Source organism: Sturnira hondurensis, unplaced genomic scaffold (genome assembly GCF_014824575.4).
Source record: "Sturnira hondurensis isolate 20B ecotype Veracruz unplaced genomic scaffold, ASM1482457v3 Scaffold0002840, whole genome shotgun sequence".
Classification (NCBI taxonomy): Eukaryota; Metazoa; Chordata; class Mammalia; order Chiroptera; family Phyllostomidae; genus Sturnira; species Sturnira hondurensis.
The window spans coordinates 10925982-11214339 of NW_028075471.1; the positions used below are offsets into that span (position 1 = coordinate 10925982).

General features: G+C 40.2%; 1 protein-coding gene and 2 pseudogenes across 3 annotated transcripts; 1 reads left to right on the forward strand and 2 right to left on the reverse strand.

The window, feature by feature from the left end:
- Positions 1-1182: 1182 nt before the first annotated feature.
- Positions 1183-177725, reverse strand: ADAMTS9 (ADAM metallopeptidase with thrombospondin type 1 motif 9). 3 transcript variants are annotated; one of them, XM_037040883.1, is made up of 40 exons: positions 176863-177725; positions 175941-176344; positions 170779-170941; positions 136559-136845; positions 133794-133877; positions 133591-133706; positions 132639-132679; positions 132439-132544; positions 127080-127226; positions 125714-125855; positions 123649-123762; positions 117607-117752; positions 109671-109852; positions 109446-109582; positions 108648-108765; positions 108302-108397; positions 100314-100480; positions 100092-100221; positions 98897-99023; positions 92890-93100; positions 92256-92420; positions 90395-90559; positions 87209-87328; positions 85318-85422; positions 85015-85182; positions 82951-83220; positions 75044-75205; positions 72708-72884; positions 46490-46657; positions 38462-38635; positions 26933-27106; positions 23096-23290; positions 21946-22078; positions 21392-21486; positions 21183-21277; positions 20958-21091; positions 18945-19036; positions 14359-14463; positions 5230-5324; positions 1183-2655 (listed from the first exon to the last, which is right to left on the reverse strand). In XM_037040883.1, exons 1-39 carry the CDS (start codon positions 176975-176977, stop codon positions 5235-5237), a joined length of 5820 nt encoding a protein of 1939 aa, XP_036896778.1. In that variant the 5' UTR covers positions 176978-177725; the 3' UTR covers positions 1183-2655; positions 5230-5234. The 3 variants fall into 3 exon arrangements, with proteins under 3 accessions (XP_036896778.1, XP_036896779.1, XP_036896780.1); XM_037040884.1 differs by lacking the exon at positions 133794-133877; XM_037040885.1 differs by lacking the exon at positions 38462-38635.
- LOC118983614 (tubulin beta-4B chain-like) lies at positions 60182-70186 on the reverse strand (annotated as a pseudogene).
- LOC118983615 (ubiquitin-40S ribosomal protein S27a-like) lies at positions 143045-152155 on the forward strand (annotated as a pseudogene).
- Positions 177726-288358: the final 110633 nt, after the last annotated feature.

Sequence of the window (288358 nt, forward strand, 5' to 3'; positions counted from 1 at the left end):
GAAATACACTTTTCAGTGTGAAAGCCGTTGCAGTTGGTCTGTGTAATCAGCAGTTGAACACAGTTCCTAATCCTCACAGAACCCAGGCCTTAACAGCTGTCAGCTTACACTTGTTAAAAATACACATTTTGAGGGCAGCTCTTTTGCCACCACTGGTGCAAGGCTCAAAGGGTCTTCAGAGAACACTTAATCCTGCAGGATGTGTGGGAGGACTACCAACAGCCTCATTTTACAGATGAAGAAACCAAGGCTTGGATCATTCAGTTAGCAGATACTAGAGAAAGGAGGAGAACCCAGGTTTCAGATGATGTTGAGGAGTGACAAGGGATGGGACTGGGACTGTGGTGTGAGCTACGGGACTTGAAAATTTCATACATGCACATATACACATGCGCATATGTACAAGTGCTCACATGTGCATGTATGTGCATGCATGCAAACACACATATACAATTAGAGTCTAGAGTGGACATCTGCTGCTTTTGCTTGTCTTCATACCATCTAACCCTTCTCTGATAGCAAAACCCTTCTCTTCTGGAAAATGTCTTTTTTCTAACTGAAGCTGTCAATCACTGGACATGTGATCCCACCCTCCCTGGACTATGTAAGGGGTCCAGAAGTGGCCTTGTAACTCAGCCAGACAGAGTTCTTTGGGGACTGCCACACAGTCACTGTACAGGAATATGGGCCTATTTACATCTCAAAGGCTCTGCCTCCTTATCTATACAATGATGTAAATCTACACTCTTCTTGGCAGCTGTGAGGATGAGCTAAAACAACTCAGTAAAGAGCCTGGTATATGGTGAATATCCACTTAGTACTAGACTTCTTTGGAAATATCTCATTCCTCTGGACACCATCAGTCTACAGCGTATAAACTACTGTTACAAAAAATTAACAATTAGGCTCCCAAATCCCACTTAAATCTGGTTTGCTAGCTCATTTGCTCCCTGTCACACAGACAAGAGATTTATATCCCTGATTTTCAGAAGAAACACTTCAACTGATTTCAGTGATAAAAAGACAGATTTGGGGACGGTTCCCATCCCTCATCTGTCTCTAAAACAGCAACTGTAATGGATGGGGTTAAGAACATCTGCATTTCTTTTCAATCTGGCAATCTTAAACACTAGAGGCATTTTTATTCCATCATGAATCCAGAAAGCATGTGCAACAGAAATGTTTGAATGTGGTCATGGTATTTATTCATAGCATATTTTCACAATGTGTTAATAGTGGAGAATAGCACATATTCATACGCTGAGTATAACGTCTCCTGGAGCACTCTGGAGTTTTGGGGGTTGGAGAACACTGCCTGTTTTCTCTGATCTCTTTGGTGTTTAGACGTGGGCAGGATTCCTCCAGGCAAGTGTCTGCCAGGGAGCATTGGCAATGACTTCCCTCCGACCGGGTTGGGAAGGGCAGAAAGACCGGGGCTTTGGCACTTCCACTTTGGAAAGAAGGAACAGTGGTGTGATGGATGATCAGAAAGACTCAGGTATCTTGCACTCCAGAGTTCATTTCTTGTCACAAATGACAGTTCCTGCAGCAGCCATGAAAACTGGCAGGGTCTCAGGCTCACAGCCTGAAGACAAGTCACATCACTGGCAGAGGCAAGCCAGAGGCAACGACTAAGAGCCTGGTTCTGAACTTCTCCGGGCCTTCTGGGGTGGCTGAAGGTTGCCCCCATCCTGTGCATCCTCTGTCTTGGAACAGGTAAACTTGTACATCATTTCAGAATATCTTGGCAAAACGTTGAGAGGACCTCCCTTTCTCAAGGTCACTGTGTAATGAGGTTGCTTGTGGAGCCCTCCATTTACCCACAGGAGGACCGAGGCTCCATGAACGGAAGCAAAGCGTATTAATAACAATAACAACAAAAAGAACAGAGTACAGCACTTTCCCCAAAAAGGCATGTCCCAAAATAAGGGTAAACAGCTGGTCTTACTTTATCCAAATGATTATGTCCATTGGAAAACGTACTTCATTCCTCCCTTTTATTAAATGTGTTTACGTTTCTGCAACTGATGATCACTTAAATATTAGCACCAAGGCAGAAATTGTGTTCCCAGAGATCACATGAAACTGAAATAGACACCTAGTGTAATGAATAGCTGGTATAACCTGTGACATCACTAAATTCTTTCTTGGCTAATGATGCTTCCATAGAAATGTCAAAAATACCCCTGTAGCACCATGATGATGACTAGATTGTTTAAAAAAAACAAATTAAAATTAACAATAAAACATTTACAGATAGAAGGTAAACAATAGTGTACCGTGATAATGAAGGATCACTTTTGTCATAATACTACATATAATGTAGAGTACGTAAAATGCAGTGGTCTGACTGCAAGAGACAAAATAATGCAAAGGGCAGTCATAATAGAATCATTTTACGTACAAAAATATTACATACATCACAATAAATAATTCAAACATAAATATTAAACTTTACATCATTAGGATATTCCACAGATATACACACACATACACAGATATATATGTGTGTGCATATGTGTATATATGCATTTGTATGTACACACACACAAGCATACATGGCCACACACACATGCACACACACGCCCGAATTTAGGTGGAGGTATTGCATTACGATCCTTCATCCATCCCATCGTGACTTCCTCTTCAGAGCACCTGAAAACAAATAAACCAACCAGGAAAGGTAAATCTTCTTTCTTAAATGCCATGTCAAGAGTAGGTAATCCATACATTTTTACATATAGAATGTAAAAACAATTCATTATTTTCTTTAGATTTTAAAACTAATGAACGTCTGCTATCAGAAACATGAAACATGAAATATTTCAGGACAGCATAAAGAATGGAAAAATCACTAGCTTGAAATTCCCACATAAGATAACCCTCTTTGAATATCAGTATATTTTCTTCTAGCCTTTTTTCTATACATACATGTAAATATTATGTAAAACACATACACAACTTTATTTACTAGATATAAAATATATAAAATACACATATAATGGGGATCTCTAGTGGGTACTTTCTGGCTTTGCCTGCCTTTGTCCCATCTCCCCATTTCTGATAACAAACACCTTCTCGTGCTTTGGGAATATGTCTCTTTCAAATGGAGCTGTCAGTTACTCAGCTCTAGGTGCGTACATGATCTCCACCTCCTAGACATTATAATTGGGTCAGAAGTGGCCAAGTGACTCAGTCAGAGCCAGAGTTCTTGTGCAGAATGGATGCTGCGGGTGGGCATTTCCTTGGGACCAAGAGCTGTAAGGATGATGTAAGCCTAGAGCTGCCAGAGGCCATGGTGTGGGGGAGATGATCTGCTTGAGAATGAAGCCACTTCAGAGATGAGCATTGCTGACTGATGGAGAAAGGGTCTGATGAATTTGTCTGAGCCTCTGAACTCAGCCATGCCTGAGGTTAGACCACCACTTGGATAGCTTAGTTATTTAAGACAATAAGTTTCCTTTTTTCTTTTGCCTCTCTCAATGAAAATAATCCTAACTTAAGACCATCACTTTGAATAAGATGTTTAATTAAACACTGAAATACTGATTTACAAATGTCAACTAGGAATTCCTGTGTCAGGATCTCGAAAGTTTTATAGGGTAATGGGCTGCTGGAAACCCGAGGACAGCTGTAGTGGGTGGTCGTACGGGTAGGCTGAGTTCATCTCTTGCAGCTGAAGGCACTGGGATGAGAAACAGAGCGACTGATTCTGTCCTCTGACCAGCAGAGGAAGCACTTGCTGGCATAATGTAGTTAGACCAGGAATCGTCAAATTTTAACATGTATGACTCTCCGGGGGACTTGTTAAAATGCAAATTCTGTTTTCATAGGTCTAGGGTGACTCCTAAGACTCTGCATTTTTAACAAGTTCCCATTGTGCATTGAAAGTGTGTGCAACAGTGTAGTAATGAGAGCTGTGGCTTTCGTACAGAACACGCCTGGGTTCTGTCAAAGGACCTCACTGTGCCCACAGGCAGGCTACTTAACTGCTGTGGGGCCCAGCTTCCATCTGTAACACGAGGATCACAGCCCCATTATTGTGGCTTTCTTGTGAGGATTCAATGAAATAAGGCCTAGTGTTCAGGCACAAAGAAAGTGTTTAGCATGGTGCCTGACACACAGGGTGCAGTGAACACTCTTCATATTATTATTACTATGTTCCTAGGCAGTATTTCACAAAGGTTGATCTGAGTCATCTGCATCAGAATTCCTTGCACTACAAATACAGATTCCTGAATCTACAGGAGACCCAATGAAACAGGATTTTTAATAAGTGCTGCGGAGAAATCTGATGCAGGAAGCCTGGGGACCTCAAGGGTGGAGAGCAGATGAGCAGGAGAGAAAAAAGGTGGAATAACATCCAGATGCTTCATAGTCACCTGTCTGGGGGCAACAGACCTGATCACGTTTGTTAATCATTAGGCCACAGAAAGAATGAGATAGAAAGTTAGAAATGTAGAGAGAAAGAAGGACAGAACGAGAGAGAAGGAAGGAAGGAAGGGAGGGAGGGAGGGAGGGAGGAAGGAAGGACAGAGAGAAAGGGAGAGAGGGAAGAAGTGGGGNCAATGAAACAGGACCTCTGGAGATGGATCCCAGTAAGCAGCATTTTTAATAAGCGCTGCGGAGAAATCTGATGCAGGAAGCCTGGGGACCTCAAGGGTGGAGAGCAGATGAGCAGGAGAGAAAAAGGTGGAATAACGCCGAGATGCTTCATAGTCACCTGTCTGGGGGCAACAGACCTGATCACGTTTGTTAATCATTAGGCCACAGAAAGAATGAGATAGAAAGTTAGAAATGTAGAGAGAAAGAAGGACAGAACGAGAGAGAAGGAAGGAAGGAAGGGAGGGAGGGAGGGAGGGAGGGAGGGAGGGAGGGAGGAAGGAAGGACAGAGAGAAAGGGAGAGAGGGAAGAAGTGGTGAGAGAGAGACAGAAAAGAGGCCCTGACTGGTGTGGCTCAGTGGGTTGGGCACCATCTTGCAAAGCAAAAGGTCACCAGTTGAATTCCTGGTCAGGGCACATGCCTGGGCTGAGGGTTTGGTCTGGGTGTGTGTGAGAGGCAACTGATCAGTTTCTCTCTTACACTGATGTTTCTCTCCCTCCCTACCTTCCCCCTTCCCCTCTCTCTAAGAATAAATAAATTTTAAAAAATCTTAAAGAGGAAGGAAGGAAGAAAGGAAGGAAGGAAGGAAGGAGAGAAAGAAAGAATGAAAGAAAAATGAACTTACCTTAACTATAAAACTCGAACCTCCAGGCCCGTACCCGAGGATGGAGTACATTTTCCACAGTAACCACCACATGTCCCTACAACTCGGGTACCATCCTGCAAGGAGATGCATGATCTTAGACTTCCTGTTTGGCTAGTGTTTCCAGGATTTGCACTGGCTTTTCAGAAAATCAGTTTTGAGCACAGCAGAGGCAGGCCTTTGGAATGAAAGCAAAGCCCAGTACGCTCACTGCGGTGCAAAGCAGGGTTGGTGACCACTGGGCTCAATCCAGCCAGCCACCCACTTTTGCACGGCCCACATGTCAAGAATAATGTTCACATTTTTAAATGGTTGAGAGGAAGCAAAGCAAAAATAATACTTCCTGACATGTGACGATTTTGTGAAATTCAAGTGTCACCGTCCATTGCGTTAGATTGGGACATAGCCATGTTCATGCATTTGCCTAATGTCTACGGCTGCTAGCACGCCATGACGGCAGGCCCGAGTGCCTGCGGCGGCTCTCTTGCTTCACACACTACACGGCACGTAGAATGTCACAGTGGCGCTCTTTCAAGGTGACCCTGTTTTAAGTGCCATATGGATTGCTGTATCATAGCATTTTGCTTAACTTTTCTTTATTACCAGTGTATAGCATCATGCCAAACAAGAAGAGAAAAGTGGACTCTGAATGTTAGACTTTTAAGGTACAGTGATGTGTGCCTATGTTATAAATCGAGAGCGCAAAGCATTGCAGTTATCACGCAGTGACATCACAGCTGTGCTAGAAGAATAGACCCTACACCGACATTGCCATGCAGGCTTGGCCACCGTATTCCCAACTCACAGGAAAGTTATGGTCAGAAGCCCAGAAAATTTAAAAAGGAGTATCTCAGCATAGGATAACTTCTTCACAAAAATAAAAATGAGTAAAAGTAAAAGATGAAATGAGTAAGTTTCCAGGTGGCTCATCTGTTAGCCCAGCAACAAGAAACAGTTACCACGGTGAGTTAATGAAGCCTTGTTTCATTGCAGCAGCTGAAGAGATGTGTCCAGAGAAAACAAACCCATTTAAGACTGCCATCCTTTTGGCGAGGACAGCTACTCAAAACGTTAACACTGGCATTGGCAGCAACATTAATGAATCAATTTAAAAAGGAGGCACATAATTGTGAGTAATTTTCTTTGGCTCTTCACGAACTGGCACGTTACTGATACTTTTCAGTTGTTCATTGGACCAGCTGGTGCCAAACAGGATGCGACCAAAGAATACGCCTCTATGAAGAGTCCATGTGGAACAAATTCAGGTGAGAAAATTTCAAAGAGGTTGAGAAAACACAAGTGCAGAACAACTAAGTGGAATCTGTAAGATGGGTTGACAATGATGGTGGGGGGAAACCTCTGGGAGCAGAAAGAGCGTTAGTCAGCCAAATCTACAAAGCTTGTGAAATGTCACACGTTCAAAGCTTATTCATCATGTCATCCAGCAGCTGGTGCTCTGTGGAAAATGTTCCAGTCTCTGAGGGGTGCAGAATCAGCAGTGCCCCGGGGGAACTCCTTCGCTCTCATGAACTTAATTAACCATCACTGGTTTTGTAAACTTTTCATTAGATCTAGAAGCTGAACACCCTGACTTGTCCCACTATAAGCAGTTTGATGACTTAGCAGTGATTACATTTTACTGTGAGTTTTTGAGCTCAGTGCTGGGATTACAATTTTTCTGAATGAGAACTGCACTCAATCACTGTGACTGAACCCTTAATGGCTTTGGACATTAGCTCTTGCTGCGGACTCGATAGCATTTCTTAATGAATTGACTCTAAAATTACAAGGCAAAACTGCCACTTACAGGCCAAACTCATACTGTGATAAAGTCACTTCAATAACAGCTAACATTCTTGAATCATAAGTAATAGTGAGCCGTTTTAAAGATAAGACGAGAAGCTACATCTCCATCCCACACAAATTCGTGGTGGAGGTGTTTTCCAAGCATGAACTGTGGTTCTAGCAGTATTTTTCTGTACTTTGGTGTAAGTGCAATGAAGATTTTCAAACTTCAGAAATCAATTTAATGAGCCCTTGCTGGTGTGGCTCAGTGGATTGAGTGTGGGCTTCGAACCAAAGGATCGCTGGTTCGATTCCCAGTCAGGGCACATGCCTGGGTTGCAGGCCGATCCCCAGTGGGGGCCATGTGAGGGGCAACCACACATTGATGTTTCTCTCCCTCTCTTTCTCCTTCCCTTTCCCGCTCTCTCAAAATAAAGAAAAGAAATAAAATATTTAAAAATTCAGTTTAATGAGGTAATTGAGGAGCTTTATCTCATCTTCAATTGCAACTGATTGATCCATAACGTTAACGTGTTAACAAATGTCAACAGAAACATCTTATAGAATTCTGTGCTTGCTAAGCATAAATATGATCAATTAAAATTCTATAATTGTTGGCAATGCTTATTTGTGTTAAAAATATTTATATAAAGATAAAAATCACACTTCAAATCAGCATTTATAGGTAAACACTTATAATCAACTTTGATAATAGAGAACACTAATTAAGCCAAATGTTATCTTCTCAATATTCTATTGTTCTCATTGGTAGATCTATATTAAAAATATACTCAATTATTATTATTTTAAATTCAACCAATAAAAATTTTGTGCACATTTAACTCTTGTGATACAAATACATATATAATATCACTGATTTTTGCCTGTTGGCCGGCAAAGTCTAAAATATTTACTCTCTGGTCCTTCACAGAAAAAATTTTCCACCCCTTGATTTAAAGTATTTTGTGGATCCTCCCTCTGCCCCACTCATCTCTGAATGTCTTCGGGTTGTTTCTCTGACATGCCCCTCAGCACACAGGGCCTGTGCTCACGGCATTCCCGTACCTGGAATTCTCTCCCTCTCTCTCTCTGCACGCACTGGACCATCCTGCCTTCTGACTGGTAGATTCTTCAAAACCCAAGCCAGAGGCCACGTCCTCTGAGATACCTTCCTGACCCAGTTACCTGCCGCACAGCATCCTGTAAAGCTGGGTGATTCTTTCTTTCTATCTGTCTTCCCGCTAGAGCGGAAGCCCCACGATGGCAAGGCAATGTCTTGTTAAAATCTAAGAGTCTCCAGAACAATATACAGGCTGGGGCAAAAGCAGGCTTATGGTTTTTCATATTGGAAGATAATAAAAAATTAATAAATAATAATAGAAGAATAAATTCTGTGTTTCATATACTTGCAACTGTAAACACACATTTGCCTATCCTGTATGGGTCAGAGTAATACGAAATACACGTTTAGTGTATTTAGATGAATGAATGAAAGAGGCTGAACCTCAAGCTGAAGTACACTCTTCTTTTTGATCTGCGATTCAGATTGCTCTGCTAATTAGTTCTCCTAACTCTGTACCACGAGATGAGAGCTTCTTTTTTAATTGTGGCATCACATCGCGTTGTGTAAACTTACCCCACCCTGCTAGGGCCCCCACCCCACCCCTCCGCCCGCCCTGAACAGTGTCTGGCATCTCAGACATTCCCCTAGTCCACTCGGGAGACCACACTGTGGTGGGCGGGACCTGCGCCTGCACTTCGGGATGTCTCTGGGCTACATGCACAGAACTGGGTCAAAAGGCATGAAGATCTGGTTCTTTTCGATAATCTAGGAAAGTCTCTTGCAAATAAGAGATTATCTTATTTTAAAAACTGTCACTTTAACAAATAAAGAGAACAAAGTAGTTTCTCTCTCTCTTTGATTTGCATGCATTGGGTTTGTCGGAGGGCTCTATCGCCCTCCTGGTCCCGGAGGTAAGGGCCCCTGTGAGTGCTGCAGGTGGTCTCACCCCACCAGCCAGCTCTGACCCCAGGCCAAGCTTCTCCCCAGGCTGAAGTAGTGGGCTGGTGGTCTTAAGGATGCCAATACGTTATGAATGACTTCCGTTGCATCAGAGCTTATGTTTCACCTATACTCTCTCCTGCCCTGCAGTGAGGTAACAGTCAGATGGCTGGTGGTACGCCTTTAAATGACCTTTAAGCCTCAGTTTCCTGTGGCACCTGTCAGTGGGGATAACATCAGTCTCCCCGGACAGGTTAGGTATAAATCAACGAATGCATGTAAAGTGCTTAGCCTAGTATTCATGCTCAGCAAACACTGGCTGTGTTTGTCATAAAGGTACATTTTACATATGGATGCCCATCATGGCCTATTTTTATGGAGATGAGGAGAAGTCTGGGTAATTATAAAATAGCCGGTAATGACTTTGTAATTTTCACGTTATGTCATTAGCTGAGACTGTTAATCTGATTGAGAGAAAAGCTGACTCAAAACTTATTTTTATTATAGAACCAAAGAACCCTGAAAAATGCATAACATAAACATGATTCTCATGGAAACAGTGTCTATTTCAGAGGCCTAAGTCTTTTTTCCAGTACTTTAGAAGCACCCTCTCACCCTCCGTAGAAGAATAGTTGTAAATCATTTCTATTTCTTCATTAAAACAAATGAAGCTTTCTAAAAATAAAGCTTACTAACCTTTCAACGATTATTTTGTTAGCCAGCTGGTTTGAGCTCTTACATATAATTAAGATGAATGACTCTCTGTTCCATTAAGGATAGTTTATACTTCACATGTTTTCCTAATTTCTCTGTTTTCTCAGTCAGTACAAAAGGGAAGGTTCCATGTGACTTAGGAAAGTCAGTACCTCTCGGGTTGAAGTGTGCTTATTTATGTTCCTCTGGAGTGTGGTGGTGGTGAAGACTGCCCATAAAACATGGTATGTGTCTGATATACCGTTTCTAATACAACTGCAGACAGTTGCCTACATACGAATGTATGTATAAACATTGTCTCATTTCTATCGGAATGCACAGGATAAATAGTACATATAGAAGATATGCCTTTACTGGTGTGTAGGATGATGTTTACACTCGGTGGGTGGTTGACTCTTCACAGTGAGTTGTGGGTTAGGGGCAGTCCGTGGTGGATGGGGACCTGGTTCCGTACCACACACATCCCCCCTCCTGTTCCTGTCAGTCTGCTGGCCGTGAACGAGCTGAAAGATAGGCAGCAGCCCATCTCCTCCCCTAGGGCAGTGCGGTTTCACTCGTCTGAGTTTCAGAGCAAGTCCCGATGTACAGCTTCTCCCCAGCACAGGAAACGTCAGAGAGGCCCTGGGCCTAGGCAGCCAGGTCTTAGAAACACAGGCCTCTGGCTCCACAATCCCCCGGGTGCACAAAGAAGCACAGAGACCTGGGGCACCTCTCCCATCCAGCCGTGAACCCCACTTCCTTCTGCGTGGCTCTGAAGGCTGTCCCAGAAGAGACTCCCAGACAGAGCCCTCCTGGGAATGGGTGCGGAGCTGCAGGGCACTTCTGGATGGGCGGAGGGCTGGTTCGCACCCTGAGCCCACCCACCATGTGTTGAGTGTGCACCGAATGTTACTGCAGAGGAGCTCAGAATTTCAACATCTTCTCCCCAATCTCACGTCTGAACCATGCTCCCCTTTCTGTCTGTCTCTTACACACAAGCAGAAGAAAAACACAGCACCCCCTGAGCCACACAGGTGCAGCCAGAGCTTTTGCCTGGAAGTGCATCCCTGGGCCAAGGGGATGTCCTACATGCCTCACGTCTGCATGGGGTGGGAGCTCACATGGACAGAATCCACATGGTGCTGTGCATTCTAGCCAGGTCCAAGTTCAGCCTTGGCTCAGACCTGACCTTCTGCTTTTTATTTCAAGCAAGCCTGCTTCCTTTGTCACCTCCACCAACTTCTTAAACCTATGGTAAGCCTCAGGGCTATGAAAATACTGTAACTTTAACAGCTACTGTTAATAGTGGGCATGCTGACTGCCCTGTGACATGCAAACAGCTTTGCATTCCTAACTCATTATTACGAACACCATGGGATAAGGGTTACCAAGATTTCTATTTTACAGATAAAGAAATCGAGGCCCCCAAGAAGGTAAGTAACTTTACCAACACTGCAGAGCTAGGAAGTGCATGCTCAGGAGATCCGACTTTGCAGTCGGCTCAGAGGTCAGGCTCTGTAGCCACCAAGGGCTGGGCTGTGCTGGCGGTGGCAGGGAGGGGTGCACGAATTCTACCACCCAAAACATCACGCACTTACTTACCCTCTATCCACCTTCTCAAGTTACCTGCATAAGACTTGATGAGAAGGCTGGAGAAATGGGATTTGATGTATATACCTTGCCCAATAAATAGTAGCTATTTGGGTTATGAACTTATATTTGTTAGTTAAGAATAGGAGAATTCTTAGTATTACAGACATGGGAGGCAACAGTGACCCTGACATTGAGCCTTATTTTTACCAGTTTTGCTCCTGATGGTGAGACATTATCCTTGCCCTCCAAGTGGTTCTGGAGATTCAGTTTTACCCTGAATGACTACAATTTTCCTCTAGTTTTACTTGGAAAAAACATTTTATTGCCAAGTGGGTTTGGAAAATTGAGGTTTTCTTTGTGTTTTTTTTTTCCCCTCTGTAGCTTTCAGCAGTTTAACTTATGTCGGTGGTTCTCACTACCTGGTCTCCAGCCAGGGCATCACATCGCCCAGGCACTTGCTGGAAACGTCCCTTTGGGGCTGACCTGCTGCGGGCTGTGGTTCAGTCCGTCCTGGAGGGGCTGCTGATGCAGGTTCGGGTTTGAGAACCACCGATTTAGGGGAACACTGGTTTGAATAGTCACACAGATTTCCCTCCTGTATACTGTACTCCAACCTGTAATATCCCAGTGCTTACTGAAACTCTTCAAGAAGGAAATAAAATAGCAATTTCCTTCTGAGTGCCTCTGGCTAAGGGTGAGGGGGGCATTTTCACGGAGCGTCCCCAGGGCAGGGGCCTCTGTCGACTGGACAGCATGTCGGGCCCAGAGAACTGCATTCCTAGAGCCTGCTCTTACCTAGAGACTGCTCAGTCCAGAGGAGGCATGAGGAATGCTCCGCACTCCCAGGAGATTAATTGTGAGCTCAGGTTGTCTGAGCTGTCACCGAACACCGAGGTTTAAAAAGAAAATGCTGACAGGCAGTTGTGGAACCAATTCCCTTCAGCACATGGGGAACTTGGCCCAAGGCTCTGTGATCTTGGCCAGGTAGTAATCATTGTTTCCACAAGGTGGCGCTCCCGCCATAATTATTTTTTGCTCCAGGGTTGGGGAACAGCCGCTGATTTTGGCCTGGTAGTAATCACTGTTTCCATAAAGTGGTGCTCCAGGCTATAATTATTTTTAGTTTCCCGAGTAAAATTGCAATATTGACTCTGGCTGCCAAATGGAGTTGAAACTTATGTTACACAGTTTACATAGATGGCTTCCTACATAATCATGCTTCATGTCTGACCATGTTTGGAGTAGTTAATTATTTTTTGTTCCTGTGGGTAGCTGAAGCACAATAATACATGGACGCTGGACGGCAGGGTCCTACCCTGGAGGGATAGGAGAGAGCATTACAATTTCAGGGCACATTCTAAGGCCTGTGTGTGCTCTCAGCTGTTTTTATTCCTCAGTGCAAGGAAAAGTACGTAATGATTAATTTATGAGCAATCAATTACATTAGAGGTAGTCGACTGGCTTAGAGACAAGAGGGAGTTAGTTTTTATTTTTTCATAAACACAAATATAACCCTGGCAGGTTAAAAGGAGGCACCAGGAAACTCGGATTTTCCTGGGAAGTTACAATGGGGTCTTTCTTCCTGTCCCGGGGGAAGCAGATCGAGCTATTTCTTTATAGCCTGATTCTGAAAGGGTTTAGCAAATAAAAATACTGGATGCCCAACAGAGTTGTGTTTCAGATAAACAACAAATACTTTTTAGAATAAGCCTCATGTGATGTTTAAGGCACAGTAAAAACTGCTCCTTGTTTATTTAAAATTCAAATTTAACTGGGCACGATGTATTCTGTCTGGCAGCCCTACTGTGGAATAACACCCTACTTTCCTCCCGTCCTCACATTTCTGAGGGGACCCTGAGGCAGGGGTCACAGCTAGGCAGGACCGGGGCCACCGGCTGTCCTCCGGCAAGTTTCCCCCTTGTCCACAGGCCAGGGTCCTGCCACGCATTCTCAGGACTTCTGGGGGATGCTGTGAAGGGCAGTGTGGTTTTCTGCCCTTGCTGCACATTAGAACCCCCTGGGGAACTCCAGATTCTGCCCCTGCTTCAGAGATTCCCATTCAGTGACTCTGGCGGGGCCAGGGCACTTGCATTTTCAACTCTGCCTGGTGGTTCTAATGTACATCCAGGCTAAGGTCAGGGCTTCAGCTGTACCATGGTCATGGATCACCTGGCAACTTTGTCCGGCTGCAGAAGCTGACCCAGAGGCTCTGGGGCCCCAGAAACTGCATTTCAACAACTTCGCCAGGCGATCCCGATGCTCTGCATCAGTGATTTTTCACCCAGTGTGCTGCAAGAATTTTTAAAACATGCAATATCTGACTATTTAGTCTGGGGCACTGACCTCTTTTCCCTCCGATTGTTAAATGACAAAATGACAACAGCCAACACAACAGCTGTCGGGTGTGAATGGATCAAAATTACACCTTACGTATTTTTGTCAGATCAGCAAAATACATATTTTTGGGTGTGCCACAGAATTTTAATAATTAGTTTATGTGTGCCACAAGAGGAAAAAGGTTTAGAGTCACTGCTCTACGTGGACTATGCCTTGAGGAGCAAGATTTAAGAGCATGAGAAACATTATTGTAGAAGCTGTTTCTCTGACTCTTCAGAAAGTTCACCTAAGCTATCCTTTCCTTTCAGCCCCCTCTGCATGTCAATTTTTCTCAAATACCCTTTTCCCTAGGTTCCTAAAAGGGAATCTTACTTTGACTAATTGCAAGGAATCCAACCACACTCTCTTAGTGGCTGCTTGCCGCTTCCAGCTCCCTGGCTAGCATCCTTCTCACGACCTGAATGGTTCACAGGCTCCCATCTCCAGGGAGAGTTCACTGGGAGACAAGCAAGGCTCTCTCCCTTGCTTTCACCTATATACCCTTTGCCTTTGATTTATTTCCTAAATTTTCTAACATTTTGAAAAATGGTTTGAGGAAGTGGGGCAGCACATTCACACCACCACAGAGGACAGGAAGAGGAAGAGAGGGGAGACTGAAGAGAGAAAAGGAAACTCATCCCCCAGCTAGTAAGCGCCCTTACCAGTGACTTCTTAATGTCGGAGACGGCATAGTTCCCTTGTGATATCCACCTGGCAGATTCGGTTAACGAAAGGCCTGTTCCATAAAGGTTGATGCTAAAACGACCCTGGAAACAGAGACAACGCAAGAGATTCTCAGTCCATGTGATGCCCAAAGGCCTTCACGTGACGCCCAAGTTGTTAAAATGTAACTTTGAAAGGAAACAGGTAGTAAGTAATAACGATAGCTACTAGTTATTGAGGGTTTTTTTTTGGGGGGGGGTGTAAGTCTGGGCCAGGCACTTTACAAATATCATGTCATCCATCTTCACAAGAGCTCTACGAAAGAAGTTTTCTTTACAAATGGGGAAACTGAGGCCCAGCAGAGGTGATTAACTTCTTCAGGATGCGGTGCGAATCCAACTCAGATTTTCCTGACTTCAAAGTCTTCACTCTCAGCCTAACACAGCAATCCTGATGTTGCTCATAATTATCAGATTCCTTCAGGAACAAAATGCCACAGTGTAATTTTTCTAACAAGATCTCGCCGCCAAAGCTTCCTGGGCTTCAGCTCTGGACACTCCGCCTTACTAAGCACAGCAGGGCGGGACTTCAAAGGAGAGGCGCAGTCTCCAGGACTTCCAGCAGAGGGCGCGCGTGGCCTGATCCAGGTCCTTGGGACCAGGCCGCCCCCTCTGGGCACAGGGGACCCACAGCTTCCAAGAATCTCCAGGGTTCCTTTGCAAACGTGACCTCTGCAGTTTCCATATTTATTTCTAAGGAGGCGGTGCAGCAGAGATTTTCTCTTGCTTTTCCCATCTGTCTCTGTTCTCTCCCTCTCTCTTTCAAAAATGACTCCACAAAAGCACCTGAGATAGTGTCTTCTTAAGGTTTCTTTCTCCACATGAACAGTTTTGAAGTTAAAAATGTTCAGCACAAACATGCTCAGGGTGAATGCTTCCTCTCTGAACCTTCCCTACACCTCAGCATTTTGTCAAAAGTCTTTATTTAATAAAGCAAGGAGGCACCGGGAGCTGGAGACTCAACAGCCAATCAGCTGCTGGATTTACAATCCAGTGTAAATTCTCAGGGCTGTGTGAAGCTCTTTACGCTGGCAGTGAGCCGCTGGGCACATTTTTTCACCCATGAGAACCTCAGCTTGTCCATCTGTAAAATAGAGGGTGGGGACAGCCCTATTTTGTAGGGTCTGGTAAGCGAGCTAAACTGGACTTGGAGGGCTGTGATTGGCGTGTTAGCTCTCCCTGACGGGGTTTGCGGTAAGTTCAGGCTGAATTAGGTGTAGATTTGTGACATCCACCAGGCCACAGCGGGCAGCCTCCGTTTTGTGGGTCCTGACATACAAATTAACTTTCTCAGATCTATCCTGTCAATAACAGGGGGTTAGATAGAAGGTATAATGCACCTAACTCATTATGCGGAGAGAAGTGATATTTTAAAATGAGTTCTGGAAATTATTCTGTGACAGCACTCTGCAGTGTTGGGGGTGGTTAATTTGAGCAGTCTCAACACCCAGGTGTCCCTGATTGTAAGGGTACTGAGGTGCAGAGCCCTCCCTGCCCGGCCTCCTCAGGCTTCTATGTGCCAGATTGTTCCACCAGGCCAAATTCTTATTTCTCCGTCACCCCTGCCCTGAGGGACCTGTCCACACCCGTGTGATGACCAGGCCACACTGTTGCCAAGGACCCCTCTCATTTCTCCCTCCCCAGCCTGCTTCCTAGGCACACACCGCCTGTCCTACCTGCACTCCAGGTCGACTGGATCTGCTTAGACGTCAAAGTGCTTGGAGGGTCCAGTCTCCAGAACTAGCTTCTGGCCTGAGAATGCCCCTCTATCCCCTGACCTGGGTGTCCAGTGTCTGAGTACACTCCATACACAGATCTGCCCTCTCTTGAGCAGAGCAGGTGATACACCTGAATGGAACATGCCTTCCTCCTTGCTCTCTTTCCTCCTTTTCTGCTTCTAGGATGTGCACGGTCAGTGAGTGCCCTAGCTGATAACTGGCGCTCTGGAAGTTGAGTGCTGCCAGAGGAATAAAGGTCTCGTGTCCTGTCCAGCTCTAGTCTGGGACATCATTGCCCCCAGGGCCGTATCTTCAGAGTCTAAAGGGCAGTAGTTTTACCTACTACTTTCTGCTGCTTATTTAAAAGAGAAAACGTAAAGGAGTCAGGCATGCACTGATGACCCAGAAAAGCTTGTAAAGGTGTGCCTTAGACGGAGAGTTTGTCCTCTGCTCAGACAGAAGTAAGCCCTTCAGAAATCTTGCCTGGAAACAGGATTAGCCAGACAGGTATGCCTGCCACGTGTACTCAGACACCTGAGATCAAATCCAGCCTCTACTGAGCACCAGAGGCACGGGTTTGGACAAGTGACCCAAATTCTCCACACCTCAGTATCCCACCTGTGAGCAGGGAGCACTGTCAAGGGATACTGCAGGAATCACAGACTGCGCTGACTCAGAACTGACGAGCACAGGGCCTACCTACAGCCTAGTGAACACAACCAGTGCTACCAATACCAGCCTCAAAAAAGAGGAATAATAATGTCATATCCACTAGGATCAGGATTTTTCCCCTTCGTTTATTTTTAAAATATTTTAGAGAGAGAGGACGGGAGGGAGAAAGGGAGAGAAAGAAACATAAATGTGAAAGAGAAACACTGGTTGGTTGCCTCTTGCATTCGCTCCAACTGGGGACCGAGCCCACAACCCAGGCACATACCCTGATGGGGAATTGAACCAGGGACCTTTCACTTTGCAGAATGATGACCAACTGAGCCACACTGGTCAGGGCTGATGAGGATTTTTTAAAAAGATAATCTGGTTATATTTTCAGATGAGGACTTTTGGAGGATCTACCCTTATTAATAAATAAACCCCCCAAATGACAGCAATGGGCGAGGAGAAAGAAGCAGACTGTCAAACAGAGAGCATCGTCTGCTCTGGAGTCTGTGCGCTCACTAGGTCAAGGTAGACCATCTGCTCCCAAGCAGCCCACACAATCCTGCTTTCCAGGCCTTGCCTAGAAAACTGATTTGAAAAACTCACGCCTTTCATTTATATAGTTAGTGTTCAGTAAATGTTTAAGGAGAAGAATTCTTTAAGTACCCACTGTGGTTTGAAGAATGGGCTGGAAAAAAATACAAATTAGCTTCTCACTGGCTTTGGGGTTTTTCACTTAGCAATTGCTTCAGTGTCAGGATTTAGCAAATCAATCTGTTCATTTGTTTATGAATTATTAAAGCAAATGAATGCAAATTAACTCTATTTGCTTAAGCTTCCTAAAGGATGCGCATGCAGAAAGGAGAGAACCCTGAGACTTGAAAAAGGCTGGACAGGACCAGTCTGTTAGCTGTTAGGATGAAGCCCTTACCTGTGGAGTTTTTGCAAGTTGTCAGCTAAAGAAACTATACTTCAAAAGTTTTCAATTCCTGGGTAATGTAGAAAAGGCCCTTATTACCATTATGTCTTTTGTTTATTTTCTTGCTCCCCTGAGAGCTTCCTTTTCATTTAGCAATGCTTTCTAAATCTTGGGGCTGAGAAAATACTTCGTAAAAGAAAATTCAGATGTGTTTGTCTTTGGATGGTCCCTGTGATTGGGTGTAAATCTACCCTGGGATTCAGAAGGCATCACCCAATCTCCAGCCTTTCCAAGGTGCCCAGGCAGAGTGAGAAATTCCAGACACAGAGTGTAAAGTAACAACAGCCTTGTGAAGAACTTATGCAAACCAAAAAAAAAAAAGGGGGGGGGCAAGTTCTCCTGTCCAGAATCACCTAACTCATTGTTCCTCCTGACTTCTCACTGCAGAAGATTCTTGCAAAGACTGGTGGCTGTCTTGCCGAGTTAGCCCAGGCTGAGGGTTACAGCATGTTGCAGAAGGCAAGTTAAAACCCGTCACACCTCCAAGGAGGCGAGAGTTGTGGGACTGCAGCGTGGGCAGGAAGACCGCCGTCAGCAGTGCTGCTGAGGCACAAACACAGTGGAAGCAGCAGTGTTCTCGGTCTGAACACGGCACGTTTTACACACATCTGAAGTCAGGGCGACAGCGTTTCTGTATCACGTAGCAGTCGCTGACGGTGGGGTGCTGGAGTCCATTTGTACCGGCTGTTGAGAGCTGATTGTATCTCTCCTCAGTTCTCCATTTAGTGACATATGTTGATGGCTTGAAATCAGTAAAGCAGGTCGGGGTTGGGGGGAGGTACTTACACCCTGGAAATCGGCAAATGCTGCAAAGCAGGGTTGTTTTTTCCTTTTTCTTGGAGAGTCAGTCATTGAACATTTACCAGCATGTCCCTGACTTCATAATGCTCATTTTATTAGCTACCATCATTTGCTTAACCAAGCCATCCAGTATCCATCATCTGATTTGTTTCTAAATTTTCACCATTGTAATAGGTGCATTGTGCTAAAAGGAGAGGTTTGGCAGGTAGCTGTAATCATTTCCTTAGGAAACACTCCTAGGAGTAGAATTAGACTGGATTAAAGAGCTGAGAGCATTGGAGGAGCCAGGCCGTCTTCCACAGCAGCTGTGCTGAGAGCATTTATAGGAGCAGAGGCCGCCCAGGGCGCCTGGGGGCAGGCTCCCGGCTTACCTGTGGGCACTTGCTGGCGCTGTAGCAGTCTCCAGCGGTGGCAAAAGGCACAGGATGCCCTTCGCTCGTCCTTGCGAACTGTAAGTCGGTGGCTGTGGGGTTTGGAGACGGGTTAAAGGGAGGAGAGACGTGACAGTGGGGACGTATGGAAGAGACAGGATATGAACAAGGAGAGCGCAGGGACGAAGAATAGCAAGAGAAATAGTAAGAGGAGGAGGAGAGGGGAAAAAACAACAAAGTATGATTAGTGAGCAAATAAATCCAGATGTGCTCTGGCTTTTTCCTCATTATATTGTGGTTCTGAGAGCCTCTCCCTGGGTTTTATGTTCTGTCTCCTTACCGCAAGGAAGCCAAAAAGGGGGTTCAGGATGGCTTTGGAATTCATTCCTATATAAATAAATATGTGAACTGCCTTGCTTAAATGTAGACTAATGGGAAGACGGTGAGCCTCCTGCACGTGGGATGGACTCTGGGACTTCGGGACCTGGGAAGTAAGTCAGAAAAGCGTTCCAGCAACTTCGGAGTTATTCCCCGCGGCTGCCTCTGTCCTCCCGTGGCCCAAGCACTATTATTGCCAAAATGTGGAGCAATTAGAACCCACATCTTGAAAGTATTAATGGCAGTTTCTCAAGTTTGGGGTTGACTTCTAGTTTTTTTTTTAAGCCAATAAAAACAATGCTTATGTTTTTAACCATCTTGTAGCTCCTGACCAGCTCTGCAAATGGGGAAGGGGGACCAGGAGGCAGACGGAGAACCCTGCAAAAGCTGTTGCTGGTGGAACTGGAGCCAGAGGCACTTTTAACTTTTCTGCCTTGTCTTTCTGGAATCTTCTGCAGTTAGCCATGTTTTGGTGGGAGGAAGACCTGAGTCCCCCGTCCTGTAGGAAAGGGGCCCTGGAAGAAGCTGGGGGGCAGCAGGGACATGGGGGTGGTGGGGTGTTTCTAAGTGAGGAGCTGCAGACCCTTTTGCATTAGCCCTGATCAGTCCAGCTAAAAGCAATGAACACCATCTTGGCACAAATCGAGTTTAATGCACCTCAAGAGGAAAGCAGTGCAGTATTATGGGTGCAGTGTTAGCGAGGAAAATTAATTATCCATTATTTCTGTTTTTCCCCTGTTCAGGGGAATGTATTTGGCTATCTGAGCCGTCTTTAACCAGTCCTGGGATGAATGCCCCTAACAAAACTGCAGGGCTGGCCGGAGTATGAAATCAGTCCACTCACAGACCAGTTCAAAAACAGGCACCGTATTTTGGGGATTATAAGATACACCGGACCATAAGACCCACCTAGGTTTTAAAGGAGGAAAATAGGAAAACAATTTTTGAAGCGAAAAAATGTGGTGAAATATTTAATGACCTAAATAACATCATATTTCATCAATGTAAATGTAAACTACATTTACTAGCCAGGTAAGCTACATTCGGACTATAAAACAGCCTCCCCCCCATTTTCCTCCCAAATTTTGGAGGAAAAGTGCGTGTTATATTCTGAAAAATATGGCAATTCTGTGCTCCATTTTTTCTATGTCAATCAACAATCAAATAAAATTAGTTTTGGGCCTATCCACATGAGATTGGGTGGGGAGTGGGGGGGCCATGGGAGTGGGTGGGGAGTGGGTGGGCCATGTGCCTGTGTCTGTTCCGGGCTTTGTGCCTGCTCTTTCTCTGCTGTGCCCACACAGGTGCCTCTGTCTGGCTAAGTCCTACTAGGCCTTGAGGACTCAATTTTGATGTCATATTTTGAGGATGCTGCTCTGACTCCACCACTGCAATGGGGCCCTTCAATCTGCTCACATCTCCTCCATTCATTTATTCACTGCACGTCTGAGAGAGCACCTGTGCCAGCACCTTCCAGGCTGAGGTACAGCAGGGAACAAAAAGGAGTAAGCCTGACCTCAGGTGCCTTAGGACAGTAAGTCTACTCCCTCTTTGCATCCTGGGCTCCCCTTGCCCTAGCTGACTGAATGGAGAGACAAATGAACACATTAACATGCGATGTCCCACTGAACCTACTTATTATCTGCATGGTGAGCAGGTCTATTCTGATTTTCTGGAAGCTAGAAAACCCAGCTGCTGTGTAGTCCTTCCGACACTGGCAGTCATCACGCCGGCTCCCATTGTACGGGCATTCGGTGGGGTTGTGCAACCTGCATCACAAAGAGAGCGTTCTGATGAGGATGGGAAGGTGTTTCCAGGGGTCTCCGGGGGCCTGGCTCCTCGGAGCCTGAGCTTTCCTACCTGTACCCATAAACCTCGGAGAAGTTCTCAGCGTCACCACGGATCAGTGTCAGGTACTCCTTGGGGTGGTCAGACTGCATCCCCGCACAGAATATCTGAAAGGCAGACCAGAAAGAACCCACGGGGGTGGCTCAGAAAGGGGAAGACGAGAGCCAGGGCCACTCACTCTGAAAACATTTGAGGAATAAGGCCTGACGTTTGATGTTTACCTTCAGGGGCTTTCCTTTGATGGTCAGAAAATATTCACCATCTTCAGTGGCACCATTCAGTCTTTTTACCTCCTTGCAGTTCTGGGGTAACTCGCCTAGAAAATGGGTGATGCAAAAATGATGTGTGATCCTCCACAGTGGACTGTGCCTCCTTATGAAGCGAATTAACTGTTTACACTAAAGCTCTTCAGCAAAGGGGGCAATTTCTTTCCTTTCCTTTTTTTCTTTAAGATTTTGTTTATGTATTTTTAGAGAGAGAAAGAGGAGGGGGGGGGAGAGAGGGAGAGAGAGAAAGAAACATGGGTGTGCCAGAGGAACACTGATTGGTTGCCTCTTGCAGGCCCTGAAGCAGGGACCTGGCCACAACCCCGGCGTGTGCCCTGACTGTGAAGAGAACTGGGGACCTTTCGGTTTGCACCACAAACTGAGCCACACCAGTCAAGGCAAGGGGACAACTTCTGTAAAATAAACTTTACATTTGCAAAATGGGAAGGTGAACACATAGAGAAACCCTGTTCTTGCTTCTAAAAGACGGCTTCACTTGGCCAACTTACAGTTATAGACATTATGGCAGGTTTTCCTCTCTTCTGGCTTCAAATCATCGGGACATAAGTGGCTGGGCTGGTCCTCATTGGTTAAACATTGCACAGATCTGTGTCTCACTCCAAGGCCACAGGACACCGAGCACTACAGGGCAGAGCAGAATCAGTGATATGGTCACTGAACCTGGGAGGCCTGGTCTATGGTGTGGTGCCCTGGGCCTGACGGTATGTACAGGGTGTCATTTCAGACCCTCTGTTACCAAAACAAACAGCTGACGAACTGAACACTTACTATGGACCCATTCCTGTGTTGAGCTTTATATTACATATTTATGTATACCTACCTACCTATATACATAGTTCCCTATGTATTCATACATATGATATATATATATATATATATATATAATTTTATATTCTCATTTAGGCCTTACAGTAACCCTGAGATAGTACTTCCATTATTCTATTTTTACAGAGGGGAGATTAGGGCTCAAAGGTTAAGAAATTTGTTCGAGGTCATGGTAGAGACAGAATTCAAAAGCCAATGATTTTCAGTTGGTCCTGAATTTTTGCCTGGTCACTTTATGACACTGAGCAACCAGGGGCTAGGGGCTGTGGAGGTTCCCCAGTGCAGCTCCAGTTTAAAATGTCCTCGCTGCACCCCTCATGCAATGAAGAATTCCTGATGCAATGCAGAAGACCTAGGACACGCAGACTTCCAAGCAACAGGAGCAGTAACTAAAACTCACTAAGTGACAAAGCGCTAGGTGCTTTTTAACTTTAAATTATGGAGAGTATATGAAACTTAAAACAGGTAATTATAATCTAAGTGCTTTTTCTGTGTGAACCACTTCCATCTGAATCACAACCACCCATTTTGCAGATGAGTGAACTGAGACTCAGAAGTTCTGAACTTGACCAGGGTCATCCGACAGGGAAGTGGCCAAACCAGGAATCAGGCAAAGGCTGCCTGGCTTCAGAGCGCATGCGCTAAGCACCGGACCAACCATGCAGCCAGAGGAGCCCACGTCGAGAGCTAACTGCTGTTTCTCACCAGGGTCTCTTCTAGGAGAATGACTCTGGGTAGGTCAGGCAGGCCACTTCTAAGACGGGGTTTTTGATCCAAAAGCTTTCCTATTTGATAACTCAGCCATCTACTTACGCTTCCCCAGTTGCCCACTCTCCAGGTGGCCGAGACGGGGCACTCTCTCAGGTAGCAGGGGTGGACACTGGGGGGCTGCGTGCCCGGGCAGTTGGTGGCAGTTTGGTGGCCATACTCATAATTCTCCTTCCCGGTGTAAATCTCACTACAGGAGACGAGCCTTTGCTTGTAGCCCTTTCCACAGGTCACTGAGCACTGAGGAGAGAGGAGGGGAGAGGCTGGAGCAGGGCCCGGGGCAGCCGCAGCACGCCCCAACCCCACCTGGCAGGCTGAACCTGTGACAATGCTGCTGAGGCTCTTGGCTTATTAGCCTGTTGCACTTTGAGCAGCAGCCCCTAGCACGCAGGACACAGGTGCCCCATATGGCGTGCACTGCCGCCACCACCACATGGGTCTAGTGCTCCTACTGGCCCTCTGCGGTGGGTGGGGGGACCTCAAGCCTCTTCTCTGGGGTTCGAGGGCAGAGGGCAAAGGTGGGGGGGGTGAACTCCAGCTGTCATTGGTTCAATTTACAGCCTCCATCGCCCACACACTGCCTGACGAATCATGTTTTTCTAAACCTATAATGACCACAACAGAGAACTGACCAAGTGGGATGGAGAGAGAGCCAGAGCCCATGTGAGAAGAATGTGAAATCCAAGCACTCAGCCAAAAGAGGACCCTGGGACAGTTTCCATTCCTAGTCAATGCGCCCTGCTTTTCCATCTGACTTCCAGCTAATGCCCTTCTCTCTTCCCTCTCCATGGCTACATATATGGACTAAAATGTTACCTTTCTGCTTCTCTCTCTCTTCCTCTCTCTCTCATGCAGTCATTTAGCCTTTTTGCCATAATCAGAATGCATTTAAAAATACTTAAAGGTACAGAAAAGGAGAAGGAACAGATGTCTTATTAGTGTCCCAGCTCCCTTCTGTGATGGGACATCTAGTTGGTTATTTACATCCTCTTCAATGTCCCCAGCTAAGTATTTTATATAATACATCATTTAAAAGTAAGTCTGAATGACCACAAACTTAGTTTTGATGATATTTTCGGTCAGAGTCATCAGACAACTGGCATCCCCAGTGCCAGTGCCATCTCAGGCTCTCTGAGGAGGGTGCGGGGGCCCCAGGGGCAGCCTGCACCTTGTGGTGTGTGCTTCTCTTCTGGGGGGAGGGACCAAGGCTTCCTTCAGTCCTTACCTGCCATTAAAAGCCACAGTGTGCTCTTTCCTAACATCCCCTGAGCTGTTACTTTAAGCCACATGGCTTTCCTTTCCTGAAACCTTTCCAGGGAGAAGTCTTTTCCTGAAGTCTTCCCCTGAGGCAGGGGGTGGGGGTGGGGGACGAACAGGCCCAGCCAGAAGCACGCAGGGCATTCCTTCCAGCTGGCTCAAGACCTGCACGCACGATGCTGCGGGTACATTTCTTCCTTCTTTGGCTGTGCTTTTCAAACGTCCGAAGACCCAGCTGACATCATGCCAGGGCAGTGGGAGTCTAGTCCGGGGCATTTCATGTGTGGACAGGTGGCTAACAAATGCTCTGTTCTAGGTGTAGGTATTTTAGAGTGTCCACCCCAGCGCCGGTGCCATGACCTCAATCTATGCAAATTCAAACAGGGCTGCACGTCAGAGAAGGAAGGCAAGTCCTGGGAACTGGATCCCTGCAAAGCAGAAACTGAAGCAGCCCTGTGGTCATTTATGCCGTGATGCAGTGGCAAACAGGCCTTTCCTGATGGAAATGAACCCAAACATGGTCAGGCTTTATTCAGAGGCCTCCGCATCTCTGAAAAGAATCTGGAAAGAATACGTGCTGCCTCTGGTTTCCTTAATCCATTTCAGACCAGAGATCAGACGTGTAGGAGGTTCCTCTCTGGGGAGGGGAGGGTGGAGCCAGGGGAGGAAAACCTTACTGTTGATTCTCCCTGCTTTGGGGTCACGTGATTGTTCCACCAGGAATGTGCCTTACTTTCTAATTGGAAAATAATGGTTATGTAAAATGAAACCGAAAGATTGTGGGCTCCCTGCCTCAGTTATACACTCAGGCCCAACAGGGAAATGCACCAGCCAGGGCTGAGGGAACCCCTACTTTCCAATCTGGCTGCAGCCTTCTCGGATTCAGGTGGGGCTGTATGCAGACAAGAGTACCCAGAACGCTGGGTGATGATGCTCTTCTAGAGGGAATTCTGGTCCTGTCCCTTTGGCATCATTTCCTGTACAGGTCCCTCCCTCCTCTAGTTCCTTGTACCTGTGGGAGGCCCTGTTTCCAACCCTCTAAACTTTGCACATTTGTAGATTTTTCTAAATCTCTGATACCTCTGAGAATCTGCAGATATGTAGTAGGCTATTTTTTCTTTTCCATTTAAAAAAAATCCTCTACATCTCATTTTCTAGGGGTTAAGATTAAGGTTTTATTAAAGCTATAGTGGTAACATGACTCAAATCTTAGAAAGAAACCAAAACTCTTTTGCAGAATAATAACAATACACCAAAGACTGGCTAAGGCGATGGGAGTGTCCTGGGCATGACAGGGGGGTTTGGCAGCACCCCTGGCCTACCAGATGTCAGGAGCATCCCATCTCCCCAGGTTGTGACAACCCAGAATGTCTCCAGTCATTGCCAAATGTCCCCCCAGGAGGACAGGAGACAAAACCACTGGAGAAGAGGGAAGGACGGAGAGGCAGAGTTAGAAAAGACTTTAGTACAGAAATAATAAAACACTCAAGACACTCAAACTTGAAGAGACCCAGTGACGGCAAGCACCTTTGCTACGAGCCCAGGTGCTTCCCTTTCCCATTTCTAGATTTTTGGGGTGCCAAATGGCAACTGGTTTTGATGTTATAGATATTTCAGTATTTGAAAATATCATGAAGTTTGAAAATAATAACAATCATGCTATTGTTACTATTGGTGGATTAATAATAAAAGTGCCCAGATAGGCACTGTATCTGGAGGAGATAGGGAAAGGTGGATACTTGAGGCCCTGGCTGGGGTAGCTCAGTGAATTGAGAGCAGGCCTGTGAACCAAAGGGTCACTGGTTCAATTCCCAGTCAGGGTACATGCCTGGGTTGTGGGCCAGGTCCCCAGTAGGGGGCATGTGAGAGACAACCACACATTGATATGTCTCTCTCTCTCTTTTTCTCCCTCCCTTCCCCTCTGTCTAAAAATAAATTTTAAAAAAACTTTTAAATAAGATACTTGAGATTCCTTGGAGAATATGGAGAATTATTTTGTTCTTTGGAATCAGAGGTTGTGAAATGGTTAACACACATCTGGCCCATGAATGTGTCTGGTTTGCCCCCTACAATGTTTCCAGTGAATAATCTGAGTCCACAATTTGACATTAGGAGATCTCACATGTACTCCCAGATTTTTGTCCTCTCTTGAAAAGTCGAGTCTGGTAAGACCAGACTTGCATTTCTGCATGGCCTCAGCTGCAGTGGGACAGAGGGGACTTGTAGGGACAAGGGGACTTGTGTAGCTTTTCCTGCTACACACCATGTGCTGATTTGTCTTCCGGACACTGAGACATTTTCTTCTACTTCTCTTCAGACACTGAGGGGCATCTTATGAATTTGCAGCCCATGCAATAATTTCTTCCTACTCACACCAACAAGACATCAAGATGAATCACGGAATGAAGAGCTGAGGGGAGCTCAGATCACCTGGTGCATCTCCCCCAATATGCACATGTGGGGCTCTGGCCCAGGAAGGAGGAGGGGCTTGTTGTTGGAGAACTCAGTGCTCAGAGGCAGAACTGGCAGGGGGGTCAAGTCTCCCACATTCCTGCCTTCATCACTCTGCTTCCCTCGGGTCGTTGCTGACCTGAAAACTACAGTTACAGAGTCCCCGGGATGTACCTCCGACCACTCTCCTGTGATCCAGACATATTCGCAGGGCTGCAAACTACAGCTCTCCCGGTCGGCAGGCCGCTTGCTGCTGTCGCAGTGCACGCCGTGCACCTCGCTGCCTTTTTCCTCATCCACACACATCACCCTGCGGTACCTGGAGCCTTCGCCACAAGTCTTGGTGCACTATTCAAGACAAACAAAACAGGTGTTGATGTGGAAGAATAATAGAATGATATCCTGTTGTTATATATAAGTTACCTATTATATGTAGAAAAATAATATCCTGTTGTTATAATTATTGGTTTTCCTGTCTATAACCCCTTAAGACCGTGCGATCTCTGGGGTCCGGGTTGATCAGAGAACCCAGTTCCCTGCAGCACTGCTCTTGGTACACCGAGAAGCGTTCCGTGAGTGGCTGTCTGAATGCAGGAAGGAAACCAGGAAGGAATGAATGTCAGGTCTGAAAAGGACCTGTTTACTTCAAATACCCACTCAAGCATGGAATCTTTTGAAAATTATGGCCAAATGGTTTTCAAACTCTTATTTCCTCCTCTCCCTGACTCAACAGGTGGCTAAATACCTCTCGAGTCAGGAAAGCCATTACTTGTCCAAGTGGCCCATTTCATCTTAAAACAGAAATAAGTATATCTCTGCAGATTCCAGTGTCTTGTCTTAGTGGTTGAATCCAAAACAGCAGGAAGGACAAGTTTCATTTCCACCAATGAGTCCCCTTTAGGGACTTGAGGAGAGCTTTTCCTGCGGCCCCTGCAGCCCTTTCTTCTCTAGGTGAACTGCTCTCATCCTCAGTCATTCAGCCGATTTTCACCAAGTTCCTAATAAGTGTCAGGCCCTGGGGTGGGTCCTGGGTGAACAAGAGCACACACAATGGCACCGCCCCTGCCCTTGGAGAGGATTGTGTATCTCGGTAGCAAAGACAAATATTAAGACTGAGGGAGCTAGGCAGTGAGAGTTAGTAGTTGCTCTGATCTCCACTTTTCCGATGAAGAAATTGGGGCTGTAGTGAGCCTGAGTAACTTGTCCCAGGTCACACATCTCTTCATGGGGTAGAAGGGACTCATCTTTTTATTCCCATGAGCCAAGTGAGGAAAACAGAGAAGTTGGTAAGTTTTGTCCTAGGATGACCTATCTCTATGCTGTCCACTTGAGTTTCAGAGTCAACTCAACTCAAAATTCTTTTTTGAGAAAATTGAACAGACACATGCAAAAAGAACAGAACAAAACTAGACCACCTTATTATACCACGTACAAGAATAAACTCAAAGTGGATTAAAGACCTAAATGTAAGACCCCAAGCCATAAAGCTTCCAGGAGATAATATAGGCAGTAAAATCTCTGACATTTCTCTTAGCAATATTTTTTCTGATACATCTCCTTGGGCGAGAGAAACAAAAGAAAAAAATAAACAACTGGAGTTACATTAAACTAAAATGTTTTTACACAGCAAAGGAAACCACCAACAAAATAAAAAAAAAAGCCCACTGAATGGGAGATGTTTGCTGATGAAACATCTGATAAGGGGTTAATATCCAAAATTTATAAAGAACTCATACAACTCAGCAACAAAATACCAAGCAATCCAATTAAAAAATGAGCAAAGGACCTGAATAGACACTTCTCTAACAATGGTCAATAGTCATATGAAAAGATGCTCAATGGCACTAATCATCAGAGAAATGCAAATGAAAACCACAATGAGACATCACCTTCTACCTGTCAGGATGGCTGTTATTAATAGAGCCACACCCAATAAGTGGTGGTGAGGATGTGGAGAAAGGGGAATCCTTCCGCACTGCTGGTGGGAATGCAGACTGGTGCAGCCACTGTGGAAAGCAGTGTGGAGGATCCTCAAGAGTGAAAAATAGCATTGTTTATGACGCATCCCTTTTCTGGGTTTACATTCAAAGAGACTCAAAACACTAATTTGAAAGGATATATGCACCCCTATGTTAATTGCAGTGTTATTTACAATAGTCAAGATATGGAAGAAACCCAAGCTCCCATCAAGAGATGAGTGGATAAAAAAAGTGGTGGTACATATATACAAAAAAGATTACTCAGCCGTAAAAAGAATGAAATCTTGCCATTTGTGACAGCATAGACAGACCTAGAGGTTATTATGCTTAGTGAAATAAGTCAGTCAGAGAAAGATACCATATGATTTCATGTATATGTGGAATCTTGGGAACAAAATAAACAAACAAACAAACAAAACTGAAACAGACTTATAGATACAGAGAACAGACAGATAGTTGCCAGATAGGAGGGTAGTAGGGGGACTGGGTGGAAAATACAAAGGGATGAATAAGTACCAATTAAAAAATAATCACGAGTAATGTAAAGTACAGCATAAAGAATACAGTCAATAACATAATAACTATGTATGGTGCCAGGTGAGAACTGGAAATATCAGAAGGAACACTTTGTTAAGTATATAATTGTTGAAGCACTATGTGTACACCTGAAACTAATACAAAATAATATCAGTATAAACTGTAATTGAAAAATAAAATTAAAAAAGATTTTCTTTCCTGAGATGCTTCTTGTTTTTTCTTGACCTCGTAAGCAGTCGCTCTCCCTCCTCACTCTCCCAGCCCATGGCAACCACCTCTCTCCTTTCTGTTTCTATGAATTTGCCTATTCTGGGCATTTCGTATGAGTGCAATTATCCAGTGTGTGTCCTTTCATGAGTGGCTTGTTTCGTATAGCATAAGGTTTTCAAGATTCTCCCACATTACGCATGCATCTTGTCTATGGCTAAATAATAGTCCATGGTATGGATATACCGCAGTTTGTTCAAACGTTGATGGACGTGTGGGTTGTTTCCTTCTTTTGACTACTTTCCACAGTGCTGCTGTGGACATGCATGTGCAAGGTTTAAGATCTGATTTTCATGCTTTGGGTACATGCCTGGGAGTGGAAATGCTGGGTCATATTGTATCCCTGCCTTTTGTGAGGCACTTTGTTCTTCAGGAAGTAGAAGGGATATATGGTGTCTCCTGTAGTCCCTTATCACTGACAAACTGGACTCATTTATTTTTCCTGCTTGGAAGAAAACCTCAATATATAAAATGTGAAGTTATACGCAATTTTTCTGGGGTGCAAACATGAATCAAAAGCACTATAAGATGAGCGCAAGGGAGCAAATCCCCTCCAACCAGTGCAGAAGGCTGGCTGGGTCCAGTTCCGAGCTCAATCCCAGCTCCGTGGGTTTTGGGTTTTCTGTGCCCCTGGAGGATGCTGGGAATGACTGTGAAGTAAGAACGTTTTTATTTCTTCATTTAAAAAACGCCAAGTATGTTAGGGAGCCACTGAATGTTACAAAACAAACAAAACATGGTTAATCTGTGCTGTGTAGATATATGCAGAAGAAATGCTTAACTCCCCTTAGAGAAAGGAATTCATCAGAACTTAGGTGACGCAGAAGATCGTGATTAAGCAGACAACCTGTACTAACCCTTTCAGTGTCCTGTCATTTCACTGACTCATTGGGCTTTCATCTGTGTCAGTGAGTAACAGGTTAGAGCAGAAATACAAGGACTACTAAATACTTTCTGCTTGTTAAGTGTCTCTCTCTAGGGTTTGAAGAATGTTTAACTACTATAAACACTCCTTTGCCAATGGTAGAAAAGGGAGTTGGGAAACCTTACCTGGTGTAAAAACATCCAAACCTGTAGAACATTTTTATGAGTCTATTTGAGCCAAACTGACATCAATTGCCAGGAAGTAAAATCTCAATGGATTGAGAAAATGCTCAGAAGAATGGCAATTTTGCAGCTTACTCCATATATCAGAATCAAAGGAGGAAATGTAAGGGGGTTACATGAAATCCATTGGTGATAGATTAGGGTGGTGGGAGAAGGCAAAGTGGGGAAATCTCTGAGATTGTATAAGAAGTAAAATGGAGAGATACATACTTCTTTTACATAGATAGTACAGGATAGATAACAATTAACATTTACAGCTCATTTTGATGGTATTCAGGGAAACAACGTAACAATGAAGGGTTCTTCCGTCTCTTCTCTGGTGCAGAGGTTGTGGCCTGAGGGGTCTGGAAAAGGAGATTACCCTGACATTTCAAAGGTATGTTATCTTAGATGCAAAAGGACAACAGACAGGCTCACTTAAGTAAACCCTGACCTTTGTCAAGGAAGCTACAGGCCTAGGACGTGACTACCCTCAGGACCCGCTTTTACTTAGAAATTTTTATGTCAGACCATTGCATGTGGTTACTTTAGGTCCCTGAGTGTGTAGGACCCACCCTGCTGGCCTTCCTTGAGTTTGTCAGGTTTAGTATGTGGACTTTTTAGTCCACAATTGAGTATAACTACTAGAAAAATAGAAATTAGTAACCAACAATGCTCAATGCTTTGGAATTAGTCAACAGAAACTCTAAAATCACACAGCAAGTCTTTTCTCCTGGAGTCCTCCATCTTAACTAGAATATGAGTCTGGGTGACCAGAAAGTAAGCCCAGTCCCATACTTTGGATTTCATCAGCCTTTGGTAATATCACTTCCCCATTGTGATTTATGAACGCTTCCCTTTCTTCTAGAAAATGATCTAGAAATGTCCTGAAAAACAGCTGGAAAGATCAACTAGCCTCATTTTAATAACAGGTTTTCTCAAATTTCATTACAGCTTTTAGGAAAAAGTATACCAAGTGTCTAAGTCATACCACCAGCCTTCTGGAACTCCAGCCACACTGGGATTGAGAAAGCAAATAACCACAGCACTGGGCTGAACCGGGTAGCTGGCCCATAGTCTCACAGGCTACATGAGCCTTTAAATGTGCTGAAATTAGCAGGAGCAGGGTGGGGGAATAACTTTCCAAACGTGAGGGTAAGACCTAAAAAAAAAAGTTTAATAAATTACTATTTTATTTAGCTAGGTAGGTTGGCCACAGGGTAAAGGTCTAAAAAGCGTTATTTGAGAAACTGTCTTTCCTTTAATTAAAGATTGCAATCAAGCTGCTTTATACTCTTTTGGTGAGATTCCCTAACAGATTCCATTGTGAGGGTGGGGTGTGAAAATCACTTCATATTCATGTTTTCTCCCTTTTAAGGTTATTGCTTTTCTCCACCGGTGAGAGAATCTGTTGTGCTGTTTCCAGGGCCGGCTATCACTGTCAAGGGGCGTGAGCACAGGACAAGTCACAGGACAAATGAAGAATCTAACAGCACCATGTTCTATGTGCTGTGCAAAGGTTTTTGTTCTCAGGAACAGTGTTGACAATCCATTTATCTAACACGGCTGTAAATTACAGGAAAAGGGGTCTTTAAGTTACCAACAGTTTCTATTCTCAAAGCTCATGTTACAGTCAGAATGTGAATTTTTGAAAACCTTTTGCACACTTTTACCCCCAAAGAGTATATTTTGCATAGGAAAAAGGCAGGCACAATACTGTGGAGACATTTCATGACTTTAAGGTCACTCACACTTTCAGCCTGTACTTTCAACTGGCCAAGTTCTGTGCTGGGTGCTTGGGGACAGCCCTGACGTCCTCTTACTCCCCTTCTCTCTTTATTAGGACACCCGGGGTGGCTACTTCTCCCAGTTTGGGGCCATGTGTCAGGATAACCAGTGAACTGGTGGCCCTTGGCTTTAATGTTTAGGGTGCTCTGTGTAGCTGTGTGAGCAGATGTGGGTTCACAACAGTGATTGTGACAGAGGAAGGAGCCATCAAGGTCTTCTGCAAGTGTGACAGCAGAAGAGGACAAGGGTGGGAGTTCCCACGGTGCTGACAGGGATGCTGCATAGCAGGGGGCAAAGAGGAGGAGGGCAAGTGTTGGTGAGTGAATCAGGCCAAGGCAAGGAGGAGACGGCGGCCGGCTCAGGAGGGGCTCTGCATGCGTGGAGGCTAGAGGTGAAAGTCAAGGGGAAGTGGGGCCAGGTGACAACAGCCGTTTGGAGTTGTTCGAGCCTTCAGTCTGAGATAGGAATTCCAGAAGGTGGGCAGAGGTCAGGTCTTGCAGGGGCCTGTAAACCTCCTACACTGTTCCAAAGAACATCCACACCCTTGCCCTGGCCTACAGGGCACATCATGACACAGCCACTCGAGCAGTCCAACTTCCTATCAGCATCTCATCCCCACTGCCTCTGCTCAGGCCATGCTCTGCTCTTCTGTGCAATGGCACTGGGCTCTGTCTTCCCTCTTCCTTCAATGTGGAATCACCTTCCCTTGCCCTTTGCCCCCTGACTACCCTACAGAGGTAGGCCTGGCCTGTCATTCTCTGTCTCTCTCAGCATCTAGTTTACTTCCCATCACGGCACTTTTCACAATCGACAATTTCATGAAACGTGTTCATTTGCTTGTTTTCTCTGTCAACCCCACCATGGCAATTCTATGATCTCTTCTGCATCCCTGATGCACACCTACTACCTGGCACTGTAGGAGGTGTTGTGGGTGCTTGATGAGGTTTTGTTGAATGAATAAAAGAGTTAATATCTGGCCCTTGTACATACATCAAAACCTGATCACTCCCTATTGGAAACTTGATAACATCATTATACCATCTGACCAAGGACTTGATGCTCATTTCTAACTTTTCTGTGTTAAGAAGATAAAGTTGGAAATCACTCCACAGCTGATCTCAATGAAAGTTCTTAGAATCCAAATATGTATGAGTGACCCAAGTCCCTGCCTTGGGCTAAACAGCTGTGGGGTGGGCAGCTCTGCAAAGGCCAGACACATCCGAGCACAGCTTGTCCGTGGCACTGTGACAAGGAAATAAAACAGCTGTACTTGTAAGAAAACAGTTTGCTTGACTGTTCTAAAAGACATTCTAAAGATTTAAAGAAGAAAGGCTATCAATTAGCAGACATTGTTCTTTAATGTCTCCTTCCTTCCTTCCTTCCTTCCTTCCTTCCTTCCTTCCTTCCTTCCTTCCTTCCTCCCTTCCTCCCTCCCTCCCTCCCTCCCAACTCTTTTTGTCCCTCCATTCATTTTATTCATTCAACAAGTGCCTTCAGTGCTCTAGTTGCTGTGTTGAATGCCGGGGAAAACTAGTGAATAGGCTCTCTGACCCCTAACAGCAGGTAACACAGATCAGGAAAAGCAGGCAACCACAATTCAGACTGGAACTGCTACAGCAGAGTATTTTTTGGGGGGTGGGTAAGAGAAGTAGAGGGGCGCCTGAGACAGTCACTAGTGTGGAGGGGTGATCAGCATGGGCTCCTGAGAATACGTGATGTCATGGCTGAGGCTCGAAGGATGCACATGGGTGACTGAAGTAGGGGAAAGAGCAGGGCAGCCTTGTGATACAGAGTTCCTGGGGAGGAGAGAGAGAGTACTCCAGGTAAAGATTTAAAAAGAAAACAGAAAACTTGCAGGTCCTGGGAAATTTATTTATTAGTGCTAAGGATGCATAAGCCACATACAGTTCATATTTGATAGAAAACCCTCTGCAACTATGAGAAAAACTTCAAGTCAAATTATAATATTAATAAGTGAATCCTTTATGATTTTATAATCATAAGAAAACTTTAAAAGTATTTGTTTTTCTTTTTAAAAATTCCAACAACCTCATGAGCATTATATATAAGCCTAAAGTGAGTGAAACTGATCACCGAGAGGCCAAGTATTTAGCCTAAAGTTGGCAGGTGATATTAAAAGCCCAACATTGTGATAATGGAGGCCAAGCTGAAGTGTTGGTCACCATCTGAACTCTCCACCAAGGCTACTATACTGAAGAGAAGCAGCACTGGTGAAAGATCTAAAATGTGCAGAACCTCCTCATTTATTCTCACTTAATCTTCAGCAGGACCTTCAATCCCTTTAACAAAGTCTACCATATAATCCCCATTTAGCAGATGAGCTAACTGGAACCCAGAGATACGAAGTCGATTCCTGGCCCTGGCTGGAGTGACTCAGTGGATTGAGTGCCAGCCTGCAAACCAAAGTGTTGTTGGTTCAAGGGTACATGCCTGGGTTGCAGGCCAGGTCCTCAGTACGGGGCACAGGTGAGGCAACCACACATTAAAGTGTTTCTCTCCTTCTCTTTCTCCCTCCCTTCCCCTCTCTCTAAAAATAAATAAATAAGTGACATCTAAAAAAAAAAGAAGTCAATTTCTCAGAACAACACATGGACTGATCTTTTGTTTTAACAAACGATACTTCCAGGGCATGAACAAAATGATACACTAATGTCTGGACAGAGTATTTTCCTCATCTCCAATTATTTTGCCCTACATCTGAACGTCCAGGGGCTATACTGTGCTGCCATGAAGCACACTGATGTCTCTTCCGCACACAGAGCCAACAGGACTCACAATAAACAAAAGAGCTCCAACATCATTGAGACCCCTATCCACCCAGTCCAACTACATGGCTTAAGGTCTGATCATCAACCAACTGGACCAAGAATTTTATTTTTAGAAGTAGGTGGGGGTGATCACCCAGTCAAGGGAATTCTACTTTGATGCCAACTCTGCAGTAAGAGGCTGGAAAAGCCATTAAGAGGGAAATAAAATTATTCAAGTTAGGTAACCAAAAGGCAGGGGAATATAAAGTTCAGAGCGTGTGTTCCAGAGGTCAGGCTGCTAGGTTTTGAATCCTAGCCTTATTGCCTGGTAAATGCATAAACTTGGATGAACTAACCTATCTAAGCCTCAAGTTTCCTCATCTTTCAGTGAGGATAGAAATTTAATTAATACATTAGAGACTTATGGAAAAGGCTAAATGAGGTTCTCCACATAGTATTCAGTCTATAGCTTAATAAATGATAAGATGTATGGTTTTTTAAAATCATCAGCAGTTGTAGGGCCATTGTGCTATACAACTCTAGTGGGTGCCTCTGCCACTGCAGCCTGTGGAAACGGCACCTCCGGAGTTGTGCAGCGCACAGCATGGGTGGCTGTATGAAATATGTGGATGATGCTATTGTATGTATGTAGAACTTATACTTCTCAAGGTGGATGTGTGGTTTATTTCTCAAAAAGAGGAGGGTGCCATTTGCTATGTAACTTGCATGAAATGCATCTTGTCAATAAACAGGCAAGTTTTAATTCCCCCGACAGGGGGAAGCAAAAGAGGAAAGGGTACACTCAGAAAGCAAACAAGAGCTCTGATGGTTGCCAAGGACTACTAAGAGGAAGATGATTTCCTGTAAAGGGGTGGGCTGGGGAAACCTCTCATTCAGTGGGCTCTGAAGCTGTGCCTTGGCGAGCTCGCTGACATCAAGTCAAAGTGTCACTAGATGAAGGGAGGAAAGTCCAGACACATGCCTGCCCCAACTAGGCATTAGGTTAAATGTCCCAGAGTGAATGGGTGAGAGAGGAGGTAGGAGGAAGAAAGAAGGTGAAAGCCCAAAGGAAAGAGATGACTTCACTTATATGATTTCACTTATATGGTTCATTATAGCTAATGGTATTGGTATTTAGTTATACAGCTACAGTATTTCACTATAGTTAGTGGATATTAACTATAACTTACTGTAGTAATTATTTTGCAATATACACATATATAAAATCATCATGTTTCCACCAAAAATGAATACAATACGATATGTCAATTATATTCAATAAAACTGGAAAAAAGTGGACTAGCCACAGTGCTAGTATGAAATAATAATTTAAAAGCACACAGTATAGTATTTCATAATGTTCTAAAAGAATAAATGTAGTACCGAGTTTTGATTCTCCCAATTGCCAGCTATGTGGCGTTCGGACAAATGACACTGGCTCTCTGAGCCTCATTTTCCTTGACTGAAAAATGGGGTCATACTAACGATGCCGACTTTGTCTACTGGTTATGAAGATTAAGCGAGGTGGTGAACAGAAAGCACTTACCACCGTGCAGGCCACAATGGACCCCGTTACACAAACTCCTCCTGGCGGTAAATTTCTGTCTTACTATTCGTATCTCCAAACCTTTTACAGAATGCATTTCCTTTTTTACATTTAAACTTATTGGGATAACATTGGTCAATGACACTATATAAGTTTCAGGTGTACAACTTCATAATCCGGCATCTGACACTGTATTATACGCTTACCCCCTGAAGTCTAGTCTCCTTCCATCGCTGTATTTGACCCCCTTTATCTCCTTCAACCTCCCCACCTCCTTTCCCTCTATTAATCACCATACTGTTGTCTGTGTCTGTGGGTTTACTTCTTGCCTGTTTGATTGGTTTGTTGCCTTCAGTTCCATGTTCCACATGGAAGTGAAATCAAATGGCTCTTGCACTTTTCCACCTCTTACTTAGCACGATACCCTCAAGTTCCAATATGTTATCACTATAACTTACTGTGATAATTATTTCGCAGTATATCAAATTGTCATATTTTCACCAAAATGAATATAATACTATATGTCAATTATATTCAATAAAACTGGAAAAAAGTGGAATTGCACTTTCCACCTGACTTCCTTCACTTAGCAGGATACCCTCAAAACCCAACCATGCTGTCACAAATGGCAATATTTCATGTTTTTAATGGCTGAGTAGCCGTCTAGTGTAGACGCAGGGTGGGACAAAAGGAGGTTTACAGTTGTGAACACGTAAAACACAGAGTTTATTCTTGTGTTACTATTTATTAATTATTGTATTATTTATTTGTACTTCATGTGAAACAGTTTATTCTCGTATTATTATTCATTAATTATTGTATTATTTATTTGTATTTCAACTGTAAACATACTTCTGCCCACCACTCTATATTTACTACATCTTCTTTATCTAGTCATCTGTCAAAGGACATGCGAGTTGTTTCCATGTCTTAGCTATTGTGAATAATGGTAGGCATTTTCCATTTCATTCCAATATCAATGGACATGGTTTTGCTTCCTAAAGCTCTTTTCCCCCTATTCTACAGTTGAATTATCTGTTCTGGATACAGAGGTTAGCTCCTATTAATGTCTTACCTTTTTAGCCAGACTTTTCCTTGGGGACAGTTAGTATATTCTTTGGCGAAACATTAATATTGTTAATTAATAATGTTAATTAACATAATAATGTTGATTAAACATTAACATTTTCTTTAACAAAACATTAAGTGGGAGAAAAACAAGTTTCTCTATTTCTGCATCAACAGAGCAATTCTTCAGATTCCATCATTTTCTTAATGTTGTGAAATACTTCACTAATTAATCAGGGTTTCCGGTGAGGGCCTCTCTCCTACCTGACAGCCAAGGCTTGGGAGGAGGAGGAATACAGTCCTACTGGAGACCATCTGTGGCTGTCTGCCACAGAACAACCAAGTCAAGATGCACGTGTTTAAAATATTTCACTCATTTCCCTTCCTCCTGTGACAGTTATCTGCATGCATTTGGCCTAAAGCCTGTTAAAGTTCTCTGGAGGCAGCCAGAGTAGGAACATTCAAGGACGCAGACAGAGGAATTTTGAAAAAAGGAGGGGCCATTCCAGCCTGGTGGGAGTGAGCTGCCTGCCTCTGACCACAAACCTTTGGGAACAAGCCAGCCTGGTCACTGCGCTTGAAGGCTTCACAGGGGATAGATGTGATGATAGCAAGGGGGTTGAGCAAAATGCCTGGCAAGTGCTCACTTCATGGCTCTACTTACTTCTTGCCATTCCTCTGCCCTCCAAGCATAGAGAGGACACAGCGGGGCCTGGCAGGTGCGCTCCGACTCTGGTCTGGTGTGGGGGTTGCACTCGGTCTCGCTGCCTACCTTGTGCGTTCCCATCTGACAGCCCACACTTCTCCGCTGCACGCCTTGGCCACAGGACACAGAGCACTAAGAAGACAAGAGTGTGTAAGTGGGAGCTTTGGGTCTTTGGGTGTGTGTGTGTGTGTGTGTGTGTGTGTGTTGTGTGTGTGTGTGTGCGTGTGGTGGGGGGAGCCACAGACCTGAGGACTGTACCCCTAATCCAATGCCTTTCACAGCTATCACAAGGATTTCTAGTTTCCAATGAACAGACCCAAAGTAAGGTCTTAAATCTTCAAACTCACTGCCTATCAGTATTGGTGAGTCAGGAAGGCATTCAAGTTTCAGGAATCTCTAGAGTTACCAAGATTTTAGGACAATTGAAAAGACTGGGAGAGATCATTAGGAAACATTTAGTACAACCTAGAAATAGAGCTGCCATGTGAAATAAAAATCCCAAATAATTTCTATCTTGGAAGATTTGAGGCTCTTGGAAAGTGGAACTATAGTACTCTACCAGAATAATTTCTTGGCAGGTTAAGGCAAGGAGAGTAAATTACTGAAGCTTTTAGGACCTTGTATGTAGAATCATTTTCTCCAGTCTCTTCCTTTTCTTGCTCTTATTTCTGGAGACGGAGGAATTTTTTTCTAAACTATGGAATTCACCAGTATTTTTGTCTATCTACAACTTACGTTGACTATATAAGAATAAAAGCTGACAAGAAAAAAACATTTCCCTAAGCATGATGTTTCAGCTCTCAACAAATACTGTTAATCAGGCTGGAAGCATTTGGTTGACCAAGTTGCAAAACACCATATTAAATCTGTAATTAACTTTCCTCTAAATTAATTTTTAAATGTTTCTTTCATTGCTGGATTTTATAATCTCACTTATAGTCAGGCCAAAAATTATACTCTTTATTAAGGCTTTGACAGAAACGAAAGGCACCATTTGATTGGAAAAAAAACCCCAGCATATTATTATACTTAGCTATTAAAAATTTTACTGAGTTTTTCTGATAGCTCAGCCTCCATGAATTTGCCTGGCATTGACAAAACAAGTTTAACATACATTAAAGCCATGTGCCTAAGAGGAAGTCTTAATAAAAAATAGAATCATGCTCTTTTAAATTAGAAAAACAATCTTGTCCAATTAATCTGCAGTAGGACTCCTCTTACTCTGAGCTAAAGGCAATGCAGTATCAAGTACACCCACTGACTTCTGCGGAATATTACTTGTATTGCCATTTCAGATTACCAGATCACAGGCAACTCGGAAAATCACATTGTTTCAGATGAGTCTAAGCTAGGCAGGAGCTCAAATGTTCACATCAAAGCCAGCTAAAGAGAGGAAATATTTTGGCACAACATAACTATTATTGTTTGGATTTAATTGCATTAATTGTATTTAAGGAGTTTGTGACCCACAAAAAACAGACTTTTAAAGTCACCATATGCTGATGGAACTGGGACTGCCAGGACACAAGTGACTGCCTCAACTACAGAGAATGGCCATATAATATTACGGGAGCCACACATATAATATTTCCCATTGATTACCCTGGAAATGAATGAATGGTACCACAGGAGAGTTACCACACCAATCACAGAAACATTCAAACACTGTCATCATCAGCAAATAACAACCCAAAAATCCCTTGGCTATTTGAATTTGGGGTCTAAAATGTAAAACTGTACATGTCCAGAACAATGTATCCAAATGGCAATACAGAGGAAGAAAAAGAACAGTCACATAAACAAATTTGAGTTGGGCACAGGGTTGATACATATTCAGAAGCTCACAATGCTTTAATAGCCTAAGGAAAAAGGAAGTAACATTAAAGCCTTTTAGACTGAATACTATTCAGGCTGTAAGTCAATGAAACTTCTTTTTAGTGCTATCATTGTTGAGTAAATTACATATGGTTGGACAAAGGGAACGTATTAAAAGCCCTAAGCGTGCAACATTTAAAAAATCACTTCCTTCAATGTTCGATAATTTTTCAAAAAGGCAAATAAAGACACAGGGAAGTTCAACTACACAATATATCTTTGTGGCTTCTGATTTTTATTATATCAAAGCCAGCTTTGAAATAATGCAAAAAAAGTTTCAACCTGACTTAAATGCACAACAGGCAAAAGCTCTGCCTTTCTGTGTCCCGCATCCTCCGTAATCTTTGTTCAAAACGAAGTGCACTGCCTCAGCTCCTTAAACGAAGTGCACTGCCTCAGCTCCTTGTCTGTCTGGGCTCCAGTGTTCCTCCTGTGCTGTCTCAGGGGATGCAACAATTTGCATACACAGCCAGCCAGGCTTGCTTGGTGAATTCTGAGAGATTTGTGCAGAAACCCCATGAATAAAACAACATGAAAAAACCTCGGCATGATCCTGGAGGTGGTGATACGTGTGTGCACTTGCATGTGCTTAATTCTTCTGGTTTTACTTACTACATCTTTTGGTTAGTGTGTAGAGAAAAAAAAGGTGAGCAGTCTCTATTAACGCGTTTCCCACAGCCATCATTCTGCATGGCAGTCTATTTGCGCAGGTTTGAAAGTAGATGTTTTTAGTTCCGAACTACTGAGCCAGGAGCTGTTTCATCTCTCTACGGTCCTTGCTGTGCAGAGCTACTAGGCAGAACTCACTGACTTGATGCTTATTTACTTCCATAGATAAAAAGAATCTCTGCGGAAGTTTGGATGCTTGGGGAATCATAATATATACTTGAGACACTGGAAAGAATTTTAGATACTTTCTTCCAGTATTATGGTGGTCACATTATTTAAAGGAGAGGCCAGCTTGAAAAATAATTATATGAACCAACTATAATATGTAATTGGTAACAACAGAAATAGCAAACTTTTACTTAGCATTTACTACATACCAGTCTCTAAAAGAGGGTTTCTCAATCTAATAGTTCCTTTTGGTTAGAGACTGTGTTGTGCGTCCCAGGAAGTTGAGCAGCACTGCCCGACTCTGCCCACTAGGTGTCAGTTGCATTTCCCTTGCGCCACCACGTTGTGGCAACCAAAGCTGTCTCTGGACGTAGCCAAATGTCCCAAGGGCTACAAATTCACCCTGGCTGAGCGCTGATCCCTATGTTAAGCATTTCACAATAAAATACCTTTTGTATTTTTAAGTAAATTTTAGGCAGGTACTCCGCAAATAAATTAAGCAAAGAACAGAGATAATTACTCTAACTCACTCAAAACAAGAAAAACAAAGTCAAAGTAAACTCTGTCCCAGGCAATGTACTGACGATAGGTACTGTGGATACCAGTTTTAAAGCACAATACTAACCAGATGCAGCCTTCTGCACAGTGTCAGCTAGAGTGCAGGTGGGAAGCCTGTATGCAAGCAATTCAACCCCAATGCTCATAGTCCAAATGAACACAGTCATGAGAGCACACATCTATCTTTAAAGCAAGATATATACCCATTTCTCCTCACTGACCATATGCATATGATTTCCTTGACTTCTCAAAAGGTGAAGCTACATATTTTCCATGTTTCTCACTTAAATACTTGCAGAATACTTCAGAATCTGATACCACAGGTTCTTTTCGCATTGTAGTTAAGACAAAAGCCTTGTTCTGGCTGGAGTAGTTCAGCGGATTGAGTGCTGGCCTGTGGACTAAAAGTTTGCCAGTTCGATTCCCAGCCAGGGCACATGCCTGGGATATTGGCCAGGTCCCCAGTTGGGGGGTGTGTGAGAGGCCAACTGATTAATGTTTCTCTCACACATGTTTCTCTCTCTTTCTCCTCTCTCCAAAAATAAATAAATAAAAATCTGGGGAAAAAAGATAAACGTCCTAACCCTAAATGGCTGGTTGATTCATAACACAATTGCCAGCTTCTGTTTTGAAGCTGAATTGAAGAGATAAAAAAATGAATTATTTCCCTGAATCAAAGACAGCACTGACTGTAAGCACAGCATCACGTTTTATATCAGTAAGACAGAAAAACAAAGGCTATTAATCAAAGCCTGGCATTCCAATTGACTTGTAGACCCATCCTGACCACTGCGATGGTAAAGAGTAAGAAAAGCCAGGTAACTCAGGCTTGATGAATGATCCACTGAATAAATTCATGACTTGCAAGTTCTAATTTAATCATTTATTGTTTTTGTTTCTGATCTTCATTTTTTAAAAAGGCCGTCTGTTAGGAATAGGATAAGGTAAGAAAATGTCACTCTAGAATGCTTTTTTATTGTGACAAGACAGAGCTGAGCTGGGAATTTGATGCTGATGTTTGTCTTAAAATTTCATAGGCATCTAACCTTAGTTCTTGATAATATAAACAAATTGAACATGAACTTTTGAAAAAAAATGCTTTAAAACTATAGTGAGAATGTTTTTCAAGAAAAGCATTCCTTTCTTTGGAGTCATTTCCTTTGCATTTCAAGATTTTGAAAAGATGTAGGTTAAATAAAACATTTTACTTTAAATCTCAAAATGCCAATTTTTAGGGAGAGACTATGAAGATTAATATAGCTACCCTAGTCTCTTATCCCAATATTCTATATGTCTTATCATATAGAGGACATTTTGATATGATGAGAAATTGCACTAATTATTCTTCCTACCTTGAAGAAGAGATGACCATGAAATAGCTACCAGCAGAAAACAAAGAGACCAGATGTAAAATCTAAATTTTGTGCAAATAGATAATCATTACTCTTGCTTTAATATCCCTGCCTTAGGGATATTCCTGTCTACTACCAGATCATTAGTAAGCCAACAATCTTTAATCATGTAGACCATCTTTCTCCATCAACCACTGGGTCTGAGTACTTTGAGTTATACTCCTAAATTACAGAAATTGAATTTTACCTAAGTAGCACCTTATCTTGCCTGCTTTTATATATAATTCATTTCTGCAAATCAAATCAGGGCATTTTAAAAGCTAGCCACAGACCATTACATAACTATGCTTACTTGTATCTTCTATAAAAGTAACTAGACTTTTCTAAGCAATTACTTTGAATGGATATGGTCTTTTGTGCAGAGGCATTCTGAAAATCCTGTTACCTTATGTTTGAAAAATAAAACCCAATCAGGACAACTAAACGATGAAGAGATAGCCAATCTATCAGATACACAGTTCAAAACACTGGTTATCAAGATGCTCCAGGAACTCACTGGGCACTTCAACAGCATAAAAAAGACCCAGGCAGCAGTGAAGTTTGGATTATGTGAAATAAAGAAAAATCTACAGGGAACCAACAGTGATGGGAAGGAAACCAGGACTCAAAACAATGATTTGGAGAAGAAGGAAGGAAGAAAGTTTCAACCAGAACAGAATAAAGAAACAAGAATTCCAAAAAATGAGGAGAGGCTTAGGAAACTCTAGGACATTTTTAAACATTCCAACACCCAAATCATAGGGGTGCCAGGAGGAGAAGATCAAGAAATTGAAAATTTATTTGAAAAAATAATGAAGGGGAACTTCCCTAATCTGGCAAAGGAAATAGACTTTTGGGAAGTCCAGAAAGCTCATAGAGTCACAAAGAAGTTGGGCCCAAGCAGGAATACACCAAGGCACATCATAATTACATTACCCAAAATTAAAGAGCAGGAGAGAATCTTAAAAGTAGCAAGAGAAAAGGACAGTGTTACCTACAAAGGAGTTCCCATAAGACTGCCTTCTGATTTCTCAAAAGAGACCTTGCAGGCAAGAAGGGGCTGGAAAGAAGTATTCCAAGTCATGAAAGGCAAGGACCTACAACCAAAATTACTCTATCCAGCAAAGCTTTCATTTACAATGGAAGGGCAGATAAAGTGCTTCTCAGATAAGGTCAAGTTCAAGGAGTTCATCATCACCAAGCCCTTATTATATGAAATGTAAAAGGGACTTATATAAGAAAAAGAAGATCAAAACTATGAACAGTAAAATGACAACAAACTCACAGCTATTAACAACCGAACCTAAAAACCCCCTAAAAACAAAAACAAACCCCCCCTAAGCAAACAACTATAACAGAAACACAATCACAGAAATGGAGAACACATGGAGGGTTATCAGTGGGAGAGTGGGAGGCAAAGAGGGGGTGAAAAGGTACAGAAAATAAATAGTATAAATGACAGGTAGAAAATAGACAAGGGGAGGTTAAGAATAGTATAGGAAATGTAGAAGCCAAAGAACTTATATGTACGACCTATAACATGAACTAAAATGGGGGAATGTGGGTGGGTGGGGGTATGCAGGGCAGAGGGGAATAAAGTGGGAGAAATGGGACAACTGTAATAGAATAATCAATAAAATATATTTTAAAAATCAGTTGATCGTCACACACAAAAAAATCCAACCCACTCAGGATTCAAACCTAATCAGTACAGCTTTGTGAGGAATTTTAGACTTCCCACCTCAATCACAGGATACTGCAATAAAACTCACTCTGTGTTTACCAATAGAGAGAAAGATTCTTTTGACTGTCTTTTTATTAAAAGAATTGGACATTAAAATGAGCATCATTTTACATGCTGTAAACTTAATATTCAGGGCAAGATGCAAATGGATAAACTGAAGCTAAGGAACATAAAGAAAAGTAAGAGCATGGAAGTCTACATAGGACAAGCTAATTAGCATGGTTTTTTAACTAAGGTTAATTGGGCATTTTACATGAATTGAATAGCTACTAAAATCAGAGGCCTAGGAGTTGGAGACAGCAGTAGTCACTTAGACAACTATTAAGGATGACTAGTATGAAGCACTGCTTTGAAAGTGCGTCCCTCAAGGAAACCAAAGGAGGATCTACTTCTGTCTGGGCCCAAGTGCTTTGAGGATTAAATTAAAACAAAGACGAAAACAAACATGATCAATGTCATAAAAGCCTCGAGAGGATCAGAGTCCTCTCTGCTGGAGAATGATGCTGAGAAGTGAAATACAGCTGGGAGGCACCAGGGACAATGACGCCAGCTCAGAGCACTTAGAAAAAATTCACATGTATGGGAGAACCACAAATTCACTCAGATCTCCTTGAATCAAAGCAACGGAGAGAAAGGAGCAACACGAATACAGGATAAGTGAAAAGAAATTCATCCTTAATTACTTTTAAGTAAGCACCTCCAACCACTCTGAGAAAATGAACAAGTGTGGAGTGATGAGATTTACTTTAAGGACCAGTGCCTTTAGTTCATGTATCCATTGTTTATAAATAAATAGAAGTTTTGAGAATTTCTTCTTAAATGCAGCAGGGAAACTCTCACACCCAATTTCTGACTAAATTACCAAATGTTTAGAATTAGCAGAGTCCAACCATAATCAGTGTCTTGGGTACTAACACCCTTCCCCCGATACATACATCACACTTATCCAATCAAATTATTCTTGAGAGCCTATGAGATTCAAGGACACAGCACTCATTATTGCATTAAATCCTCGTAAGAACTAGGTGAAGTAGGCTCAGGAAGGTGAAAGAAATCACCCAAGATTGCATAAACTAGGAAATGACAGAGAACTACCCTGCTGTCCCCCACCTCTCTTATACACAAGTAAATGGGCAAAGAAATAATCTCTAATACTTTATATTGACAGCCCTTTCTTTAAGAACCTCAGAAGTAAATTCAGACTCATTTCCTGCCGGGTGACTATAGTCAACTTCACTGCAATCTGAATTAGTGGTTTTCTAAGTAGTGAATAACAACAAATGCCATTAGGACAGTACTGAGCAGCTACTCTGCTAGATGTCTGATACCTACACCTACTACCACTCAGAATCAATCCTCACAACCACTCTACTGCAGGTAGCATTCAAGGTGCCAAGGACTGAGGGCACTTGCCCCAGATTCTGCAGCTAGTAAGTATCCTCACATACAGATTCTTCCCTCCCAGTCCCCATGCTCCCCTCTGAAAAACGAAAACCAGGCACAGGAACACAAACCAACATGCTGGTCTCAGCCACATGCCTGAAGGTAATGAAGCAGTCATAGGGGAGAAGCATTGCTCACCTGACTCCAGGCGCCAGACTTCCACTTGGGGCATCTTCCTCCTCGGCACTTTCTGTGCCCATTTGGCTTAGCAAGGTGTTTACAGTAATCACTTTCTAAATGGCTTCCATCTTTTGCCATGCAGTAAACATTTCGTTGTTTATGCCCTCGACCACAAGAGACAGAACACTGAAATATAAAGCAATGGCAAGGTTGTTGTTGTTTTTTTTAAATGACATCGAGTTTGATAAAATCGTGTGTCGTGAGATGTTAAGATCATGCTTAACAGGAGTTACCATCCCCCTAAGACCATGCTTAACAGGAGTTACCATCCCCCCTTTCCCACGCCATTTTGGATAACATCTCAAGGCACAACCTGGAAGGAAAGTAGCCTCGGGGGAGAAATGTCCACAGCATTGTAGCAGCAATCCTGTGTAGTGTTTTGGGTCAGAGTGGGCAAATCTGGATAATTTAGGCCAGGAATGAAGTCCACAGACCTGAAATTGCCATGCAATTCTGATTTAAAGAATTCATCTTACTATGAATAAGGACTTCTTTTCATATCTCATTTCATGCAGTCTTTGACCAAGATATTTCTTCAACAAAATGCCTCATGAGTCAGATTTGGATAAAGTTGCATTTCCAAAATACAGCTGTGTCCAATTTCCTAATTAAATGATAGAAGGAAGCTCTTCCCCATTTTTCAGAGGATAAAGTCTCAATTTTGGGAGGGAGGCATTACCTTTCAACTTCGGTCTGCAGGTTCACTGAACTGTTTTAAATGTGACCTTGTCTGACCACATCTAAGCAATTTGACTTTGATTTCAGATTAGGTTTCTCAAAAAGGTTTAAGAATCAAAGTGCCCGGGGAGTTAAGACAAAAATTTGATATGACAGCTTCTTGTAGAACAGGCAACAGGCTGCCCCAGTGAATGCCTGAGATATTCAACTTCCATTGCCTCATTAGCAATTATAGGAGTTATTACCACTTAGCTTAGAAACTTGCTGGCTCAGGTTTTCATGACACATTATGTCCCAATATAACGTTCTTGCTTTCCAGAGGGAAATGAATTTAAGAATGAAGGAAAATGTGAAAATGCAATGAAAACATATTTCAAGTGCCATTTCCTTCTATTCAATATTTCTCATTCCCTCTACTAACTGTGACTTTGTTAACGTAAATCACTAAAGTGCCCTTTTATGTGTCATAGATAAATAGCACTATGTAAAACATGCAGCCTGAAATCAATTCAATCACCATTACTATCCAAGCATGCTCAAAGTTATACCATTCATAAACTTGCCAGACATGTTTTTCTACTAAATACAAACCATTATAAAAATTTCAGTAGTAGGTGATAGACTTAAAATATGTATCTTAACAGGTGTGACTATAACCTTTTATTTTAAGAGATGGTTGCATTGCTGTTTTCATTTGGGCTCTCATCTTCTGAGTATTATAATTTGGTACAGTCACTCTGGAAACCTTAATAGAGTAGACAGTGTGAAAGGAAGGAGCCCACTTTGAATACCTATACCAAAACTAAAATATCCATAATTCAACCTACAGTGTTCGAAAGTGCCTGAAGACTTGGGGATATGATTCTAGAAGGCTTTTAGAATGAAGTTCCTAGAAATCTTCCTATAAACCAGTGATCTAATGACTTGCACACAGGTATTCGCCATTATTAGTAACTAATTTTAATATTAAAAAATGTTACTTTGGTAAGAAAATAACATAGGGTCACAATTAGTATTTGGGGTGAGTTCATTTGTTTATTCAACATTTATTAAGCACACACTAAATTCTAGGAATTATACAATGCATTGGGGATATAGTGATGAGCAAAACTGATAATGTAATTCCTGTCTTCATAGAAGCTTACAGACCAGTGAGGAAAAACAGCATTAATCAAGTGATAACAAAAATAAATGCTTATTAGTTGAACTGAGTGTTATAAAAGAAACAGTCTAGAGTGGTTAGAAGAGGGCTCCGTGAGACATCATTCCCTGGGGCCAGAGCATGCAGAACTCACAGATTACAACAAGGTATTTGGATTTTACTCAGCATTCAATGGGAAATCACTGAAGAGTTTCTAAGTGTGGATACGACATGGTTTCATTTTTGTTCAAAAATTCCACCTTGACTACTGAGTGAATGATGGCCAGGAATGCAAATGTGACTGAAAACAAGAAAACTGCTCAGGAAGCTATTGCATGTATCCAAACCAGAGGTGATGGTGGCTTAGACTAGGGTGCAGTGCTACAGTGGGGGGTTGGTGGATTTACAACATGTTTTTGAAGTAGAAATGATAGTACCCGATGGATCAGCTGTGGGGTGGAGGAAAAAAGACAGAGTCAAGGATGCTTTCTAAATGTCTAATATAGGCAACTGGATAGATAAATGACAGGTACGGAGATAGGGGAAACCATTGGGAGTCAAGGATATATTTATTTCTAGACAATAAGATTCGCTTAAAGGAGACAGATTTATGAATGAGAACATTTGGTTTATTAGGGTGAAGACACAGACATAGCTGTCTTAGAGTAATCAGATGAACACGGATGAATTTAAAGCAAGTCTATGCTTAGGGAGGATAGTCATTTCAACATAGAAACACTACAAAGAGAATGTCCCTTAATATTGAGAGGCAGCAGGGAGTCGACAGAAATAATGATTTAATAATCAAAATCAGTGGTCACTGGAAGAGACAGTCTAAAAGTAATCAGCAATCTTCAGAGGCAGAATTAGAAAAGGCACAGCTAGCTCACGTTACTTATATGCCAGGCACTTCTCTAAGACTTGAAATGCATCATCTCATTTAATTGCCCCAATAACCATAGAGATAACTGTCAGGAACAGTAACAGCACAATGAACACAGTTACCAACATCATTGACAATCCATCTGAGGTGGCAACCAACATCTTATTTATTGCCCACAAAATGAAGATGAGTGAATACATTTCTGAACATGTTGACTTAAAGACTGAGTATGAGCTGGATTAGGTGGGTCTCACCCATTCCTACGTATACTTGTCCTATTTGGGACCTCAATGTAACTGACTTGGAAAAAGAACTCAATATTTTGGCAGGGCTCACTATACATATTATTTGCCTACAATTGTTAGGATCCAAAAGCAATTAGAAAATTCTCCAGGTGTCCAATCTGATAGAAAACTCTTTTCATTTTTTGCTTTCTAACTCACCAGTGAAGAAAAGCAGCCACTCATGGAAATTTTCATATCCTACAGTTCATTGGGTTATGACCCAATTATGACTTCATAAAAGAGCTACGACTTTGATAATCAAATGAATACAAGTTTCAACTCTATATTCTGAGGGAAATTTCCATCTGATCATTTCTAGTCCTTTCTCAGGCACTGGCTTTTGCATTGCCATGTGTCACAGAGAATAGTTACATTTAGTGCGTCACCCAGTACATGTTATTTATTGGCTACATATCTGAGCATTCTTGCTCTGGAAAATATTTAATTCCTTAACTTTGCAGCTAAAATAGCTCCTGGTTTGCCAATAGAAATGTGACTTTTATTTTTCCTCTGAGGAAACAACCCAAGTTGTTTAGGAGAATGATTTCCCCACCCTCGACCTGGAGTAGGACTCCCTCCCAAACGATGTAATCTCTGCTTGTTACTTAGAAATGTCAAGGTGTGCATCTCAGATACCTCGTCTCTCAAGGTTGTGTTTCTGTGAGGTCTTTGGAAGGGGATGTTTAATGTGGAGCTTTGTTCAGGTGTTGCTTTACCACTTGTTACAATCTAAGGTCTATGAGTTTGAAATCCTTGCATTTGAGCTCCTCTGGGGAAAACAAAACTCAAGGCATGGGCAGTCTACTTGTAACCTCTACAAAAGGTTACACCTTCTGAGTGGTAGCTCCAGTGTGGATTTGGGTCTGGTGTGCTGTCCCTGGCCCTTCCCTTATATTGAGGGGCATAATCTCTCAGTCTTCAAGAAGCCAAAAAACAACCCCAGCGTGTCTGCCTGGAAGAGACGAGCTGAAGACCTAAAGACAATGAGACCCCTGAAGTTGCCAAGGCTGCTGAGAACCTGAGTATCCAAATGAAGACAGAGGATTACCACAGAACTGGTAAGGACTACATAGGAGAATAACAAGGGGAGGGTGGAGGTCAGGGATGTACACAAAGTCTGGCTAGAAGGAAGCTTCTCGGAGGGGCTGAAATATGGTGGTTGGAGTGTGAACCAGGATGGCTGGGTTACAGCGGAGGCCTCCTAAATGTGGGTTAATGCATGGCCATGGTCCAGGAGGAGGGCCCTTGCTGTGTCTGGGCACAGTTTGGTTTATCTAGGTGATTCTCATCTCCAAGTGATCTAGATACATGAGATTCTGCATACATGAAATGTGTCTCAGAGGATGACGATCAGCTAGTCCATATTTCCAGGCCCAGGACTGGCTGACAGGTAGAAATCCAGAAGCACTGAGAGGCCACAAGAAAGGTTGTATACCAGAGCCATTAAATCAAGACTCTCCTAATCTAAGGATTTTTGACAATTGGAAAGCTAACCTTCACTCCAAGACTGGTGGGCAAAGTTCAGTTTTGAGAGAAGAGACCTTTAATTATTATTCAAGGCCTTTCTCTGCGATGCTCTAAAATATGATAATCACTTCATTTAAAATGTTCGGTTGTGTCTTTTCATAACAACAACCAGCTCTTCTTGATTCTACTCTCATTTTAACTTTGTTTAACAAAACATAAAGTCAACTTCATCTGGAAAGTACTCCACCAGAAATGATGCCATGCTCGCACCCACAGTTCAGCTGCCTCTGCTAATCACAGGCTGAATGAAGTGAGTGCTGTGTGAGTACCACACTGTCGGGAAAGGTAAAGGGATACCAGCCTGCACTTGCTGCCACACTGAAAAAAGAAAGTGAGCACAAGGATATAGATTTAGGGATCAATGTTTCAAATACTAATCAGTGCAAGGCCTGGAAGACCACATGGCCTTGTCTCATAGCAAAGAGCTAGCAGCATCTCACACAGGTTTATTTACTGCCTTCCCCACTAAAGGCAGTCAGCAAATATGCATGGAAATGAACGAACCCATGACTCCTGTAGCCATCACAGAAGTGATGAAATGCCATGTTTTCCTAAAGGTAAACAAAGATAAAACCACCTAGAATCTGACCCACAGTGCTAATGCTGAACTGATCTAGCATAAGCTATTAAGTTGCAGAAAGGCACCCCCAAGAGCATTCCTTCCATTGGAGCACAACTATTAGAAATCATACTAGACACCTTCTACTGAACACTCACCATGAATGGGAAGGGAAATGGAGCTGAAGGTCAACTTTGTGGATCAGGCACTGCTAGGGCTCGTTTTCACAGAAAAGGAAACCGAGGATTAAAGGGATGACGTCACTTGCCTAGGCTCACAGAGATAAGGTTAGGCTTCAAATCCAGTACCTCTGCCTCTTGAGCCACCTTTTTCTTCCTCAAGTTCTACTGAAGAAAGGATCTAGTTAAGAAAACAGGCTGCTCACCTCTGCTTACCCAAGGTACCAACAGAAAACAAGGATCTCGAGCAGTGTTTCTGAAGACTATTTTAGAGACCTCTGATTCCTTGGTCTCTCAAGAAAAGAGTAGCTAAGCAATGTTAGTATTTTGACTTTAATATGTTCTCCACCACATCATTAGCACCCTGGGAAGAAAGGCACTATGAAGAGCAAATATATAATCACATCAGTAAAGGGTCACATTTCCCTTTGGCCAAAGCCACACCCCATTTTCTCTTGGTCATTTTTTAGGGTTTGTCTACCCTCTGGGGCATGCCTGATACCACATGGTAAATGACTGTTTTCTATCACTGATGAAGGGCTCTTTGTGTGGCCATGCATGGAAGGATGCAGGTTGTAAATTCTGCCCTGCTGAATCACCAAGGACTATTCTCTCAAATGTCTGAGCTATACAGCATCTCAAATATTATTCAGTGCCTCTATTTATTTTACAAATTCAGCACTAGAGGAAAGGAGACATGGCATGCTCCTTTAGAGGGGGAGGAGGGCATGGAGGCTCAGGACTATGAGCTCCTGTCCCTAGCACACAATACCATTCACTGCCCATCACACTGTGGTCAGTTCCAGAGTCCTGCATATGCTGCTCAGGAACCACAGCTAACCAGACAACTGATTCTTCCTATTTAAGTCAGTGATGCTCACAGAGAGCTAGGAGGATAGACAGGGACTAGAGAAGCAGGCATAGTTTCTGCACCTCTGGCTTTGACATATAGTAAACACCACTAGGAACAAGAGTTAGTACAACCACCTCTTGTTCTGAGGTACCAGCCAAGAAAAAATCCCAAGGAAGGCGTGTACATGCAGGAGCACAGGAAATGACAGTTCGCTGTCTTCACCTTGCTCTGACATGCAGCATCTCAAGGCATACGTTCTAGGGTCAGAACTGAGCTGGAGTGCCCTCTACTATTTTATGCTGGTGCCATTTGGGATGGGCGATTTAACCTTTCTCAGTTGTGGTTTGTTCTCTATAAATGGACACAACAGTATTATCTATATTCAGTAAAGTTGTGCACAAGTAGTGAGTCAATGCATGCAGACAAAGCTCTGTTTCTTTTGGCGGAACACTATAAAAATCAAAACACACTCACTATTACCAGATTAAATCTTTTATTCAGTGGAGTCTTTTAGACTATCTCCTAACACGCTGTTAAAAAGGCGAGCATTTTTTAAAAAGTATGTGTTAACTAATGGGACCTAAGATTAACATTCTAACTAGGTGAAGGAGGGACTTAATCTGGCAAAATCTCACCTATGGGCATGGGTGAGAGCTTCCCTTTCCCAAGGTCATGGAGAAGCGTACAGAGCAGGCATAAGTGTTGAAATGCCTTCTCTGTTGCTGTGCCCTTCCACTCTTCCAGACTGTCCCTCACTCACATCGTCTCTTCTAGCCACAGAAGACAGGAACAGGTGAGGGAAAGAAAGACCACTCTGAATGCCACATTTATTTTCTGCTCCATGATTTCCTGCTCTCACTTATTATCTCAAAAGCTACTTCTGTTTCTCATGTGTTTTTATTATGTTTTTTTTAAATGTCCTGAAAAACAGATTCAACGTCAGTGATCATCATTACTGAACACATATCCACTCACTTCCCTGCTCTGGTCACAGTTCTTTGTCAAAAAACATCTTATTGACAGGAATGACACATTTAGGGATTGTTTATAGGGTCTTTCAGTGTCACACATGATGATTATTTGTAACTGACGTCAGCAAAATAATGACATTGGCATTTTTCAGGAAAGAGGTGAAGATGTTACAAAGACCCATACTCTGTGCTCGCCACAGGACTATCTATGAAGGTAATTTGGAAGACAAGGAGGGTAGTGGGTGAGATATTTGTTCCAGGATCCTCATTCTCAGCTGTTGCAAAGGTAAGCGAAGAAGTGTCTGAGTATGTAACAGATGGAAAAGCTGTGACTGATGAGAATGGTGACCAAAGTTTCCTGGCATTCTGAAGGTGGACTGTGATTGAAAGCCCAGGTAGGGGGGTTCACGTCTCCCTGGAGATGTCATTCTGCTGGAAGATGACTGCGCTCAGGAACTCCCACTTGTGACCTCTGCTACTGTCACAGGCACCCAGAAAGTTTAAGTCACCTTTGGGAATGCCTCTACAGAGAAGCAATCCAGGCAGGTGGTCTCTGGACTTTTACGTACCTAACCAACGTCCAGCCCTTGAATCACTTCCTTCTACCAAAGAGCTAGTCTATGTTTCATTTAGTAATTTAAAAGATACCAGGACAGAGTTTGTTTAATTGCATTTTCCAGTTTTGCTCCTCCACCAATCTGTGTGAAAAGGACATCTTTACATGTCAACACATGAAGCATCTTAACACTGAAAAATTTACAACTTTTTTGGAAAGTTGTACATGTAATCAATTTGCTTTTGGGTGGATATCAATGCCACCTTAGAACTCAGATATGCATACATATCTGAGTTTGTATCCAGAGAAATATATCTCAGCAGGAGGGGAAAGGTCTTTTGAAGCATTATTAAATTAGATGCTCATCCTCCAACTTTGCATTGCTGCACTGAGAGTTCAGATAAGACCAAGTCACTGTCAATATGCACTATTCAAGTTCTTTGTGGCTTTTCTTGTCTCCTCCTCCTGCTTATCTCTTGGTAAAGAAATGGCTCAAAAGTACCACTATAAAAGAACAAGTAGGAGCAATAAAAACTAGCTAAGGTGTAAGTGGCTCACAACATGGAAGATTTAGCATTAGAAGTGGCTAAAATTATGTTTGATGGTTTTATGTGAATTTAAATTATTCCTATAGTATAGGAATAATAATAATTTGACCTAAACCCTGGTCAAATGAAAATACCAGGGTTTAGGCCGAAGAAGGTGATAGTTATAAACTTGGTTTTAGAATCAATCAGGCCTGGTTTGACCAATACTCTTTTTTACTTTGTGCAAGATGCTTAACCCAGCAAGTATTTCTTTCCAATTTTGTTCAGTTAGAGGTATGAAATGATGGTTAATAAGCACCTCAAACTAAACATGTTCAAAACAGAAGCCCTGGTCTTCCTCTGCAACTCTGTTCTTCCTACAGCCTTCCCCAATTCCATCAACAGAAACTGCACCCTCCCACTTGTCCAGTGCACAGCACTTGGAGTCCTTCCAACTCCTTCCTTTCTCTTGTTCCCCATATTCGAGTGCTCAGCTGATCCTTTAGCAGTACCTTAAAAATACATCAGACTCTCATCACTTTCACCACTTTCATTGTGAACATTCTCATCTGAGTTACAGCAGTGGCTTCTTAATGGTCTCTCTGCTTCTATATTTGTTCCTCCTCTAGCCTCTTCTAAATTCAGAAGCCAGAATCACTCTTTTAAAACAAATTCATGTTCCCTCTCAATCCCCCTCTTCCCTCAATAGCTTCCTACTTCATTGAACATAAGCCAAACCCTCGCCAATGTTCTAACCTCCTGTGGCATACCTCCTCATTCCTCTTCCACAACTGTATCTCTATTTCATTTTCTACCTCATCCCCTCTCTCATAGTCATACTGACCTCCTTGCTATCACCAAGATATGCATGGTGTACTCCTGTCTCCAGGTCTGACCCTGGAATACTCTTCTCCCAAAGATTTTCCCAAATCTTTGCTCAAATGTCAGCTTCCAAGTGGAGACTTGCCCGACGTCCTTCAAATTACAGTCTCTCCCTCCTCTTCCTTGCTATTTCTATTCCTCTTCTCTAATTTAGTTTTACCTATGTCACTAATCGCTTTCACATTATACAGTTTACCCTTTCTTTCTTGTTTGTTATTTATAGATTATCTCCCCAACCCCTCAGTGAATTCAAGGATTTTTGTGTTTTGTTTGCTGCTATATCCCCAGCAGCTAGAGCAGTGTCCAGCTTGTAGAAAACACTCAGATACTTATGGGATACATTAATGAATGCATGAATCAGTGAATGAATATATCTAATAGAATCTAGAAGCACTTATGTCACAAGAATTTTTAAGGATTGAGTAAATGTTCTGCACAATGCTTAGCTGTGCACTATACAGACCAAATAAATAACTACTGCCCTTTCCTATTGCCTGTGTCTATGCAGTCCAAAACCAGCTAAGCACTCTTGTGGTTTAATACTTAATTTATGGTCACTAAGCAAAATACTTCACTGGGGACATCTAAAAGAAAGGTTATCTGAGAATGTGATGTAAGATAACAGATGGCAAGCGGCTGCAGGCAGGAGCTCGGAATGCTGCACTGACCTGCAAAGCCAAGACTGACATGGAAACTGTGGCTCTGAGCCACAGACACCACCACACACCCTGAGTGTCACATAACATTTCTCTTCCCCAAAGATGTCACCCTAGAAGATACCTTTGACAGGTGGGAAAATGTAGATATACAGATTTAAAACAGACTACAAAGAAATGTAATAGACAAGAATGGATTCTATCTAGGCCAGGTATTATCTATCTCCATTCCAGGGAGAAACATCCTTAAGCAGAAAACTGAAAACTCAGTTTTTGTTTTTGTTTTGTCTGGAACTTTTGTTCCAGAACATTGTGTCAAAATATCCAACCTGATTTTTTAAAGTTTTCTTTCATTTAGAAAAAGGCCTTAAAATTATACAATATCCAGGACTACGAAACCAGCAGGAGTCCTGAGATTTTGTAACTATACAGTGAATTTGACAGAAACGATTCATTGCCACTGCCTGTACACTCTCCACAAACTAGCCACTACAAGCCTCTCTTTTAAGGGGATAATTGCTACCTAAATACTAGGATCAGGCCATGTCTAGAAAGAGCGAGTTTTCTCTTTGTAAAAAAAATTTTTAAAGATTTTCAGAGAGAGAGAGAGAGAGAAGGGAGGGGGAGAGAGAAACATCCACTTATTTATGCATTCATTGGTTGATTCTTGTATGTGCCCTGACTGTGGATCAATCCCACAAATTTGGAATATTGGGATGATGCTCTGACCACCAGAACTACCTGGCCAGGGAAAGATCTAGTTTTCTTAGTCCCGCAGACCTCTCCATGCAAATGTACAGAATAGCACGTCATGCTATTCTAGGGAGCTGTAAGTGTCAAAACTGTCCAGGGAGAAGCAACCCTTTTCAGAGCTCTGGTCTGGGAACTTTAGGTAAGCAAGTCCAATTTCTGAGTTCCTTTAAAAATCACTCAACACAAAGTGCAGTGTTAAAATTGTTTTACTCAAAATTGTAATTATTTAGCTATCTCTCACTTTTGATAACTAAAAGAAACAAAACCAGAGGTTTTGGGCTAAAAACCCATGGGAAACACTCAGATCCTGAAGACTAGGCGTCTATGGCTTTTGAAATACGCAGGAGCACTAAACCGATTTCCACTTGGACAAGAGACTGTTGCTTTCACGTGCCACACATCAAAATCAGTATTTCGGAAAGTTTTGAAAGCCTTACCAGAAAGGAAGTGGGAAAACATGGGGACGGGGGGTCAGTCACGTCTAGAATCCAAGAATTACAGTTTATAAGATGTTGGGAGACCTGCTTAGCCTCCTGCAGCTCAGTTTTCCTACCTGCACAATAAGATCCATTTCTCGAGGATTACACGAGGATTAGCAGTAATGCACATAAAGTACCAAACCAGGGCTTGGCTCGTAGCACGTGTTCAGTAAATGGGGGCCTTTGTTATCATTTCTCCACTTCCAGCCAAATCTATCTGGTCAACTGCAGATGGGCACCTTTGAGTGCCACATCAAGAACTGTAAGACTGGTTATCATTTGGTGACTGTGATTTTGAGGAGCTCATTATTTTGAGGGGTGAGCTTTTCAGTGGTAGCTGTGTCTTCTATTTTTTCATTAAAGATTTGCATGTGTCCAATTTCTAACCCAGAGATCACTGGTAAGTTTATAATTAGGTAAAAGGCAAAACTCAATATCCAATTATATTTGTTTATTTACTCATGGGAGGATAGGTTTTTACTGATTTGAGAGAGAGAGAGAAACATCGATAGGTTGCTGCCTGTATGTGCCCCAGGCAGGGATTAAACCCACAACCTAGGTATGTGTCCTGACTGGGAATCAAAGCTGCAACATTGTTGGTGTATAGGACCACCTGACCCACCAGGCTAGGGATCAATTTCTAATTTTAAAGGGCTTTTTACACAGTCCATTAGTAATTTAAGGTTTAAGTTAATTCTGGAAGGAGGCACCTACTTGTCTGATGAAGAACCGAGACCTCTTATACACTGGGCACCAGCGTGCATCTCTTCTTTTAATAAAAATGTCCGTGGTCTTCCATCAATAGAGTTTAAACATTGTCAGAAAGGTCCAATATTTCATTAGAGCTTAGGTCCTATCATAAAATTTCTGCTGTTGACGACACTGTCTTGGGTTCCTTTTGCTTCCTTTTCCTCTACTGATAGATTTCTTGTCCAGGGTCCATACTTTGTAGTCACTACTGGTTTCTATGGCCATTGCTAGTACTGTTTTTGAAGGAGAAGAGCTGAGATTGATTTTCCTTCTAGGCCCAGGAGATGTACCACCCAAATGTTCTCTGACCCACCAATCTTAGAATTGTGCCTGTTACTGAGTCTACATATGTGTGCCTGTGTGGGATGGGATGACTTGGAAAGTGGAAAAAGGACATGCAGAGGGGCAGAACTTCAGAAACTTCCTTCCCCAGAAATTCACGTACTGAAAAGCCAAATTAATGTCACACATCTGGAAAAGCAGACCATCTATGTATGGATCCCTCTGACAGGTTCAAAACAAACAAAACAACAAACAGGTGGGGAAATAACGAAGGACAAAAGCTGATGTAATGATTTATCTTCCCCAAGAGGAGGAAGGAAACAAGTTTATCATCTCAAAGATCCTCTGACTTAAAAAATAGGGATTGTTATTCAACATATTTGGGAAGTGCTGCAGACCATACATGAGACTGTGAGAAGGAAAGTTCTTCTGTAAGAAGTCCATAAAATTATGGGAGTTGGAGTGATATTATGGTGATATTATGGTCCCATTGCCAAGGGGACATTTGGCAATGCCTGAAGACATTCTTGGTTATCACAATGAAGAGGATATGCTATTGGCATCCACACTACAGTGCACAAACCAGCCCCATAACCAAGAATTACATAGTCCCAAATGTCAATAGTACCGAGGTTAGGAAACCCTGCTTCATATCTGTTTACAAGCCATGGAACACTTTCTGTACCACCCCCTATCTTAGTCCTCAATCAGAAACCCAGTCTGCTGTTTCTTAGATAAAAGGTGGACTAGGATTAATCCTACTCTTAAAAAAGTACCCCCCCCATCTAAATATTCAACTCTTGACACCAGTTCCTGGATACAGTTGGGCCACTGCACATGTGCTGATTCTATCCTGGATGAGGGAGTGTTTGAAATATAACATCGAAAGAAACATATACATGTGAACTATCTGTGTTATCAGAATAATCCAGATTTTTAACATGTTGGAGTAACCCTAGTTTTCTCAGAGATGTCCATTCTCATGTTATGTCTTTCTTTCCAAAGTTGGTCACTCCTGTCAATGTTGCCATGCAGAGTGCCTGTGGGTCACCCGGGGTACATTTGCATGTCTTAACAACTCCCCTCCTCCCTCCAGGAAAAGAATGAGTGACACTGCTGCTTGGTTTGCAAATTCAGTCTGGTGAGATGACCTGGGGACTCTGGCATTTTAATCTTGAGAATCTCTGACTGACTTGGATGGCTTCCTGGGATCCCACACATAATATTTTATTAAAAATTTAACCCTCCAGAGAGAAGTACTTTCTAACAACTAACCAGTGTCATTCCACAGAGCTTGTGACTGTGCCTTCAACTTTGCCTTTTGACTATGAGTCCTCCCTCTTTTCACCAGATGTCTCCACACAGTTTCTCAATCTTGGCACTATTTCAGCATTTTGGGTCAGATAATTCATTGTTGTTGAGGGCTATGCTCTGTATGTAAAGTGCTCAGCAACATCCCTGGTTTCTTTTCTTTTTATTTTTGCACTATCAAAATGCTTTAATAATGGTGCCTGTAATAGCATGTGATGTCAAGACAGGTAGAAGAGCAGGTACACACAGTGAGACAGGGCTCTCAGAGGACAGGTTGTGAGTGAGGGAAGAGTTTTCACAGCTTCCACGCATTCCTGGGTACCAGACAGCTCTGGGCCACCCCTCCTCCTCTCCTTCCTCCTCAAACTTGCCCTCCTCCTCATCCATGGCATCCTAGTACAAGATAGCTGCTACTTTTATTCTAGATATTAAGCATTTGCTTGTCTACTTCCTTTGTGGGTATGAGGCCCCTGAAAATAGCTGCTATGGCCAGGTAGCACAGCAAGGTGCAGGTTGTAGGCAGCCATCATATTCTCAGCATCGAACATCTGCTGGGTGATCTCAGGGACCGTCAGTGTCTGGTACTGCTGGCTGCCCTGGCTGGTGAGCAGGTGGTAAAGCTGGGTATGAATAAGTGCAGGTGGGGGAAAAGCATCATGTTGACAGACAGCACTGAGCTGGCTAGGAAAGTGCAGGTAGGTGGTGACCCCACTCACAGTGACTGACACCAGGTGGTTCAGGTCATCATAGGTAGGTGTGACCACTTTTAGGATTCTGAAGCAGATGTCATACAGGGCCTTATTGTTGATGTAGTAGGTCTTGTCTGTGTTCTCTACCAGTTGGTGGACTGAGAGGGTGGCACTGTACGGTTGCATCATGGTGTCCAACACCTTGGGCAAGGGCACCATGCTGAAGGTGTTCATGATACTGCCTGGGTGCTCTTCCCTGACCTTGCTGATTAGGAGGGTGCCCATCTCAGACCCAGCCCTGCCCCTGACCCAAGGAGTAAGTTCGTGGAAGCCTTGCAGGCAGTCACAGCTCTTGGCCTCCTTCCTCATGACTCCAGCAGCAAATTGACAAGCTCCACATTTTCCCTGTAGTGCCCCTTGGCCCATTTGCTCCTGGCACCACTCTGACCAAAGACAAAGTTGTCCAGCTGTGAGATTGAAGGGCCCCAAGCGCACACAGTCCAGGGTACCCAGCTCCAAGTTCATGAGCATTGGGGCATGGGCACAAACTTGCCACCAGTGGCCTCATTGCAGTACACATTGATCTGCTCCAGCTGCAGCCTGCTGTCCCCATGGTAAGTGCTAGTAGGGTGGATGCCAAACATCCCTGTCACCTCCCAGAACTTAGCACCAATCTCACTGCAGCACTGGCTGGCCTGCAGGTGCACAATCTTCCTCACGGCAGCGTTGGCAGCAAGTGTGAAAAGACGAAGCAAGAACCCAGAAGTGGTGCACGGAATGCTCCACGTCCCCGGTTTCTAATCACTAGAGACCAGCAACATCCAGAACTCACTTGTGACAACCAAGAGTATCTCCAGACATTGCCCAGTGTCCATTGAGGGTGGGAGTGAGGGTAGAAATTGCTTCCAGTTGAAAATCACTTAATTATCCCGAGGCTTTGAGAAAGTCCTTTAACAAGCTCTCAAAACTGAATTGATTTTAATTGACAGGGCAAGGCACACAGAGCCTCTTTGTGAATGGCCTGCTGAACATCAATCCAACAAGGTCAAGATCTTATGCTACAGAGTCGGGAAGTCCTGATCTATAGAGAAAATGACCTGTACATTGTGAAATCAGTTTCCACGTACAGCTACGAAGATGCTAACTACCATGAACAAACATGATCTTCTGCACAGCACTTCTCCCCGACATTTCCCATGACTGCTAAGGGGTCCCTGATGGTTCATGTCCGATTAAGAGACAACCAATGAGGAGAAAGTAATGATTTCATTAAGAAAGGGAAAACTGAAATGCAGGATTAGGTGAGTTGGTTGGAGAGCTTTTATTAAGTGAAAGGAAAACAAACAGTACACATTTTTGTTTTCAAAGGAATCTGGGCTTTGACTGGGAGCAGTGGATAGAAAATACGAGTCTGTATATGTCCAAGTATACTGACAAGACTTGCTATGAAAGTGTGTTATTTCCCTGGGAAAGGGGGGGGGGGGAATAAGGAACAACAGCATTCCCAGAGGCTTTTCATTTCAGCTGCCTGGGTGGGAGGAGGTGAAGGGAGGGAGGGAGAAGGAGACAAGAAGAGAAAGCCACAGGAAAAAAGCCAATAAAAAACGAGGAAGGTTTCTGTTTATGCTGAGCTCTGGCTAGAGTATTCGTTTTTATTACGATGTTACAGCACAAATCTGAGATTGAAAACTGCTTTGTAAAATGTGTCAAAAATTTTAAAGTCCTGAAATAAGTCCAGACCTACTCTTCACTTCCTTGTGAAGTAAAAAATACACTTTTAACATATTTATGTTTTTCTAAGAAAAATTTTAAAGTGGCCTGTTTTGAAAATTTTCAAATTTAAAGAGAAATGGCAAGAGCATACCACGAACTCTTAATCCACTTACCCAGACCCCCCAACTTGCAACATTTCACCACACACTCCTTCTTACCTACACATACATATACATATGCCAGTATTATTTTGTCTTTTCCTGGACAATTTGAGAGCAATTTTTAGACATAATGTCCTATCACCTCCAAAACACCAGTTTCCCCAAGTCAGGGATATACAGCTGCCCAAGTCAGGAAATCACTGACACAACAGCATTGTCCAATCCTATGTATTTTTAAAATGATTCCTTCCCACAAATTAACCTTTATTTACACATGTCTATGCTAACGCAGTAAGGAGTTCAGCTCCTGAGTAGCTCGGCTCATTCATTCATTTCTATATTGTTTACAGGTATATCCACATTGAGAAAAGCAGCAGGTTTGAACAGTGGGCCTCTTTAGCCCAAAGGAAATTAAGGTTTGAGTGAATTAAATAAATGCTTTGGAAAAGACGTTTTTCACTTCTACTGTCTGTGTCTACATTTCTTCCTCTGTCTGTCTAAGAAAAGGTAACCAAACCCACTCTTTTTTCCCTGTTATATTTTCCCTCCCTTCATCTTACACAGCTCCTAACCATAATCAAGTCTTATCATTCACCTGCTACAAGGACCAGGAGAGACAGCGGCAGTGGGGAACCAGGGGAACTAGACAGGAAGAGAATGCAAGGCCAGAATCCAGAATGGCTGGCTGTCCTACCAGTGGGAATGAGTAAGGCTTGCCAACGTAGAGTTACATCCTTGCAGCTTAGCTTCGGCTCCAAAAAGAGTTTGGGAGATATCTCAAAGCACTTCATTTGTTTTAGCTCAACTAGAGAGCTTTTAGTGGGAGATAATGTTTTTTTTAAATATTTTATTTATTTATCTTTAGAGGGGAAGGGAAGGAGAGAAGGAGAGAAACATCAATGTATAGTTGCTTCTCGTCCATCCCCTGCCGGGAACTGGCCTGCAACCCAGGCATGTGCCCTGGCTGGGAATCGAACTGTGATCGTGTGGTTCGCAGGCCCATGCTCAATCCCCTGAGCCACACCAGCCAGGGCATGAGATCATGTTTTGATAAATTTTAATTTTATCATTTCAGAGTTTATTCGTAGCATAATAGCATGCATGTTCTACAACAAGCCTTATCATCACAAACATCTGCAAATTCCCCCACGGGCTTTAACACAGTCTAACTTATCATCCGATTATCTCTATATCTACCAAATAAAGAAAACACTTAGATTTATTACCTCAAGTTATTGTATTTCTTTTTGTATATTAAAATGTCAGAAATAGTACCTAATGTGTGTTTGCTCAGTACTATGTGCTTCCCCCCACCTCAGAATCATCTAGAAGACCCAAATTTTGCACTTTACTGCTTGGTTTAATTTTAAAGGAAACCGTTTTCTCATGTGTATCCCCTTAGAGCTCTGAGCAAAATTTGTAAATGGCTCATTCATTCCAGAATGTTTCAAGTAGTTACAACCCAGGAGAACAGAAATCTTAGATGGTAGGCTTTGTCTTTCCACAGAGGATGCATTTTACCACTTCACCAACTAAACATTATTCTGAGATTACACACTGGTTAATACCAGGGGTTTGAAAGTCAGAGATCCCGAGTTCAAATTCTGCTTCAGCTACTTCCTATCAGTGTGACCAAAAAAAAAAAACAACTGGTTGACTTTTCTGATGGTGCTAACTTCATCAAATAGAGAACGTTAAATTAGATTATGTGAGTAAACCGCTTTGGCACATTTCCTAGCAAAAAGTAAATGTTTCAAAATGTGGTTGTTACGTTAAAGAAAAAAACAACATCCTCCCTAAAATTATGGAGGGAAATGTGGTAGATACTTAAGACAGACATGAGCAGAGGAAGCTGAGCCAGGTACAGGTACCCATGGCAGATAGCCATGGGTGTCAGGCAATGGACAAAATAGGGAAAACAAGATCTTGTCCTCAGGGTAACCTTTCTTCCCCTAGCATATTGCTGGTCATCCGGTTTTGACTTCTTGACTTTTCATATTGCTAGTCTTGTGGTTTCAACCCTCTCCTGACCTTTCATATCACTGGTCATGCAGTTCAAACCCTTCCCTGACCTTTTCTGCCCTGACATGTCACTAGTCATGAGGTAGACCCCTTGCAAGACCACTCCCTTAAGCATTAAGCCCTCGGGATAACAGCTGGACCTCAGTTGTGTTTCAGCTCCAGGCCCAGAAAAGTAGCAAAACCAGACAAAGGCGCCACGGCTGACATCAGGGCCAGTTGCATTGACTCATGGCTGCCTGCCTTGGTGCTGACCAATCAATCAGTGGAGATCATGACCCTTAGAGGACACACCTGGAAAGCTGATGAATATTCTATTGAGATCCTCCCCTAAAATCTCTGCCCTTAAAAGCCCTTAGGATGGAGGACCCAGCACACTCTCCCCCTTGAGAGCACACCCGAATTTTTTCCATCCCCGCTCTTACCCCTCATTGGTGTGCTGCCTTTACCTTTCTTTCTCCTAAGTCCCAAGGGCCCTTCTTTTGCCTCTGTAACTTGTTTTCTGACTCCAAAACTTCTTGTACCTCTATGACTTTTAAATAAACTTTTTCTTATGGTTTGAGTCTTGACTCTGAATTCTTTCTTAGCCAGAACTCAAGTATTGAGGCTGCTGAACCAAGGTCCAGTCTGACTCCAACTGTCCGACAGCTGGTGCCATTTTCCCCACCAACAGAAGTACATTGTGCAAAATTAAAGGAGAGAAAAACTGCTCTTTGTGGATAACTGAAACTATTCACTCACCCACTTTTTGAGGTATTTCAGGGAAAAGGGGATCAGGAAGAATTTTTTTAATTGTTTCCCATTTTAGTGCACAGATAACCCGAGAGTAAACATAATAAATTTGTAAGAACTTTTAAAAAACAAACCACCTGAATGGTTTAGTTTAATTCAGGACACATTGCCCTAAAGGAAAAAAACAAACAAATTTTATCTGGCCACTGGAAAAGGGAATTGATGACATCATAAGTCAGCTTGCAGCCAATGTTGTTGCATAAACCTTAATTTTGGGGAGCATCAGTATGAAATATGAATGTGAATGAATCCATAAGGGTTTTCTTAACATTGCAGCAGCTAAGTTTTGGGAAGTTAAATGATGGCAATTACAGTAATGGAAGAGACATTACCTCAAGCTTGCTTCTTCTGAAGTGTCTTTGAAACAGAGCCCTGCAAAGCTAATCAGCTCAACCTTCACCTACTGGGCTCAGTAAATGTGAAAGGAAAGCTTCTACAAGGTGGCTACCTGGTGGTTTCCGTTTTTGTCTTCTCCTATAAAGCATCAATCAAGCCTTGCCCTTTCAGCTCACTGAACACATAAACATTCTTTCTCCTTAACTGAACTTACTGCCACAATGAACTTGAACTCTGAGATGCACAAGAGGAGCGTTTGTTTTAACAGCTGTTTTTACATTGCGGCCCTGGAGTTACTACTCCCAAGACAGCTGGTTCTGATAGCCTCTCTTTTTTATTGTCCTGTTTTTTTCTAAAGCCCAGCTGTCAGGGAACACCCACTGAAGTGTTTCAGAACAAAGGCACAACACAAAAGAATGGAAAGAGAATGCTACTCTTTGCAGGGAAGTGCGTCCTATGTAGGGCCTCTTATATGCTGGTACAGGGTTTTCTCCCCAACTTATTTTTATAAGTTTATTGACTTCTTTGCTAGTTTATTATTATTAAAGTTGCACTGTTGCCTGAGGTTGCCTTGGCCAGTGTGGTAGCCACCAGTTACAGGTGGCTGTTTGAATTTAGAGTAATTAAAATTAAATACAATTCAAAATACACTTCCTTGTGGAACTTAGCTACATTTCAAGTGCTCAATATTAGCCCATGTGGCTAGTGGCTTCCATATCAGAGAACAAAGAGAGAACATTTCCATCAAGATAGAGAGTTACTGGGCTGTATTGGCCAAAGCACAACCTTTTTCTAAGAGGAGGAAAGGGGACGCAGATTTGGCTAAGAGTGATGGCTTTGTAGAGTCAGCCGATGCTGACTATCTTCCATGTAATTTCCTGCACACTCTTTTCTGGGCTGCCCAGGATGTGTTGTATTAATCTCTGGAAAGGGAAGTCGTGGTCATTAAAACCATTCATGAAAATGATCCCACTTTAGAGGGAACAACAAGAAGCAAAGGTGGTGAGTGGCAACACACAGATTCCAGATCTCATTGTATCCACTGCGTAGCAAAGGGGGAACTTGCTCTTTGGCCACAACTTCCCACATGTGTGTGGAGGCTGAGAACTGCCGCAGGGAGCGGAAGCCAGCCCGGGCCTCCACTTATCCTGGCTCTCAGACCATGGAACTCACTTCCAGGTTCTAATGTAAAAGTGAGCAGAAGGATATTCCCTGCTAGGAGGTTTTTAAATGTTCCATGCCATCAGCCAGGGAGCATTCATACCTGAAAATGGTTGGGCAATTGCACATTTAAAAGGAAAGACAGGATTGATAATTTGTATTTATTAAACAAAGTTCATGAGCAGCCATAAAGATCATATATATAATATATAATATAAATAATATACATAGTATATATGTATATAATAGATGATATATACATATATATACATATATGTATATACACACACGTACACATAATTATATGCATATACACATATACACATATGTATATACAATATATACATATATAACAATATATATATTATTTATATATATGGGCAAAGGTAGGTTTACAGTTGTGAGTACATGAAACAATTTATCCTTGTACTATTAATTTATTATTTTATTATTTATTATTATTAACATAATTTTGCTCACCTTTCTCTATATATCCTAATAGCAATATATATTTTTATTTTTATGGTTGTAGTGAGACTGCCAGGAAAAAAAGGGTCTATTCTTTAATTACAGGTGTAATTTTATTCCTTTAATGCTGACTTTTTTCCCACTAGAATGAAGAGCTGACTCGTTTATTGCTATATCCTTAGCATCTGGAACAGAGCCTGGTTCACAGGAGGCACATAAAAAGTACTTGCTGAAAAATGAATGACTTTTATTTTTTAAGGAATGACCCAGAGTTTTTTCTTCCCCCTCATAAAATAAATGCTCCTCAACTGCATTTACTAGTCAGGATTGCCTGCCAGTCGCTCAGACTTGGACTCACCTCTGCCTCCCACCCCGAACTCCAGGCCCGATGCCTTCCATTCCAGAAGGGCAGCTCCCTGATGTGCGTCAGCACCAGGACCTTCCCTCTTCCTCAGAGTCTCATCAGCCTCCACCCCCTGACCCGCCCCTGTCCTCACCTTTGTACAACTGTAAGAGTAGAAATCCGTCAAGCTATCACAAACTATCAGCTGTCAGAAGGCATACATTCAATCACTATAAATACTAGGGGGAAAAGAACAGCAAAGTTTTATGTCCAATGAAATAGATGCAGGACAGTGTTGGGTTGGTTTGGAACACATTTTCAGAAGAGAGGTTTATAAAGTCTTAATCTACACTGAATGCAGGTAAATTTAATAATTTCATATGTTGTGATATTTTGATTTAAAAAGTTATCTTATTTTTATACTCCAATTGGATAAGCCAAAGAATGTGTTTCTTATTTCTTTTTTAAAAGGCACTCAAACAGTATGTTTAAAATGTGTCTTTGTTAGTAAAAACATCTCATATTTATAAAAAATGTATATGTATTTAATGTGATATTCCTTGTGGTCAAATCTTTACATCATGCTCCTAATCTGGCTAACATTATATCTTTAAAATGAAAGAGAGATGTGTTTTGCCATTCCCTCAACATAGCTAGCTATTTGAAGTGCTCCTAACTGCTGGCTGTGGGAATTCACCACTAACAGTGCTAAATTTGGATTTTCTGTCATTGGAGTGAAATGGGCAATGTTAGCTCAGTAGTGCTGAGGCTAGGTGGGGTGTCTGTTGGCGCGTCCTTTACTGAATATGAACAGGAGTTTAAATGTTTCCTTTTGAACATAGGTTGTTTGTTTCTATCAAGATAAGCAGAATTAATACAGCTAGTATACTGACATTGAAGTCTTCTTATCCCTAAAGTAGATTATCATATAGTCAAATATATTTATAAAAACACCTCTGTCTCAGGGTAACATGGGGGTTGAATGTGATGTGTATCCACTTGACTTGGCTTGGTACATAGTTAATGCTTGGTAAACATTAGCTATAGTCATCTGTTTTCAAGAGTTATTAGTTTCACCTTATAAAGTTACTATTTTCACCTTATTCAGCACCTTATAAAATGTGAAACTCATATAAAAAACTCCCTTACTTTAGTCCTTTCACCCTCAATTACCATAATAAGTGATATTAAAAACTGGAGGCCTCCTAGGGGGATGTGCAATCAACAGGAGACTGGGCTCACCTTTATGAATTATAATTTTTTGAAAAGTGTGACTCTCTTAAAAGTTACAAGCTTATTATTTCAGTATTTATTTTTCTTTAATAAGAAATGTTTTCTGAAATGCACTGCAGGCTGGCAAATAACAGAACTGACAAATGGTGATGTACTTTACTGTTACCTGAACACAAAGAATAAGGCATGATGAAATTCACACACTTCAGGTGAGCTCTTTCCTATACCTAGTCCTCTTACATGTGTAGAATCATTTCTTCTAATCACTAATTTTATCTTCTGGCTATATTTTATTATTATCTACAAATTCAATAAATGGAGCATTACTGATTCATAGTTCAGGCTCAATAAATCAGGACAACAGTATTAGAAAAGAAAAAATCCAACAACTGTTAAGCCTCATATATTTTTGTTTATATCACTAAGCATCAATTCCAATTCAAAAATATTTGAAGAAGTATTCCCCTTTAGATTATACATTTTAAACTATCCAGTTACATAAAGTATGTCATTTGGCTACTCAGATTTGGAGAGGAATGGTACAGGTTGGAGGCAAATAAAATTAAAGTGTACCTTTTAAAAACCAAAAGAAACATACAAATGAATTTCTAATTCACATAGCCTATTTGACTTTACAGTCTGCTAATAAACACCGATTTTTAAACATTACATATAAAATTAAATAACATAGAAAAATAAATTATACTTTATTATATAAACACATAGAAATCTGTACTGCTCAAAATATTCAGATAATACTAGGCTTGGCTGCTTAAAGTTGTATTCAGAAAATATGAGTGATATTTATATTCTTTATTTTTTACTAAAGAGAAATGCAGTGAGGTGATAAAATCGCTGATGTCAAACATTTCCTCTTTCTACCTACAAGAGCTACGAACTTTAATATGAAAATGAGGTAGACAAAATTCATAAATCGGCCAGGCAGAAACAAAAGCACCGTTCCTTTGTGAAATCATAAATTCTCATTGTTTGGGTTAACAAGCATTATTCCAAAGCACCTAAAGCAAGGCTAAGAGAACATTTTTAGGGTTGTCATGGAAAACAAAATGAGCAATGTCTCCTATAAAAGACTAGTCTGCAAGATGATCGATCAGCTAGCAGATACAAGGAGCAAGGCAAAAGAGGTATGCCATGGGACCAGCTTGGATGGGTAATATCTTTCACCTAGCCCCTTTTTTACTTTAATTATCTGACAAGTCAGTTTCTCTAGAAGTACAGATTTCTAACCTACTTTGGGCTGCACTTGATAGTACAGAGTTCTCTTTCCAATGTATCCCTCTAGACAGAGTATGTGTGCATTCACTGCACAGTCAGCTCCTGAGGCTGGCTTATCCGTGGTAGAACCTGACTTCAAAAACAAAATAGTCTTAACTAATAGTGCAAGGACACATTATGAAGAGAACAGAAATGGCTGAATTTTTGGAGGATGTTTCTCACCATCGATTCATCGTGACTTGAGGTAGAACTAAGGGCCTAAAACAGGTACTTGAACCCTATGTTCACAGGAGCTTCAGTTTAGAGACTAAAACTAACACCGTTTTGGAATTTCTCTCCTAAATATTGTTCCTTAGTAACAATTGTTGAACTAAGCTGTCTCCATTTTGACTTTGGAAAAAGCCTCCTCACAGTGGCAGCTGCTTCTCCATGCTATCTCCAGCATGGGAGTCCTTGGGGACGAAAGCAAGCTGCTGAAGGACTAATCGTTAGCCTTGGTCTTTGATAAATTTAGTCTGCTTTCTGTTGCAAGCAACATGTTAGTACCTCAAATATACTTCTTCTTGTTAATTTTAGTGCCAGGTATAAGAATGAAGCACCACAGAAGTGGCTTATGGATGTTGACACAATTCACTGAGGTATGCTTAAGTTTAGCATTGCTATGAAATTGTACCAATGCATCCACAAAAATCAACATAAAAGTAAAATGAAATTCCTACAGTAAGAATCTGAAAAACTGTCTTCACGTACATACATTAAAGTAATATAAATATATCTATTTAAATAAAGTGGTTTTGATTGAATTTTTTAAAAAATCACAACAGTCTTGAAGGAGTGACCTTGCTGCTAGGCTGCAGAGGCATTAAATACATATTTGAATAATGACCACTTTATAAAGTAAGCATTAAAATCATAGAGGCAGCAAAAATATTTGAGAAATCCATGTATTTCTTTCTGTGCATAACAGAGGATTAAAATCTCTATCTTCTTCTCTCTGTGTTTCAGAAAACTCTGTGCAGGTCCAAGAAGAACAACTATAGTAAAAATAAAACCCTTAAAGTCTTCAGCTAAATTAAATAGCAGATTGTATTTTAAAATTTAAGCTCTTAAAATATGTGTGGGGTAGGGTGGTAATCCTGTGTAAAAATTTTTGAACTGTATTTAGAGAGTGTTCAAAGAAGAAAATCTGGTGGAAACTAATATATATATTGCATTGTATATGATACATACATGTATATCATATACAGTATACAATGTGTATTATATTAGTATATTGTGTTATATTATATACGCACACACCCCTCTCCCTGAAGGTTAGATGACATTTTTTGGTCGAATTAAAGAAAGACAATTTTTTAGAGAGCCAGTAGACTTTTTAAAACACAATTCTGCTGTGGTTGTGTTCTTGGCTGAGTAAATAGGGTGAAAATATAAGGGGCTCAAGGGGGAGAATTTCATGAAGAATAATACGTAACAGGCAAATTAGCGAAGTGAAGAATGTCAGAGGATGTTCCTGACAATCTGAGGTTATTTCCAGTCTTTTTCAACGTGCTCACTCTGGGGCGGGGGACAGTGCCAATCCAGCTCACGAATGCTCCAGGTAAACATTCATCTGACCCTGGCATTTCTTAAGCTCTTGAATAAAATCCTACAGCTCAGCTAAATAGTACCAGTTGAGATGATCTTCTAGATTCCTCTAGATGTCTACTGAATACATAGGACAGAGGTTGCATAGCTAGTGCTCTACCTTCAGACACTGAAGCCCCTGATTATGAGAAGAATCCACGGGGATTAGGCGTGCCACCTCAGTTAATCTGCTCTTTAGCTGGTTCCAGGAATGGTTAAGACTTTTCCTAGAATCACATAAAAAATTTCTGGATACGACTTAATAGAACATAATTTCAGCTTTAGTGCAATTACTGTATTTAAAGGAATGTTTAGTATGAAACAGCCCTAATGGCTCCACAGGTTGTGGCACAACTCAGCCAAAGTATCGTTTTCTTATTGCTGATCCTTCTGTTTGCCCAGAGCTGCCCCGGACGATTGCATAGTGTTTAGAGTGGAAACCTGTCTCACAATGTCAACTAAGCAGACAGCAGAGGAAGCCTGGGATGAAAGCAAGAAATAGTCTCAAATGAGCTTTGTGTCTTCATGGAAAACATTTTAGACACAATGAAAAGCATCAGGTCACTGAGTGAGCTGTTGGCCCTTTGTGTATTTCAAATGATTTACGTCTATTTTATGAATACAACCTTTATGGTGATTGGGTTGAGAGTTGTACCTGAGTCACCCAGTGGCAAATTACAATCAATGAAAAAAACATTGCTTCGACCTCAATAAGCAGGAATCTTCCCAAAGTCCAAACGACCACAGCATTGAAAAGGAAAGTATGCCTGCTATTGAGCTGTCTGCTTAAATCACTTTGGAGCTTGACAACTACACTAAGTTATTCTGTTTCTTTAAAAAAATCCAAAAATATATATAGTCTTGTCCCTCTGCGAAAAGGAACTTTTGCTTGGCCATTGGCACCACTCCTGTATGAGGTACATGTTTTCTGTAAAGTCACATTGGCAATATCATAAACAATCAATTCTGTTGTATATCAATATGAAGAAAATGAAAATAATATACTGTTTATCACACAGTTTCAGGAATGCCCTTGTGAGCATCTGTGGCAGAGGAATGCCCCAGAGTACACTGGAATTGGGTATGTTAGTTAGGTAGTTTGGCTAACAAACATTAATAGTGTCGTACCGAACTCCAAGGGCCAGTGCTCCATGCAGCATCTTGAGGACAAGCATGTGTGTTACACAGCTCACGATCTGGAGGCTTATCAAGAATTTCACAGCTCAGATCTGGAAATTGTTCACCGCTGGGCCGCTGACACACCACCAGTCTTGTTCGTAAGCCTCCACCGCATGGCTTAGAACACTGCAAAAAGGAAAAGAAAGGCTACAGTTATTTTGTCTGAAGAGCCAATGGCAAATTTTCTTTTCCCATAAGAAATATTTCTTAGTTGAACTCCATTTTGGCACAGGGCAAGGTGAGTCTTTAGACAGAGCACACTGAATTATCCAAAGTAATATCTACAACAGCTCTCTACCTGAGTGTAGGTATATTTTACTGAGTGCTACCTCTTCACCTGCACTCAGTGCTTATGACCTCATCAAGAGGAGAGAATAATTATTTGCCCTATTTTATATATGGGGCAACTAAGCTTAAAAGAGGTTAATTAACTTGACCAAGGTCAACCAAATAACAAGTGTTTAGGATAGGATTACGGTATACAAAACCAAAAATCAAATATCCCAAACCCACCCAGTACCACATAAAAGAAATAATGACTTAGCCAGTTTTATTTCCTGGCAACTTTTAAGAAGCTGTCACCAACCTTTGCCTATCATGTGACTTCAATCTCCAAAGATCTTTATGATGTCAAAATATTTTACATTATCTTTGAATCTTAGAATAACTATGACCTTCCCTGAGAATGAATAAACAGCATGATGGGAATGTTGGATCAAGTTCTGATTCCTGGCCGGATCCAAACTTCTGAGGCAGAAACAAGTTGTATTTCTTGGATAGGAAACTGCTGTGCTCACATCCAGGAACACTGACATTTGGTTTCCCGGCTGTGTCAAGGCCAGATCTCCCGCAGAATGTGGAATGATCTGGTCCGTGCCGAAAGCAAGCATCCCAGTGAATGCGTGCACTCTCCTGGCTTCAGTCCAATTACAGAAGCTTAATTATGGGTCCCACGGGACAAAACGTTTTGAGGAGTTTTGGGAAAGCCACACTACATGACTTGCAAAGCCCGACCCTCCCTTCCTGCCTTTGAGCCAAGCCCTCCAGAATGACGCACTGTCAACGAAAGTCAACAAAAATCTCTGTAATGACTGCCTATGACTACTGGGTTACGTGTATGAAACCAAGAAATGTGAACATATGATTTCGGTTAGGCAGGAGGGTGCACTAATGTGCCTGCTCATCTCATGTGTCTTTTCCCCCTTTGGCACTGGAATCTCCAAGATGTTAATCCTCATGTTTTATTTTATAAACTTTACAGTCAAGACAGAACAATTCAACAAGCTTTAAATATGTGATCTCTCTGTAAATTCAAGAGAACAAAACAATAAGTATATAAGCCCTACACATAATAGTGGCTCAGTAATGATAGTAATACTAATGATAATAATAATTAGTAATACTAGTGATAATGATATTATTGTCATTACTAATATTGACAATTATTGTAATAACTGTCATTTTTATCATAGCAATCATCTTTGCTTGAGGGCTATGTGATAGGCATTTGACATGCACCATCTTATATATTAGCCACGAATACGATGAATTTGATGACTTTATCATCCTCAGTTATAGAAGAGGATGCAGATATTTAGTGAAGTTAGATTTTGCCAAGGCCACGTAGCTTATATGAGTCAGGGTTGGGTATGGTACCCAATTTTCTCTGGTTCGAATACTCCACTGCCCTTCATCAGTCAGACTCTTTAAAATGGTCTAAAAAGTAAGAACAGGCCACTCTTTAGGAAGGTCTAAAAAGTAACAGCTCAAGATTTTCACTATTTTAGAATACACAGCTAATTATTCACTTCATGTTGAAAAGGAGTCACCTGTGATAAGAAAAAAAAACACCCATTCATTCTGGTTTCATTGGGGGTTTAAAATAATGTGAGACATGATGCTATGAGAATAAGAGTGTATCACAAACATCCCAAAACTCTGAAGAAGATGTCAAAATTTCTGTTAACTAATTTAATATTTTCAATCCCTTTACAGGCCTCCACCTTCTTTAACTAGGAGAGGTTAACAATTTAAATTAGCATTTATCTACATTCATCCCTAATTTTCCTCTCCAGTGTAATCAAGCTGTCTATATAGTCATGAATGCATTTTTAAAGTAGTTTAGCATTGAGACAGGTCTTCTAGTTAATCTCAAATCAAGAAGCTTTCACTGGAGCTAATTCTTCTTCCTTCAAATAAACTACTCACAATAACACAGTTTGGTCATATAAAATTATGGGTCTATGTTTCTTCCAAAGGACGTATAAACGGACTTTTACTCTCACCTCTCCCCAGTTGCCATAAGCCCACTGAGGACACGGCCCAGACTCGCAGGCTCTTTGCTCATCGGGTTTGATTCTCTCCACACAGTCACTTGCGGTGTATCCGTTCTCATCCTGACAGACAACGACACGGCGCTGCCACCCGCCAGCACAGGTGCTAGAACACTGAACACATCAGACATCAGTCGACAGGTTAATCCCCACCTCCATTTCCACTTTAGAATCACTAAAAACAGCTGACCGAAAGGTCAGAGACAAAAGTGACAGAAATTGTCCACAAAGGACAGACAGCAGTTGTGAGATGTTCCCTCCTGTGGGGTTGTTTGATGTAAAAGTCTTATAATAAATACCTGAAGGTCAAAAACATGGCTTCTCCTTTGCACATGTTAGGCTTTGAATAGGTGTTCAGTAAATGTCTAATGTAGGTGTTTGGTAAATGCCAGTGTCCAGAAAGTGGCTAACGAGTGATAATGTGTTGTTATTTCCAAAGCAGCCCTATTTATGGTCCTCCTTTATCTTCTCTACATTCCCAACAGGTACACAGGTGTTGAATGACACCTGCCATTGAGACATTCTTTTCTTTTCAAAACTACCAGTGCTTATTTAGAACCAATATTTGACTTCCTTTTCAACATAGGCATCAAATTACATGGCTTAACTAATAGCCAGTTGTTTAAATTAAGCTTTCGTATTAACTCATTCACTTATATGGAACACCACTTTGACATCATTTTCTCACAGGTAATGATGCCATCTCTCCCTCAATTATAGAATCTACCTTAGTGGCTGGTGGTAGCAAGATTTATTTTCTTTCTTTCTGTATATTTCCCAATAAACTTCACTGAATTTCACATGGATAAACTTCTCTTCAAATGGATGTTCAGTCTAGCACACCTCTCATGGCTGTCACAAAATTACGCTTGCATTTCAGCTAATTTCCCATACAAGCTTCTCAAAGCTTTTTTATTTATCTACATCTTGAGTGTTTTTTCATAAGTTTGTTATCTTTTGGAACCCAATGTGTTTGCTACTATCCTTCAATCTGATGCTTAACAGTTTGACTATAAAATAACCATCTAGTTCTCAAAGCAATGTAATTCCCACGAGTTATCACATCGAAATGTATTTGCAATAATGTGTTGAGTTCCAGGTTCTAATGGCTGCTTTGTGCTTTCTATCAAACCTCAGCACACACCTGTGTTATTTCTTTTTTTTCCCAATTTTTTTATTTAATTATTTTTCAAGTACAGTTTTCTGTCTATTACTCCCATTCTATCCCATGCTCCCCCTCTCCCTCCCATTTCCACCTTTCTCACTTGTTGTCCATGTATCCTTTATATATGTTCCTCTAAATCCCTCCTCTATTTCCCCTGAAATTCCTTCCCCTTTCCCCTCTGGTCACTGTCAGCCTGTTCTCTATTTCAGTGTCTTTGGTTATATTTTGCTTGCTTGTTTGTTTTGTTGTTTAGCTTCCTGGTAAAGGTGAGATCATATGGTATTTGTCCTTCAACACCTGGCTTATTTCACTCAGCATAATGCTTTCCAGTTCCATCCATGATGTTGCAAAAGGTAGGAGCTCCTTCTTTCTTTCTGCAGAAAGAAAATTCCATTGTGTATATGTACCATAGTTTTTTGATCCATTCATTTACTGACAGGCACCTAGGTTGCTTCCAACTCTTGGCTATTGTAAATTGTGCTGCTATGAACATGGGGGTGCATATGTTCTTTGGGATTGTGTTTTAGGGTTCTTAGGATACAATCCTAGCAGTGGAATTGCTGGGTCAAAAGGCAAGTTCAATTTTAGTTGTCTGAGAAAATTCCATACCGTTTTCCATAATGGTTGTACAAGTCTGAAATCCCACCAACAGTGGACCAGAGTCCCCTTTTCCCCACACCCTCCCCAACATTTGTTGTTTATTGCTTTGTTTATGATAGCCATTCTCACCGGTGTAAAGTGGTATCTCATTGTGGTTTTAATTTGCATCTCTCTGATAGCAAGCGATATTGAGCATCTCTTTATGTGTCTCTGGATCCTCTGTATGTCCTCCTTGGAGAAGTGTCTGTTCAAGTCCTTTCCCCATTTTTTAATTGGGTTAGTTGTCTTCTTAGAGTGAAGTTGTGTGAGTTCTTTGTATATTTTGGAGATTAAACCTTTGTCTGAGGTATCATTGGCAAATATGTTTTCCCATACAGTTGGTTGTCTTTTTATTTTAATGCTGTTTTCTTTAGCTGCGCAGAAGCTTTTTATTTTGATGAGATCCCATTTGTTTATTCTTTCCTTTATAGTCCTTGCTCTAGGGGACATATCAGTAAAAATGTTGCTGCGTGAAATATCTGAGATTTTCCTGCCAATGTTCTCCTCTAGGACTTTAATGGTGTCATGGCTTATATTTAAGTCTTTTATCCACCTTGAATTTATTTTGGTGTATGATGTAAGTTGGTGCTCGAGTTTCATTTTTTTGCATGTAGCTGTCCAGTTCTCCCAACACCATTTGTTGAAGAGGCTATCTTTACCCCATTTTATGATACTGCCCCCTTTGTCGAATATTAATTGACTGTAGAGATTTGGGTTTATTTCTGGGTTCTCTATTCTGTTCCATTGGTCTATGTGCCTGTTTTTATGCCAGTACCAGGCTGTTTTGATTACAGTGGCCTTGTAATACAGTTTGATATCAGGTATTGTGATCCCTCCTACTTTGTTCTTCTTTCTTAACATTGCAGCTGCTATTCGGGGTCTTTTATGGTTCCATATAAATTTTTGAAGTGTTTGTTCTATGTCTGTGAAATATGCCATTGGTACTTTAATAGGTATTGCATTGAATCTGTAAATTGCTTTGGGTAGTATGGACATTTTGATGATGTTAATTCTTCCAATCCATGAACACGGTATACGTCTCCATTTGTTTGTGTCTTCCTTGATTTCTGTCTTCAGTGTTGTGTAATTTTCTGCATACAGGTCTTTAACCTCCTTGGTTAGATTTATTCCCAGATATTTTATTTTTCTTTTTGCTATATCGAATGGGATTTTTTTCTTGATTTCTGCTTCTGCTGATTCATTGTTAGTATACAGAAATGCCTTTGATTTCTGGATATTGACTTTGTATCCCGCTGTTTTGCCAAATTCATTTATTAGTTCCAGCAGTTTTTTGGTAGAGTCTATAGGATTTTCCATGTACACTATCATGTCATCTGCAAACAGTGACAGTTTTGTTTCCTCCTTTCCGATTTGGATGCCTTTTATTTCCTTTTCTTGTCTGATTGCTGTGGCTAGAACTTCCAATACTATATTAAATAGAAGTGGTGAAAGTGGACAACCTTGTCTTGTTCCTGATCTTAGTGGAAAAGCTTTCAGTTTTTGCCCATTCAGTATGATGTTGGCTGTAGGTCTTTCATATATGGCCTTTATTATATTGAGGAATGCTCCCTCTATTCCCACTTTGCTGAGTACCTTTATCATAAATGGGTGTTGTACCTTATCAAAAGCTTTTTCCGCGTCTATTGATATGACCATGTGGTTTTTGTCCTTGCTTTTGTTTATGTGGTGTATTACATTTACTGATTTGCGGATATTGAACCATCCTTGCATCCCTGGGATGAATCCCACTTGGTCATGGTGTATGATCTTTTTGATGTATTGTTGGATGCGATTTGCCAATATTTTGTTGAGGATTTTAGCATCTATGTTCATCAGTGATATTGGCCTGTAATTTTCTTTCTTTGTTGTGTCTCTCTCTGGTTTTGGAATTAGGATAATGCTCGCTTCATAAAAAGAGTTTGGGAGTTTCCCATCATTTTGGATTTTTTGGAATAGTCTGTGAAGAATAGGGGTTAGCTCTTCCTTAAACGCTTTGTAGAATTCTCCTGTGAAACCATCTGGTCCGGGGCTTTTGTGTGATGGGAGTTTTTTGATTACTGCTTCAATTTCATTTGCTGTTATTGGTCTGTTCAGGCTTTCTACTTCTTCTTCATTGAGTTTTGGAAGATTATATTTTTCTAGAAATTTGTCCATTTCACCTAGGTTTTCAAATTTCTTGGCATACAGTTCTTCATAGTAATTCCTTACAATCCCTTCTATTTCTGTGGTATCAGTTGTAATCTCTCCTCTTTCATTTCTGATTGTGTTTATTTGTGTCCTCTCTCTTCTTTTCTTAATGAGCCTACTTAAAGGCTTGTCTATTTTGTTTATCTTTTCAAAAAACCAACTCTTGGATTCATTGATCCTTAGAATTGTGCTTTTAGTCTCTATGTCATTTAATTCTGCTCTGATCTTGGTTATTTCGTTCCTTGTACTTGCTCTGGGCTGTCTTTGTTGTTGTTCTTTGAGTTCTTGCAGGCGTCGGGTTAGGTTGTTTTTTTGAAATGTTTCTACTTTCTTTAGGTAAGCCTGTACACCTGTGTTATTTCAAAATGCCTGTAAATGGTACTTTTTGCTGGTCAGCTTCTTTCATATAATGATGTGAATATATTTTGCTCATCATATTGGACCTCAGTTCAATTTCCCGTGACAATAATTTGACAATTATGCTTGTCAAATTATGAGAGGTTTAAAAATATATTGAGCCTAATTTAAAAATATGCACAGAGCAAGAAAATAGATTTATGAATTCTGTCCAGGAAAATATTTAGGTAAATTTCGAATGTTTTAAAATATTCTATCTCTATTCTCAGATGGTTCTGGTATACTGTAAATTTGAAATATTTTTTCTTACTTTTGAAACAGATTAGTCCATAATAAAAAAAAACAACACAGAGAACTATTATTTTAATTGGCTTTGTCTGAGGACCAGAATTTGAAATGTTTAGAAGAAAGTTCCATATTATAAATAGATTTGGAATACACACATTTTGGCCCTTGAATTTTTCCCTTCTTAACAAAATCTTGTGTTATTCTTTTATTACGTTTCCTGTGAGCGCATGGCCCAACAAAATGGTAAACTACTTGAGGGAGGGCTCTGTTGCCACTCATACCTCTGTTAACTCCTATGGCAGTGATCACAGGATTTATCGCCTGATCCCATTCCAGTTTCTGGAAGAAGCAGCTCTATCAGCCACATTCTACCTTCTCTTCAATATGTCCTACTGGAGCAAGGATGGGTACCTGATCCAAGCAAACTAATCCACAGCTGCCCAATGACCAGTCAGATGTTCCCTCCTGAGGATCTGACCAAAGAGATGGAGACAGTGCTCAGCTGGGACCAAGCAATTGAACTGCACAGCCCTTTAACCACACTGCACAGTTCTAAACCCATGGTCAGCATAGGTCTTTACCCTCCCACACACAGGTTTGGTGTTGTACCTGATCTTCTCCAGGTTCACTTTTGTCTTTTTTGATTAACAGGGATTCTTAGTTCAAGGCCTATGTTGCAGAATTTCACTCTGCACTTCTTTTGTGGACAATGTTCTTTAGACGACATATTTTTCTAGGTAGATACTTCTTTGAACAAACCCTGCACCTATCATCCCCACTGGACAAAAAAAAGGGGTAAATGGCCTTTAAAAAAGGAAGAGGTAATGGGCACCTACTTTTCTTACTTGCCTCATATACTCACCCTACGTCTGGCAGCCCAATTCTCCCATAAAGAATGATTCCTCCCGCAATGGATGCCACCTTAGTGGGACTGTCTATTACAATACTCTGCCCTGCCCTGGCTAAGGTGTGAGCAAGTGGAACAACCTGGACAATCAAACTTTCCTGGGAATTTGAATCCTGAGTAGAGTAACTCAAGGGTGATTCAGAGGTAAAAGGGATTCATTAACAGAGAAACTCTTTAAAGAAGTTATCCTTTAATTACTACTACCCCTAGAGCAGGATTAGGCAAAACACAGTCAAATCTGGCCTGCAATCTGTTTTTATAAACAAAGTTTTATTGAAACACAGCCATGCCCATTCATTTATCGTCCATGCCTGCTTTTGTGCTATAGCAGCAGAGCTGGTTAGTTGTGACAGAGACTGTATGGTGCACAAAGATAAAAATATATTCTATCTGTCCTCTTGCAGAAAAAATTGGCAAGACCTGAGCTAGATCCCTGAAGATGCACTGGTCTCTGCCTGTACTGGGGCTAAACAGTTTTGTTGGTTTTGCTTTCAATTGAAAGAGTCAGTTTCCTTTCTTCTGCTTGCAACTAGAGACCCCTAACTGATAATACATGGAAAGCCTCCTACAGGGTTCAAGCTTATGCAGAACTCTACTGTAAAACAAGGTTCTTTCTCCAGAACCCAGTGTAAACTTGAGATTCCCACTCTCTAGTGCTTATGATTCTTTGCTGCCTTTTCTGCCACAGAAGGCACACACATAGTTTGTGTGCTGTATCGCGCAAGGACACATGCACATCCCACACACTCCTGGGAGGAGGGCAGGCATTCCAAGTGAGGCCTGAAAGATCACAGTGTCTAACTTCAGCCTTACTTAAATTAGAAAAAAATCACCAAACACAAAACAGGCACAATGGGGAAAAGAATGGTGTTGCCCATTGCTGGAAAAGGTTACCTAATCCCCCCTAATTGGGAATTCCGCCTGGGGCAGAATCATTCAGTCTCAAAGGAATGTATCACTCCTAAATGCAGTCCTAAATAGAAGCAGCTTTAAAATGTTTTTAAAAAATTTCTAGTGCTATCACTTGAACACATATGCAAGTTCTGAATTTTTCCATCAGAAGAATTGTGGGATGTCTAGTGATTAGTTACCTTTGGTTTCTCAGAAGCAAAGTCATTTCTGAGCCAGGCGAAGGAACATGAAGAGGAAAACAAGCTGGGAGAATGAGAGGCCGGAAGGTCCCTACGACTTGGCAGAATGCAGCAGCTAGCTACTCGCAAACACACAGCAGCTACTCAGAATTCCTAGGAAAGTCAGTCTGATTTACTGAAACAACTGGCTGAAAAACAGTCTCTTTCTAATCCAAAAATAATTAGTCCAGAAATAATTAAACACGATTAGCAGTACTAGAAGGAAATGGACAGTCAATAATTTAGAAGAAGACCCCAGAGTGATGAATAAACCCTTAACCCTCACACCACCCAGGGCCAGTGCTCCCTCCCCCTGCCTGCAGTTCCATTCCACATGGCCAATATTCCACAATGTAACTATTTTTATTGGAAAATTATTTAGCAAACAATTAAAAACATTGAAAAGCATATTTTTCCTTTGTATATTAAACATTTTCAAGGTCTTCCTATTTTGAAGGACAATAGTAATGATAAAGATTATTGCTGACATCTATTAAGGTCTCACTCTGTGGCAGGCAGAGTGCAAAGCACTTTATTTGCATCACTGAGTTTAATTCTTACAACCCAAGAAAGCCAGAATTACAGTTAACTTTGTTTTACAGACGACAAAACTGAGGCTTGAAGAGCAGAGGGGACCTGCCAAAGTCCACAAGTTACAGTACTTCTCCTCTACACACAGCTTTTACCTAGCTTCCTCTGTCTCCCCACCCCATCCAGGACCACGATCTACTGCTACAAATTACATAGCAACCATGCCACTCTGACATCGCATGCATCTGGAAAATAGCAAGAAGGAAAATGGCATTCAGTAAAAGGTCCCTTTCAGCAAAGTTCCTCTGCCCTTTTAATTTCCCTGCAGGTAAGAATGGCCAGTGCTGCCTCCAGGCTCACTCACCCCAGCCTTGACAGCACCCCCAGGAGGTCACCTGATCCGGTCACCCAGCAGCGACACCCTGTTCTCCACCCAGTCAAGGTAGCTTACAGGTGCGTGCAGACAGCATTCTGTGGCACCTTCTCAGGGACTGCAATTTACCCACTGCGGTTGACCCCCAAATAGGTGAAAATGCATGTCAGTTCGTTGTGGAAAAAAATGCTTCAAAGGTGCTTCCAGTCTGTTTTTCCCTAAACAGTGCCTCCAGTGAAAGAGAAGAAGGCAAGTCAGGAAAAGACCTCAGTAAATACTCACTGCTCCCCAGGGTCCAGTCCTCCACTGGTTTCCACCAAGCACATGGGTTTGGCTAGGGCTGAAGCTCCTGGGGTGATAACCCACATTTTGGAAAGGGTTTTGAGCCAGGACACTGTCTGGGGTTCGTTGAGGGCATGGTGACATGAAACAGTCTTGGTTGGTTTCTGGGATATACTCTGGATCACAGTTGCTTTGATCAATCACCTGGTCACTGTAGTTGACACATACCACTTGCCGGGTTGTTCTACCTTGCCCGCATGTCACAGAACACTATGTTGAATGTCCAGAAAAAAAAGGGTCAGCCATTCAGCAGCCATAAATGCATGAAAGTTCATTTTTTTTTTTGTAAATTGCCTGCTACTCACCAGGTTAATCAGGTCAAAAAATTTGGTGTTATCCTTCATTCCTCCCATTTTCTTCCCACCCCACAGCCTTTTCATTGAGAAATCGTGTCAGCTCAGTGTTCAGAATACACACCTTTCACTGCCTTCACCATCACACCTCCAGTCCAAGCCATCATCTTCCTTTGCCAGAACTATTGCAATGTCCTTTCATCTGGGCTCCTGCTCATAACTTTGATCCCACCCCCAAGTCTGCCATCCACATATCACAAACAGTGACCCTCGCAAGCAAAAGTCAGGTCATGGGACCCCCAAATTCACTTTGGATGCTATTGGATGTCCACAGTCCTTACTTGAATGGGTAGACCCCGATGATATCTCTTTCACTCACCTCCTGCCATCCTCCACTCACTGCATTCCAGCCACACTGGACTTACGGATTTTTTTTACTATGCCAAGAATACTCATATCTCAGGTCTGCACATCTGCTGTACCACAGGAATATCCATGTGGCTTATTCCCTCACTTAACTTGGTCCTGCTCAATCAATGCCAGCCCTTTTCTGACCACCCTGTCTGAAAGCACAGCCATCTTTCTCTACACCAGGACTCTGCTGGGCTTCCTCTAATACTTACCAGTACCTGTTGCTATATCATATATCTATTTCTGTATTTCCTCAGGGCCTGGAATCTCCTTTGGACTAATCTCCACGACAGTAAGGACTTTATTATTTGTTGTTCACTGCTTTTTATATAGTGAGCTTTATCAAATACCTAGTGAGTAAACAGATGTACCTGATATCTGTCTGTCTGCCTGCATGTATGTATGTTTTGAGGCTCAGGGCATGAGAATGAGATGATCTATCATTTATTGAGCACCCACTTTGTGCTAAATATTTAACATATATAATCTCAAATAATCCACACAACATCCTTGGAGGTAGGTATTCTTTGGTCTTCTTTGAAGAGCAGAAGAAGTTAAGGCTCAAGAACCTTAACCAGACAGCTTAAGGTCATGCAGCCAGTAAATGTCAACATCTGAATGTTTACACAGCTCTCTTTGAATCTACCTCTCAAATTTTATATATATGTTATAATATCTCTTGACATAATAGTCTCCATTGTCCTTGTGATATCTCATCACCTATCCTAAGCTTTGTATTTCCTGGACTCTGTGGTTTTGGCAAGGCAGAAAGCAGGAGCTGCCTGAGATAAAGGTTTTTCTACTTCTACAAAATCCCATAGACGGTTCTTGGTGTGCATGGAGGCCTGGTACAAAGCATACAACGAAGATTCTCACTTTTTACTCTTGGCAGGAAAGCCAAGAGCTACTGCGTCCAAGGGACGATAGGACGCAGGAGACACCCAGACTCAGGGTGAAGGCCATCTTTGCACTCCTCCCTTCATCTTTGCTGCCTTCGCGACCTCACACACCTACTATCTTCTCATGGGATTCAATTAAGACTGGCTTTCCAATGAGCTCAACAGGATAGGGGCTTAAGTAGATTTTAAATTGACTTACACGTTTTTTAAAAATGTGCATTTCTTACCCATCTGGCTAAGATTTACACCAGCTGCACATACATGAAGCACAACAATTTAAATCCCGATCTAAATTTAAGACCAATTCTAAAATGTTGCCCACTGACATTGGAGACTTGTTACAGTCACCCCTTTTACTCTGCCCCAATCCTCTCCCAATCCCAAAGAATGTACTTGCTTACAGTGCTCCAGTCCAAAGCCTTCCACTGGCCACAGGGAGTCACAAAACATTCTTTCTCTGCCGCTGGTCTAGGCAACATTATACAGGCTCTCTCATCAGCCACAGAGCCATCTTCATCCCGGCAGCTGACATATCTCATCTGGGTACCTTTTCCACAAGTGGCTGAGCACTGGATATTGGAATAAAATAATGTAGAAAGTTATTTGAATCAGTTGCTAACTGGACAGCACTCCATTTTAAGGTCACGTCAGAGAACGCTTTCTTCACCCTCCACCCGTTCAACTTCTACCGCTCTATTTCTTACCGGAGTCCAAGACCCAAATCGCCACTGGGTTCTGGGCACACTGTGTACATTTCTCCTTGCTTCTGGGACAGCTGGGAGAGGGTTACAGGATGGTAATTCACAGTCCTAGAGGGGAGAAAGGGGGAAAGCCAGTTACCTTTATGTCAATGCACACTTTTCATGCTCATGGAATATAAAAATATGAAAACTAAAAATTCTAAGACCTCAGGGATCTTTTCATACAGGGAAGAAATTATTCACATATTGTAACTGTGGGCCTGCCCTCTAGTCCAGTGGATACTACAGAACAGTTTAGAGAGAAACACATGCTTGGAATCTTTAAGGGAGTTGTTGAGTCCTTGCTTCATGACTTCTCCAATGTAATCGCTAATATTTCCCAGGCATTTATAATATGGTGGTTTGAAATATTTCAATAAAGTAATAAAAGTAAAGATGACACAACTCAAGTCGTGTTTGATTAATTGATCAGCGATGACAACATGGGCAACACTGCCATCTTTTTTTTTTTAAAGATTTTATTTATTTACTTATCTTTAGAGGGGAAGGAGAGAGGGAGAGAAACATCAATGTATGGTTGCCTTTTGTGCATCCCCTGCTGGTAGTTAGCCTGCAAGGAACCGGCCTGCAACCCAGGCATGTGCCCTGACTGGGAATCGAACCTCGATCATCTGGTTCGCAGGCCCGCGCTCAATCCATTGAGCTATGCCAGCCAGGGCGCAACACTGCCATCTTCATTTACTGTTTTTGACACAGTTCATCCATAAACAGCACATGTTGGCATGCGGCAGACTAAGGGTGCTCAAGAAAGAGGCAATGTGTTGCCCCGTGGAGCCTCGGAGCATGAGTTCTGGAGAAAGTCTGGGTTCAAATCCTGTCTTCAGGAATTGGCAAGGCTGATACATAAACCCAAGTCTTCCCTTTACATAAGTGATTCCAAAATCAAGGCCCATGTAACATAGTGTGTGGGTAAGTGATTATCAAGTAGCTCTCTTGAGAAAAAAGGTGGGCATCTGTTTGTGCATAGTTTTGTTGAATTTTGCTGAACTCTTGAATCTATTGACAAACTATGGTTATAAGTGCTGGACAAATGTCGCTCTGACATGTTAGTTGACATTTTGTTTACTTTTAAGAGTAGGATGAAAGTGAAATAATGAAGATGCATGCAAGAAGTTTCCTCATTTATCAATGACATGAGTAATTTCTTGGCAAATACTGGAAAAGCATTTTCTTAATTTTTTGTGCTATTCACAATGTAATAGCTGCAGACACGACAGTCTTTTAAGTTTAATTTTCATTATTAATATTTTCTCCATCACCTTCTTATGTCTAAATAATCAACAAAACAATAAATAACCCCCTGAAATATATAGCATTTGCTGGCCTCTGTGCTGTAAATACTCTTACCATGGCCAATTTCAAGCTACCAATTCCATATCAAGTTGGGAAGAGAGGTACAGTAGCTCACCATTATATAGTATTTCCATCATACAGAAACACACATGTAAATAACTCAAGGGCATAGATAACAGTAAAATTTAGGAACAAGCCAGCACCAGCACACTGCTGCCTGAACATATATGACTCTGCTGAACCCTACTTGAAATTATTGTAAAGAACTAAGTTCAAGAAAACAAGACCAAATGATCAACATTTGCCATCCAATAAAAATTGGGATCATACCTACATACATTTCAATGACCAGATAACAAAAAAACTGGTACATCAAAATATCAGATTCAAAATATAACAAGTAAATCCAGAATAATTTAATCAACAGTTTTGTCTACCTAAACACTTATCTACAAAAAGACTTCAATTTGACTGAAGTTCTGGGAAGTTTTAGCATCTCAGTGCACAAAGGCAACAACTGAGTTGAATGAGAAAGACTTACCTGGGTCTCAGTGGGCCTAGTGGCTGCATTGCAGACATCGTCGTCTACCTCTGACATGTAAGTCCTAACGACGCATTTCACTGTTCTGAGCTGGTATCCCTGTCCACAAGTGACACTGCACTGGGGGAAAGAAATAAAAGGAAAGCACATATAATTCAGCAAAATTTCTATTTCTCTTACTTTTCACATGATGTTCTACATGAGAAAAATTATTTCCATCATTGTGGGCTAGGAGGTAGGCATCTAAAGAAATCAGTTAAAATTAGGCGATCCTGCTCTGTACAAATTACACTGATCAATTATCACTCTAATATTTGAAATTATTTCTACCTCCACGGGAAGTATATTTGTAGGAGTTAAGTTCCTTAACTGTGAACCCATAGAAGGAGGAGGGTACATTTCAATCATTTGTATACCTTCCACACTATAGCTACCAGAACCATGAAAAATAGTAGGTGGTTCCTCAGAAAATTAAACATAGAATTGTCATATAACCCAACAATTCCACTTTTGATCCAAAAGAATCAAAAGCAGAGTCTCAGAGAGATATTAATATATTCACTTGTTCATAGAAGCATTATTCACAATAGCCAAAAGGTGAAAGCAGCCTAAGTGGCCATTGATGGATGAACGCATAAACAAAATGTGGTAGATACATACAGTGGGTTATTATTCAGCCTCAAAAACTTCAGGAAGAAAATTCTGACATCTGCGGCAACATGGGTAAACCACGAGGATATTATGCTAATTGAAATACTCCCATCGCAGTAGGACAAATACTGTATGATTCTACTTCTAGAGGTATGCAGAACAGTCAAATTCTTAGGGACAGAAAATAGAATGGCAGTTGCCAGGGGCTAGGTGGAGGGCAAATGGGCAGTCAGCCAATGCACAGAGTTTTCGTTTTGCAAGATGAAAAGTTCTGGATATTAGTTGTACAGCAATATAAATATTCTTAACACCATTGAACTGTCTGCTTAAAATAATTAGGACAATACATTTTAATGTTATCTGTATTTTACCACAATTACAAAGTTTTAAATAATGGGCTTGAACAAGAATTTCTCCAAAGGAGATATACAAATGGCCAATAACACATGAAAAGATGGTCACCAAGTCCTTAGGGAAATACAAGTCAAAACCTTAGGAGGGTCATAATTAAAAAGTAGAAAAATAAGAAGTGTTGTTGGCAAGGATGTATATAAATTGGACCGTTTGTGTATTGCTGGTAGAAATGTAAAAGGGTGCACATTCTGCAGAAAAGTGTTTGGTAATTAAAAAGTTAAACACAGAATGATCAAATGGCCCATCAACAGCTCTCTTGGGTATACACCAAAAAGAATTGAAATTAGGTACTAAAAAGAACACTTTTCTTTTCATATGTGAATATTTGTAGCAGCACTATACACAAAAGCCAAGAGGTGTGAATGATGCAAATGTCTCATGGGGGACTACTGTATAAACAAATGTGCTATATCTATGCAATGGATTATTACACAGCCATATAAAGGAACAAGGAAAAGATGTATGCTACAATGTGGATGCTACAACCTTAAAAACATTATGTTACATGAAAGAGCCAGACACAAAAGGTCCCATATTGTATGATTCCATTTATGTGAAATACTTAGAATAAGTAAAGCCATGGAGGAGGAAGGCAGACTGTGGACTGCAGGGACTAAAGGGAGAGCAAATGGGAAGTAGCTGCTTAGTGAGCACTCTCTGGGGGTGAAAATGCTCTGGAACTAGATAAAGGTGGTGGTTGCCTAACATTATGAATGTACTAAATGACACTGATTTGTTCACTTTAAAATGGTTAATTTTGTACATGAGTTTTACTTCAAACCAAAAAAAAAAGGCAAAATATAATCTTAATATTAGTTTTAAAAAGAAAATCAAACCTATTAATAATAGTGATCTCTGTACTATAAGGTTACACGTATGTTTGGTTTTCTTCTTTTTGCTAAATAACATTTTGCACAATTTTTTCTTATGAACAAGCATTACTCTTAAATGATATTTTAAAACACAGTTTATTGCCCTCAACTGCATGTTCAGGCAAAAGAAAAACAACTCCCTGGTTAGGACTGGCCTGGTGTGGACAAGGGTGAAAAGTAGGTCCACCAGTTCTAAAAGATGTAATATTCAGATCTTAAAAGTGACCCTGAGCTGGGCCTCTTTCCTCTTACTATTCCCTAAGAGTTATGTAGATGGGGACAAAAAGGAGGCAATATCTGAAGTATATGTAGACTCTCCCTGTTTATGTAGAGTGATCAGACCTTTTGACTAGGGATGCTGTGCAATGGGGAGGATCTGGAACAGTGTTAATGCTAATGACAAAAAGTGTCAGGGAGTAGCAATAACTCCCTTTGCAACAGCCATATTGGAAATGATGCGAGCTCAGCAACTGAAGTGGCTGAGGCTGTGACTAGACAGGGTGGAGAAAAAGTCATTCTTCAAGATACTGTGTAAGTGACAGCAGACAGCTGCTTTGCTTCTCCTGTGAACCTGAGAGCTACTTAAATAGTACCAGAATGCTTTTTTGCTTCTATATTGGGAAGGACTTGATTCCAAGAGTAGTGGCTTCTCTAATGTAAGCCCAAGAGAGACTTTCATTCTGTCCTTTAAGAACAGATCTAGTTAAGACTTAAAACCTCCAGACAAGGGGACTTGGAAGAGATTCTTGCAAATGAGATAATTCTGTAGCCTTTGATCTAATTAACTTGTTTGAAGAATCTGACTTATTTATGAGAGGTGAGCTTGGGAAAGATTGGGAGCCAAAACATCCCGCCCAAATTCCAGTCCAGACCCTCCTGCCAAAGATGCTGGGGCTGGATCCCATTTTCTGTAACAGAAGCATAGGGGCAAACTAGAAAAGAACATCAGATAGACTCGAGATGGGTTGTGAATTGTTCAAATGTTTGTGTCTCAATCTAGTTTTAACGATGAGTGAAGACGTGCACACGGGTCTGTAAAGGGGATAACCAGCAGCAGGAGGGCAAGTGGCGACCCCAGAGAGTGTGATGAAACGGTTGCGGAGTTTCTCTCACTTTGACACTGAGCCATGAAGGTATAGCGCAAGTAACAGACACAGCAGTGAAATCCCTGGTGCAGGAATGCCCAGCTGTAAGCCCTCTCCAGATAAAAAGGAAAGAATGTAGTTAAGAACTTTATCATTTGAAATACCTGTCCCCAGGGACCTGCCTGCCAGGACGCACATTCTGGCTGCTGACAGGTCTGCATGGAAGCTGGCTTGGTCTCAGGGTCACAGACTCTATCGTTTAATCGATCTTCACCGAACTGACACCAGACCTGACGGTGTTTGTGCCCTTTCCCACAGGTGACCAGGCACTGGAATGAAAGCACAGACAGTCAGGCTCAGTTCTGGACAATGTGATGTGGGTCCTGGGGTGGTGTGTGGGTCAACAAGAGCAGGTGTGCCCTTTTCTCACAGCAGTTCCTCTCTCTCATGGCCATTTGTAAATATATCAAAACTAACTCCCTCCCTCCTTCCCTCCCTCCCTCCCTTCCTTCCTTCCTTCTGTATTTATACAGGCTCTGGGCCAGTTTCGAGTACAGAATAAACTTGACATAGCACCATGAAATATTGAAGAACAGCAGTCATAGTTTTCTAGAATAGAGTTAAGTGTAGGGAATTCATGAGTCAGAACAACTTGGTTTTTAATCCAGAAATCGTGTGACCTCTCTATACCTCCGTTTTCTCATCTACACCATGGGAACAGTAGTGCCTACTGCAAACAATTGTGAAAAAATTGAAAATGACTCCAAGTAAATTGCTTACCACATGCTCATTTAATAATGTTAAATATAATCATCATTATTGTCTATGCTCATTATAAAAAACTTGAAAAATGTTTGATTTTCCCAGCCTCTGCTTTATCAAACATTCTTGCGAAAGCTTGTTACTTAATTTGAAGTGATACTTCAGCTAATATTAGCTATCTAAGAAAAATAAACCCACTACCTTCTTTTATCATTTTAAAAACAATACTAGAGTTTAAACCAAGGGCAGCTTATTAACAAAGAATAAAAGCACTAAGTTTATTGTTAATTTGTCCAGGAGTCAGACACCGTTACTTTTCTGCCATTAAACAGGCAATAATAGTATTCTTTTAAAATTCACTTTTTAGCCCTGACTGATGTAGCTCAGTGGATTGAGCCCGGGCCTGCAAACCAGAGGATCGCAGTTCGATTCCCAGTCAGGGCACATGCCTGGGTTGCAGGCCAGGTCTCCAGTAGGGGACACATGAGAGGCAACCACACATTGATGTTTCTCTCCCTCTCTTTCTCCTTCCCTTCCCCCTCTCTAAAAATAAAACAAATAAAATATATTTTTAAAAATCCACATTTTATTTGATGCTGAAGGTAAACAGTTACTCTGCATTTTTATGGATGAGACAAGAACATGCACACATAATGGCTAGAAGCCATCAACAGGAAAAGCCTCCTTCCTCACATTCCTGGCGTTGCCCATAAATAAAGAAACTTCACTTTTCCTTCTACTTGCTCTCCAGAAAGAAGGTGGGAGGAGTCACCTGTTCAGGGAGACTCTCATGAGGCTATGTTACAGTGAGTGCTAACACTAGCATAAAAGCAAGAAAGAGGCTCTAGCATCTTTGTCTAGCTATCCTGGGGTCCCCTGTGCTCAGTAATGAAGGGTTCACCTTGCACTTCATAAGGTAAGGGGCAAGGAAGGCATATCTGGCACACTCAGCCTGGTCCTTTCCCTTTTCCAAATTTCCACCAGCAATTGGATGGATAAGTCAGGCAAGTCACTCACTGGTGTCTAATTCTCCTATTTTATTTTTCTTATTTTTTAAAAATATTGTTCAGTTAGAGTTGTCCCCATTTTCCCCCATTACTCTCCCCTGTCATGAGTGAGTAGAGGACTAGAGTTGCTGTTTCCTCAATAGGAGGAGGGAGAAAGGTGCAGTAGGTTTAAACTTGAACAGCCCGGGGGGGGAACTTGGACTCAGAGTTTTCCCCCAGGGATGACCTGGGGGAAATAACAGCCCTCCCATCTCACCTCTGACCAGTCTCCTGATTTCCACTGTGGGCAAGGTAACTCATTGCACCTCTGAATGGTGACTTTGTCTTGATGTATGCATTTGCTATCATCCAGGACATCATTTCGTGTGTTGACACAAATAGCCCTTCTCCTCTGGATTCCACCACCACAGCTTTCAGAACACTGAAAAGACAAAAAACTAAATAAAATAGAGTTTCTTATCAAGCATGCTCAAGATCCTGGCTAGGCTGGGTGTCTCTGCCGGACCTTAGAAACAACCAACCAACCAACCAACCAACTAACCATCCTTGGTCAATTCTGATTGTTATTTTGGGACAATCTGTTCATGTTATCAATTTATTTGCCCGATTTATAATGAAGTCAGTATTAGTGAATGGGCAAAGGAAAGCAAAATTGGAAATGGCCTATGGGGTATGGAAAAAGTTATTGAATGATTTGGCCTACCATTACCAATTTTCCACATGCCATGGCCATCTCAAGCATTGCAAATTAATTCTGCTACTCTTTTTCCATACAGCTAAACAGGGCTACTCACCACAGCCCTAATGAATGAATTAGTTGATTCATTCCCATCAACTAATCAGACTTAGCATTCAAGAAGAAGAATCTCTTTCAGAGAGAATCAACTTACTTCGGTCCAAGCAGAATAGCGCCAGCCTCCTGTGTTACATTCTCCTGAGCATTTTTCCTGGTTGCTTGGTTTGGGATGACTGCTGCAAAAACTGTCATCAACCTTCTCGATCTTCCCATCGAGCCGGCTATATTTGGCACAGGAGATGTCTAGTGTGCGGTACCCTAAACCACACTGGGCACTACATTCACTCCTGCTGGCAACGTGCCACCTGTGCATAACAAGGGGGAAAGACCAAGAGTTCTGTCACGTCTTATCTACACTCAACTGGTGGAAGACCTGCGTTCATTGTTCTTCCTTAACTCAAATACCATGAAACTCAAAGCCACAGTCAGCAACTGAAATTCAATTTTAAAGCAACACAGCCCTGTATTTTTTCATGGCCACCAATGTGCATGGAAGTCACAGAGTGATAACTAGTGGCTCTGTTTTTGTAAAGATTTTTCCATGGTGCAGTCAATCGAAAATTCAAGCAAGAAAAAAAAAATCCACTGGAATTCAACAGAGGAAAACAAAAGCAATTTTATGTTTAAAAGGTTCACGTTCCACAGCATTTCATTTATCAAGCAGGCTGCTTTTAAGAGAGAACTACCATTGGAAACTCTCGTCAGGAAATCTCCTTTATGTAGGCCTGTGCCAGAAAGTGCTCAGTGAATATCTTGTGGATTTATAAAAGAATGGATAATTTGGACTGTAATTGTGAATTTCAGTGTGCTGAACGGTGAGTAAAGGCCTTAAGTTCCTTGAAGACAAGGATCATAGTGCACACAATTCAATTATAAATTTTTTAAAAAATCTTTTTTTTTAGAGCAGTTTTGGGTCCACGGTAAAGTTGAGAAGAAGAGATTTCCGATAAACCCCTTGCCCCCTCAGTACATACAATCAACTCTACTACCGGCACCCCCCACCAGAACGGCACATTGTTATAATAGACCAACCTAAACTGACACATTGTTATCACCCAAAGTCCATAGTTTACATTAAGGTTCACTTTCAGTGTTGTACATTCCATGGGTTTGGACAGATGTATAATGACGTATTCATCAGTATCACATCATATGGAGTGTTTTCACTGCCTTAAAAATCTGCGTTCCACCTATTCGCTCATCACTGAATTATACATCTTTATAATTAGACTTGGACCTACAAATCTTTGTCATATACACTACCTTTTCATGTATAGTACCCTATAATGAACCTTTCTTGGCACACAGTAGGTGCTTAGAATGGGATAATAAATTGACTTGTTTTTTTGATGCCCAGGAATATGATCAGTGCTTATAATGAAAAAAGGCTTAAACTGAATATAATAGTCTAAATAAATAAACTCGAAAAATATTGTGTTGATTAAATCTAACAACTAAAGATCACTTTCTTTATAGTCTTCATTTGGATTTACTCCTGACTGTTAGTTCTGTATTGTTCAGAAATTCAGTTGTTTGTCAAACACCAATGCCCTATGAATTCTTCCATGCACACCTGTTCCGGGCAAGGACTCAGGAAGGAAACAGGTTTACTGGACATGGACACATGCTCATCTTGCAAACCCTCACAAATGCTCAGAAGTAGGCCAGAGTTGACCTACTTTCTCATTTGGCATATAAAGTGGGCTACCGAGATTTTCTGTTCCAGTGATAGAGGATATTGGGGATTTTGCTCTAACTGGAACATGTTAAACGAGGGGCAGTAAAACAATGCTTTATCTCATCCTGTCAAACTTTAATCTGGGTGAAGCCCTGCTTCCCTAAGGAAGTAAGGCAAAAACATGGACCAATTCAGCAGAGGCATCTGGAACTTCAATCTGCCATTTGATTCCTGACTACCTTCTCTTTGCTTTCCTCACCATTTCCTTGTGGAATAGCTATTTTCCATCCTGGATAAGGGAGGCAAGAGTCCTACCCCCACAAGAAAACATCCCAGAAGCTCAGGCTGGAAAACTATAAGAGTCTCCATGGCACTCGCAATCCCTGGAATTCGAGCAGAGAACCTGAAAAGTGTGAAAGGTCATAAGACTGCCTTGGGAAAGTTCTTTTCAAAAGTATTATTTGCTTCATAGTCTCTCTCTGGAAGGTTGTCTCAACTTCAGTGTTCTGAATTCATTCAGTTCGTTTCATGCAATGATGGTATTTTATTACCATATTTCAGAAAAGCAAAGTGTCTGTTAATAAGTAGAGACAGAAAAAAACATGATGTCTCCGTGAGTGTGTGCAGCATTATGGCATTAAATAATTTGGGAGCTATTGATTTAAGCAGCATTCTGTACCACAGAGCTTCTCAGGGCCTTCGCAATGTTAATCAGTGCTATGAATGTCCACACAGAGGAGGAGATGGTCAGGAAGGCTTCTCCAACATGCTGGTCTGCCACGATTGTCTTGTGGGATTAAGGTTCCACAGACATGCTTTGGAAAAAACTATTTTAGATTGTAGCCAATTAGTAATAATCCTCTCTTCAGTCTTTCAGTTTTACAAATAGCCACTTGACAATAATTAGTACAAATTACAATTATAGCAACTGTCAGGTAGACAGAAGAAAGACCAAACACTTTCTTTGGGCTCAGTTTGTATCTTTGTATGCTTTTCTGTGAACAACTTTATTTTTCCAACAATCCATAAAAGGCATAAAGGTATGAGTTTGAGTGATGACAAGCAAAAACAATCTTCTATTTAATTTTCGATATAAGCATACACCTGTCTAGTTATTATTAGGCTTTATAAGCTAATCCTAAATTTCCCTTTCTTCCTTTCATTTTTAAAGTCTTACTCATAAGCTGTTACTTGTACCAGACATTTCTACCATAAAACACGGCTACAAGTCCTTCACCTTCTTTTCTTTAATCAGCTAGAGGTGCTACCATCATCGAAGCCTGTTCCCTGAGCTGCTGTTTTCCTTTGGTCTCAGTAGAGTCTAAGTATTCCTCTTTTACATTAAGTATAAAAAAAGTTGACTTTCTCTGAATGGGAAATTTAGAATAGCAACTTTGATGCACCTACTATATGATGAAATAAGATTATAAGCCCTGGTTTTACTTAGGTATTATGAAACGATTTTAATAAAAGTTAGAGAATGCGTTATAGAATCAGAAAGAGCTAGGTGTGAATGCAAGCTCTAACACTTTTTAGGTATTTACCCTAGGTAGGTAACTTAACGTCACCAACCTTCCGTATCCTCATCTGTCAAATGGGGGAAAATAGGATCCATTTCACAGGGCTACTACGAAGATTATGAAGCAAGGCATGCATAGCATTTAACACGCCAGTATGGGGCACCCTCTCAAAAAAGTAGCTATTGTTACTACTACTACTACTACTACTACTACTACTACTACTGGGTGTTTTATTCACAGCGAAGTTCACGTATCCTATAACTCCACATAAACAAGGGGTGTCAAACTCATTTTCACTGGGGGCCACATCAGCCTTGTGGTTGTTTTTAAAGGGCCAAAATAATTTTAGGACTATATAAATGTAACTATTCCTTACCTGTTACGGAGTTGAAATTACATTTAGCCCTTTGAAGGCAATTGCAAAGATGATGTGGCCCCTGGTGAAAACGAGTTTGACACCCCTGACATAAATCAATAACACAGTTTGAGGAGCCATCCAGTTGAGATCTTCCACACAATTCTACAGAAAAGTCTCATGGATTCAAGGCTACCTTTCAATGTATTTGTTTTCAAAATTTTGCTTTAATATTTGGTTTATGTCTGAAAGCTTCCAGTGCTAGAGAGACTTTGGAGAACATTGGATTAGCCAGCACCATTATAAACTACATTGTGGCTTATTGTGGAATCTGTTTGAAGTGAAAAATTTTAGTTTCTTGAAGTAACAGTTCAAACATTATCTCCATCATGAAATTGTTGCTTCACAGGTAAACTTAAGCAGGGTTCTTAAAGAATCTTTTCTTTTTTATGGCCATGTTCTAGTACTCGAAATGCTTTGCACAAACTTACCGTCCCTACAATTATAAGAGCATGCTTAATGCTACAGGCAGGAGTCCCACAATATCTGCATCTACCATCCGAAACTGCCCCATCACCAGACTCTCCTGGTCTGATTCAGTGCAGAAATGACAGAGAAGGGCTCTAAGTAAGATAGAGAACAGGGATGGGGCGGAAAACTCCTGGGAGTGATTTCTTTTCACAAAGAAAGAAAAGCTACACAAAATGAAATCGGTGAGTATCGCTAATTATGCCTGCATTAGAAATGAAAACAGCTTTCTCTAAGGTTTTAAGAATTCAGGCTCAAGAGTCAAACAGAGCACATTTAAGCCCTGCCCTTTCACCAACTAGTTGTGTGACCTTGAGCAGTTTGCTTAACTTTTCTCAGCTTCCGTTTTCCTTATCTGTTAATTTAGAATAATAATAAAAATACCTATGTCACTGTGCTGTTTAGTAGGTTATTAATAAGATAATTAATAGGACATTAATTTAATATGATATTAGTTAATTAATAAGATTTATATATAAGGAAAAACTCTTATTAACATAAGACCATTAATAAGATAATATATAATTGTTAAAAATAGCCCTTAGTAAATGGTTGACTCTATTATTACTTTCAGCGTAGTTATCACGCTCACTCTGAATAATGTAATTATTATTAGTGTTACAATGGTGTTTTCAGTGATAGCTGATATAAGTAAGGCTAATTGTAAAATGTCACCCTCCCCAGTTTATTGAAGGTGTGCTTTAAGGACTCTACCCATCAATCCAATGTTCTCCCCTAAACTTTAGCGATTAATTCAGGTCAGCATTAACTAGCTAATTATTTTTCTGAAAAGACTTTTAACTCTAACTTAACTCAATTGGCTGAAGCAATAGGTTCATATGGATGTTACCTATAACAATAATAAATACTGCCTAGTATAAATGTCTGCCTTTTAATGCCTTGGGTTTTTCTTTTGACAATGACCTCCATCAGCACTTTTTGACAAGCCATGAGAAAGCACATTAGTGACACTGAGTGGAGAGGAAGTGTTGTGGGATGGAAAGAGCCAGGGCTTCAAAGTCAGACTTCATATCGGGACTGGCAAAGATGTAACACTTATGCCATGTCTCTCCAACCTATTCCCATGACAGACATGACTAATTGATGACAGCACTGCTCTTCTCTCTTATAACCTTGAGAATGCCTGACCATCTTCACTCCAGCACTACAGGCTGCCAATACCACGCAAGAGGATTTCCCATGATGATGTGGAACGTGAAAATGCTTAAGTGTCCATCTTGCTTCTCATGAATGGTGAGACCTTAACAGGTTTCCAAACTATTCTACACATATACATATATTTTTCTGTAAAAGGAGGATAAAGCACCAACTCATCTTACCAGCATTTAACTGATAGGTAGACTAGCCAATGCAACTTCCAGGCTACTTAATATTCAAACACAACACAGCCAACCTCGCAGGCAAATGGAAAAACTAAAGAATTTTGCACCCATCACTATTTCTTGGCTCAGATTTCAGATTTCTCTTAGATACAAAAGTGAGTGGATATTTAGACATTTGTATACAGATTTTCTTCTAATTCCTTCTATGACTCTACCTTGGTACACTGTAACCTTCATGTGCATAAGAGTTCTGCTGGGGCTTATATACTCTGGGTGACTATAGAACATTACGGGTATTTTGAATTATAAAGTTTCCCCCTTATCTGCTGACTTTCCAACTAAACTTTTGCACAAGATGTGACTCAACCATAATAATATCCACATATTGAGTTGTCAGTGTCAAATGAAAACTGTTTTTGGCAAGTGCCATGTTTTACTAGTTAGCTTTAATCCTCAAGAAAGGGATAAGATGTTTGCAGGTGTATGTGTTGGATCACCGGTTTCAGAGGGATGGGAAATTGGTTAATGCTTCATTTCACAGAAACACAAGGAAGGGGATTAAAGCCCAACACCCCCTGCACCTGCTCCTGCTCCTGTTCCTGTTGCTCACATGCAGAGACCTCCTGCAAGACCCTCACAACTCATTTGTAAAGACCACGGGGAGACACTGGCCTTACCTCAAATCGCAATCTGTGCCACAGGGTTCAGTGATGGGTCCTGGCTGCGGCAGCCGATAGCACCTTTGATCAGAAACTGCAAGCTGATCAGATTCCCTGGTGCAAACGGGTTTTCGTTTCCGCTCCCCTAAGCAGCAGGAAAAATTAGAGAGAGTATCCTATTCCACTTACTATTTAGACCAGGGATTGGTAAACATTTCCTGTAAAGGATTAGATAGTAAATATTTTTGTAGGCCACGTGACCTTTGTTGAAATTTCTCAACTCTGCCATTATAGGGCAAACGCAGCTGCTCACAGGCAGCATGTAAAAACTTGGTGTGTCTGTGTTCCAGTAAAATTTTTATTTGTAAAAGCAGGCAGTGGGCTGCAATTGGCCCACTGGCTATGGTTTGCCAACCCTTAATTCAGACAAAAGGAAATTAAATAAATAAGGTATCATACAACTCCTAAATCTATGTCTCTGGAAAGTCAAAGTGACAGCCGATTCGTTTGGCGTCACACATGTGTGCGGACCTCTCAGGATGAGAAACCCTAACAGATCCTGAAGCCCTAAAAAAGCTTAACATGCCAACCAAATGTGATGAGACAGACTCAATACAGAGGTCAGAGAATACATGCAGGTAGAAAGTTGTATAAAGAGCATGCATATTTGACTGTTTCTTCAAAAAATTTAAAAACACCTCAGTTCTTTTTTTTAACTCAAAACATCTCAAAGTGAAACAAATCAAACAGAGAAAGAACTGCATGACCTCACTTTTATGTGAAATCCAAAAAGAACACCAAACTCATAGAAACAGAGTTCAGGCAAGTGGTTGCCAGAGGTGGGTGGAAGGGAGGGGGTGGACAAAATGGCCTGAAAGTGGTCAAAGCTACAAACTTTCAGTTATAAGATAAATAAGTCCTGGGGCTGTCATGTGCAGCATGGTGACTGTAGTTAACAAAACTGTGTTGTCTATTTGCAAGTTGCTAAGAGAGTACATCTTAAAAGTTCTCGTGGCAAGAAAAAAATTGTAACTATGTGTGATAATGGATGAAAACAAACTTATGGTGGTAATTATTTTGCAATATATCAAATCATTACTTCGTATACCTTAAATTTATAGAATGTTATAATATCAATCCCATGTCAATAAAACTGGAAAAACAAACCAAAGGAATACCTCAAATCCCCCAAACTCAGCCTAAAAGCTGGTACCTTGGCAGGGTTTGCTGCAGGCCTGCCAGGGCCCATGACTGTTCCAGTAGAAGCGCTGGGGCTCATCTTCTATGGGGACGTTGAAAGAATAGCGCACGTCGGGGTTGTGCAGTTTCCCCACCGACAACACCTGGGGTGTGCAGAGGAAAGGGACACGATGTCTGCAGGTCTGGTGATCCCGAGTGGAAGAAAAGGGTTGTGGGCTCATGGTCAAGGTTTTACCTGAAGCAAAAGGTCTTCTTCAATGCGATCTGTGCAGTTAATTCTCTCGACTGCATTGTAAGACCCACTGTATTCTAGCAGAGTATTCCCAATATAGATTTCCTTTTTGGCCATTGTGACAACGAAGTCTCCGTTTAGCAAGAATTCACCTGTACTGTTTGATAAAGCTGTAGAGGAGAAAGCAGAATACACTGACTTGCTGCCAACTCAATGTATACCATACAAAATCACACTTCGTTAAAGGATCCACAGTAATGGACAATAAGGTGGGGAATGACTGAGGGGGCAGGGTGGGGTGGGGGTAGGCAAGGCAGGGGAGAGCAGTGGGGGAAAAATTGGGACAACTATGATTGAATAACAATAAAAATTAAAAAAATAACACTTTGATAGAGAGTAAGAGTGCAAAGAACATGGACTTTCAGGCAAATAGGCACAAACTCAAACCCTAATTTTGCCACTTGCTGGCTATGTGTCCTTGGGGAATCACTTTCTCTCGCACAGTCTCCATTTCTTTATTTCTAAAACAGATAGAAACACCACCCTTCAAGGTGACTCTCAAAATTAAGAGACAATATAAGCATCCTACTTAGCCTAAGGTTTGTTACATAAGCCTCACAGCTGCAGGGTTACAGAGGGGAGTGGAAGTGTTAGGATTTAAAAATATTTATAATGAACTGAACACGTACAAAATCCCTCTCTACCTTACGTTAGATTTAGTTGGGATTATTAAACTGACGTTAGTCTTCTTTGACAGATGTGGAAATCTGAAAATCCACAGCCAATATGATGCTACAATGTCACTTTTTCGGAGAGGCCGAAGGTAGTGACCAGCCTCCGATACAGGCCCAATGACCTTTGCCTCCTACAAGTCCCTCCGTGCATCATTCCCTCCCACACTGAATAGCACTGACTGTGTTGTCACTAGGACATTGCAGAAATGTGTTGTCAAAGGCATTGCGGCACCACCTTGCTCTTCCTTCAGTCTCTGGTCTTAGGAAAAGCCAGCCATCATATTGTAAAGAAACCAAAGCGGCCCCATTGAGGGGCTTTTGGAAATAGCAGTGAAGAACCCAAGCCTTCTACCAACCTGTGAAGTTTCAGATCCCATCACAGTCTTGACTGGCCTTGACTGTCATGTCATGAGACATCTCAAGCCGGAAACACCCAGCTATGCTGCTCTCAAACTCCTGTCTCACGAAAACTGGGAGACAGCTTATATGTGTTCTTCTAAGCCATTGTGTTTTGAGATCATTTGTTAAACCATAAAAGTGGTTGAACAGACTCACCCAGATCATTATTTTTTAAAACTGCACCCCCCTGCCCTGGCCAGCACAGATGCTCACTTCCTACACCATTCCCTGCCTTCGTTTCCTTCCGCAGCACTTTGTTGATGCGCTCTCTCCCCAAATGAGAATGTCTTCCCCACGAGGACAAGGACGTAGGACTGCCCTATTCACCTCTGTGCATATCCCAGCTTCTGAAAGAGAACTTAGTACAATAGGTGCTCAATAAATACTTTCTTTGGAAGAATAAATGAAGCTACTGCAGACCTTGCAATAGATGAAACAAACAGTAAAGCTGAAAAAGTAATGTTGGAGAACTGCCTGCAACAAATGCCAAAATACGGGCCAACAAAGAGCCTGACAGACCAGTGGAAAACGTAGGAAAGAAAACAGACAAGGAGAATGAGGTGACCTCTGCTTTCAGAAGAATAATTTATTTATCAAAGTGTTAAGAGAGACTACTGTGAAAGTGAATAAAGCTCCAGAAGTCTTTAAGAAATGATTCCCTTTCAGAGTTTACTGTTAAAAATTCAAATGTTAAATGAAGAATATACTACTCTGATATATGACTTGCCTGAAAAGCTCAGCAAAAAAATGTATCAACTACTTTATTCTCCATTCTCAAAACCTGGGCATGATAAAAATTAAAATGTAATTTCATTGAACCTAAGAATAAGAAAAAATAAATGTATTCTCATATTTTTGATCAGTTTATTTCCCCTTAGAATTTATTATTAAAATTTTGGTTTTAAATAGTAGTGTCCCCCTCCTACAGCACCCCTGCTCTTTGAATAGTGAATCCTCCTAAGTATTGGGCTGGACATGAAATAGGCACTCAACAGATCAGAGCTATTAAACACTCAGGCTCTGAACAAAATACTCAAGAAAAGCCCCCTTAGCCTTTATAAATTGTACATGATTAGCAAATGTCAGCAGGAAAGGAACCCTTGAAATGTCCAGGCTATGTGTTTAGGTGAATAAGGGGAGCATGGAAATTTAACTGATGGACAGCAAACAGGTTTTGTCCTGAGCACCAATGCCCACCATTTGACACTAGCTGACCAAGAAACTACGCTGGACAGGAGTCATTGGCAGCTTCATGTCTTGGCATCATTTTAATGAAAATTTGTCTTGGTTGTGGGATGTGGCCCAAATGTCCTAATCCTAAGTGTTTGTCAGATCATCATCTGTCTTTCATCAACACAGATAGCGCAATGTCTTTTACTGTGCAGGCAGAAGCAATGTGTACGTAGGAGAGGTTTGGAGGATTTAGGGGGAAGTAGGTATTTTACCCTTATGTGGTGATCAAAGAGGGCTGAGACGAGCTCTGACTATTCTTTGTGGCTCAGTAGCAGTGAGGTGCTTGCTCTCTTGCACAGGGGAACCTCACAGAGCCGTCTAAACTGAACACGGTCCTGATACAAAGACTACTTTTTGCAGGATCAGGAGTTAAGCATTGAATTCTGACCCTAATCCAGCACTTCACTATCACAATTCCCACCCAAGTAAGCCCCATCTGGGCCTTAAGGGAAGAATAGGATGCTTCACATGAAATGGTGGGGAAGAACGTAGCAACACAGGAAAAAACTTTTAAAAAGATTTTTAAAACCCTCCAAAATTGTGGCTGCTTTTTCTCAGCTCAAAATTTGTTGGTAGTCCCTAATACCTACAGAATTTTAGTTCAAATTCCTTAAAATAACTTTTCTATATCTTTACAAATCTTATTCTGACTCATTTTTCCAGCCTAACCATTCAGTGCCACTGATAAACCTCAAGTTCTAGTCACGTGTATCCCCAAGTCTTGGTTAGCCATACAGTTTTCTACAGTTTTCTAAACTGAAGTGGTTAGGGTATAGGATCTGAAGTCAGACCGACAAGGATTCCAATTCTTCCTTCCTGTTTGTGCGATCTTGAGTAAGTTACTTAACCTCTCTAAGCCTCAGTTTCTTCCTCTGTAAAATGGATCTCCCACAGGATTGTGAAGAACATTAAACACAATAGTACACATGGGTTTCTGTTCCTGAGAGATCATCACCCTTTTATATACACTGTCTCCTTACCATATCTTTATTGATGCCTAACGTGTGGATGAGAAAAGCATGACTTAAATAATAGTAAAACATTTTCCCAAGGCCAGATGACTTTCCATCATGGAAGTCTGTCTCCGAAGCCTGTTAACTATGAAAGCTTTCCAAGAAAGATGTCAACAAATGTTTGTTAAATGAGTAAACAAATTCATGCATTCTTTTTCCTATGTACAAATAGAAACCAAAGATGTTTAGCTATGAATTTTTTAAAAACTTAAATACTTTGTTTTGCTAGACTGCATAAGCCCCTTTAGTAAAATGGCCATTTAAAAATGTACTTTTATAATGCCAAGAAAGATCTTAGTCCATAGTAGGTGCTCAAACAATAATGTGGAAACAAGGAGTGAATGACTAAACCTGACGTTCATGACTGCTTCCTGCCAAATAATCTTTTTTTCTTTTTTGTCAGCGTGAACCTCTGACAACCTCATCTCTCCTGAAACTTCCACCATATGAGACCCAGCAGCCAGGCAAATGCACAGATTTCAATGGGTCACTGATTGGACATGAAGTTGTTGCCATGGCACCTGGGGCCTCCTGCAGCTGCCTCCCACTGTGGCTCCCTTACGTGGTGATGGCAGGATGCGCTGCCAGCAAAATTACCCAGTTCTTTCAAGCGAAGTGGCCTACTAACTGCCCCGTTGATGTTTCCCTAGAATGGGGAAATGAGATGTCACAAGGCCAGTCTGTAAATTAAGCTATCATTCAATTTTGTTCATATTCAAAGAGCAGCCATTTATTTTAGGTGAACTCTGGGGCTCTTTTCCAAAGTCTCCAGGATTCTTCTTGTATTCATGCTGACTTGACCATTCCACCCTGCACTGTATCTCCTTATCCCAGAGATGGTGAGTAGGCAATGAGATGGGAGTCACCGTGTAAAGTAATGTTCTGCTTTACCTTGAACTGAATCGATTCCTGTCTTCCCATTGCCACAACTAATCAAGGGCTACATGTACTGGAGACAGATAAGTACCACAGAAACCACTCCATTTTCCTCCTCAAGAAATACTATCATGGTGGTACTGGGTGCAGCCTGGCTTTAACTCAATGGGAGGGAGGCATCTGTGTGAAAGAGTGACCTTTGACAGGGAGATTTTCTGCTTCAGTACCTTGTGAAACAAATAGTTTCCTGAAAATAACAGTCTATTGCCCAACCTCCTGCTAATGTGATTAGAGGAGCTAATTTCCTGGCTTCATTTCCCCTGCATTTCACCCAGCAGAGCTGGGTTGTGACAAAGACCCTCTCTCTCCTAGAAATGGCTCCCTCCCCAAAACATGGGGAAAGAATATGGCTGGGCTGACCTTACAAGGATTATGGTGGGTAAGGATGAAGATTGCTTAGCAATGAAACAGCTGTGAATAGACTTGAGCAAGGTCCAACAGTGGGTTTTTAGACCTTCTTAGAGCATTTACTGCACCTTTCTCGAAGTCAAGAGCAAACTTTTACACACACCAGATCTGATGATATCATATTCTTCCTAACTTGTTAAGAAACCACTGCAAGGCTCAAAGGCTCTGAAGTCTCAACCTTCACACTCAGTGAGCTGTGACCTGCCATCTCTGCCTGCACACTTGTCATGTGCATCCAGAGTGATGTTCTTTTGCCAACAGATGAGTTGACCATTCCATTGCATTAAAGAGCCATGACTGCCTGTCCCAGAGGACGAGTCTTTAATTTTGCTTTCATTCTTTACCAAAAGATTCAGAAACCTTCAGTGAGGAATAAAAGGTTATCAGAAGGCCTTCCTCACTTCAGGCACCTGACCTGATTAATGCAGTTGAATTGAATTGAAGCCCCTACTTAAGAAAGAGATTATTTTTTTCAAGAAGGAGAAGAGGAAGGGAGAATCCTTTTCCCTTTCATGGAAAAGAAAGGAGGTCAACATGGCTTTCAGCTCTCAGGAAATTAATTTATAAAGGAGGTTGTGTGCAATGCTGCTGAATTTAATTAGAAAGTAGTAAGGCGACATGCTCAAACTAATAACCCAATGTATGAAGAAAATGTTTAACCCATTTTCACAGTGATAGAATGGCAAGTGTGGGGTTGTCAAAAAAATAATTTGAAAAGAATCCCCAAGATCTTTGTTAACTGTCTTATAAAGTTGCCACTCATTTAGATACTTAGGATGTGGAAAGCTGATTCAGCCACTGAGTAATTAATTCCAACTAAGACTTTATGTTCTTCAAAAGAAGGGGTGACTCTGTTTATTTCCATGGTGATCCCATTCCCCACTAAGCACACAGTAGGTACTCCATAATAAGAAATGGTTGCTCAACAATTCAGCAATCATGTACTTAGCATCATGTGCAGGCTTTATATGAAGAGCTAAAGATATAAAGAAACAGCCTCTGACTTTAAAACCTAGTGGTCACATGATAGATAAAACATAATTTGTCCCACGTCTGTTGATGGCCATTTCTTCCTCTCAGTTTCTCAGGTCCAAACCTTGAAGTCACACTCTCTTTCTCTCCCACACCATAATCAATCCATCAACAAGTCATAATGCCTCTGCCTTCAAAACATTCGCAGAAGTTTACCACGTTCCATACCTCTGCTGCAACCACTTGGGAGCAAACCACCAGCATCCCATGGATTATTGCAGTAACCTAACCTAGTCTTCCTGCTTCCGCCCCATATCCTCCCCAACCATCTATTCTCAACATAACAGCCAGAGTCCTTCTTTGAAAAATAAACACAATTATATCACGCTCTTCCTCACTCAAAACCCCAGGTAGTTCCCCGTGTCTCTCAGTATAATCCTTTCAGTGGTTCCCTGGCCCTTTCTGATCTAGCCCCGATACATGTTTAACCTCGTCCAGGATGCTCTGTGCTCACTCTGCTCCAGCCACACTAGACTCCCTCTCCTCTTGGAGCAATCCAGACATGCTCCTCCTTCAAGGATCTTGGACTGGCTGCTCCCTCTGCTTGGAATAGTCTTCCTTCAGGCATCTTGTTACCTTTTACTACATTTCAAATATTTCAACACCACTGTTCCCAGCCCATCCTCAATATCCCAATTTCCATTATGCTGCTCTACTTTCTAATAGCACATATCATCTTCTAACACTATGTAGTTTGCTCATCTATTAAGTTAATGTCTATTTATTGCAGTGATTTTCAACCAGTGTGCCCCAAGAATTTCAAAACATGTAATATTTAACTATTTAGTCAGGGAGACTGACCTCTTCTTTTTTAGATGGTCAAATAAAAAATGACCAATACAACCATAGCAATCCTGCGTGAATGAATAAAAATTATACCTATTTTTGTCAGATCAGCATAAAATTTAATATATTTTGTTATGCTGCAGAATTTTAATAATTAGTGTATGTGTGCCACGAGATGAGCAAAGTTGAAAATCACTGCTCTGCCCCTACCAAAAAATAAGTTTCAAGAAAACAGAGATTTTTATTTATTTTTAATTTTTTTCCATTTTGTTATTGTGCCTAGCACATATTAAATAAATGACTGATTGAATAAATAATGGCACACGGAAGAAGACACTATAATGAAGTCATGTCTAAATACTGTATTTAATTAGCGTGCTTGACTCAAAGATCATTGTCTATCTGATGAAAGATTTCATACAGACATTCCAAAATACAGAGGTTTCAATTGAACTAATACTCATTTACTATCTCAATATGCTCAAATGTTTGGGAAGCTGCAAAAGAGATTGTATTCAGGTGGGTAAATAGAGTTCCTGTCTGGACATAATAAGACAGAATGTATATTAGCACATCCATTTCTTTTAAAAACTGACTGCCCAGCAAGACTGCCCTGATTTCATGGAGACTGGAGTGTAAGCCACGCTGCTTTTCATGGCTAGGACGACTCTGGTTGTGCAAGTTGGTTGTGACCAGTTGAACCCCTTTCTATCATGACCCCATGCCCATGTACTCTTTTTAATTAAAAATGACTGGCAAATTTCATAATCACTAATTGTAGTTTATGGAATGATAAATTGAAGTGAGACTGGGCTGAGCAAACTGTTGAAAAATGAACACAGGGTTGTTGGTGTCTTGTGGTTTAAATATAAGGAATAGATATGAATTAATCATGTGCCTGAGCATGGTGAGCAAAGGATAAAAAATATGTAAAGTAACAAGGCAGGCCATTTTTCTCAATGACATGAGAAAAATATTACCACTATAGAACCTTCTGGAATGATCAGGCATAATGAATACTAAATAAGTCCACTAGTGGTCTGCTCTTGGTTAGAGCTGATAATGTAAAAATTGTCAGGTAATACCTCTAATAAAACATTTGCAAGTCAGTTACCCACAGGATAGATTATTTGAAAAAGACTCAAAGAGTAATGATATTATGCTAATGTATAAGGCAAGTACTTCAAAATTTGATTTAGGGCCTCTCTATTTTTTAAAATCCAGAGTAAAGTCCTTGATATTGACTAGTATAACTACATGACTCTTAAATCAATGCTCTGAGTGTGTACATATGAGGGAGAAATAAAATAGTGAATTTCAAGATCAATTTCTTTCATGAAAATACATGACACCTGAAAGCTCTCCATGTGCAATAGAGAGGAAGCAGTTCGTATCTGCCAGCTGCTCCAGAAAACCAGAATTCCTGCACATGGTAGGGGCACCGTCTCACCTAAGTAGTTGTCATCCTCTGGTCTCCCTGAGAAGCTGTGCTGCCGCACATCGATACTGGTAGCACCAGCGGGAATTCGGACCACGGTATTATAACCTGAAAAGAAGGAAGCAGAAATTCAGTATTCCAAAGCATGGTTCATTTTCTCTAAGCGGGGGAAAAAGTATGGGAAACAAGAGGCATATAATATAACTCTCAGTATTGGGTGCCTTATAGACAGATGGGTAATGCAACTCAATAAGATTGATCTTACTGCTTGACATTACTTTTTACATATTGCATATGGTGAGTGATTGTCACACTCGGAACATTTTCTTTCTTACAGTTGTTAGAAACAGAATCTTACCATATTTTGCTGTATTAAATGTTCCTGCCACTGTTTTGCATGAAGAATTATCGCCACCACACACCCCACATTTATCTTTCCGGGCTTTTGAGTTTAAAACATGATCACATCCAGCTTGCTTTTAAAAAGAAAACATTTGAAGTAAGTATTGTTTCAATAGTCTACCTCCATATAATGTTTATTGTAATTATAATTAAACATTATAACAAGTATTATAAAGATTATAAAACAATAAACTATGTGTTTCTTTGCATGATGTACCTTCAAAATGACAACCAAGTTAAGTCTCTTTAAGCTTGCAAGGATTGAGAACTCAAACTTGCCATGGTCCTTGGACCAGCAGCCCCGAGCATCCTGGATGCTGTCAGAAAGGCAGATTCTTGAGTCTCACTCAGATCTATTGAATCACAGTAGATTTTCTGGCAGGTTAAGAAGCTCCTTAGGTGCTGCATCTACAGATTAAAGTTTGAAAAGCACTAGTCTACAGATAAGTGGAGTAAATGAAAATAATCACTTGGGATTGGAAAAAAGGAGCAGTGAGGACTGTGCCTAATTAAAGAGCTCACATCCTATCTTAAGGGAACAGCTGCTGTTCAGAAAAATCCAGAGCAGTGGTTCTCAAACTTTGGCATGCATCAGAATCAGGGGATGTTGATGCTGCTCTGGGGACCTCACTTTGAGAACCGCTGCCGCAGAGATAGTGCACAGGAATTAGCAGCTGCTACCCTGTCAAGAAGGCCACAAACCACAGCTTGGCAGTAAGACAACACAGTGATGAACACACCATTTGGTACTTACCCGGCAGAGGCCTTGGACACAGATATCACTGGTGTTCTCACCACATGGGGTCCCATCTATCACTTTGTCTCGGAGCTGATAATAGACTGTGCTCCCTACCACCCTGCAGAACAACCTGCATCGGTCCTTCAACAAAACTAGAGAGGAGAGACATAATGCAGTGTGACTTTCGTGCCTGGTCCCATACCAACCTGCCAACCACACACACCACCCCGAGACACTTACTTCCACTGTACTTAGGCACCCAGCGCACATTTGGAGGTAGACCGTTGATATTAAAATGCTTCCCATCAAACTGAGAACACTGTTCCTCTCGGAAGTCTCGTATCTGCTTGAGACATGGCTCTGTGTTGCAAGACTTAAATTTCATTCTATTCCCTATACAGTACTTTCCACCGTTTTTCGGCCTGAGAAAAGGTAAAGAACACACATACTCTCTTATAATGTGTTTCTCAAGCATCACTCTCTCATCTGTGGCATCCTGTCTTGCAGGGAAGTAAATTTGAAGTATCTGGAGACAGAGAACAGGACAGGGGCTCTAAAATCTGGGTTTACATTCTGCCGTCAACACCATTTAGTGTCTAAACTTGGGCAAGTCACTTAACCTGGATGCTTAGTCCTTCCCATCTGTAAAGTGGGAAGGTACTGTTTGGTAAGGCTGTTGTGAAGATAAAGTACTAGAGTGTGTAACTTAAAGTATGAAATACAAAGCCTGAAATCTATTGCATTATTTTGTCTCCTCTCTCTCTCTCAAACATTCACAGTACTTCAATTTTTAAAAATGTAGAAGGTGAAAGGTAGAGATGAGTAAATGTCCCCTGTCTACTTCCCTACGATAGTCTCATGGTAAACCACCCCAAACCTTCGCATCCCACTTCTATGAATTCCGTTCCTCCTCTTTCCCCACTAACAACCATGGTTTTTGTTTGCTTTAAAAATCAGATGGAATAAAGGGAATGGGTTTGCCTGTATTTTGACTAAATTAATAAGAGAAGCAGGAGACAGACAGCATATTGGCTTCATTACCTTTCGTGTGACAAGAGAATGGAGTGTGTCTTACAAAGCATCACAGGGCAGGCTTAATTTCTACATGCAACCCGCACATGTATTTTCCAGATGTGACCCAGAGAGTAAATTATACAACACGTCTCCCGGCAGTCAACGGCTTGCCAAATTCATCATGGAAACTGGAAGATCACAGAATCATAGGAAGTCTGGCTCACCCACCCAGGGCTGGAGCAGCTCAGATTTCACTGCTTCCCTAGGACACCTCTCAAACCTACCCACCTTTCTTCTTAGAAATGAATCTTTCAGAGTGATTTGGACCACAAAGAAATGGTTTTCGTTTTGTTTTATTACACCAGGCCTTGGGAGAATGGGAAATATATCCAAGCCCATACAGTACAAAATAAGAGGCAGCCTAGCAGAACTGGTAAGAGTTGGATCTGGCTTCTACTCTCGCTCTGTCCTCACTGTGTGACCTGAGACAAAGTTCTTAGTCTACCTGCACTTCAGTTTTCTCCTTCCCTAAAATAAGTGCACACAGCAGATGCCTGAAATGTTAACTACTATGATATTATATGAGTATTCCCAATCTAATCTGATCCAATTCAGCAGTTTGCTTGTTCGGAGCACCAAACCTGAGCTGCAACAGGGTTTGTTTGCATTGTGAGGTGGGACTCAGTGCTTCTGCAGAGCGCCCAAGTCTCAGGAAGGGCCACCTGGCCATGACACTGTCATAAACATGTTCCCTGGATCAAAGATTTGTAGAGTAAGGGAAGAGCATAAGCTTTGCACCTACAAGCTGGGCACTTCTATGTAAACTCCCTGGCCTCTCTGAGCTCTGTCCTGCACATGTATAACAGAGATGATACTGTGCCCATGAAAGGCTTGTTATGTATCTGAGTCTGATAAATATTTATTATGAAGAAGACTGTACCAAGTGATGCAAAATTGCACATAACCAGCAGTATCTGTCTGATTGTTTTCCCATTAAACACAATTAGGCCCATAAGCTTTATATCTGCATTGCGCATTTGAATAGCTAAAAGTCACTCATGTTTTGCTCAAGAGAAAGGCAGAAGTAGTTTCCTACCAAGCAAGAGGAGGTTAAGAGAAGTTAAATACTTTCCCCAAGGTCACACTGATTATAAAAAAATCACAGACTGGACTGGAAGTCAAGTTTCCCAGGTTCCTTCTCTATGCTCCTTCTGCTACGTCATCCAGGTGCTATAGTCCAGAATCTTTTATATTTCTCTTTTGATGCCATTTAGAAATAAATACAACCTTGGTTTCCTGGATACCAAGCTCTTTTCTCAGTACAGAGGCACCCAGGCTCATGCATAAAATATCAGGTTACACATGAATAATAGATCAGGCCCACCCAGCTGTTCAGGTGAAACTTGCTTTAAATGTGCTGCAAGAACCCCTTCAACTTTTCCTCAAACTGAAATGATCTTTGTGAATCTTTTTAAATGGCCCAAATAACTATAGTGGATTGATCATTTAGTTATTGCCTGAAAATAATTCACATTTCTTTCTCTTTGAAAAAAAATTTTAGAAGTTGATTTTTTTCGTTTTGGTTTTGTTACATAATGAGTCTTAGCTGACTTTTGCAGTTGACCAAATGCAGCGGGGCTTTGGGTTGCAGATTGCTGATGCTTGTAGGTGGTTTTCCTGCAGATAAGGACACTCGCCCTCTTTGCTTGCTTTGACCACTATCAAAGCACTGGTAAAATAAATGGCAAATGCATTTAGTGATGTATTTTTATAAATGACTTTTTAAAGAGAGGAAGGGAGAGAGGGACAATAGGAGAAAATCGGGGAAGGGCCATCCAGGAACATGTGTAAAGGATGCATGGACAAAGCCAAAGGGGGGCAGATTCAAGGGTGGGAGGCAGAGATGGGTGGGGGGAGAGGGAGGGGAGTGAAAACGGAGACAACTGTATTTGAACAAAAAAATTTTTTTAAATAAAAAAAAGCACATGGAAAACCCTCTATGTCAGGGGCCATATTTCTGAGGATTATGAAGAGGAACCCTAAAAACAGAGGGTTTGAATCCCAGCCCTGCCTGTTAATAACAGTCCAATCTTAGCAGGCTGTTCTTATCTCTCTAAGCTTGTGCCCCTGTCTGTAAAAGGGAGATGACACTAACAATGTCTACTTCACAGGGCTGACTGAGGGTTAACTGGGTTAATACATTCAAAGCACTTGAACAAGGCTTGCCTCACAGTAAATGTTCAGCTATTATAAGAGTCCACAAACCACAGTGTGGGGGCCAAAATTTGGCCCACAGCATGTTTCTTAAATAACTTGTGAGAAAATTATATTTTTTACATAAAAAAAGAAAAAGTATTTCAAAATTTGGGGATACATAGTAATTACATTAAAGTCAAATTTCAGTGTTTATAAATAGAGTTTTATTTATAGAACACTATTACACCCACTCTTTACATATTATCTATGTATGTTTCTTACTACATCAGCAAGGTTGAATAGTTGGGAGAGAGAGCCTATGATCCTCAAAGTCTAAAATACGTAAGAAATCTTTTACAGAAAAAGTGTTTGTTTATGAAAAAAGTTTGCTGGCCCCTGAGCTATTCTTATGACTATGCATGGACATGTTGTAAGGTAGGTAGTGGCATTCTTGTTTCTGATACTTTGTTGGAACTGGGCTTAGAAATGTTAAGTATTCTGGTAGGGTCATGTGCCAATTCAGTGAGATGCACTGGCTGAGGCCAACCCAGACCTTTCACTCATGATCTGGCCTCTCTGCTATGCTGCCTCTCTTGAAACAGGACTCTTCCCGTATCAAAACTCCTTTTCTGATCTTATTTCCTTTTTATAAAAAGGCAGATTATATTTGATTAATAAATGTAAGTTTGCCCTTTTGAAATATATTGCTTATTTTATATCCTAGCCCAGGGGCGTCAAACTCATTTTTACTAGGGGCCGCATCAGCCTCCCACTTGCCTTCAAAGGGTCAAATGCAATGTTAGGACTGTATCAGTGCAACTACTCCTTAACAGTTAAGTGAGATCTCAGTGCTGCTGCTGGGTGCACTGAGGTGCCAGGTGGAGCACCAAATTCTGCCCTCGGGCCTTGTGTTTGTGGCCCGTGTCCTAGCCAATATGATCTTTGCCTGATTGGCATGTACTGTGTAATGGGGAAGGCTTTAGCCAATTTGATTTACCTTTCAGTATGGATAAAATTCATTTTATATTTTAGTAATTTAGCCAGTTAGGGGTATTTTTTCCATGTAGGGAAATACTAAAAACTATAGGAAATGTAACTGGAAAAAATATTAACCACATTTTCCAACTACTAAGATCTTTTAAAAATATTGCATGTCAAATAGGGATGAAAAGCACTTAGGAAATTGCTAGATTAATTACTATGAAAGTAACTATATTTAGTACAGCCAAGCTGAATCTTTCTTTCAAGCACAACCATGCCTATTCATACATACAAAGAAACTTTGCAATGCTTCATCACCAAAGATGAAGGAATTTTTGCAAAGATCATCACAGGTGCATTCTACACGGAAGGAAAGCTAACCTTTAGTCTGCAAATGGGTTTGAACAGAAATCTCCACTTCTACATTTACTTACAATGGGTTAGAGCAGATTGTTTAGGGTCAGCACAAGGAAGAAATTTCTAATGATGCAACAGGCAGCCCCAGAAGGTAATGTATTTCCTAAGCTTGGACGATTTTAAGAAGGAGTCAAATGGCCAACTGCAGAGTGTGCTGAAAAGCTATTCAAGGATTCAAGATGGGATGAGCCAGGAAGCTGTGTTAGTCATCACTGATGATCCTGCCAGATGTGGTAGTGTATGGGACTGGATATTAAATTCATTAGTTAACGGCGGTCCCACTGTAGCCATTTTGTGACATTTTCAAGTAAGATCGTCCAGCTCAGTGCCTCAGAAAAACTTTGCTTCACTTCTTTACAGCCAAATGAGAGATTTTCTTTCTTAGATGAAATAGACAAATGCTTACTCTCTTTATGTAAGATTGCATCAGTAGTTGCTATGGTGAAAACCTAGATGAGAAATATCCAGTTCACAATCATGTCTCTCCTCAAGTCTATGAATTTATTATTGTTAAATGTAACCTACTTCCTAATTGAAAAACAAGACAGAAGCACTAGAAGAGGAAAATACTTTGACTTTCATAAAGAACTGGTTTGATTTTCACTTTGATGATTTTTTTATGTAACGATTCCATAAACCATTTTTTTCCAGTTACCAGGACACTCAGGGCCAAATTCAGAGCACAAAAGACCAAGCTCAGGCCCACTGGCCTGAGAACGCACCTTCTAGTTCCGATGCTGGTCTTGTTCTGACACTGTCTTATGCTTTAGTGGTTCCAATTTAAATTTTTACCTTATTACATATTTCTCATAGATTTACATATAATGAATTGTCCAATCCAGGACACCCTGAGAATTAAAAAGGGAGCTATTGAACTTCTCCAGGAAGACAGATGTAAACTTAACTGTTCTTACAAACCAGAATAAATGCTCATTTTATCTGTAGGACATGGGTCAAAAATGGGATTAAGATAAATAAATAAGGCATTTAAAGAAAATATTAGAGCCCCACTGTCATGATGGCATACCTCTAGCACTGTAGATAAACTGAGAACAAAATTTTTTTTGAGTAAAATTAGAAAGCTTGCAGTTCACAGGTAGAGCAGAATCCATGTGCATGGCAATGCTACTCTTCTCTTTCAGCCTCTATACTTTCTTTTTTTTTTTAAGATTTTATTTATTTATTTATCTTTAGAGGGGAAGGAGAGAGGGAGAGAAACATCAATGTATGGTTGCCTTCCATGCGTCCCCTGCTGGGAGTTGGCCTGCAGGGAACCAGCCTGCAACCCAGGCATGTGCCCTGACTGGGAATTGAACCTCGATCCTCTGGTTCGCAGGCCCTCGCTCAATCCACTGAGCTACACCAGCCAGGGCCTCTTTCAGCCTCTATACTTTCAAGGAGAAAAAACTAAAAATGCATCATAACACGTCTGAATGAGAAAGAAACACATTCTTGAATCACATGAATACTGTGAAAAAAACAAAAACAATGCAGTGTTCTTAACAGAGACAATCTTGAATTTTGAAACTGGAGCTCTACATTAAAATCTCGGGGCTCCTCAAGCTGAGAAAAGGCAGGTTGCCGGGAGGGGCAACCATTCCCCTCAAATTGAGAATCAGGACAGCAACCACTTCTGTATTCAACAGAGTGAGCCATCTGCTCTGTGAGTTTCTCTGAAAAAGCTTTTAAACTGAGATTTGGGTCTGATTTTCCCTTTCCAAGTCCCCTTCTCTCATCAAATTGACTTCCCTGGTGCCACTGTAACCTCAGTTTCAGAAGCACACTCCTTGCTCAACGCACAGGGACACCCCAGTGCAAATAACTTGGAGGTGTTTGAATGAAGTGATATCTGTACAGACACTCGACTAGGTGGATTGTATCATTTTAAAACCTCCCATAGCAAACAGCAAGCAGAAGGACCTCTAATGAAGTCTTTATGCTTGGTTCCTAACTTCCGAATGTGAGGATCTTCACTTTACTTTGAAGCTGGATCCTGCCTGCTGAAATATTTACATGGGGTGATTTTCTTTGTGTGGCCCTTTCCCATTATGGATAGCACTTCTACAATTGCTCTAATACTTAAAAAAGAAGAGAAGAGAAAGCAAGAAAAGAGGATAAAAAGAGAAAAGACCAAACACTTCTTTTGAATATAACATTGTTGAGTCAAAATCTCAAAAGTGCCTACTATTCACAGTATCCACACCCTCATAATAATATAGCTACGATAATACTGACTTGGCTCAATGTAACAACCTAATAGTTTTAACTTTTTAAAACATTCATATTTGCTATTGGCTTAGATCATCATCTGTGATTGGTACTACAGACTATTGATTTAAACCAGGGCTTGCAACAGTGGCCTACACAACTCAGATATTTCTGATACGCATTTTGAAAGGTTTTTCAATAGCAGGCCTCTTTCCTACCTACGAACTATCAGCTAGATTTGAGAAGCACCCAGCACTTGGTCTCCACCACTCTGCAGTACAATCCTGTATATAATCCTGCATATAATACAATCCCGAACCAGCCCACTTTGCTACTGTATGTGCATGTTTCTCTCTACAGTCCAGTCTGCTACCCTTACTGCAGGCTGTTAAAAATGAATATTGCTGGGCAAAATCATATTACATCATCACAAAGCAGCTGGTTCTTTAAAAATGGTTGTTACTGCTTTATACACCTAAAAACTACTCCTAATCTGTGAAGACTTCTTGGGGTCTCCAGTCTATATAGGTTCAGTGGCAGTAATGTCATGTATTATATTCTACTCCTTTAAATTTGATACATCTTATGGCCACACAAAATTGGATGTCATTCCTCAAAATGAAGATAGCAATTTTTAAAACCTACTTGTAAACAGCCTCCCCAGCAAACACAGGTCTACCATAACAGATGCTGGGGGAAAAAACCCACTGGCTTTATGTGAATATGCAGGTCTTAACAAGGTTAGACTGGTCACATAATGACAATTATCCTGATGAGCAGGACACTCCCAAACTATAAACTGTCAGGTTGTACAATAGGGATCTCAGGTATCTCACCTGTAAGACTAGATTGATACAAAAAGTAATTCCTGGCTTGCTGTCCCAGGTTCCTCAGGATCTACTAATGCTGCCTCAGGGGTCTGTGCACCCTTTTTTGCATTTCAGAAGCTAACTGGAAAGGGCGTATTTATCTACAGTCTGGATGGAAACGACCATTCTTTTTGTTTCCTTGTGAAAAACACATCTGTTCACTTTATTAGCATGCTATCTATCCCAAGCTCTGGGGGTGAGAGGGCAGTGAGGTATGCCTGGCTATCAAAATTGTTAAACAGGCCAATCAACATAAAAGCACCTACTGCTCATCAGACAAAACTTTTAATAATAAAGGATCATGGAAAAAAAGAATAATACAGAAGGGAATTGCTCGGGATAAAGCTTGGGCCCCATTTGTTTTAGCAACGGTCAAGACCACCCACTCTCTTAATCTGGAAAAGAGCTCTTTATCTGCCTCCAGCTAAATTTTCCTTGTAGGCATTTTTCTTTCCTGCTTATTAATAATAGTGATGAGTTCTAGGACTTACTCTGGTCTGTTGCACTCCCGAACAGCAACTTTGATGCCCCCTCCACATGTTCTTGAGCAGGTTCCAAAGTGAGTCCAACTTCCCCAGGATCCATCCATCACGGGGCCCTCCATTTCTTTGGGAACACAAAATCCAAACCTGCAGTGCTGTATTTAATAAGGGGAACAATGAGGGACAGCTTGGTGCTTGAAACTTTGTAAGACCCACTGTCCTTTCAAATACACCCAATTCTAAATGTTTTCCACGTGCTGGCGTGACCTGCTGCAATTTCACCATCCACACGAATAATGGAAGCTGGAAGGATTTTATTCTCATTCTTTTGATTTTAGGCTGTTTTCATTTACAATTTGATTAAACAAAACTGGCCAGTGAGAGGCTGTCGGGGCAACTCCAGTGGTTGGCTTCGAGGTGCTCAATTAGTTTACTTGAATAAATGAGGAGTGGAAATGGACAGACTGGCTACAGATAGGGCCAAAATGAGTTAGTAGATTTGCATAGCAAATCTCCATTAACTAGACTCAGAGATATTGTGAACCTGTTAAAAAGATAATGCTTTATTGCTTCCCATGGATTTGAAGACTCAATTTCAATTACATGGAAAAAGGAAAAAAAGCTAATTATAGGATTCCTATATACCCATTCCAAGAAGGCGCACAGACAACATTAACGTAAAATGGACACATTATAGAGAGCCCTAAACTTGATTCCTTTTTTGATCCCAGTGGTTTCACATTCTTCAGCCTGGAGCAGGAAGAAGGCCATGATATTTACAATGAAACAAAAATAAAAGTCCTCAGCAGGACAAGGGGGTCAAGAAGCCCATTTCAAACCTCTGCCATTGTCGGGTGTGAGGCCTTTACACAAAGCCGAGGTCACTGAGCAGGGGACAAAGGAAGAGCAGCGGCCATGGAGGCAGGAGGGTGACACCCTGCAGCTCACTCAGATCTCTAAGCAGAGCTAGTGGCTCTGCCGTGATTTATCCACAGGGCGAACACAGGTGTGGAGCCACAGAGGCTGGGGAGGAGGGTATATGTGGGGAAAGTGGACAAAAAAGAGGCAAGTGAAGGTCCCAGTCTGCATGGCTGGTCCCAGGAAAGGCTTGTGGAAAAATTATTTGAAGAGTACAATTAAATTTCCCTATTCTGCTGTGCCTTCTCCCTTGGAATTATCCTCTTGAAGTATCTGAGGACACATCCCTTTCCCTGGGCTGTTTGGTTGAGGCTTAAAAGGTTCTGCTCAGTCCAAAGAATTCTGGGCAACTCCATATCTGAGAAATGGGGGCAGAGGGAGAAGTGATCACATCACTCCCTGAAATTCCTGTATGCTTGTCTCTATAGCGTTTTTGAACATTTCTTGAAACATATGCACATGAAGATAAATGAGAGAAGTGGCTTGGTCCAGAGCACCACTACCTAGTAAAAATGTAACTTGCGTCATGCATTTAAACAAATTAAAAAATTTCTAAAAGCCACATTAAAGCAAGTAAAAAAATCCCTGAAATTAATTTTAATATCTTATGTAGCTCAACACATCTAAAACATTATTGCTACATGGAGTCAATACAAAATTGGAAATGAGCTTTTAAATACTTCTTTCATACTAAGTCTTCAATACCTGGTATGTTTTTTTCACTTAAGCACATCTCAGTTCAGGCTGACATTTCAAGCGCTCACCAGCCTCATGTGCCTAATGGCTGCCATGTTGGACAATGCAGGGATAAAGCTTAGCAGGCAAAAGTCTAGCTTCCACAAACTCTGTGACCTTGGGCAAGTCACTGAACTCTGCTTCCACAGAGGAAAAATACTTACCTGCCAAAGTTGTCTTGAGGATACCATAAGACAGTATATCTACAGCACCTAATACACAGCTAAGCACATAAGGGACCACACTTCAATAAAGTTAGTAATAATAATGGCAAACATTTACGCTTGGTATTTGTCAGGCACTGTTTTAAGCATATATAAACTTTCTTAACTTTCATAGCACACTATGACATAGGTACTATTATTACCCCCATTTCTACAGAAAAGAAAATGGTGGCAAAAGGGGGTTGAGGCCAAACCTCAGTAACAGACGGAGCCTAATCATTAGACAATCTGACTTCATAGTGCCCTTTTAACTGTGACAGATGCTGTGTCTCTCTCAACTGTGAGCAAATGCAAACAATTTTTGACATCTAAATAAAGACTGAAATTTAAAACAAAAGCAAATAAATAAAATAGTCAGGTAAGGCTAAGACTAAATTATCCACCTGATATCCATTGTTCCTTTCATCCTTGGTACAGAATCTGTATTTCCCCAGATTCTTGTACAGAGATGAGTGGTCAAAGAGATGTCAGCAGGATTTGTTGGGTGAGATTCTGGGAAGGTTCCTTTGCCCCTTTGTTCCTTGCTATTTGGCTTCATTCTGCCTAAGACTCAGACTTGATGGCTGGAACTGCTGCAGCCATTTTGTAATTTTGAGGGGAAAGACCATTTGCATATGACAATGGAACAGAAAAAAATTAGGAGTCTGAGTCTCTGATGATTTTGTGGAGCTACCGCAGCAGCTCCATAACTTGTTTAATTCTGGGCTAGCTTTTTGTGTGTGTGTCAGAAGAAGGCCAATTTTCTTACACTATGATACTTGGGTCTTACCTGAACAAAATTTCTAATTAATATATAACTGAGGTCATAGCTGACACCGAAATTCAGCCTTCAAGTGTTGGTGCCACATACACATTTTATAAGTTCTACAAAGTCAGGAAAAAATCCTATGAAGATTCATGGGGTTTCACAATGAGAAACGACCTGGGAATACATTTTTCTCCTTTTGACACTTAAGTCTTCAGTCTGTTGACCTCTCTATCCTATAGACTCTACTTGCACAAGAACAAGCAATAAACTTCAGAGCAAACTGAGGACATGGGTGCTGGCATTACTAGAGTGTTATCATTCATCACTGCACTCGAATGTCCTCACATGGTTCCTTTTTAAAATAAAACTTCTAACCCAAAACTGATCTTCAGATGAAACCTGTCTTACTGAAATGACCTTTGATGGGTATTCAAAGGAGAGGAAGTGCCTGAGATGACAGATCCTGGAAACTGGGGCTGTTTGGCAAAAATGTACCAAAATCATTCATTTTCCCAAGCACATTTGACAAACAATAAGGACATGCTGGAATTGGCATTAGGTCATACCAAAGCATTAAGCAGCTAGCGGGGTCCCAGCCAAAATATAGTCAGCCTTTCCTAAAAGTGTCCAGGAGCCATTTAAAAGATATTCTACCTAAGTCACCCACAAACCCTCTTGAAAAAAGGTTGGAGAAGGGACTTGGTGATCAATTTCATACCAATGAGATTTAAAACAAAAGTTTCAAACCTGAGACTCACAAACAGGGTTAAAATAAAAATAACAATGGACTTAACAAGAGAATGAAGAAAAGAAAGAGACATTAGAGTCATTCATCAAAATAACACCATGTCAGCTGCCCAAGACAGATCACTGCTGAGGGAGCGGGGAAGAAAGAAGAGAAAGAAAAAAAAGTAACCCCTCAGTAAAGGGAGTCAGAATTTGCTAGAGAAAGGCATATGGTTTTACTGCCAATTCTACAAAAACAAAATGAAAGAACCAGAGAATTTCTGGTTCTTTCATTCAGAGAATCTACCATCTCTGGCATTTGTAAAATGCATAAATATTCTTCACGGGAAAAAACACATTTACCCACATCTTTAATAAAAGCTACTAGACTTGGCCACTTTTTATTTTTCTCAATTTTCTCCTATCCAAGTACTAACCAGGCCCGACCCTGCTTAGCTTCCGAGATCAGATGAGATCAGGCGCGTTCAGGGTGGTATGGCCGTAGACTCAATTTTCTAAAACACAACTAAAAATGTACCTATCATTTTCTCTGCAGAGCTGCTTCTCTGAAAGTGTTCAGAACTGGCCTTTTGGAAGGCCTCGAAGTCCCCGACTCTTGCTGAACACAAACACACAGGGAAAAAGCTTTCTGAAAGATATCCCAAATAGCCCATCCATCAGGTGTAAGATTAGCTTGCAACCCTTGTCTTCTGCTTCCGTTAAAAAACAGATGATTAGACAAGACAATAGACATCGTCCCAAGTTCTTCCGTGTTCCCCAACTGATTGGGATACCATGTCACTACGTGGCACTGCACAGCCTGTTGATGACAATTGTACTAAATATAATTCACTTCATCATATTACTGAGAATCCTTCTTTGTTATGGTTTTTAAAGCAATAGTATGTGTCAGAAATAGACATATTATGTGGGTGCCTCGGGTTCACTAAAAACCACAACACAATACCAGTGACTTTTTCCAATATTAAATAGTTTCAACACAAGTAATATAGTTGGATGGCTCTATATCAAGCCAACTAACCAAATCATCAAATGAGTATCATGTCTACTCTCGTCTCCCATCAACTGGTAGCAGCTGTCTGGGTCACTGTGCTTAGAAGGACTCTGAGGCCACTTCATCTCCTAACAATGAGTGAATTCTTAACGGCTGCCATGGAAATCTAAGAAACATATTTCCACTCAAAGCTATGATTCTCAGCCATCAACACATTGAGTTAAATGTCCACCCAAAAGTTAAAGATTTGCTATGACCAAGGAGGTGTATTTCTTTTTAAGCTAATGAAAGGCACAAAGTTGTTATGCCAAATCTATATATAGTTTTGGTGAGGCTGTTATTGGGGAAAGGTGTTTTCTTAATTGCTGAGGTCCTAGCCATTAAGAAATGATAACGAGGTGGCTTAGTCACCAAATCAAGTATAAAATCATCTTCATTGTAATTTTTTATTTTTGTATTGAGCTTTGTGTTTTTCAAATATCTTTCATGACCTCCAGATCATGTAACTTTATTACATGAGAGATGAGTGACGATACCACCAGTCACCCTGTTTGACCACTGAAAACTGAAGGAGCTCAGTTATAGCCACAACAGTACACTTCAGCCCCTTCAGAACAAACAAACGAGGGAACTAGGGAGGGCAGGGGTCCAGGTGTCGGGGGCCTCTGCCCTGAATGAACTGTGCAATCTTGGGCAAGTCACTTATTTTTTTCTGTTTCCTGTGTATAAAATCGAGTTAAAAAGAATTAAGTTCTGTCATCTCTTTAGTACTCCTTCCATGGAAATGTCCTGGTGTCATTGATTCTACAAGATGAAGTGGGGAAAAAGTGAGATGAGAATGAAATATTAAAAGTGAGCAAAGTAGACAATGGGAAGAAGAGAGGAAAAATATATGGAAGGAAGACAAAAGGCTCAGAATATAGTCTAAGGATTGCGTTGTTGTTCAGTGACAGAATGCCATTTTTCACATGGATTTTTAAAAAATCAGGGTTTATGTCTAAAACATTTTCTCACAAAATTTTTGAGTGATAATCATGCTATCATAGAGTACCTTGTTTTTTTTTTTTTAAGATGGACATGAGGTGAAGCAGGTTACACTGATCATACTCGAGGTGCCTGGGACATTGCTATTTATCACTGGGCTATGCAAGTGGTAGCTTTTGTTTGGGTAGTAACAAAGTGGAAAACAAGATAACCAAATGAGAATTTGGACTTGGATATATCCCAGGTGACATCATTGCTTCTTAAAGGGACAGAGGTTGGGAAAAGCCAGCAGTGAACACAATAAGTTTACTGTATTTCTGGATTTCTTTGATTTTAAGATGCTTCATCATTTAATAATAGACTTCCACTGCCACCCCCAAAAAAGACAGAAAGAAGAAAAACGCTACCTCACATTAAATGTACCCATAAATTAAAGTACACATTGGAATTTCAGAAATGTGAGGAGAAAAAGTATGTCTTAAAACAGAGGCAATAATGATAGCCTCGTCTCACACATCAATAGTACACAATAATGTTGCCACAATTTTCAATAGCAAAGCTGAACCCCTTGCCTCAAAAGAGTATTATTCATGCCAAAACACTGCATTTATTTACATTCTAAACAGTGGTGACTGAGCCTGCAGCTAAAATCTTGCCCATTTCTGGCCCCAAAGAGAAGGAAAGTTTAGGTCGTTACTTGCCTTTCCAGACTCACACTCGGTCCCGTCCGCCCAGGGTGTGTGCTGTGTCCGGCAGCCTTTGCTCGCTCCGTCCCCTCCGTCCCCGTTATTGCACCAGAGTCGTCGGCACTGCATCTGCTCATTTCAGTGAGATGACAATTCAGTGACACCATGGTTAGATGATATCAAACAAGGCAAGGGTTAGTTTCAGTTAATGTTTTGCCAATGATGTGCTATAGATTGGAAAGGAATTTTATTTCCTGGTATGATAAGTGATAAAGTATTCCAAGGGATAGAGAGAGCAGTAAATGAGGCACAATTGCATGCCTGGTAGGACTTGAAATGGTGTAAAAAAGGGGCTTCTATACATCACTTTGTGGCATCTTCCTCAGTAACCCCTTCCCTGGCTGCTGATGAGCACACTGGGGCAGAGATGAAGGAGCATGCGCACTCACACACTGGAGCGGTGTGATAAGGGCTCAGCTGTGTGAGGAGCTGTGTCGGGAGATTAGGTTCAGAGTGAGGCTGTGATTAGCTGTGATTTGAGTTTTGGTTTGGCTTGATGGCAAAACTAGTGTCGTAGTAGTCCGTATACTATCATGGTCATAAAATAACTGTTTACTAGGGCCTTACGGGTTATCAGAGGAAAGAAGGGACAAAATATCGTGAAATATTTCAGGCATACAAAAAGCACAAATAGCAACAACGAATAAGCATGAACCTACCACCCAACTAAAGAAAGGAAAGTCCCCAGGCCCAGGTGCAGGCCCAGTATATTCCTCCTTAATCCCCAAGCCCTTTCCCTTCTCCCAGAGACGACACTGCCCTGAAGGGTGGCTATCCTGTCATTCCCACTGCTCTGTGACAAATATGTAAGTATCAAACAATAACATGCATTTCAACTTTAAGCAAACAGTATTATTCAGCATTTCAGAATATACTGATAGGCTTTGTAACTTGCTCATACTCACTACTCACACGCATTCACACACAGCATTTTTTAGTTTTACCCAAACTGATACATTTAGCTCTATTTCAGAGCATACATTTTAAACACTTTTTCCTGATTATTAAACTAAACCATGCTCATAATTTAAAAAATCAGAAAGTTCTAATTTATTTTTTAAATAGAAAAGTCTCAAACTACCAGGTTTTCCTAGTTTCTTGCCTTTTACAGTTGAGAACATACTCTACAAAATAATTATTTATCTCGTTAACTTAAAAAAAGTTAGGAACATGTTCCTATGTGTAGTTAATTTTTAATTATTGTGTAGTATTCTGCTAAACAGAAACACCATAATTTGCTGAACCATTTTATTGTACAGCACTTGGATTACTCCTAATGTTCACTATAATGAATAGCACAGAAATAAGTATAATCATGAATAAATTTTAGTCAAAATATTTAATTATTTTCATGGAATCACTGTACTTCCCAATTCACCATGCAATCTCTGAAATTTCTTTCAGCAAAACAAACACACACATACATCCAAAGAGGTAGAATGGGGCACCCCATAGAAGCACAGTTCTGCACATCTGAAATCTGATAACCACTAGATCATATTATTGGTCCAAATGTCTATAACACATACATCAAAGTATCACACACCCACCAGCTGAGCTACCACCAGAAATGACTGCAAGCCCCAGGTGGTCACAGCACCCAGGTTTGACAAGCTAGACCAAGGAAACAGGTTTTTCCCATGGATTACTTTTACTGCATCTAGAAAAGTCCCTATAATAAAGGTCAATGGTCATGAAAGGAGACAAGGAGAGAAACGGGCTGAACTCTTGCCATCACAGCTCTGCAATGTGTCCTCTCTGAGCCTCACTTTCCCCTCTGTGTGAAGAAAACAATAATGGCATCCCCCTGTTGGACTGTCCTGAGAGTGAAATGAGAAAGGGCCAGCAAAGCACCATCCAACACTGAGTATTGTGACTGCTTATCACCATCATTGTTAGTATTATCCTTAAGAGTCAATGGACCATTCTCAACTTTTCCATGAGTGGTTTATATTACAGTGAAAATCTAATGGAAAACTCTGACTAAAAAGAGGTCCAGAATCAACCTCCAAACACTTACCATAAATGGGCACACCTGAGAACCTGGTCCAAAAATCAATTCACATTGTTTATTCACGTTGTAAAGGAGGCCTGGCAGTTGGGAAGGCAAATGGTAGTATCTGGATTCAGGTTTGTTAAGCAAACACTCGCCGTAACCAATGCTATGGAAAGCAAAAAGTACAGATGATGAGAGCAGTGGGCGACACATGACTTGTCGACACCTCCAGATTAAAGGAAAGGCCATCTGCCATTATAATGGTGGAGAGGACAATTCTTTATGTTTGTTTTACTCTTTTCATCCAAGGTTAAGTCTAGGAGCTGAAGTTACATTTTAGTATATATGTTTTTATACTGATTGGCTATGGATACAACACAGCAGGAAATGTGTACCTCTTACAGCTTTTATAACATTTCAAGGCAATTATCTTTTTATATATTTATTTCTTTTTTACCATCTTCTCCAATAGGCTGTAAGCTTCTTAGGGGCAAAGATAGTGTCTTTTCATCTTCTGTAACAACAGATGTTTAGTAAATGTTTACTGAATAGATCAGTGAATTAACCAACTGTGGCAAGAAACAGCTATCCTCTGATTAAAGAGGAAAAACAACAGCCCTCCAGTTCTTCTAACATTTCTACAAACACTTCTGGATGAAATTCACACCCAGTGAGTTCTGATTAATAAAACGCCTTCTTCCCTGTGGTTGCAAAAATATATACCCAGTGACCTTAGGACAATCACTTAACCTTTTGCACTTCTGGGAGAGAAAAGCAATAAATCTGTGACACAGGGATATTGTATAATGTAATGGGATCTTTAAGTAGCCTGGCAGGAAGCTTAAAAAACAAAACAAGAAAAGAGAGGAGAGAAGGTGTGTATGTGTATGTAAGAGAGGGAGGGAAGGAGGGAGGGAGGGAGGGAGAATGTCCTTCACTCAACAACAGGGTGGACTGCTGCAATTTTCATCTGCTCAGATAACCTTCTTTGGGATTGTCTCACTATCCTACCACTTTCCAAGCCAAAATGACTAAGTCAAAGGTCATAAATATTGTGGCTTTCCTTCATCATGTAATCCCACTCATGGTCCCTCTCCCAATACCTGAACATCTAGATTTCCTATATTTACCATAAATGAAGCAACATTTACACATTCTCTGTGAGATCCCAACCTTCTTTTTAGCTCGGTCTGTAATCTTCTAAACTGCGGCAAGGACATAAACGGCACAGACGGCACAGAGAATTTTTTCCCCTCCTTCAAGGAATGTCAGTCAACAAAAACAACAATGCAGAAAGAATGCTTGATTCTACATTTTCTTTTCCACAATTAGGTTACTACATGGAGGCTACACACCAGAAGTCTGTGCTAAAGCAAAGTTCAAGTCTTACTCTAAAAATTCAGTGACATATTTTCGACTACACTTTGACCATATCCAGGGTTTGGTGTGGAAGTTCAATGTTGGAGCCATGACTTGCTGGGGACTCTTTACTCCTTCTTCTTTGCACTTATTGCTGTCATCATGAGGCATATTAAACCTAAAGCCAACAAGACAAGGATGAGACTGTCAATAAACACAAAGGAATTGAGCTGTTATAATTGCTTTCAAGAATGTACATGTCTAAAAATTTTTTTAAACTGACTACTGCATTGTGGATAAAAACCTGAATCCTGGTAAGCAGAACAAAACTAGACAATTGCAGATGCAGTTATGATAAAATATAATTTTCACTCAATTTAATATGCAGTGCTTTTAATGCATAAAAAGTGTGGATTGAGCCATTATGTGGCTTAAGTGTACTTTCTGGAATTGCAGAAGCTTTGAACGTTCTGTATTTGGTGCTAGAATACAGTAGTCGGAGTTCCTAATAAGCGATTAAAGGCCAATTTATACAGGCAAGATTTGGCAGGTTATGATAACATTGTGTATATTAAGAGTCAGTCAAATGTCAAAATTTGCAGCCAAAGTTTCCTAATAAGAGGCTCACTGTGCGTCTTGGCATCTCCTCCACTTCAGATCAGGTTGACAAAAGGTCATAACCCTGTAGGTATATCATTATAAAGGTTTGCAAAGTTCATGAACAATAAAACAATTAAGGAAGGCCGAAAGCATGAAAACCAGAGAGAGACCTCCACTTTAATTGGTTTAACTCAAAGATGGCAAATCGTTTCTTGCTTCATGCCAATATCAATTGATTGATACTGGCTTCCTGAAAAGTTGGGCATAAAATGACTTTAAATTAACCCAGGTTTCCTCTCCTCTGCCTCTGTCCCTCCCCACCACCCCAGAAGGCTGTGATGAAGTAATCAATGTCCTCCTCTTGGGTCTGGGAAAGAACTTGGCCACAGGATTACCACATACTTGCCAGACAAAGTAGGGAAATATGATAGGAAGCATTTGTCAGTCCAGAAACCTCAACTGTATGATTTACATGCCATTATCAGCTTTAGTACTTATCCACTGGCTGTCCTTTCTGGATGACTTTCCCCAATCACAAACTTGATGCATATGATTAACTGAACATTTAAGGAGGAACTGCCTTTACCAGTTCACCTTGAAATATGGAAATAAGTGAGTCAGAAGAGTGTAGACTTGTTTCATATGAAAGTAAAGGTGGGATAAAAGCCTATGAAGTCCAGTCCATTGATTTCTCTCATTTGGTTTTCTTTTTCTTTTAAAAATTTGGGCCCCACAATAATGGACAGATGGAATAATTCCCTGCTGGAAATTGTGAGATGGAAAAACTCAAACCATCTCAGTTGAACTTAAAAGTAGTTCTTATTGCATATGAGTCCATTTTCCTAAAACAATGACCGCCCAGGTTTCTAGTTCCCAGCTGCTGAGTCAGTACCCCGCCTATACCAACAAACCCAAGAAGCACAACATCCAAATCTTAGTTTAGCTGTTTCTCTTTAGTGCAAGGGGGCTGATGTTTACCCCCCACCCTCACAAGCACTTGACAAAATCTAGTTTATTTCCTCATGTACAAAAAACTTCCTTTCATTCAAATGTCAGCTGCATGCGCTTATAGCAGAAGCTAGGTAATACACATTAAGCACTTAGGAAACAACAATAAAACTTTCATTGCATTCACAACACCCTGGGTAGTGTGTTAAATGTGTCAGATGCTTTATTTCACGTAATTAGCTATTTGACCTAGTGACTAATACGATTACTGTCTACAGTTTACAAGTCAGGAAACTGAGATGTAATTACCTGATGGAGGTCATCGGCACTAAGATGGGGGAGCTGGGATTGGAATCCACTTCAGTCTGATTCTAAAACCTCTTGCTGGGGAATATACATAAACTATATTCCCTGCTGTTAGACAGTTGCGGAATTGTCAGGAATACTGCGAAAAGGTTTCTACAGCGAGTATAGGTAACTGACCTCCCAAATTCTTCCTCTTAGACTCTGTGTCTAGGAAGCTGTATAAGAAGGTAGGAGCTGTTTTTGAAGCAGCTAGTAATGCTCAACAGAACAGATACAAGATCAACTGCTTTTCTCTTTCAATAACTGTTGGGTTTTTTATTATCAGAAATTCACGACTGGTACAATTTAGCATGTAATTTTTAAAAGATTCATTAGAAAATCTGTGGATTTTCACTTCCTTAAATGTGAGCAAAACTCTATGAGACTAAGCACTAAAACAAAAGTAATTCTTAATGTGTTAGGAATATACCTTTTGCTTAAATAACAACACATATCATTCATTAACTATTCCATACTTCACTTCCTGACACAACTGAGATAATATATGTACTATTCTACTTCACAGGTAGGGAAGCAGCATACAATTTCCTCAAGTCAAGCAGAATGTGGAACGATTCAGTCCAGAACTTGGGTGTCTGGCTCTCAGCCGCTGTCTGTCCTGGAGCTAGGAGCCCAGTCTAATTTTGCTAAGTCAAACACAGAGAAACAATAATACCTACCTGTGGGGATAATGACGATTAAGGGAGATAATATAAGTGAAAGCTCCTAAAACAATGCCAACAACATGGTTTTTGTGCCAGGAAGATGTTTGTTAATGATGCATTTAGGTTTCTCTACAGCTGAAAATATTTAGTTTTTGCTACTTAATATTCTCACTTTCTTGAAAATGTCAACTTTATAAGCTGGCTCCCTAAAGAAGTTTATAAGCTCTTATTAGAAATAAATTAATGGAAAATTAATTATATTTATTTAAGTGGTATATTTTTCTTAGCCATATGTTAGGAAGAAATGTTAATAAAAATTGTGTGCCCTTTGAATACCTTCCCATCTCTGTAAGTTTTCCAATTCTATTTCCTAGAAATGGAGTAGCTGTCCTGTAGAAATGCAACCAATTCTTCATGGTCAAATCTATCCTCCTATTTAAAGTTCTAAAGAAATTTACTAAATTTTATGCAAAACAAACAAAAATCCCTAAAAGATTCTGCTAAAATAAGTTTGGGAAAACTGAGTTACACAAAACCAACAATTTAACACAGAAGTTGCCAAAGCCTTCACTTTTATACCATTTAGCCTTGTGACTCCAATCAGGGGTAGACTACACATACATTTTTAAAAATCATTTTACTGTTAAACTGATAAAAACAGATCCTACACTTGATATTACTCAAAAGGGTGAGAAGCAACTTGGACAGCATTATGCTAAGTGAAATAAGCCAGTCAGAGAAAGACAAATACCGCATGATTTCATTTATATGTGGAATCTAATGAACAAAATAAACAAACAAAATAGAAACTGACTCACATATACAGAGAATAGACTGACAACTGTCAGAGAAAAGGAAGTTTAGGGGGTTGGTTAAAAAAAGCGAAGAAATTAAGGAAAAAACCTCATAGACACAGATAACCGTATGGTGATTACCAGAAGGAAAGGGGCATGGGGCAGGTATAAGAGGGTAAAGGGGAGATAAATGGTGATGGAGGGAGACTAGATTTTGAGTAGTGAAGACACAGTACCATAATGCAATATACAGAAGATGTATTACAGAATTGTACACTTGAAACCTATGTAATTTTTTAACTAATGTCACCCCAATAAATTTTTAAAAATTTAAAAATCACTGGACTACAAAACTTTTTTTTGCATAATAGCATGGATGGATCTAGAGGGTATTATGCTCAGTGAAATAGTAAGTCAGACAGAGAAGGAGAAATAAAATATGATTTAACTTATGTGTGGAATCTAATGGACAAAATACACTAATAAACAAAATAGGAAAGGACTCATAGGTACAGAGAACAGATTGACAGCTGTCAGAGGGGAGGGGAGTTGGAGGGCTGGGTAAAAAAGGAAAAGGGATGAAGAAGTACAAATTGGTAGTTACAGAATAGGCACAGTGATGCAGATTACAGCATAGAGAGTATAGTCAGTAATATTGTGATCAGTATGTATAGGGCCAGGTGGGTGCTGGAAAGCAGTGGGGGTCCACTCTGTAAATTGCATGATTTTTTTACCACTTTGCTATATAACTAAAGCTAATACAGAATAATATTGTATGTAAACTGTAGTTGAAAAATTTTAAAAATCATGACTATAAACTCTTTTTCTTGTTTTCACAGACCATTCTTTCAGAAGTAGTGCTAAAGACGATGCACTTTGGGAAACAATGATGGGATCAGTAGTTTTCAAACTCAGTTCCAAGAAATCCTTGAGTTTCACGATAGCATTTCAGAAACCAAAAGGACAGAGAGAAAGCTGACTAATAGGATCCTAGCCTGCCACCACTGTCTGATGGGAAGCCAAGCTTTTTTTGCGCCATAAATATTGGATGTCTGATAACACTTTCTTTAGAGAAAAGAAAGGTGGTATATACTTAACATATGCTTGAAAGGTACTAGTTTTTAAATATATTCATTATTTGTTGAACCGAATTGGCGGTACCTCTGCATGTGCACCTTGCTTTATGCCCAGCATGGCACACTGCACATAGGCGTTCTCATAAGATTGGTGAATGAGAAAGTGTGCTCAGTAGATGAGTGTAGTTATAAAGTTAACATATGACCTGAAAATTGATATACAACTATATTAGTAACATCTGAGAAAATTATTTCATAAAGATATAAGTAATTTAATTATTCTAGAAAGAAAATAATGCAGCTCAAATATCAGAATAATTTCTAGCAAATTTACACTCTTTTGCTACATGTTCTAGCCATGCTCCGTCTCTAAAAGAACAAAAAGGAAAAGCCAGTTTCATAACGACCACTTAGTGACCACAATTAGTAAATGTTTTCTTTGCTCCATCTTTACTCATTCTCTTCCATGAGAGATTTCAGTGTTCCTAAGGCTAACTGTCTAAAGTATATAGACTTATATAACTAGAACCAGGAATAATCTGGCTGTGTGAAAATCTTGTGAGCCTGGGCAATAATGGGAACCCTCCGAGACAAAGACGCCAAGTCATAACATTCTCCTAGCTAACATGTCTTTGGCTTCAGTGGATGGTTTGGAAAGGCCCACTCCCTCCAATTGCCAATAGGAAAGGAGAATATTAGACTTTTCATAGAAAATGTGTGCAGTTTAACCAAAGAGCCTCATGAGCTATAGCCAAAGAGGGTGCACTGCATTCACTCAGCCTTCTGAAATGAAGTTATTTCTCCCAGCTAGGTTCCAAGGCCTTCAATCCTACAAATTCTATGACTCAAAACACTCAAGAAGTGTCTCCCACCCTCTAAAGTTTAGGGAAGGCTCACTGTTGTGAAGGAAGAAAAGTTTTAGGTCACTCTGAATTCAACGAAAATATGGAAAGGAAACATACAGATGGCCCAGTTCATGGGCTATTGTAAAAGCCGTGCTCAGTCCATTATCTTCATTAATAGAACAGCTTCTAGGTGGATCACAAAGGGATCCCAGTTCAGCAAGGCCTATTGGGAGGAAAACAACAAGGATTTACTTGAAAAAGCAGTTGTGGCTAGAATAAAAACGTGTAGCCAGAGGGAAGATGCATAGCAAACTCACCTAAGGTATCGCATTTGTCATGAGCTCTGCAGATATCCTGTCTGAAAGCAAAGCAGACTTAGGGCCTTGATGACATCAAAAAGGAAACGTCAATACAAGTAAACACTTTAGAATCTTCTAGGAACTCACAACAGCACCCACAGTAGGGAGCGGGTAACAAAAAACAAATTAACAAGGTCAGGGTTATGCAACTCAACTCAAAAACAGTTTGGAAATCACTGATTTAAAGGATAAAAAACTGCATTGAAAGGTCTTCTGCCTCAGCAGTCGCCACAGAACAAGCAGACACCTCTCTGAACAGGATTTTTCCTCATACATTGAAGGAAGTGATTGTGTTTTCTTAACAATGATTCCTCACAAATATGTTTTCCTTTATGTTTACAAGTGTGTGCCTATGACGATGTCCCAGGTGAGTGGTGGGCAGTGCACTATGCCAGTGGACCTCTTGGGTGCCCCATACAGCTTTTTAAATATTGTTGAAATAGGAGCTACCACTTAAAAGTTGGGAAAGTGCACTTTTAAGGAAAATCCACATCTCTGACTTATTACAAAATCACAGAAGTTGACATTACTGGGACTGTATTTTGCTTGGTAACAATTGGCTTAGTCTGAAGAGCTCCTGCCCCTCTCTCTGTAAGCTCATTTTTCTTCAGGCCTGCCTGACACTTTCACCATCAGAGGGCATTTGGCAACCGATGTGGCCTGACCACACTGTTGGTTGTCACAACTGAGAGGAGGGGATGTTACTGCTAAGTGATGGGCAGAGACCCTGATGCTGCTAGACATTCTGGAATGCACAAGATAGCCTCACAACAGAGAATTATGTGCTCCCAAATGTCAATAGTTCTGAGGTTGACAAACCTTGTAGTGGGAGCTGGCTACCAGCAATATACAACCTCATCCCATCAACTTGACTGGAAACTGAGAAATGTGAAGAATAAGAAATTCATACCTTGTTATAAGAACAGCAGTATCATGGTGGATTCCACCTAGATTGTTCTTCAAATGCTGCCACTCACAAAACTTTCTTAATGTTGTCTGGGCATTGAAAGATATGGAAGGTCCTTCCTAAATACAGAAAAAAATTATGGTTTGTTCGTTGTACCAATTAGGTATGCTATACAGATAGAAGAAAGAAGAAAAAAACTTTATTACCTGTTCATTATGAATCATAACTAAGTTCACAACAACAATATTAATTAAATTTCCAATACTGGGGTCTTTATAGATAGAGGCTACCTGCAACCGAGATAAATTTTTCAAAGTTAATTGTGAACTCTGGGTAAGCAATAAGCAATTTACTTCTTATGTGGGGCTCCACCTCTTTTCACAATTCATGCAACAAACATATGCATTTTCAAGTCTTGAATTTTCATTCAATAAACACGAAAAGTCCCTTTGTAAAACTTCACAGATGGAAATTTTAAATAATAATAAACTCTAACAAATTTTAATTTCAAGGTGCTTTCTTTGGAAATTCCATGGTCATGCGACTCAGCAGTTCTCTATGCCAAATACTGGATATTAATTTTTTAAATAATATAAACTTCATTGGATTGATTCATTTTGTATACGGTACATCTCTCTGAGAATTACCCCAATACATATACAAACAATAAGGTTTAATGTCTAGAGTGGTGCCATTGTGCACACGGCAGATGTTAAATAGTGCAAAGAGGCAAAGAGCTTGATGACAATTTTGTTATTCCACCTAAGCTCCAACCCAATATAGGAGTCTTTATTCCTGAATACCAAATATTAGCATTTTAAAAAAATGTTAACAAAGGGGAGGTCACATGCTCATCAAGTTCCTTCATCCCAGTTGATGTCCTGAATTGTCAAATTATGAAATCTCACGTTGACCACATCTTTGCTAATACTACTTTGCTTCATGTTTATCACCCATTTCTGTTCTCCGCAACCTGGTAACCTATTTTTCATCATTATTGTTAATAATGAGAGTTAACATTCATTGAATACTTACTGTGCACTAAATCTTGCTGAAAACTGAATATACATTTGCATTCAGTCTCATAGCAAAACTCTGGGCTAGGTATTATTCTAAAATCTGCTCAAGAAATGAGGAAACTAAGGCTCAGAGAAATTAAGTAACTCATCCAAGACTATATACAGCAGTGAGTAGCAGAGCTGGACCTCTCAACTTCCATCAGTCTGACCCAAAGTAATATGCTCGCAATTGAAATTCTTAGGGTAGGTCTGGATTCATGGGTCGAAAAAAGAGTCGAGCCCTGATGGGTCTGGCTCAGTTGGTTGGGTGTCATCCTGCAAAGCAAAAAGTTGCCAGTCCTATTCCCAGGCAGGGCACATGCCTGGTTTGCAGGTTTCGTCCCTGGTTGGGTGCATATGAGAGGCAATCAATCAATGTTTCTCTCTCACATTGATGTTTCTCTTCCTCTCTTTCTCATTCCCTTCCCCTCTCTTTAAAAATAAATCTTAAAAAAAAAAAAGAAAAGAAAAGAAAATGGAGTTGAGTATGTGTAAGTTCTAGTTAGGTTTTTCTTTCTCTGGTCCAGAGCAGGAGAGGGCTAGGGTACATGGGCCTAAGTGTGGAGAAGGCAGGTACCTGGAGGGTAGAGGGGAGGCTGGTTGGGGTGTGGAATGGGAAACACGAGAAACTGGTTCATAGCAGTGACGGGGAAAACAAGGAAAACCACAGACTGCAGAAACTCTAAAGCAATGTTCCCAAACATGGCTGCTTTTCATATACATATGTGGAATATATTAATAGTAGATTCCTGTTCAAATAAATTAGCATCAATGCATTAAAAGGAATCTTAAGCTGGGGCTTAAAATGAATGAGGGCAAGATCATAGAGAATGCTATAGAAAACAATCTCCAATATTTCAAGAAAAAAAAAGCAATGTATACAAGAGTATAGGACAATGCTCCATTTGTTTGAAAAAAAAGTTGTATATGCACACATATATGTTTAAGAAATGTCCAGAGCTGTGCTGTCCACTTGCCATATACAGTCACTGAGCAATTGAAATGTGGCTAGTCCAAACTGAGATGTGTTGTGAATATAAAACATCCTGGATTTTGAAGGCTTAGAATGAACAAAATGCATTATTAAAATTAATTTTACCTATTTGTTTTATTTCATGTGGGTATTAGAAAATTTGAAATTATATGTGTTTTTTACATTGTATCTGTATTGGGCAAAGCTGTTTAGAAACATTTGCAAAAAACTTAATAGTGGTTGCCTCTAGGAAGGGGCCTGAGAGCATGGGTAGGGAAAGACACTTATTTTTCATTGATGGTCTTTTGTTATGTTTGATTTTTTAAATCATGCAAATATATTGCTTTTTAAATTCAAGATGGGACTAGAAAAAATACAGTGAGATATTTCTAGACCTCACCCCAGGGCTAAATAGAATCCTAGGGAAGAGGCTGGAGGCAGGCAGCTCCGCTTAAAAAGCTCCACAAGTGACTCTGACTCACAACCGGCATCCAAAAGTCTTAGCGGAGATGCACACCTGGCTGTGCAAGTTCACATGTCAGACAAAGAGCACTGGTTTTGGTGACTGGACAACTTAAAGGTCATATTAGTCTCCAAGCTTTCACACAACCATTGGTAAGTGACCCAACTCCTCTGAGGCTCAGTTTTCTTATCTACAAAATTGGTGTGACAATCCTACCTAGTTGAGTTGCTTGGGGGATTAAAAATGATTCCTTTTAAGTAAAAAGCACATTGTCTAACACAGAATAAAGACTCAATATTGCTAACCATTATTGTCATCATAAAATGGCAGCCAATGAATAATCTTATGTTCTTTCAGTCACTTGCCTGAATTGTTGAAATGCCAGCCCTGAATGATCCACCAAGTACTGCATGGAAACCCATTCCCCAATGGCAAATTTTGGGCTCTCATAAAGCACCTTCGTTTGAATGTACTTACAATTGACATTAAAGTTAAAACATAATGTTGAAGGTTTGCTCCATGGTATGAAACCATTTGTCGGTCTGCTACCACCATCACTTCTACAAACCGTGGCTGGGATAAAAAACGTTTTGTTCTTCTGTGCGTTCTTTCTCTTGTGCTGTCTGTCCTGTTAGCTTGGGCAGAAAGCACCTTTGTGGATAAGCTGCTTTTGAATATTGCCACATCGTCAGCCAGACTACTTCTTCCTCCCCATGTCCTGGTTCTGTTTATCCTCTTATCTTCACTGTAACTATTTTTGTGTTCTGTAAGAAATCAGACGGCATGCATTACACTTCAGGCCACATCTATTTTGTATTAAGAACTGAACTAGACACATCTTAAAATGATGTCTGTGAAGTCAACTTACATACAAAATCAAGCTCTACACACTGTGAACTCTACAGGTGAACTTCAATCTGCACTCCTATCTAAATGTCTAAGGGCTTCAAATTAGCTTCCCAGGAAGTTTCCATAAATGCTCACTTAAGGTATTAAAAAAACCAGGCCTGAGTTTAAGGAAAATAATCACAAATGATTGTTTTCATGTGATAACAAAAGTCTTGGTAAGACTTAAGCAGTTTCTATTCATTGTTTTTTGCCATAGATATAGTCAGGGCCAATGGCAGCTAAGAGCTCTAGAGAATGGAAATGGAGATACTTCATGTACACCACTTTTGATATTCAATGAGACACAGTATAGAGGTTGGCGAGGTGGGCAGGCTAATGGACAATACAAAGGAACTACAGAAAATGCATGACAAGGTAGGGATGGTATTATTTGATTACTATACTTAATCATTAAAATATGCAACACTTAAGAACAGAATTACTGCTATTCAATGCTTCGGAATTTTTTCATTAACTTATTTCAGCACTTAGTTAAGGCAGTGGATCAAACTCAGAGAGTATGAACTGATAGCTGGGACCGTGATATACAACAGGCTAGCTCTACTCATTTCCAACTCTTACCTGCCTAGCCCTCCAGAGTTCTGCACAGTCTTGCTATTCAAAGTGTGGTCTTTGAATAAGAGCATTGGCAACCCTTGGAAACTTGTTAGAAATGAAGACTTTTGGCGCCATTCCAGACCTGATGAATCAGAATCTACTGTTTAACAAGATCTCCAGGTGATTCATATTCAAGTTAATGTTTTGAGAAGTGCTAACCTCAAACTTGGCTTGAAGCTTGTATGACTAGTGAGCATATTCAATTTCAAAGCCATCAGTGACACAATAAACAGAGTAGCATAAAGTGCCTGCCAAAATATGCTTTGAGTAACAATATAATTTAGTCTTGCCTATCAGTTCATAAATGTAGTTTAAAGTTTTAATGTGTGGGGAGGAAGAAATTTCCTTTTACTCTTCTAGGTTCTTTGCCTGATCTAATAATGAAATCAACATGAAACACATTAAGAAGAGAAAATAGGCAAATTCACTTACAAACATATATATGGGAACACATACATGAGATAGAGACCCACACATAAGTGAGGGGTTCAGATACAGAAAGATAAAATGAGATATACATGACATTCTTAGCTAAAATGAGGTAAAGAGCCTTGGGACTTCAGAGGGGAGAAAAGTAATTCATAAGACAATAAGAAGAGTAGGTATTAATTAGGTGTTTGCTCTGCCATATACATAGATCATAAAAGTAATTTCAGGTGATAACTCTAATATACGTAAGGACCTTAATTTAGATTCTTTTTCTTTTTTTCCCAATTTTTTCAATTTAGTTATTTTTCAAGTACAGTTTTCTATCTTTTACTCCCATCCCATCCCCCCCCCGTGCTCCCCACTTTCTCCCATTTCCATCCTTCTCAGTTGTTGTCCACGTGTCCTTTATATATGTTCCTTTAAATCTCTCCCCTATTTCCCCTGAAATTCCCTCCCCTCTTCCCTCTGGTCACTGTCAGCCTGTTCTCTATTTCAGTGTCTTTGGTTATATTTTGCTTGCTTGTTTGTTTTGTTGTTTAGCTTCCTGGTAAAGGTGAGATCATATGGTATTTGTCCTTCAACACCTGGCTTATTTCACTCAGCATAATGCTTTCCAGTTCCATCCATGATGTTGCAAAAGGTAGGAGCTCCTTCTTTCTTTCTGCAGCATAAAATTCCATTGTGTATATGTACCATAGTTTTTTGATCCATTCATTTACTGACGGGCACCTAGGTTGCTTCCAACTCTTGGCTATTGTAAATTGTGCTGCTATGAACATTGGGGTGCATAGGTTCTTTGGGATTGGTGTTTTAGGGTTCTTAGGATACAATCCCAGCAGTGGAATTGCTGGGTCAAAAGGCAAGTCCAATTTTAGTTTTCTGAGAAAATTCCATACTGTTTTCCATAATGGTTGTACCAGTCTGCAATCCCACCAACAGTGGACCAGAGTCCCCTTTTCCCCACACCCTCTCCAACATTTGTTGTTTATTGCTTTGTTTATGATAGCCATTCTCACCGGTGTAAAGTGGTATCTCATTGTAGTTTTAATTTGCATCTCTCTGATAGCTAGTGATATTGAGCATCTTTTCATGTGTCTCTGGATCCTCTGTATGTCCTCCTTGCAGAAGTGTCTGTTCAAGTCCTTTCCCCATTTTTTAATTGGGTTAGTTGTCTTCTTAGAGTGAAGTCGTGTGAGTTCTTTGTATATTTTGGAGATTAAACCTTTGTCTGAGGTATCATTGGCAAATATGTTTTCCCATACAGTTGGTTGTCTTTTTATTTTAATGCTGTTTTCTTTAGCTGCGCAGAAGCTTTTTATTTTGATGAGATCCCATTTGTTTATTCTTTCCTTTATAGTCCTTGCTCTAGGGGACATATCAGTAAAAATGTTGCTGCGTGAAATATCTGAGATTTTCCTGCCAATGTTCTCCTCTAGGACTTTAATGGTGTCATGGCTTATATTTAAGTCTTTTATCCACCTTGAATTTATTTTGGTGTATGATGTAAGTTGGTGCTCGAGTTTCATTTTTTTGCATGTAGCTGTCCAGTTCTCCCAACACCATTTGTTGAAGAGGCTATCTTTACCCCATTTTATGATACTGCCCCCTTTGTCGAATATTAATTGACTGTAGAGATTTGGGTTTATTTCTGGGCTCTCTATTCTGTTCCATTGGTCTATGTGCCTGTTTTTATGCCAGTACCAGGCTGTTTTGATTACAGTGGCCTTGTAATACAGTTTGATATCAGGTATTGTGATCCCTCCTACTTTGTTCTTCTTTCTTAACATTGCAGCTGCTATTCGGGGTCTTTTATGGTTCCAGATAAATTTTTGAAGTGTTTGTTCTATGTCTGTGAAATATGCCATTGGTACTTTAATAGGTATTGCATTGAATCTGTAAATTGCTTTGGGTAGTATGGACATTTTGATGATGTTAATTCTTCCAATCCATGAACACGGTATACGTCTCCATTTGTTTGTGTCTTCCTTGATTTCTGTCTTCAGTGTTGTGTAATTTTCTGCATACAGGTCTTTAACCTCCTTGGTTAGATTTATTCCCAGATATTTTATTTTTCTTTTTGCTATATCAAATGGGATTTTTTTCTTGATTTCTGCTTCTGCTGATTCATTGTTAGTATACAGAAATGCCTTTGATTTCTGGATATTGACTTTGTATCCCGCTGTTTTGCCAAATTCATTTATTAGTTCCAGCAATTTTTTGGTAGAGTCTATAGGATTTTCCATGTACACTATCATGTCATCTGCAAACAGTGACAGTTTTGTTTCCTCCTTTCCGATTTGGATGCCTTTTATTTCCTTTTCTTGTCTGATCGCTGTGGCTAGAACTTCCAATACTATATTAAATAGAAGTGGTGAAAGTGGACAACCTTGTCTTGTTCCTGATCTTAGTGGAAAAGCTTTCAGTTTTTGCCCATTCAGTATGATGTTGGCTGTAGGTCTTTCATATATGGCCTTTATTATATTGAGGAATGCTCCCTCTATTCCCACTTTGCTGAGTACCTTTATCATAAATGGGTGTTGTACCTTATCAAAAGCTTTTTCCGCGTCTATTGATATGACCATGTGGTTTTTGTCCTTGCTTTTGTTTATGTGGTGTATTACATTTACTGATTTGCGGATATTGAACCATCCTTGCATCCCTGGGATGAATCCCACTTGGTCATGGTGTATGATCTTTTTGATGTATTGTTGGATGCGATTTGCCAATATTTTGTTGAGGATTTTAGCATCTATGTTCATCAGTGATATTGGCCTGTAATTTTCTTTCTTTGTTGTGTCTCTCTCTGGTTTTGGAATTAGGATAATGCTCGCTTCATAAAAAGAGTTTGGGAGTTTCCCATCATTTTGGATTTTTTGGAATAGTCTGTGAAGAATAGGGGTTAGCTCTTCCTTAAACGCTTTGTAGAATTCTCCTGTGAAACCATCTGGTCCGGGGCTTTTGTGTGATGGGAGTTTTTTGATTACTGCTTCAATTTCATTTGCTGTTATTGGTCTGTTCAGGCTTTCTACTTCTTCTTCATTGAGTTTTGGAAGATTATATTTTTCTAGAAATTTGTCCATTTCACCTAGGTTTTCAAATTTCTTGGCATACAGTTCTTCATAGTAATTCCTTACAATCCCTTCTATTTCTGTGGTATCAGTTGTAATCTCTCCTCTTTCATTTCTGATTGTGTTTATTTGGGTCCTCTCTCTTCTTTTCTTAATGAGCCTACTTAAAGGCTTGTCTATTTTGTTTATCTCTTCAAAAAACCAACTCTTGGATTCATTGATCCTTAGAATTGTGCTTTTAGTCTCTATGTCATTTAATTCTGCTCTGATCTTGGTTGTTTCCTTCCTTGTACTTGCTCTGGGCTGTCTTTGTTGTTGTTCTTCGAGTTCTTGCAGGTGTCTGGTTAGGTTGTTTGTTTGAAATGTTTCTATCTTCTTTAGGTAAGCCTGTATTGCTATGAACTTCCCTCTCAGGACTGCCTTCCTTCTGTCCCATAAGTTTTGGGTTGTTGTGAGTTCATTTTCATTTGTTTCCAGAAACTTTTTGATTTCTTCCCTAATTTCAATCTTGACCCATTCGTTGTTTAATAGCATACCATTCAGTCTCCATGATTTTGTGTGTTTTGGGTTTTTTCCTGTATGGTTGGTTTCTAATTTCAGTCCGTTGTGGTCAGAGATTTCAATTTTCTTGAATTTCAATTTTCTTGAATTTGTTGAGGCTCGTTTTGTGTCCTATCACGTGGTCTATCTTTGAAAATATTCCATATGCATTTGAAAAGAATGTGTATTTAGCTGCTTTGGGATGACGGGTTCTATACATATCAGTCAAGTCCATTTCATCTAGGGTGTTGTTTAGTGCAGCTATATCTTTGTTGATATTTTATATGGAAGATCTGTCTATTTTTGACAGTGGGGTGTTAAAATCTCCTACTATATTAATTTAGATTCTTTAAGGGAGATGTAAAAGTTTCTTGTGAGCCTCCATGTTGTTGACTGTCTTCAGCTCAAAATCATTCAAGTGTCAAAGGGTCACATCCTGGGGGTGCCTGTTCTGAACCCCTTCAAATGACACTAGCTAGAGGTCTAAAACAGTCAACAGAATTGTACAGCTGAGAGGTGTGCTTACCTAAGACATAAGGGAAAAAAATTTATTACACCACTGAACATACACAATGACAACAAAAAGTTAAACTGTAAGTGGTTTTGTCTTTTAAGGGTGCAAATATTTGACCTTTAAAACCTATTGCTAAAATACTCAGTTCAGGCAAGAATATATACTTTGTCCAAATTGAATATTTTAGCTGTCGTTAAAACAGTAAAATCAGTCCAAACTGTCAAACAAGCTATATGTGATCCAGCTACAGATAATGTGACTAGACCAAAGTCTGGTACATAAGATTTAACATTACTTCCTTTGCCAGCTCTTTTCTTTCAGGCATATTCATATATGTATATTCATGCCATATGGCTAGGTAGGCTGTCATTTCATTTCAAATTACCAAATGATTATAGAATAGATACTAATCAAGCACTTGATATGTGTCAGACATTGAACTAGGTTCTTTTGTGTATATTCTCTCACAATTCCTCTCAGACTGAGAAAATTAACTGTTATTTTACAGAGGAGGGAAATAAGTCTCAAAGAGACCAAGCAACTTGTCCAAAGTCATACAGCAGGAAGTAGTGGCACGACTAATCAGGCACCAATTTGCTGCACACTCTATTAGGCAAGATTTCTGAAAAGCTGGGAATTGAGATGGACTCGTGGTTTGATTAACAGTTTCCAAATAGAACTTGAATTAAAAAAAAGAGAGTGCCTGGTAGACATTTTCACAAAGGCTAGCTTCTGACAACAGGTATATAAGAAGTGTTTTTAAATACATAAGAAAATATGTCACTTATTTTGTGAAAAATAAATAATCCCTGTTTAAAGTTTCCTGTAAATATTTCAATACAATTTATTATAATCAGACATGTTTAGCCTTTTTGATCCACCATCTACAGTGGACTTACCACCAAGATGTAGATTTTTGTGAAAAACCTTATGTGGAAGACCACTGCTTTTGAAGTAGAATGCTCAGTAGGTCATACAAAGGCCAAGGTCCCAGATAAGGAAGAATTCCTCCTGATCATCAAAGACTGATATTTGCTGGCAAGCAACTGGAAGATGGATATACTTTGTCTGACTACAACATTCAAAAGGAGTTGACTATTAATCTTGTATTGGGACTTTGTGGTAGTGCTAAGAAAAGGAAGAAATCTTACACCACTTCCAAGAAGAATAAGTGTAAGAGAAAGAAAGTTAAGCTGGCTGCCCTGAAATACTTACAAAGTGGATGAGTTCTTCCTTTCCAATTTAGATGCCTTTAATTTCTCCTTCTTGTCTGATTGCTATTGCTAGGACTTCTAGTGCTATGTTGAATAGGAGAGGTGAAAGCAGATATCCCTGCCTTATAACCCAATCTTAAGGGAAACACTTGTAGTTTTTGCCTGTTGATATGATGCTGGTAGTGGATTTGTCATGCATGGCCTATTATGTTTAGGTATGTCCCCTCTATTCCCACTTTACTGACAATTTTTATCATGAATGTATGTTGGATTTTATCAAATGTTTTTCAGCATCTATTGATAGGAACATATGGTTTTTATCCTTCATTTTGGTTATGTGGTGAATCACACTTACTGATTTGCCAATGTACCAACCTTGCATTTCAAAAATAAATCCCACTTGATCATGGTATATGATATTTTTGATGGCTTGCTATATTTGGTTGAGGATTGTAGCATCTATGTTCATCATGGATATTGGCCTATAATTTTCTTCTTTTGTAGTGTCTTTACCTGGTTTTGGAATTAGGATAATGTTGGCCTTGTTAAATGAGTTTAGGAGCCAAAACACTAATTCTAAAGAATAGAGGCACTCCTATGTTCACTGCAATGTTACTTACAATTGCCAAGGTATGGAAGTAACACACATGTCCATTAGTAGAGGAGTGGAAAAAACAACTATGGGACATTTACATAATGGAACACTAGGCAGCCATAAAAAAGAAGAAAATCTGCTCTGGCTGGTGTAGTTCAGTGGATTGAGCTCAGGCCTGCGAACCAAAGGATCACAGTTCGATTCCCAGTCAGGGCACATGCCTGGGTTGCAGGCCAGTTCCCAGCAGGGGACACATGAGAGGGAACCGTACATTGATATTTCTCTCTCTCTCCTTCCCTTCTCCTCTAAAGATAAATAAATAAAATCTTAAAAAAAAAGAAGAAAATCTTACCCTTTGTGATAGCATGGATTGACCTAGAGAACATTATGCTAAGTGAAATAAGCCAGTCATAACAAGACAAATACCGTATGATTTCACTCATGTAGAATCGAATAAATAAACTGAACTAAAAGCAAGACAGAGACAGAGAGAGCAGGATGACAGCTGTGGGGCAGGGAAGTTAGGGGGTGGAGGGATCAAGTAAAAAGGAAAAAGGACTCAGGGACATGGACAACAGTGTGGTGATTGTTGGGTGGCACAGAAGGTTTAAGTGAGCTAAATGGTAATGAAAAAAATACAATAAATTTCTTTAAAAAGTGAATGAGAATGGCAACATCAGTTTCTTTCATAGGAAGTACCCTTCAGATGAATATAGTGCAGGAATTTTTATGGCCAGCCACTTCAAAAGACATTATTGTGGCAAATGTTGCCTGACTTATTGCTTCAAAAATCATAAGACAAGTAATCATATAGGGGTTAATAAAAGACACGAAGTAAAAAAAGTTTAATATATTTTATTAGAATCAGTAAAATTTCAAATGTTTAAAATCTCTCTTGTTTTTCTCTTCTCTATTTCATTAATTTCTCCTCTAATACTTATTATTTTCTTCCTTCTGCTTGCTTTAGGTTTAGTTTTCCCAGTGTCTTCAGGTAGAAGGTTAGATCATTGATTTGAAATATTTATTCTTTCCTAAAAGAGGCATCTATACTACACATTTTCCTCTAAGTACTGCTTTTCCTGCATTCCATAAATTCATTTGCATTCATCTCAAAGTATCTCATGACTTCTTTGGCCTATTGGTTATTTAGAGTGTGATGTTTACTTTCCATATATTTTTAGTTTCCCAGTTTTTTACTGATTTCTAATTTCATTTCACTCTGGTCAAGAGAAGATACCATGTGTTACTTCTGTTCTTTTTTATTTATTGTGGATTTTTATAGCCTAGCATACAATCTATTCTAGAGAATATGCACATGCCCTTCAGAAGAATGTGTATTCTGCTGCTGCTAGGCACAGTATTCTACAGATATCTGCTAGTGTATAGTTAGATTAGAGTGTTCTTCAAGTTTTCTATTTCCTTGTTGATCTTCTGCATAGCTGTTCTGTCCACTATGGAGTATTGACATTTCCAAACATTATTATTAAATTGTCAATTTCTCCCTTTCTGTCAGTTTTTGCTTCACGTATTTTTGTGTTCTATTCTGAGGTGCATCTATGTTTAAAATTGTTAAACATAGATTATGCATCTTGTTAAAATATTCTTGATGAATTGACACTTTTTTAGTATAAAACTCTTTGATAAACTTTACCCTATCAGTAAAGTGAAAGAAGCCAGTCAAAAAGACCACCTACTACATGATTGCAATCATATGAAATATCCAGAATAGGGAAATCTATAGAGACAAAAAGTAGATTAGTTGTTCGGGGATGGCGATGAAGTAGGGATACGGGTGGTTGATAGCTAAAGGGCACAGGGTTTCTTTTTCAAGTGATAAAAAGTGTCCTAAAACTGACTCTGATGTTGGTTGCAGAAATATGTGAATACACTAAAAACCACTGAATTGGACATTCAAACTGGATGAATAGTTAAGGGATGTGAATTATATTTCAATAAAGCTGTTTTCAAAAGACAATATGTCACTATGTCTCCTGTAAATATTTTGATTTATCAATTACTTAGAGGAAAGTATCCCACAATGAGGAAAATACTCAAGAAATGCTGTGCAGAATTCACTCTTTTTGACCATTAAAGGGGGAAAAAATGTAGTCTCAGAGAACCTTCAGGAGGGATTTGGGCATGGGAAAACCAGAGGATGATTTAAGGCCCTAACTGGAAACAAAAAACACTTATTCTAATAAAAAAAATTAAGGCATTAACCCCTAAAAAGGCTACAATTTCTATAGCTCAAAGTTAGAAAAGGCTACATTCTCATTTGCTTGAGAATGACCCATGCAAATTCTAACATACTTGGAAGACATTTTATTTATAAGTGTCCTGTGGCATGAAAATTCAGGAAGTAAATTACTTCATCAGAACAGAAAACATCTTCTAACACACAACATTTACTTATCTTTCACCCATCTGCCCTTTTATCCTAGTGAGTTCCAATCAGATTTATTGGCCCAATTAGCCCAACTAATTTTCTACCACATCAATCATTTTAGCAAGCAATTTTGAATTTAGTATTAAAAATAGTATTAGATTTAAAGATTCATATATTCATTAGGACTACAAACACAAACAGTTTTTGCTGAGAATTGACATCATAACTTGTGATCTATCTAGTCAACTCTTGCCTCTGAACAGAGTATGATTTCTACCAAGTGACACACACTGTTAGAATAAAAAGAAAGGCATCACATTTTTCTTTAATGACCTTTTTAGCATAATGAAATTGGGACTAATGTTCCAAATTTGCAGTGGGCTACATAATGAAATTCTTAAAGAAAAGAACAATAAAACACGATTTCCTATTTCTGAGTGGCACATCTGAACTCCAAGAAGAGGTATAAACACGAAGCAGCCACTGTGGGAAACAGTTTGGCAGCTTCTCAAAACATTAAACATAGAGTAACCATGTGACCCAGGATGGGCTACATTATGAACTTTCATCCTTATGAGAAGCACAGTACAAGCGGTCTGTATATATTTTTTGAATTTCCTTTTCTACACATGTATTACTTTTTATTGAGATATAATTTACATACTACAAAATCTACACTTTAAAGTATACAATTCATTGCGTGTTTTTTTTAGTGCTTTCGTGGAGTTGTGAAATAATCACCATTATTTTATTTTAGAATATTTTCATTGTCCCAAAAAGAAGCCTTGTACCCATTAGCAGTCGTGCCCCATCCTGTCATTCCCACCCCCACCCCAGCATCTGGCAATCTCTAAGCTAGTTTTGTGTGTATGAATTTCCAATTCTGGCATTTCATACAAACGGAGTTATACAGTATGTGGCTTTCTGTGTCTGGCTTCTCTCACTTGGCATATTTTCAAGGTTCATCCATGTTGTAGCATATATCAGCACTCTGTTACTTTCTACTTCCAAATAGTATTCCACTGTATAGCTTTAGCACATTTTGTTTATCCACTCATTAATGGGTGGACATTTGGGTTCAGCAACTCAATTAAGTAATGCTTTTATGAACACGTGTGTTCAAGCTTCAGTGCAGCCATGTTTACATTTCTCTTGAGTAGTTCTACCTAAAAGTAGAACTTGTGGGTCATATGGTAACTCTATATTTAATGTTTTGAGAAGCTGCCAAATTGTTTCCCACAGTGGCTACATCTTGTTTATACCGCTTCTTGAAGTTCAAATGTACCACTCAGAAATAGGAAGTCATTTTTCATGGTTCTTTTCTTAAAGAATTCCTTGATAATTAATTTTGTTTACTTAACTAAATCACTTCTGAACAACCTTGCCTAGTTCATATCATAAAATAGCAAGTTGAACGAATGAAGACCTACAGACGGCAAATAAGCATATAAAAATGTGCTCCGCATCATATGTCATCAAGGAAATACAAATTAAAACAATGAGATATCACTACACACTGATTAGAATATCCAAAATCCAGAACAAACGCTGAAGAAGATATGGAGCAAGAGGAACTTTCATTCATTGCTGGTGGGAATGCAAAATAGTTCCACTTTGGAAGACAGGTTAAGAAGACACAAAACTAAATGTACTCTTAATGCATAATCCAGCAGTTATACTCCTTGGTATTTACTCAAAGGAGCTGAAAGTTTATGTTCACTAACAACGTATACGAGGATGCTTATGGCAGCTTTATTCATAATTGCTAAAAGTTGGAAGGAACCAAAATGTCCTTCTGTAGGTGAATGGATAAACTGTGATATACCCAGACAATGGAATATTATTCAGCACTAAAAACAAATGAGCTATAAAGCCATGAAAAGATCTGCAGGAAACTTAAATGCATATTACCAAGCAAAAGAAGCCAATCTCAAAACACTATATACTACTGTATGATTCCAATCAGGTGACATTTTGGAAAAGGCAAAACTATAAAGACGGTAAAATAGTTGCGATTGCCAGGGATTGGGGGTAGGAAGGGATGCATGAGCAGAGCATCCAGAGGTTTTTAGGGCACTGAAAATACTCTGTGTGATACCACAATGATGGATGCATGTCATTAAGCATTTGCCCAAGCCCACAGAATGTACAAAACCAAGAGGGAATGGTAAGTAAATTATGGACTTTGGGCGATTGTCATGCATCAATGTAGAAATCAGCTGCAACAACTGTTCAACTCTGGTGAAGGATATTGATAGTGGGGGAGGCTGTGCACATGTGGAGACAGGAGACATATGGAAAATGTCTGTATCTTCATCTCAATTTTTCTGTGAACCTAAAACTGCTCTAAAATACGAAACAATAAAAAAAAATAGCATGAGGTACCTCCAAAAATCAAAAGCACATTTGCATTATTTTGCAATCTGAACCCTGGCATGAACATTTAAACAAAATTAAGGCATGTTAAAAAGCTCCAGCTGGCAGTCATGTGCTTCCTAATGACAAGTCACAGGCACTATAATTGTTACATTTTATTCCAAGAACGTGAGTTAATGCTGGCTTTCACAACTGTTTGGCTTGATGACTATGAAGGGGAAGTGGTGATGCTTATACCACCACAGCCAGTGTTCTCAGATCTCCTGTTCTAATTGGAGCAAACTTCAAGTTCTATTTGATCTCGGGCAAGTAAGGGCTCTCCCTCACCCTCTTGTCTCCCTGATTTAGATTACTAAGAACATTACTCATTTCATAGAGTTGCCTTGAGAAACAAATGGAGATCATGCATTTAAAGTGTCTACCACATAGGATGAAACCAATAAATACTGTAATTTTTCCTATTTTGAGCAGTCATAAAGTCATAAGTTAGAACTAAAAGGAACCACTTACAGGAGTGTGACTAACCATTAAAAAATTTTTCTGGCTTACTATAGTAATTTGCCAGCTAGAAGCTTTTATATCCTAAAATGATCTTTCCTAAGCCACTTTTCTGACCTCTTAACTGGGCATAAAAATACCTGCTTCCATATTAACACTATTTTGAGAATTAAATGAAAAAGTATATGGGAAAATCCCTTGCTAAATTATAAATTAACTTAAAAATTTTCTTCTTGAGTACCTATTTTGTGAAAGGCATTGGACTAGATAAGTTGAAGGAAATAAGCACAATGAAACAAGAATACAATGGGGCAGTCCTTTAAAAAACTATTATGAAAATTTAAGATGATACCATTATTTAAACATCACAGGCAAAAACTTTAACATTTGCTTACCTACTGGTAATGCTTTAAACGAGCTTCACTTTCACATTACCATGCAACAAAATGAATATTTATTACATATCTTTTTAAAAGATTTTATTTATTTTAAGAGAGGGGAAGGGAAGGAGAAAGAGAGGGAGAGAAACATCAATGTATGGTTGCCTCTCATGAGCCCCCACTGGTGACCTGGCCCACAACCCAGGCATGTGCCCTGACTGGGAATCGAACCTGCAACATTTTGGTTTGCAGGCCCGTGTTCAATCCACTGAGCTACACCAGCCAGGGAACAAAATGATTGTTATATTACTAAATAAGTGGAATAATTTAGAAAATAACATGCAGTCCTAACTTATTAGACAGTTACTCATTGAACATTTCCCACCAGCTGCAGTGCGGCTGAGAAAAATTAAGTGCTAACATTGACAGCTGAGAAGTTAATTATTGGCTTCTATTTTTATAAGGTTTATCAAAACTTAACTGAACTTCCTAAGGTCCTGAGCCACCTGGGACCTCATGGTCTAAGTGGGCAGCCCAGGAACACAGGGAGGACAGGAACAAGCCCCCTTTCTGTTCCATCCAGGGTTGACAGCCAGGAGGAAGGTGGAGAGGAAGCATTAGCAGTTTTGCCCTTCGTACTGGAGCTGATGTGCCCTGGCTCATGGTCCTCCCTTTTCTGCCTCTAAGCCTCAGTTTCTTCATCTATGAAAGGAAGATAATAACAGAAAATACCCTAAAGGCTAACTGGGACCATGAAAAGAGATAGCACATAAAATACCCCTAGAGCAGCGTGTGATACACAGGGAGGAACCATGAAATATTTCACAGGATAGCAGTTAGTAGCTGTTACAGCTTTCCTAGTACCATGCAAAATATCCCTTCTACATAAATTAGTATGTTGACATTAGGATTTCTCAAACAGAACAATTTTATTTTAGATGGAACCTTTAAAGGAAAGGAGAGTTAGGAGGGAGGGAGGAAGAAAGGTAGGGTAGGCCGGAGAGAGGGAAGGAGAGAGGGAGGAAGGGAGGAAGGAACTAAAAGTAGAAGAGGCTGGTCCCTGTCTCCACAGAACTTTTAATCTAGGTAACAGCTCAAAGGGATTGACAGTGAGAAGACAGAGACTGAGATGTAATCAGATGTAAAGATGCAAACCCTTGCACCTCTCAACTGGCTCCAAGGGCTAATACACAGGAACAAAAGTGGAAGCCATGGCAGTTCCCTGCCCTTTTGTTCTAGTTAAATCTAAGATCTATGCTTTGTTTAGAGTTACTCAAGGACACCTTCAGAGAAGGGCAAGAGGAACAAACATCAGTGTAAGGTGGATAAACAGGCAAAATCTGGGGGGAAACGTTAAACAGAAAAACAAAACCAGCCATAAACCAATGAATATTCTAATAATACAGAACCATGTGTTTCCAGAAACTCAGTAGGGAAGGTGCTGAGTGGGGGTGGGAAACTGTTCTGTGTTTATAATTCTTAAAGAGCATGAATGAAAACTACCAAGTTTTAATTTTTTAAGAAAGGGCCTTCAATTTGCTAGCTTTAAAAACAAGAGCAAATCCCTAGATACTCACTAGATCCAGTCCCCAAATCCATCACTCTCTTCGAGCTTGGGAGAAGGGGTTGGAGGGTGCGTAAGACAGGCCCACGTCTGGTGGTGCTCCATGCTCAGTACTTTTGAAATTCGTTCAAAGGGAAGTGGAGGAGGAGATTATATTGCTAAGCTTTCTTTTTAGCTGGCCAGAACCTTTATGAACAATATTTCCCTGCAAGTGGTTTACAGAACATTAGTCCCAGAAGATATTTCCAAAAACAAATCATGTAGGTTTGCAAAAACATTTCAACAGCATTCACATCTGGGACCTCTTCCAGGCACATTAACAGTTTAAGAGCTCTGGAAGTCTTGTACCAAAGAAGCCAGTTTACATTGGTTTAATCAAGCAACTAGGAAACACAGGACCTTGGCCAGTTTGTGGGACAGGTGATGGGGACAGAGCTATCTCTGGAAATAGAACTGGATGGAGAGGAGAGTATTGATGGACTTCTCAGGGAAGGGAAGAAGGCAACTGAGAAACTTCTTATAGTTGCAGGGCCTCTGGTGGGTGGGAGGCATGTCCAAGGGTTATCACATTATCTTCTAAGGGGTGGGTACCTCCAGCTACCTGGAGCATTAAGATTGCTGACTCAGGTCTGCAAGCTGGGGCGTGACCCCCAAAGGCCTTGCTGCATCCCCTCATTCAACATCCTGCTGTTCCTTCAACTCAATGCAGTGATGACAACAAAGACTGCTGCGGTAATTCTGGCTAACACAGGTGGCAACCGCAAGGCCCACAGGCTGAATCCGGCCCTCCTCCTTGCTTTATCTGCCCTGGCACCTTGTTTCTACCCGGAGGCAGCACGGAGTTCTCGCTTAACTGTTAAGGAGTAGTTACATTCTTACAGTCCTAACATTACATTCGGCCCTTTGAAGGCAACCACAAGGCTGAAGTGGCCACCAGTGAAAATGAGTTTGACACCCCTGGAGCTGTTGTTGAGAGCTTTCCTCCATATCAGACACTCTTCTAAGTATTTTGTATGGATTAATCTGCTTAGTCCTCACAGCAACTAGATACGATAGGGACATCTCATGTCCTAAATGATTCCAGTCAGTGTGTGGCAACGTGAAAGCAAAGCTCACTTAAAACATTTGATCAATAAGTAAGCAAATTTCCTCATTTCATCCATAAGGAAATCAAGGCACACTTGAAACAACTTGAGAAAACAGTTAAGAATATCTGTTTGAAGTAGTATAAAGTCTGAACATAACCAAGCCTGTATTTTACTAGGAAACCGGTTTTGCTATTAACACCCTGCAAAACACTCTTTGGGAAGTGTTGGTTTTGACTTGTTCCATCTCTTAGCAATAAGGGGAGATAGGCCGTTCTGGCTGGTGGGGTGCCCGCTGCCCAGGGCTACCCTGCACTGTCAGTGGCCTCTTTGTGACAAGGCTTGGAAACTTCTAGGTCAGCATTCTCCAGCAGAAATAAAATGTCAGCCACACATGAAAGTTAAGAATATCTATAGCTGCCACATTTCAAAAAAGTAAAAAAAAAAAAAAAAGAAACCCAGGTGAAATGAAGTTTAATAATATACTATTCTAGTTAACCCACTATATCCAACACATTGCCATTCCAACATGTGGCACTAGACACATTTCAAGGGCTCAGGCATCATGCGAGGCTACTGGCTGACGTATAAGACAGTGTGTTAAGGCATTAAGTGTTTGCAGGGTGAATACCGAGGCAGTGTGATATGCTAGATGGAAGTCAGAGACCTATGTTCAAATCCCAGCTGCTCCACATCAATCCGTGCAACCTTGGCAAGTTACTTAAGCCCTCTCTACCTCCGTGTCCTCATCTGTGAAATGGAGATACTAATGCTTCACCCCTAATAGGGGAGTTAAATATCTTAATACACATAAAAAGTGCAGAAACAGGGCCGGAGACGTAGTAGACACTCCCGGGCGTTGGCTGTGGTGACTCATTCCTGAGGGTGAGCACCCTTTTAAGGCCATTGGAACTGACTGGATCCAGGGCTTCCTGCTATCTGACAGCAGCTCCTGGGTGGCCTCAAGTCCTGTGGTGGGTCTAGGTATCACTCCCTTATCAGAGATTAAAGAGCAGTTGGGCAGGATCTCTTTAAAGAGGCTTCCAAGCAACTCCTGGAGAGCATATCTTCCACATTCTTTTGATACACACGTCTCCCAGTTCACACAGGACTGAGGACAAGTTTGTACACTGCAGCCTGCAGTACAAACCCTTTCTTGTCTGATGTTCCTGTTCCAGCAACCATGGCAATGAGTGGTCGCAGGGGCACACTGTACTCCTATCACAATGGAAACTCACTCACAGGAACCCTCCCAACCCCAGGCTATCTTCTCATAGCACCTGGCCCCGCTCAGATATGTGGGTGCTGTACATTCAGCTCTTGCTATGACAACTTAATTCCTTAAAAGAATTAAAAGCCTAATATCTTTTTCCATAGCCTTGAGGTAACTTAAATGATATCATTGGTTTTTCTTAATTATTCTTACACTTAAACTCAGTGGTCCTTCCAATACCTCATCTGAGCCACACTTTTGAATGTCCTCTTTCCAGGCACCCTCTACAGGTGGCTTTTCTGAGAGGTGAGGGACGGTGTTCAGGGCTCTCCTTGCCATTCACTGTAGCTCCAAGATTATGAATCCCTGTGAAATTCTAAGTCTGGATCCTCCTACCAGTGAAGAGAAGAACTGGAATAGAAGTTCCCTCTCAAGTTCCTTCAGTATTAGAAAATGTAGGAATTCTCATATTTTATAAGATAAAAGTGAATAATGATGAAAAATGAAGTCCTAAGATTCAAAAAAAGCAAAACCCAAGAGTCCATTCTCTTCGCCACTGTCTCTCTTCAAATGGGTCCAGAAGAAATAATGCAACAGTAAACAGGGTGGGAAGGTAGAAGATAGAATAGCCCTAACAGAGAGACCAATACAAAAGAAGTGAGCTGTGGCTGACATTAAATAGCATCAATGGAGGTACAATGTACCCATTTCCACTACTTACTGTGAAGTTTTTATTTTAGACCAGCTAAAACAGATCATTTCTAAAACCCACTTCCATTCTCTGTAATCTGACTTGTTACAGCGGAGTAGTATCAAACGTGAGGATCCGGAAAACTTTGGAGAAACTCTTGTATTGCCCACAAAGCACAGAATAGGAACTGTGGGAAATAATGGAGCCATGTCTCCCATTCGTCTTCCCCCTGGAGCATGTGGTCAGAGAGGGCTGATTTCACACCACTAAGCCTTCTATGTCTCACTGTCCCCTGGCTTTCTCTCTTTCCTATGTGTGCCATGTTGAAAAGAACAGAGTTGCATTCATAGGTATCCAAAGATTCTTTTGGAACTGTTTCACTTAGGAATCAAGAGAACACATTCCTATCATAAAGTGCACTGGCTTAAAAATGACAGTTGCCTGTATATACTAATTAGAAATAAAAACAATAATAACATGCCTTTTCTGTTGATATAGACACTGGTTTTAAAGAGAACATCCTAAATAAGCCTTTCCTTGTCTATCTCTCCTCACCAGTGTCTTGAATAAACTCTATGCTGAACTCTGCACTGTGCTTTCCTGGAGTGCAGTCTTGCGACACCATGAGATCTGTGGTGCNCCCTGGCTTTCTCTTTCTTTCCTATGTGTGCCATGTTGAAAAGAACAGAGTTGCATTCATAGGTATCCAAAGATTCTTTTAGAACTGTTTCACTTAGGAATCAAGAGAACACATTCCTATCATAAAGTGCACTGGCTTAAAAATGACAGTTGCCTGTATATACTAATTAGAAATAAAAACAATAATAACATGCCTTTTCTGTTGATATAGACACTGGTTTTAAAGAGAACGTCCTAAATAAGCCTTTCCTTGTCTATCTCTCCTCACTAGTGTCTTGAATAAACTCTATGCTGAACTCTGCACTGTGCTTTCCTGGAGTGCAGTCCTGCGACAGCATGAGATCTGTGGTGCATGAAATGTTTGCAATAGAATAAAAAGGTTGTGTATGCAGTAAGTGTCTGCAACTGAAGACAATGAAGAAGACAATGAAAAAGTCAAGCCACAGATATGCAACTACACATCTGATAAAGGGCTTATATCCAGAATATATAAGGAAAGCTCAAGCTTCAATAATAAGAAAACATTCCCGTTTCTTTTTAAATGGGCAAAATATTTGAAACAGACAGTTAACCAAAGAAATATCTGGATGGCAAATAAGCCCATGAAGAGATTCCTAGTCATTAGGGAAATGCAAAATAAAACTATGACCGGATACCACTGTTAGAATAGCTAAAATTAAAAAAAAACACACAATATTGGCAATAACCCATGTTAGCAAGGATGCAGTAACTATGGAACTTCTACACGCTGTTGGTGGGGCTGCAAAATGGTACAGCCCCTTTGAAAAACAGAGGTCAGTCTCAGAAAGTTGAACATTTTCTTACCATATAACCCAGCAGTCTCCTGCCTAAGTATTTACCCAAACGAAATGAAAATGTATGTTCCCCCCAAACCTGTATGCAGATGTTTATGGTGGGCTTTATTTGTAATCGTCAAAGGAATTACTCTACATCTTGACTATGAGGATGGTTACATGACTATATGCATTCTCCAAAATGTGCAGAGCTCTACACTAGAAAGGATGACTGTCACTACATGTAAATCATAACAATAGAAAAATGGAAAGAAAACACTGGGAAATACAAAGATTTGTAAAATAAATAAATAAACTTCTACCAGAAAAATGCGAAGGCCAATCACACCAACTTCAAGTTTTTCTGCACGCCACAGGCCAACTGCATTTCAACCCCCCAGTCTAATTCTAATGTCATATGAGGGATGGGAATCAGTCAAAAAGGAAGCATTCTGCCAACACTAGCCCTCCATTTGATTTCCTTCCTTCTCAAAGCCCACCACCCACATGTACAAAAACCATCACATCCTGTATCTCCTCATGCTCCTTTTGTGAGGCGCAGAACGCTTCCTATCTATTAATGATTTTCAGTTGTACAGAATGTCCATGCAGAAGTCCATCCCAGACATAAGCAGACTTTAGTCACCCATAAATGGGTACAATAATGACTCTGTAACAACTTGATTATTAAAAAACATAACTTTGGGAGGGAGGATGGTAGCATGGTAGGAGGGAGCAGATTCTACTTCCCCCTACACATAGGAGAAAAACCCAGCTGATCTACGGAGGAACAGAGCACACAGCCAACAGTACCGCAGCATATATGAAAATAAGAAATCAAAAATTGCAGTGCACATTGAAAAACCAGATGGTAAGGAGAGTGTTTCAGGACAATAAGGGCCCAAAGATCAGCATGGGAACTAGGGAGGCTGTACCCCAGGCCCAGTGCCCATGGGGTCTGCCACAGGGCTCTTAGGGGAGAGCTGGGTCAATTGCTCCCTCCGCAGCCAAACAGGGTTTGAGCAGCACTGGGAGAGGCCTGGTTGCTTAAAGTCACAGACAGGGGAATAAGGACTAAGTGGCAAACAAGCAGGCTGTGAGCACCTACCCACAGCCCTGGGAAGAGTGTGCACCCAAGCCCATGTAACCAGAGGTGGCCTGGCCATATACCCACGCCTATAACCCGGGCAGATTGTGCTTTGTGGAAGGCCTGGAGTCCACATGTATAAACCGGGGAAAGTACGTGCACCACAGGAGGCCCAGAGCCCACACCCAAGGCCCTGCGGAGAGGCACCAGGTTAGTTCTGCGGAGAGTACTCGCAAGGTTGACTGAGTGCTGAATAGGAAAGGAGAAACGCAATACCAATCGCCCCCCAACCTGCTACAGCCAGCAAGACCAGAAAAAACAGATTGGCTGCTTTGAATCCAGCAAGAGGGTTTTTTGTTTGTTTGTGGTTTCATTTTTTGCTTTTTTAAAAGTAATTTTTATTTTTTAATTCTTATTATTTTTATATCTCTCAATGCTTTTTGCTTCTCTTTCCTTCCTTCTAGTTTTATTCCTTTTTCCTTTCTTCCCAATTTCATCTCTTCTTCCTTCTTTCTTTTGCTTTTTCTTTCCTTTTTCTTTTTAAATACCCACAAGTGAGACAAAAAAAAAAAAAACGGAACTGTGAAAAAACCAGAGTTGGATCAAAAAAGGGGGCATCCCAACAGCTGAGACAATGAGACAAATTTCACTTTGCTATTACAGAGAACCTGCAAGTTATTGCATATTTGTATTATTATATTTCATTATTCTTAAATCCCTTATATTAATAGTATTTTTGTATTCCTCTTCTTTCTGTATAGTCTTCTTTGCTTGGTTGGTTATATTGTACCGTTTGACAGGTTTCCCCTGTTCTCTCATTCATAATGTACTGCTGATTTACTGTCCTTCACTTCATTTGTGTTCCATTAGCACACTACTCAAGGTCCTATATTCCCTATTCTTGTTAACTAGATCTCATAGGTTCTGTCATATGATTGTTGCTCTAATATTATTGTAAACAATAGCTTTCCATACTATTGTAAATATGACACAACACCCCTCCCAGATCTTAGCCCAATTAACAGTTTCCTGAAATCTATTACTGTAGTGGTTAACTCTATTCTCTCACATGCTACACCTATTTACTATCCTTTACTCTCATCTTACCTCAGAATCTGACCTCCCACAATCTCACTGCTCTCTAGACACAACTCACAATCCTTCCCTCCCCAACAAGAGTCTTATCTTCCTTCCATCCTTTCTAAAAAGTGGCTAGTTGAGTGGAATATCACAGTCAACACTATACATAGCCAAAGGATCCCTTATCTCTTCTTTTCCGCTGCTAGTGTAAATAGCATAGAATACTCTCTTGCTGTCTTAAGCCATTTTGACTTACCCATCCAAATGATCACAAAAAAGAGTAGGTGGAAGCGGTGAACACCAGGATACCCAAAGGATACTGCACCATTGAATCTCACAGGTATTCTACCACAGAAGTTCACACCATAAACCAGGGAGTCAGAACAGATCAATTTAAGAAGGTGAGACTAACAGGAAGAGTCTCACAAACAATGGGAAAACAAAGAAACAATTCCGAAATGATAGGAAAGTAGGAAGCCTCAGAAAGAATGTTAAATGAAATAGAGGCAATTCAACTACCAGATATTGAGTTCAAAGCAATGGTTATCAGGAAGCTCAATGAGCTTACAGTGAATTACCAGAAACTACAGGGAAACTACAATGAACTCACTGCAAACAGTATCAACATGAAAAACGAAATCAAAACTATCGACAAGAGGAAAGAGGAAATGAAGAATACAATATCTAAACTGAAGAACACAGTAGAAAGAATGAAAAGCAGAATCGATGAAGCAGATCAGATCAGGGAGCTGGAGGACAAAGTAAAAAAAAAATACCCAGAAAGAGCAAGAAAAGAAAAAGAGGCTCAGAAAAAATAAAGAGGGATTTAGAAAAATGCAAGACAATATGAAATGTAATAATATCTGTATAATAAGGATACCAGAAGGAAAAGAAGAAAAGCAATAAATAGAACACATGTTTGAAACAGTAATGATGGAAACCTTCTCCAATTTGATGAGAGAAAAAGTCACACAAATCCAGAAAACACAGAGAGTCCCAATCAAGAGGAACCCAAAGAGGCGCACCTCAAGACACATCATAGTTAAAATGGCAAAATTTCAAGACAAAGAGAGAATCTTAAAGGCAGCAAGGGAAAAACAGGAAGTAACATACAAGGGAATCCCCGATAAGGTTAGCAGCAGACTTCCCAATGGAAATGCTCCAATCAAGAAGAGAATGACAAGAAATATTCCAAGTAATGAGAATCAGAGGCCTGTAACCAAGGCTACTTTACCCAGCAAGGCTTTCAATCAAGAGAGAAGGCCAAATATGCAGCTTCCCAGACAAAACAAGTCTAAAAGAATACACCTCCATCAAACCAGCTCTGCAAGAGATGCTAAAGGGCCTACTTTAAGGAAAGGAAGGAAAAGAGAGAGAGAGAGTGAGAGAGAGAGAAAGAGGAACACAGGTACAAAAATAGCAATGAATAACTATCTATCAATAATAACATTAAATGTACATGGATTAAATGCTCCAATCAAAAGACATAGAGTAGCTAAATGGTTAAGAAAGCATGACCCACACATATGCTGCCTATAAGAGACCCACCTCAAAACAAAAAGAGCTACACATACTGGAAGTGAAGGGCTGAAAACAAATTTTCCAAGCAAACAGACAGGAAAAAAAAAACTGGGGTAGCAATACTCATATCAGACGAAATAGACTTCAAGAAAAAGGACCATAAAGACAGTGATCACAAGGTCACTTAATAATAAGAAAGGAATCCACTAAGAAGACATAAATATTGTAAATATATATGCACCCAATATGGGAGCACCCAAATACATGAAGAAAATCTTAGAGGACTTCAGGAAAGATATTGACAGCAACACAATGATAGTAGGGGATTTTAACAACCCACTGTCAGAAATGAAGAGATCTTCCAAACAGAATATCAATAAAGACATTGTGGCATTGAACAATGCCCTAGATTAAATGGAAATAACTAATGTATGTAGAGCTCTTCATCCCAAAGTAGATAAATACACATTCTTCTTAAATGCACATGGAATATTTTCAAAGATAGACCACATGACAGGACACAAAACAAGCCTCAACAAATTCAAGAAAGTTGAAATCATACCAAGCATTTTCTAGAATCACAAGAGACTGAAACTAGAAAAACACTCCAAGGCAAAAAACCCAAAACACTCAAAATCATAGAGATTGAATAGCATGCTATTAAACAATGAATGGGTCAAGAAAGAAATTAGAAAAGAAATCAAAAAGTTTCTGGAAACAAATGTAAATGAACTCATGACAACCCAAAACTTATGGGACACAGTGAAGGCAGTCCTGAGAGGGAAGTTCATAGCAATACAGGCCTACCTAAAATAGATAGAAACATTTCAAAAAATCAACCCAACCCTACTTCTACAAAAACTCGAGAAACAATAACAAAGACAGCCCAGAGCAAGGAGAAGAAAGAAAATAACCAAGATCAGAGCAGAATTAAATGACATAGAGATTAAAAGGGCAATTCTAAGGATCAATGAATCCAGGAGCTGGTTCTTTGAAAAGATAAACTAATGGACAAGCCTTTAAACAGGCTCATCAAGAAATAAAGAGAGGGGGCCCAAATAAACACAATCAGAAATGCCAACTGATACCACAGGAATACAAAGGATTGTAAGAAATTACTACGAACAACTGTATGCCAAGAAATTCAAAAGCCTAGGTGAGATGGACACATTTCTAGAAAAATATAATCTTCCAAAACTTGGTGAAGAAGCAGCAGAAAGCCTGAATACACCAATAACAGCAAATGAAATTGAAGCAGTAATTAAAAATTCCTGACACACAAAAGCCCTGGACCAGATGGTTTCACAGGAGAATTCTACAAAAAATTTAAGGAAGAGTTAATCCCTATCCTTCATAGTCTATTCCAAAAAATCCAAAATGATGGAAGACTCCCAAACTCTTTTTATGAAGCCAGCATTGTCCTAATCCCAAAACCAGATAAAGACACAACAAAGAAAGAAAACTTCAGACCAATATCACTGATGAACATAGACACTAAAATCCTCAACCAAATATTGGCAAACCACACCCAACAATACATTAAAAAGATCATACATCATGACCAAGTGGGATTCATCCCAAGGATGCAAGGATGGTTCAATATTCCCAAATCAGTAAATTTAATACATCACATAAACAAAAGCAAAGACAGAAATCTCTTGATCATATCAATTGATGCAGAAAAAGCATTTGATAAGGTGTAGCACCAATTTATGATAAAAACACTCAGCAAAGTGGGAATAGAAGGAGCATTCCTCAACATAATAAAGGCCACATATTAGAGACCTACAGCCAACATCATACTCAATGGGCAAAAACTAAAATCTTTTCCACTAATATCAGGAACAAGTCATGGTTGTCCACTTTCACCAATTCTATTTAACATAGTATTGGAAGTTTTAGCCACAGTGATCAGACAAGAAAGGGAAATAAAAGGCATCCAAATTGGAAAGGAGGAAACAAAACTGTCACAGTTTGTAGATGACATGATAGTGTACATAAAAAAATCCTATAAAAAGTTTAAAAAAAAAGCCCTGGCTGGTATAGCTCAGTGGATTGAGTGCAGGCCTGCAAACCAGAGGATCCTGGTTTGATTCCCAGTCAGGGCACATGCCTGGGTTGCAGGCCAGTTCCCAGCAAGGGACACATGAGAGGCAACCATACATTGATATTTCTCTCTCCTTCTCCTTCCCTTCTCCTCTAAAGATAAATAAATAAATAAAATTAAAAGAAAAAAAAGTTAAAAAAATCCTATAGACTCAGCCGAAAATTACTCAACCTAATAAATGAATTTGGCAAAACAGCAGGATACAAAGTCAATTTTCAGAAATCAGAGGCATTTTTGTGTACCAATAATGAAACAGCAGAAGCAGAAATCAAGAAAAAAATCCCATTCGATATAGCAAAAAGAAAAATAAAATACCTAGGAATAAACCTAACCAAGGAGATAAAACACCTGTATTCAGAAAACTACACAGCACTGAAGAAGGAAATCAAGGAAGACACAAACAAATTGGAACACATACTGTGTTCATGGATTGGAAGAATTAACATCATCAAAATGTCCATACTACCCAAAGCAACTTACAGATTCAATGCAATTACTATTAAAGTACCAATGGCATATTTCACAGACATAGAACAAACACTTCAAAAATTTATATGGAACCATAAACCACCCAGAATAGCAGCTGCAATTTTGAGAAAGAAAAGCAAAGCAGGAATAATTACAATACCTGATACCAAACTGTATTACAAGGCNTAAAGTATCATGCTAAGTGAAATAAGCCAGGTGGTAAAAGACAAATACTATATGATGTCACCTTTAACAGGAACCTAAACAACAAAATAAACAAGGAAGCAAAATATAACCAAGACACTGAAATAGAGAACAGGCTGACAGTGATCAGAGAGTACAGTGGAGAGAATATTAGGGGGAAAGGGGAAGGGTTTAAAGTAACAAGTATAAAGGACACGTGGACAAAAGTGCGACCTGTGTGACCCTTTTGCCGCAGCAGATGGTGGGTTTCTGAAGCAGTGACATGAACAACCAAGATCTGATGATAGGTGACAAAGAAAGGCACTGATTTTGGACTGTAGGTGAAATGGGTAGCTTTCAGGTTGTCTCTGGATCCAGAAGTAACCAAAAGGTCTGGTGGAGGGGGCAGGAAAGCACCTCTCACACACAAGGAGCCTTGATTTCAGGTCCAAATCTAACCTGTCACTTTCCACCTCCAACTGCACACTATCTCTTCTGGGCTTCAGAACACATGGGAGTAAAATCCGTGAATGGTTGATAAAGTCGTCTCAGCAAATACTATAAAGTGAGGATCTTTCTACTGGTGTGTGTGTGAAATGTGTTTTTTAATAGGGCTATCAAGGTCCTCCAGAAAATGCATCAAGAAGGTCACCTAACCACACTGCTTTTTTGTGCTCAGTGAAATTACTCTGATAAGTGGCTTGTTCCATGGCTACCTGGCTGCATTCTCAGTACCCGCTCTGGGCTTGGGGTCTGGCTCTGCTCTTCTACATTGTTGCAGATGCAGCCTGACCTTATGAGAAAGGTGAATCAAAGAGTAAAAGAAGTAGGAAAGGAAAAAGGGGCCACGGGAGCAAAACTAAAACGGAAACAACAGCAATTTTAACATCAACAACGACAAGTGAAGTTACTTCAATGACATAACCAATTGCAATGTGTGGGCCTTGTTTAGATCACAGTCTAAGCTATAAAGGTCTATAAAAAGGCATTTGGGGGACAGTTAGAAAATTTTTAATTAGGTACTCTTTATGCGACTAAGGAGAAATTATTGTTGATTTTGATGACCATCATAAATAATGTTACAGTTTTATAAGAAAATATCTTCATTTTCCAGATAGGTATCTTAGAGTATTTAGAGGAAATGTCATGATACCTAAGTGTAGTTTAAAGTTCTCTAGCAAAAAGGAAAATTAAGTAGCAAATGTGGAAAATTATTTGTCATTGTTAAATGTAGGTGGCATGTTTATTTTACCATTGCCTCTAATTTTTAAAATGCTTTTTTAAAAAACAAGATGACAAACCAGAGGATCGAGGTTCGATTCCCAGTCAGGGCACATGCCTGGGTTGCAAACCGGTTCCTTGCAGGCCAACTACCAGCAGGGGATGCACAAAAGGCAACCATACATTGATGTTTCTCTCCCTCTCTCCTTCCCCTCTAAAGATAAATAAATAAATAAAACCTTAAAAAAAACAAGATGAAAAATAAAACAAACAAACAAAAAAGAAAACCTCAATGTAGAAATAAGAACAAACGAGAGAAGAAACTATTCCTGAAGTAGAAGTTTCCTTTTCACTATCCTTTAATCACTTTGTTGGAATGTTGTACTATAGATTTCAATGTCAAAAAAGCAATGTTTTTACATAAATGCCACAAAGAAGATAAAGCTGAAGTGATAAGCTCAATAATTCAGTTACTTAAAACAGTAATTTTCTAATAATTTACAAAGAATTTTAGAGGCCATTGATTACACTTGACTTTGTTAATCCTAAACTCCTTGAGAAATATAAAACAGAGAAAAAGGTATAGAGACTGATGAGGAAGAAAAAGGGGTAAGTGAAAGGAAATTAAATCAAAACAATAAACCCCAAATAGCAGGAACTATCTTTAAAGGTCAAATCAGTCCTGGTTCACTGACCTCTCCAAGTTCAGTTTTCTCATTTGGAAAATGGGAGTACCTGGAACATCTTCCTCCCAGTGAGCTCTTCAAGGAGTAAATGAAATAACACACAATGTGCTTGTACATTGCCCAGCACATGGCTCCTTCACATGTTGCCTGTCCTTGTGTTCACAGGCTGAAAGGCTGAGGGGAAAGGTCTGAGGATATAAAAGCGTGTGGGAAAGTGGAGGCAGACTGGCTTCTCTTTGAAATCACTAATTAGCCAACAACCACTGAACTGCTTGGGCCCAGAAGGGCCCAGTGAGGTCAGCCAAAGCTTCTGTTACTGCCCAGAAGGCTCGCGCTATCCCAGAATTGTTTATTTAAAGCCCCCTCAGAGGTCTGTTTGCTCCTTAGCTCTGTCTCTCACTCCATTTGGGCCCCACTCTCTAGGCGGCTAATCTAATCATCTAATCTATGCTAAATTATTAATGGATCTGAGAGGTTAATGTATAACAAGTATTCACTCCAACAGAGGCATGCTGGAGACACAAGGCTGCAGTGAGTCATTAGCCTTTGGTGGGAATTCTGGGCACCAGGCAGTCCTCCACAAATCAAATCAAATTCTAGGAAGACTTGTAAAAAATCCTACCAGAAAAACTATTTCATATGTGAATACAATCCAATCAACAAAGCAGTAGGGGAAAAACCCACTAATGGGACCAGGACAAAAGGATATGCTTATGAGCTTTGTGACCTTGGGTAAGTCAACTTCATGGCCTTCTCTGTATCTTTGTTTCCTTAAATGCAAAGTCGAGGCTGAGGTAAGGATTAAAACACATAATCCATGCAAACATGTAGGATAGTGCCTGCCACACAATGCACGCTCAAAAAACGTTAGCCATTGTATCATTTAGAAATCAGATTAGATGGAAGTCCAAAAAGATGTTCTGAAATCTTAAGTAAAAAGGATTTTTTAGATGGCAACTTCTTCCACTCGTGTTTTCTAGGTAATTTGTCCCACAGTGTCGCACATTGGAATCCGATTTGGGCTCAGGTCAGCCCCACCTCCTAGTAGGACAAACTGTTCCTAGGACTTCCTAGTAGGACCTTCCTGAGTTGTAATTTTTTCACCTGTAAAATAAGCATAATAATACCTACCCTGTAGTGTTGATGAGTAGATTACATATGATAATGTATAGAATGTGTATAGCACAGAGATCTCATATGCACATAATATGAGTCCAACAAATGATGACTTACTATCAACTTATATTTTTCAGGCTTTATGATCATATCATTGGGACCCCAACCGAGAAGTAACAGTACATTTTAACGGGGGTGATGGACAGAGTCCCCAGTCCCTAATGGAGACTAAACCATGGTGATCCCCAAGGTCAGTCCAATAGGCACAGGCCTAATTTAAATGGGTTTAGGGGAACTCTCAGCTCTGATCAGGCCCAGTGTTCCAAAGAAGTAGCTAAAAGCAGGATTTTTATCTGTATAGTATTGAAACTACCTCATTCCCCTTTCCCCTCCAAAAAAGAGAAAAGAAGCAAATCACAGGATCTTGGCCTGGCTGTTGGTCCCTGGTGACAAGTACCATGGGGCTAAAAAATAACTATATGCCACTACCTCCATTCCTCTTTAAACTACATTTGGTGATTATGAAAATATTACAGAACCATGGCAAGAATATCACAATATAAAATATAGAGGTAAAGATTGCCTATGTTCCTGTCAACCAGAAATAATCCTATGAACATTTCATGCATATTGCTTCAGATATTTTTCTTTATACATATACATCTACACGCTTGATTATTTTTTAAAAATGAGATCACACCATATACACTAATCATCGCTGCCCATTCACTAAATACAGGTATTTCTCTGTTTGTTAACATACATCTATGTCATCATTTTTAATGGCTGCATAGGAATCTACCCAATGCACACCTCATAAATTATTGATATATCCCCATACTGACGGGCATTAGGTTGTTTCCAGCATTTTTCTATAATAAACAACACTCAATTGTGTATTCTCCCATAAATACCTTTACACAATTGTCCAATTATTTCCTTAGAATTGGCATTAATGTGCCCTGGCTGGTATAACTCAGTGGACTGAGTGCGGGCGTGCAAACCAAAAGATCACTGGTTCGATTCTCAGTTAGTCACATGCCTGGGTTGCAGGCCAGGTCCCCTGGAGGGGGTGCACAAGAGGCAACTACACACTGATAAAATATCTCTAAAAATAAAAAAATAAAATCTTTAGAAAAAGAAGTGGCATTAATGGGTCAATCAGTATATAATTCCTAAATGCGTTAAGAAACAATAAACAGCAGCAGGCCTTGCTGAGATGGAAGGGTGAGAGAAGTATTTCAGTAACAGAAAAACACTGTTTTTTATGTCCAGGCAAACAAACCAATCTTTTTTCTGTTGGCCTACTCTCTTGCTTTTCTCTCGCTCACCTACCGAGCATGTCTATCTCACTGATAAGAATAACTAAATTCCCTTGTGCAAAACTCAGGGTCAAATAGAGAGTGTCTGTGGGGTCCTAAATAGATAGAATTTGGGGTTTTATCTGGAAATGCAACGTGATGGGGATGGGCGAAAGTGGCTTACAAAAACAACAAACTCTCCTGAACGGATCCCATGGGCCTGACACTTGGGCCCCCTGGTGTGCGGGGCAAGAAGAGGGCTCAATGAAGTCTACTGGGGACTAGTCGTGTGTGAAACCCGTAGTCACAGGGCACACCATAGGAAAGAGAAAACTCCCCACACCCCATCCTGAATCCTGAGGAACTTACAAACAGGAGGAAAATCACAAATAAATGCAGATACTTTCAAGTGGCCCAAATGCACACACACACACACACACGCATCTCCAATGATGGCAAAACAGAGACAGCACAGAAGGGCAGCCACTGGGCCAAGAGAAACTTTCAAGAAATAAAATCTTCAAATGCAGCATTATGTGTAGAGAAAGCAAGCAGACAGAAGAGGCTCTCGGCCTTGCCACTGGCTAGCAAGGACTGATGGGACTTGGCCAAGTCCCATCAGCCCTCTGTGACCATGTTACCAGGAATGTCTAAGCTTAATCACAGGAAACTGATTGGCTTTGGGTTTTGATATTTTGAGTTTTCCTTCCCTTGCAATAGTGTTTTAACTTCTACTTTCATAATCATTTTTTAAAAATCTGCCATTCAGTGCTGCTTACTGTCTCTAAACACATAATCCATGTGGGATTATGGGAGCCTTCGTTATTTCATACTCACTCAGTCCTGACTATTCCCTTGAAAGGCATATGTTATTCCTTCTTTATGCTCTAAATGTGCTTGAGGTCACATAATAAATAACTGGCATAAAGACAATTCCCCGTTTTATGGTTTTATCCTCATGGCACAGAGGAGTTACTCCATAAATACTTTATGGCTGAATGAGTAAATGCACACAGGAATGAGTAAACTGAGTTGTAGATGTCTTTCTAAACCCATGAAGTTTTTCACTTTATAAGATTCTTTCTATACATGTCATCTTAACATGTTATCTCAGAACCTTGCTTTGAAAATTAGACATATGTGAAGAATCGGAAATGAGCAAGACTTAGGTCCCAACTGTAGGCAGGGGTGTAAGCCACACTGCCCTGTCCTGGGTAGACTCCCCTGATCCAGCAACTAAAGGGTTACACACAGCTCAGCAGGGATCCCCAGGGTCTGTTCCAAGGGTTGCACTATCTCAAATTCTGATAGGTTGATATTGAATATATAGATTAACTATCACTCCTGGAAATACATAACTTAACATCCCAGAACTAGAATTTGTTCATTTATAGCCTGGTTTGCTCACTCAGTTAGCATGGTGGCCTACTGCTGACGGCTAAGGTTTCTTCCAGCTCAAATAGTCTATCACCCTGTGAGAAGAGATGACACAGAAAACAATACTGGAGAAAGCCAAGTCCAGGGCAAAGCAAACAACAAGCTATGGACAATGGTTAGTACCTTAAATCCAGCTTTAGCAGGGACTCTTCTTTAGCTGAACTTCTGAATCACTTGGAGCACTTACTAAACCCAGTGATTCTTGCTCCATCTCTCTAGTCTGGTAGAGGGGTTTTGTTTGTTTAAAGAACATGGACAGGGGATGGGGACTGACTGTGGGGAGAATGGGGGTGGGCAGGGTAGGAGAAAGCAATGAGGGGAAATTAGGACAACTGCAATAGAACGACAATTAAAAATCTGCATTTGTATGAGGCTCAGAGGGTATTTCTAAAATTTACTCTAGGTTACCAGTCACTGCTCTTGGGGTTCGGGGTGGGAAGACCTGAAGCTGAATGGATAAACGGACTGATATTTCCAGAGAGGATGCTTTCCTCTCCCACCTGAGTGTCTTCTCCACACCCCCCTCACCCCCACCTATTTCCCTCCCTGTGCAAAGGCTACCTGGTTTCAGAGGTTTCCATGACCTGCTGGTCCATCCCTCTAATGGCTACTGGTGAACTGTGTCATGTTTCAAAGTTCTTTCCAGGTACTGTGAGCCTCCTGCATCTGGACTGAGAGAAGGGATGCAGGAGCAGCTGGAGGAGAGAAACCAGAGTAGCAGAGTCCAGCAGCAACCTTTGCAAGAGCCAATCAAAGCCACTGGATGGAGGAAAGGCCCACAACACTAGTCACTAACAAGCCAACATCAGAAGGAAAAGGAAAAGCTAGTAGTTGTGATTTGGAATGTGGCACTGAAAGGCCCCAATACCAATAATGACCAGAGCCCAAATAAGCTGTTTTGAAAAAACAAGGCATCTTCTGCTGTCCTCAATCTTCACCTTTTCAGATTCTCTTTTCTTTGTGTTTTTAACAAGTTTTGACAATGTCCTGTCTTCTAGCCCCCAAAATCAACTAAATAATGTCCATTGACTCGAGTAGTTAATTAAAAAAAAAAACCTTGAGGATATTTTGAATGATATTATTCTTTCTCTCTCTCTTTCACACACACATGCACACACACCACACCTGCACAGAGAAAACGAATCATGGAACAAGGCAGGCAAGCATGGGTGCTCGTTATGGTTTAGCCGTGAGATGATGAGTTGTTCATATCTGAAAGCCTCAGCTCCTTTACCAGGTCCGATGGAGGTTAGGAATGCTACCTACCCCACAGGCTGTGGTAAGGATTAAGTGAAGTTGTGTGGGTAGAGTGCTTTGCCTAGCACCAGTAGAGAACAGTAATAAATGGTAGTTTTTAAAAAATGTTGGTTTTCTGCCACTTCAGGGCAGAAGAATGACACAAAGTACCACTGGTCAACAAACTGATCAATGAAAATATTATTTAAATATCTTTGGAACACATATCAGTAAGTCAGAAAGGGAGGAATCATGTATTTCCTTTCTATCATGTGTCATATACGTGTGTGTGTGTGTACACATGCATAAAATACGCACTTGATAATTCAGATTTGGGAAGTCAAGAAGCAAATGTCAACATTCTTAGCAGCATGGTCAACAAAATATGATAAATGTTTTCCCACTGAACCTTCTAGCAGCTGGCAGTCTTGGCACCATGCAAGCTGCTATGACTATTGCTTCTAAGTACGCTCCTCGTTCATACTCCCTCTCCTGCCCCTTGGCTCTCTAGACAGTCCAACAGACAGAATATTTCAGTTAGAGTCCACCCAGCCCTGGTAGTAAGAACAGGCCATTGAACGGCATAAAGCCAAAAGTCCCACAGTGCTATGCCCCACGATGCTACTTCCTACGACTTGACTACTCCAGGTTGTACACAGCCAATGTTCTTTTGTTAAATGATTCGCTTTAGAAATAATATATCCAGGAGGGAATAGGACGCTACACTGTCCTAGTGGAAGAGTCTGACAGAGATGAGATGAAACAAGTGATTATTTGGGGAGCATTTTAGGAAACTAACTATCAGTCTTATATTTTTATCTTATTTGGAGAGGCCAGAAAGACCCTGAGAAGTTATTTAATCCAGAAAAACAAGTTTTAAAAATAGAAAATAGGGATAAAGATAAATTTGTAGAAATGAAAAGCCCAAGAATTAAAAAAAAAATATATATATATATATAGTAACAAACATTCTAAGACAGAGGAAGAAATTGAGGGTTGACTTCTAATCATAAGCTATCACCACAGAGAAAGTAACCAGGCTTCAAAGACAGTGAAGGGTTTTTTCAAAACTGCAGACTGAGTAACATGGATAAGCATAAGCTTTAGAGGGTACCTAGAATGACAGACACATCCTTGGCAATGGCCAGACACTGTCAGCATAAAGCCTCAACAAATCTGGCTAGGATGGAAGGAAATCTAGCTGTAGGCATAGATGCATCTGATAGAAACCTGACTGTGCAACCCAGACTTCCACCCTGTATTTCCTGAAGCCACAGAACATGAGCAAACCTGAAGTGGACAGGAAAAATTCCAAGAAACACATAGAAGTTTTATGAGTTTCATTTGTAAGACTGTTTTGTAACTTTACATGGTAAAAACATAAATAAATAGAAAAAAACATAAGCAATTGTTAACTGAAGATATGGCTATAATCGCCTCAAACATTATTAAAACTTAATCACAAAATTTAGCAACTTCAACAAAAGAGGCAACTCTGCCCATAGTGGGCTGGGAGTCACTGCTATCTCAGTTTGAATCCTGGTCTTGACACTTATTAGCTGTGCAACCCTGGACAAGTTGCTGCCACTCTCTTTAGCTTTCACATCAGTACAATGGAGATATACCTACCTCACTTGAATATCAAATAAAAGACAATGTAAATGGTAGTGCTTTGTAGCATGTGAAAGAGCTACATCTTTGTAGCATGACAATTAACCCATCTCACAGAGGTGGGATCTCTGCTGAAGCAAGAAGCAAATACCTGAGGTGGCACACGCATGCCCTTCTGTCGAGGACTCCCTGCGTGGGGTGCTGCTCCTATAGATTACATGGGGTTTGTTTTGCTCCTCTTCATTTTCTTGTTCATCGGTGGACAGTAGTGGTTCAATAAAGTAATCCCCATCGTGGGACCGGAATGTGCCCAGCTGCAAAGGAGGAAATCAGAGACTGATTCAATACACAATGTAACATTTCAAAGTGGAGATAGTGCCATTTTACCCAATCTCTTTCACATGAGGGCTGCTTAAATCTAAAATGCTGTGATACATTTGGAGAAGCGGTTCATTTCATCCTCTGCCACACCAGTACCTTATCCTTCATGTGATTCTACACGATTGCACCTGCTATCCAAATCTACCTGTAAGACACACGTCCTTGGTGCTGACGTTCTAATCACATATTTCCTTCTATAAACTTTTTGAGAGAGAGTGTTTCTCTGTGTGAACACAGCCTGGAAACTTAAAGATGGGTATAAGCTCCAAGGGAAAACTTGACCCATGGAAGCCTTATCATGAATTGAGGTTCAGGAAGTACATGCTGACCACAAGGCACTCACGGTGGTGCCACCTGTGACTCTAGCACATGAGTCTCTCACCAGCCCTTCCCTTTGCAATAAGGAGCGATTCAGCACAAGGCTTTGGAGTTGGGCTGCCCTAGTTTCTAGTCCCAGCACTGCCACCTACCCACCCACCTTGGGCAACTTCCTTAAATGCTGAGCTTCAGCTTCCTTGTTCATCAATTAGGGGTAAAAATACTCACTCAAGGGGTTATCTTGCAGATTAAGTGAAATAATGCATTTTAAGTGCTCAGCAAAGTGACAACTTGTAGTAAGGGCTTAGAACACATTAGTGGTTGTTGTGGTGTTAGCCTCTGGCCACTAGGATACAGTTTTCTTTGCCAATCATTCTAAGCACCTTGAAAGAGGTAACCCTTTCTCCTTCTCTTCCCACATACCAGCAAGATTTGCAAATGATGCATGAGGTATCAAGGTTGAACCACCCAAACCAAACATTACAAGAGTGCAAAAGTTCCCCACACCATGCAATGTTTAAAGGGAGAAATCAAGCCCTTCTCTTATCCTCCATTGTTCCTTTTCCTGCACTGAAAAAAGAAGATGGAGAAGGAGAAGAGAAAAAAAAAAAAAGCAAAGCAAAGCTGAGGACTTTCATCTTTCCCTGGATACAAGGGGAATGACTGTCCTTAAAGGTCATTAGCATCATCTGGAAATTTGTTCAAAATTCAAATAATCACAATCCAACCCAAATCTGACCTACTGAATCAGAAATCTCAGAATAGTGCCCAGGAATCAAAATTTTAATGAGGACTCCATGGCATTCTTATGCATGATAAAGTTTATGAAGCACTAAGTTAAGACACTGGTTCCCAAACCCAGCTAAGTGGCAAAACTGCCTGGGACATTTTCTAAAGATTCAGATTTGGGGCATTGTCTTTTATCTGCAAATTCAAAACTTTCAGGGATAAGGTCTAGAATCTATATTTAAAAAAAGGTCCCCACGTGATTTATGAGCCACTGACTTAATGAGGGGGCAGCTCTGGTGTGGTAAGACTAAGCAACAGAGCAGCAGAATAGAGAAATGATTTAACAAATTTAACCTCATCCAGGCAGCTCTCTCAGTTTCAATACACAACTCTAGTATACTCTGAACACAGTGCAGGACACATACTACCATATGTAAAACCTACTAGAGACAGACTATAAATACTGGGAGAGAAGCTGGGAGCTCATCTGGCACGGATCTGGCACCTCTGTTAAACAGGGAAACTGAGGCCCAGAGGGAGGAAGTGACTTGTCCAAAGTTCCTTTTTGGCGGTACAGAAGCAACTGAATAATGCCAGTGCTGAATCTAGAACTCAGGTGTCCTGACTTTACTCTGGTGCCTTAACAAAACAAAACAAAACAAAACACCAACCAAACAAACACACACCCCCCCCCACCCGGAAATTCTCTTTAGGACTATAGAATCAGTCTCTGAATGGTTAAGAGCATGGGTCAGGGAGGTTGGGTGGGAGCCCCAGTTCTGCCACTTAGGAGCTGTGAGAGGCTTTGAGCAAGTCTCTATGTCTCAGAGCCTCAGTTCCCCAACCTGTAAAGTGAGTTATTTGAGGATTGGGTTGTTGTGAGGATTTGGTATGAGATACTACAGATATAAAGTACTCATTACAGGGCAAAGCACATAAGAGTTCAATAAATGGTATCCATCTGGTGCCAAATTAATTTTGTTGTTGATTCACAAATAGCTGCTTGATCAAAGAGTAATCCTTTCTTGGTCAAGGCAGACATTTATTCAAATATAGGGACTATGTACCTACAATCTATAAAGCTCCAACACAGGAAAGAAATGCACGGATGCTGATCCTGCTGCCAAGGTGAAAGGGACAGAACACACAGTACAAGAACTGTGTGATACAAAGGCAAGCATACTGAGAACCATAGGAGACATACGGAGAAGTGTCTATGAAGCCGGAGAGGGAGACATAATAGTAGTCTACAGGAACAGGAAGGGATTTTCTGGAAAAGAAGATATGTAAGTTACTCTTCAAAAGAAAGATATAATTTAAGCATGCGATGCTGGGTGAGATGACAGAGAAATCCAAAGGCCCAAAGGCAATGAGGCAGGATTAGGATGGGAGGTAAATTCAGAAAAAGAAGCAAAAGCAGATTGCCTGAAATACAGGACTTGTGGGGGAAGCTTGAGAGATCCCCCTGGACATTTGGATGTGAGAGGGGTGAGAAGGTGTATTGTAAGTGGCTTGATGTACCAGACAGAGTTTATAGCTGTTCATTGGGCAGTGAGGAGCTTCGTAGAGTCAGTGAAGAGGGTAGTGATGTGATTTTGCACCCAGTCGTCACCAATCTGTTAGTGGCAGAGATAAGAGGGAAAAGACTGGAGGAAAACCAGATGGAAATATTTTTTAGACATGAGTCTTAATGAGACAGCAGGAGAGAAGTAAAGAGGGCTAGAACTGGGTTAGGGTAGCTCGGAAAACGTAAGAGACACCTCTGAGATGGAATTCAGGGAAACATACTTTACCGGTGAGGTGTGTGTGGTGGGGGAGGGGATATAGCACAGCTCGCTCTGGAAAGTGAAAGATTTTCTGGCACATTTCCTGAGAGGGACACCAAGAGCTTCACAATTCTACTGAAACAAAAAATGGTAAGGGGAAATCTTGAGGGGGGGGATAAATTCCAGAAGGAAGACAAAGGGGGAGGGTTTGGGGCTAGATTAATCACTGAAGCGTGGCTATATTTAAGGCGTATGTTAAACGCCCCCATCCTCAAAGAGGCAGTTTGAAAATTAAATGCAATATAAATAGGGTTACAGACACTAGCCATCTTTTCTGACGCCTGGGCCTCAGTTCCCTCAGAGTTACCACTTGCCATTACACGTGCGAGTTACTGCCTAAAATTGCCAATAGAAATTAAGTTCCTGCGCAGTAAAATATTCATTCAACTGCTGGGGCCACTCAGCAGGGTGTGGAGGCGGGACGGGGGAGGAGTAAAGGCTGTTTACAAACTTGACGTACAGACGCAGCTCTAACCGTTAGGTTCTGAAATTGGGGGTCACAGTCTTGGGATCTACAGTCACTGTGATGCTTTTGGTATTGGCGCCTGACGTACGTCCAGCCCGGCGGGCCGTAACCTTCCAAAGAACAGGATTCCTGGGTTCCCGTCCTACCTAGGTCTTGAGGCAGCGATGGGTCATCGCAACGCCCCCCACCGCCTTCTCCGAACTGCCGTATCGGTCCACCCACAAACCATCTCGACCACGCGCGACGGTGCCAGGCTCTGCTGGGGGTTAAATGGGCTCATCCCAATGCCCGCGTCCCGGCAGGCTAAGCCTCCCCAGTCTTTCGGCTTTCCTAGCTCGCCACCGGAGCACTCCGTGGAGCGATGGGGACGGTTGCCACATCCAGTGGGGGATCTCTGGCTCCAGGAACAGCAGCGCGTGGAGGGGCCAGCCGAGCACCATGGGTAAGTATCCATGCTCCCACTTTAAAAGGAGGCAGTGGGGAGTGTGGGTGCTTTGAAAGAGACTAACGCATCACCTAGGCGCCGTGCGCTGAGAGAACCTAAGCGGGAAAGTTTCTGCGTCACACACGCGTCGCAGCTACGCACGTCGCTTGAGAAAGTCAAGGACTACAATCACTGGGACCAGAATCTTACTGCGGGTTCTCAGATGTCACGGGGGGAAAGGGCAGATGCCGTGTAAGACCTCTTGGAGGGCAAGTCGGGGGCTGTGGTAAGCAGGGGATCAGGGTACCAGCTTGGATCCGCTGCTTAGTCTGTATTTGTTGCGTTCGGAAGTTGCAGCCCAGCTCTCTTGCCCTCCCTCTCAAGGGAAATGTATTCTGCAGGTTCCCTCTTCCAATTCTCAGGAAACCCCAATGGGTGATAAAAGCCCCCAAATCCCGTCGGGTCAGCCTCTCTAGGCTCTCTCCCACTATATCTACTTCTTGTCCCACCGCCAGCAGGGTGCAGAATCAGACTGCGCCACACCCTACCACCAGTTTCCACCCGAATTCTCGGGCTGGAGGAGACTCCGCCCTCTTCCCCGCCCCCAGAGCGCTGGGCCCACCCTTCCCTTCCCGGGACTGGTACTGTTCCCTGTCAATCCTGTTCTGTCTCAGGGTTCCTGGAGCGTGAAAAAAGGCTAGAAGAGTACCCAAGGACTTAGATTACGCACCGCCCTCCAAGGCACACGGATGGAACTCCCCAGATCCACGCCCAGGGATCTTCAGCCCACACCTCCAATTCAAGACGCACCAATAAGGACTCGTGTCCTCCCTGCCCTCAGCTGCTCCTGGGCCGCTGAGTGTGCTTCAAACTCTCCACGTTTGTATACCAATTCCAAGCCGCCACCCGGCGTTAGGCAAAGCGCAGCTGAGCCAGGTTAGGACCTTAGAAAGCTCCCAAAATCCAGAACCCCCTCGAACGCTCCTCTCGAGTGTAAGTGCAAGCTTTGGGATAGCTACCCAAAGCGCGGGACGCAAACCTGCTTCCAAGGCTCCTACTTAACGCCAGACCAGAGACTTGCCGCTGTGAGTGAGAGTCTTAGGCTAGAAAGCAATTAAGTCTTCAAAAGCGGGTGGGGGGGAGAGGGGAGGGGGCGCGCGCCCACTCACCATTCCTGAGCAGAGGCTGATGACCGCCGTGTGCTCGGACTTGGTATTGACATGGCCTTTGTAGAAACAGTGTTTGAGTTCCGCTTCTTCTTCGGAATAAAACTTGGTCTGGTTCTCCTCGGGCGCCCCGAGGAGGGTGACAGTGAACAGTGGAGCGATAAATCCGGCATGGGCGGTGAGATTAAATAGAAACTGCTGGCCGAAGGCAGAGAGGCGGTAATGCGCCTGGGAGGAGGTAGAGGAGGAGGAAGAGGAGGAGGCGAAGGCAGGCCAGGGGTCAGAGGCAGAGTTAATGCTCCGTCGCCTTCTTTTGAAGTGCACGTTCGTGGGAAAGGGTTCTCCGAAAGCGTTCACTCGAATGGGAGACGCGATTTCGTATTCGCTCAGCGTCTCTAATAATTTCACTACAAAGAGAAGCAGAGACATATAATCCAGTAATTCAGTTTTCCACAAGTTTTAAGATAAAGGTGAGGGCTTTGTCCTATTTCCCAGCGGGTTTTTCTTCCCATTTGAATCAATCTCTTTGCCCTCAGTGGATAAATATTTTGTAGGAGCCAGAAAAATGAACAGGTCAAAATATGCAAGGTAATTTCAGGTTCTGGCAGATACCCAGAATAAAATAAAACACGCCGGCCCCTAGACGTTGCCTCCAGTTACTAAGTTACGGTAGTTTGGGGTACGGGGGTTGGGAAGGGGAAAAATCAGGCTAAAAGCAATGGGTGTGGGGCATAAGTTACTTTCACAGTGTTACTCTCTAGAAATTGGCTGGGAATGACCTAAAGAAGGGAGAGGCTGCAAAGCGGAAAATAATTCTTTCTAGGAAAAGGAAAGAGGCTTCCGCTATGGGGTGCCCGCTCCCGGGAGTGGAGGCTGGGAGGTGGCGACAGGAGTGCAGGGGTCCCGGGGTCCGGAGCCTCGTTACCTTGCCTCGGGTGTAGCCTGTCCTTGCGCACGGCCGCCGCGGCGTCTGGGCTAGCCATCTCGGCCAGGTCCTGCACCAGGAACGTTAGCAGTGTGGCCCAGGATACAAACTGCATGGTGCTCCTCACCCCTCCCCCGCTGCTCCCACCCCCCCCTCCCTCCTGCCCTCCTTGGCTGCGGCGGCGACGAGAGGCAGCGGCCGCGTAGAGCGCGCGGAGACGGGCGCTCGCTGCCAAGTTTTAACTTTAGGAGTCGCTGAGGTCTCGCCGGGAGGGTCCTGTCTGCGCTCGGCTGAGCAACGCCGCCGCCTGCCGAGAGCTGAGCGGCTCAGGCCGCAGGAGGAGCCGGAGGAGTAGCAGTAGAAGGAGGATTGGGGCTCGGCTGCTCGGCCGCATAATGTCCGGGGAACGAGTAGGAGAAAGCGCGGATCGTGCGCTCCGAGGCGCGGCGGGCGCCCTGTGCTGGCGGGGATAGCGGAGCTGCTTCTTGAATGGGGGGCGGAGGCGGGGGGGCCGCGGGTCCTCAGCCGCTCAAATACCCCGGGTGCCCGCCTCTAGGAGAAGAGGGGAGGAGAAAGCGAAGTGAGTGCGGACCGCCTCCTTCCAGACCGCGTCCCCCTGCTTGTCCGGTCCGAGCGAGACTCCCGGCCGGCCTCCAGCTTCAAGATGCCCGGGCCTGAAGCCCCCGGAGCGCTGGGGGCAGCGGGTCGCGGTTCTCGCCACCTCGTGGAGAAGAGCTTTTCTGAGACTCCCTGTCCTGCAGAGGGAGAGCACAGTACGGTCTCCCTTTCCTGGCGCTCACAGTCTAGCTTTCTGGGTCTGTCTCTCGTCTCCTCTCTGCTGGAGGAGTCTCTCCTTTCCCCTCCTCGCTCCGTCTGTAAGCTTCTCTGAGTCGGCCTCCCTCAACCCCACCCCCTCCGTGGTCTCTACTCCTCCTCCTACTGCTCTCCTCTAATTTCCCATATTTCTCTTTCCTTTTCTCTTTATTTTTCTCCGTTCCCATCTTTTTGCAAGTCTTCTTCCTCTCCCCCCCCTCCCCCCCGTCTAATTCCTTCTTTTGGTTTCTTACAAGTGACCAAGTGGAGGAGCGCCTGCCTTTCCAGTGTCTCACTAGGGACGAGATTTGTCGTCTAATTTCCCCAAGTCAGAAGTTTTATGGATGGCGTTCTTAATCTTGCAGTTTAGGGTGTGTTTCACGTCGTTGATCTCCTTAAAGTTTCGCAAAGCTTTCAAACTGTGCTCTGTCCCCTAGACTCTGTCCCCATTCTGAGAGGGTCCACAGTTTTCTGTTTGTCTCAACCCAAAAAAGGTTAAGAACCACACTTGCTAGAGAGAGGGGGCGGGGACTTTGGCGCGGAGATACTGGGAGGAGAAGGAGGCGAGTGCGAGAGGAGAGTCTTGGCCCCAGAGGGGAAGCACCAGTTCTAAGAGGGATTTCTCAGTCACTTCCGCTTGCTTTCTGCCAGAGATGTTTGGGGCTGCAAAAAGCTGACGCGTCAGCGTACTTTTACCTCCGTCCTTGGATGCAAATTTCAAGTCCGAAATTAATTCAGGGAGGGAGGATGCCAGTATGTGAGTGTGTGCGCGCGTGTGTAAATTATTTAATCCAAGATGGTTCAAAAGTACTTTCCTTTTTACCAGTACTCAGGAAGATAGGTTGTGCTAATTTCAAGAGAAAAGGAATTACCATTTTTGTAAAATGTATGACTAATGTATATTTTCCCAAGTTTTCCAGAACCAGAGCTTTCTGTTTATTAGTAGGCTGACACTCATGGTTGAAAATACGTAAGTTTGCTAATACCAGGAACCAAATAACAGTATGCTAAGTGTCCGCTATTCTGTAAATATTAATGAATATATTTCTCTCGGTAGGAGAAAAAATAACTTGGTAAAACTAAAAAATCCTAAGGAAGTTAATTCAGATGGACTGCTATTGACATTGTTCCCCTGTATTCCTGGAGTTTATAGTGGATATATACAATGTTGTATAAAGAAGGTAAAATAGTAACATCTGCATAATACACAGTAAGAGATTCTTTAAGGATGACAGTTAAGTCTTTTTCTTAAGCCTTCAAAATAATTCACTAAAATACATTTCTTGTAATACCCAATCTTTCTTGCCATTATGTAATGAAATTCCTCACAGTCACAGCCTGTGGGAGTTGCTCAAAGTTTAGCAAGGAACAGAAAAATACCAAGAAATCAAAATGTTAGTTGATTCTTATGGAAAGTATACTAGAACTTGCGCCATAAAATTACTAAGATATATAGCAGTTTTAGAGACACATAGGTGAATGGAACAGAATAGAGAGCCCAGAAATAAACCTATGCATACATGGCCAATTTATTTATGACAAAGGAGCCAAGAATATAAAATGGGGAAGGGACAGTCTCCTTAAAAAAATGGGAGTCGGGGATGGAAAACTGTACTTGAACAATAATTAAATAAAAATGGTGTTGGGAAAACTGGACAGCCACATGCATGCAAAAGAATGAAACTGAATCACTTCCTTACATCATATACAAAAATTGGCTCAAAATGGTTTAATGAGTTGAATGCAAGACCCAAAATAAAACTTCTAGAAGAAACGTACGTGGTGATTTCCTTGACAGTGTTCTTGGTGATGGTACTTGGATTTGACACCAAAGGCAACAAAAGCAAAAATAAACGAGTGGAACTACCTCAAACTAGCAAGCTTTTGTACAGCAAAAGAAACCAGCAACAAAATGAAAAGACAAACTATGGGATGGGAGAAAATACTTGCATGTATTTTAATAGTCACATGTATCAGATAAGGGGTTAATATCCAAAATATATAAAGAACTCATATAACTCAATAGTAAAAAACAAACAAATAATCTGATTTAAAAAATGAAAAGATCTGAATAAATGCTCCCCCCCCAAGACGTAGAGATGGCCCAACTGCAAGGAAATGCAAATCAAAGCCACGATGAGATATCACCTTACACCTGTTACAATAACTTTTATCAAAAAAAGGTAAGAAGTGTTAGCAAGGATGTATTAACTGTGAAGTTTTGCAAAAAAATTAAAAGCAGAACTACAATACAATCAAGTAATTCCACTTCTGAGTGTTTATCCAAAGAAAATGGAAACACTAACTTGAAAAGATACCTGCACCCCTATGTTCATTGCAGCATTATTTAAAATAGCAAAGACATGGATTAATCTTAGTGTTCTTCAGTGCATAAGTGAATAAATGTGGAATATGAATATATAATTAAGTATTATTCCACCATCCAAAATGAAATTTGCCATCTGTGACAACATGTATGGACTCTTGAGGGCATTATGCCAAGTGACATAAATCAGACACAAGCAGATACCATATGATCTTATATGGAATCCAGAAAATAAAAATATGAACTCATAGATGAAGAGAACAGATTGGTGGTTGTCTGAGGTGTGTGTGCGGGGTGGAGGGACTGGGTGAAGATGGTCAGAGGGTACAAAGTTCTAGTTATAAGGTAAGTCCTGGGGATGTAAAGTACAGCATGGTCACTATGTCCAGCCTTTTGGCCTCTCTGGGCTACACTGGAAGAAGAGTTTTCTTGGGTGACATTAAATACGCGAGCACTAATGAAAACTGATGAGCAAAAGAAAGATCTGTACGTAATTTTTGTGATATCCACCACCACAGGTAAGCAAAAAAGTTCTGCACGCGGCTTGCCAAGGGTTGGACACCCCTGCTATACTCAATAATACTGTGGTGTAGATTTGAAAGTTACTAAGAGAGTAGATCTTAAAAGTTCTCATTACAAGAAAAGAAAATTTATAACTCTGTGTTAACTATTTTTTCAACTGTTTGTTTATTCTGATCTTTACAGTCCGCATATAACGGATGTCATATAATTTTTATCTTTATTGTATTTTTGGTACCTTTTAGTCCTGTTATGCCCCCCTCCCCTCAGCACTCACCACATTGTTGTCCATGTCCATGAATCCTTTTGCTTTTTCACTCAATTTCTTCACCCCCAAACCCGCCCTCCCCTGTACTAGTTACCATCCTGCTCTCCATGTATGAGTTTGTTCCATTTTTCTTGTTAGTTCAGTTTATTCATTAGATTCCACATATGAGTGAAATCAGTGAATGTTAGCTAGACTTACTGTGGTGACCATTTCACATTATGTACAAATATCCAATCATTGTGTCATACTGCTGAAACTAATATAATGTTATATGTCAATTACACTTCAACTAAAAAATAAAGTTTGTAAAGGATTAAAAGTACCACTTTTCAGTATTTCCCATTAAATAATTTTCCTCCATTTTAATTTAAACAACTCCTGATAAAGAGAAGCTAATTATTATATATAGGGACAGAAGCCTCCTTGGTTTATTCTCCCTTTAGCTTACTTTCTAGGATTTGGTTTTAAAGGATAAACTTTTGTTTACTCTTGCTTAAAATTGCTCCTGATACAACCCAATCATTCCACAAGAGCTGCTAAGAAGGAAAATACAAAGCGGCTCTTGGTGACCTCCAGAGGTGACCACAAGGCTGGGATTCTGCAGTTCTCATTTTCTGTCAGTCTATTAATCCTTTCTTAAGTGTGTTATCCTGCCTCTATGCACAAGTCTCAAAGAGTCTTAGGAAGGTGTTTGAAATAATAAGAAATGAATATAATAATTGAGATAACTGTCTAAATAATTCAAGGTTAAGGTATTTTGTCTGAATAATAAAGATGATAATAATAAACTTTTATCTAGTACTTTCCACATTCCAGACTATGTGCTAACATAAGCATTAAATTTAATTCTTGCAACAGCTCTGTGAGCAGGCAATATTAGTAATTCACTTTACAGATAAGAATATCATGGTCTAGAGATGTGAAATAATTTGACAAGTGTCCCCCAACAAGTAAGTGAGAGATATAATTTAACTTCTGTTTCAGCAACTTAGGTCAAGTTCTTAATTATTATCACATCTAATGAATAAATGAGCAGAAGTGTTGCAGGCTTGGTTTGGGAGAAGGTAGGTAAAATTACCTACAGAATTGCCACAGTTGTCTTCTATATATAATTCTTTTTGGCTCTCTCACTCCTTTTTCTAATGCTTGTATTTCATGATAACGTCTTAGCTGTTTCATTGATATTTCATACTTTTTCCTCAGCACCTGAAACAGGCTGGCACATAGTAGGTGCTCAAGAAATATTTATTGAATAAATATAACTCTACTTTGGTTCAACTGTGATAAAATGACTTCTTTATTACATACACACATGCAGTCTGGAGGTTGGTCCTGTAAATAGGAATGTCGAATTACCTGAGTTCAGGGGGAAAGTGGTTTCTATTATACATTGGCCCATCAAAGAAGTTTGCCCTGAAAGAAACAGAGTTTTTCGAGGTCATCTGGAATTAACAGGGGGGACAGGTTTTAGTTCATTTTCTCCCGGGTTTTATTTTATTTTATTTATTTATATTTATTAAGATTTTATTTATTTATCTTAGAGGGGAAGGGGAGGAGAGAGAGAAATATCAATGTGTGGTTGCCGCTCATGTGTCCCCTGCCAGGAACCGGGAACTGGCCTGCAACACAGGCATGTGCCCTGACTGGGAATCGAACCGCGATCGTGTGGTTCCCAGGCCTGTGCTCAATCCACTGAGCTATACCAGCCAGGGCAATCCCAGGTTTTAATGGAATTGAATAATACTGAAGGTTAAGTAGAAGTCGTCTTTGGCTGATTTTTCATGAAAATTGGATCCCAGGGGAATGATGATTGACATTAGTCACTAGGGAGAGATAATCTGGTCAATGGTTATATGAGAGATGACATCACAAGCAACTTGTTTGCAGAACACCACTGAAAACAGCAGGAAGGAGATTTGAAGCAAAGTCATTTATTTTTACAGAAAGAGAAAACACACACCAACAGCGAGGGGCAGACCCTGGGCCAGTATTAAAGTGAATAGTTTCCTGAGTGGTCAGCAGTGGGTGGTTTTTAGAGTAGATAAGCTCACGGGTCCCACCGGATTCTGGTTAGTGAAACACCAACAGGAAATTGGTTGTGGCAGAACTCTGTGACCTCAGGCAGCATCATCTCTGATCCAGTTTCGTGTCTGCAGACTAGATGTGGAGAAAAACTGTCATCTTTTCTTGCCACATGGGTGAATGCCCCTAATGTATTTTTAAAACTTAATTCATTGGGGTAACATTGGTTAATAACGTATACATTTCAGGTATAAAACTCTACAATGTATATTCTGTGTATTCCATTGTGCACTCACCACCCAAAGTCCACTCTCCTGTCACCACATACTTGACCCCCTTTACTCTCTTCATCCTCCCCAACCTTTTCCCCTTTGAGAGCCGCCATACTGCTGTCTGTATCTGTGAGTTTGTTTGGTTTGTTCACTTGCTACTTTTTTGTTTTATATCCCACATATGAGTGGAATCATATTGTCTTATCCTTTTCCATACGACTTATTTTACTTGGCATGATATTCTCAAGATCCATGTTGTTGCAAATGGCAATATTTTATCCTTTTGTGGTTGAGTCGTATTCCATTGTATACATGTACTTATCTTGAACCCGTCATCAGTTAAAGACACTTTGATTGTCTCCATGTCTTCATCATTGTGAATAATGCTGCAGTGAACACAGCCGTACCTATATATTTAAGAATAAATGTTTTTCAGGTGGATACCCAGAAGAGGGATTGCTGAGTCGTGTGGTAGTTTTATTTTAATTTTTTGAGAAACCTCCATATTGTTTTCTAAAGAGGCTGCACCAATTTGCATTCCCACCAGCAGTGCACAAGGGTTCCCTTTCCTCTACATTCTCTCCAACACTTACTCCTTGTCTTATTGATAATAGCCATTCTAAGAGGTGTGAGGTGGGATCTTGTGATTTTGATTTGTATTTTCCTTATAGCTAATGAAGTTGAGCATCTTTTCATATACCTGTTGGACATCTGTATGTCTTCTTGGGAAATCATCTGTTCAGGTCCTTTTTAAATTGAATTGTTTGGAGGTTTTTGTTATTGTTGTTGATGTGTATGAATTCTTTACGTATTTTGGATACTAGTAGGGGGCTGTCATCATACATAAAAAATTAACTCAAAGTGCATTAAATGCCTGAAACAATAAAATACAAAGAAGAAAACATTGGCACTAAACTTCCGGACCTTGGTCTCAGAGGTTTTTTGTGAGCTTGACCTTAAATACAAGGAAAGTAAAACAAAAATAAATGAATAAGACTACATCAAACTAAAAAACTGCACAGCAAAAGAAACCATTAACAAAACAAAAAGGCAGCCAACCAAATGGAGAAAAGTATTTGTAAATAGTACCCCCTAGTGTGTTTTTTAAAGTCTTCCAAATACTGACTTCAAGTAAAGCATGATATACAGAAAGTGTTAATGTTATTGTACCGTAGGTATTTCAGCATTTTACTGAAAATTATACTGAAGTTATACTGTTAGCGATAGTAATGTGAGATTCTTTTATTGAATTACTACTTTTTGCTAATTATTTAGCCCTCCTGGAAGTCCTGCCATCTGGGTTTTATTCTTCACATTTTATAGTTGATGAAAATAAGATTCAGCAAAGTTAAAGGACTTGTCCAGAATACAGAACTAGAATGTGCTAAGCTGGGATTTGAACCAGGGTAGCTTACTGCCAAAGCTGGTGGACATTAGTCCATGAATCAGAGTAGTTTAGACATTCACCTAGTTCTTGATCATTCAGCTTTTATACATAACTTGATGAGTATGATCTGTAAAACCTTTATTTTTTCTTCTAACACGAAATCTAAAGTTTTAAATAACTGCTATTGAGCCAATTTTTCAGGTCCAGTTTTTAAGGTGGTTCCACAGCCCTTGATGAGCTATGGCGACTCCGTGGTGCTGTTTGTTTCCCAGGTGCTCCTTGCTTGCTTGTCATTCCAGAAGACCACACTTTGGCTGTTTCCCAGGTTTTGCAGCTCCGAATGAATCCAACTAATATTTTCTTGAGACCCTTTTGAAAGTTATTATTATTATTATGTTTAATCTTCACCCAAGGAAGATTTTTATTGAATTTGAGAGAGAAATCCGTTGTTTTCTGTACATGCCTTGACTGACTAGGGATTGAACTTTAGTGTCTAGACCTTTTAGTGTCCAGAATGATGCTCCAACCAAATGAGCCCCCTAGCCAGGGCTCTCTTGAGATTCTTCAGTCTTCATCCAGTTTCATCCCCTCTAGTATCCTGTGGAAGGAGATCTTCAGACCTAGGGTTCAACATCACAACTACGAATGATTCAATAGTGCTGGACTTCTAGCTCATATCCAAACCGTTCCTAAACTGAAGCCAAATTAGAAAGAAATACAATGCGCATGAATATAGTTTCACCATTTTCTAAAAGTACACATTCAACATATAGTTGTTACAGATAAAGCTGGTGTGAAATCAGATAATTCAGAGTATTTTGAGATGCACCAGGATGCTGTGTGCCCACTGAGCCTTGAACTTCTCCTGTCCTAGTTTATTTCACACTATCTGCTGTTGCTTAGTTCCTGTGTTAGACTTTAAAATACATGTGGCATGCACACAGGGATACACCCCCATGCACTCTAAATGAAAGCACAGGAATGACTGAGGTAATCTGTTTCTCATGGTATCGTTACTCATGGAACACGAGTCCTACTTTAATCAGATCCTTATCAAGAATCCTCTTTTTTAGAATAGAAATTTCCAGCACTAGGCTTTCCTCAGGATTGTGAGCATGCTAAGTTAAAGACCAATACTGTAGGCAAGTTCCATATCCTTTCTGTATCCTGAATATAGGGTAACCATAGTAACGTGCCTCCCAGGGATGCTGTGAGAATGAATTGACCAATTGACCAATGAAAGCCCTGGCTTAGTGGCTGGCACAGAGCAAGTGGTCTCTGCATGTTCACATCAGTGGTCGTACCCTGACTCACCGGCCAGTGAGAAAGAGTGGGTCCTGACTCAGGGTGACAGAGAAGGGAGCCTGCAACCTCATGTTCCCTTCTCAGCTCCTTCCCTGCACCTCCACCACCTGCCTACCGAGCCTTTGTCCCACTGGGAAAGAGAGCAAGCCATGTGTGGGCTTCTATTTCTTTGTGTATTTTGTCACACTCAAGTTTGCTGTTAGCCCCTTGTCTTTTAAGAAATGCTTTTCATTTTTTAAAATAGCTTTACTCATCCTCACACTCTACATAAATTAGCATTTAATGTAAGTTCAATTTAGTAGTTTTTTTTACCATTAAACTTTTTTCTGGAAGAATTTTAAAATGTAGCTAAACCATAAAAAAGAACCCTGTTTTATATGGTGAACAATTTTTACATGTGCAAAAAAGTAATTTTCTCTGCCAGGTAATACTTAATCAGTAGTTTGTCCTAATGGTACTTACTATAATCATGATAAACTTCAGTGATTGCATCCTGATAATATTGCATTCAGAAATGAAATAGGAATGTCATTAGCCCCACTTTTCAGAAAAGGAAATGAAGGCACAGAGAGGATGAGCTACGTGCCCAAGGTTGCACAGCTAGTGAATAGCTGAGTGGGTATTCAAGGACAGGCTTTCTGATTTCAAGGCCTGCACTCTTAAACCATGACATTATGTGGACTGCCATATGTATTCATGCTTTATTAAGCTTAATACAGGATAAATTGTGATGTTTGGGGAGGCAGTCATAAAGAGTGGAAATTCAGACATAAGTAGAAATTTAGGTATCAGGTCAAATGGGGGGAGGAGGCCAGTCGGAGGTCTGGTTTAGGGTGTTGGTCACATATGGTTGGATTCAGGACATCGAGTCAAGTAGGGCTGAAGACAGTGTCTCTTCAGGACCCCGAACCACTCATTTGCTTATTAAAAGGAATAAGACAGGCCCTTGGGAACACTTGTCTTCAGTGGTCTTATTGCTATAACCATTCTTTTAAGCTCTTGGTCCTTTGGTCAGCCCAGTGACTTTGTGTTGTTTAGTCTGTGTTGTGGTCCTTGCTATAAAAATAGCAGACGGCCAAGAGCCCTGCCTTGGAGTTGTAAAAGGGTACAGGATTTCAATTCTCCATGATGAGTTTATGTGGGAACCAACTACAATGAAGTTTTTCAAAGAACTATTCAAAATATCTCAGTTACTGTAACTACCAAAGACAATGGAGAGGGTCTGGGGGCAGAGGGGAATACCTTCATTTTCCAGATTAATGTGCAAAAACGTAGATGTGTCATGTACCACCTGGAGGTGGAAATTAGATTATGTGACATCAAATCAATCCCAGTTATAAATGGTTTATTTACAATGCACTGCCTTTGTATTAATTGGCACCAATAACACAAAATTGGATGCTTCCTGAAATGTAAGCCTATTAATTAATGCCTTGTCACGTCCCTATCAGATGTTGGTGAAATAAAATAATTGGTTTTGCTTTTTTTTCTTTCACTTACAAAGAGGTCTGACCATACATATCAGTGGTATTCATGGCAAGCATTACTGGAATAAGCTTCAGCTACTGCTGTGCTCTGTGCAAGAGGTGCAGTTACAAAAAGCAAGTGTTTGGAGTTATCACTTTCTTTCAGGCACTCTCATCATAGTGGTGGTGGTACCTGGATTCTGGTTATAGTAGGCAGTGCAATTTCATCCTTTTCAGTTTTTTTTAAAGTCAACAACTCTGACAGCTGATTATTCAGTTTATTAGTTATTAACACAAATCTGGACCTCACAGAACTTCTGTGTGCTCTGAGATATCTTTTCTAACAAAACAGCTCTCAGTGGAGAAATGGCTCCCTGAGCAGTCACTTTAATCCTTGTGTCCAGGAGTGGCAGGAGTCCTAAAAATAAAAACATACAACGCAAGACTCCCCCCCCCCCACTTCACTGATCAGGTGAAAACAACAGGAAACAAACCATCAGAAATAGTAAGTATAATGAAATGTTAGGCAATTACTAAAGAGTAAGGAAGAACTGTCTTTTCTTATTTTTTTTTTAGCGCATAAACATGTCCAAGATGTATTATTAACAAGTAAGTTGCAGTGTTATTTTTCTAACTGGATCCTGAAGTAGTAAAAAAATAAAATAAAGTAGCTACAGCATTCCAGCCTATGCTAGAAAAAACTGTGCATAGAAAAAGTCTAGAAAGATGGGCACAAATTCAACCAGGATCAGATGACTATGATCTCTGGAACTGGGAATTATGGAGATGCTGTATACTTTCTATAATACCCATTTTTATTTTGTTTGATTCTTTTTACAACACAAATAACTTCCCAATGAGAAAATTTGTTAAGAAACTATATATATATATATATATATATTTACTACCTGTAGGAATTTTCTTCTCATAAATTATGTATAACTTAAGCTTTTTCTATAGCATTCAATGTGTGTTTCACAANTGATCTCTGGAACTGGGAATTATGGAGATACTGTATACTTTCTATAATACCCATTTTCATTTTGTTTGATTCTTTTTACAACACAAATAACTTCCCAATGAGAAAATTTGTTAAGAAACTATATATATATATATATATATATTTACTACCTGTAGGAATTTTCTTCTCATAAATTATGTATAACTTAAGCTTTTTCTATAGCATTCAATGTGTGTTTCACAATTTGAAAATAATCTTATCTATACTGTGTATATATGAATAAACACCAAAAGATTTATAATAGGTCAAGCTCTTGAGAGGATTTGAGGAACATTTGTGACTCTGTTAGAAATATAAGCACTTGCTATATAATAACTGTGGACTTAAAATGTGAATGGAGAATAACAGCTGCATAGCAGAAAAAATTGTAAGTTTGCCCAACCTCTGACTATATAAACAGGGAAAACATTTATTTATTCATTCAGTAGATACTTACTGAACACCTACTATGTATCATATACCTTGCAGATAGCAAAGAAGTTCACAATCTAGTGAGGAACAGAAGCACAAGTGAACCCTGAACAAGCATATAATTAAATATTTTTCTAAGTTTTATAAAGTAGAGTAAAGGGAGTTATTTGGTTGGCCAAGAAGTCCATTATGTTTTTTCCTTAAAATGAAAGATAACATTTTTCATTTTCACTAATTACTGTATTGATTTGGATATGTTGAGCATGTTGGCTATCTCCCACAATTGGCTTCTAGTGGATAGAGGCTAGGGTGCTGCTGANCAGATAGCAAAGAAGTTCACAATCTAGTGAGGAACAGAAATACAATTGAACCCTGAACAAGCATATAATTAAATATTGTTCTAAGTTTTATAAAGTAGAATAAAGGGAGTTATTTGGTTGGCCAAGAAGTCCATTATGTTTTTTCCTTAAAATGAAAGATAACATTTTTCATTTTCACTAATTACTGTATTGATTTGGATATGTTGAGCATGTTGGCTATCTCCCACAATTGGCTTCTAGTGGATAGAGGCTAGGGTGCTGCTGAATATCTTTCAGTGTATAAGATAGCCCTAATTATTGGAAACAATAATTGGCCATAGCAAACAATTATTGGCCAGAATGTACCGAGAAACTTTGCAAACCACTTTTGACACATTTGATCAGTCACAGAACCTTCTCCATACATGGCAGATTTTTTTTTTTTTGCATTTCAGTTGCATTTTTGCTTTTGTTGAGATAAAAAGCATAATACACTGAAAATATTGCATATTTTCTTCCATCTTCAGTATTAAAATGGCTGTACAAAAATTCAAAAATTTTGATGTTTTTTTTTTAATGCACACTTATTTGACAGCCGTTGCAATGCAATCTAACAAAATTGTTTTGAGTGAAGTTAAAGACAACTAAGCACTACTAAAACCATTACATGGAAAAAGTGTAACAGGCTTTTTGGCCAACCCAATAGTTTAAATTAGGTGAACAGAAAAGGCCTCTTTGAGAAGTGAAAGGCAAACTAAAACTTAGAGAATAAGGAGTCAGCTCCTTAAGGAATGGGGAGAAAAAGGTTCCTGGCAAAGAGAATGGCAGGGCAGGGTCTGAGATAGGAAAGAAGTGGTAGAATTTCACAGCCCAGAGAAGCGCTGTGGCTAGACTTCTGTGACTGAAGAGATGATTTAGAATGGGGCAGGGAATGAGCCAGGAGTAGGCGGTTATACAGTGTTTCACGTGAGGGGTTTTTATTTTATTCTGAGTGCATAGAAATATTTTGAGTAAGGGGATTCCCAGATGCACTTTTTGTTTTGAAAAGACCCCTCTGGCTGCTCTGTGCAGGATGCAGTCAGAGAGCTGTTGTGTTGTTCAAATGAGGGTCAAGGTGGCTTGAAGTAGGGTGGTGTTAGTGGAGGTGGCAGGATTTGGACACCCACAGAGTGTATTTTAACAATAGAATTATCAAGACGTGGGAAAGGATGTTGTAGTGTGTGTGTGGAGGGGGCATCAAGAATGAGTCCCAAAATTATTATGCAGAAATTGCTGCTTTTATATATGTGTAAATAACCAGATAGAGAATAAAAATTAATAAAAGCCCTAAGCACAATAGCAACAAAACCACACCATAATAGTAAAGTTGAAGTTATCCCTCATACTTTGCTTTAAGCACACACTTGATCCTTACAAATTGGGTCAAGAGTCGAATGTGAAACAAACCGAGACAGATGCAGAAGGACACAGGGGTGAGTACACGGACAAAGCCAAATTGGGGTGGGATTGAGGGTGGAGGGTGGGGAGGGAATGGAGGCAACTGTACTTGAACAACAATAAAAAAGAGTGAGTAATTGTATGTGTTACATAAGGAAGGTCTAGTAATTATGACTCGAAATCCATAAGCCATCCAAGAGAAAAAGTTGAACTATTTGACTTTATTAAAAAACAAATAAACAAATTCTGCAAGACAAGAAACTCCCTAATCAAAATCAAAAGTCAAATGACAAACTGAGAAAAAATACTTTCAGCTCATAACACAAAGTCCAAAAGAAAAATCTGCAAGAGGTGTTAGTTGACAGACAGCTCACAGTCAAGAAAATAGGAATGGTGCAAACTTGTGACAAGATACTTGGTTTTACTCATAATAAGGAATATACAAATTGAAACTATAAAAATACCAGGCCCTGGCCACTGTCGCTCAGTTGATTGGAGCCTTGTCCCATGTACCCAAGGGTTGCAGATTCAAGTCCCCATCAGGGCACACACCCAGGTTTGCAAGTTTGATTCCTGGTCAGGGGGTGTACAAGAAGGCAACCAATCAATCTTTCTCCTTTGCATTGATGCCTCTCTCTCTCTCTAAAAGCAACGAAAAAATGTCCTTGGATGAGGATAAAAATAAAAATGAATGAATGAATAAAACTATATATTCCAATATATACAGTTCCAATATATACTAATACTAGGTTTTCAGCTATCAGGTAGGCAAAACCCTAATGAATATAGTTAATTACTAAGGCTTTGAGATATATATATATATATATATATATATATATATATATTCCTATTTTTTTGAGGAATATGTATATATATTCCTCAAAAAAATATATATATGTTTTTCGTTGTTGTCTTTGTTGAGTGTGTACATTAGAACAATCCCTGAGAAGGTAATTTCACATTTGTCAAAACTTCAAAATCATACACTATTTGACCTAGCATCCTGTATTTTATATATCAGATCTTTTTACATATGTGGAAAATGAAATGCACAAGATTCTTCACTGATTGCGGTACCATTTACAGTGGCAAAAAAATCACAAACTGAAGATGTAAACTAGAGGCTTGATAAAATGAATTAAGATACATGCATACAATGAAACATAATGCATCTGTAAAAGGAATGGTGCTTTTGTGCATGTTCATGTATGTGTAAAAAATGGGGGAAGATAATATTACATATATTTATTTGCTTATATATTTTAAAGAAACTCTGAACAGGCACATAAGAAACTATATACAGTGGTTATCTGGGAAGGAATGTTGGGAATTGGTTAGCCAGCGAAGGCTGCAATTACTCATGGTTCTTCAGAGGAACAGAACCAAGAGGATATGTGTGTATGTGCGTGTGATTTATTTATTTATTTATACATTTTTTATTTTAATGACAGTGGACGTTCAATATTGTATTATTTTCAGGTGTATAGCATAGTGGCTAGATAATTCTATAAATTATGAAATGATACCCCTGATAAGTCTAGTCCCCCTGACACCATACATATTTATTACAATGTTATTGACTATATTCCCTGTGCTATACTTTACATCCACATGACTATTCTTTATGTGCCAATTTGTACTATTTAATTTTTTTACCTTTTCACCCAACCTCTCAATCCCAACCTCCACCCTGGCAACTATCAGTTTATCTATGAGTTTGCTTTTCTGTTTGTTCACTTATTTTGCTCTTTAGATTCCACACATATAAATGAAATCATGTGGTATATGTCTTTCTCTGACTGATTTATTTCATTAAGCATAATAACCTCTAGGTCCATTCTTGCTTTTGCAAATAATAAGATGTCATTCTTATTTGTGACTGAGTAATATTCCACTGTATATATGTAACCACCTCTCCTTTATCCAGCCATCTATAGATGGACACTTAGGTTGGCTATTGTATATAATGTTGCAGTGAACTTAAATATGCATATATTGTTTCAAATTGGTGTTTTGAATTTGTTCAGATAGATACGTAGAATTGGGATTGCTGGGTCATGTGGTAGTTCTGTTTTTAATTTTTTGAGGATCCTCCATACTCTTTTCCATGGTGGCCGCACCAATTTGCAATCCCACCAACAGTGAATAAGCATTCCCTTTTCTCCACATCCTCAGCAAGACTTGCTGTTTGCTAAAATCTGCCAAGTGAGTCAACAAGCTGGAAACCCGGAGAACTGATGATTTAGTTGTAGTTTAAGAACTGGAAAAGATGATAGTTGAGTGTTGTTCAGAGGCGGGCAGAGTACCCTAAAGCTCTTTCGGTTCAAGTTGAAGACAGGAAAAAGACAAATGGCCCAGTCTGAAGGCCATCAGGAAGGAAGAATTATCTTTGGCTCAGGAAAGGGTCAGTTTTTTGTTCTATTCTGGGCTTCAACTGACGGGATGAGGCCTTCCCACATTATGGAGGGCAATCTACTTTAGTCTACCAATTTAAATGTTAGTACATGCAAAAACGCCCTCAAACAAATACGCAGAATAATGTTTGACCAACTATCTGAGCACCTTGTGTCCCAGACAAGTTGACACATAAAATTAGTCATCACAGGCTGCTGTAACAAAATCTCACAAACTAGGTGGCTGGGAGTCACAGTTCTGGAAGGCTAGAAGTCCAAGATCAAGGTGTCTGCAGGACAGGTTTCTCTGGAGGTCTCTTTTCTTGGCTTACAGATGGCTGCCTTCTTACTGGGTCTTTATTTGGCCTTTCCTCTGCACACCACACGCCTGGTGTCTCTTCCTCTTATAAAGACCCCAGTCCTATTACACCACATTAGAGCCCCATACTTACCTCGTTTAATCTTAATTACCACCTTAAAGGCCATGTATCCACTTATAGTCACACTGGGGAGTTGGGTTAAAACATGAGTTTCATAATAGGCTAAGGGTAGGAGGGAGACTTTCATTGTTTGCTTCTTTTCAGAACTTCTGGGGTTTAAGATAAACCTATTTAAAAACATTTTTGAAGTTCCACTTTTCTGCCTGTAGCAGCTTGGAGGACTTGGTGCCACTCACTGGGCTGAAAAAAATTTGAGGGAAAAATAGTTGGGTAAGGTCAGAGTGGGGTGGGGAGCAATGGAGATGTGGGAGAGGCACCCTCGTGGAGTCTAGTGAGGCAGTTGGTGTCTAGGAGAGGAGTCTAGGACGAAGATGAGAAAAAGGAAATCTACATGTTTACAATCAGGCAGATTAATGAGGTCACCCAGGTCAGTGGTTTTCAAACTTCATTTAGCATGCTTCAGAGTCATCTGGAGAGCTTGCTAAAACATGTATTACAGGGCCCTGCCTTCCAGTGTTTAACTCAGTGAGCAGTCCTAAGGATGGGCCCAAGATTTTGCACATTTAAGAATTCCCAGGGGATATTGATTCTCCTGGTCGGGGACCTTGCTTGAACCATTAGCCTAGGGCAATGCCGCTCCATTCTAGCCGTACATTAGTATCACATGGAAAGCCTTGAGAATAAATACCTGAGACTATCCCCGTTGCACACCAGGAAATCAGAACCTCTGGGAAGTGGACCTGGGCACTGGTAAATTTAAAATTTCCCAATTGTTTCTAATATGCAGCTAGGGATAAGAACTTCTGACCATGGTAAAAAGACTCTGAAGGAACAAGAAAAGACAAGACCAAAGAAAGACCCGAGGACATCAACCTTTTCAATGACTGGTAGGTAAGGAAGAACCAACCAAGAGATTGGGAAATGAGAAAATGAAAGGAAAACCAAGCCCTCCACTTGTGTCATGGAAGGCAGTTGCGAGCTGGCTCTGTGCAGGCTTCTGGTGACACAGATACTAAGAAGCCCTACACAGCCTTCGAAGAGCTTCCTTGTTGTTAAGGGCCAAGCTGCTCTTTTAAAGAACTAATGACGTAATTTATCCACTTCTTGATTTGTGCCCCAGAGAAATACTTGCTCATGTGAACAAGAAACCATATTAAGGATGTTCATGGATTCATTGCTTGCAATAGTGAAAAGCTGGAGACTCCCTGTCCTCAGCAGAAAAAGGTCTACTTTCTAGAAAATGGTACACGTATATGGTGAAAACACTGTACAGCAGTTCAAAGGAGCAAACTAAGCAGACATCAATTGGGAAGACCTCAAGAAATACTGTTGAAGGAAAAGAAAAGTTGCAGTATGATGTGTATATCATTTATGTGAAAAACAACTCACACATACATGTTTTTGCACAGGAAGATATAAAAAAAAAGTCACCTAGAAGGGTGCACTCCAAGTTCATACCTGGAGAAAAGGAGAGGGGAGAAGTTTGAGAGTTGTGTGCATGAAGGGCTTTAGATTTATTTGTAATGTTCTTAAATTTTTTAAGGCCTTTGATCAATGCACATATTTAATTACCTCAGTGTTGTACTAATTTAAATTTTTAAAAGTCATTTACAAATGTTGATAATTACTATCAAATCTGAAGTTCATGTATGCATGCACTAGAACTTTTGACTTTGTGTGGGGGCTTGAAATAATTCTCTCTACATTCCCTCCTGACTTCAGGGTTAATTCAGAACTTCACTGACCACATGAATTATATCTCTGACCCATTTGCTAGACTGAAAAAAGGGCAGAAACTATGACTTCAAAGAAAAAAAACACTCTGCTTGGCCATTACTCTCCTGTGAATTATGCTGCAAAACAAGCATGTTTGAAAAGCATTTCAAAGATACTGACAACTTCCCTCCCCAGAGCCTTGCCTGGAGGGAATGCACCACTATTAACTTGCCTCCCCAGAGCCTTGCCTGGAGGGAATGCACCACTGAAAAGGCAACTTAGGCTTTATTTTACTGACCTCTGCCTCTTACAGAGCAAGCAAATGATGCTGGGAGACTGTGTAGGCAAAGATGTAGAAACCCACTGAAGCACTCTTTATCCTGACCATACCTGTGACTTTCTAGACTAGAGGATACTTTCGGAACTAGCCGTGGTCACAAACCACAGTTGTCTCCCTGGAAATCAATGACTTTTAAATCCTCAGATGTTTATTTTCGGAGTAGGAAGACAATCTCCCCACGAACATTCTAGGAGAGTGAGAACCTTGTCTGATTCATTGCCATTGTGTGTTCAGTGCCCAGAATAATACCTGGCTTATAGCAGATGCTCAGTACATAGTGTAATGAAACACACAAAAATAAGATAAACATAAAATCATGGATGTATTCTATATAATATTGAGTGAAAGAAACCAGAAAAGTACATCCCACATTTTTCCATTTATATAATATTAAAAATAGAATTAATTGATGGTGGTAGAAAGTGCTTACTTTTGGGGGGTAGTGACTTGAAAGGACACAAGAAGCTTCTGGGATGCTGGTTATGTTCTGTCACTTGAGCTTGCTGGTGGTTACTGAGTGGGTACACTTTGTGAAGATGTATTAAGCTATACAATTATGATTTGTGCACGTTACTGTTTTTCATGATATTTTTTAAAAAATTTATTTATTTCTAGAGAGAGAAGGAAGGAGGGAGAAAAAGAGGGAGAGAAACATCAATGTGTGGCTGCCCCTCGCATGCCCCCCATTGGAAACCTGGTCCGCAACCCAGGCATGTGCCCCGACTGGGAATCGAACCAGCAACCTGCTGGTTCGCATGCTGGCACTGGATCCACTGAGCCACACCAACTGGGGCTGGATGTTATTTTTAATTGTTCACTTAAAAGAAATCAACTTTACCATAAAAATTCACTATTAAAGTCATGTCAACTAAGGTTTTGAAGTTTTAATCCTGTATGTTGTAGATGATCAAATGTCTGGAAAATTATTTTCCAACCCTAAACATACTGCCCTTTTCTATTTCTGAAGAGACAATGCATCACATCAATTGCAGGGCTTAAAAGCTTAGTGCTCTCTATTCTAAGGTATTTGCTCTTCCTTATTGGAATTCAATTGATGGAAGAGCAGCTGTTGTAGGATAGGAAGCAGCTCTGCTAGTGGGTGTTTAGCACCCTTTCTTTTTCCTGCCCCTGCTCTTTTGAAATTTGTAACCCCTCAAACAGGCGAGACAGATCCTGAAAGAAAACCAGAAACTTCAGAGATGCACAATCTGGGAAAAACATGTGACATTTCCCACCATTTAATAACCACCAGATTAACTAAATTTTCTAATTTTTTTCTTTGCTCTCTCCTTCTTATTCCTTTCTATTTTTCCTTCTTGATAATAATATTAACAAAAAAATTTAAAAAATCCTCGAGCCTAGTAATGCAGAAATTTAACTTACATACACACTTGTGCACATACAAAGTAATAGATTTACAGTGTAATTCACAGATACATTATCTGTAACAGCAAAAGGTTAAAGGCAACCTAGTCCAGCAAAAGGGGGCTTAAGTATATATTCAACAATAGAAAAGTGTGTGGCCTTAAAAAAGAATGAAGAGGCTGAAGTTCTGTTCAAGATATCTACTTAAGTGCAAGGTACAGACAGTATGTTTCGATTGCGGCTGTGTCTGAATGCATGTGTTTTTGGAGGATGCACAAGAAACTAATATTCGTTGCTCTCAGAGCAGGGAAGGTATACCTGGCAGGAGAGAGACTTTCTTTGGCACGCCCTTTGTTATTTAAACCATGTTAGGTATTATCTAATTGAAAATAAAATGTAAAAACGTATTAAATAAAACATTTGGCAATAGTTGTTAGAGATAGCTCCAGTTTTTGCAAGGATGTGGGATAGTGGCACAATCTTACACACTGCTGTTGGAAGGGAAATTTAGATAAACTCATCAGAATGCAGTCTGCCAAAATGTATCAGAAACTTCTAAATTTTCCTTTTGATTAATATTTCTGGTCCTAAGAATTTTTTAAAATAATGTAATTGTGAATGAAAGAATTACTATAATGGAGCAGAGCAAAGGACCAGATTGCAGAATATTGGTAAAAACTAGATGTATGAAAGAGGATCAGTTTATCTGTACCAAGTTATGGTATAGCTATACATTAAAAATGCTGTTTTACAAGACAGGGAAAATGGTGAATAACATTGTTAAGTGAAAAAATACAGCATAATAGTATTATTTATTGCCCAAAATTCACCATTACAACTATAGATGTATGGGTGTGCATATGTATATATAAAACCAAAATTTAATACTGTTATTCTAGGTGATAGAATAATGGGTATTTTTATTTTCCATTTTCATTCTTACGTGGATTTTTGGAAGGAATTATATTATGCATATGTCGGATACTAGAAAATTTACAATTAAAAACGAATGAGAATTTTTTAAAGGTGCTGCAAATAAACCCTATCAAATCAACAGGCGTCGTCCAAAATATTCAAGTGCACACAGTGCAGCACTGTAGTAACTTCAGGTAAACGGCAGAACTGAGTCTGTTGTAAGGACAAGAGCAAGTTACTAAAAAAATGCTTCTGGTTAATTTAGCCCCAGAATATCTTTTATTCTTTATTACTCTATTTAAGTTGAAGTGAGATTCACATAACATATTAATCATTATAAAGTGAACAGTTCAGTAGCATTTAGTGTACTTGTGATGTTGTGCAACCACTATGTCTGTCTAGTTCGAAAATATTTTCATCACCCCAAAAGGGGCCCCCATAGACATTAAGCAAGTTGCTCCCCGTTCTCTCCCTTCAGCCCCTGGCAACCACAAATCTGCGTTCCGTCTCAATGGATGTACCTGTTGCAGGCATTTTATAGAAATGGGATTGCACAATATGTGGCCTTTTGTGTCTGGTTCTTTCACCTATGTTATAGTATGTATTAGTACTTCATTCCTTTTTATGGCCCAACAGTATTTATTTTAAGGACATACCACAACTTATTTATTCCTTTATCTGTAATGGGCATTTGGGCTATTTCTGCTTTTTGGCTGCTGTGAAGACGGCTACTATGACATCTGTTTGAGTCCTGGATTTCAATTCTTTTACCTAAGGGTAAATTTCTGGATCATATTGTAATTCTAAGTTTAACATTTTAGGGAACTATGAAACTGTTTCCCACAGTGGCTGAACTGTTTTGAATGCCCACTAGAAATGCCCAGGGGTTCTGATTTCTCCACAACCTTAACAACTCTTATCATTTTCATTAAAAAATAATAGCAGTCCTAATATATTAGAAGTGGTACCATTGCCATGTCAGTATGCATTTCCCACATGACTAATGATGTTAAACATCTCTCTCTGTGTTTGATGGTCATTGGTGTATCTTCTCTGGAAAATTATCTGTTTAGGCTCTTTTTTAAAGACTTTATTTATTTATTTTTGGAAGGGAAGGGAGAGAGAAAAAGAGGGACAGAAACATTAATGTGTGGTTGCCTCTTGTGTGCCCTCTACTGAGGACCCAGCCCACAATCCAGGCCTGTGCCCTGACTGGGAATCAAACCAGTGGCCCCCTGTTTTCCAGGCCATCACTCAATCCACTGAGCCACACCAGCCAGGGGATGTTTAGGTCATTTTCCCATTTTAATTAGCATATATTATTGTCCTTGAGTTGTAAGTTCTTGATGTATTATAGATAGTAATTATACCTATCAACTCTTACCAGGTATTTGACTCACAAATATTTTCTCCTATTCTGTAGGTTGTCTTTTACCTGTTTTGATAATGTCCTTGGATGTGTGTATTACTTTTACTTACTAGTATTTACACAGAAAAATATTATTTTCTGTTCTACCAGTTTCACCTAAAATTATATCTTGAATATATTTTTATGTTTGACATTATTATCAAAATAACATTATCATTTTGTTGCCTGCATGGTATTCTGTCATATTGGTAGTAATTCAGGGATTGTTGGCAAATAGTTAAGGTTCTCTTGGGAACAGAAACAAGTTAAGTACAGAGAACCATTCAACAAATAGGCTTTGAAAAAGGCAGGAACCAGGTGGCTCTGAGGATGACATGAGTTTGTGGACTTTGCCCAAACACTGCAGTAAAATTTCCTCCCCACTTCTGGTTTCTTTGTCTCCCATTTCAAACTCTCATACACCTGTATCTTGCTGGCTCAGATTGGGTCATCTGGGGTCAGCTTGGGTTGACCCCTGTAGGGGATGCCCAACTACATGGCCCAGATCCCCCTTTAGGGCTGAGGTACTCTTCCTCCTAGCTGTCGGCAACATGGGCTGCTGCCAGCGCCCTGGGACTTGCCTTTGCCTGAAGATGACTTTTCACCCAAAGTCTTGTCTCCTTTCCAAGGGCAGCTCACACGGAATGATGGCTGATACAGAAGAACTCTGAAAGTTCATTCTAGCTCCAGAACCTTTTGTGGGATGGCCTTAAGCCTTATTGTAACTGCATCATAGTTCACTTTTCCCTCTTTCCCAACCTGTTTACCTCACTTCCTCACAGCTGTTGATCCACCAGATACCTCCTGCAAACTACTATCTGACTGAGATCCACCTTCAAGGAACCCACACAGTTAAAATCTTTAATGCAGTTACCACTGGCCCAGGAATTGGGCCAACATCAGGGTATTTAAGACCAACACCTAAGGATTTCAAAGATGGAAAGAAGGGCTATGGTCTACTCCTGTGGACTATTAGACGATTTACCATTGTGCCCTTCCAGTAACAGGAAAGTTACAGCTTCTACTTCTATTATTGCATTTGAATAAATCCCTAAGAGTTAGATTCGCATCATTCCTATGTGTTTTTATGCTGATTTCCAGAAGGATTTTGCCAATTAACAAAGCCACCAGCAAGGAGTGAATGCAAGTCTGAATTCACTTAGTTCTTAATATACCTGTAACCCCCCCCCCCCAAAAAAAAGAGAGATGATAAGGACAATATCAGATGTGTCAGGAAATCTGCCAGGGAACTTAAGTAAATCCTATCAGGTCCCCTGGTTTTCTCTTTTATCTCTAATATGAGAAATGATTTATTAAAAATCTTCACTTATTTGAGCCATTACTGCGGAGAATGAACAGTGTATTTACTAACTTCTCCTGTACTAGACATATGACTAGGTTCTGTCCACTGGAATGTGAGTAATCAGTGTAGAAAATGTTTGTGTCTTTAAAGAAGGGGCATACTGTCCACTTCTCTTTTCCCTTTTCTTTTGGCTGGAATGAGATGATGGTGGTAAGCTCTACTGGACAATTAAACACAAAAACAACACAGTCGGGATGGAAGAGTCCCAAGATAGAAGGAGCTTGCATCTGTGATACTGTGGGGCCACAATACCAGCCCCAGACTCCTTGTACATTGCTTATTGCATGGGAGAAAAATAAAAATTTTTCTTGTTTAAACCAGTGATATCATGGATCTCTGTGTCAACATCTGGATATGTATGCTAACTGATACACAACGTTTCCCTTCTCATTCCAGCCTTACAGCAATCCTTTGGCAATAGTTATCTGTGTTATTTTAGATACTAAGAAATGGTGGATTGCAAACATTAAGGAATTCATCCCAGGCTCACCTAACAGGGAAGTCCAAATCAAATCCAGGGATCTGATTGGAAAGCCCATGTTCAGTTACCATTCTTTTCCTGAACAATTTGTAGTTTTTATGGGCACTTAATTTTCAAATCTCTACCTTGATGACTATTTGATAAGATTTTTTTACAGATTATAAATCACAGTTATCACATTGCTAACAATGTAGAAATAAACATAGGTATGCCTTTTTCTCAACATTTGTCTTTTTTACCTTTTCTGATTCAACTTTTTTCTTTTGTTTTATAATATTTTTTTTTTTTTTAGTTTTAAAGGGAGGGGAAGGGTGAGAGAAGGAGAGGAACATTAATGTGAGAGAGAAACTGATTGCTTTCTTATCTCATGCCCCCAGCCAGCGACCTGGCCCACAAGCCAGCCACGTGCCCTGACTGGGTATCAAACCAGGGAACCTTTATGTTTGCAGGATAATGCCCAATCCACTCAACCACATTGGTCTAGGCCGATTCAACTTTTTCTGACCTCTGAACCAAATAGCTATAAAAGCTATTTTGAGATGATCCTAAGTTTTAAAAATTATTTTGGTGCTACTAAATCTTTTGAGGCCAGGAAGTCTTTAGGAACATGATGACCTTTGAAAGGAACCATAATTATGGATAGGGTTTTCTATTATTGAGAAGATTTTGAGGGTAATAGAAGCCCAAATCAAACTAGTTTAAGCAAAAATGGAAAAAAATACATTGGCTTGGCTAACTGAATAAATCCAAGAGTATGTACCTCAGGCACAGTTGGATCTAGGATATCTAAATGATGCCCTATCTTGGCTGTTTAATCTTTTGCTGGCTTTTTTCCCCCCAGATAGGCTTATTCCTCTTGCAGGTAAGGACAAACACCAGGTTTTCCAGGCTCCCCTTGTTACCAGCTCCCTTACCACAATGAAAAGAAGATGTCTGTCTCTGTCTATCAGCTGTCTGTCTGATAAATCCAGCAAAATGTACATACAAATGGGGCTCTGCATAACCAGGCCTGGATCACAAACCCACTTTTGGGCTCAAAGATAGGCTCAGTCTCACCAAACTGAGCTTGGTGGGTGGACTGAGTTTGGACAGGAGTGGTTCCCTAAAGGGAAAAAGGATGTTTTAAACTGAAGAAAGAGGAGAAATGGATCCTGGGTAGTCAAAAAAAAGATGTCTATCATAGGTTTCACAGGTGGGAATAAGAATGGGGAGGGAGTTTTCGGGGGAAGCTACAGCCTGAATAAGACATGGAGGCAAGATAGCATAGGAAAGACAAGTTAGAAGCAAAACCAGGAAGACAGAAAAATTAAGCTGGAAATGTGTGGTGGAAAGCCCACTGTCAAGGTCAGGTGTTTATGCCCAGTGTCAAAGGCAGTTGGGAGACAAAGAAGCACCAAAAATCATCACATATTACAAATATAATACATCATCAACTGTAATTGAAAATCAGTTTCCTGCAGTTTCTGCAAGAGTCTGGTATGTAGTTGCATGCTTCATTTATAAGGCGTTTATTTTCAATTAAATTATATAAGCTTTCTTGACCTACTATTGGGAAGAGTTTCATTATGTTTGCTGAATGCATCCATCTCCCCCTGCTTATTAAATTTCATGTTGCTTATAACTTTCGGATTTGGCTAAAATGAGAAATACATATTAGTATGGTCAATCTCAAGTGAAGGACCAGGGAACTACCAGAGGTAAGTAAAAAGAATGCAACCAGCCATGATTCCTTAGACCTAATGGGCAATTTACAACCCACCGCTTTTTTATTATAATAATGATTAAAAAACATTTGGAGGAAATAACTTGATGAAGATTAATTTCTCTCTTCCATCCTCTCCTATTTTCTGTCTTCTCTAAAAACAAAAGTAAGAAAATGAATGACCAGAGCCCAGAATAATGGGCCATGAAGTTCCCGATGAAGGGTCAACCTGATTTGACCATAACTTAGTTTTAGTGGCCTCATTTTACTATAAGTTAAATAAGAAATGGCTTTGCAGGCAGTGAAATGCTACAGAGGAATTAAGTATCATCATCTCAATAACCACGTAAGACCCATGAGGTAGGGTTACTGTGGTTACCATTTTTCTGATGTGAGGCAGTGTAGCTTCATCATGGCTTGGTCTTCGGCTCCTGAATAAGTTCTAGGTTGTTCTTCCTTAATGCATGAGAGCCTTCATTGCCTTATTTGTAAAGCAGGATAAAAATATTTCTGTATATAATAGTGCTTTGGTGAGAATTAGATGAAATAAAAATGGATTAAAAATTATTTCAGTGCACAGGACCAATTCATTTCACTTTTCCCAGAACTCTCCTTGTTTTAGCTCCATAAATCCCATAGCCTAAGAACTTTGTCAGTCCCAGGCAAACTGGGATGGTTGGTCAGCCAAGAATCATGAACTCCGAGAAGTGTCTTAGAAAATACTGGCTCTTTATTTTAGAGGAGAACAGTGAAGATCGAAATACTCAGCATGGTATAGGGGGCCCAAACATTTTGTTAAAAGTCATTCATTATGATTATAGAATTAGACATCTTACGATTCATATGTGAGTCTTCTCAGTCCAAATCCTATCTTTTTCTATGATGTTTGTATTCATTCTTTCATTCAGTTCTTCATTCATTTGACCAATCCCTGACCTCATAGAACTTACAGAATAGGAGAGGACACAGACCTTTAATAGGTACGTTACTAATGATTTAAATTATCATTGTGCTAAGTGTACTGGTTGGCAATTGGTTGTGAGTGGTTTTCTAGGCATTTTCCAGAATCTACCCACTCTCAAGTGTTTCCACTTGTATTTTCTCATAATGTGGACTCCCCGGGGTTTCAGTATAGCCTTTGGTCATGGAGGAGGAGAAAGATAATCAGCCTGAAATGATCACATTTGGTCTGGCCTTGGGGTTCCTCTTTTTATAGTTTCATAGATTAGCAGACTCAAGGGGTACAGTGTCCTCATCTCAGTCACATGGATTAATCCCTAGTCAGCAGGCTCCTAATTAAAGGGGTCGCCCTCCCGGATCCATGCAGATGAACCAGGGCTGGTTTTGCTAGCCCAAGGTCACAAAATGCAAAAAGACTTGAGAGCCTTACATTTCAACCCATCTTCTCACCATCCACAGGAAAGGGAAAGGAGGCTTTCCAAATGTGTTCCCGTTACAGTGTTTCATGGTCTTTTATTTTCGTTTTGGTAGAACCAGGAAATACAGAACCAGTCACTAAGTCCAAAACGTAATAATCTTTTGGTATATTTATGACAGCGTCTCACAGGGAAAGAAGATATTTCATCTGGGAGCCAGGGCAGTCACTGGGGGACTGACTTCCCACAGCAGTACTGTGTTAATAAACTTTCCACCACAGAAAGCCCTATGCTGGGTTAAAGTGCAACTATTTGTACGCCACCCCCCTCACGCCCCCCCCCCCACCACATGGCAAATTGAACCAGGAAGACAGCCTGTAGCAAAATAGGATTAGATTTTATGAAAAGACATGGAAAGGGATTCAAAATCCTTCACTGTGTCTCCTGCAAAATTAAAAGAGCCAAAGAGCCAATGGCCATTTATTCAAAGAAGAACCTTACCCAGACTGCTTCCATTTAAAATGGTTACTTCTTGCCCTAGCCTGTGTAACTCACTTGGTTGGAGCATCATAGCACAAACCAAAAGGTGGCAGGTTTGATCCCTGGTCAGGGCACATGCCTGGACTGTGGGTTTTGTTTCCAGCCAATCGATGTTTCTCTCTTGCATCGGCATTTTCTCCTTCTCTCTCTCTCTCCCTTGCATCCCCACTATAAGCATGTCCTTGGGTAAGGACTAAAAAATCTACTTCTCTTTTACATTTAGGATTGGGTGGATGGTATTTAACAAAATCTTTACAAAGTTAAGTGTTTATTTTAGATACCTTTCAGTAAGTACTTTTAGGTGTTTTCATTTGGTAGGAAGTTCTATAATTAGGTCTTGAGAAGAAAATAGTGTTTATTCCTGGTCTAGGAACCATTGGGATAGGCAGTTCGGATATTGTCAAAGGAGAGTGGTTCCATGGCATCAAGTACCAGGAGGCTGCTTTAAAAGTACGACCTCACCATTGAGCAAAGGGTTGGTGTGATAGTGGTTCTACCCTTCTCTCAGTCAGATGGAAGCTCAGGAAGCTGCATTTGGAGGCCTGAGAGGTCAGGCAAGTCTGGGAAGGGACAGCATCCCTTGCTTATGTGACACCAAGCCAAGAGATCCAAGAGCCGACAAGCAGGGCAGAACTGAAAGTAACAGCAGACAGTTGTTACCAGAGGTGTGGGGAGTCAGGGATGAGGCCACAGAGTAGAAAACCAAGAAAGCAGGCAGAAGGGACTGTTTCAAGCAAAGAGTGAAAGGCAGAGTCTTGGAGAATTCTAAGTCATGGAAAAAGATACTTTTTATAAGTGGGAGTTGGGGGAGGAAGTGAGCTAAGAAACTGCTCAGTCATTGGAACCAAAGAATGAGAGCCAAAAATGCACCAGTGCTGGGCAATAAGGTGGTGGGTGTTTTGTTCATCCATCAGCCCTCCTCTAGGATGCCCTAGAGTATCTTTACTTTCCACCACAGATTTATGGTTAGTGAATAAAGAACTAACCTGCAGTGAGTCAAAATGCATGGATTATTCGCTTTTGGATTTGTGATGGCTTATCTCTTTCTGTTGTTTTGGAAACANGGAAGTGAGCTAAGAAACTGCTCAGTCATTGGAACCAAAGAATGAGAGCCAAAAATGTACCAGGGCTGGGCAATAAGGTGGTGGGTGTTTTGTTCATTCATCAGCCCTCCTCTAGGATGCCCTAGAGTATCTTTACTTTCCACCACAGATTTATGGTTAGTGAATAAAGAACTAACCTGCAGTGAGTCAAAATGCATGGATTATTCGCTTTTGGATTTGTGATGGCTTATCTCTTTCTGTTGTTTTGGAAACATCTTCAGCACAGGACATGATCAATCTGAAAAATAAGATACCAGCACTCAGTGACATGGAACCTGGAACAGATAAACCTCTCATGGCCTTGCACCCAAAGCCCACCGAGATAGCCTGCCCACCCACATGCCCACTGCTGACGGAACAGGCTGGACATCGGTCCTCACGTGGGGTGAGAAGTTTGGGACAGGGCAAATCCAAGGCAGCTGGATGATGACAGGCCCTCAAACTGGAAGGCCAGGCAGAGTCAAGCTGCAGTTGTGGTCTCGGTGACTCAGCAGAGGCTAGGCTGGAGTTGTGAAGGGGAAGAGGGGCCCTGAGGGGCAGCGAGGATGCTGGCTTGCAGTGAGATGGAGAGAATAGAGAAGATAGATGTCCAGAGAGATCCACCACTGAGAAAAACCCTGGAGCTTTTACCAAAACCTCAACCTTTCAAGGAATAGTCTATTCCCATGACATTTAAACTCCCCCAGTGTTCAAATAACAGATGGTGTGGCCCCAGGAGGAATGAAGGTCAGTACCTTGATTTGGACCTTCCAGTGGGTGAGTCACTTTTAGGCCCTGCGTGTCCTGGGGCTATCTTTTGTTCTTTAAACCTCCATATATTACAAAAGGTCATTGGAGTTAACATCTGCTCCCTGCCATAAACAAACAGACAAACCCCCTGACTGTATGCCTAATATGTATTCTTACAACTGAAAGGTGCCTATGGCTACCTGGTCATTATTTGCCTTTATTTTGACCATACTAAGTCTGACCTCATTTCTCAGATAATTATTATCATTCACAAATATTTCCTGAGTCTCTACTAGCATTCTTGGCACTATAGGGGGTATGAGGAAGCAAGAATATTAGCTCCAGCCTCCGGTACCCCATGGTATCAGGGAAGAAATAATCCCATAATAGGCAGAGAAAAGGAACTCCCTCAGGAGGCAAATGCAGCACATCCTGAGCAGCAAGTGGGTTTCCAAGCAGAAGGAAGTTCCTTTCACCTGGACTGGGCAGAATCCCACAGAGAAGGCGGGAGAGAATGAGGGAATTTCAGTGTTAGTGAAAAAAGGAGGAAAAGAGGTGTGACAACTGTATGCACAGAGAATGGGGAAAAAAAACAATGGACAACCAAGAGATGGTAACCGGGCCAAATCAGCTGAAGAAAAGGGTTCTTGGAGGGTGGAGTGGGGTGAATTGTTGCCACCAAAAAGATATATCTATGTCCTCTGGAACCTGTGAATTTGATCTTATTTGGAAAAGGGGTCTTTGCAAGTGGGTTGGCCCTAAATCTAACAAGTGTCCTTATAAAAGGCAGACAAGGAGAAAACACCCACATGTAGAGAGGTGATGGAGATGGCCATATGAAGATGAAGGCGGAGACTGGAGTGATGCAGCTACAAGCCCAGGACAGCTTGAAGAGGCCAGGATTCTCCCCTAGCACCTATAAAGGGAGCTCAGTCCTTCCAACACCTTGATTTCAGATTTCTTCCCTGCAGAACTTTAAGAGAATAAATTTCTGTTGTTTAAAGCCCCCCCCCCAATGTATATGGCAGCAGTATTTGTATTAGCAATTTCTTCTTTTTTCTTTTTCTTTTGAAATTGCAGTAAGTCTGTGTGTGTTTCTTAAAGATATTTAGTGCAAAAGTTGTGCCCTTGCTATTCTAAGATCTTGCCCAAGATTTGAAAACATGCCTAATGCAGATATATGTTCAGAGACTTCAAGTGAAAAAAATAAGTTAAGAAATATTTTTTTCCTTGGTGGAGGTGTAGGGTGGGGGTGTGTCAGAGAGGAGCTACATCTGTTTCTCTTACTTTCCTTTTTCTTTTATTTTTTAAAAGGAAGGTTCTTTGTTAATCAGACATTATAGCAAGCAAGAAAAAACCGAGAAATTTTGTCATTGCTAGTCTTGCTAAGTGGTATGGATTGAATTGAATCTCTCCCCGAATTCCCATGTTGAAGTCCTAACCCCCATTACCTTAGAATGTGACTGTGTTCTGAGATCTGGCCCACAAAGGGGTAATTAAGGTAAAGTGAGGTTTTATGTGGAGGCTCTAATCCAATATGGCTGATGTCCTTAGAAGAGGGGAAATTTGGACTTGGGCATGTGTCCGCGGAGGGAAGGCCGCATGAGGACACAGCAAGAAGGCAACAACCGGCAAGCTGAGGAAAGAGGCCTCAGAAGAAATCAACCCTGAAAACACCTTGATCTTGGACTTCCAGCCTGGTCCAGAACTGTGATATGATAAATTGCTCTTGTTTAAGCCACCCAGTCTGTGATACTTTGTTCTGGCAGCCAGAGGAATCTAATACACTAAGTCAGACGAGTATTTCTGCCAAAGGATGTTGCCAGTGGGGCATGGTAACGCCTGTCTGAGGAGAGGAACAGTGGCTTGCTTGAGGTTTTTAGTTATCTTTTAAAACTAAATGTAGTACTCAGTAAATTTAGTAAAGTTACTGGAGGGTAAAAGAAGGAATGTGAGAAGTATTTCAGTCACATTTGTTCATTTGAGTGCATTTTAATATGCTTAATAAAATTAAGCATAAATCAGGTGTGGCCTATAAGATGATTTTTAAATGAAAGAATATTAATATATTTTAAAAGGTTTTATTTCTTTACATGGCCCAACTTGGATTTCTTGTTTTTAACTTAAAATGACATGGCAAGTTTTTTTTCCTGACCTTTGTAAGTTGCTTAAAATGTCAGTGTTCAACCTCAGAGTAATTAAGAGAAATATGGTACAGCTGTAGAGAGAATAAAATACAGCTATTTAATGAGAATGTAACAACACCGTATCACAAGGCATTTTTAGTGTTAACTGAAAAAATAATTTTAAATCATTGTATGTATATTATTACTGCAATTATGCATAATTATATGCAGAGTATATATATTATAATTATACATATAGTCATTGCAGTTAGTTTTTTTTTAAGCCTAGCCATAGAAAATTTACTGAACTGCCCTGAAGAGTGATTACTTTTGGGGAATGGGGTTATGACCACACTTCTCCCATAGCCCCTGCTTATTTTCATTTTTGCCTACATTTTTAAAATAAGCACTATTACTTTTATGGTTAAAAGATTACCTGCCACCAGTATGAAAAGGTTTATGAGCTCATTATATATTAGTAATTAAATGAGCTAACTGCCAGGCGTAAACAACTGGCATAGTGCCTGGTCCAGACTATGAGCTCAGTCAAGGTAGTTGTCTTTCTCTACACACGTCAGACTAGTTTCCAGCCACACAACAGGATACAGGTGTCCCAGGGAATAGCTAATGATATTCCTTGTAGCTATTGGAGACACAAAACCAAGAGTCCACACAATTTAAAAATGTGGGTAGGAGGCGAAAGGAGAGGGAACATAGGTCTCAGAATTAGTAGAATTTAATCGTAGTGAATTAGTAGTGTACACTCTTCCATGGTAGAATTACATATTGTTTATTAAGAATTTATTAGTTGTATATTCTTGAGGAATTGCAAGTACCACGATGCCCCCATTCCCACAAAAGGGCATGGTCTTCCAGAAAGATGGGTGGGAAGATAAAGGGCAAGTTGCAAGTTAGAAAAGTACATGGCCTTGAAGTTTCCATTAAAAACATTCTGTGGGCACCATACAGTCTTCATGTAAAATACTGTTTTAGAAATTTTGGAGTAAGTGAAGTTTGTTTCTTTGGTCAGGTCGCCCTTGTGTGCCGATGCAGGAACACATCGGGTGAGCGTATCGAGGTGCCACAAATTTTTTGTTCAGCACATGTTGCTCATTTCAGTAGAGGGATCGAAATTGGGGCCAGAACTCCCAGAACTGTTTGTAATCTAGCCACTCAGCTTCCTGACCCTCTTCCTTCCCTAGGGAAAAAGTCCTTAGGCTACTTTTAGAACAGCTAAGGAACTTATGCAATATGGCACAGGAAACACTGTCGATTCAAAGAAAGGGGATTTTCAATATGATCTAGCCAAGTACAAATTTAGAAATTCTAGATTTTTCTGGAGATCTAGAACCCAACAACACTGAAAATAGATGACTGTGCAATTTGAAATCTTAGTTGTCTCTGCAGGTGGATGAGGACCTTCAATAATGACAGGGAATATTCAGGCTTAGCACCGTTCCTCACCTGATACAATTCCGTCGGGTTCTCAGTGGAGCAGAGATATGAGAAACTGGAGAGGAGCCTCTGAAAGACTGCCCGAGGCATGAGGGGATCATGAATCACTTGTATCCATAGGTTCTGAGCTGAGTAGTTCCTTTGCAACTGAATAAAGTATTTTATTTTCTAGTTTAGTGTGTGTCAACCTGAAACTTTAGGCCTGGGCCCAGTTACAAATATACCCCACCAGGAATTGGCCTTGGTAACAAATTCCTAACTGTAGTCCCATTTGTACTGAGGTCTAGCTGCAAGTGACAACTGCAGTAGGAACACATCGGAACAATGTGAGCTTTCATAGCTTTGCTATGAAGCTTTGCTATTTAAGATTCTTTCTCTCAGACTAAATAAGCAAAACTGCTCCCAGACATCCATCATGAGTATCGCAGAATGACTTACATATCATGTAACCTACAGTGGGGTGGTTGAATCCCTTCAGGCTTCCTGACTTTAGTTAGCTGCATCTGCTAATGTTGGAAGTATGTTTTGAAGGCAATGTATCATTTGCCCAGGAATATGGAAGGCCAGGTGGCAGGATATTCTCTGAGAGAATATTAAGTGGCAGAAGGCTCTCTTAGAATTCTTAATTGTTTCTAGGCATCATGCTTCTTTTTTCTTGATAGTGTACTCTTTTGGGTAAAATTTTGTTATTTTATTCAAACCAGAGAAAATAAGGTGAATACTTGCAGGATGTTTTCTGAAACAAAGATGAAAGCTTTTTGAAAAATGGTAAATATAATTTTGAATTTCTTTGATGGTGTGGTGGTTTATTTTGCTGACACATTATGTTTTATCGGGGAAGGCATAATATTTACTGTTAGCATTCAGCAATGTGTTTCCTATGGTAAAGGACAAATTTTAAAGACTAGAATGATATCCTTTGCTCAGAATGTGGAAACTTAAGTATACATCAGGAAGACTTGAAGAGTGAATGTTGATCTTTACTATCAGTAAGATAATAAAATATATACAAAAAATCTTAGAATGCTGCCTATAACATTATAATTGCTGAATAAATTTAATTGTTATTTTGATGATTGAATTGTAGACTCAGGAAGTCACCTTCTTATTTGACATCTCTTGGCTATCTCCCAGGTACCTCAAACTTGACAAATTCAGAGATGAATTATTTATTTCTTCCTTGTTGAATCTGGCTCCTCCCACAGTTTCCCTCCTCTTAATAATGCCACTCCAAAAATTTTAAGCCAGAAATCTGGGACTTGACACCTGATGCCTCTCTTTCTCCTAACACTCTATATTCATCTATCACTAAGTCTCATTCATTCTGCACTATTGCTAAACTTCTATCCCAGGGTTTTCAACCCCTGTACTGTTGACACTTTGGGACAGATAATTCTTTGATGTGGGGAGCTGTCCTGTGCATGTAGGATTATTAGCAGTACCCCCATTTTCTACCCAGTGGATGCCAGCGGGACCCCTCATTGGTAACAACCAAAAATATTTCTAGACATTGTCGAATGCCCCCTGGCCAGGGATCTCCCCCAGTTGAGAACCACTGATTGAGACCAAGTGACTGTCAACTCCTATTTTAATTCCTGCAAAGCCTCTTTAGTGGTCTCTCCACGTAAGAATAAGACCTTTCCTCAGTGCTATTTTTTTTTTTAGATTTTATTTATTTATTTATTTATTTATTTATAGAGGGGAAGGAGAGAGGGAGAGAGACATCAATGTATGGTTGCCTTTTGTGCATCCCCTGCTGGTAGTTAGCCTGCAAGGAACCGGTTTGCAACCCAGGCATGTGCCCTGACTGGGAATCGAACCGCGATCCTCTGGTTCGCAGGCCCGTGCTCAATCCACTGAGGTACGCCAGCCAGGGCTTCCTCAGTGCTATTAAAGCCTTTCTCCACAGAGCATTCAGAGAAGTCTTTGCAACCCAAGAACCTCATCAGTTCACATCCCAGCCTAAACCCTCTACCCACTTTCATTCACACTTAAACAGTACTCTAAACATGTCCTGGTCTTCTCTCCAACCTAATCTTGAGCATCTCTCTATGCTCCAGCCTCAGTGGATTCTTCCTCAACATACCATGCATCTGTGCACCTCACACCTTCACATGAGCCGTTCCCTCCTTGGAGAGCCCTGCAGCTGACTTAATGCTCATCCACATAGTGGCCCCCATCACAGGTTTTCTCCTTCAGTGCTTTCATCACAATTTGTAATTGCATACTTTTTATCTTATTTTTGCATCATACTAGACTATAATTTTCTTGAAGGCAGGAGAAGTTCTGTTTTATTCCATAGCAATACTAGCAGCCATCACAGTGTCTTGCACATAATAGGTTGGAAGTTGCTTTCCCCATTCTTCACACTAGGGGGTGCCAAATAAAATAAATATAATTTTCAAAGTATTCAGAAGTTTGGATGTGCCTTTCCCATGATGCCATTTAAACTTTGTTGCTCAACAAATTGTTCTCACTTCGGAGTAGTTTTTAAGTTCAAAGTCTTGTGCTAATTATTGTTTTTATAATTTAAATTGTTTTATCATTTGTATCATTACAGTTGTTCCAATATTTTCTCCTTTGCCCCCTTGCACCAGCCCCCCCACACCCTCAGGCAGTCCTCACACCATTATCTATGTTCATGGGTCATACATATATATTCTTTGGCTACTGAATTCCCTCTGCTGTACTTTGTATCTCTATGACTATTCTGTAACAACCATTTCTACTTCTTCATCCATTCACCTTTTCATCCAGCCCCCTGACCCCACCTCCCATTTGGAAACCATTAAAACAGTCTCTGTATGTATGGTTCTGTTTCTGTCCTGCTTGTTCATTGATTTTGTTTTTTAGATTTAATAATTATAGATGTGTATTGTCATTTCATTTTTCATATTTTTATTTTCTCCTTAAAGAAGACCCTTTAACATTTTATATAATATTGGTTTGCTGGTGATGAACTCTTTTTTGTATGTATTTTTAAAAATATACTTTATTGATTATGCTGTTACACTTGTCCTATTTTCCCCCCTTTAGTCTCCTCCACCCTGCACACCTCCCAACAACATTTCCCCTCCCCCTTAGTTCATGTCCATGGGTCATGCATATAAGTTCTTTGGCTTCTACATTTTATATACTATTCTTAACCTCCCCCTATTTTCTCCCTACCATTTATGCTTCTTATTCCCTGTACCATTCTTCCCCCTGCCCCTTCCTGCTGATAACCCTCCATGTGATCTCCATTTCTGTGATTCCGTTCCTGTTCTAATTGTTTGCTTAGGTTTTTTAAAATTTTTTTTTAGGTTTGGTTGTTAATAGCTGTGAGTTTGTTGTTGTTTTATGGTTCATAGTTTTGTTCTTTTTCTTAGATAAGTCCCTTTCACATTTCATATAATAAGGGCTGGGTGATGATGAACTCCTTTAACTTGACCTTATCTGGGAAGCACTTTATCTGTTCTTGTATTATAAATGATAGCTTTGCTGGATAGAGCAATCTTGGATGTAGGTCCTTGCCTTTCATTGTCCTACATGAAATACCTGGAATACTTCTTTTCAGCCCCTTCTTGCCTGTAGAGTTTATTTTGAGGAATCAGCTGATAGTCTTATGGGAACTCTTTGTAGGTAACTGTCTCCTTTTCTGTTGCTGCTTTTAAAATTTTCTCCTTATCTTTAATCTTGTGTAGTGTAATTATGATGTGCCTTGGTGTGTGCTTCCTCGGGTGGAACTTATTTCTAAGTCTTTAGGCTTCCTGGACTTTCTGGAAGTCTATTTCCTTTGCCAGATTGTGGCAGTTTTCCTTCATTATTTGTTCAAATAAGTTTTCAACTTCTCGCGTTCTCCTTCTGGCACCCCTATGATTCGAATGTTGGAACATTTAAGGTTGTCCCTGAGGTTCCTAAGCCTCTCCTCACTTTTTTGAATTCTTGTTTCTTCATTCTGTTCATTCTGTTGAGTGTTTATTTCTTCCTTCTGGTCCAAACCATTGAGTTGAGTCCTGGTTTCCTTCCCATCGTTGTCGGTTCCCTGTACATTTTCTTTTATTTCACTTTTCATAACCTTCACTTTTTCCTCTATTTTGCAACCATACTCAACCATTTCTGTGGGCAGGTTGATTACCAATGTTTTGAAGTCTGTACCTGATAGGTTGGCTATCTCTTCATCACTTAGTTCTATTTTGGGGGGAGCTTTGATCTGTTCTTTAATTTGGGCCACTTTTTTTTTTTTGGTCTCAGTGTACCTGTTACTAGTAAGAGTTGGAGCCTTAGGAATTTGCCAGGGCAAGGCAGCTCAAGTCACTGTGTTGTAGTGCTGTGTATGGGTGAGGGGTGTGAGAGGGAACAATGCTGCTTGTTCAGCTCTCTGCTAGCTTTCAGCCACTTCTGCTGCTACCCACAAGCAAATTGGGCCTTTCTGGTGCTGATTCCTGGGTGGGTGGGTTTGTGTATGTTCTAGGATCCCATGGGTCTCTCCAACGAACTCTCCTGTGAGGCTGGGAATTTCTCTCACCACCTCAACCCTCACAGATTTTTTCAGATAGAAGTTTTGAGGCTTTATTTACCCACACTGGAACCCTGGGTTGGGGAGCAAGACAGAGTGGTCTGTCTTGCTCCCCAATTTTCTTCCCAGTTTACATGCAAATGTGGGACCACCATCTTGCCAGCTGCCACTTTGCCAGGTCTACCAGCCACCATGTTGCTGTGAGCCCTTTCCACCCAGCTGCCCATCTCCACTGCTCCTACCAGTCTGGATGAATGTACTTTCTTTAACTCCTTGGTTTTTGGACTTCCATACAGTTTGATTTTCTGTCAGTTGGTTGCTTTTCATTTTTAAATTTAAATTTGTTGTTGTCCTTTTTGTTGTGTGAGGAGGCACAGTGTGCCTGCCTATGCCTCCATCTTGGCTGGAAGTCTCTGGTCTCAACGTCTTGTACTAATTGAATGAGATATGCCTACAACATGACTAGCACAATAGCATAAGACAATTAGCACCATATGTTCTCAGTAAGTGCTAATTATTACTTTAATATATTGTATAAAAATTCAATTTTTATCAGCCTTCCCACCAAAATGATTAGGGGAAATAGCTTAAAGCAGAGAAATGTTAATTAGTAATTTATATTTCCCTTAAATGATTCCATTTCCATGTGCCTAGGGTTTTCATGATTTGCATTGCACATATAACTTCTAACCCTTAACAAAATGTGATTATGTTTAAAATAAAAAATAGCTAAAATTTGAACAATGAGGTGTTCAATAAAAAGATTGACTTTATTTTAAGCCAATCGTTGATGTTCTAATTTTTAAATAAAAATATCCTATGATGAAATACATGTATGGTAATTCAGTCTTGACTTCATTTGAAATTTATTAGGGTTTTTGAAAATACTATTGCAGAGTGAAGATTTTATGACACATTTCACTAAATTGGAATAGCTGTAGGTTAAGTGTATTCCTTTGCCAAAACAGAAGCCAAGTCAGATAGAGTAGTGTGAAAAGCTAACTCTGATTCTTCTCAGCATATTTTGGGTTGCATGCTAGTCACAGTCTTCATTTCATGCTGAAATCCTACCATCTAAGGGCATTAAAACTTTTAGATAGAGAAAGTATGTTACAAAGTAGTGTCTTTTTCACATTGCAAAGACTATGTAGTTGGAAAGTGGACTTGTAACTTCACTGTTTCGTGCTCTCTCTTCAGATTTTCAGATTGCCTTGATTTCTTTGTGTTCTTTATGCCATTTTTAGATTTGTGCCTGTTAGATCATTATTATGAAATGGATTAGTTATTCTTAATCCCAGAAAGGCATGTCACCTCCTTCCCAGGCCATCGCCCAAGGAGCCATTGTGATCAGAGTTAAATATCCTGAAGGAAAAGTCACTGAGGATAAAAAAAAGAGAATCCAAATAACAAAAATATTTCTTGCAGACAGTTTTATTTTAGAGCTAAAGAAAATAACTCAGGGCTTAGTGTGGGATTTCATTTTAACTGTGTGTCAGTCTAGTTAGCTCAGTTGGTTATGCAGTTCTAGCGAGGCCGTGATATCCAAGCTGGGTCCACATGTTGTTCACAGGTGAATTTGGTCTAGGGATTCTGGAAGAATAATTTTAAGTTTGTCTATAAAAGTAGAACACAATTCAAAGGACTTTGTCCTGTAATGATAGAGTTCTGTTATTTTGCTTGCTGGTATATGCATAAAATTGGCCTTACAATAGTATCATGGGTGAAGGTAGGAATTAGGAGAGAGAGAGAGAAAGAATCACGGAGCTCACCAAGAGCACGCTCATGCAAACCTCAGAGCAACGAGGCTGCCAGCTTCTGCTCTGTGCTAACCTCATGTTCAAAGTTTGGATTATCTTTTTCTAACAAAAATGTCAGTATGGGAAAGTCGAAAACTCTTTTGAGGGAAAACTTCACAGTGACCCCATTTCTTGTGACCTAACATCTCCCTGTTCTCTTACAACTGATACCCTTTAAAGATCACAGTATGAAACAAACTCTGTTCAACTCCTATAAAGAGTACACCCTGCTCAGTATATGCCCATGTACAAACGAAAGCTGCCTCTTAGACATCTGACACCTGGAAATACAGTGGAGATAAATCCTGCCTTTCTCTAAGGAACACCAGAAAGACACTGAGAAGAGATGTGCCTAATAATGACCATAGCTAACATTATTGAGCATTTCTCCACTCTATCCAGGTATCATCAATCAATTATTTTAGGTGTTTTATACATAAAATATTTGTATATACATAAAATATTTGTGTATATATAAAATATTTGTATATACATAACATATTTGTGTATATATAAAATATTTGTATAAATATAATACAGTTATATTACAGTTATAAATATAATACAGTTATATTAATATTTGTGAGTTTACCTATTATTTTTTAGTTTTGTATGTGGGATCCTAAGAACAATAATGGTATTGTATACATGCAGCCGCTACAGTTCTTTATACATAATAACTAATCACCAGATGATACTTACTACTAGAGGAATAGACTTACTGTAATTTCTAGTTTATGAGCTCCACAGACAATGTCTGCCTTGATTATTGCTGTATTTAGAGCACCCAGTACAGTGTAAAGAATGTAATAGAGACTCATTATGATAGTTGAGCAACACTGAATTAGAACTAAGGCTCACTTTTTTCACTATGTCCTACATTTTGGATGTCCTACATGCTAGATGGGCAGCTAGCATGCAGTCAAATATATTTTAGAAATTTTACAGTGGCTTTTGGTTGAAAAGGTGGAGATTTGAGTACTGCTGCTTAGCTCCCTGGTAATGGATTTGCACTGACCCATCCATGCAGTTCCACTCTGTAACTTGAAAGGGGGCTGTCCATGGAATAGGGCTGATCATAGCAATAACATCTTAGAGCTTGAATAAAGAGAACTGACTCCTACATGGATCAAAACCATGACCTTCACCTCTTTAGTTATTGCTATGATCAAAAAAAAGCAATCTGCCCTGGCTGGTGTAGCTCAGTGGATTGAGCATGGGCCTGTGAAGCAAAGGGTCACTGGTTCGATTCCCAGGCAGGCACATACCTGGGTTGCAGGCCAGGTCCCCAGTAGGAGACACATGAGAGGAAACCATACATTGAAGTTTCGCTCCCACTTTTTCTCCTTCCCTTCCCCTCTCTCTAAAAAGAAATAAATAAAATATTATCTAATAAAAACAAATGGGTAAGTTAGGAACAAGTGAATACCATCTGGTCAGAAACTGTGTATTACAATGCTGGATGCATCCAAAGATTGCTTCCTAGCACCCCATTAAATTAAGTTGTATTTTCTAAAGTGAGGTCTGAGCTACTGGGTGGCATGTAGGGCCACTTTGTGAAGAAAAGTGTTTTTATTGCTGTGAAGCTAGTCTAGAAAATCCATGGGCCAAGCCCAAAACAAAACAGAAATGCATCCTTTTATAAGACCTTGAAGGAAGAAGTTTTAGGATAAAATGATTTCGAGTAACAAAGTAGATAATAAAAAAAGATTTAAAAAATGAGCCTGTTACATTTAGGAATGTCAGTTAGCAACCTGGTACAGTGGAATGACTCAGAACTGGCCCTTGGAAGATTTTGATGTGAATACAAGCTCAGCTATTCCTTGTGTTGGCCTTGAACAAATGAAAACTTTTCTGAAGGTCAGTTTCCCCTTCTGTAAATTAAGGATTAATTTCTTAGCTTAACAACAATGGGGTCACGAGGGCTATTGGACCAAGGATCAAATCCATGAAAAATTTCAAATGTAGATGTTTGACAGAATTATCAAATGAGGTTTTACTCAGTAGTCCTTAGATACATTGACAAAATGGAAAGAAGTTAATTATTTTGCTTTAAACCTATGTTCCAGTGCTAGACCATATAATACACCATATTAATTTATGGTATATTATAAATTAATGTATTTTTGTAATTCGTAATTATCTTGGTTTAGCACAAGTGTGCTGTGTTGGATCTTCCATTCTAAAGGCATTCGCCTGGTTAATGCAGACATTTCAGATGCAGCGTAACTCTTTGGGCTGAGACAGTCCTTCCCTGATTTAGAAGCAGTGCAGCAGGAAGGCTTGGCCAAGGTATTTCCTTTGTAGCTTCCCTAGTCCAAAAAGTTGTGCTGAATTCTACATTTAAAAATGGTTAAGATGATATAATTTTTTATGTTTTAGCATAATTAAAAATACTTAAAAATTTAAAAGATAATTATTATTTCTCATTTTAATCAATCGATTGCCCAATGTACACCCAATGAAATAATTAAAATCTGTGGTACCAATTTGGAATTTTAGATGAAAAAAGTGGAGCATTGTGATTTCCTTTCCTTCTACAAATAGTTATTATTCACCCACTTACTGCTGACACTCATTTGAAAAAGTTGGAAGTAGGAGGAGTACAAAGTTTCAGTGCTCATAGATCTTACATTCTAATGAGGTTGGGACAATAAACAAGAACACAAAGGTGGAGATAAATGCTACGAAGAAAAATAAGGAATGATTACACAGAGCAGGGGTGGATGGGTAGTGCTTAGGGACCAAAGGAAGCCTTCCTGGAAGAAGGAACATTTGAGTAGAGGGACTTGAAAGAGACAAAGAGCTGGTTCTAGGTAAAGAAGATAACAGTAGCAAAAGGCCCCAAGGCTGGAATGTGCTCAGCTTGTCCGGGAGGACTGTAGGCAGTCCTTGTAGCAGAGGATGAAGAGTGAGGGAAGAAATAGTCAGAGATGGGGTGGAGGTACAGCTAGGAATCAGAATTAGTTAGGGCCTTTCAGGCCATTTTATAATGAAGTGACTGAGGCTTAAGGAAAATAAGTAAGTGAAGCCATGTTACAAACCTGACCCTATCTCCTCCTCTTCTTCTCCTCCTCCTTTTTTTTTTTTTGCTTTTCCTGCCGAAAACTGAAGTTCAAGATGTTAACTATATTGTATGTTAACGATATTTTATTATCTCCCTAAAATTGTGACTCTACCTGTATGCTTTCAAGGAAACACAAAAAGAGAGGGAGGCTGAGAATGAAGAACATTCTCTTGTAATTCAGAACACAGGCATTATAGTAGTCATTCTGGAGTTGTTTTTAAGTTAAGTACAAGGAAAGTGTGATAAGGGTTGTAATGTGCACAATTAGGAAAATTTAAATTCTCTATCCACATATGTTTAGGTGCTATGCTTACTAGATGCATGGAATTATAATGCTTTCCATGAAATGATTTTTAATTTTGCATAGCAGATTTCTAGCTAGTCACCTTCTGACTTTCAGGTATGCTCTATATATCTTTCTGATAGGTACTCATTGTTTTGTTTTTGAAACCAAGATTTTTCAGATTATTATAGCATTCATTTCTACTTAGGGGCATTAAGTTGCTTCTTTTTTTCCCCCAGAATTTTAAACATGCTTCATTTTCTAACCACACTAATCAAATTTCAGTCTTAAAAGAGGCAGAGCCAGAATACAGTTACTCTAACTGGAAATTGTTCTGCAGTTCTGTAGTTATTTAGAGAAGCTTCTCCATCTGTGAAGGCAGATATTTCTACTTGATGCACTGCCCCAGATTGTTGTTTGGTGAACTGAGAAAGAGAAAGTTTTATAAGTAAAAAGAATCTATACAAATGCTGGGTCTAGTTATTTCTGATGTGTACTCAGTGGAAGAAGTCCCCAGATCTAAAAATCCCTGTAACTCCCCGAGGTACTGGAACCATGGTCTTCAAACACCGCAGCAAGACAGCCTTCTCTTTCTCTGACTTCCACACCACTGCCAGAGCAATCTTTCCAAACCAAACCTTGATCCTGAAACTTCTATTCTGGAATCTCTTCATTGACTCTTCAGGCCTCAAAGGAGAGTCAATGCAAGCTCTCTTTTAGTATGGCTGCAAGGCCTCTTTGCTGTCTTTGCTGTTTCTTGCGTCTCCTTACCATGCACAATCCAGCCATGCCTAATGAACGAATGTAGGCCTTTCATAGCTCATTTCCTTTGCTGGGACTGCTGTTACTCACTTAGTCAATACTCGAAACTACTGGACCAATACACAAGACCACCTCACTAACTCCATGCTTCTGCCTCCGGGTTACCTCATTCCTACTGATGCTGAGAGAGCTCCAGCCCATTGATGCTAATGAACAAAGTAATTCCTGTTGAACAAATGTCTGTTTTCGCAGCAATGTTATTTTTAAAAGTGATGTTTTTAAAACATTACTGCCATATGAGTTTGGAGTGTATTATACATCTTAATTCCTCAGGCCCAGCAAATATCTCAGGTTGAGTTTTTTTTTTTTAGTTTTTGCTAATATTTGTTTGGATGTTCCCAGCACATACCAAGAATTGTTTACTACTGCGCGAGCCACACAATGACTTCTTGAAATGAAGTGTTTCCTCTGGGTAACTCCCTAAAGTATGCTACAGGCATATAAGTAAAGTTATTTTTACTTAAAAATAGAATTTAGGAAATATAGCTGTACTATTCAATAAGCCAATGTGTATTTATCACACATGGAAAGCCCTAGGTTGGACATTCATTCTTATCTGACTTCTGTGTATTAGGGTTTCCAGATTCTTTTCTTTCTAGCCAGTGCTTCCATAGCTTATGCTTCCAGTAGGGTTTATGTTCATTCTGCCCTTCCAGGATAGTTTAAAGGGACTGATGACAGGACACGGGGGAAGCCCTTTGGGAAGTAAAAACCCCTCTACACATAGGAGGCCTCCTGATCACTATTATCACTGGTTGTGCTTTATTCTTCTGCCTGTTGAGCTGCTTCTAGTTGTCATAAAACTAAGGAATTGACTTCTTATCAGTCTACTCACTGCTCGGCACTTCCTAGCTTCCTTGCAATTTTCCTGGGACAGGAAGGAACCCACTAATAAAGTTTGCTCTCTGAAAACCCTGTGTCCTCACTGCATGCCCTGCTAGTTCAGGGCAAAAGAGTGGGCATCAGCATAGATAAAACTCAAGACTCTTGTTTCATGCAGGGTTGGATTCAAATCCCCAGATGCTACATATCAGTGGATGGTGATGAGCATGTTACTCAACCTCCATGCACTTTGGTGTTATCTATAATGTGGCGCTATTAAGAGTATCCTTCTCACCCTCCTTTGTATCAAAAGAGGTAACATAGGGAAAGATGAGTATCAAATAAAAAGTAGGTACTTAGATGCAATGTACATGGTGTTGGGAAATTTCAGGTGTGGTGATCTTCAAATCAACCCCCTCTCTTGTACTAAAAAAAATAGTTTAAGATACAAACAAGAAAAAAGAGTGTGGTTGGTCTAGATAGCTCTGTTTCCCAGTGAATTTATTATTTTTAATAGAAACCTTCATATACATTGATACCTTAACTTAAGTATTTGTCAATATTCACCCTTCTGGTGGGGACACATGAGGATATTAGGACACCACGTTCATATAGGTGTCCTGGTCTGGAATATTGTGTCCTCCTGTAGTCGCCCTAATTGCTACCAAGCGCCGTGCATCCTTCTGAATGGCCACCAAGTGCCTGCCTCGTGATTGACAGCCTACATTTCTAGTCATGAAAAAAGACTGCTCTCCAATAATAATAGTTTAAGAATAATTATTATGATACAACTATGCTTTACTGGTGGCTACTGAATACCAGACCTTGTGCTTGATTTGGATGAATTGTCTCATTTAATTGTGTAGAAGGTACTGAGATGGGCCCTTATATGGTATTATAGTTGGGGAAACCAGGGCAATGAAAGATGAAGGAAATTACCCATGCTCACACTCCCAGGGTAAAGCAAAGCACATGTTTAAAACCAAGTTGTCTAATGCCAAAGTCTATGCTCAACCAATATCCTATATCTGGTTTCTCATTCCTTTTTTTTCATATTTTTTCTTGCAAGTTGGAGAACCTCAAGAGATAATCTAATGAGAGGACCTCACATTCCTTTAGCATAGAGTACATACTGGGATTTTTGTTGCTGTTTTCATTGTACTTCTCCATTTATATTTCTAAAAGTTTTGGGATGGGAGGAAGGAAGCTTACAGTGTAAATAACAGAGGAGGAAACAGAGGCCCTGAGAGTGTCTGAGAGGCTGGACAACCTAAAGTCAGATAGCTACAAGGAGGTCTCTAGTTCCACACCAAAACACATTCTATTTACAGCCAAAGATATCCCTAGGCATCTAGTAATTGCAAGGCCTTGAAAAGATATGTGGACTGTGCAAAGACATACTGCAGAGACTTGATGCTCTCTGACTAGGGAACATACAGCCACAAGCTATTTTCATTGTGTTGATTCAACAAACACTAGAATGAAAATATTTTCTTCTGAAAGAAAAATAGCATTTCCAGCCAGAGGCCAGGCTTGTAAATCATGGCACCCTTTTAAACTTCTCCAAAGTCTACATGGCTCCCTTGGTGGTTTTCAGGTAGGAAATATCCCCAATGTTGACATCCTACTTACTGCATGAAAGAAGACAACAGTGATAAAAAGGGACTTTTCCAAGAGTGATTCCAAGTTGCTGTTGAAATGTTTTCAGGTTCTGAAACAGTCATTAGTGGGGTAATTGTAGCTTTGCCATTATTCCTGAATTGGCTGAGATTGGTTTGGATGAATTGTCTCATTTAATTGTGTAGAAGGTACTGAGATGGGTCCTTATATTGTATTATAGTTGGGGAAACCAGGGCAATGGTTTGTGTGCTCATGATCCATGACCCACACAACTGTGTGCTCATGACCTCACACTGCCTCACCTCGGATCTGACAGAATCCTTTTGTATGATTGTGGGGACTTGTTGAGCGTTCTGAGCATATGTTCAGTCCTGGGCACCCTCAGCATCCCTGAATGATTTGGAGTAAGCCACAAGGATGGAGAATTAAGGAGTTAACACTTAAAAGAGAACAGAAGGTATCAGAGCAAATGGAATGTGTTTTGTAGTGCATGAGACAGAAGTTGTGTTCTCAATTTTTCTCTAGGTTATAGGCTATTATCAGTGGAAGGTTTTATATAGACAGATTTCTCTCTTGAAAGAGAAAAGAAAAACATCCTCCCCGACCCCACTTTTTTTTAAGGCCACAGTTGAAGTTATGCTCACCTTCCAACACCAAATGATGTGTTTCCAATTGGCTGAACTCATGTCTGTGTACTTCCTTGATGACAGTCCTCCTTCCTGTCAGGGACAGGCTCCTGGGATCAGGCATGCAGCAGGCTCCAGCCCAGTCTGTCAACTCAGAAGTCAGAAGCTACCTTGTCCTCCAGACATGTGGCATGGTGCTCAGATTTCCAAACTGGGACATGACTGGAAAGCCAGAACAAGCCTCCACACACTGTGGCTGAACTCAGGTGTTCTCTGCCTCTCTACACTGTTACTTGACAGTCCTTCTACAGTAATAGTCTGAATCACTGGAAGCTCCTTGGCCAATACTGGAGCTCTGTGCATGGCTTGTCCAATCACTAGAGCTTTGTGCATGGCTTGGCCAAGCACCAGAGCTCATGTGCAGAGGAAGTGGTGCTAGCTAAGGTGCGTTGTCATCACTGAGAGCATTGCCTGGTGCTTCCCAGACTTTAATCTCAAGTAACTTCTTACAACCACTTCCCAGGATATAAAAGCTCCTATTATTCCTATTTTACCCATAAGGAAACTAAGGTTTAGAGAAAGGAAGACATTTCTCTAAGGTTACTCAGTGTCTTCTTAGTTTGTGTTCTGACTTGAAGCAGAATGTGTGATAAGGATTTGAGTGAAAGTGGCTTATTTGGAATGTTCAGGAAATACCAGTAAAGTCATAGGAAAAATAGACAGGGAAGGTATGGCTGCCCATAAAGAGTGTGATATCAAGCCAGCAGGAGACCAGAGCCTTACCCTGCAGGGAAACCCCCGAAAACAGTGCACAATGTATGCCTCAGTTATCCCTTCCAGAGGTTGAGGGAACTGGACTTTTTTTTAATGCCAACTTCTATTGATCATTAATTAAGAGTGGGTGGGGTGCAGATGGAGTGTTAATTTCCTAGCTTGGGCAGAGACCTTGCCAAGGCTTTGGAGAAAGCCTCAGGCAGAGAGATCCAGATACCAGTAGTTGGAAGCCAGTCAGCCTTCACTGAAGTGGCGAGCCCCAAATAATATGAGCTGGGAATAAAGTGTCAGCCACATACATTAAATAATATGAGCTGGGAATAAAGTGTCAGCCACATACATTAAATGGCAGAGCCAGGGCTGCCACTTTTAATTACCTCCTGCTGAATAAACTACCCCAAAAGTTAGCAGTCTGTGGCTCTGCCGTCTGGGCTGACTTTAGCTGAACAGTTCCACTCGTCTCACCTGGGGTCACTCATGTGGTTGTACTGGTCTGGTAGTTTAACTGGGAGCTGCTTGTCCTACGGAGAACTTACCCACCAGCAGCAAGACCAGGATTCAGCAAACTTTTGTGTAAAGCAACAGATAATAAGTATTTTTGGTTGTGTGGGGCACTCAGTCTCATACAACTATTCAACACTGCTGTTATAATGTGAAGGCAGTATAGATAATGCATAAACAAATGGGTGTGGCTGTTTGTCAATAAACCTCGTTTTACAAAAGCACGTAGTAGGGTGGGTTTGGCTCATGAGCAGACTCTACCAGTCCCTGAGCTCGACCGAACTCCATCACATTGGGCTGTATGTTTTGAGAGAGTTAAGGCAGAAGCTACAAAGCCTCTTGAGACCTAATTCTGGAAGTCACACAGTGTCCCTTCTGTTGCATTCTATTGCTCAAAGCAAGTCACCAGTCCAGCCCAGATCAAAGGTAGGGCAATAGACTTCTCCTTCTGATGGAAGGTTTTTCAGGGTCATTTTACAAAGTGATGTGCAGTCAAAGATGAAAGAAATGTTTGTGTCCATCTTTGCCAGTAGTTTACCCTTCAATTCCAGAGTCTTCTATACTTGACCACACTCTCCTTCCTCTCTATACTGTCTCATGTGTCTGGTTGGGGAAGAAGGTCAGGAGGCTAGGCAGATCCTGAGAGCTTTGTATCATATTCAGTCCAAAACTGGAGCAAGGTCTTTGCTGCCCCAGAGTATGAACTTTGTGTCTTTGGTATACTAGATCTCAACCTTAGAAATGGAGTTTCAGATTCCTAGCAGGATTTCTAGTCCACTCAGTTACCCCTTGCATGAAGGAATTGCTTCTACAAACTTCCCAGCAAATGACCATTGAATTTCTTTTGGATGACCCTTTGAGACAGGAAGCTCACTACTCCAGCCCTTTTTCCTTCAGCCATGTGTATGTCTCATCCATTCCTCCATTCATCAAATCATTCGGCCAAGTGTTTGTTGAGTGCCTCCTGTGTACCAGGCCATGAGTTAAATGATGTGCCAATAAATCTGGTAGCTTCCCTAATGGAGCTTAAGGTCAGTTCATCTTCAGCATGGCACCTGTCTTCAATTTGCTTCTTGGTCACACAATTCTTTTCTTACTCTTTATGGTCTTCGTTCTCTTACATCTAGAATAGTTATTCTTAACTCTGATAATCTTTAGAAATACTTTCCCCTCCTTACTAAAATGAGTTTTCTTTCTTTCCTGAAATGAGTTTCACAGATACATAGACAGCCATACAATTTCAAAAGAATCAACATAATACATTAATTGTAATTAATAAAACTTAAAATGAAACTAACATAATAAAATCATGCATATTTTAATAGATATATATTCAAGGATTGAACTAGAGTAAGTACTCAAGTAACTGGGTGTTAGTAGTAGACACAGAATCAGGTTTATACCATGGATTGCTAAACCAACATTTCCCTAAAGGGTCAGATAGTAAATATTTTAGGTTTTGTGGGTCATTCTCAGCTCTGCTGTTGTTCTGCAAAAATGGCCATGGACAATATATAAATAACAAGCGTGGCTGTATTCCACTGAACTTTCAAAACTGCTGCCTTTACAAAAACAGGCAGCAGGCTGGACTTGGGCAGTTCACCATAGTGTGCTTACTCAGCATATATAGCAGCTATGAATGAATACTACTAGGGATACAACACTGTGTGGACAATTCAAACATCTTTAAGAGCATTACTGTCACTGATAGGATTTTTCAACATGGTGGTGAGTACTGTTTGTCAAAATTCTAAAGAACACAAAGCACAATTCTCCCTTAATCTGCATAGTTGTTACTTTCTTAGGAAACTCGGTGTATAATAATACTACTTTTTTTTTTGTAACTTTAGGTAATTATACACAGGTTTTGCCTCTACCCGAATGCCCTGTGGGATATTTTAAAGACAGAATTCTTTTTTGTTGTGAGGACTGAACTGGGCACTGAAAAAGGTTTTGTCTCCCTGGCCACTGCCCACTAATGGCTCCTATGGTCCTCACGCTCTGCAACTACCAGAAGTTCACACCTCCGTCTCCCCGCCACCAGTTTCTTCAGTGTGCCCTGTTGTGCAGTTCCATTCACTACTGACAGCCACAGTTCTGGTTGTGCTCAGGCTTCTGTGACAGAATACCGCAGACTAGATGGCTTAAACAGAAAAAAAATATTTCCTTTCTGGTCTGGAGGCTGTAAGTCCAAGACCAAGTATCAGCAGGTATAATTTCTTTGGAGACCTCTCTCCTCGTCTTGCAGACCGCCACCATCTTCCTGTGACTCATTGGCTTTTCCTTTGTGTGTGGGAGCTTCTGATGTCTCTTCCTCTTCTTATAAGGTCATCAGACCTACGGGATTAGAGTCCTGCTCTTGTGACCTCATCTAACTTTAATTATTTCCTTAAAGGACCTATCTCAAATACAGTCACAGAAGGGGTTAGGTTTTAACGTAGGAATTTGGGGTGCACAATTCAGTTTATAGCAGTCCTTCCCTTCTACTTGCTAGCTCATTCTTCTCATCCTGCTCTTTGTCAGGGCTTATGGAAAGTTCACTCCTCAACACAGCCACTCCCGGGTAATGGTAATGGTGGTTATAAAATACACTGCTTTACTGACTTTACATTTGGCAGAATACTTTTATGTAAATATCCAAGTGTGTTTTGAAACAGTCTCTTTGCCTCATTCGTCCATTTGAAAAAAGTATAGGGCATAAACGTATAGAAAAATATAGAGTTATTTAGCAAATACCCATGGATTCACTACTTTAGAGTGAAGATTAAGATTTTTTGCTGTATTTGAATCAGATTAATTTTATGAACTACACATTACAGGTTACATTAAGTGCCTTCTATTACTTCCCAATTCCACCCCTTTCTCCCTCCTTGAAGTTGGTGTGTTTCCTTCATATTTATGTTTTTGCACTTTCAGTATATATGTACATATTCATAAATTATATGGAATTGTTGTATGTGTTTTAAAAATATATTTAGCAATATTGTACTGAACCCATGCCACTCAGTAATATTTCTTTTTTATTTTACACTTTGGTTTTAAGACTTATCTGTTGATAGGGGTACATATACTTCAGCACTTTTTCATTGCTATGTGGAATTTCATTGTGTGAATATGCTACAAGTTACCCATTTCTCTCCTTTTTTAATTTTTTATTTATCTTTAGAGGGGAAGGGAAGGAGAGAAGGAGAGAAATATCAATGTATGGTTGCCTCTCATGATTCCCCCGCTGGGAACTGGCCTGCAACCCAGGCATGTGCCCTGACTGGGAATCGAACTGCGATCCTCTGGTTTGCAGGCCCGGGCTCAATCCACTGAGCTACATCAGCCAGGCCCCATTTCTCTTTTGATGGATACAAAGATTTTTGTAATTTTTCACATTACAAACTTTTGTTTATGTCATCCTGTGCACATATGTGAGTTTCTCTAGAGAGCTCAGAAAAGAAATCAAACTAACTGTGAGTTAGTGGCACAGGAGATTATTTTTCCTAATGTAACAAGAGCCTGGAGGCAGGCATTCCAGGACCACCATGGGGGGTAAGTGATGCCCAGGGGATCCAGGCTTGTTCCATCTCTGCTCTACCATCCTTAGAGGATGTACTTTTATCCTCAGGTTTGTTGTTTCATGGTTATGGAATAGTTACAGCAGTTCCAGGAATTGTGTCATGTTACAACCAGAAATAATGGAAAGGAACAAAAGTCTAATAAAGCAGTCTAGTCATATTGTCACTGTAAACAAGTTTCTGAGGAGCCCTACTTAGTGATTTTTTCACTTATACCCCATTGGCCAAAATAGGATCATGTCATTCACCCCTCAACCAATTAGAAGAAAATTTCTGGATGGCATGGGGCTGTGAAAGGGGGTTAGGTAAGTTGATAAGTTGTATCTGCCGTCCTGACCAGGGGATTAGGGCTGGATACTAGGATATGCACATCTTCAATATTCCTAGATGTTGCCAAAGTGATTTTCAAAGTAGTTGAACCAATTTATAGTCTTGCCAAAAAAGTATGAAAACTCCTGCTTCCCCATGGCAAAAATCAAAGAATTATTGTAAAGCTACTGTATATACAATGCTGGATCAAGTCATTTACAGCAAAATAAATAGATAAACAAAAGCCAAATGTCAATACTTCTAGAGCTTTAAGCACTGTGACTGGCGTTTAGAGTATACTGTCAGACAGGCCTATTGGATTCCCTTTTCTGCCACCTACAGGCTGGTGATTCTATTTCAGTTTTTCTGGGCCTCAATTTTCCCATCTGTAAAAGGGCCGTAAAGGTAGCATCTATTTGATAAAGATGTTTTAATGGTTAGAAGAAAAAATATCTATGAATGGCTAGCATAGCACCAGCTACAGAGGGAGGCTGCAGTCAAAGTTGCCTATTGACTTTAAGATTATTACCTAGAGGTTATATGCTACATGTAGGTTGATCATATTTTTTGAGCCCCAAATTAGGAATTTTCCATGAGTTCCACTCATGAAAAAACAGGTTCAAATATTTAAAATGGAACCATTCTGAAAAATATAAAATGATTTCTAATGATTTAATATATAGGCTTAGACTGAACAATGGGTTTCGCGTCATCTCTATCTTCTAGAAAATGCTCTTATAGAAAGTATAGCATGTTTCAAAATATGAGCCTCAAAGAACAAAATAAAATAAAATTAGGTAGAGTAACTGAGACCAAATGACCAGTACTAAACCCATATTTTACCCTTCAATTTGTACATATAATCATTGAATTTTTTTTGTCTTTAAGCTCCTGGAAAACAAAGGTAAGAATGCGAATCTGAAACTTATTTTTTCTTTGTGATATTTAACCATAAGTGTTAAAATATGAGTAATATGAAGAAGTGGGAAAGCAATAAATATTATTAATAGATTTCTTTTTTCCATATTCCATAATTTTTTTTATTTTAATTGTTGTTAAAGTACAGTTTTCTGCTTTTTATTAATAGATTTCTATAGGGAAAAGTTTAAGAAGCTGAAGTTATTAAATCCAGAGAAGAGAAAGCTAAAGAAAAATGTCATAATTGTCATTCAGTCTCTGAGCATTACCTTTAGAGGGAACAAGATGAAGTGGAATGATTTTAAATGACAGAAGCATGCATTTGAGGTCACTTTAGGGAGGACTGTCCCAGTAATAAGCACTGTTAAACCTTCTCTAGGTTTCCAAAGTATTGAGTGACCTGAGAAAATAGAGTGGCTGTTACTCTTCTGCCATTATTTTATGTCCTTTCAGGTCATGAAATACTTGGACTTTAAAATTTTTGTTACACAATTCTGAACCCTAAAAGGAGTGGCATGCCTTGTAGTTCTCATAGGTACTATTCAACATGGTTTTACTGAGAGGTCTAATTATATATACATACCAGGCACAATGCTAGATTCTGGGCACGTAGAAGAATGCCTGCTGGACTCATAGAACTTATTATAGGCATTGCAATTACCTATGCACTATGATGGATGATGCAAGAGGTCAGGGTGGTCCACTTAATCCAGATGGAGTGGGCTGGGCATGGTGGTGCAGGGAGACCTTCTGTAGGAAGTGCATCTAAGTCAAAATCTGACAGATGAGGAGGAATCAGTTGGGTGAAACTGGAGGCCTGTAGGAGGTTGGTGATTAGAGGTAGGAGGGAGAGGTTAAGGACAGAGGCTAGCAGAGTCTCCTCTGGGGAGAGTAAGTCTGGGGGATGGGCTCAAATGGAGAAATGAAGGGCCTGAGCCACAGTTTATTGTAACACTTTAACTGCTTTCCTGTTGTTTTTCCCTGTCATCTTAATAACTGTGACATCATTTTATCTTAAAAATTGTTGAGAGGCTCCACTTGAAAAAGAGCTCTGGTAGAACAAACCTCCCCTCTATGTTCTCTTAGCTGTTATTGGCTTAAAAATCAAAGATTGTACTACCATCTATTAACCCATGTCACTCTGATAAATTTAATAAAGACATAAGAAAGAAAAAAATGAAAGAATGGAGTACGACAGGGAGGAAGAAGGAAGAAGGAGAGATAAGCAGAGGCCTAGAGACTAAATGAATCTGCCCCTCCTATTGCAGTAGTTCATGTCAGACGTCCACGTAGTATTATGGTCGAGGGCATGTGCTCTGGAGCTAAAGTGCTTGCTTCCAATGGCAAATGACTGGCAGTGTGGCCTTGGGCAAGTAAGTGTGCCCCTCTGGACCTCAGCATACCCGTGTGTACAATAGGAATACAACACCTTCTCATAGACTTGTTGTGAACATTAAATAAGTTAAGGTGTAGAAGGTACTTAGGACAGGGCCTGGTATGTAGATAACCTGAAATAAGTGGCTAGCAATGATTGCCATTATTATTTATGCTATATAGAATCTAAGGCAGGGGTGAATAATAATAATAGTTCTCATTGAGCATTTATTCCTCAATTGTCATTATGCTTTGCCTTTATTATCTCACTTAATATTCTCAGGCACCTCCTGTTATAGACAAAAGGGCTGAGACTCAGAGAGAGTAACTAACCTGCCCAGCAAGAGAGGTGGTGTGGCCAGTGCACCAAACCCAATCTTGCACCACTTTGATGAAGAAGACTGGATCCTGGTGCCTTTTACTTTCTATTCAGAGTGCCTTGTTTTCTTTACAGCTGTGTTGGTAGACCCATTTTAGAACTGTGTGTTCAGTCTAGAAGTATGATCGGCTCTTTAAAATCCTTCTAGCAGTGATATTAATAAACATAGCTTAGATAAGTGCCAGAGAATTGGCCACCATAACCAAAGAACAGTCAAAGGAAAATTACCCAAATAACTGTGTTCTGACTATCAACAAATAGGTCTGGGGCACATAACGAGTGTGACTGGCTACCAGGGACATGGATGGTGATGGAACTGAGGAAGAATGTTTATTCTCAGTCTTCAGCTGCTCACACTGGGTCTCAGCAGTCCTGCTTCTGAGAAGCAGAAATGGCAGCACTCAACAACCCTTGTGAAACAAGACAACCACTGAGCTAAGCGCACAGGCTCTCAGCTCTGGCTTACCGGGCTGTGATGCCTGCTTTCATCACTGCTAGCTAGGTGAAGAGAGCCAAATGTTTTAGTTTCTCTGAATCCCAGTTTCACTTCCTGTGAGATGGGAATATGAATACTTACATCCCCAACTCTTTGCAGACTTTTTCTTAATATTAATTGAAATAAAGAACACAACACCTATAATGCCATGTACTACAATTGGTTAGCATCCATTGTTAGCTATTATTCTTCAGGCCTAGACAGCAACATACTTAGTGCTTTGTTTTTGGAAGGAGTTCATTACTTCCAAAAAGGTTCTTGGACAATATCCTTTGATGCAAAAGAAAGGTGTGAAAAAAGATAAGAATTTCCAAGAGGACAAAGACATTGTTCAGAGGGCTAATGGGGGAAGCAGTGGGCTGAGTTTTGGATACAGTTTTTTGTAGTGCTCCCTGTATATTGTGGTACCTGGGTCTCTTCCCAAGATTTAAAGGAGCCCAAAAACTTGGCGGGGGGTGTAATGGTAGGGTGGGGGGAGAATGCTAGTACGGGGAAGTGAGCAAAGATGGCTTCTTGGGTGGAGAATAGGGTGGTCCTGTCTCTCCTTCCAGTTGTAGATTAACAATGACTTAATTCCAGAAATATTGTCTGCAAGTAAAATAAATAGACTAATCACTGTGGGCAATTTTTATGTTAATGTATCTAGGCAAACGTCTGACCCTTAAATATATGTTTAATCAGTCTAGATGGATGAATCATCCTGTTCTTAATTAATCTTTTCAGACATTTATAGAGAAAAGGGGAAGTCTTTACAAACACCTTATTAATGTGTTTAAGTTTAGTATGGATTTTTATTTATGTGCATAGCACAAGCAGCCGTTACTTCTAAATGATGGCTTATTTTGAATGTTCTCAGACCTTCAAAATGTTTTATTTCCACCCTTGAGGAGGAATCAGGGGTGAGTTGAAAGGAAACATATGATTGCCATTTTCCATGGCATGAGCTGGCTCAACTTTCCGGAGCTTACACGTTTGTTTGGATTTCATAGCGTTGCAAACAGACTGGGAGAAAGAGATGGGTGCCTTCACTTTTCTGAAACCATTGCTGGGAAATGGTGTCATAGTCAGAGATTTGTCTCAGTTAGGATGACCCTGGGCTCCATCTCCTTTGCCACAGAAATCATCACTATTACAAACACAGTTCCCTGGAGCCTGAAGACACTGGCTCTTACAACAAACACCAAGGCAGTGCCCAAGTGCACTTGTTGTCATGGGCTTCTGTTGTGTCAGACATTGCTGGGGATCAGCCATTTGCTGGGACTCTGGGAGTTCATTTCTAGTACTATTTGCTGTAGGGATTTGACTTAAATTGAAGTCAGTTCCTCTAGGACACTAGGCTATGTGTGTGTATTGCAGAGAATGGCATTATCACTCAGTCGTCCAGCTCCTCTTGTCTAACAGAGTGTTGTGCCCCAGGATCAGTTGCTTTTGGCCTTCATTTGTTGCCCATCTATGTTGTAGCAGGCACTGTGCTAGGTGTTGAGAATACAGTAGTACATACTATAAGTTTTGAATAGTTAGAGTTCCCTATGTTGATTAGTGCCATTAAAAATGAAGGTGCTGTGATAAGGATGGCATATTTGAGAAGCAGAGGTAAGTCTAGGGTGGCTGGAGGAGAGTGGGCAAAGCAAGGAGTAGGTTGAGATGCAGCCAGAGATTGAGCAGAAATGTGGGCCAGAACATGGTTGGTGTTAATGGCATAACAAGAAATTGGATTTTACTCTAACTGTAGTGGAAAGCTCTGGGATGGTTTTAAGCAGGGGACTGATGTGATCTAAGTTTTAAAGAGATCTCTTTGACAGTTGTATAGAGCCTTTCTACTCATTGGTGGACCAGCAATCTGATCTGGGAAAAGGAAAAAGGATTCATGGACAAGATTGTGGTGATTACAGGGGGGAGGGAGTATATGGTGGTTGAATGGTAATGGAAAAATGCAATAAAATTTTTTTTAACAAAAAGTAAAGAGGAGTCCTGAGTCCCACCCAACTCTTCTGAAGCAGCATCTACACTTTTAACAAAAATCTGTATTCTGAGAAGTGCTTTTGCAGAGAATAGGCGGAGTAGGGCAAGAAAGGATCATTTTACAAACTCCCGAAATTCACTGTCTTCTCAGGTATAGGAGGTAAGTCTTAGATTGTGAAAGGCCAACCGAAATTTCATATTCTACTTCTGAGTGAAAGATTTAACATAACATTTTATTTGTTCATTGATTTTTCTGGTATGTAGGTAACTCCCTTTCTTGCCTTTTACCCAGAAGTTGAACTTTTTTCTTATTTACTATTACACTTACTATTGATTCATTCCTTAAGAAATGAGTACCATTTTCATCATAATCAAGTGGCAGTTGCATAAAATATGCATATCTTAAAAGATAACTGGATCCTGTTACAAGGTTGATATAAGGTCGATGTTCATATTTATAGTCTAGCTATTAATTTGGGGGGGTCTAGTGCTGCTGGCATTTATGTAAGTTAGGGTTAGGTTTGCCTTAAACAAGTAAACTTATAATAGTGACTTACAGATGGAAATTTATTCTCCCCAATGTCAAAATTTAAAGGTAGGTAGTATGGGGTTATTATGAAGGTTCTCTTTCATGAAGACCTTAGGGACACAGGCTTCCTTTACCTTATTGTTCCATTGCGTTTGGCTTCTGTTGCCAAGGTCACCTCATGGTCTAACATGGCTGCTTTACCTTTAGCCAACACATTAAAATTTCAGCCACCAGGAAAGAAGGAATGAAAAAGATGGTGCAAAGAATCATAGCAGCAGGCTTTTCGGGAAGATTTCCCCTTATACAGTATTGGCCCGAGTTTAGACAAATGGCCCCAACTCTGATAAGTACAGTGTTTGTTTGGGGTGACCAGATACCCAGCAGTCTGTTACTACAGAGGAAGGGGAAAGCAAGTATTAGGGAACAACCAGCAGTTCCTAACACAGCATGTTTCAGGAATGTAATTTGACATATCTAAATATATAGTGGTACCTCCCTACTAACTTTAATCTAGGCTGAATATTTTGCACCATCATCTCATGACAGTATTTTGTAATTCTTTCCACTGTTCTCTCCAAAGAATAAGAGGTGTCTGATTTAGCAAGAATGCATTTCTGTATTCAAAGTTGAAATGTGGAGGTAAACCCCACCCACTTGAAAAAGATAAAAGAAAATCCCCTGATAGAAGAAAATAGGCCAAGTTCTATTAACACATGTGTCTTTCCTGAGCTTGACATTTATGCACAAAGGAGCTGGGAGGTCATCCATCCCTTACCCTAGAGTGTTTCTCACTCAGCAACTCCAGGTACCATCGCTACTACCAAAGGCATGTAAAATGGTGCAGACATGGGACTTTCAGAGGAAAGTCCTTATTCCTTAAAGAATAAGAAATAGTCCCTATTCCTTAATTCCAAATTTATGTCTGGGAAGGATATGCTTAAAATGTTTCCATACCCTGGCTGAGAGGACAGGCTGTGGAATCAGCTAGGTCAAAGCTGAGAAATGGCAAGCTGGCTGATTTGGGGCAAATAATTGCTAATCTCAGTATATATGCTAGTTAATTGGGGAGAATTTACCATCAATGAAGAGGTCATTTGACAATTAAATGAGACATTGCATGTAAAGATCTTAGCATAGAGCTTGTTTCATTATAAATACTCAAAAACACTGGGTATTACAAATTCATCCTGGATTACATGTAAAAAAGAAATCTATATTTTTTCACAGAAACTTTTACAGATATTCTTGCATGATATTCATGATACTTGTTTATTCACTTATTGGTCCACCCAGAATTTCAACAATTTATTTGACTCTTACTTTTTACCAGGCCATAGCAGGTACTGTTTGCTTGCTGGAGGGACAGGAAATATACCAAGAAGAATAAAACAGTTCCTGTGCTAAAAGGGGAGCTCACTGCTTAGTGGAAGAAAAATGAACTAAGAAAAGTAAATATGATCCAGAAAGGAAAACAAAAAATATAAAGCCTCATTAAAATGAGGTGAGTTACAATCATGATAAGTTTTGTAGGGAGACAAGTCAAAAATCTAGTTCTCAGACAATTAGAAAAGGTGTGAAGATTTTACAATATTCCATCCACTTTTCAGAGTCCAGGGGTTCCTGCTATGGCTCTGATGATTCTGCAGGCCAATTGAGGAAGATAAAGGACAAGTTAGCAAAAACATCACCAAATTTCTAAATAAAGACACAAAACACTTCTCATATCAAAGATTGAAGTAAATGTGAGCTATATTTACATTTAAGAAAGGTTAATAAAAACCAGTAAGAGAATTATTTTCCAGCACACTCATTCCAGTTCAGGATCTCCTGCCAGTCAGGGGGCAAGAAAGAACCCACCCTGAATAGGACACCCTTCTATTGCTGGGCACACACACCCATACTCACAAAGACTGGGACAGTTCAGACATGCTGATTTACCTCATGGGCACATCTTCAGGATGTGGGAGGACACTGGAGTCCCCAGAGAAAATCCACACAGATAACAAAACGAAACAACTTTTCTCCCCTCATCATTAAAATTAAACTGTGCTATTTGAGTACCTGCTAGATAATTGTTCTAAGACCTATCTTAGTTTCAGAAACATGAATGTGTGAAGATAAGTGAAAGCTTATCTGACAGTTGAGGAAAGTAGTCACGGACGTAGTAAATTACTTAGGTACTCATTGATGATGTCACACAGTTGGTGAGGTAGCTGCAGGGCTGTAGACTATAGCCCCAAAGGGGACATTTCAGTTGGGAAAGTCTTTTCCATCGCATTGGGAGCATTATATTATCTGGCAGGGTATGATGCCAAGGAGGGCATCAGAGTTTGGAGTACGAGGCTCCCTTATGGGCTTCCTCTGCTTAAATGCTAGCCTGTCTCTTATCTTCCTTGATTGGCCTGCAGAATCACAAAAGCCTTGCAGGAACCCTTGGACTCTGCTAGGAGGGTGGCATGTTGTAAAGTCTTCATGTCTTTTCTAATAGTCTAAAAACTAGGCATTTGACTTGTCTTCCTGCAAAACTTACCAGGATACACACATACTCTTCAACTTGTAGATTCCAGTTGCTTTCGGGATAAGTACCAAAACGTTTAGCATTGCCTAAAAGGCCTGTATAATCTAGTCCTCAGCTACCTCCAGAACCATCATTACTTCGCTCCAGGAGACCAAATCCGTGATCATGTCTCCTATCCATGTATCTGAGGGTCTTAGACCGTGTTTCTTCCTGCTCTCTCTCTGGTGCAGTCACTCTGTGGGATCTTCTACATGTCAGTAGAACTTAGAGTAGAAGGTTATTTCCTTCTACTTTTTATCTAGATTATTTGGATCTTAATTTGAGAGTTTCCTATCCTCCTGAAGCCTTACCTAATCCTCTCCTAGGGGAAATTGGGGGAACTTACTTTCAAGTTAACATCTCAAGGTTTTGTCATGTTTTTTTACTATAAGACATATACATAGTACTTTCCTACTAATTTTTCTTCTTGACTGTTCTGTGAAATTCTTAAATATTTTTATCTGTGGTTTCTGCTTTAAGCTATTTGTTCCATCTAGGAGGCCCTGTTTGGTAGCTCTTATAGATATCTTATTTTCTTCAAGAACTAGGTAAGTGAGGATAGGATGATAATAGTAGCAACTGACATTTATAGCCCTTTTGTCAGCCTTGTGTGCAGGTGACTATCCTGCATGGGAGCAAATGCCCCCCGCCCCAGACACGGTATTCGGACTATCCCCGTCCTTGTGGCCAGAGAAATTCCTGTTCTAATTAGCCAGTCTGGGTGTTCTAGACAGTCACTGTGGTAAGGGGGAGAGGGTTACTCTGCATTTCATTCAGTTGGAGCCTGTCCGTGGAGCTAGGAATGGAGCATATTTGACTCTTTGGCTGCTACCTAATGGGAGAAGGGTGGGACTGATGACAGGGACATAAAAAACCATGTTCATTGCACTCATGCTCATCTAGGTGTCCCTTTAATCAAGCTTGCTCATGACACTGAACAGCTTTGCCATCAGTCCTTATCTCAGACTTGGAGAGCCAGCAGATTAACACCTTCCACTTCAGGATTTTTAATTCTTAGCTACAGTGTTTGCAGGGACTAAAAGCCCACACTCTACTAATTTCTAGTATAATTCTCTAATAAAGTGAGGATATCACAGAGTGAGTAACCACACCATTAAGCTGGGTGAAGTGCATTTAGCATGTGTATGGGAAAGCCTTTCACAATAAGATGACTGATCACTTAGATCTATCAACTTATTTAACAACCCATCACTTCTAGCATACAGACATATGAAACTCTGCTTGCCTATACTTTCTCTTACCTCCTGTACAAATTTTCTTCCAGAGATGGCTCTATCTTATTCCACCAACTGTAAGACTAGAAAAGTGAAGTATTTTTTGCTTTGTTTTGTTTTTAAGTTAAGAATATTAGAGAAAGGAGACCCACATAAATATTCTCTAACATGCATCACATTTACCTGGAAGAGTTGTTAAAACACACATTCCTGGGCTCCATCTCTGCAATTTCTGATTTGTTAAATCAGGACTAGGGCTTAGGAATTTGCATTTCTGACAAATTCCTAGGACTAACTGGGCTTTAAGAACCACTGGACTCAAATGATCCTGCTTGATAATTTGGGGTTGAAATAGGATTTTTTTCAAAACGTACCGTGTTTCTTTTTGACAGTCTGACCCTGACTGTGTGAACAGCATTATCAGTTCAATCCATAAGAGCAAGTCCCTGATTATTTCTGTGTCTCTGTACCCAAGTTTTTTCTTAATCATGCCTGTATGAAAAACCTAAAAATGTCCCTCCTTACTTGAGCCATTGGAAACTTCTCTGCCCTTCTGGTAGAGTCCCAGACTGAAGGGCTCACTTTGGGAACTGGCCGATCCCCTGGGGAGCGTAATAATGGTCTGGAGCATCTGATGAGCAGAGTTGTGTATAGATGGCTGACACCTGCGAATGGCTCTTCCAGTCCTGCAGCATTTAAACCTCACGCCACTCCTGTGGATGATTACTCCTATCCTCTGGTAATCACGGAGCCTGAGAAGGGCCTAAATGGCTTTCCCTCTTCACTGAGCAAGAATTCCGTCCAGGCCAACCTGGCCCCAAGCCCGAGGTCTCAGCAGCCCAGTAGTATGGTCTGTTAGGTGAAAACCCAAGAGAAAAGTAGACTATGGTGACTCTGCACAGTGAGCTGGCTGAAAACCGCTGTCTTTCCCCTTCTGACTACTACCCAGTGCACCAAGATCCCCATCCCCCACCCCAATCTAAAGAAAACAGTGAAAGAAAGGTCTGTGGTTCCTGAATGCCTATTAATCAGAGAGAAGCAAAAATCCCTCACACAGCACGTTGCTATTCATGCTGGCATTGCTGGAGAGAAGTCACACCATCCATTATTCTGATGGGTGCTGGAGGGAGGATAAGGATGAGATCAGCCCCAAGTGCATCCAGAAATTATTGGCAAATACAGCTGTGGTGGGTGTGTTTTGTACTTTCTTCAACATTTCACTGAGGATAAATAGCATATGACAGTAAGCAATTATCTGTTCGAATAGGCAACCCAAAATGAGATATCTTACAATGGGAAAAATGAAGACAATCAGGAATAGAGAAAGAAGATAAGAAAGGAGGGTGAGTGCTGTATCTCTCTCCTCCTCAGACATAACCAATATTGTGTCATATTTCTTGTTCATGAAATGACTGCTACTCAGATTATTTCTAAACTTCTGACCTCAGGTTTGTTCCCAGGCGGTGAAAAAACAACTCTAGGTTTGTCTGTATGCATTGATAAAAGGTAATTTTTTGTTTTTACTTCTAGATAACTGTAGACATTGGCATGAGAATTAAGCTAAAACTGAATGTTGGCTAGAAGAGTATTTATAAATAGTTGGGCTGGGATGACTGGAGCTTGGTTGGTTTTTGCTGCGTTCGCTCCTGTGGAAGGTTGTGTGTTTAGATTTGCTCTGCAACCTGCCAGGCAGTTTCGTGTGGGTTTGGAACTGACTCTCATGTCTTTTGTGTTTATTATTTTAGAATCACTGGCCCCAATAAGTCTTCCCGTTTAACATGGGTTTCCAGTAAATGGCAAAGGCCCCTTAAATCTGCCTGTACTTTTAGAAAAAACTGGCCCAAAGCCTTCATAATAACCATGGGTGGGCATTCATTGAAGGTTTCACTGTCATGTTTATTTACTTGGTTCAAAGGTAGGAGGCTGCCTGACGGCTCTGGGAATGAATACAGATGCTGTGATGATCAACAGTTGAAAAACAGTGCAAGCTAAATGGTAAGAGAAAGCTGACTGGAACCATAACCCAGCCAAGATCAGATGGGGATGCTATTATTATTTCATTAGCATTATCATCATCACAATTGTTTCCCAAATTATCCTTTAGTGGGTCCTTCAAGTACCTTCAAGTCTGTAAATAAGCACAGATCACTTGTCTGTTCAGCAGTCATTAGAAAGATTCAAGGCAGATTTCAGCCCTCTAGCTCTAAATCCAACCTTGATCTTCTCCAATGGTTATTCTGCTTTTATTTATGTGTCTGCTTAGGATTTGCCTTTAAACATTTTCTCAAACTGCAAAACCATGATTGGTATTATTATGTATTCAGGTGGTTCATAGCTTTTATATTCATGTATAGATGTTTAAAAAACATTTTTCAGTGTCATTTTGATGTAGGTGGTTCCACCGTGCTGAGAAATAAGTCACAAATACCTACCTAACAGAAAATCCTCATAATACCACTGCTGAGGGGATTAAAGTTTTCTTCCTTGCTTTTTGCTTTTTGACTTGGTTTTTCATACACAAAATTTGCGTGGAATAATTTTGAGCATTAGAGGTGAGTGGAAGTAAAGTACCTGATGTATAGCCAGTCATCAGTTCAGTTTCATTTCTCTCCCATTTTTACAGGTCAGCTATATTTTGATTCTTTTGATCTCAGAGGTTTAGAATCCTTCCAAATTTGTACACTGAGTTTAGAATTGGAGGGAGAGTTAATATACAGCCAGTTAGCACAATTAATGGGTTGACTTTCTTTTAAAAATCTGAGAGCTTCTTTTTAAGTATATTTTATAGATTATGCTATTACACTTTTCCCAACTTTCCCCCTTTATCCCCACTGTGCCCTGCACCCCCGACCCTCCAGCCTTCCCCTTTTTAGCTCATGCCCATGGGTTGCACTTGTAAGTTCTTTAAATGCTGTTTCCTACACCATTTTGACCTCTCTCCATCTATTTTATGCCTATCAATGATGGTTCTTATTCCCTGAACCTTTCCCCCCATTTCCCCCCTCCCCCTCCCCACTGAAAACACTCCATGTGATCTCCATTTCTCTGATTCTGTTCCTGTTCTAGTAGTTTGCTAAGTTTTTGTTTTCATTGTTTTTCTTCTTCTTCTTCTTTTTTTTTTTGGTTCACTTGTGGATAGTTGTGAGTTGCTGTCATTTTACTGTTCATAGTTTTTTATCTTCTTCAGTTTCTTAGGTAAGTCCCTTTAACATTTCATATAATAATGGCTTGGTGATAATAAACTCCTTTAACTTGACCTTATCTGAGAAGCACTTTATCTGCCCTTCCATTCTAAATGATAGCTTTGCTGGATAGAGTCATCTTGGATATAGTTTCCTTGCCTTTCATGACTTCAAATACTTCTTTCCAGCCTCTTCTTACTTGCAAGGTTTCTTTTGAGAAATCAGCTGATAGCCTTATGGGCACTCCTTTGTAGCTCTTTTTTTCCCTCTTGCTGCTTTTAAGATTCTCTCTTTGTCTTTAATCTTGAGTAACTTAATGATGATGTGCTTTGGTGTGTTCCTCTTTGGGTCCAACTTCTTTGGGACTCTCTGGGTTTCCTGGACTTCCTGGAAGTCTATTTTCTTTGCCGGATTGGGGAAGTTTTCCTTAATTATATGTTCAAATAAGTTTTCAATTTCTTGCTGTTGTTCTCCATCTGGCACCCCTATAATTTGGATATTGGAACATTTCAAGTTGTCCCAGAGGTTCTTAAATCCTCTTCATTTTTTTGAATTCTTGTTTCTTCATTCTGTTCCAGTTGGATGTTTCTTTCTTCCTTTTGTTTCAAATCATTGCTTTGAGTCCTGGTTTCCTTCCTGTCACTGTTGGTTCCCTGAATATTTTGCTTTATTTCACTTTGGGTATCCTTCGTTTGTTTTTTTTCATTTTTCAACCAAGGTCAATCAGATCTGTGAGCATTTTGATTACTAGGGTTTTAAATTCTCCATCAGACAGGTTGGCTATCTCCTCATCTCTTAGCTTTGTTCCTGGAGTTTTGATCTGTTCTTTCATTTGGGCCATATTTCTTTGTCTTGGTGTAGCTGATATGTTGTAAGCGGGCAGGGCCTTAGGTATTTACCTGGGCAGGGCAACCCTCCTTGCTGTGCTTTAGTGCTGTCTGTGGGGGAAGAGCGAGAGAGGGAACAGTGTGGCTCGCCTGCTTATCTCTAGTGCTCTTTTTAACAAACTCTTGTGTGAGAGTGGGATTTTCTCCTACTGCAGCAACTCCAGCCATAGCCCATAGTCAGTTTCAAGTTTCAGTTTTCCCCCAAGTGAGCCCTCCTGCGCAGTTCGCCAAGCTAGGCATCTGGCCCCGCCCCCATGGTCCAGCAGAGTCCCAGAGGTTTTTCTGGGTTGGCCTGAATGGTAGGCTGCCTTAGCGATCTGGTTGTTCTGGTTGATTTTTCCAGTAACTCTTTGGTTGTTGGAATTTTATGTAGTTTGATTTTTGGTGCTTTTGGTTGTTTATTAATTTTAGATTGGTTGTTATCCTGCTTTTGGGTGTGTGAGAAAGCAAAGCATTTCTATCTATGCCTCCATCTTGGCCAGAACTCAGAACTTTCTGGGCCTGTAGCATTCATGCAAACCTCACACTAACGCACCTCCTTCCTGGGGCCATTCCTCATGAGTCTTATTGCTCTAAGGAAACTCATCTTCTGCCATTTGAACAAAGTTGACAGCATTTGCCCTCTTGTCTATTAAGGTAACATGCCAAATACACTTTCATTTCATACTTTTTAGAGAGTCGTTTAATGCCATTTCCTGATATTACTCTTGAACATATTATTAACAGATTGCTACTTGAGATGCCAGCTACAATGAGAATTGTCTATCTGTCACTTATATGTTGCTTCAACCCTGGCTTACTTACACTGCTTGGCAATCAGATTCTATAATAACTTTAAGCTGTTCTGTCCAAACCATTAAATCTATGGAATTTTAGTCCAACCATGTTTTTTTTCTTATGTAGGCAAATTGACTTCCTCTGTTTTTAGCCTCCACCAAGACTGACTGCCATGCCACTCTTAATAGGCTACGAAAATTGTATGCGTTCTTGACCATAATGCCCTCTCTCAGGTCATTTTGATGCCAAAAAATATCAGAGATACATTCCAATTTCCTTCAGCCCATGGCTTGTCATCCTTGGCTGTTTTAGTAAATGGGTGCACATCTCTGAGAAGGAGCCTTGAGATTTTCTGGCACAATCAGATAGATTGTATATTAAAGTCATTGTTTCAGATTCCAGCCATTGTCCTCGCTAATTCAGCAACCCATAAGAATGTGCCCTTTGGCCATGGCACCTCAAGTCCAGAACTGTGCCCCTTCTCTCTCAGGGTCAAATGAACAATAGTTGCACTTCATGAGGCTTTTTGAAAAAACTGAAGAGCTGTTGGCTCTCCGATGCCATTTAAAAATAATTTATTTTGTAAAATACTTGTGTGATATGTAATTTTAGAAAGTATTAGCTATAGGAATGTACAAAAAAATAATTATGTATATATCCTATGATCTAGCAATTCCATTTTAAAGCATTGATCATGGAGAAACATTTACATTCGTGCCCAAAGAGCACATTAAAGAAAGAGAATGCCAGCATTTGAGATTTGCAAGAGTTAAGATCATCTAAATGTTCATTTGTAGGGGACTGATTAAATTAATTCTAGGTCATCTCTATACGAATTTTCAGTCATTTGAAAAGATGACAGATTTGTGCATAAATGTTGAACTGAATGATAGCTATTTTAAGTAAATTAAAAGGTGGGGGAAGCAAGGTGCAAAAGAGTGTATTTAGTTTGCTTCTATTTGTATTCTCAAAAGGCTTATTTATAATACCAAGAAAATCTCAGATACTCTTATATATGCTTGTATATGCAAAAACATTTTGGAAGAATATCCAATAAACTACAAACAAGTGGTTATTTAGAGGAGATAGTCTTGTTTTGTTTGGTATTCTGTTTGTACTGTGGCTTTTTAAAAAACAGCAGTACATTTTAATTTTTTCACTAAAAATTAGTTGATAAAAGGACAGTAAAAATCATCAGTAAAGCCCACTACTCAGAAAATGTTTTAACATTTTGGAATAGATTCTTTGGCACTTCCTTTTGTTCACATGTGTCTTATATTAGTGCAGTGCAGCCATGACATGATTCAGTTTTGACCAAATAAAAATCTCTCATGTTAACAAAAACACTTTATCTTTTATTTAGTAAACTTCATTGACAATAACATTCAAAGACAATAAAATCCACTCATTTCAAGTACAGAGTGTTTTGACAAATATGTACAACATCATTTTTAATGGTTGTATAGAACTGCTCCTTACTATACAGCAGCCTCGATCTTCCTGGTCATAAAGACGAGTTCAGGGATAGGTCCATGAGCCAAGTCAGCCCAAATGAAGCCATTTCTGGAATTTTTGGTGGAAATACCATACTTCATTACCAATTCCACAAAGTTGGATGTTTTAAATTTTAAACTATTCTAAATAATGCTGAGATAAACAAACATTTGTATAGCCATTGTTCATATTCTTAATTACAGTATTTTCTTAGTATAAGTATATAGAAGTAGAAATTCTGGGTGGAAGGAAATAAATAATACACTGCTGAATTTCCCTCTAGAGAGTATTCCAATTTATACTCTCCAGCCTTCAACTCTTTTTATTCACTTCTACCTATTATTTTTTGCCACTTTGTTAAGTGCAACTAGATACCTATTTAAGTGCAGCTTACCAGTTGACCAAAGAGATACAGGAGGTTGGAATACATTTGAAAAAACTGTGATTTCCCAGAAGGCTAATTTGCTTTATAAAGCAGGGTTGTATGACTTCTACCTTTGTGCTCAGACAATTGTTACCTGTGCTTGGAGTTTGCATTCCCCACTTTCAGGACTGGTCCTTTCTTCTCCCTGCCATGGGTGTTCCTCAGCTGTCACCTCCTCAGTGAGGCTCCCCTACCCAGCCAGGTTATGTCTGTATCCCTTGAAGCTCTTCTCTGCTTCATTTTCCTTCATTTCCCATATCCCCTCTTACTTCACAATTATTTTTGCTTTATTTATTCTGTATCCCCATGCTAATATAAACTTCATATGAGCATGGGGTAATGTTTTATTAATGGTTATATGTGAACTGAGCACAGAATAGGCCTCCAATAATTTGTTGAATGAATGAATCATGCTTCACAGTATATAAAGCAGGCGTATACACACCTTATTACTTAATCATCATAACATTTATGTGAGATGAAAAGGCCTGGTTCTGTCCATCATCTTCCAAATAAGGGAACTGAGTATTTGGAAGACCAAGGGAGTTACCCAGGGTCGTGCATACCTTTTCTGTCTCCAAGTTCAGCTTTCTTTCCACCACACCAGGCTCTTCTCTAAGCGTACAGTTGTAGGTGCTATCTTTCTTCAAGGAAATTGTCATATTCCCTCATCAGTGTATTAATAGTACAGGTAATAAGAGTGGGGCCACGGACTCAGTGGAGTAAAGGGGTGAGAATCTGGAGACCTGGATTCTAATGGTAGAGTGGCCACTACATTATGTGTGCAGCCTAAGGAAACATTCTCTTTGTGGGCGTCAGTTTCCTTCTTTATCAAATGAGGAGGCCAGGCCACATGGTCTGAGTTCACTTCCAGGTTTACTGCTCAATGATCCTAGAGGGAGATATCGACCATTGATAAACAGGTGTCATCCGTCAGTGGAGGCCAACCTACCACATTTAAATTCATGAACCGAAATTGTATCCAGTTCCTCTTTGGCTCTAAAAAATGACACAATGCAGGAAAGTAGGTCATCATCATCATGTTGGCTCATCACAAGAGGAGTCGGGATAAAGTACTAGCTAAACTCAGCGTGGAAAATCCTATTCTGGGATGAGGAACCCTGAGCTTTTATAAGTGATAACAGTATATCCTAGGTGCTTTGAGTGTATAAACACTTCTATTGGGATTCTATTAGTCACAATAGCTGGAAATCTGAATTGAACGGACTTACACAAAAATGGGAGGATTTTTTGGCTCACAATATTGAACATTTCAGGGGGATGTTAAGTTCTAGTTAAGGCTGGATCAGGGGCTCAAGCAAAGTCATAAGAACCTGTCTGTCAGCTCTGCATCCCTGTCTGTTAACAAAGTGGGTGGCAGTTGTCTCTGACACAGATTTTCCTCTTAGCTCACCTAAGTCTTCCCAGGATTTCCATCACAGGTGCCAGCAGTGTTTTGGTTCGGCCTGACCTGGGTCAGAGTCCCATCACTCTAACGCAGTCTCTGTGGCCAAGAAGGTGGAGTACACAGATTGTCAAGGCCTGAATCCTACGTCTACCCCTGGGTCCTAGCACTTGGTCTTATCTCATCCAGACCATGTGAACTGAGAGAGAGGGGAGGTTCTCTGTATGAAATCAAAAGCACTTACACCAGAGGAAAGGGGGTGTGGACTGGTCAGGAAAATAAAACAAAAGTTCATTGTGTTTTGTTTTGTCAGTCCCTTTGTCCTTCCTCTACTTCTCCGAACAGCTGTAGAACATGGATTTAATCCTCATGGTGATGGTAATAGTTGTTGCAGAATTGGAGTATTTAAAAATTTATTTGGTTGTGAACTCCTGGGGGAAGAAAGATAATTCCCTCGATATTCGTAAGGTTCCTGGAGATACCCAGGGCTGTCTAAACACCATGGCTAGTTGTCACTGCTTTAGAGAAACAGCCAGTAAACCCTGTCTAGGAACTGCCCTGGCTTGCTGGAAACATAGCAAGATGCAATGGACAGAATGTGTCTCAGCAGGAAACTGGAGGGGTCAGACTGCTGACGGTCCTAGTGTGCAGGCCCAAGAATGATGCTCCACAGGCCCTGCCAGCACTCTGGGGGCTGGACAGTTTACCAAATGTAATCTGGAATTTTCAGAAGAGCCAACTATTTGGAGTGTGAAGATCTGAAAGGAAGAAATTTCCTGTGTCCTTGTTTCCCCTTGAGAGGACACAAAAAGACAAGTTTCTGACTAATCTACCCCCTGCTGCTGTAATCCAAAGACAGCTTTACTGTTTTAGAAAAAATCTATGTCATGTTTTACAGAGAAAGGACTGATCATAGAAGAGTGAAGTGGTCATAGAACATGCATGCATGTGCTCAGCTGCTGTCTACCATGTACCATGCCTGCCTTGGGACCTGGGTCAGGCACCAGTCACACAGAAATGAAGACTTAGTCCTTGTCCCAGGGTGCTTGTTGTCTCTGACTAGGGTCCTGGTAGGCTAAAGATTAAGAAACTATGGGGATGTAGATTAGGGGTTAGCAAACTATAGCCCATGGGCCAAATCTAGCCTACCATCTGTTTTGCTCAATGAAATTTTATTGGGGCACAGACTTGTTCATTTATGTACGCTTTCATGCTTTAAGGGCAATTGAGTAGCCTACTGTATTTACTGCCTTGATCTTTAGAAAAAGCTTTCCAATCCCTGACATATCCCAGACCATAGTACATATCCCAGATAAGAGGGTGGTGGTGGGATTTGGGGAGGGAGCACCAGGGAGACAATGCCAGAGTTGAGACATGAAGGGTAGGGAGGAGTGAGCCAAATGAGGCTGGAAAGTCAGGGGAAGCCAAGGCAGGAGGACTCCTTGAGCCCAGTCAGGAAGTTAAGAGAGCACATGTATTCTGGCCTAGCTGGGGTGTGCAGCCGTGTAAGAATGGCCATACCAGAGATGTAGGCTGTGGCCACATTATGATTATTCAGAAGTCAAGAGGAGCCTTGAAAGTTTTAAGCAGTGAAGCAGCTAATCAGGTTTGCTGTTGTGGAAGTTCATTCTGTGGAAGCAGGATGGGTGGTTTGAAATAGGACTTTTCCTTCCTGTTTCCCCTCCTGCACCTCTCAAAATATTTATAGTCTTAGAGGCAAACCAATATAAATGTCCAAATCCATCGTGATTGTGCCCTGATGGCCTTGGGATACTCACTCAACCTTATGGCCCCTCTATTCGGTGAGGACCACATCCTTTTCCACTCAGGGCTGCCTTCTGTGGAGTGACATAGGCAGGAGTAGGGGATGCGGGAGACTGAAGGGGCCATTGCACGACGTCGCACATGCAGCCTCCAGACAGAAATCTGAGGGGCAGTAATTGGATAAACAGTTTAACTTAATAGTAATAGAATTCTGGGCTGAGTTCAAGGAATCTCATTGCCCTTTTCTCAAAGTGACTTTCCCTTCTCTGCAGCAAGGCCATTGGGAATGCAGAGAAATACGAGGCATTGATTTGCTTGGCCAGAAGGTCAGATTGTAAGAAAGGATTTTAATAGTCATGCCATGAAAGACATAAAAAAGAATAGAGATAGATCAGACCTGGGGTGGGGGAAGTCAGAAGGATAACAAAGATCTGTTTTCTATTTATTTCTGACAATGAGATAAGCTTTACAAAATAATTAATAGCTATATCCTACTTTCAAGTTGGAATTAAAAAAATTTAATGTATTTTGGACGTTATTTTCTCTTCTTTATTTAAAAGAACAAAACATTCTTGCTAACAACATATTTTTGGTTCCCTCATTTACAAAGTTACTAAATTTATAGTGTACTAAAATATTTCCAAACTTAAATTCACAAAAATTTCTTGTCTGAGACTCCTAAAATCCTCATCTCCCCAGACAGAGACCTCAAAACCTGATCTTCTAAGTCCAGGCAAGCCTTCATAGAAACACCTAGTGCAGACAGGTGTGGAGGACCTTCCTGTCTGTCCATCTCTCCTTTAGCTGTAAGCCAGACCTCACATCTATTTATCTGGTTCTAAAAATCCCTGTCAAGTGTTCAGTGATAACCAAGGTATTAGCCAATTTAGATATTCAGAGGGGATGGGATCATAGTTGGCTGCATACGTGGCTGACACTTAAGGCCAAAACTTCCTATTCACTAAGGCTGTTTTCTCAGCACTGTTGGAAGTACCACTGCCCTCTCAGAAGCTGAGAGAGGGAAAGTATTTGTAGGCACTTCTCCATTGTTTGCTCAGAAATTGGCAAGCAGTGGTGGGAATAACCACACACACTGGATCAGCTAAAGTCCTTCAGAGATGACTCTATAATAATTACCCAGCAGTTTTTGCCTTCTCATTTGCACTTCACTTGATGAACTTGCATTTCCTAAGGTATTTTGTTCCCTAAGCAGCTAAAAGTGTAGGGAAGCAATTCAAGTAGGAACAAAACAGTCCAGAGAAAATGGACGCATAGGTGAACCGGTTTCGGCCCTTAACTGAGGCTTGTCCTCTGTTCTTCCTTTCCTTCCACCTTCTTTCTTCTACTTTTCTTTCTCTGTTCTACATTAAGGTGGGAGGTAGCTCTAAGGAGAGTTCTATCTAAGACCTTCTTTTTTCATGGAATGAAATAGAATCTTGAAATACTGGCTTCACTGCTGAACAAATATAAGGACTCATGATCTGAAGTGAGGCATGCAGAATGCAGTTCCCAAATCCCAGCATGCAATCTTGGTGAACCGTGGGCAAATGCTTTCCCCTGCCTGGGCCTCACTTATGCCATCTGCAGCACGATGAAGGTGGTGGTCCTGACTTCATAGTGTTGTTGGGATGATTAAGTCAGATAACACCCAGGCAAGGTCCAGCCTTGTGCATGGGTATTGTAATTCTGTTCGCAAAAATCAAATGTCTTGTGTAGAACAATACGTGATATAACAAAGTGAGTGTATTTACAGAGCTGTGGGCATTGTTCCTGCCTCCAGTGTCACAAGGTTGCTCCCTCTATTCCTCCATCAAAGGTTTGCGGACCACCTCTCACGTATGAGCCATAGTGAGTGACAGCAGGTAAGAGGCAAACATGAATAGTTTATATGTTGGGGATGGAAAGGAAAAGAAGGGAAGAGAAGTAGATTGAGGACAAACTTGTAATTCAATAACTATTTACTAAACTCATACCATTACTCTAGCACAATACTAGTGAATAAAACATCATAAAGAACATAAACATGATTTCTGTGCACAAGGACAGAACTCTCATAATTAGGATTTAGGGTGGATAGGAAAGTATAGGAAGGATATTAGATTATAGGAAAAAAAAAGCCAGAAGGGAAAAAAAACCCTAGGAAAAGGCAGAAGGAAATGCAGTCATATCTAACTATATGGAAATGCAGTTCCATACAGTTAGACCTCAAACCTTTGCTTTTTAAAATGTCCTTGCTGGAATTTCCCCTCTGTCACCTGTGCCTGGTGCAATACCAGTAGAGACCCACTTCCACTGCCATGCCTCTGAGAAGTCCTTCAGCACCACTGAAGGCAAGCAGTAGGGAGATCCTCCCCGCACCTCCCCTTCCCCGCTGTCTCTGTCTCTCTCCTAAGTGTCAATACCGTGTCTGCATAAAGTTTTTATGGCACTTGGTATAAACTTTGATTATTTAGATCTGCTGTCTATACTGATCAGATTTCACTTACAGTTTGTCTGCGTGGACACCATGCTTCTTAAGTGATGGCAGCCACACAAATGAACCAAAGAATCTCAGATGACATTTGCATACCCAAACAACCATGTGCTTACAAACACAGCTGTATAAAAATTATGAAATCAAGAACTATTTACCTTTTCTTCCCAACACATTACTGCTACATGATTTTGATGGAGACCAAACCAGGAAACTTCAACATGACACCTGGAGGTACAGCTGTGTTTCTGATTACCACACAGGGTTTGAATAATTCAGAGTTTACACTAAACACCTCTCTGTATTAACAAGGTGCAGAGTTAACTGTTTACTGATGAATCTGCACCTTCATATAGGATGAACTCTTCTCAGGAGCTTCCATTTTACAGTGGCAAAGCAATCAGTCATAGTCAGTACCCCTGGGGGTTCTGGGGTCCATTTCTTTCTCTAATAAACCAGGTATAACCAGGCATCCGAAACTTCAAATGCAATCTAGAAATAGGCCAATGGTTTGGCTTCTGCCAGAAGGACTAGAATCTTAGCTCTCAATATGCAAAACCAAGGATGTTTGTTTTCGTCTTCTCTACCAGGAAAGTAAATTCAGTTTACTCCTTCAAGGGCATCTTTGGAGGCTATTTATTTGACATGTCTTCAAATAGAAGCTACCGAGATGGGCTGGTGGTGTTTAAAAACTGGGTCCTTTTTGTTAGTAAGTAGGTTAAGGCTATGTGCTGATGTCGTGAGGCATTAATGAGAATTCTCTGGTTCTAATCTAGAGGCCAAGCTAGGTCACCAGAGGCTGGCCATGTTTGATGAGGAAAGATCATCTCGAAGGGTTTATTTATCTGCCTAGAAAAGGGACTTTTGTTGTGATCTTCCTTGAATGTTACCCTTGTGGACTTGGGTGAACCATTAATTTAGAGACAGCTAAAAAAACATATAGACAAGATAACTTCTACTTCTCTGGGTATTTATTGTGTATTTTTTGATTTAGGAGGATAAAGCTATAGGGTTCTAGAGTTTATGGTTAGTTTCTTAAGCTACCCTGGTGGCATTTACATATAACTGAAAATTGCTATAAATCCTTCTCAATCATTTTGCTGGTGAGTTGCTAGAAAATGCTGGAATGCTTTATTTTGGGTTGGCCCCAGCTGCATTTAAAATGCCAGACATAGCAGGGCTGAATTTGTTCATGTTCATGTAAGGACAGGGAAGCAGAGGAGTTTGTGGAAGGGGCTTGGAAAGGGATAAGGTGAGGGGTGGGACATGGGAGCAGGCAGGGCCACAACAAACCCCTAACAAAAAGGTAGTTTATTGTTTTACCAAATATGTCTTTCAGAGAAAGGCCGTTTCTAACCTGCAGCAAGTTACAACTGAGGGGAGATTGCAAAGATAGAGATGCTTTGCATTTCTAACTCAGTGAAGTTGGAACATCTGATCTCTTACTGTTAGGTTCAGCAAGGAAAAAGAACCCCACCTATCATCCAAAGTTAATTGAAGAGGAAGAAACAGGATGAAGATGATATAAAGACTGCATTCAAACGGGAGTAATAGGATGTAAAAGCATTAAATCGAACCTTTATCACATTCCATATACAAAAATCAACTCAGATGAATTAAAGACTTAAATTTAAGATTGTAAACTGTGAAATATTAGAAGAAAACGTAGGAGAAAACCTTCTGAACATTGGCAATTTGTGTATGACTCCAAAAGCACAGGCAACAGAAGGAGTAACAAACCAATTGCAGCAAACTAAAAAGCTTCTGAATGGCAGAGGGAACAACAAAAAGAAGAGACAAACGATGGATTGGGAGAACATGTCTGTAAACCACATGTATCATAAGGGGTTAATATCCAAAATATATAAGAAACACAAACGATTCGATAGCAAGTAAACAAATAACCTCATTAAACATGGGCAAGGGCTCTGGTTGGCATAGCTCAGTCAGTTAGACATTCTCCCACAAACTGAAAGGTTGAATGTTTGATTCCTGGTCAGGGCACATGCCTGGATTGCATGTTTGGTCTCAGTCAGGGCATGTGCAAGAGACAACCAATTGACATTTCTCTTCCTCTCTCTCTTTCTCCCTTCCCCTTGCTCTAAAATCAATAAGCATATCCTTCGGTGAGGATTTAAAATATATATATATATATATATATTTGTGTGTGTGTACATATATATAATATGGATTTTTTAAAGACCTAGATTCAAATCTTCAATTTACCACCTACTGGTTGTATGACCTTGAATAAGTTATATAATCTTTCTGAACTTCAGTGCCAACCTGATAGGACTGGTGTGATTTGCTGTTGAATATTATGAGTAATATGCCTGGCATGTACTATACGCCTCTAAATAATCAATAGCTTTAAAGTTATATTTAGTGTTTTATATTATGAATGGTAAAACAGTTTTATTTCTAGTGTCAACTCTGAGTAATTAGTTACGGCTGCTTGGGGTGCTACGTATAGAGTGACTATGAGACTGTGACTACACTTGGCAGCCAAGTGTTGTGGGATCCGTTATTGATGCCTGCTACTGGCACCCAAAGGGAAGTGTATCTGTCAGCCTGAATCCAGTGAAAAGGTCACAGAGTGTCAAGAGACCTTGTCTTTCTGCTCCAATTAGGTAGACAACCTGACAGTCTTTTAGGTAGACAGTCTTTTATTCCCGTTTCCCCAATGTAAAATAAATGAGCAGAATTTTATGATTCCTGGGATCTCTTTGAGCCTTAGAAACAGTTTCTAATTTGAAAACTATTGTTACTGCTTCAAAGGTTTGGAATGTTAATAAAGTTTTAGAAAACGTTTTGCACTAAGTCCATTCACACATGAGAAGTCGTTCGATGGCCCTATTTGGAGGAGCAGTTGCAATCACCTAAGTGAAAGGGTATGTGGGTCAGTAAATGAAGCAGTGTTTGCGACCTCCTTTTATCTGCTGTGTGCTCCTTTTTCAGTGCTCTCCTGGGCATCAGTTTCATCACCTGCAAAATGTAAGAAAAAGTATTTTTATTCTCTTCCTACTCTCTAAAATGTCAAGCAAATTACTGAGGTCATGTGTCTTCAGTGCTTTGAGCTTGTCAGAAGGCAGATCTTGTATGGCTCTAAAATGTGAGTATTTGTATAAAAATGTGGCCCAGAAGTTGCACCCTTGATATGATACACATTAATATCAATGTTACATACTACAGATTTATTACAACAGAGTAACGCTTCCAGAAGGAAAAAGAGGTTGCTTAAGAAACCCAGACTTTGTCAATAATTTTCACTTGAAGTTAAGCTTTCCATTTCCTTCGTGTAAATCCTACAGTCTCCAGAGTTAAAAACATGACCAGAGCTGAAAGAAGCTTGATTTTACTGTGTCCACTTGGCAAAAATGGCCTCCACAAGAGTGTATATATGTGTATACAGTGAGTGGCAGAGAGAACCAAGCCCATACACCCTATGATGAGGGTTCATACCACACTTTTGTGGTGAAGAAATAGTTGTTCATATGGAAAATAATAATTAATGAATAATACAACAATATACTCTGTTACATGTGCTCACAATGGTAAACCAAGTTTTGTCTCACCCTATACACTTAAAACCAATTTGCTGTTGGAAATGTGAAAAAATGAGTCCACATTAAGTTGAAATATCTTGGCCCCATAAATAATTATGACACATTATTCTAGTGCCAGATGCTGTTTCTGTGGATAAAACGTCAGAACTTAAAAGATGTCACAAAGCCAGTGTTCCAAAGAATGCCTAAATCAACAATGGGGGGAAAAACAGTTCCCCTTCTAGGGCAGAGAAGATAAGCCAACGTAGATAGAGTAAATTTGCTTCTTCCTGATCACTTTCAATCAACAGTGTTAGCAAGGAAATAGAAGAAAACAGAATTTGCCAGCATTTACTCTGAATATGTTTCTTTTTTTTTGCCTTGAAACCAGAGATTCTAGACAGTAATGACAATAACATTAATGGCTCTTGCTAGGAGACTTCAGAACAGAACTATTTCTGTCTCAGTTTCAACTGAGGTTCAAACTAACAAGGTAAGACAAATCCACACACACAGATTTTTTTAAAGAAAATCTCCAATAAACTGATATAACACTCTCGACAGGCTGCCCTTCATCCTGTCTCATGCCCTGTCTTTGAGGATTCAAAAGAGGCCAGAGTGTGGCAAATGGATTGTGAGAATACATTGGTGAAGAGATTTTTTTTAGGGTGAGAATCGATGCATCCTGTGTGACTCCTCATTTTGCTCTTTTTTTTTCCCTTTGGTGGATAGAATTCTACCCACCAGGGGTCAGGAAACTGTGGTCTGTGGGTCATACCCGGCCCACTGGCTGTTTCTGTACAGTCATGAACTCAGAAGATTTTTACATTTATAAAATATAAAATGTATTGGGAGGATAAAAATATCTTGTATCATATAAAAGTTAACTTTAATTCAGATTTCAGTGTTCATAAATAAAGTGCTGCTGAATATAGCCACGCCCCTCTGTTTACATGCATCTGTGGCTGCATGGGCGCTACAAAGGAGAGCTGAGTCATTATGAAAGAGACTGGCCTGCAAAGCCTGAACTATTTATCATGTTGATCTTTACAGAAGAAGTGTGCCTATCCCTGCTCTGATGACAAGCCTGGTGAAAAGAGATTTCGAGGGGTACTTGGAGAACTTTGAAATGTGTCCCCTGTGTCTGGGGAGACTTAGGTGACTAGTGTTTTTAGGCCTAGAAAATCCTGACTAAGGGGACTGTGGCCCAGGGACATTTTTTCCGAGGAATCCAAAGGCCAGAGAGGAGTCAACCACCTACTCTATTCTGGCACTGGCCTGTATTCCCAGAATATGCTGGGGAATGGATGCATGAGCATTTCCCAAGGATCAGTAATGGGACATATGAGAGAGAGTTGGCATGGACTCTTCTTCGAGCGGACCTCCGGAAGAAGTGGTTGGATGTGCTCCACTGGAGGCCTTGGACTTGACTGAGAAAGGGGTCACAGGGACCAACTGGAATAACCAACACTTTGCCTTTCTGACCAGCCAAGTACATGCCTTTCTATCTTGCTGTGAGACAGCAGTTAACAGAGAGATGGTGATGGGGAAGGTGAGAGGTGATGAAAGGTAGCTATGCTCTATGCATTCTTTCCAGCTTTCCTGAGATTACCTTTGTTAACTCAAGTTTAAAGAGATGGTAAAGAACAGAAATAGAGCTGTGCATTCCCAACATACCACTAACACAATTTGTCAAGCCATTCCAATGCACGAGAACTCTATATCCGTATTCTCATTTAATTATTATGACTTTATGAGATTTATATTAAAACCCCTATTTTATAGATGAAGAAACCAAAATTCAGAGAGTTCCAATGGTATACTCACTACGGTGAGGACCGAGCCCATACACCCCATGATTAGTGTGTATCCCACATTTTGTGGTTAATGAACAAGCATTCAGACAGGTTACCTTAAGAGATAGAAGTTTATAGCAAGGGCACACATGCCCTAGATCACCAGCAGTGGGATTCAAACTCTGGAAGTTCTGATCCCCTGTGGAGAGTTGCCTCACAGTAATAAGTGTGTGGTGGTGGGAGCAGTTTATAGTCATCCAAGTGACTCCACACATTCCTTAACAGAGTCCTTGCAATTGCCTGGGGAAGCAGGCAAGGGAATTATTGTCCTTGTATTTCAAATGAGTAAACACAAGCCCACATGCTCAAAATGCAGCGCTCGAGAAACATTTGTTGAGTGAATAAGTAAGTGTATTCATTTCATCCCTGATATACGTGTATGTAGAAAGCTGGTCACTGATCTATGATTATTGCATACTTTGACTAGATTACAAGCCTTAGAGCCCCTATCTCTGTGTCCAGTACTTCCCAGCGTGAGACCTTGAACATAATGGATACCCAATAGATGTTCATGGTATCTTTGCTGTCCTATAACAGAAGACTTGCTCTAAGCAAATATTAAGCAGTGTCTTGAAGAGACTCAGTACAGTTGAGGTTTATTTCCTTCAAGGGCCAGGCTTTAGAGTGAAATAAATCTGGACGTAGATCTCCTTACTTCCACCTGCTGAATTATGTTTTCCATGGAATTAACAGACATAGTTTCCAATCCTACTCTGCCATTTATTGGCCACCGACTTTGTGCAAGTTAGTGTCCTTTATTTGCAAAATGGATACTCCCACACAGCTTTACTTTGAGGACTAAATCAGTAAAACTGCTTGGCCTACAGTAGGTACTTGGCGAATGGTAATCATTTTTATTTAAGGTGTTCAGCTGATGGTTTCATTTCCTGACTGTCTCTCTCCAATCTCTCCAGATCACAAAGTACAAGATTTAGTTCACAGAGCAGGAATTAGGTGCTGCTCTTCTATCAAAGCACAAGGAGGCAGGCTCTGTGAGTCTGTGGATAAACTGTGCATGCACTTTTAGAATCGTGGGGGCCACAGCTGAGAACAACAGGGAGTCTATAAAACAAGCCAAATCAATGAATGTCCTAGGGCACAAAGAAGCAATGTTTTCGATTCCTTATCTGAACCTGAAACTGATAAATTTATTTTTAATTTTCTAATCTTGTCTTTTCAACTAGATCATTATTTAAAATATGCTGAACCTATTATACTAAGAGAATGAACTTTTCTTTACTCGGATACAAATTCAACTGTTTTTGCTCTGCGTTTGAAACGTGATTATTTTTGAAGGATGAAATTGGGTGGTTAGGGAAGGAGATGGGAAAGAAAGATATTTTAAAAAAATTTTTATTCTCACCTGAGGACATTTTTGCTCTGCTTTTTAGAGAGAAAGGAAGGGAGAGAGAGAAACATTGATGTAAGAGAAAAGCATTGATTGGTTGCTTCCTGTAGTCTCCCAAACTGGAGACTGAACCCACAACCTAGACATGTGCCCTGACTGGAAATCAACATGCAACCTTTCGATTATGGGATGACATTCCAACAACTGAGCCACACTGGCCAGGGTGGGAAAGATTTTTTTAATGCTTTATCTGGATGTTTCCCCTCAAATAAATTGAGTTCACTAAATAAATTAGCTTCCATTAAAGCATAATTTTCTAAGTCATCAACTAATCCCTCATGGATGTAATGACTGAAGCAAAGTGATTTTACTCCATAGATGTAAATTGCTACTTTGCAAATGAAAAACACAATTTCTTGTAAAACAACTGATGAATATTTCCTTTGAAAATGCCTGTGATATCTTTTCTATAAACAAAAATGCTGCTTTAATCCAAACTTCTTCATGTCATGAGGTTCTTCAGTCTTACTTTAATATAACTATAAATCGATCACTTGTGTTTTATTTTCTCTTTCTTATTGCCCATCACTGTGGCAGCACTCTGTTAGCATCAGTATGAGAGAACATTTTCCAGGTACTTCCTTTTCTTCTAGTTTTCTGGCTGAACAGTGTGCTCCTTGAGGGCATATACTTCTTTTTTATTTTTGATCTACTCCTACCCTTTGGTTAGCACATGCCAGGTAAGCAATAAATGTCCTTTAAAATGCATTGAATGGCTTAGGTATTTCCTGCTGAGAAAAGCCAATCTTGCCAATCATTGTGTAGCAATAAATTGGTTAAGTACAAAAGAGAATTGAGTGGTACCATTGTGGTATCACATGTTAATTTAGGTATAGAGGGTTGCATCTGGGAAATTCACTTCCCACTATTTGGAGATATTTGATTTTCTCTGACTAGGTAGCCCGATTAGAATCTTCCATATTATTAGTATTTGGTCACAGACCCCTTTAATTTTCTTTAATGTTACCTTCTGCCCTGGGTGTTTCATGTCATAAAACACACGGTTGGGGAGCCTGTGATGAACTGTAAGTTTCCCAGATTCTGCTTCCTCAACTTGTTCCATCATTTCATATTGTTTTTATGGTCCATGTCTCCTGCATGAACTGAAGCATCCCCCCAGTTATGAAACACTTAACAGCCTACAGGCTGCAGGGCAGGCATTCGCTTCAAGTCCAAACAAACAGATAGGGCTTCTCTCCTCTGGGCACTGGTCTTTACAATAATAGCAGCATGTTGTTTTCACGGTAATTCTAATCTAAACATCTAATATTTAAAACGACATAAACTGTTTCCTTGGGAGTCTGGAAAGTTTGCAGAAGACCTTGTGTAGCCCTTCTTGAGTGTTTCAGTTCCATACTCCCTTCGCTTTGGGTCATAAATGCTGTTCCTTTGCAAGAGCTGGCTTGGGATATCATTTGGATTTGATCCTGCTGGCCCGATACTGCATACTTGGCTGGTCAGGACTTCCTGTCTCTGCCGATGATATTATACAGCAGGAGCAGAGAAGGAGTCTTGGTAAATCAGACACCCTGTGCTTGGGCAATTACAGTGTTCGCTAGGAATAGATAGAGACCTATATATAAATTCCCTACATGCCACAATTCCAGAGGCTGTTGTTTGTTTGATTTGTAACCTATGGCATTGTGTAGTATACGTTTTATAGGACATCCTACAGAAGCCCTGACTGCCATTATTGAACATTCATTGAACATTTACTATATTCAAGGCACTGTGCCAAGCACTTTCCATAAATGATCCCAGGAATTTTCACAACGACCTTATGAAGTTTCACTGTGTGTCTTTTACAAATGAGGGAACTGAAGTTTAGAAATGACCTTGAGGAAGTTACACAATGATGACATATCCAAAAAATCTGCCATAAGTGAGAATTATTAGTAAGTGTGCTATACCTGTGGTCCTCAACTACAGGGCAGATCTTCCTGGGGGGCAGGGCAGCAGGGCCAAGCAGACCCTCTCCTCCATGGGTGGGATGATGAAGTGGATGGGAAGATTGTAAAAGCGTAGTCAATATTGTAGTTTAACTGTCAGAAACTTTGAAAAACGTACAACTTTTGTAATGTAATTGAGGGAGTGTTTGACAAAGGTTGCCACATGGTCAGATACAGAAGATCGAGTCTATATTCAGAGACTCTTAGTAGTGAGAGGGAGGAAGAGGTGAACCACCCACCCCACCACCCCTAACCAAGGGTGCGTTTCAGAAGCTCTGGGGGCTGGCTGGTATGGTGTATTTACTAGGTTTATCAAAAGGGAGCATAGGTTGTGGAAACTTAAGAAACTCTCATCTACACCAATCAAATGAAACTGATAATTACCAAATTTCTACTACTTCAACATCATGTTGACCTGGAAAAAACTAAAAGCTGTATTTTTATCCTGGCTTCCATCATGCAGAGTGAGTTCACTGAACAATGGCGCAGTCTTTCACTTTCCAACTCTGAAGTTCTGGCTGGGTTAAGCTGGGCATTATACCCAACACACATGTTCCCTGTAAACACTGAAAAATCAGACTTTAAAACTAGAGGATTTATGGCCCCAGAAGCAAGACCAGCACTGCAAGGCCAAACACAGATTAGAGAAGAGGTATGTGGGTTGTAAAGAACAGTAAATTGCTTCTTTTTTTCCCATATATGGCTATCTCAGAATTTTCCTCCAAAATTCAAGATTAGACCAAGAAAACCACAGCTACCTAGATTTGGAAGGGCCTTGGGAAGTGTTTATGATGACTGCTGCATTTATAGTTAGAAAATCAGTCTCGATTGAGCCGACCTGAGGGTTCAGAGAGAGACTAAGCTGGGACTGGGAACCAGTGCACTCTGACTGTTAGTCTGTTCCAGTATGTTGACTAGCACCCCCCCCACCATTATACTAGTACTGAACCACAGACAGTCCCTCTTTTATGCTTGAGTGATGGTTTTAGTAGATGATATTATTTCATATATGTCTTTTAAATGATAGCCTAAAAAAAATGTGAGAGTGAAGAATGTTTTTGTTTTAATGACAAAACAGTCCTTCCCTTTCTTTTGGGAATGAAAGTATCCAATCACAGTACTCTGACCCCTGGCCTGGAAGGTGGCACGTGACCCATGCTAATGCAACCAGAGACCTTCTCTGAGATTTGTTTGAACTTGAAGTCCTAGCAACTCTGATCAAGGAACCAATAACATAAGAACAACAGGGCTGCTGGTTACTGTGAACTCCACTTTGTAAAGAAGGACACTGGCAAAAACAGAATGAGGTCAACACTTGTTTTTCGAGTGTCTAGTTCAAGTGCCCGCTCTGCCTCTTCTTGTGTGACCCCAGAGTAACAACATCACTTCTATGAGCCTTAAGTTCTCCGTCTCAAAACAGGAATACCAGGGTGAATATTCAGTTATGTAATATGTTCAAAATACCAATTAGAGTGCCTGATATGTCGTAAATGCTGAACAAAAGAATGGAAGCTAATCGAGGCTCCTGCTGTTTATCTCTATGTATTTTGAATAACTCTCTTGCTACACTCTGCCTTATTTTACTCATGTAACTATTGACAAAGTTAATCCACAGTGCTCATAGTGGTTTACAGAACAGCTCAGCTTTCCTGCTCATAGTGTTCTTTATAGTAAATAGGTAAACACAGCGAATAAAGTTTACTCTTGTTGGGGTGTACTGGGTAGTGAGACGGGATGTCAGCTGTCTTGGTTAGCTCTAGTCAGTAGTTTAAGATTTACAGAAAAAGTAAGGATGACAGAGGATAGAGAAGGATATTTTCTAAGATCTGGGCCCATTTCTATCTTTTAGGGAAATTGTAGCTGGTAAATTTCTACTATAATCATGTCTGAGTTCAGAAACTCTTTTTGGAGGCAAATTTAGACATTTTTCTAGTTATGGCTATGAAAGACAATTCCTGGGCAGGTGCTGTCTTTCATTTATTCAGTGATATCTATTGAGTCCCTACTGCATGCCAGATGTGCTTAATGTAGCTGGAAATACAGTAGTGACAAAATAAATATCCCTACCATTTTTAAGTCTCCTTTTTTATTGAGATGAAATTCACATGACATAAAATTAATTGTCTGAAAGTAAAAAATTCAGAGTTGTTTAGCACGTTTACAGTGCTGTGCAACTACCGCCTCTGGCTAGTTCGAAAGCATTTTCGTCACCTGAGAGAAAAACTTGTACCTGTTAAGCAGTTGGTCCCCACCTTTCCAAACCCTGCCTCTGGTAACTGACAACCTATTTTCTGTCTCAGTGGATTCATACAGCGTGTGATCTTTTCTGCCTAGACTTTTTCACTTATTATAATGTTTTTAAGATTCATCTGTATTATAGTATGTGTGAGTGCTCCATTGTTCTCTAAGGCTGAATAATATTTTATTGTATATATGTACCACATTTGTTCATTCATTCATCTGTTAATAGAAATTTGGGCTATTTCTACTTTTTGGCTACTGTGACTAGTGCTGCTGTGAACATGCATTACATGTATTTGAGTACTCACTTTCTTTTTTTATTAACTATTTTATTGTTGTTCTATTGCAGTTGTCCCAATTTTCCCCTCCTTTTGCTCTCCACCACCCAGCCCACCCCCATGCCCACAGTCAATCCCCACCCTGTTGTCCATGGCTATGGGTTATTCATACATGTTCCTTGACTAGTCCCTTCCCCTTCTTCCCACCCTTGACTCCCTCCCCGCTCCATTCTGGTCACTGTAGGTCTGTTTCTTTTTCATGTCTCTGCTGTTTTGCTTATTTGTTTGTTTTGTTCACTAGGTTCCTCTTATAGGTGAGATCATATGGTACTTGTCTTTCACCTCCTGGCTTATATCACTTAGCATAATATTCTCCAGTTCCATTCATGCTGTCCCAAAGGGTAGGAGTTGTAGGAATAACTTTCTTCTTTCTTTTTGCTGTGTATTTAATCATGTAAATGTAGCACAGATTTTTGATCCATTCATGCTGTCCCAAAGGGTAGGAGATCCTTCTTTCTTTCTGCTGTGTAGTATTTAACTGTGTAAATGTAGCACAGTTTTTTGATCCACTCATTTAGTGTTGGGCACTTTGGCTGTTTCTAGCACTTGGGTATATTGTAAATAATGCTGCTAGGAACATAGGAGTGCCTAGGTTCTTTCGAATTGGTGTTTCAGGATTCATAGGGTATAATCCCAGCAGTGGAATGGCTGGGTTAAAAGGCAGCTCCATTTTTAGTTTTATAAGGAAATTCCATAGTGTTTTCCACAGTGGCTGCACCAGTCTGCATTCCCACCAACAGTGCACTAGGTTTCCCCTTTCTCCACATCCTTGCCAGTACTTTTTGTTTGTTGATTTGGTTATGATAGTCATTCTGACAGAAGTGAGGTGATAGCTCATTATGTTTTTCATTTGCATCTGTTGAGCATTCTTTCACACATATATGGGCCATCTGTATGTCCTCCTTGNTTAAAAGGCAGCTCTATTTTTAGTTTTATAAGGAAATTCCATAGTGCTTTCCACAGTGGCTGCACCAGTCTGCATTCCCACCAACAGTGCACTAGGTTTCCCCTTTCTCCACATCCTTGCCAGTACTTTTTGTTTGTTGATTTGGTTATGATAGTCATTCTGACAGAAGTGAGGTGATAGCTCATTATGTTTTTCATTTGCATCTGTTGAGCATTCTTTCACACATATATGGGCCATCTGTATGTCCTCCTTGGAGAAGTGTCTATTCAGGTCTTTAGCCCATTTTTTAATTAGATTGTTTGTCTTCCTGTATTGAGTTATATAACTTCTATATGTATTTTGGAGATCAAACACTTGTCTAAGGTATCATTGGCAAATATGTTAACCCATATAGTCAGTTCCCTTTTCATTTTGATGATAGTTTCATTAGTCATGCGGAGCTTTCTAATTTGATGTAATCTCATTTGTTTATTTTTTCTTTTATTTCCATGGCCCTAGGAGATGTATATTGGCAAACATAATACTGTGTGGGATATCTGAAATTTTAGCACCTGTGTTTTTCTCTAGGACTTCTATGGTCATGACTTACATTTAAATCTTTTATTCATTTTGAGTTTATTGTGGTGAATGGTATAAGTTAGGGGTCTAGTTTCATTTTTTTGCATGTAGCTGTCCAGATTTCCTAATACCATTTGTAGAAGAGACTATTTTTATTCCATTCTGTGCTCTTGCCCACTTTGTCAAATACTAGTTGACCATAAAGACATGGGTTTATTTCTGGGCTCTCTGTTCTGTTTCATTGATCTATGTGTTTGTTCTTATGTCAATACCAGACTGTTTTTTAAAAAACATTATTTTATTGTTGCTCAGTTGTCCGCATTCAGTACAGTTGTCTGCATTTAATCCCCACCACTCTCCCCCACCACTGCAGCCATCCTCCTTCCCTCCCGTTTCCACCCCCTCCTTGGTTTTGTCCATGTGTCCTTTATAGTTGTTCCTGAAAACCCTTCCCCTATTCCCTCCTATTATCCCCTCTAACCTCCCTTCTGGTTACTGTCAGATTGTTCTTAATTTCAGTGGCTTGGGTTATATATTGCTTTCTTGTTTGTTTTGTTGATTAGGTTCCACTTAAAGATGAAATCATATGGTATTTATCTCTCACTGCCTGGCTTATTTCACTCAGCATAATGCTCTCCAGTTCTATCAATGCTGTTGAAAAGGGTAGGAGCTCCTCCTTTCTTTCTGCTGTGTAGTATTCCATTGTGTAAATGTACCATAATTCTTGATACATCCATTTACTGATGGGCACTTAGGTTTTTTTCTAGCACTTGGCTATTGTAAACTGTGCTGCTATGAACATTGGGGTGCATGCGTTCTTTTGGATTGGTGTTTCAGGGTTCTTAGAATGTAATTCTAGCAGTGGAATTGCTGGGTCAAAAGACAGTTTCATTTTTATTTTTCTGTGGAACTTCCATACTGTTTTCCACAGTGGCTGTACCAGTCTGCATTTCCACCAACAGTGCACTAGGGTTCCTTATTCTCCACAGCCTCCCCAACACTTGTTGTTTGTTGCTTTGCTTATTATGATGGCCATTCTGACTGGTGTGAAGTAGTATCTCATTGTGGTTTTAATTTGCATTTCTCTGATGACCAGTGGAGCAGAGCATCTTTTCATATTTCTCTGAGCCCTCCGTATGTCCTCCTTGGTAAAGTATCTGTTCAAGTCTTTTGCCCATTCTTTAATTGGGTTGTCTTCCTGGAGTGGAGTCATTTGAGTTCTTTATATATTTTGGAGATCAAACCCTTGTCCAAGGTATTATTGGCAAATATTTTTCCCATATGGTTGGTTCTCTTTTCATTTAATTCTGTTTTCTTTAGCTGTGTAGAAGCTTTTCATTTGATGAAGTACCATTTGTTTATTCTTTCCTTTATGTCCCTTGCTCTAGGGGACATATCAGTGAAAATATTGCTGTGTGGAATATCTGATATTTTCCTGCCTATGTCCTCCTTTTAGGACTTTTATGGCATCACAACTTATATTTAAATCTTTTATCCGCCTTGAATTTATTTTTGTGTATGGTGTAAGGTGGTGATCAAGTTTCATTTTTTTGCATGTAGCTGTCCAGCTTTCCCAACACCATTTGTTGAAGAGGCTATTTTTTCTCCATTTTATGCTGCTGCTGGCTTCCTTGTCAAATATTAACTGACCATAGAGACTTGGGTTTGTTTGGGTCTCTCTAATCTGTTCCATTGGTCCATGTGTCTGTTCTTATGCCAGTACCAGGCTGTTTTGATTATAGTGGTCTTGTAGTATAGTTTGGTATCAGGTAGTGTGACCCTCCTACTTTGCTCTTCTTTCTCAAAATTGCAGCTGCTATTCGGGGTAGTTTATGGTTCCATATAAGTTATTGCAGTGTTTGTTCTATGTCTGTGAAATATGCCATTGGTACTTTAATAGGTATTGCATTGCATCTGTAAATTGCTTTGGGTAGTATGGACATTTTGATGATGTTAATTCTTCTGATCCATGAACACGGTATATGTTTCCATTTGTTTGTGTCTATCTTGATTTCTGTCTTCAGTGTTGTGTAGTTTTCTGAATACAGGTCTTTTATATCCTGGTTTAGGTCTATTCCTAGGCATTTTATTTTTCTTTATAAATGCAAACCTAGTCAAAATTCCAACAATGTTTTTTGTGGAAGTTGATATGTTGATTTTAGAATTTATATAGAAATGCAAATGACCAAGAATAGCCAAAACATTTTTGAAAAGAAACAATGTTGGAGGAGTTACACTACCTCATTTCAAAGCTTATTATAACACCCCAGTAATCATAACAATGTGCTATAGACAAATCAGTGGATGACAAAAAAGTCTAGAAATAAACCAACATGCCTATGGACAACTGGATTTGGGGAAAAGTTCCAAAGTAATTACATGGGAAAGTAAAGTTGTTTTCAATATCTGATGTGGGAACAACTGGACATTCGTACTACAAAATTAATTTTGATGTCTACCTCATGCTATAAATGAAATTAATTCAAAATAGATCCTAGGTCTAAATACAAAAGCCAAAACTATAATATTTCTAGAATAAAATATAGAAAAATAACTTGTAACTTTGGGTTTGGCAAACATTTTTCATATTAAATACAAAGGAAACATGAAAATTGTACTTTCTCAAAATTAAAATGTGTGTGCTTCAAAAAACACCATTAGGAAAAGCAAGTGGTAAGTAAGCCACTTGAGGGAAAATATTATCAATACATGATTCTGACAGAGATCTTATGTTCAGAATATGTAATCCAGAATGTATAAAGGGCTCTTAAATTCCGTAATGAGATGCCAAACAATTTGATTTAAAAACAGTATAAAGACTTGAAAAGGTATTTTATCAAGGAAAATGTACAAGTAGTAAACACATGAAAATATATTCAATATCATATTAAACTTTTGGGCAATGCACATTAAAGCACAATGAGATACTGTATTATTGCAACAGACGGGCTAAAATTAAAATAAAAACAATAACAGTTATTGGCGAAGATATGGAACAATGGGAACTCTCTATTGCAGAAGACCATGTAAAATAGTCAGGTTTTTGGGAAAACATTTTTGGCAATTTTTAATGAAGTTATATGACCAAGCAATCTCTCTCCTAGGCATTTACCCAAGAGAAATGGAAATATATGCCCACAAATGAATTAATCACAAATGTCACAGCAGTTTGTTCATAATAGGCAACAAGTGGAAACAATTCAAATGCCCATCAGTAGATGAATGGATAAACACACTGTGGTTTATTTATAAAATGCTATGTAAAGAGGTGTATTATAAAATATAAAATGATATATCTGTAAAATGTGATATAGAATGAAAATTTATAAAACAATGCTGAGCAATAAAGGGAAATGAACTATAAATACACATACCAACATGGATTAATCTCAATAGCAGACAAGTGAAAGAAGCCAGGCAGCAGAAAAGAGAACATACTGTGTAATTTCCTTCCAAGTCCCAGAACAGGCAAAACTCAGGTGTAATAATAGAAATTAGATCAGTCTTTGCATTTCTACAATCCTGAGAGTTAGTGCTTTCCTAGTTCTGTATCCTAAGCACCTCATTCCACTTACAAACATAAATCATACTTGGATTAAAAACAAAAGTTAAAAAAAACAAACTTAAAATGACTGCAGAAAAATATAGGAGAATACTTTTATGACATTAAGATAGGGAAGGAGTCCTTAAGTAAGATAATATGCTCAAAACAAAAGGAAAAGACTAGTAAGTATGACTGTATTAAAAATAATACAGCCCTGGGTGGTGTAGCTCAGTGGATTGAGTGACGGCCTGTGAACCAAAGGGTCACTGGTTTGATTCCTAGTCAGGGCACATGCCTGGGTTGTGGGCTAGGTCCCCAGTAGGGGCAATGGGAGAGGCAAACACCCACTGAAGTTTCTCTCTTTCTCTGTCTTCCTTCCTTCCTCTCCCTAAAAGTAAGTAAAGTCTTTTAAAAAATAAATAAAAATAATGCATGAGTTTATTAAAATAAAGAATACAAACTAGAATTTAAAATATATGTAACATGAATGAAAACCTATGTGATATAAATATTTTCTACAGATCAGTAAGAAGAAAGTAATAATTGAATAGAAATAGTTGCATAAGCAAAAACACTAGTGGCTAATCAGCTTATAAAAAATGCTCAACTCATTTCAGATACGGAAAATGAAGATCAAAATCCATTGAAATTCAGTCTTCTTCTCACAATAGTATACAAGCTTAGGTTACACAAACTGTCCCTTAAAGAATAACAAAATAGCCTACACAAAATATATTTTTATAAATCTCTTTGAAAGCATTGACAAGATAATATCAGTAAAGTAAGAACTTGTTATTTTAGGACTGGAGGAAGAGTGGAATTCCAAAGTGGTGGGCCTGTAATCTGAACTTCTCTTTTCCTTAAGGGATTTGCTAAAATGAAAGGAACAGTTAAGAGCCTCAACTTACTTGTATAGTTTTTCTAAGTCAATGTTTAGTATTCAAACAAAAATAATGAGACCTACATAAAAACAAGAATTGACTAATAACCAAAGGAAAATGATAAATAGTAGAAAAAGACACACAAGACATCCAGATGTTTTTGTTATTAGACATGGCTATTAAAATAAATAAAATAAATATGTTAAATATTTCATACAGAGATGGAAAATTTTGGTAGAAAAGTGGGTATTACAGAAGTATCAACTGGTAACAGGAGAATTAAAAAATAAAATAGCTGAATTTAAGAACCCAATCAGCCCTGGCTGGTGTAGATCAGTGGCTTAAGCGCAGGCCTGCAAACCAAAGGGTCACTGGTTCAATTCCGAGTCAGGGCACATGCCCAGGTTGTGGGCCAGGTCCCCACTAGGGGGCATGTGAGATGCAACCACACACTGATGTTTCTCTCCCTCTAATTCTATCTCCCTTCCCCTTTCTCTAAAAATAAATAAATTATTATTTTTAATAAAGAAACCAATCAATGAGCTTAATAGAAATCAGATACAGGTGTAGAAAGAACTATTGAAGGGGGAGATAGGTCAGAAGAAAATATCCAGAATTAAGAGGTCTCATGTTCCAATATGATTTTGAGAATACATAACTTTAATACAAAAAACTGACCTGGATGTTACAAGAAAGGGAACTTTTCTCATGAAAATAAATTTAAAATTTCAAGTAATGTATTAGCATACTGAATCCAATAATATTAAAAACTACCATAAAGTAAAGGTAAATTTATTTTAAGAATACATGATTGTGTTTGCAGTTAAAAGTCAATGTGACTCAACTATAGCAATAGCAAAAAGGAGAAAATGCATATAATTATCCAAATAGTTGCAGAAAAAGCATTTAATAAATTTAACAGGCTTTCGTGATAAAATTTAGTAAAGTAGAACTGAGAGGAAACTTCCTTAATCTGTTAAATCAATTATTGAAACATGTAATAACTTCCTATTTAAGTGAAATGTTTCATTTTTATCTCTCTGATTGAAAATAAGACAAATGTGCCTGTTACTACCACTTTTATTAAATGGTATAAAATTGGTCCTATCCTTTATGAATTTGGAAATACTCAAGTGTATATGTATATATACCAATAAAAAATAGACAACAAAAAAAGGTAGGTAAAAGTTTTGAACTGGTACTTCACAAAATATAATACTAAGCAGCCAATAAACTTCTATATAAGTGCTCACCTTTATTAATCATCAAGCAAATGGAAACTGAAAGGACAGTGGGATAACAGTCTCTAGAATGGTTACTCTCATACACTCTGTGGGAGTGCACATTGTATTGCCACCTAGAATAATTGTTTGACAGTATCTAATACAGTTGAGCTTACATATATCTTAGGACCCAGCAATGCCCAACATAAACCTATACTTCAAACTCAAAAGAAATTTGTGCAAACGTGGCATTAAAAATACTAGAAATAACTCAATGTTGAACTAAAGAACTGTAAATAAGTTTGGCATATACACACACACAATGGAAAATTATACAACAATAAACAGTAATGAATTATTCCTACACACACCAGAAATAATATATGGTACCATTTCATAGTAGCATTGTTTGTAATAGATAAAATCTAAAGATAATCCTAGTAAGCAGGAAAATGGATACACTGTACAGTATTTACATTAAAAGGCCTAAAATAAACTAGCATAAATGAACTAGCAAATAAATGAACTAGTAAATAAATGAACTAGCATTTTATGTACAAAGACATCAAGGGAAAAAAGCAAGGTTTAGAAGAACATTAGATTGGTCCTGGCTGGTGTGGCTCAGTGGATTGAGTGCCAGCCAGAGAAGCAAGGGGTCGCTGGTTTGATTCACAGGACACATGCCTGGGTTGTGGGTCAGGTCCCCAGTATGGGGTGTGCAAGAGGCAACCACACATTGATGTTTCTTTCTCTCTCCCTTCTCTAAAAATAAATAAATGAAATCTTAAAAAAAAACAAAACAGAAAAAAAACATTAGATTATATGATAGTAAATAATATATTCTTTGGAGATATATAATAAAACTCTCTTGGAGGGAGGCAGTGATGAACCCCAAATGAAAAATACTTCCCCCTTATCCAAGAAGAAAATGTTTCAATGCCCTCAATGGATGCCTGAAATCGTAGCTAGTACCAAACTCTCTATATACTGATTTTTTTCTATACACACATACTTTTTCACTTAAAGGAAGCACTTTAGGGTTTCTCTTCAACATATCTGAATTACCAACCAGCACTACCACTTTTACACTTTGGGGACATTATTTAATAAGAGAAGGGTCACCTGAACACAAACACTGTGATACTATGACAGTTGATCTTAACTGAGACTGCTACTAGGTGATTAACAGGCAGGGAACATATACAACGTGGAGACAATGGACAAAGTGATGGTTCACATCTCCAGCAAAATGGAATATAGAACAGGGGAAGATTTCATCATGCTATTCAGAACAGTGTGTGATTTAAAATGTATGACCTGCTTATTTCCGGAATTTTCTTGTTAATACTTTTGGTCCATGGTTGACTGCAGGTAACTGAAACCATATAAGGAAACCAGTGGGTAAAGGGAGACTCCTGTACTTTCCTGTAAGCTCCATGAGTTAGGTTTTGTGTCTGGGTTTGTTTGTTTAGCTGTTTTGCAGTACTTAGAACAGTACTTGACACAGTCATGCAAATAAATATTTTTTAATAAATCAATAGATGGGGAGACAGAGATTGACATAGCAGATTGCAACAGGACTAATAAAGATGTGTCCATGCCCTGGCTGGCGTCACTCAGTGGATTGAGCGCGGGCCTGTGACCCAGAGGATCCGGTTCGATTCCCAGTCAGGGCACATGCCTGGGTTGCAGGCCAGTTCCCAGGAGAGGACACACGAGAGGCAACCATACATTGATATTTCTCTCTCCTTCTCCTTCCCTTCTCCTCTAAAGATAAATAAATAAAAATCTTAAAAAAAAAAGATGTTCCTTAAGTAGGACAGTGGGTACACAGGGCATGTCTAACATTAGTCTTTATGCTATATATAGGCGAATATATAGTTGTCTGTATTATGAGTTATAATTTTCTTTAAAGTTTAAAAATACACTATGGAACTTTTACATTGAGAAACATTACCATGTAAGATACAAAACAGACATCTTCACCCTACCCCTCAGACCTACCTTATTTCTGCCTCTGCCTTGGCCCTCATGGGAGTCACAGGACCAACCTCAAAGAGGTTGATTGACCCCATATTAGGTGAAAAGCAGGTTAAAAGTAAGCATTTTTACATAATTATTTCAAATGAAAATAGCATATTGATATGTCTGACTTTGTGCCTGTCCGAAAGCTAATGAATGAAGAAAAAAAAGAAATGGGTAAGTCCATATGGGGCAATTTGAGGTCATGGGGGCTTTTATATAGGAGTAGCATTTAATTATTATTTCTTTTCCTTCTTTAGCTACAAAGAGACTTTTCATAATATGTGAAAAATTCTCTTTTAGGTGTGTCAGCAAAAAACACCTATACCAAGGCATCCTAAAAATATAGTCTTAAAAAAAAGGAAAATTGCCCAATGTAACCCATGAGATAGTCTGCCCAAAACAGTTTATCCAGCACTATGAGGATCATCTAGAGAGCAATCCTATTCTTTAGTTTCTTTTACAATTATTCTTGTCTTTCAGACATAAGCCATCTGTTTAAACAACATGGAGGATGAATGCTCATATTTGTGTGTCTGTTTCCACAGAGCATATTTTAATTCATTCCAACAAGTTCTGGCTAAGTGCCTATGATGTTCCTAGCACATTATGGACGTGGGCATAGCAGTAGATTCTAGTTCAAAAACAGCTCAAATACAGAGCTAAACCTCTACTATCACCCACTATATACATTGAGAAATGGTTAATTTCACTTCCTACCATGTTATCTAGAAGCCTACTTTAGTATTGTGGAATATCATATGTGTGTTACCTTAAGAACTTTTATTCATTAGATACCTTAAAGATACTACAAAGATAAGTTGCCAACTGCAGTAAGATATTCTGCAATAATACAAAATCTACAAAGAATGGGTATCAAAATACACTAAAATGCCTACAAGTCAATAAGAATACCACAAATAATCCAAGACAAATGTGGGCAGAAAACAACAATAAGCATTTCACAGAAGAGAAAACGTATGTACAATAGATGCATGAAAAATTACCATTAGTGATCAGGGAAATACAAATCAAGACCACATCAGATGCCATTTTACTGATAATTAAATGGCCAGATGAAGAAGGCTGATGATATAAAGTATTACCAAGTACAGAAGAAGATATGGATCCAAAGGAAGTCACATACATTACTGCTAGGAATGTAAATTGGTGCCCTCCTGTTGTATTGCAGCTTGGTGTTATCTCCAAGAGTTAGAGATTCACATATTCTAGGACCAGTGAAATCCTTGCACATATCCAACATGACACATGTACTTGAATGGTCACAGCACCACTGTGTACAAAGGCAAAAACCTGGAAACAACTCAAGTGCCCATTAAAGGTGAGTAAATGATTAAGCTGTGGTGTATTCATCAATGGAATGGAGCATAGCAGTCAGACCCAGTGAACTACAATAGTAAACAATGATATCGATGACTTTCAGCAACAAGATCCTAAGTGAAATAACTCCCCAGGTGTCACATAAGCATGCTGTCCTTTTTATAAAGTTAAAAACAATCAACATAAAAAAATAAAGTTTAGAATGTACAGCATGGTGACTATAGTTAATAATACTGTACTACATATTTGAAAGTTGCAATGTTTGTAAACTTTATTAAGTTTAGAAACAGAGAGGAAATTGAAGTAAACAGAAATTATGGTATAGAGGGTGAGATAGAAGAATGCAGAAGAGCAACAGTATAGCATGCACGTAGACATTGGCTGCTGTGAAGATCTTAGCTTTTGGTTTGTGTGGTGAATATGGGGATGGTTATTGTGGTATAAAATAACTAGCAAAACAAACATTAAGTGAGTCATGCAAAGGCCAATGACAACTGTGTCATGGAACTAGGATTATAGTTAACCCATTTCTATGCATCTGAGGTTCAAAATAAAGGGAAAAAATGCTACTTGTTATAAAGAGAAGATAAACATAAAAAGGTAGAACATTTTTTAAATGTTTCAAAGACATCATCTGTGTACTATTTTAAATCATCCTTTGTCCCACTAGTGCTATATGTTGTGTGGAAACTGCTCTCCTGACATACAACAAAGAACAACAGTTTCTGCTTTTAAGGAATTCATGGCTGGTAGAGAGGGTCAATGAGTGGGGAACTATAACAGAGTGAATTAAATGATCAGATAATAAAGAATTAAGAGAGCATGGAGCGTGGAACTATCCTGGTCATGGAAAAAGTGGGAAGGGGTAAAATCTAACTGGACTTAAAAGGAAAGGATAAAAGACTTAAATATAAGCCGTGACACCATTAAAGTCCTAGAGGAGAACATTGGCAGGAAAATCTCAGATATTTCATGCAGCAACATTTTTACTGATATGTCCCCTAGAGCAAGGACTATAAAGGAAAGAATAAACAAATGGGATCTCATCAAAATAAAAAGCTTCTGCGCAGCTAAAGAAAACAGCATTAAAATAAAAAGACAACCAACTGTATGGGAAAACATATTTGCCAATGATACCTCAGACAAAGGTTTAATCTCCAAAATATACAAAGAACTCACACGACTTCACTCTAAGAAGACAACTAACCCAATTAAAAAATGGGGAAAGGACTTGAACAGACACTTCTGCAAGGAGGACATACAGAGGATCCAGAGACACATGAAAAGATGCTCAATATCACTAGCTATCAGAGAGATGCAAATTAAAACTACAATGAGATACCACTTTACACCGGTGAGAATGGCTATCATAAACAAAGCAATAAACAACAAATGTTGGAGAGGGTGTGGGGAAAAGGGGACTCTGGTCCACTGTTGGTGGGATTGCAGACTGGTACAACCATTATGGAAAACAGTATGGAATTTTCTCAGAAAACTAAAATTGGACTTGCCTTTTGACCCAGCAATTCCACTGCTGGGATTGTATCCTAAGAACCCTAAAACACCAATCCCAAAGAACCTATGCACCCCAATGTTCATAGCAGCACAATTTACAATAGCCAAGAGTTGGAAGCAACCTAGGTGCCCGTCAGTAAATGAATGGATCAAAAAACTATGGTACATATACACAATGGAATTTTATGCTGCAGAAAGAAAGAAGGAGCTCCTACCTTTTGCAACAACATGGATGGAACTGGAAAGCATTATGCTGAGTGAAATAAGCCAGGTGTTGAAGGACAAATACCATATGATCTCACCTCTAACAGGAAGCTAAACGACAAAACAAACAAGCAAGCAAAATATAACCAAAGACACTGAAATAGAGAACAGGCTGACAGTGACCAGAGGGGAGAGGGGAGGGAATTTCAGGGGAAATAAGGGAGGGATTTAGAGGAACCTATATAAAGGACACATGGACAACAACTGAGAAGGGTGGAAATGGGAGGGAAGGGGGAGGATGGGGGGTGGGATGGGATGGGAGTAATAGACAGAAAACTGTACTTGATAAATAATTAAATTAAAAAGTTGGGGAAAAAAGGAAAGGATATTTGGCAGAAAAATCCCATGTGTAAATGAAGGTGGGAGTATTGAGTTGCTGTAAATTGTTCCATTTGGCTGAAGCAGAGAAGTCAGGGAGGGCTGGAGAGAGAGGGATGTGATTTGGGAATTAGACGGGGGCTTCATCATGAAGGGCTTTGTAAGCCATGCAATGGACCTGGGGCTTATCTCAAGAGCCACAGGAAGGCATCCAATAGCTTAGCTGGGGAGTGAGATGGATTATAGACTTTTTGCTTCAGGAAGAACAGTACTAGAGGCAGAAAGTATCTGTTAGATTAAGCAGAGTCTATTGCAGTTGTACAGGTGGGTCATAGTGGTGACTGAAAGGAATGGCAGCAGTTAGGATGGATAGAAGTAGGCAGATGAGGAAGTTATTGATGTGCTATTAGAGTGGACTCAAGGATTGATTGGGTATGGAGACCAAAATAGAAGGGGCAAGTCAAGAACGATTTCCACTTTAGGTAGCTGAAAAATGTTGGTGCCAGATGCTGAGAGTTGAGAAAATAGAAGAAAGAACATAAGTATCCTATATAGTGCATCCCATGTGGCCTGGTATTAGTTCAGTGTCTCACAGTTTTTCAGATGAACCTGACATTTCTCAAAAAAAAAAAAAAAAGAGGCATGGCTCACAAGCTTTAGAAACAAGAGAAATCTTATTCTTGTTTCCAAACACCTGGACTGAGCTGTTAAAGACACTGTCACAAGGTACCATGGGAAGAATCTTTAAGTGAAGATTTCCAGAGTCCATGACATTATAAAATCTCTTTCACTTTATTTTATAAGTAATTCCTGGATTAGTTACTTGCACAGCATACAGTTTAGTAGTAATGCTCTTTGTGACATTGATCTTGACATTATGAACTGAGGTCACAGTTCCTCTGAGATTATTTTCCTTTGTTTTAAAGTCAAAATAATTACCTAAGTGGGTCTACTGGACAACAACTAGATAATAAAATCTTTTTGCGTCAGGTACAACATAAATCAATTGTATGCATTCCTTCCTTGCAGAGAGTGGGCCATAAACACAGGAAGGAAGCAACATTAATTTCCTACAGAATTATTGCCTAGATGAAATTTTTGATCAGTGGTAAAATAGGAATGCATGGGTCTATATCTTGTAAGAGTTTTGGGACATAGCCAGCACTGTGGTCATTTTTTATAGCTGATTCTCTGAGCAACTTTTAAAACAAGATGGCCATGGGAGTGACGCATTTCCAGGCTGTAAGAAATGTTGGCTCATTACATCCAGAGCAGTCTCTCAAAGGTTACTATTAATATTTGGCCTTGGGGCAAGGAGTTAATAAAGATCCATGATTATGGTACTCACATGCAGGCAGAAGGAACACTAAGAGAAATAGAAATAGTTTACATCATTTACAATAGCACATTAATATTAGTCACTAATCATGGTGTCAAATGGTACTCGACTTATTGGGGTGATCACTTCATAAGGTATGTAAGTGTCTAATCAGTGTATTACATACCTGAAAGTAATACAATATTGTATGTCAACTGTAACTGAAAAGTAAATTTTCTTTTTTCTTTTAAGATTTTATTTATTTATATTTTTAGAGAGAAGAGAAAGGAAGTAGAAAGATAGGGAGAGAAACATCAATGTGTGATTGCCTCTCACACATCTCCCACTGGAGACCTGGTCTGCGACCCAGGCATGTACCCTGGGAATCAAACCAGCGATCCTTTGGTTCGCAGCCCACACTCAATCCACTGAGTTACACCAGCTAGGATGAAAAATAAATTTTAAAAAGCCCAAACTCATTGAATCAAATGTACAAACAAATATTAGTTACCAATTGTCATGTAGCCAATGTGTGTGTTTAATGTGGATGGTAATATTACAAAGATTTTAATAGATAGTAGAATGAAATTTTGTGTCAGGGAGAGTGAAATCAAATCCTGACTTTGCCACTTAAGCAATATGACTGACCAAATTATTAAAACTCTCTAAATTTTAGTTTCTTCGTTGATCAGTAGGAAAATATGCCTCTTCCTTGATTTCAATGGGTTCAATGAGTTAACAAACACAAAGAATGTAGACCAGTACCTGATGTATCATAAGCATTCAACAAATGGAGATAATATAAATAAAGTAACATGACTGTATACTAATGATTTGTAGCAGGCTATCTATAGTGTGGTATTAGACTTGAATACCTAGTTTAACTAAAACATTGTTAAGATACTCCTTTGTGGATGATTTGTTTCTTATCATGGCCACCAACCATGATAAGAAAACATAATAATGTCATATTCAATTGACTCTAGATGTTCATTTCTTTATTAACTATTTTATTGTTGTTCTATTGCAGTTGTCCCAACTTTCCCCTCCTTTTGCTCTCCACCACCCAGCCCACCCCCATTCCCACAGTCAATCCCCACCCTGTTGTTGTCCATGGCTATGGGTTATTCATACATGTTCCTTGACTAGTCCCTTCCCCTTCTTCCCACCCTTGACTCCCTCCCCACTCCATTCTGGTTGATGTCAGTCTGTTTCTCTTCCATGCTTCTGCTTCTATTTTGCTTATTTGTTTGTTTTGTTCATTAGGTTCCTCTTATAGGTGGGATCATATGGTACTTGTCTTTCACCTCCTGGCTTATTTCACTTAGCATAATATTCTCCAGTTCCATTCATGCTGTCCCAAAGGGTAGGAGATCCTTCTTTCTTTCTGCTGTGTAGTTTTTAACTGTGTAAATGTAGCACAGTTTTTTGATCCACTCATTTGGTGATGGGGACTTTGGCTGTTTCTAGCACTTGGGTATTGTAAATAATGCTGCTAGGAACATAGGGGTGCCTAGGTTCTTTTGAATTGGTGTTTCAGGATTCATAGGGTATAATCCCAGCAGTGGAATGGCTGGGTTAAAAAAGCTCCATTTTTGATTTTATAAAGAAATTCCATAGTGTTTTCCACAGTGGCTGTACCAGTCTGGCATTCCCACCAACAGTGCACTGGGTTTCCCTTTTCTCCACTTCCTCACCAGCACCATTGTTTGTTAATTTATTAATGATGGCCATTTTGACTGATATGAGGCAGTATCTCATTGTGGTTTTAATTTGCAGAAAATGGAGTAAAAATAGCTTCTTCAATAGATGATGTTGAGAGATCTGGATGGGTACCTGCAAAAAAATGAAACTAGACCATCAACTTAAACCATACACCAGAATAAACTCAGGATGGACAAAAGATTTAAATATATGTTATGACACCATATAAGTCCTAGAAAAAAAACACAGGCAGTAAAATTTCAGATATTCCACACAGCAATATTTTTACTGCTATATCACCTAGGGCAAGGGAAATAAAGGGAAAAATAAACAAATGGGACTACATCAAGTTAAAAGGCTTCTTCATGGCACATCAGCAAAATAAAAAGGGAACCAAATGAATGGGAAAACATATTTGCCAATGATACCTTGGACAAGGGTTTGATCTCCAAAATATGTAAAGAACTCATATACCTCAACACCAGGAAGATAAACAATCTATTTTAAAAATGGGCAAAGGACCTGAATAGACACTTCTCCAAGGAGGACATACAGAGGGATCAGAGACATATGAAAGGATGCTCAGCTTCAGTAGCCATCAGAGAGGTAAGTTAAGATGTGCATTTTTAATATTTAGGTGAGAGGCAGTGACTCTGTCAGGATAACATGTCAAACGTTGTGAAACAGATCATAGCAACCTAAAAGAAAAATCCAGCTCCAATAATGGAGCATTCTTTTAAGAGATGCTACATCGACAATGTTCTCATTGACGTGGAGGAAGACATTGTGAAAAGACAGACAATGATGATCCTTATCTGCAAAATGATGCAGAGGAAGTAGATTCTAAATGGGCGGTTCTAGGAAATACCTCTTTCCATTTATGTTGTTTACGCTTTCCACTTTATAGTTGTACAACAGTAATAGTAGATAAAATATGTCTAGCTAGATTAAACAGCATTTTCAGATGAATTTAAAATAAAAATTCTAGTGATAAAGAGTGGTGTCATAGTTTGTCAGTCTTTTTCATATTGGCACATACATGATGGAATATCTCATAACTGATGACAACTTAGCTTTATGGAAATATAATAAACAAAAATGTATGGCCAGTGAAGATAATTTAGAGTTTGGAAAACTGAGTTGATAAAGGCAGACCTACCAGGGTTCAAATCTTAGCTCTTCCATTTCCAGCTATGTTATTTTTGGACAAATACGCATCTCTCCAAGCCACTGTAAAATGACAATTTTACCTAAATCATTAGGTAAATGAAATAATATAGGTGAAATATTTAATATCATACTATGCTAGTGCTTCAAGACTGCAATAATTTATTGACATTATTGTTATTATGATAATCCATTGTTTTCTTTTTAAAATTAAACTATTTTCACATACTTGCACATCGTATAATAGAAAGGTATGTGTTATATCAGTTATCCACATAAAACAAAATTATACATTTAAAAATATTAACATAAGTTATAAGCTAAGCTGTATTTTTGTTTAAGTAAAATATAAAAATGAATGTATGGATATTCACCAGATTTGACAGGCATATTTATAATAGTGTGGTTTAAAATGTAATTTAAGCACCCTACTCAAAATTTAAGTGAGGAAAAGGGTATGCAAAGACAGGTGGCTATCTTCTGGTTGAAACTGATAAACAGGAGGAATAAATGATTGTTGATCAAAAATGTCAGGCCATGCATACTAAGAATATATGGATGAAAAACATCATTGTCATCAACAGGGACTTCTAATATAAGGGCTAAACTGGGAGATTCAAACACAGATACACTATCTATAACTGAACTGCTACATCTGTGAACAATTCTGCAGAATGCTCTAGGGTGAATACTACTAGCAGGCATTACTTCATTTAGCAACAGTTAATGAGATGATAATATATTAAAGATACATATGCTCTTCTGAAGATCTCCTTCATTGATTCTCAAATTTAGGAATCTTTTTAAATAAAAAATAATTGTGGTTCTCTGGTGTTGACTTTAATTATTTTATTGTAATGGTACTTAAATGTACACCTATAAAACATATAAGCAATTTTAAAGCTAAATAGAACCAGAGAAAAAATAAAAGGAAAATTAAGCCAATATGATGAAACTTGATTGAATTTGTTAAATGTCATTGCTAAGGTTGTTTAGCTGTGACCCAGTAACAGCTTGCAATGTGAGTGTGGTACTGACTAAACAGATTCCTTTGCGTTCAGCCTGCCTGAAATACCAAGTTGGGTGTGATGAGTCATTTCCTCTCACTTTTCTCTATTTGCACTACACTAAAATTTTACCTCTCACTTTCATGCATTTATTAAGTCTGTCTTCTCTGTCACCTCTAATAAATATATGATTCCAATGCCTTCAGGAATCCAACTGCAGGTAAGCACACCATAATAGTTATCTGTTGCTTTAGTAACAAAACCCACAAAACTTAGGGGCATAAGACACTAATAATCATGGTTTCTATGTGTCAGGAGAAGCTTAGCTGGGACGTTCTGGCTTGGGGTCTTTCATGTAACTGTAGTCAGATGGTGGCTGAGACTGGGTTCATCTCAAAGTCTTTATCACTCCCATGACTGATAGCTGGGCTAGAAAGGCCTAAATAGTTGGGGCTCCTCTAGTAATCTTTATGCAATCTTTCCATTTGGTCTCTACAGCATGACAGCTTAATTAAGCCAGATTCTTACATGGTGGCTTTCCTGGGGCAGGTTTTATGAGAGAGAGCTGGGTGGAAGTCATATCTCCTTTTCTAACCTCATCTTGGAGGTCACGCAAGGTCACTGTACTCATTTGTTCATTAGAAGCAAGTCACTACGTCTGGCCTACATCCAAAGAAAGGGAAATTAGACTTCACTTTTGGAAGGGAGGAGTATGAGAGAATTTGCAATATATTTAAAAGCCTCCAGGTATTGAAATCATGTGGCTGTATTCAATTTTAAAAGCTTCACCTGCATGATTCAATATATGCTTTCATCTCTTTATAAATCTCATAGGGAATTCACAGAACCCTAAGGAAAGGTAAGCCAACCCCCATTGGTTTGTGGACCCCAATTTGAGGAAAACTCACTTATACACCAATTCAATTACTTGGAATGGAGTTTTCCTTAAGTCATGGTGTAGAAGATAATGGACTTAAAAAAATAAAAAGAGGAGAAAGGACAAACTGAGTGTTTTGTCCTTTAGTGTTTTGTCCAAGAATGGACAGTTTGGTAACTTGTCTGGACATACTTTAGAATTTTAACATGACTTTAGAATGACTTAATGTATGATATGGTGTGTGTATGAAAATGTGCACAATGACCGTGTGCTGAGAGGAGCTGGTGCTTCAGAGCTTCAGAGCTGGCTTTCAGTGCTCAGTCCTCTAACTCACTATGTGACTTGAGAAGTCAGTTATTTACTTCAACATCAGTTTCCCCATTAGGTTAAATGATGTTGACGCTTCCTTTCAGTCATAACATTCATTTTTTATAGTTCTAAAGCTATAATCCAGGCAAAATTTGTATTCTTAACATACAAAATTTCAATATTAGGGGAAAAATGGATACATTGGGAAATTACATTTGGTTATAAGGTGGTTGAAATCCTGGGAATTTAGTGGCTCATTTCATTGAAAGGTCCAGGAAATGTGTTGACTTCAGGGTTGGCTAGTTCAAGTTGCTTAAATATTTTCATGAAGACTTGTTCTCTCTCCATCTTTCAGCTCTCTTACGTTCTATTTTGGCTTTGTTTTCAAGGAGATTTTTCCTAAGTTGTGGTTAAGAAGTCCACTAGTAACTGGGCTTGCCTTTGATCAATTTGTCAACCCCTACAGATGAAGAACACTTCTATTTCAAATCATGCCAGCCAAATCCCAGGTGTCATGTGTCCAGCTTGAGTTATGACTCTTTCTCTGAATTCCACGGAGCCCAAGGGACACAGTGCTCTGACTGACCACAGACCATCCCCTGAGACAAAAGGAAGTATTAAATTCAAACTTCACATATTAAAAATAGGGGGAAGGTTGATTGACCAAAAGAAAACTGGAATGTGGTTCCCAAGAGAAAGCAGTCAAATCCAGCGGATCCCACTCTAAGCAAGGAGTTAGAATGAAGAAAACCATCAACACAAAGATGCCTACAGAGGTGTATGTGGAATGTGAAGCAGCTGGGGAAATGAGGCGTTGATCTTGATGAATCTTTTTGATGTGCCCTTTTCTTTAACAAAGCCCTGGAGCTTCATTCATCCAACAAGACTTACCTCTGTTGAATTTTACTCTAAGTCTGGTGTCGAGCTAGAAGCTAGCACGAGGAAAGAGCAGGACCCTCCTGAAACTCCTGGCCAGTGTCTTGTTTGACTGAGAGCCGAAACATGCCAGGACTTTATTATATTGCTCTCCAACAGGGACTTCTCTATTGTATCATTCCTGTCAAATAAACTACAGATCTACTTCTTTCCCTTTGAAAGTGGATGGCTCCACCTCCAAGTGCCTTTGCTGGAAGGCATATTATGCAACGGGATGTACTGTCAGAAACACAGGTATGAAATCTGAACTGCATGGCCTCATATAAACCCCACCAGGTCTCTGTCAAGGGTGCCTTTCCCTTCAACAGGTGTAAGAACAAAAGGCCCATTGTCCTTAGGAGCCCATAGGATAAATAGAAGAAACATGTTCTTTCTGGTTAATCTTCTGATGATAAAGAGTCGTGTTTTATCTCTTGCCATCTCCATGGTCCCATGGGATGAGTTCTACTGTGACACAGAGTCTGCTCTGTCTTCCCAACTTCGTGAGATGTTTTAATTGGCCTTCCATACACTCCTTGGTCATCACGACCTGAACACTGAGTTGGATTATCATTTTTTTTCCACAAGGACACTCATCGAAAGAGATGCCATGATGCTGAAAAACAGTGTGGGCCTCTTCTGCTTTCAATAGCTATTTTTAGGAGTTTTAAGTTTATAGAGAAATTGAGCAGAAAGTAAAGTTCCCATTTCCTCCCTCACCCTGCTCCCTGGCCCCACATTCCCCTATTATTCACATGTGGCGTAAGTGTGTTAATGTGGGACATTTGTTATAATTGATGAGCCAATATTAGTACATTATATTAACTAAAATTCATTGTCTACATTAGGGTTTACTTTTTACATTGTACATGTTTTTGGATTTTGAAAAATGTCTAATGCCATGAATTTACCATTATCCTATCACACCGAGTAGTTTCACTGCCTTAACATTCTCCTGTTCTACTTATTTATCCCTCCCCTCCAGTCAATCACTGATGGTTTTACTATCTCCTTAGTATTACCTTTTCCAGAATGTCAAATAGTGGGATTTATACAGTATGTTGTTTTTTCAGATTGGTGTCTTTCACTTAACAATGTGCATTTGAGGTTCTTTGTCTTTTCATGGCTTGATAGCTCATTTCTTTTTAGTGCTGAATAGCTTCTGGTTAATAATGAAAGCTTTCAATGAATGAAAGCAGTACGGTTACCCCAGCCTCTCACTCCCCCCTTCACTGTCATTTTCATATAATCATGAGAGATTACTAGTCATCACTGAAGTTTTAGAAAGTGGGCTTACTGTATGTTATTTGAAAGAATCAAATACAGAACTATTTCAAGTACTTTCTGTAAGGCTGGAGGGATAAAGAGCAAATTCTAACATCTCAATCACAGCCAAACTAGAGAAGGTCTGTTCAGACTTCTTGCAACATTGGTACTCATATTATTAGCATTTTTACCCAGAGTAATTTGTATCTATATAATGAGTGTTTTCCCTAAAATAAGTGATTTCCTAATTTTTTCCCTCTAGAAGCATCTGAGGTCTTACTTGATTAGTAACAACAGTTGCTTTTAATACATGAATCCAACATTGTTTTCTTTATTTACATTTTCTAAACAGAATCCATGTAGTGCACAATGACAATGACCGAAGAGTTCCCACTCACTTCTCTGATATTTGGTAGTCACACAGGCTACAAGCTTTAGTATGCCAGGGAGTGAGGTTAGTGTCCTAACTCTGTCCCTTACTACCTGTGTATCTTTTAACAAGTCATTTCTCTTCTCTTGGCCTCAGTTTTCTCTTCAGTAAACCATAATAATAAACTCTCCCTTATAAGACGGACAGGGGCATGGGAGGAGATAATCCATGGAGAGTATTAAGCACAGTTTCGAAAACAAAAACTTCCTCAAACATCATCCCAGCCACATCAGGCAACTGGCCTGTGTACAAAGGAAATGCTGAATACAGTGTAGATGCTCATTAAATTGGTCCTGACTGATAAAGGATGTCAAGGAAGGGCAAACCCTATCATGTGGGTGCTTTGAGAGAACACAGTCCAGGAAGCAGACTTAATTGGGGTCAAGCATGATATAAGAGATTAGGTGCCCTGTGAAATCTTATGGAGGCAAGGACACCACTTCTGGTAGCTTTTGTCTCTGCCTCTGCTGAGATAGGGCCCGTGTTAATAACTTGCATTCTCCTCTTTTCCACCCTCAGAAAGCTAATTTCCTGAGCAAGTACAAGCAAAACTGAAGGGTCTTAAGACTTTGATTAAATTTACTTTTAAATCCTAGCTCTAGAAATCATCTCTCTTTGTGTCTATACACTTCAGAGATTCAGCTTGCCTCTCTACCCCCATAATCAGTAACCACCGAGGCAGCAGAAGACAGGAGTCCATCCCTGACTAATGGTCATAAGGTCTGGACCTCTGGCCCAATAAAGATAACATCTTGACCTAGGTTATGTTTCAGCTCCTGAGCTGTAAGGTAGAACAACACGCTAACTACTTCCCATGAGACAAAAAGGCACCGGAATAGACTCTAGAGCTGTCCTTAAGACCTGAAGAAATGCTTCATTACCTTTACTTCACCTCCAACCAATCAGCTCCCAACACAACCCCGAATCCCCTAACCCATGGTGTCCTGTGATTCTCCCTAACCTGTATCCTGCATGCCACCAGGGAATTCCAGCTTTCAAGCATGAGCTTCCTGTTCTGCTGGGTGGTGCCATTCATGATAAAATAACCAGCCTCCCTCCACTGCAGTTCTAGATATCTACTCTTTGGTTCTGCCAGCACCAGGTGGCTGTTTCTGTTCTGTAGCATAGCTTTGGTAAGATGATTAGTGGACAACCTGGTTTCCAGGGTTAATAAACAATTTTAGGGTGAAACTGAAGGGGACATTATCATTCTGTCTTTCCTTCTTCTCCCCTCCCCTCTCATACCTCTCAAGTAAAACAAATTATCTACTAATAGTTATTGAGATCCAAAGGAACAAGAAATCTCAATCCCACATGGTCCGAGAGCTAACTATACTGCAGGCACCGCTTCTTAAAATCTTGCTTTTACTTACTTTCGTTATTTTGCAGAGGAAAACTCCCTTGCCAAAGCAAGGTAAATAAACTCAGACACATCCTGTGTCCCTAACATCTTTGTTTATCCATAAACTACAGATGAAAATCCACTAAACCATGCTCAAGCAGTTATACAAAGGCCAAAGGATATAGTACCTAAAGTGATACCAAGATGGCTCTTTATGGTGACATATATAAAAATTAAAGATACCAACAGAAGATGACAAACTGTCACAGTCAGGAATGGACTCAACTGTATGAAAAAGCACAGTGAAAAAACAATAGAAAGTCTATAAAGTCAGGGAAAGCTAAAGCTTAGCGGTTAGGAACATTGAGTTGGGACTGAAACCCGGCTCCCCCTTTTTAGCTTTAAATGGAGGACAACTCATTTAATTACTCCAGACCTCGATTTCCTTGTGTGTAACATGGGATAAATTAGTATTTGCCTTAGAGGATTATTTTTTGAACACTTGATGAGATAAACAATGCAAGTGCTTATAACGCTTGGCTCATGGAGACCTTCTAGAGCTGCTGCTTTCCATATGTTAACAAGGACAGTGGATCAAAGGCACATAGTGATCAGTGCTGCCCCAGTTTTGCCACATAAAACCTTTTATTTCAGGGTAACCTGTGAGGTTAATATTCTGCAAAAACAACTTGAGAAATGCTGCCTTAAATAAATAAAACCTAAGACTCTGGAGCGGGGAATGTCTATCTTGAACATCCTCATTAGAAAGTTAGTTTTAAAGTAATGCTTGTGGTTATTGCTATAATATTTTGGGCATTGAGTTTTGGGTCATGAAGGAATCCCCAGTGCTGTCCTCATTTCTCTGGGGAAAAAATCAGGTTTAATTATATCATACCTACTCACATAACAGTTTTGCTGAGACCCCAGTGAAAACAAGTACTGCCTGCCCAAATTGGTTGCAGGATGTATAAAGGAAAGCCTTCTCTTTCTACCTGTATCCTGACAGAAGGCCTCAGTTGACTCTGCCAGCATCTGGGTCAGAATTTTTCTTATGTCCCATCAACACAGAAGCCATGAACTGCCCCTGGGAGAGGCACTAGGAACCTGGAAGAAGCTTGTTGGGCTTTTCTGGAGAAGAATATACTGCATGTGGGGAATGGATGTTTTATGATATGTTAGAGATGGATAATGCAAGGTGTAGACTTGCAGCTTGCCTTGCTTGCTTGCTTTTTTTTTTTTTTTTTAAGCAAGGAAGCTCAGCAGTGAAATCTACTCTGTTGAGGTAATCTCCCCTAATTGGGTTCTTGTGAAGGACAATAGACAGGATGACAAAAATACTTCATCCTTGTAAAGAAAGCCAGAGTCCCATCAGAAACACTGATAATAAAGCTCTTATCCCCCAAAGAAACGGAGCAGGGGCCTAGTTGCCCTGCTCCATTTGTATTTGCCTTCTAGGGCAACTCAGGCACCAGGCTCTCACATCACAGGTAATGTTTGTCCTTTAGTCCACCATTCTCTTTCTTCTCCTTCCTGGCCAACATCAAGAAAATGAAAATCCTGGCCTCGCCTAGCTACCTCAGTTGGTTAGAGTGTTGTCCCGATACACCAAAATTGCAAGTTTTATCCCTAGTCAGGGCACATACAAGAGTTAACCAATGAATGCATAAATTAGTGAAACAATAAATCGATGTTTCTCTTTCTCTCTCAAATAAATAAAAAGAAAAAAAAATCCCCAAGTGAAAACCAAGTGTTTCTGACACCATATTGGCCAGCAACCAAGTGGACTACTAAGATAGGCTTTTAGATGTTTTCCAAAAGATTGCAAGAGTGTAATGGGAAGTAATGTTGGAAATGAAAACAAAGATGGGACACAGAATCCAAACAATACGAATTGGTTTTCTTTCTCCTTCTTTGGTAGGCAATTTACATGCTTTGTCAATCCTGGCAGTAAGGGTGGGATTTGGAAGGGCCCCCACCAGGAACTGGCCATCAGCTGGCCAAGCAGCCTAGTGAATAAAGAAGGAATTGGAGCTTACTGCCTCATATTCCCCAATTATGAGACAAATATGGTCTCCAGATCTAGCTGATATCTGTCCTAGGTAGGTCAGGTGTTGAGAGAGAGAGAGAGATTGATTCCAGTATTGGAGGCAGAAATTTCTGTGAATGGTTAGAGAACAACCCAGATTTCTTTCATATTGGAAAATGAGAGAAGCAAAGCATGGTAACTGAATTGGAAGGTGAGGACAAGAAGGATGTCATCTATTCCCCTCACCCAACTTAGCCTGGCATTTGAGCATCCTCTCCATTCCCTGGATGTGAGTGCATTTCCCAAACATATCTCACCTTTTGTGGCCATTGGTGGTCAATGGATCATCTTAGTGGTAAAACAAGAATTTAACTGTGGTCAGTGGACACAGGGCCAAAACTGCAGGAAGAGCTGTGAAAAATGCTATCTTCCCTGTAAATTGGGCACAAACATTGGCTCGAACAACAAAAGAGCTAGTGTACTTCAACTCTCTAGCCGCAGGCCCTCACAAACATGTGAATAGGGACACTGATGGGGCAGAAATGCAATAAAACCTCAGGCTCCCTCTTTCAGTCCTGAGCTGTGGTTTTTCTACTTCCTCCCATTGGGCAGCTTCAGTATGAATTGCTCCCAAAACCAACAGTAAAATTTAACCACTATTCCTTACAGGAAAAGAAGAAATTCTCGTCTCTTTGGGGAATTTTCTTTTGGTGCAAATCTTGCTGATTTTGGCATGCTTCTCATGCACACACAAGCTGTGGGGGTTTCCAGATGGTCCCTCTATGTAGACTAGGGCTCTCACCAAAGTGTGGTCCCTGGATAAGAAGGATCAGAATCACCTGAGAACTCATTCAAACTATAAATCCTTGGTCTTTCACAGTCCTACTGAATCAGAAGCTCTGGGACTTGGGCCCAGCAGGTGATTCCAATGCACACTTAATTTTGAGAACCACTGATGGAGGCTGATCATTTCTCCAGATTAGTCATATTTTTATGCCTGTGTGTTTGGTCCTTCCGGTCCCTCATTTGGCACACTTCTTTCCTTTCTGTCTGGCAGGCTTTAAAGTCCTCAAAAAATACCCTGTCTTATTTGCAAGCCTCCCTGACGCTGTCTTCTCCACATAGGTAGAATTAGTTGCCCTTTATTTGTGTTCTGACACCACTTCCAGCAGCCACTAATGTATTGTATTACAATCATCATGTATGCATTTTCCACACCAGACTGAAAGGGCAAGAAAATGTCTAATTCAGAAAATATTCTGTACAAAATGCCATTGGCCTATGATTATGTTGACTCTGGTAATACCAAAATAAAATAATAAAAATAGTAGTTAAAAGGTGGGATACTGCCTCATTTACCTACATCACATGTCAAAAGAGATTTTAAATCTCTGGCTTAAAGTCTTATCTCTGACATGTGCTAGCAGTGTAACTTTGGGCAAGTTATTTAACTTCTTTGAATCGCACTCATAGGAAGGAAATGCTAATAGTATGCATCTCAGTGTTTATGAGATGATTAAATTAGAAATATGTTCACAGCACTTAGCATACTACTTATTCAGAATAGGCACTCAGTGAATGCTAGTTGTTATTGCTAATTATGATAATATTAGTATCATCATTATTCCATCACTAACCACTTACATTGTGCCTGGTACAGAGAATATAACCATACATGTTTGCTAAGATT

Coding starts and splice junctions, on each gene's coding strand:
- ADAMTS9 (XM_037040883.1), bottom strand. CDS start 176,977: ATGCAGTTTGTATCCTGGGCCACACTGCTAACGTTCCTGGTGCAGGAC. Junction 85,423..87,208: donor CTAGGCCCACTGAGACCCAG/GTAAGTCTTTCT, acceptor TCTCCCCTCTAG/GACTGTGAATTACCATCCTG. Junction 46,658..72,707: donor GCACTGGCCCTTGGAGTTCG/GTACGACACTAT, acceptor TTTATATTTCAG/TGTTCTGTCTCTTGTGGTCG.